The sequence below is a fragment of the Corvus moneduloides genome, chromosome 3 (assembly GCF_009650955.1).
Source record: "Corvus moneduloides isolate bCorMon1 chromosome 3, bCorMon1.pri, whole genome shotgun sequence".
Taxonomy (NCBI): Eukaryota; Metazoa; Chordata; class Aves; order Passeriformes; family Corvidae; genus Corvus; species Corvus moneduloides.
The window spans coordinates 80,774,313-81,062,670 of record NC_045478.1 but is presented as its reverse complement, the minus strand read 5'-3'; the positions used below and the strand labels follow the sequence as shown (position 1 = coordinate 81,062,670).

Here is a 288,358-nt window from a genome sequence, read left to right as displayed (position 1 = left end):
CTGGGAATGCAGTGGAGTGGAAAACTCTCTGGGGGGTACAGCAGGCTGGGCAGGGAAGTTTTGTCTGCCCCATGCACTGCTGCTCCAGAGCTGGAAGCAGCAGAGCCATCCATGGTGGTGCTTCACCCGTGCTGCTCAAGTCTGTGAAGCAAGATACCCTTACACGGCTGCATTGTTCTGCCATCTGCATCCAGCAGCTCGCACTTAGGTATACTATGGAAAAAGTAATATCAAGGCTCAGTCAGTTCTGGCATCCTCAGAAGCTTCAAGTCATCAGAATGAAAACAAAAGATGGTGGAGTGTTCATCCCCTTAGTGTTCATCTCTAGTGATAGGCTCTTTCAAAATATTCATGAAGCTCCAGGCTATATCTGTCTTTTCTCTCCTTCACTCTTTAGGTTTTAACTATGCCCACTTGTGAGATTATTCTAGATGAATACCCTGTGACAATGGCTCCTTGGAAGCTCGTTAACCAGTGCAAGTCTGCCGTAATCCACAGTATAGTGGTGTTTGGAGAGGGGTGGAAACACGGCTGGCAAAAAAGTCTCTAAGTAGTCTCCCCCAACGAGATGTTTTGGGAGGCTCAGAAGAAGCAAGAGGAGGGTCTGCTTCATGCAGTGCCTTGGTAAATTGCATACCACTACCACATGTTGTAAACCTCTAACATCTAGTATATGATTCAAATAAAGCCAGCTGGGGAAACACAGGAGGAAGGGATGATGTGGGGAACCCAAATACAAAGAATTTGCTTTGGGCTGTGGAAATACCAGAGCCCAAAACTGAGTTTGAGAGAATATGCACAGAAAGTATCTCTGCTTGTCTTCTTCCTACCTGGGTACCTGCAACTGCTGTATAAGATACTGGCTGGATGAGCATTTGGCTATTCTTGTGTTAACATTTTTATGCAAAACGCTGCCTTTCAATGACAAAATCCACAAAATGAAGGTGACAGCCTCTATACAGTGGGTTGTTTCTATTTTCCCAAAGTATTGAGAATTTGAGCCAGAGGAGAGAGAAAAGCTGAGCTTTCCACTGCCCTGCATATGCAACTGGTGGGTATAGTAACCTAATGAAAAAAAACAGTGCAGGAGTTTAAAAGGATTAGCAACGTTAAATGCCACTTACAGTGACCCATGAAATGCTGAGAACTCTGCACACAGTATCACCAGAACACCAGTCTCTGGGTCTCTGGAGGAAACCTCCTGCTCTGTCTGAGAGCAAATCCTGGAAATTCCTGTGTGCTTAATAAACAGGTCATCTCACAACGTGCCATCCTGCTTGTTCATGGGGTGTTGGAGATAGGGAGTGGTAGATACTGAAGTCATTGGGATAAAATAACATACCTGGCATTTGCAGCAGGGTGGGTGGGGCGGGGTGGGGTGGGGGGTGATGCTGCAGCAACTCCCCTTTCTCCAAGCATCCAGGTGAGGGGTTAGCCATGGTCCGGTCCAAATACACCATGCAATTGGTCAGGTAGCCTGTGTTGATGGACTTTTGTGACCCTGACAAGCACAGGGCAGGGCTGTCAGCCTTGCACTCAGAGTCCTTGGAAAGCCACCATCACATGGCTGAAGCAGTTTTGGACCCTTCTCTCATAAATACCAAAGCAACATGTGTAGAGAGATCAAGACATGGATAGTCTATGTGACAGGCAAAGCTTCAAATTGGCCTTAGTTTGGACATGAGAGGAAGGGCCAAATCCAGAAAAGTAGGTTTAGAAATGTAACTGTACAATTTTTTTCAAAGTTGTAATCTGCTGATTTCAGAGTGGAGTGGAACATGAAGATACTCAACTTTCTGAACAGAGGGATAGTGTTAGACTGGGCTTACAGTGTCAGGCTGATTCATCCCTCCCCCTCTCTTGAGCCTTCTGCTGCCTTCAGGGGGTGGATAGAGAAACTGGCAAAAGTCCTCCAGACTGAATGAAAGAGGAGTTTAAAATGAAGGTACAGAGCAAGAAGCTGCTTTACTTGTGTTGTGTTTGCAATCTCTAGGTAAACCCATCACTACTTGCACAAAAGCAGCAGGCTGATGTACAATTTTACCACTGCAGAAGTGTATGCAGCATCAGCTGTCACAGCAGAATTATTTTGTGGTTTCTTTGAGATCACAGGCTCTTTAGTTCTCCCTCTGGTTGGTTGTGGGACCTGAATCAGTAGTCCAGTACACCCTCAGGTGAAGTGAGGTGATGGAGAACAGAAGGTGATATGATGGGAAGGGCAAAGACCAAAGACAGCTCTGAAACCTGCCCCCTGCCTCAAAGAGACCACTTATCCAAGCTGAGTGGGGCATATCCTCAGCATCCATGAGGAGAGGTCACAGCAGTTCACAGCTGAAGCCTGAGTAATCTCAGAAGCAATTCCTTCATCTGTTAGTTGCACTATCTGTAGATGAAGTATCTTGTACAAGGCTTGTACAACACACCAGGGTTTGTGGTAATCAGTTATGGGGTACATGCTGCATTTAAAGACTAATTTTAACAATAATGCATCTCATTAAAGCAGTTGGCATATTCTATGTTTTATAGGACATGTTTGCTGCCATACAGCTATATTTATCACAAGCAAGCATATTGTTTCTGTAGCTTTTCTTCTACGCTATAGCACTGTTCCTGACAATTAGTGCCTAAATCCATTTTGTATGTATCAGAATTTCCAGTATTTAATTTCTCTGCAGCCCAAGAGGAGTCAGGATATAAAGCACCAGGCTGTGGAGGCTGCTAAGACAGACCTGTGTGAGAAGAGCTCCTGCAGTGGGGGTCCTTCAGGGCTTTTACTTGGACTTCATAACTGGTGGAAGATGGGTTGAATGCTTTGGTTGTACTCTGCAGAACAGGTATTCTGAAGTCTAGTCTCATCTCAGGGGGCAGCTTGAAGACCAGCTTCTCAATCTTTGAAAGGAGATTTATAAAATTATTAAGGCCTTTTGACTAAAGACCCTGGAGGTATAAGGTACTATTATGATGCTATGCAGTCATAAAGATTTAATTGAAGGTATTTAACTGCAGTGGCAATTGAAATTATACTTGACCTCCTCTTTGGAGCAATGCTTTTAGACATATTAATAAGGTAAATAATGCTTAAATTCTTTGTGTCTTTCCTGAGGTTTTCTCCAATACACTTAATGGAGTTTTCACAATGCAGCCAGATTGGCAGGTATAAGGAATCCTAGTAATTATGTCCCCTAAATTCCTTGTACTTCTTTCCAGCTGAGTACCTCTAGGATCAAAGTAAACATGATAACAACTGTCTGCAAATTACATTCTCTGGAATGACGTACAGAGAATCTGACCTGAAAAAGAAACCAAAGAATGAGCAGTTTTCCCAGTAAATCAGGGCCAAGACACAGTCCAATAGACGCTTGCTGACAAACCCCACATATGCATGTTTACAGGTTACTTAAACAGGTAGAAAACAGGTACTCAGTCACAGGTGTAGAAATTCTTGTGGTCTCCCAGATTAAGAATTAATAATAGGCCAAAAAAAAGGCTTGTTAATTTAGTCTAGATGCTAATCTGAACTTCAACTGAACCTACTTGCTCAAGCAATCTACCCAGCAATCTCCAGAAGAGACTTTTTCTCATGTAGAGCCAGCCTAACAAAAACGTAAGCTAACTTCTAACTGAGATCGTTATGGAGAAGATGTGTTCCCTCTGGGCAATTTGTGTGGGCATGTGTGGAGGAGCAAGCAGGCACCTAACCAGTGTCTTTTCATTAGGGGATTTCCTTGCCCAGTGTTGTGAATGAGTGTTTTAAGATCATTTAAAGAATCACTGGCAAATGTATCCGTAAAAACAGTTCTAATATAAAAGCAACAGCACGACAAAGTTCAGCCCTTGGGAGGTTCACTCCACTACTTACTAGATGGTTAAGGCACACTGAGGAAAAGCAAACAAAAATCTGGAGTCAATCAAACCACACTGAAATAAAACCAAAATGGGCGAGTGGGGGTGTGGAAATGGTAGAAAGGGTAAGATAAAAGGGAATAGGCCTGAAGGTCCAACAGCACTTAACACTTAAACTGAACAGCACCTTAACTTCACAGCATTTAACTTAATTTATAACTTCAGTTAAACAATTTAACAAAGGATTCATATAGGATGTGCAATTCCACAATGCTAACTTACTTACAGGCCTAACTTACACATCTAAAGTACTTAAGAATCTAGGAGAGCAGCATTTCTCCCACATTTGCTATAGCATATGTACCCTTGCATGTGCACAGGCCTAAAGAGTCTGTACAAGATAACCTGTGAAAAATTCCCCTCAAAGGTATTGAAATACTCCTGATGTTTTTGCATCTTCTCAGAGGATGAAGGGTCAAGCCTCGAGGAGTGGGATCTGTCATAGTTCAGTGATCCCCCAAGTATAGCAAACCTGAGAGTTCACTGGCTCTGAGAGGTGTCCCACTCAGAGGGAGATTGCTGGTCACAGCCTGCTGCAGTCCAGGATTGCTCAAAGGGTCTCATTTTGGATCACTGTTTATAGGGCTGCAAGAGAGTGGGCATTAGTCATAACAATGTTTCATCCTGGCCACACTTCGGGTGGGAAACTTTCTTTGAAAGTTTGAGAGCAGAAATATTATCCCACTTGGGTCATTATTCAGGCAAAAAAAAAGTTTCCAATGCGGTTCATTAAAAAAAAAAAGCTCATTAGAAAGCACAGGTTTCTGAAAGCAGACAGTGTTTCAGATAAGTTCGAGAGGAGCTGAGCCCAGGTGCTGTTCCTCAAGGCCTAGCAAGCATTTCTCAGGTCATAGTGCAGCCTGGGGGTTGGGGGAGAATGCACCACCACACCCAGTCCCCTGTGTTGTGGGACAGGAAGCTGGAAGCACCCAGTCACAGGAATGTCCCACGGCAAATGGGGATGCCGAGGTGCCTCCTTTCTCCTGCTCAGTGTGCTCCTGCTTGTGCACTTTAGCTTCTCTTGGCTTAGAAAGTAACTGAGCGGGGATTTATGCTCAGACCACCTGTGCCTGGCTCAGTCTCACTGAGGTGTCTTCCAAAGGACCTGAGATCCCCAAAGTGATCCAGAGACACCTCCTTGTCTGATGGCAAATTGTACTGTGGAAGTGCTGGGGTGGCTGAGGTCAAGAGCTAGTCCTTGTGCCCAAAACCTTCCTTCCCTGATGATCACAGTGCTCCACTTGAGTAGCAGGTAAAGCTAGGAAGGGCCTCTGGGCTTGCCGAGTGCCATGCAGGGGATATGACCAAAGCCCATGTTGGACCAGGTTCACAGTCCCAAGGATCTCCCAGAAGAACATTATTCCTCTGCTGTACAAATATTAAGCTGAGCTCTTGCAGTGTAGGTTAGAGGTGAAGCTGTCATGGATGGCAGTAAGGCAGGGCAGGGCCAGAACCACCTACTGAACTTTGAGAACTCGTCATAGACAACATGACAGGTGTCACCTCTCCCTGGTGTTAAGGGTGGTGGAGTAATTTGTTGGCGCTTTCTTGGTATAGTTTTGATGAATTTTGCAAAGATCTGCTTAAATTAAACATTAGATACACTTTTTCTTAAGGTTTGAAGAGGGGTTGTGATTTTACTCTCAGTCACGCATCTAAGAATAATCCCTTACTCAGTCATCCTTGGCAGGAAGGGAAGTAATATACTGGCTTTAGAGGCTAAAGAATTACCTGTTTATTTTGAAATAAATGTTTCTCTGTGCTATTCCTGACAGAGCATCAGCTTTCCTGTTCCACCCTTACCATTTAATGTAGGAGGGTCATGCACTTTTGTCCTAGTTAACTCAAGTCCTGCAACTGTGTAAGTTTGTGACATATTTCATATTTTTTTAGGTCAGACCAGCCTTATGTGACTGTTTATGTAAATAAGCAGTTGACCAAAAGCCACTCATCTTCATGTACAGCAGGCATGTGAGGCAATGGGAGGCGTTCAGCTATTTGCCCAGTATTTCTTGTGAAGTCATTATTGCTTTTCTCCTGCCGTCCACACTTGGGGCCAAACATTGCCTTGTTCCTGACTTGCAAAATGAAAGGAAACAGAGAACACTAGCGGAAGGGAAATGAGTCTTTGCTCATTCCTCTGGCACAGATCCACAGGACAGGCTTTCTGCTGTATCACGGTTATGCGCAAGGAAGATGGGAATTGGGTCTGTTCCTGGCCCTGTCACAGGCTCTGGGGACCCATTTCCTGGTGGCCTGGAAACTCACAGGTTCATCTTTCTCTCGAGGAGGTAGCAAAGGTGCCATTCACTGCACGGTCTGTGTGAGCCATATTCCCATGAAATGAAGGCACCCAGATCCGCTTTCTGGCACCATGAACTACCAGAGAGAAGCTTGCAGGCTGCACTGCTGTGTTTACAGCCTCTCGCACTGTGCAGCTTCCAAGTCTTCCTGTACCCTCTCCCGAACAGCTTTGATTATCTCATGAAACTAAGGGCAGATCTTGTACAAAGGCTTATAGTTTAAAAGTAAATGTTTGAACAGGTGGCAAACTGTCAGGGAAGGAGAAAGAGCTTGGTTAGATTCAGTTTGATGACTTGTAAATTTTGCTGCCTTTATGATTGGTAACAGGAATGGTCTGAAGGTTTCTTCCTTCCTCTTTCTCTTCTACCTTTTCCCACCTGAGGCTCTTTCTCCCTCTGCTCTAGCAACTCACTGCTAAACTCAGTGCCGCTTTCTAGGCACAAAGCAGTCAGTGAGCATTTCTCCAGCATGGCAGTGTTTCTGCTCCAGTTCTACCCTGCTGTTGTGTCTGCTTGCTGACACCTCAGCATGTGAGCAACAGTCATGCTATCCTGTCTGCTAAGAGAGCAGTGGTAAGCTGTTCTGTGGGATTGTGTGCAAGCACAAGGCTGTGCCCAATGTAATTTCACACTACACCAGAGTCAGAAGAGGAACACAACCTTCTTCTGGCAAAAAAAGCAAGAGTTCAGAAATGTTCCCAGCTTCTGCTTGGGATGAAATGAAAAAATTTCCAGGTGTCTTCCCTTCCTGGAATGAGGCAGAAGCCTGCTGGCTGGGGCACTCGCTGGGGAGGCAGGAGACACATGCACGAATCATCTGTGTACATGATTCAGTCACAGGCTGGAGCTTGGCTTTCCCACATCTAAGACGAATGCTCTAAACAGTGAATCTCTTCTGCAGTGGCTAAGTTTTGTTTTGACCTTCTTGGATCCTTGGTGAATATTGGCGTGATCAGAGATCTCTTGTTTTGATGACTCCTATTAAATAAACTATTTTCCTGATGGGTGTTTCGTGCTCTCTCTTGGTTCTGCACCAATATGATTGCTCAGCTGGATAGTTTCTTCCCACTACTAGCACCTACGTGGTTACTTGGAGCACAAGTATTTGTCAGACTCCACCCAAAGCATAAGACATTCAGGTAAAGTTCAGGTATTTCATCTTTCCACCACTAACTTTGCAGTAGGCTCTCATGCTAGCGCCCACACAGCGTCCAGTTCCCGACTGTGGCTTAGCACACGGGAGTTTGCTCTCATCTGGCACACAAGGAAGAGGGATCACGGTCCCGCAGTGGCGCGCGTGCCATCTACCACACCTTTGGTCATCTTTGCTCTTCAGCTCTCTTGGCTAAAAGGCAGCAAGAAGTAGCCTCTTTCTCAAAAGCTCAACAGAGCAGTAAGAAGAGTCAAGCCTGCTGATGTTTAACTGAATGGGGACCACAGTTTTCTTTGGTTTTTTCTAATAAAAAGAACCTTAAGAATCTCTGCTCCAGCTGAATTTCAAGTGCATGCAGTAGATCAATGGCTTTTCTAGAAACAATTACCCGTATCAGTTAGTGTCTGTACTAGCTTTAACTGAATTGCCTGAAATAGCCTTCCCATCATCTAAATTTAGACTTTAAAACACAACTAAAGAATGCATGGTATCCTAATGAATAGCTAGCCAGTATTTCACAGGGTTCTGACTCTGAAAATTAAATTGCATGTGAGCATTAATACTACATCTCAAAAACTCATTCAGCTGCAGCCCTGGTCAGCATACATTGGTTTTGGCTATTTTTTTCCCCTGGCCTATTTGTCTCTGAGACCTTTTTTATGCTGTAAAATATCACAAGATATTTTATTGTGAAGTGATTTTTAGTTTTGGCTTAGGTAATGACAGCTATATATCCTGAGAGATGACAGTATTATGTAAAAATGAACATACACATTATTTGGCAAGGAGGAAATATTGACCATCTTTGTATCTCTTCCTTCACAACTCAAATTCTAATAGATGTCATCCATTTAAATTCCTTTATAGCAATAAAGAATGAACTACAGAAAAGAGAGGCGTATGTTATGTATGGTAAGATTTCTTTGTTTCCCTGATGACTGGGAATACACATGGTGTACAAAGCACAGGTCTATATTGGAAGCAACATGACACTTGCCTCTGCAGAAATTCAACAGCTAAAATAAAAATGAAAGGGAATAGACCCACCAGCTGCTTAGACTCAGCAGTTCCACTACTCACATGCTGTTCAGTAAGTTTCCAAAGAAACATAGGCTTGGATTTCTGTGAAATTTATCTTTCTAAGATTATGAGGGAGGTTGGGAAGGAAGGATGAAAATCAGAATTGCCTGCAAAAAAACTCCTTCTCCTCTCCCCTGCCCCATCCCAGCAACATGAGATATCAGTGGCAGAGGGTCATGCAGATAATTGCAACATTATCTCCTCTGCCTTGAGGACTTGGGTCCTCTCAGTGTGAGGGTGATAAATAAGAACTTGTCAAAATTCCATTCATGGAAAACTCCAACATTGCTAAATCTAGAACAGGGGCAGTAAACTCCAGAACTTCACGGAGAAAATAAGTTCTGGAATTTTAAGTTTTTCCAAAGTGAAATGCTTCTCCCTGTCTGAATTTTGCATGTTGGTTGGTTGGTTTTTTTTCCACTTTAAAAAATCAACCTGAACAACAGCAGCTTGTGCCCAGTTCCTACAGGCCTGGGAACCTGAAACTCTGAAACGCCTGGCCTGAGCTGGCTCTGCAAGTTTCAAGGCTTCCTGAAGTGCAGCTGTGAAACTCCTGCGTGAGACTTTCCTGTGGTGGGGTCTCCATGAAACCAGGTACTCTGGAAGCACGGCTTCCCCGTCAGCCTGCCCCAGGGACTAGCAAGAAATCTAACTAAATGGAATTTTGTGAACAGAACCTTCTCAAAACTGAACAACTACTACAAAACCTTTTTAGTTTTGAGCATTCAGACTGGGAATTTCTGAGCAGATGTAGTTCAAATCTTTCTGTGACTTCTCTTCAGTCTGTTGAGTACAATTCACATGGCCAGGTCTTAGATCTGTCTTTGGGTTCTTGATGTCCTCCTAAGTGTGTTTTGCCTCTTTCATGTGTTAAGTCCTACTTCACACAGTTCAAAAACTGTGTACCTATTCCCCAACTAAATGAAGGCTGCTTTTCAATGGTAAAAAGACAGATAGGCATATTTATCATCAAAGCATAAGACTGGAATTGCATAGTAGTTTCTTACTGGGGTATAGATGGTCCTATTTGGTATTACCTGAGAAGCTGAGGCTTGCAATGTATCAGAGAGGGATAACATGTTATTTCAGTGGATGGTTGGGAGAGCTTAAAACCCGTTTGCGATTTTGATTTGGTGAAGTGTAAATGTCGGTAGCACTGGCAATTCCTGCTTTGACCAAACACATATATATTCCTCCTCCATTAACTCTCAGATTACACACCAAATGCTGCCCAACACTGTAGTGCTTCAGAGCACCATGTCTTAATGTGTCCTTCTGTAAATGCCAGTAAATACAATAGTATTTGTGTTAATTACTTTTCCCCCCTAAATAAACAAGCAAGGTATCACCATAATGGAAAAACGATGCAGCACTTGGGCTAGGGGTCAGATGCTTTCCATGATGGTAAATCAATTGAAATGCATCAATGCTGAAGTTAGAGTGGGAAACATCTCTATAATCTTTGTGTGTTATTGAAGCACATTCCGGTAAATTAGCCCCACTGGCAGTCATTTTACCAATTCAGTTTTAAATGTCAGAATCAAAATGTTGCCCTAGATGGTGATATTTGGAAGGCAGGATCCTCAAAAGCAGGATTTTTAGACATATTCAGCAAGTTGGTAAGCAATGGTTTCTAGATCCATATGAAAATAGAGGTGACTTTTCTTGTACATAATCATTCCTGTTTCGATGGTGACATGAACTGTAATGACTTAAATTAGTTGTCCCAGAGAGCTTTCATCAATAATCTAAATATAACTTTTCACTACATGAAGTGTGACTTTACACTTGTGTCATGTCCATAAACCACTTTAAAGTTTTCTTAAAATCTTATGACCTTCACAAGAATATTGGCCAGGTCCTGGAATGCCAGAAGAAGAAAACAAAAAGGTGTTTCAACTCTGCCAGCCAAGAAGCAGCAGCCTGAGTACAACGGGCATCCAGGCTGGAATGGGCAAGCCCCAGGAACGAGGGTGCAAGGAGAGAGGTGGTGCGAGGCTATGTGACACCATCGCGGAGAGCTGTGTAGGGAGACCTGGAGACACCACAGTGGCCCCCCATTCCTTGACAGATGACGGGGTGCTCAGGTGCTGACTCTCGCAGAAGGTGTGAGCTCTTCAGCTCAGGGTAGGTCTCCCTAAGGCTGCTCTGCCTGTGTCTGTCCTGCCAAGACAAAATCCCCAGGAGCGGTCACACTCTCCTCCTGCTTACTGTAGCTTTGCAGTCAGCCCTCTCCCTCTTGCTTCAACAAAAGGCTGTATTTACCCATACCCACTCCCATCTGGCCTTCAGCAATTAATCTCTGTGCCTCAAACTGCAACACATTGTGTGATAATTCGTTATGTTAATCCCATGTGTCAGCGAGGCACTCAGAGACTGCCCTGCTTATCTTTTGGAATAAACCTGGGTTTTCCAGCCATGCATATAAAGAAACAACCATGTTCTCTGTCCTTCACATATGCAAGGCTAAAGTTTGAATGCTTCTGTGCCTGCAGTACCGTGTTCTTACCTGGTGACAGAATTTTTGAGAAATATAATTAGGGGGACCTAGCTGCACATTTCAATCTGCAAGCTCCCTTCTTCTTTTAGCTGCAAATTTCTAGGGCAGAAGCAGTGAGGTATTAAACATATTTACACTATTATAAGCCACTCTGTGAACAGCAGAGCTAATGATGCTTGGTTTTGTCCTGACTAGACCCAACTGCTGGTGCTATCTTTCAGTAGCACCTTTGAGACCTTTGTTACCTTAGGTGGTGTTAAGATCACCCAGCCAACTAAAATGTTGCTGAGGGGGCATGTGAATGACAGACAGACAGAAGGGGAGGTAGTGAAATTAATAACACATCTTTTCTCATAGAAGCAAGTCGGAACCCCTCTCACTAGTTGCAGCAAATTCAGTCCTAATCCACCTTGCTTTATAAATCCTGGATTCAGCTCCTCTTCCCATTCCTTTCCTGTTTAATGGAGTTGTAGTGAGTGTGGGGGCAGTTTTTAAGATGGTCTGTTCTGGTTGTGGGTGTCAAAGAGATTTAGGACAGATAAACCAGTACAGTGTGAAATAGGGCTGTGTTTTCCTGGCACTGATGGGAAGACCTGGTTGCTGCTCTTGGCAGGCTTCCCACAGGCAACGCCTTGGTCTCCTGCAGGTAAAAAGAGCTCGTTGGTGCTGACCCACCTCATCAGCACACATTTAAAGGAGGGGGGAGGGAAGGGGATCCTGAACATGTACAGAGAACAGTTTGTACTCGGTCCCTCCAGCCAGACCATCAAGATACAGAACTGTAGATACAAAGCGTGAGAGGGAAGCAGCTTGAGCTGTCACTGACTCGGGTGTCCTAAGGCCACTGAGGACTCATGGAGATCCTGGGGCACTTTTTCCAAGCATTTGGTCCCTCAAAAGCTCTTAAATTTGGCTTCAATGGCCTGCAATTGTCTGAATACCTCTGAGGATCTGGAGTGAAATGCACAGTGTCTCTCCTAGAGCTAAAACCTCTCAGGCTTCAGGCTCTCCTGAGGCTGGCAGCAAGCCATGGATGTCCTTCAGCTGGGTCACATCAGCTTTAGATCACAACTAACAATTGTTTTCTTTTGGTTCTTCATGTAGCTGAATGCCACCCCTCTCAGGTCTGTGACCAAATGCAAAAAAAAAAAAAAAAAGGAGGAGAATATGAAGCTAATCCAGGTTATTTTATTTCCTTTTTTAAAAGATTTTCTTCTCTCTGCTTTCAGATTTCAATTTAGCTACAATTAATTCTAAAATAAATTGGGCATGTTTGAATGCTGAAATGATGGTTCAATTTTCCTCCTTTTCTTTCCAACTAGATTAGTTGGGCAACATTCTGCCTGAACTGAAAAATATTTTCAAGTGTCCAAACTTGCTCTTTTCCTCCTTTTTAACTGAATGCAATATTTCTCTGGCATAGTATTAACCAAATACAGCTAGGCAATACAGTAGCACATTTCATTTATTTCAGGTAGCCATTGGCATCAAGACACAGTTAAGGATTTCTGTGCAACCACCTCTGTGTTTTTGTTTTTAAATTAAGCCTTTCTCCTTAGGGCTATTGCAGCATTGGTGTTCCTCAGACTGGAAAGAATTGAATGGAGGACTATGAAAACCTGAGAAATTGCAGGAGGAGCCGTGGGCTGAATAATATGCTCCAAATATGCTCTGTAATACCATAAGAGTAGCAGCTTTTCGGCTCAGAATGAGGAATGGATTTGCCAAAAGCACTAAGCTTGGGCCCAAAAGCTGAACTCCAGACACAAAATAACAAGGCTCCAAGCTTTCCTGCAATCAGCCAGCAACTTAAACTCTTGCTGCTTTTAGTTTAATGTCAAACTTCCCTACCAAGTGTTTACATGTCACTCTCCTAATCAGGCAAACACAGAGGCTGCAAATCAAAGAGCAGCATCCCTGCTATCAGTGTCTAGCACTATAAATCCGGTCTGTCCACTTCAAATGGCTCTAGGTCTGCTTTCCCAGCCTCCTCCTTGTCTCCTCCTCAGGGCTTCTCAATCTCAATGCAAAAGCAATAAGGGCCTATTCCTTTAGGCATGTTTCCTTAGCATATCCTCCCTCCCAACCAAAGCACTGCTTCCCTGCTTTGTTTTAAAACCAGCAATAACCTAGCGAACAGAAGGGCTCATTAATCCGGGGAGAGGCTGTATGCCCAGCAGGGACACAGAGCAGGCTGGGTGGCTCCCTGGCCAGCCTCATGGAGGCCTCAAAGACCAAGAGTCCAGTGACCTAAGCAGGGGTCCTTTTGTGCCTGGGGTTCAGCTGGAAACCTTGCTGGCTGAGAGGGCTCAGCTGCCTACAACAGCAGATGGGAGAAGGACTTGAGATAGAAGCTTGCTCAGGGCCACTGAAACATGAGGTGCAAGCATGTGAGGTGCAAGCTTTTGTGAAACACCATTCTCCCTTGGAACTCTTCAACCTTAAACTAAGGCAGCTGATAAAGCTGAAGAGGAAGGCAAAAGGGACTGACAGCACTCATCTGTGCTTCTCTGAGCATGCCTAAATGGCTGGTAAGCATAGTTTTGTGTCTAGTCCTGGCTAGAGCTCTTCCCCCTTCTAGGGAAGCACTAAGGCTGGCACTGGCACCCATGCAGGGCTGGGCACTCCTCAGGCAGTTCCAGAGGGAAACAGCAGGAATGGGGCTCAGCCTGCTGCCACCAAATTTGGAGCACTCACCCATCCTCAGGCAGGTTTTGGACCTCTGCTCTCAATGACTATGGAGATGTGCACCTTGCTAGGAGAGTGGTGCTGACTTCTGCCAAGGGACAGCAATGCACAGAGGGTGAATGCAAACCATCAGCACTATACTCATATCTGTGGCTGACCCACCAGGCAAGGATGAGCAAAAAGATTGGTTAGATAGGTTTAATAGTCATTAATGAAGGCTTGTGCTTGTTAATGAGCTGAAAAGAGAGTTTCCTCCCATTTTTAGCAAGAAACAAAAGTGAGCAAGATATTTCAACATGAGTTGTAAAAACACCGGTACATAACTGGTGTGGGTTTCTTGGTGTCCAGCCTTTGTAAACACTGCTGACACTGCATCATCTGATATATGAAGAAAGCCAACACCAGATGTTTTTTGGCATTCTGAATGCTATCTAGACTTTTCTGGCTTTCATGCATGAGAAATTGAAGGTTTGGATCGCAACTTCAAGAGGTTGGCAAAAAGCCATAAACCTACACACACCAATAGACAGGAATGAAGTCATAACTTGTAATGATGCTGAGTATTGCAAGATCTTCCATCAACAGCCAAAAGAGCATGCTGGAAGGAAGAGATGGTACGGGAATGAATCCTGAGAAGGGAACACAAACAAAACTCTGATTTCTAGGAGCATAATAATGTTTGTCTGCTGAGGACTCAGTCCTGACTGACCTTTCTTGTTTGTTTTTTCATGACTTTATTGCTTTTATAGACCAGATTTCAGAGAAGTCTGACACTGCTTGCTTGGGAAAGCAGGAAGATTTGTGCTGAGATTATTGCAGGCAGCAGTTATGATTTCATTGTACAATACTAAGATTGTAATTTTGTGTGCTTACACAGAATGTTTAATGAGCACATTAAGCTAGATCCATTTTATTTCAGTTTGTATAGCAGCCTAAATGGCAAAACAGTATGATACACTTGTTTATTTGGCATTAAAGCTTGGATTCAGTGCTTAAGCATCTTGCTGAATTGGGGGACCATACTGTGATTTAATGGCTCAAGTAAGAGTCTTGTTAGTGATCAAAACTCAGGGATCTGTAAACTCAGAAGATTTTCTGACTGGTGGGAAATAATGCTGCACCAGCTTGGTAAACTTGCAGACCTTTCCAAAATGAAAGGAGGTAATTTTATGGAGGCCTGTAGATACTATCACATTTTTCATGTTCGGTCAGTCTACATACAGATAATGTGAAGGTTATAGGGTGAATTGTTCAATTTTTAGGGTGAGTTTACTGTCACAAACATAAAATGCTTCAGAAAATTTAGATTTCTCCTACTTGGTGAACAATTTTTATTTCCATTTCATATTATTTGAAGATAGATTCCTCCCCATTTAAAACTGACTTGCTGCAAAAAGTAGATGTTGAAACTGGGTTTTTAATTCCAAAGCTTACTAGATATCTATTGCAAATAGTAGGACTGTATTGCTCTAGTTACTAATAATATGGCTACTATTTGGGTTCAATAAAAAACAGTGGTTTAAGAACACAGAAGACATTCAGCTTTTGATAGCTCATATTTTAATTTTAATATTATATTTTAATAACTCAGTATAAAATGTGATGTGTTGTACATCATAATGTTGTGTTTGTATCTAAAACTGATCCTTGGATTGGGAAGACCTGTTTTAAGAAAATGAATTAATTTAGTATTATGGGGAAAAGCACATAACAGGCAAAGCAGATTCTTGCTATGAACTGGCTGTGTGTTTGAACACCAAGGTTACTGCAATCCCTCAACTGAAGGCTCAACTCTCTTCCCTTCCCCCTAGCTATCCAGTGGTAAAGGATAGTACTGACTGCAATAAATGAAAATTAAAAAGGTTGGACAAGGGATCCCTCTACCCTTTCTCGTTCAGACTGGCTGCCCTGCAGGATCAGTAGAAAATTCAGCATCTTAGTTAAATTCAGAAATTTAGCTATCCAATGGAAGGAGCTATTTGAATGTGATGACCCCAGCAGGATCAAAATGATTTAACAGAAAAGAAAATATGAGTTCTAAAAAAAGACAAAGTTTCTTTTTTCCCCTGTGTCAGTTGTATTATGAACAATTATGGGCAACTGGTTCTCCCTGGACTGCTTCTCCTCAGGACTCAGTGAAGGTGTCTCTTTTAGCTCCGAGGCCCTCAGTTTAGGTAAGACTTAACTGTTCTTTCAGCTGCTTCAGAAAGGCGTGTTTCCTTATTTAAATCACAATGATGCTTGTATTTAAATATCTTGCCTGTGTATTTTTCCTTTACCTTTAGGCAGATTTCTACATCACTGAAAATCTTGCTGTGACTGCTGCTCAAGAGCCACCTGTAAGATGCAGTTATCCACTTACCAGGGACCTTGTAGTTTGATTTAAAACCTAGATACCAGTTATTTAGTCTGTGAGACACTTCCAGATCTGTAAAACCATACCTGACAGCTCTTCTGAGGCTACTCATACTTCATGTCCTCACAGGACATCTTTGTGTCTACAGAGGGCTGTTGTCAGCAGAGTTGCTCCTGTGTTGCTGTGAGCTATGATAGCCCCATTCAGACCTATTTTTTTGGTGACATGAAACTTGAAGGAATGATTGTCTATTGCCCTCAACAGCACTAAGGGTGCTGGGAAAATACTCAAGAATCCCAAAGCATTCTTCCCTACTGAACCCTGCTCTGCATGGGGAGGAAAGAGAGGTGCAACCTGTTCTGCAGGACATTCCTACTCTGCTGTCAGGAGATGCCTACCAGCTTTTCCCCTCTGGACAAGATCAGGATAGAATTGTTTAGATGACATCACTGATATGATAATGACTTTCCTTACTTCCCTGACATCCCCTTTTCCATTTTGTGTGAAGACTTCAGCCCTTTTGACTCTACCTAGCAACCTAATTCCTGGAGCAAATACCTCACATGGGTATTTGCTTGTCAACTTCAAGGCTGGTTGCAACACAAAGGACTTCCAGCCTACCTGTCCCCACTCCTTCGCTTGCCCCTGGCCCCTCATCTGGGCAGTTCAGGAAATTGAGGCTGCACATACACAGATGTGTATGTATGTAGACAGCACCCAAGGGCATGCATGTAATTCAGTTTAAGGGGATGTCAGGATGGTATCTGTGCCCAGAGATCAGCTTCCCAGGCTGCTCCTAAGCCTGGATCATGACAGCAATGTGGGGTTTCTCCTGTGATTCCAACTATGACTTATGAAGCTTCTCAGTGGTTTCAGCTCCCTAAGCTCCTATTATATTATGCAGCATATACAGTTCTTAATTTAATGTAATGAAGTTACTGGGTAACTATTTATTTTTGTGATTAGCTTTTACACCTCCTCACAAGCTTTTAATTACTGAATTCTCCACATAGTTCTTTAAATCAATTTGGTTTGAACTTTCAGTTAGTGGAAAAATAAAAGAAAGGTGAGATCTGTGTTATGCCATTATATTCTGGCATTCGAAGCTAGAGAAGAGGCCTTGGCAGCAGTGAGAGGGGACACATAGGCTCTGCTGGGAGAATATGGCAGGACAAGCACATTGGTTCCCATGAAGAAAATGGAGTATTTTATCTTCTTAGAAGAGAAGGTTTTGACACTCCTCCTGCTCACCGAGTGATATGTATCTCTTAGCCCTAGATACACTTTGTTCTCATTTTTTCCCCAGAAAGTAGAGGATTGATATTGAAGTTTTTTGCCATCCCTGCCACCACAGGCAACTCTAGCTGTGCTCCTACTGTGAACACATGCCACATAAGCAGGGCCCCATGCAAACCTACCATACCAGTCAGAGCTGGGGGGCAAGGGACCACAGAAAAAGTAAGCCCCTGAGACATGGAGAACAGGGAGAGGGTGCTGATGTTATACAACAACCATCCCCAGCTCTTTGGAGAACTAAGAGTTGGCTTACCCTTGAGAACAACCAATGTGCCAGGTCCAGCAATGCCTGTGCCAAGCAGATGTTTGGGATTCCACAAGGAATATTTGATCCATGTCCAGCCAACCCAGAGGGCTATGCGTCCACTTGGAGTATTTGCACTGCAAGGTGCCAGATTAATGATTAGAGAGATTAACGTCTACAGGTGCAGCCTGGGTTGTGCCAATGAAATCTCCTCTTGGCTCTGCCAGCAGACCTGAACATGAGTCCAAAGGGCCAAAAGGGTGAAGCGAATTCAGAGGACCATGTTTAAGGATTGAGCTTCTGGCTGCTCTGTAGATTATTCAGCACTTGGTTTTTCTGCTGAGAATACCACTGAGGTATTCCACTCAGTGCAGGCTGAATGACTGACTTTGGGATCTGTCCTAAACCAGGCTGGTTATGCCGGTTTAACTTTCATAGACTGTTGATGCAGGGGGGGCAGAAAAGCCCAGGGGAGGACGTCAGCAGCAACAAGAGGAGAATTTGGATTTTTGTGCAGGTCCTTCAACTGGACGTATAGTTAGTCAGACTACTCAGGGAGGTGAGGATCCTTTGCTGGCTGGCTCTGCTTCGATCCTCTTTGCTTGGCACTGGTGAATCACCAGAAGGCAATTACAATGAGTCTGATAATGAGGCCAACAGGCACTGATAGGAGAAGAGGAGCTATTATGATTTCTAAGGAGATTTTCTGAAATCAGTTGTTTAAACAGGCATGGGCAGCATTCACATGGGTACGTACTCTCCATATCACATCAGCAGAGACTGACACGAATTCCTTCTTTGTAATACAAGGACCCCCTATTATTAACAAGCTTTTGTATATTATTTCTTTCCCAAGAAATTCAAACCCAGTAAGATGCTTTAAATGGTTTTGGGACTGGTGATGTCAGATCTATTTTAAATAAATTGGTCTGGACCATAAAGTTTCAGTAAAAATCTGTCTTTAAACAGGATCCTTCTGTTTTCCAGATTGTACTATCAGGATCTAAGCTCATTTCAGTTTTTTTCTTACTATACTTATGAATTCTGAACATCTGAAGTAGTTTCAATATATACAATAACTTAATTCTTTTTTATGCGGGCATACAAAGTATGAATAATAAATTGAAAGAATTGGAAAGAAAGAGCCTTAAAATTAAGAGTAACTCTGGTTTCTCAAATATTGTCCTAAGTCCCCGCTTAAGGAATAGAGGAAATATTCCAACTCCACATGACAGAAAAGCTTTAATGCAGAGAACTCTCCACAGGACTGTTTTCATTTTGCAGTGTATTTTAAACATATGGACAGGGCAGACTGTTAATTATTTCTTCTCCTTTTGGCTCAGTTCCATGTACAACTCAGCAAAAGCAGAGCTCTACAGACTATTCAGTGGACAATCAATGGCTCTGCATTTGCTGAGTGCTGAACAAAATCGATGAAAGGGTGTTGTGACTAGCTCTTGAGGCACTTGTTGGCCCACAAAAAAAGCCCCACCCTTGCCCTTTCTGTCCCCAGCTGCTGCATCTTGCTCCTTTCCTGTTAGTTCAGAGGGGAAACACTTTGAGAAGAGACAGTTTAGTGATCCTACATGTGATGTCAGAAAAGATTATTCAGTGGGGTGAGGGGAAAGACTTTGCAACTAATGAGTTCCATGCCCTTAAATGCTGCTAGATGCAACTTGAGCAAAACGTGAGGTGACCAGAGGGCATCCATGTAGATACAAAAATGCTGCTAGCAAGGATTTTCTTGCTATTTTCTAAGTCCGTGAGAGACTTTTCTCTCTCACAGAAGAGGTAGCAGAGTTATGTAAACAACCAAACCACCTGCAACCTTAGAAAGTCTTGTTTATGGTACAGTAGAAAAATATTTTGACAATGGATGTTTTAGGATTTAAGCCAATCACCCCCAAGGGGTGGCTGATCCTTGTCCAATTAGACTATGACGAAAAAAGTCTATCAAAGAGTTTGTAAAATAATTAAATCAATCAGTCTTGCTGCACAATTCCTGCCTGCTGGATCTTCTCTCTCCTCCTCCCTATGGCTGTGGGACACGGTGATATACCCTAGGGCCCAGGCCTGCGGTAATACATCCATGGCTCCCGAGTGACACACGTAGGAAGACGTGTTGCAGGCGCTGGAGACGTTGCAGCCCATGGCTGTGTGCAGGGCTCTTTGCTGCGCGCTGTCGGCTCTTGAGCTGTGGCAGCAGCAGAGGACCTGTGCCACCGTCTCTGCTGCCTCTGGCTGTGCCTTGGCAGCCAGAAATGGCACTGCCATTGGCAGGTGTGAGCCGGGAGGCTGCAGAAGCAGCTCCTATACCCATCTGCTGCCTCAATTAAGCTACTTTGCACCATGTCTGCAGTCACTGGATGATAATACCAAGTAATGATAATAACAGCAATGACAAGATCAACAACAAAAGTATCATCATATGTAGAGAGGGTGACAATGTTAAGAAACACCAAAGGTGAACTCTGGGGATGCCCTTGCCCGTGGGGTCAGTTCCTCCCACAAAGGAGCAGTTTGTGATGGTCTTTGCCAGTTTCTTCTCCCTATGATCTTCGACAATCACTTCAACACCCTCTGTTTCTCATCTCCCATCGGGGCATGGTGCGTGCTGCAGCAGACTGGTGCTTATCCTTGTGTCTGCGGACCAAGTAATGCATCTACTCTTACCACTGGGTCCTAAAATTCAATGAATACTTAATTACTACAGTGTTTGTTCTGTTAGCTATATTTTTATTCAGTTGCAAACATTTTTCGTATACAGTGGGAGTAAGGCCTCTGCCTGATGTAATTGGTAGTCTGAACATGTAGCTATAATCTGGAGAAAAAGATGAACAGAACAAAGTGTTGGATTAAAGGTTTTAAGATGACATAAGGGAATGCTTGAGGGTTCCTGTGCTTTGTGGCTGGGAAGAGAACACATCAAGAAGGAAAGGAGAGCCACAGATTATGGAGCTATTACTCATTATTAATTATATATTTTGCATTATTACAACCACCCTGAGATCTAAGCATACCTTGCAACCAATAACAAATTAAGTTGCATGCTGGCCCTTTGATTGTAATCACGGAAGATGGAGGATTATGTACCCCTGGCCAGGATAGACTTTGGTTTGCTTTCAAAGAACTGTGGGGAAGGTTAACATTGAGTTTAACGTAATTGTCCAAATTAGATGCATTAGAGAGATGGTGATAAGCATGACTCACAGTGCTCAGATCTGCCTCACAGATATCATCCCTTCTCTCTCATGTGTTTCAAGTCAGAAAGAAGTGGTAGCCATGTCAGATTCAAATCTTTCAGGGTAGCTGGGTCTCCAAAAAATATCCTCTGTGGCTTTCCTTGCCAAGAAACTAAATGTGACTTTAAATAAAGCAGATTAAATCCCTTCCCCTGGCCTCCTTTCATCTGCTCTAGTAATTGTTTTCTAGACTGAGCCCTTGACAATGTGCCTGTACTCACTGCTGCTGCCTGACATGTACCCTGGCATAATAACAGCAGGTTTCCAAGGATCTCCTCATGCCCAGGGTGGCAGGACCATGTTCGATAGCCATGGACACCCGAAGCCCCTCCTTCCACCTCTCCAGACTGCATTAGCCATGATGAGCTGGCACCATGACCCACAGGGACCAAAGGGATGAGCACCTGGATGATCTCCATCCTGCAGAGAAGGGCAAAGCAACTTCTCTGGAGCAATGCCAGTCCCAGCTCTGGGGCCCTCTCTCAATGAAGCTTACTGGGTGCTGACAAAATGGCATGGGAAAGACACTGAAAAAGTTGTCTGATGTGCAAAGGCCCCAGTGTTGCTGGTGCATCAAGGAATCTCCTGCACCCCACCTCAGCAGCAGCCCACTCACCTCAGTGGGACTACTGACGTGTATCACCTCATGCATACCTGCAAATGCCCAGTATTTCCATGCCTAACTAACTGGAAAATTTCTACAATGAGACTATGAGAGACTACCACCTACTTTCTACTATGAGAAAGGTTCACATGCTTATGCTGCTTGGCCTTTGAGTCAGACATAACTCCTGAATTCACAAGAGGTGGATCCTGTTCAGGTGATGTGTCATGCTGTTCCCCCCGGCACCAAGCAGAAAGAGCAGGCTGGCTTCAGCTGCACTGGATCACCTACTTTCTCTTTAGAATAAAACTCCCTCACTTTGTCCAGGGATCCTGGAGAGCACACAAGATATTTCCTAACTGGGACTGCAGCAATGCTAATGGGATTTACTGAACATGATCTTTCCTCCTGTGCCTTTTCTTGCAGGATTTCAGTGTGAAGCAGCAAATGAGCAGGGTTCAGGACTGGGTTCTCCTTCCCCTCCCTGGCAGAGCTGGCTGCAAGGCAGGCTGTGGCCTCCCTGTGATGGGTAGGTCACGGCACAGCAGGGCACGGCACAGCAGGGCATGGCACAGCTGGGGTGCCTGCTAGCAGGAGATGCAGATGGGGGAGCACTTGCAACATAACATCATGCCCTCAAATCATTACAGCCAGACAAGCTGGTGATTTGCAGTCCTGTTCTTTGCTGCACTTTAGCATCTCACCCCTCGAGAGATTTCAAGAGAAAATAAAAATCCGAAGCCTGAGTGCCGGCAGGCAAAGCTGGCAGTGCTGAGCAGCTGCCTGGCAGTCTGCAGCACTGCCCCTTCCCCCAGCTGCCACGAGCTGATGTGCCAGTCTCATTTTGATGCTGCCTATGTTCAGGTTTCACCTTTAGTTTTCCCCCAGTTTTTTACCCTTAGGCAAAATTTAGCTCTTGCATTTGCGTGATGCTGAGATCTCCCCAGTCCCAGCAGCTGGAGGGTGCAGCCAGCAGCCCTGGACAGCTGTCACCATCCCTGCTGAGGGGCGATGAGCAAAGGGGCTTCCAAATATGCAGAGCAAGAGATTTGGATCAGCAACAAAAACATCTAAAGCAAGCTTGAATGCATATTAGTTTGGAACACTGATTAGATCCAGAAATAAAGGGATCGATTAGCCAAATATTTTGGGGAGTCAGCATTTTGTATCATTTGTTATTCCTCAGCTAGCTTGAGTTGGAATAGGAACTGATTAAATAATTGAGTATCACTTTGTCGCATACCGTCCTGTTTGTGTCAGAGGTTTTGGCTTAGGATCTGCAAACAATTTGGCAAGTAACCCAGCTAGATAAATATGGCCTTTTTCTAAAAGATGTCCAGGGAGTACCACTAAGGGGATTGCAGTATGTTTGAGGGAAGCTGTTCCTGTTTCTCTACAGTGCTTCGGCTGCATGGTCCTGACTGAGTGTTGGCCCCAGACAGTGAAAATGCATCAGTGAAAAAAGAGCACTGAGAGACCTCCACGGAATTCTTCTCTAAGTTCAAAATGGGTAGACTCAAACAGGAAACTCTAGTCCAATGAAGGGAATACCCAGGTAAAGGAGACCCCACAAACTCCCTCGTGGGGAGGGAGGAGTCACTGAAGAGACGGCATGTCTCATGCAGATAGGGGAGCAAGGGCTCCAGTGGAAGAGAGAGAGGCTGGAAATGCAGGAGAGCAGTAACAGCACACATACAACACTACCCAGAGCCAGCTTCAAGGAAAGAAACCTCTCCTCCTTTCCTGTAGAAATCTGAGCTCAAAACACTCACCTGCCTACATATAATGTTCGGTTGGGAAAACATACTGAGGTCTACAGAGGAAGTTCACTACAGAATGATTTCTCTCCTGGAGAAATGTAGACGTAAAGGCAATGCATGAAAAGGCCTGGTTTTGATGCAAGGCTGCTGCATGGCTGCCCTCTCCCTGGGCTTGGCCTGCCTGCTCCCTCCTTGCACAGCCCCTGCACACATGCTACTTCCTGGATCTTTCTGAGGATTATCTTTTATCCGCCTGTCCACCAGCTTCTGCAGAGCCCACTCAGAGCAAGGCTGCCACACCAGTTATTATTAGCGCTCGCTGGAAACAAGGGGTGTGGGTGACTTTCCTATTTATATCCAGAGTTTCTCACTTTGAAAACATCTTTCTCACCTCTCGTTAAAGTGTCATTGGATGAGCCCCAGTACTGCTGTGACACTGGGCTGTCTCAGCCTGTCAGTCCTAAACTATTAGGATATCCTGGTGAGAAAAAGGGGTGAGTGCAGCTGAGTTTTGCCTAGTTTGTGGTCCTATGGTGTAAATCACTGGAGGCAAAAGTACTCTTAGTTTCAATCTTATATTCTGTTGTCTAAGAAAGGAGAGATGTTGGTGAAGAGCAAGAGCTAACTGTTCACGGACTAAGGAAAAGGAAGGTGACGTATAGTGCACTCTAGGATGTAATTATTCATGTTATAGTAACTTGAGTCGTTTCTGTCCCCTGTAAGACTCATTTTCCAGTAAACTGGAAGAAAATTGATTGAAGTCCATCCAAATAAATCAGTAGATTTATTCAATAAATTCACAATAAATTCATGTGTTATGATGTATGTGCATTGCAGTATGCCTATGGGAGCCAGCATCCCAGTCTGTACTTCACTAGACACTCAGGTAACTAAGTCATCACCTTTACTTCAGAAGGTTTCACACCTAAGGTTCCTGTCTTGCAAACTGTCAGATGGCAATTTTCCAGTAAGGCTGGGGCGAGGGGCAGTGGGCCCTGTCAGAATTCCATCCTGAGCACAGTACTCACACTGTGACAGTTAAATGATTCCACTAGCATCCCATCCTGCTGCCTCTCACTTCTCCCAACCAAAAGAATAGCTGTTCAGTAGAGCAAAATGAATGGGACACCTGAGTAGGATGGAAGGATGGCAGGCAAAGAAAGCAGCAGAGCCCGTGGCTGAATATGAAGGCAAGGCAAGAAATTAATTCTGCCACCTGTGCTGTGGTCATCATAACAACACATGCATTTCATTTATTGTGTTAGAACAATTTGACATTTTACTCTGATCCAGTTAGCCATAACAATATTGTTCAGGTGCACAAGACAGGTCAGAATATTGCAGTGAAGAGTGGAACAAATGCTTCTCCTGGCATCCTTGACAAGTACTGGGTTTAGCAGAGGAGGCAGACTGCCACAGAAGAGATTCCAGTATCATTCTCTACCTAAAGTCTTTCAGCAGCACATGAAAGTTGTTCCACTGGTCTTCAGCTTATGCTAATGTGGTCCCAATATTTATCATCACAGATGATTTATTCCATTCTGTGTAAAAGAAGATTTGCTTCTGATAGCACACATTAGGCAAAAGGGTGTAAAATCAATCTTAAAAAATAAATTTTTATCAGCATATTCTAAAGGATACAGAATACACTTAATGATACACTTGCAGATGGGGTGTTTAAAGCATCATATGCAGGCATCTTGCATTACAAAACTCTGGCAAAGGGATGGAGGCCAGCAGGATGCATAGATACATCTTCTTTAGATTCCTTTGCCAGGCAGCTGGACCAGCTTAGAACAGGACTTACAAACTCTGCAATCATATCTACATCTTTCATTCCTTCAGAAACCTGTCAGATTAAGGGTTGTGATATAGACTCTTCTGTCATAATAGAAAAGGGTTTATATGGGTTTTGCATTGAAGATATGATAAAGCTTTAAGAGGTTTGTACAATTGTATGCTAATCCTTGGCAAAGAGATCAATATCAAGTTAAAAGGCATAATGTTTTTGCAGAAGGATGGATCAAGATGGATGTACTCAGATGAGAGGCAAGGCTACAAACAAGGTGCCAGGTGATGCTTGTAGTACAAAATCAAATAAAGAAAGATTTCTTTTTGCAAGCATGGTAAAATTGTTTCTGTTTGTCAGGAGCCAAGTTAAACCTGGAACAGTCACATTTGATCATCTGACCTATCTGAATTGTTTAGCACATCAGGTTTCTGAGTAGCTTATTGCTCAGTGTTGCTTCATGGAAATTTATATTCCCCGGGAGAACACTCATATACACTTATGAACATCATTAAAAAATTAAATAACATTTAATCATGTATGTCATGCAGAATTTATCAGTGACGGTGGATATTTCACTGAGTCGGTTTTCCTCTGCTGTAAATCAGTACACAGAAATAGAATAAAACATAATGAGATGAGAATGATTATCTAGTGTGGAGGGAGCACAGCAATCAAAAATGATGGTTCCTCAACTAAAAACAATTGGATTTTGCAGACATGCCCAGAATCTGCTATATACTTCTGTCCTTGAAAAATATATTGATGGGATTAATGACTAGCCACAGCTTGAAAATTAAGAACATTTCTGATCTATTCCATGGGGGAAAGGAAAGAGCAGGAAGAGGCCCTACAGGAAGGACCTGGTATGGCTAAGGCACTTAATAAATTATGTGATTGCATAGTGTAGTTTGATGAACACAGTGATGAGAAGAATAGGGGCATACCTTAACACTGGCCTTGACACAACAGAATTATTTTGTAGGCACAGTAGATTATCTTTCTGTAGCCCTGGGCAACTCTCTCCCTCCCTCCTTCCCTCCAAGAAACCTTGCCTGGGCTGCCTACAGCCACCGACCTGCATGTGAGAAATTGCCAAGGGAAACACAGGTAGCAGAGGGCACGGAGCAGCTGGTCAGACTGGCAGTAGCAGGAGGAGGAGGAGGAGTGGGACAAGCAGGTGGGCTGGGTGAGGGAAGGCAGCAGCGGGATCTGGGAGCTGGGCCTTGGGCAGGACAGAAGGGCAGCTGTGGCCACCTCTGCCCATGGGGTAGGCAGGGCTGGTGCTCACTGTCTGCCCTGCATTCCCACATCAACCCTGCTTGCTTGGCAGGCCCAAAGGCACCTCTTAAAATCTCCCCAAACTGTCACAGTCCTGAAAACCCTGCAAGGTTGCTGAATGCAAAGCAGGTAATGCAGCCATCTCCATCAGTGTCAGGGCTGGGACAAGTCTGAAGCTCTGGCTTTCCCAAGCTCTTCCTGCAGAACCGAGTCAGCCAAAGGGGAGTGGACTGGGTGCTGCTCCTTTTGTTCTTGAGCAAACACTTCCAAGATCCCATCAGATACACACCTGCAAACACAATTACACACCCATCACCAGCAACTTAATTAGAACAGAGCAGCACAGGTGTGTGACAGACATCTGTAGCCCGAACAATTTTTTTCACTAGCTTCAGCAAATAAAATTCTCCCTTTTCCATGGGAGCAACTAAGTCAAGTACTAAAATGTCTTCCCATCCGTACAAGCACTTTCAGGAGAGTAAAATATCTTGAGTTCAGGGTCCAGTAAGTCTGGGGTTATGTGAGCACGACCTCTTTTTCAGCATAAAAGTTTTGTTTAAATGAGGAAACTAAAAAGGAATTCGGATTTTTTCCAGATTTTGCAGGTGCCAAATACATTTTATCTCAGCAGAGAGCTTCACACTGACTCCAGAGTCATTGTACACATACACACACACACTCTTACACCAGCTATGCACAAGGGAGACCATCTGTGTCTGTGCTGCCAAAGTGACATCCATGTCCTCAGCAAGTCCAACATGTGGCAGACACCTTTGATTTACCACACGTAGCTGTACAGCGTATATGATACAGCATCGGTTTGTTCCAAACTCTTCAGATATATTATACTTTTGTGTGGAATAAGTGCTAGATGTCTGAGATACCTAACACACTCAGCATATGTCTTCCGCACACCCATTTCCATCCAGGATTCCCTACCCAGAGATATAGGAGCCGTTGTGAATAGACTCGGTAAATTACAAGCATGACTGGCACCCTGTACAGCCTGTTCACCACACCCAGCCCACACTATGCACCGGGTACCACAGGGGACTCTGGGCAAAGACACGGCCTGGGTTGCCAGTTATCACCAAGCACCCTCATTTCCTGAGATCTGGGAACTGGAGATGGTAACTCCTAATAAGCAAAGTGCTTACTTAGTTTCCTCCACCCTTTTGAGTCAAAAAGAAAAGGCAGAAGCAGAACAAGCAGTGGTAGTTGTATGATGACGGGGTTAGCTAATTGAGCTCTTTGGCAATTTCAGAGGTACGCAACTGCACAGCCTTGGTGGTGGCATGTAATCACATCTTTGCACAATGGCGTGAGGCAGCAGAAAGCTACCCAGATCAGAATTCAGTTACAGGTCTCATTCTGTCAGTGAGAAACTTGTTTGGTAATCCCTCATAACTCCAGGATTTTAAAAAATGTTTTCCAAAGTCATTCTTCTTTCCAGAGAGGCCTTCCTGTCACAACCAATATGCTTTACAGGGAGGCTTTGCCCCCAAAAGTCCTTGTATAGTTGTTGCATTCACAAACTAAAAAAACCCTGGGATGCACTGTGCGTGATGCTGAGTAATGACTGGACTAAGCACCTGAGTTGGTTACTGCCCCAGTAGAGCTGGACCCCTAAGACTCTGTAAGAACCCCAGCATGCTTCTTTCCCCACAGAATCATTGGCATGAGCGGGGTTTCCAAATCCAACAACTCACCAACTAACCTTATCCAAAAGAAAATCCAAATCCTAAAGAAAATTTAAATCCCCCAATTAAAGAAAAATGTGCTTTACATGTTCCTTGTTCTAGCAACTCAAAAAGCAGCTGGATGAAATTATGTTGAAGTTATATCCCAGTCCTGTCCTGCTGAGCGCAAATTTCCATGCTCAGATTTTAGATGAAGGACACGTTATTACCCCAGATTGTAATGGGTGAGCAAAACCAAGACGCTTATGAGGAAGTGCATGTTGCCATTTTAAATAGAAGGGCTAATGTGGGGAAAGTTCTCATTTAGATTTACACTATAAACAAAGTTTGTAGGGGCAGAAAATGCCAAATTCTGTGACTTGACAAGAGAAGCCTCTTACTGTAGGGGAAACCAGCATACCCCCTGGTGAAGCTCTGTTCAAAATCTGAGCTCTTTGAAGATAGCCACTATTTGCATCATCTGCTAAACAACTTGATTCTCAACAGCTATGAACACCACAAAGTTTAAACATCAGGGTTAACATCAAGATTTCTATTACTCTGATGTCTTAATGTGTCACCATTCTCAAGCTCCTTGAGCAACCTGAGAACTGCCATGGCCTTGTTGATCTTTAGCCATCGAGTCTGTTTTGGGAAAACAACAGTAATAACTGGGTTTCAGAACCACTTTTCCCCTAAGCATTCAATGTGCCTTTGCCCTTCAAACAGGGTGGATAGGACACATGTTGTTTTGTTATTGTTATTTCCAAACTAGGCCTTCTAGGTGTGTCTCCTGTCTTTTGTAAATGGGAGTGTTATGTCAGGCAGCTGAGCAGCTATCTATATTTAAAAATTTTTTTCAGGTTGCTCATGCCCATGGCACCTCAGCCTTAGCATGAGGCTTAGCCAGAGAGAATAACCTCCTTTTTGTGCATTCTCCTGCAATGCCTGCAGTGGGCCTGGAAATAGTGAGAAAAGAGCAAACGTAGGTTGAATATGTGGAGAATTGATAAAACTGAAACTGAGGAGGAGAGGATAAAGAGAACATGCTCAGAAAAGGTCATGCTCACTTCTGAGTCTGTGAGGGACTGGGCTTTTTAGTCTGTTTCCCAGCCTCTGAAAGATAAATGGCTTTTCATCAGTGTGGGCAGGATCTGCCATGAGGAGAGCCCATCCTTGCTGCCCTCTGGGGATGCTGCTGCTCTCCTGGCCAGGACAGGATAGACAACATCCCAGCAGGTCCTGTAGCTCTCAGCCTATTGTCATCCATCTGGATGCCGAGAGACTCGCTGAGCAAGTTTGGCAGCTCATACAACTTCACATAAGATACTAGATAATTGCTCCTGGATTGTTGTGCGATGAGTAGGTAAGATAACAGGACTATTAAGCACTGTTTCATCACCACCCCCAAACTAGTATACCAGATACTTCCTCTAAAGATACTGTTTCATCCCAAATCTAATAAACATATCTATTCTAAACTCCATCTGCTGTTACAGTGTTTAATTAATAGGAAAAATGGCCGGTGTTAGATTTGACAGCTCAGGTGTTAATTATCATGTACTAGGATCTGTTAATTACCTGAAAAAAGGTAACACTTTGTGTTTTCAGTCTGGGCAAATACAGTAATGATTTTTCCAAGCCTTCAAGCCAATTTCCTTAATGTTTTCCCCATAATGCATTAAGACTCCCATTCAGCAGGAGCCATAAACACGCGTAATCCCAGTGTGACACTGGGTAGCTGCTTGCATTAACTGTAAGATTAATATCTTGCTGAAAGAGAGCCTGAGAGACCGAGGAGCAGCAAAGCTCAGTAGACCTGTCTTGGCAAGGGGAAGCAGTGGCTGGTCCCTCCTCACAGCTGCTTCAGACTGCAGGTGAAATCCCACCTGCAAGGGTATGTTGCTTGGCCTGGAAGGTCTGTTTCCCCTCTGAACCTCCAGTTCATCCCTGTCATCATGCCCATACTACTGAGGATAACAGAAGCTGGAAATCGCCATTTTAAAGCCCTTTTTTTGCTACAATCCCCAGCCTTCTGTGACTGTTGGAAGGTCAAACTGTATCCTGCCTCAGAGGAAACAAGAGGGATACACAGTGAGGTCACATCAGTGGCAGTGAAGGGATCAGCCAGCATCTCCCAGCCGCTCACCCTGGCCCTGGGCCAGCAGCTCCACAGTTGCCCGTGCTCTGCTGCTGTGCAGCACCCAGGGCAGGCCTTACCAGGAGTGATCATGAGGCTTCAGTCCTCCCATGCCACAAATAGGTGTCATACAGGATGAGGGTTGAGCTAGGCAATGCCAAAAAGGCTGTGCTGCTGCCTGGTACCCACCTTGCCATGATGACTGCACCTGTGTGCAGTATCTGGGCACAGGGCATTTTGCAAGAGACTCTGCCACTATCTGTTGCCTCCCAAACTGCTGGTAAGGTGATGAAGGGATTATTATGGGTTTAGATACAATACATTGGCCACCAAGATCATTGTCTTTGATTAGACAACACACTCTGCCAAAACTCATAGCACAGCTAGCCAAAAGACTGGAAAGCCATAGTTTCACTTGCAGAAAACCTTCAGAATCTTCTGGGACCTGGTCCATCTTTGAGCTTTGCCAGTAGTGTGGAAAGTCGGCACAGCAAACTGCTGCAGCTTTGTCAGCTGATGCCCTGTGGCACTTTGCTAGTAGGAAAGTGCTTTTGTTGATATGGTTTGTTTCATTTTAGGACTTGCAAGAGAGCTTTTTTGCTGTGCGTCCCTAGGTTAGACTGTACAAAAAAGCCAGCATCCACCTTTCAAGGACAAAAACGATTCTGTGAGACATTTCAATCTCAGTATAAGTCTACTGGATTATTATCACGTATAATTAATTCCCTACATGCTGTGACATTCCCTGCTGGCAACCTCCTTTTCATCTGTAAAAATACTGAAGAGTTGTAGGCAGCAGGAAGGCTTGCCAAGACATCTGTATCAAGGTTGTTAGCATAGACAAGGAATATGTGTGCCACACGGGAGGTCTGCTGTGTATAAAACAGACCCATTCTATCCACACTGTAGCCTCTCCAGGGGCATGGCTACGGTAGTAGTATGATATTCTGTTTTCAGCAAAAGCTTTAACTCTTTATTTGTACAATAATATATATTTTCAACCCTAATGCATTTTTCACTGTGAGTTGGTTAAAAAAATTAACTACCAGAGAAACAGTGCTTTGAATTTGATCCTGTAAGTAATTTTCATTTTTGGTGGTTTGCTCAGCTTCTCTTTATACACATCTAAACAGCCTCTGAGTCTGGACCAGTTTGTTGCTTCCTTTGTCCTTACACCCCACACATCAGTTATACTGAGGATTTCATACTAGCTGAGCTTAACAGCAAACATATGCACCATGTTAACCAGCTGAATTCAAATGTTATGGTAAACAAGCTGCCATAGTAATGACACCATTTGCCAAACATCCCACTAGCCTGGGTGCTGAGCTGCAAAAGAGGAGAGCAGAATCTGAGAGCTGTTTAAATTCCGGAACTATTCTTCACTCCCATTACTGACTTACACCACACTTACCCTTGACCCATAGGACATCCTGAAAAGAACACGCTCCTTACTTTAGCAGTGGTCTTGGTGGCAGCAAGGCCACTTGCTTCCCCAGAGGCACAGAAGCTGCCAGACCCACATGCTAACTTGCAGATATGCACAAGCATTTAATGGGCTCACTGACATGGCTTTGCAGTAGAAAACAGACTTGCAGAATTTAAGGGTGAACTCTGATTTTTGTTATCTGGTGAGAGGAGTGCACATCTTATAAAATGCTGGAAGGTGGAGGTGGACCTTGCCCTTCACTATTTCTTCACATCCTTCCACTAGTTTGAATGAGCAGAGTATGATCTCTCTCACACTTAGCTGCCATGAACTACTTGTTATGTTGTGTATTTGTTACGTATGTCTAAGACAGAAATTAACCAAAACTAATATTAGCCACCTTTTTCTGTTTAAATAACAGCCCACCTCTTTATGGCACAGATTATGTTTTTTTCCCTCTGAAGGCAGTGGTCATGTTCTACCTCCACACTGGTTCTGCTGCTGCCAGCATCAGCCTGGACATACTGAATATCCTTACATATTTCGGATGGTACATGCATGAAACTTGTCCCCTTTTAATCAGACTTATGCAGAAAAGCACACTTTATAATGCACACTTTATAAGGGAATTCTGCAATGCATTCAATGTCAAGGCAGGTCAGTCAGACTAATATTAGCTCTAATTGCCACTCTAACTGTTCTTATGTTCCTTACCTGCATCCCCTTTCTTGCCTGAGGCAATATAAATAATAAAAATATTTTCTATCTCATCACATCGATTCACTGAGTAGCATAAGGGGATACATTCAGCAGCAGCAGCAATTTGTGGACTTGGAGTGGGCTTGACCCAGGTATCATTCACCGAGTCTGTGATTCCACATTCATTAATACCAGCTCTGTATCTACCATATCATCTGGCAGCACAAGTCTAATCCAGATCAGGAACAAGCCCTCAGCTGCATTTCTATCAGGTCAGTAATTGTGTACTTTAGGGAGTCTGTGCCAGCTTGCACCATCATCATGACCTGGCAGCCCTGTGTTGTGTTCGCCCTCTATTTCGGTGTGTCTTGACGTGACTGAAGAATGTTGTCCCAGTTGCATTGGGAGGATGTTTGGTGGTGGCACCCCAAGGGACCAGTCTCCAGTTCCAAGGACAGGTAATGTGTGTTTCCAATGTGGTCCTGCACAAAGGTGTTCAGGGGAAGCTCAGCATTATTGTCAGCAAAATATTTCCAAATCACTGTAAGTAGCAGGATTAATCCACACCTAACTGCATCCTTACATTTGGTAGAACTGATTCACTTAGATCCTGTTGCTTAAGCTAAATTTCCTGATCCCTTGCCTCTTGGTGAATACAGCCTAAGTATTACACATTGACACTCTGCTTTGGTGCAGAAATTGGACTACTAGTACGACAACTTTGGAGCCCAGAAGAGTCTCTGTTCACATTCTTTGCAGGGGATGAGTACAGACGGGCTTGTTTATAAGAGTGTCTCCAGGGCTGGGACTCTTTGGAGGAGGCTGATGCCTACCCTGTGTTAAAATCTTGTGGATCACCTTAGACAGCAATTGAGAGTTTGGTCTGCTGGCCTGGTAAGCTGCATGACACCTTGGTTTCCATAACTCTTGACTGGCTAAAGCAAGTGAAACCAGCACGTGTGCTCCTGTTTCGGAGAGCAGTGAGGTAAATGGAGACAGTGTATGTACTGTCAGTCATCATTCATGCTCTTGCCTCCCCTTCCTTTTCAGAAGAGATCAACTGTCTCTAAACAAACTGGGTAAGACATGCTCCCACAAAGCATCGTTGTCATGTTCAAGGGCTGTGCTTGGGTCCCAGCTTGTAATGCAGTCCAACTCCTTTGCCCCAAGAGGAGCAAAACACTTGGTACCACATGTCATTGTCGTTGGCTTTTCATAGGGTCATCTGAGGGGGTTAATCCAAAAGGGTTTATAGACAGTGTTGAAACAATTGTGTGGGATGATATTGCAGACTGTACTATTCTATAGGTTTCAAGTGACAGCCAATTGCATGGACTTGTGTCCTGATATGTCCATGCCAAGACCTGTACTTGTGTTCAGTCAGGATGCAGTTCAGACGTGGAAGCTGGATTCTGCCTCTGCAGGTGCAAACAGAGCAGTGGAGCCACACTGTTCATGCTGTGAGTGAGTCCAGGCACTGACATGATTGGAAACAGGCGTGTTGGCAGCAGGCAGGGAGATGTATGGTCACAGTTCGTGCCTCAGGAGTGTGCAAATAGAAGAGGAAGTCCCTGGGTCCAAACCTGCTTACAGAGCAGAGCAGCGATATCCAGTAACCACAAAATTGGTGTGTAGATGGCAAGAAAAGGCTAGGAGAGGTCCAGTCAAAGACCTACAGACAAAAAGCTTGCAAATCTGCTGAGAAAATGTTATAAAACATGAGCACTCCAATCAGTAGAGTCTCTTTAGGCTAATGAATGGATCAATATAATACATATTTTAATTTAATACATATTTTTGACACAGTGCCAGGTAACCAAAATTTCATTTCTGGACAGACAGAAGCATGGCCTGGGAGCAATCCAAAGCAACTGATTTGGAGCCATTGCATAGAAGACAACTTCTGTTTTAGAAGCAGAGATCAGTACACTCCAAAAAAATCCAAAACATAAGCAAAATGCAGTAACATAAATGTTAACTGTGAAATACAAAATTAGTCTAAATGCTAAGAGTGGGGAATTTATTAATGTAGAAGCTTAGAAAAGGCTAGGAGATAAAAAGTTGCTACAGCTGACTAGTAGGAAGAACCAAGTGTCTTCTCCTAATTCTTTTTATTTTGGGTGTTTTTCAGAAATAACTCATCAGATCATGTATTTAAATGTCAGAAGAAGGCTTCACATCATTACTCCCACCTCATAAAAAGGAAGAAAATGGACAAGGAAGGGAGGTGCTGGTAGGATTTGTAAGTTTGTCCCTGAGCTGCCACAGAACAGTTTGCCACTGTGCTGATTACTGGAGGCTGAATCATTGGTAAGTAAATGGCCCTTGCCAACAACTGCAAATGTTCCAACCACTGCAAGAACAAAACTGCAACAGAAGCTCATGTCCAACCCTTTGGATAGTGGTGTACCTTGACTGGGGGAAGGGGACTTAAGAAATGATTTTTCTTCCATGGACTTTCCACTGAGAATTAAATACAGATGCACCTTCTCTTTCTTATGGAAGCCCAGAAATAATTGGAAGCTGGGAAATTATTAAAAAAAAACAATCACTGTATGCAAGCCCCTAGGCACCTGGACTTCTTGTCCAAGGCAATGCAACAGGCTATGGTGACCCCTGGTCTGATCCAGAGTCACTGCCCTTCTCTCCCTGAAGCAAGGAAAACCAACTAATTTCAATTTGAGGCATTTTTCATTACCTTTTTCCCATTAGGCAGTCCTGGTCTCATTTATTGTCTCTGAAACAATCTTCAGAGATTCTTCTTCCTGCATATGGCCAAAAACCTGGCAGAAATGAGGAATATTTGGTCTATTTGGAAACGTGGGGTATTCCAACTTAGCCCAGAATAAATCACTCTTTGTGGGATTTCCCAATGGTATTCACCCATACATTTCTGGATATTCTTTGCCGGTTTGCTTATCATCAAATATTTAGGTTGTCTTTAATTTGCTTGGAACCCTCCATTGATCATAGCCCTTCCATTTGACCCCACACATTGCACATTTACACAAAAGATGGAGTGAGGCTGCTGCTGGGACACTGTTCATTTCCCAGCTGCAGAAAGTTTTAGGAGCAGAAAATCAACTGGCACACCTGGCACGGATTTATCAGGAACTTGTGCAGCGTTAACTAAAACAGATGGACTAGAAGCATGCCCTTAAAAAAATCCTAAAAAAATACCCTAAACAATCAAGACCCCAAAACTACTAAGCAAACTCTGAAGTCTGGTATTGAATAACAAAACCAAACCATCCTCCAGAAAACCAAGTGTTCAGAAATCTAAGTGATTATTCCATTCAGGGAATGAAGACATTAAATTGACAAAACCATATTACTTTCAAGAAATACTTCAAAAGATGCCTTAGTGGCCACAGCTCAACTGCACTATGATGTCCCCTGGAAAGTCTATCATGTTTCCATGTAAAGCCTGGTTTTGAAGTCACTTTTACTTATGTAAATAAATAAATAAAATATTATTTATACATGATGTGTGTTTCTATGTATAAGCATACATTTAAAAAACAGTTTGTATTTCAGCATCCTTTTTTCTGCCTACAAAATGTCAGCACTGACAAGTTTTGCAGCATGGCTCTGCAAAACTTCTGCCTGTTTGGAGAGGACAGGGGCTGAGAGAATTTAAAAATGCAGAATGTCCTCAGGGGCTCACTCCCAGTCATAATTCATGCAGTTTGCTGCAAGTAGAGATGTGAGTAACATCTCCCATCTTGGCTCCACCCCAAAGAGTAATGACTTTCACTTTTCATTCTGTTCTGACCTAGGTTTCAGACATTGGGAAAGCTGAGAGGAAGGTTTAATTTACCTGGTTCCCAGTTCATGCAATGATTTTGGAAAACAGCCTCTTCACCAAAAAAATAAGTTTGGTAGTTTGTTTTTTTTTTTTTTCCTATTTGGCTGAATAGCCCAAACTTCAGTACTACACTGAGTCATTTCACATCCTTTCTTAGAGCATGTATTTTTCATCTTCATTTAACAACTTTAAAAGTTCATAAATATTCTGAGGGAGACTAGACACTGACACTGTCCTGTGCATTTACTCTTGTGTATAAATACACATACACATATCTGTCCTCTATGTGTGTGTGTGTATATATAGGCATACATATACACAAAAACTGGTAAGATAAATAATAAGTGTTGCAGTATATATGAGAGTATGCACAACCTTACCTCTTACAGTAGAAATTTAATATATAAGAATGCCAAGTTTGCATAATAATTAGTATCAAAGAGTGCAATTAAAATTTGTATTTGCTTCTTCCTATCTTTTATAAGAGACTTCTGTTAGCAAAAAAAGGATTAAACATAGTATTTCACTGCCCACACCTGAATTTTTATCTGTTTCTTAGCCATAAGGCAATATTGGCACAACAAAACAAACCAAAAGGCGTATCTTCTGAAGAAGACTCAAAGGTGAACACAACTCTGCAGTCAAGCAAAATTGCCAGCGCATGCTTTCTCTGTTGTTCCCAAAATAAGTGAGTTGTCAGTAAAATTCCAGTTCACACAAGGTCAAAAGGAGTTCTCTCTCCAGAAATTAGACCATGATTTGAAAAGAGGGGAAAGAATCCATGCCCTCTTCTTGATTGTGCCGGCAATACTAAGAGGGTGCCACAGGTGATGGTCCCCCAGAACACAGACCATCACAGACACTAGAGTAGGTTTTCCCTCGGTCATTTGAACAGTTGGAGTTCATATAACAGAAAGTCAAACAGAGGATTATAGGAAGACCTAAGGAAAATAACCAGCTAGCCTGTCTAAAATTGATCCTGCAGCCTGGATAATTGTAGTGCTATAATAAATAGCCTGCTTTGTTTTCTCACCCATACTTGTAGTCTACTGCAAGCTTTGTTGAGCTTTCCATTATTACAGGCTTACAAGATTTTCCATCCCACCATCCCCCATTTGCTTTTTTCCCTTGTATGCAGAAAAATGCCTGTAAAATATTAATACACTTTCTGTAAAATATGGGCAAAATCCAAGTAGGCGCAGGTGAGACCACCTTGATAACTGTTTATCATAGTAAAGACACAGTAGAATTTCATTTAATGTGGTAAGTACATAAGTCCCAATTTTTCTGACAATTGCTTATCTGGTATTCCAGTTTTATTTTTCTTTTAATATTATTTTAGGTTAAAAAGTTATTTCTGTCAGATCCACAGTGGGTGGATAAGATCAGTAAAATACTCATACCATTCACAAAAGTGCCAGGCTTTGCTCCTATTGAAAAATGTAGTAGTAATGTGTAATAAGCATTCTCCCTTTCTGGAGGTGGAGAACAGCTAGTAACATTCCACAAGGCCTCATTTTTCTGTATTCTTTCTGCATTTTAAAGAAGAGATTGTGTCCATTCTCACTTGCTTTTCAATTTTGATTGAAGCCAACAGACACAGGCAAGAAATTAAACCTCCATAAATCTGACTATGCATTGCAAGGCTTGTTTATGTCCCCTGCTTCTCACTTAGGTTTGGAAGCTGTCCGTGAATACAAAGTTGGTCTGTGTAGTAGTCACTGTCAATATAGCTGGTTTGCACATGTTAATTATTTATTTTATTTACTGCATCGTCTTTAATGTGATTGCTCGGTGGGGTTATTTTTAATGCTGTAAAATATGCTAGGCATACAGCATTATCACATAAACATTCCCAAAATGATCTTGCCTTTTGAAAGATCCTAATTCTGCAGTGCTGACTCCATTACGCTAGTACTCTTTTTCTTTTCACCAACCTTTTCCATCTTCTCTAAACAATCAGTGGCAGCTCCCAGAACCAGCCTCTCTCAAGTGTCTCCACACCAGGCAGCACACAGAGGAACAGGTTTCCATACCTAATAACCTGCAGCTAAAATAAGAATCTCTTTCACGTGCTAATGAGCACTTATCCCTATCCACCCCTGTGGCATGGGAGTGTGTCAGGGGGCTGCAGTGATGTTTGATTTGATTTCCAGTGCATCCCATCTGGCCACACACCGGTTGCACTAATGGGTGTCAAAACCCCTCTCTCAGCACCTCCAGGAGATCTCTGCAACCATTCCCAACCAAATACCTCTTAATTGGCAGACTTCGTACAGGTATATCCAAGAGTTGTTAACTTTAAGCCAAAAAGCACTGATGAAACAAGGAAATTAAGAAGACAAGAGCATGAAATGAATGGCCTGTACAACCGCACTTGGCCCCTGCCCTTTCCCCGCCTCAGTACAGGCATGCCTACTCATTTTATTTGCATAGACAGTCAGGGGTCAGCACAAAGCCTGTAGATCATTTAAGACCTTGGGCTGACCTTCTGGGCAGGGCTGAATTTTGTTCAGCCAACATCTTTATTATCTTGAAGTAACCTCGAATCTCTTGGGTTCAGTGCTACATGGAAAAATACCTCTGCTGGGAGAAAAAAAACCCTCTCTGATTATTTGAAAGGTCTAGACTAGGTGGAATTTTCTTCTCCCATAAAATTATCTACATGATACGTATTTCATTGTAATTTTGATCTGTATCTGTTAAGGTTTTACTTCTGCTCCCATCAGAGTCTGTGGCTAACACTACTTAGATTGTAGGAAAAGCAAACCGTCAGCCTGGAGGGAGTTAGACCTCTGTGCAAAGAAAAGCAATTACAAGAAAATTCTCATTTCATATCTGTGGTAATAAAAAAGAACAGATCAGATAAAAATGAATTAAAGGAATGTGAAAGCTTCAGGTCTGTATGTTATTGTGAGGTTATTGTGCCTTTAATACTCTCTGTCTTAAATGTTAGACTAGGAAATCAAAGTTTGATGCAACACTAAATCATCTGGTTAGCATAAAATCAGATGCATTTAAAATCTGGCTTCATAAAAATGTCATTCATTGATGCAGTATAGAGAGACTGCCTGGTATGTCAAACACCTTCAAGTAGGTCATCTTTTAGGGATTAGTCTAAGTTGCTATCTGTTGACATTTCACATGTGACATCATAAGCTTCTTAAAATGAATGAAATTCTGTTTCTTTTCTTTGCTTCCTTTTTTTTTTTTTTTTTTTTTTTAAGGCAAATGATGGTTGAAAGGCAGAAAGATTTGCAAACCAGGCTAGTGATTTTTGGCTGCCTCCTATTTGGAGGATCCACTTTAACAGAATCTAAAAAGTCTGTTGTCAGCAAGCAAGTTTATTTTTTTCTGAAAGTTAGACCTTTTGTCTCAAACTGGAGCTCAAATCATGAAACATTACAGGAATGAATAGTGTACTCTGAAAATGCCTAGCCATCACCTTCCAATTAATGATATATTGCCCAATTATTCACCAGAAAAAGACCAGTTAGGAAGATGGATGTGAGTTTGATGCTCTAACTTTCAAAATCAGTTCTGCTACTGATTCCTTGTGTGCCCTTGAGCAAGTTACCTGTGTTAGGTGTTTCAGAGGTGCTCTGCTGGCCTGTCCCTTGGGCATTATAGCCCACTTTGAAAGGATCTGCAAAGCTTGCTCCTACTGCACAAGAAGTGTGAGTTTGGCACCATCCATACGTAAAATTGACCAGTGAGCCCTACACAGGTCTACAGGGCATTATAACACGCAGATTTTTTTTTCCCCAGATTATATTTCAACAACCAGATAAAAAAACCCAAGAATGTCTCTGTGTTGGGCTTTCTACTGGAGTGCCTGAAAAGTACAGAGGGGCTGCATCTTATTTTGGTTGCTCCTTTCCTGTTTGTCCCCACAGTAACCACAGGCTCTGGTGTTGAGGACAGTGAGAGAAGGTGAACTACACTGGCAACTGAGGTTGCTCCCTGCTACTAGCAAGAGGAAAACAGGACAAACTACGGTTTTATGGTGAACAAGACTAATAACTTCTCTGAATGTATTAAAATGAAGTGAGAGACATTATATAGGAATGATTCTTTTTACTGTGGGGAAGCAGCATCTTTTTATTGTGTGTTCTAATGATTTCAAGCCATCATGTTGGCCATCTTGAATACAGTTAAGAAAAATATGCTTATGGAACAATTTTCTTTTAAACAGTAGCTGGAGAAGAAAGCTAGTATGAATAATGGTACACAAGTATACTATTTATAAATGCCATTTATTTATACATCCTTTGTATATTTGTGTATTCATTGAGACCTTAATTTCTCAAGAAACTTATCTCTGTATCTTATTTACTTGTCTGGAGAGGCTTCCCCTTTCAAACCAGTCAAGTAAACATATAATTGTTTAGAAACTCTACAGACTTGCCAAAATATGAACTCATGCGCATGGAAGGGGCAGAAGTTCAGATTTCAATCTGGCCATGTAGGGCGGCACGTGCTGTCCTAAGCTGCTCTAGTGAAGTTGTTCATTTTAGTTGCTCTCCAGAGGCTCTTTTATTGGGAGAGAAAAAGGATCTGGCTGCCAAGAAGGAGGACGATGCTGTCTGCAGAGATGTATCAAGGCTCTGATAGGGAAAACAGAATATTTATTTTTTCTCCTTTCTCTCCCTGTTCTGAGGGACTGTGGGAGAAAGTATAATCCGAAAAATGGTAACTCTCAGCAAGGCCATACTTTCCACTCTGGGCTATGCTCTGGCCTTTCAACTCACTGTGTTGGGCCACTGACTGCCCCTTTCTGTTATATTTCTTTGCCACTAGAAAGGAGCCCCTAATTCCTGGGTCACGGCCTTATCCTTTTCTTCTGTGCTCCTGCAGTCTGTCACCCATCAAGCAGCTGTAACCAGGATGGCAGTCTGCTTTACTGACACACAAGTATTTTCTTGTACCTTAGACACTCGTAAGCAATATGCCGTCATACAGCTCCACACTGTAACAAGACACAAAACATCACTTCTTTTTTCTTTGGAAACACATTCAAAGGGCTAGCCACCAAGAGAAAAACTGTGGATTCCAGGAAAATTTGAGTTTTTCACCTTTCCCCAAAAGCAAGAAAAATGTTTGTTATCAGCTGTATGGGGCAGGAAAAAAGGATCCACTCGTTTTGATCTTAATTACACACAAACTGTGTGAAATACAGATTACTAAAGAGTACCCTATAGGTCTCACGTTTTTTAGTGCTTGGCAGGATCAGGTTTACAGAAGCCTGTGAGCACATAGAAGTGGAGACCACATCTACCTTGCTCTCACAGCTTCTAGGGTCATTCTTATAGGATGCTGAATGGTACCTGTGCTGGGAGCCTCCAGGTCTGCCATGAAATGTGGGACCAATGTCCTTCCAGGTGAACTTTACCCTGTGGTGTAGAGGCAAACAAAAAGGTGGCTGCATTTTTCCTGTGAGGTACACCTAGCACCATTCCAGCTGGCTCTTGTGGGGAGCAGCAGCCATGCTGCCGACTTGCACAGCATCATTCCAGGCTTTCTGTTTTGTTCAAGTTGCTCGGTATAAAATGCCAAAACTTGCTGCTGACCCAGAGTCAGCCAGAGCAGGTGGTGAAGCAGAAATGCTGTGACTCCTGTGAGCTGAAGTCTTGAGAAGTTGTTCAGCAGCAGCTGTTTTGTGCAGCTTCAAGGACACATCATGATAAAGAGCATTAAGGCATCTTAGAGCCTGACAGCACAGCTTCTTTCCCACTGACAGCTCAGTATTCAGACAGCATTTCTCAGCACTCTAGAAGTCAACAGACTAAAGACAAGCACTCCTGTGAGCATGCACGAGATGCAAAGGAGCCATGCAACATGAGTGGCACACAAGAAAACTCGAGCTAGCCTTCACTCACCCCATCATTTAGATGAGCTGGAATGGGTCATTGCAAGGAAACCACACTGAGAGAAGATGACTGCTGCTCTCTTCTGCAGAGGTTTGCCATGTGTTATGGCTCATATGGCAAATTGTTCATTGGATTGAGCTTTCTTTCCCTCCTTGGATAATATATCCCATCCCTTCTTCATTCGTTATTGGGCATGGTACATATGGCAAGGCTTGGTGCACAGAGGGGTGGGAGGAGGTGAGGGTGCTGCGCTCAGGTGCCTCCTGCAGGCAAACCCCACAGCTTGAAAGCACTGCCTGGGAGGAGGACAGGATGGCATAGGATGTCAGGTTGCTATTGGCATGTTCTATAAAATATGTGTCTTTTTGACACATTTTGGGAGATAGTGCAACAGACATGCATATGCCATGCAGCACACTTCTGGGAGCATGGCAGCAATCCAGTGGAGTTACAGATTAAAACTAAAATGACATAAGATGTCTTTCAAAGAGTGTATCAGGCACTCAGATCAGGCCCTATAGACAAAATTAGTAAATAAAAAAAAATTCTGCAGATGTATTGTGATTTCTCTTGTATTAATAATGACCCGTATTTTATCTTGATCAGCAGATATTTCTTCTCAGATTAATTACATCCTCCCTGTGTTCTATGAGGAACTCTTAGATCCAAACTCCTGGAGGATGCATGCCAGCAGTTTTAGGGAACAGGTAGGAGAATGATGCAGTTATAGGGACATCTAGGCTATGCTTTCTTGCCCGCTGTCAGTTAGATTGACTTTATGTGCAGCATCTGAGCATTACTTTGTGGGCAAGATTAGTAAAAAAGGTAGTTGCAATTCTCTGCATATATATTGGGGGGGTGGGAGATGGAGGAGAGTCGAAATCCCAGCCACAATCCAGTCATTTATCAGAGCTGACCTTTCTCCACTAAGTGCTCCAGTCTTATCTGCCAATATCTGCCAGAGAGAGAAAACTGCATGGACAGCTCTCTGTATTCTTCCTCAAGGTGTGGTATGAATTCAAAGCACATCTGAAATCTGATAGAGAATCTGTGTAAGTATCCTGACAGCCATTCCAGCACTCTTTGATGTGCAAGAGTACTCTGTCAGCACGCTCCATTTCCTCACGCCTCTGACTTCCAGACATGCAAGTCTACAGTCCTAGGAGCATCCCAACAAGAGGGAAATGTATGTGTTACCTGTCTGCTATTAGAATTTTTTCCCATCCTCCAATTCTGCATTGCTATTGATTGATTGTGTGCTGGCTGGCTGACTCTAACACACAGCTTATTCACCACCTCTAATTGATTGCAAGTTCCTCATCCTTTGCCCAGTACTCCGAGCAGATTGCTATTGACATTTACTTATTTCGTAATACTATTTATTGCTATTTGTCTTCTCATCAGCTTTTCTCTTTCCCTCTTCTGTCCCTTTTTCTTCCCCTTTACCTCTGCTTCCAAACCTTTCTGTTTGCCCATGTCTCTCTTTTTCCTCCCGTTACTTTCCTACTCTACTACATCATGAACCTGTTTTTTTGCCGTGGTCTTGGTGGAACTTGTGCTTGCCACAGTCTCCTTTCTCACTGACACCTCTCTGTACCACAGACTCTCTGTCCTCTGTTCTGGGCCTCTCCTCATCCCCTGCTGCTCATGCCCTCAGCAGCTCCCAGGAGGAGACACAGATGGGCTGGCACTGAGCACAGCCCATGGGAATGTAGGGACCTGAGCCCACACCTGAGCAATATGCAGTCCTGAGCCCTTCTTCAGGGGCTGCTCAGATGTGCAAGCCATGGTGCACCAGATGAACAAGATGAGAGAACAGGCAAGAGTTAAAAGCAGGCTTTCCTACAGTGTAAGGAATAAGATAGCCAGTGTCTGTGCTTTGGAGTGGGAATATTTTCAATAACCCCTTTGCTCACCTACACCGTGGCTGCTAGCATAGGGACAAAAGTCCTGGTGGAAAAAAACCCTAAAAATGAGCAGACATCATCTGTTGGGTAGTGAGCCTCTTGCTGGTGTGTGTGAACAGTCTTCTACATGGCAATGGTGCATGTGTGTGACCTCAGGAGGTGACAGCCAGTGGGACTGTGGGCAGCAGCATGCTGGGAGATGCACACTGAGGGAGCTGTAAGCCTCCAGTATGCCCTGCTGCATTTGACACGAGCCCAAACAGAATGCAGCCCAGAAACAAGCACACCTGTCTTCAGCACTGCTCATCAGCATGCAGAAAGAGCTACATCTGCACAGCAGGGTACAGCTACCAAGAGCTGAAGCCCAAGAGAGGGATGCTGGGGACAGCATGTTCAGACATGACCCACAGCCTTATGCATTTCATGGATCAGCAGCAGGGAGGTTTGTGCATCTCCTCACCTGCCTTCCCACTCCCATATGTGCTTGGTAGCCACTGTATCCCCTTCCCAGGCGGTGGCTGTCACTGCAGCAATGCACTGCATGGATATTTGTTCACAGTCAGGAGGAAAGGGCGCAGGCAAAACTGGCCCCCAGTGCTCCCCTTTGGCTTGTGCCCAGTCCCAGTGACACTACAGAAATAAAAGGAAGGCTACCAGGGACACTCAGAATACTCTGAAAAAAAACCCAAACCAAGACAGAAAAAAGGGGCTCATTTTCGTAACTCCAAGCCTTGCACTCCTGTATGTCTTAGAAGGAATTATATTACTCTCCAGCCTTAAAAATAGTCTTGGATTTGGAAACCATCATAGTGCAGATCCTCCTTTACAGGAAAGTTGATAGCAAGGCGTGAAAAAAAGAAAAAAGAGCTGACAAGGATCTGGAATCAAAGGCAGGGAAGCACTTAGAGACATGATGACAAGAAGTGCTATACAGATGCCACATTGAACGGACTGACAGATTTCTATCTAAGCTGTTCCTCCTCCTGGTTGCATTCATCTCCCAGCACAGTGCTTCTTCATCCATACCACCCCTGTGACTGTGATGGCACTTTCAGGGAAGACCGTGTTTTGAGCAGAAGTGCACAGTCCTATCCACCTTCCATATTCATAGGGCCCTATCCAAAGCAGCAAGGCCAAGTCTTTGGTGCCCAACCTGTGCAGTGCAGCAAAGGGGCAGATGGCAGGTGGGGTGCCCCTAGCTCAAGTCCACGCATGTTTTACTCCTCCTTTTGACCCATGATAAAAATAGACCAGGTCAAGCTTCACTTCTCATGCAGAAGCTTAAAGATATCAGTTCATAGGCCTCAAGCAAATACCTGTGGGTGACCAACAAGACAGCTGAGAGTTTTCCTCTTGTGGTGGGAGCTGCACAAGCAAGGCAGTGCTTCAGTGTTGGGGAAGATGAAACAGGAAAACCTTGTAAATATGATTGCCTGACAAAAGATTTTGGGAATATGAAAACTACAGGCAACATCGAAATGAAAGCCACTTTTGAAATACCAGGTCTTAGTTACTGAACAACTAGAAAACAATGGTATGGCCACTGAAGTAATCCCCTCTTGATGAAACAATACCCTCTGCTTGCAAACAGGTCCAAGGGTCAGAGCAGACCCTACTAGCTCAGCAGAAGGGGTCCAAAGAGTAGTTTTTAGAAGTTAAGATGTAACACTCTATGGTAATATAAGAACTCTTATAGGCTGTATGTAAATGCTATAGGATTTGTATCTTGTATTAGATTGGTTAGTGACAATTAGAATATTCAGTACAGAAGATGATTTATTGTATTGTAACCAGGACTTCAGACACTTCTATTCATTCTCACTTCCATTCCTTACTCTTACTTCCATTCTATTGCTCTTGCTCTTGCTCTTACACACTCTCTCTCTCTCTCTCACCCACTTACTCTCTTGCTCTCTTGGGCCTGCTCAGAGCTGAGTCTGGCAGCTCTGAGCAGTGCCCCTATACCCACGCCTTTACAATAAACCAACTGTGTCCCAAGACCTGCCTATAGAGATCTCTCCGTCTACGTCCAGCCATCACGTAACCTACACTTCAGCCGTGAAAAAATTGAAGCTGTTCCTCCTGCCCAGCACACACCAGAAAAAGCACAAATGATCAGTGCTACTTTCAGCTCATTTGCTGGACAAATTACATCTGATGAAGAAATGGCACAGGTGGGGCTGTTGAAATGAAGGGTGTGCAGAAAGGAAAACTGTGAGAGACCCCCAGGCAGGTCTCCTCACACCTGTGAGCGGCAGGGGAAGAGCAAAGCCTCCCCACACCAATCCCCACATGTGCCCAGTGCTGGGGACTCCCAGCAGAGGAAAGGATGGCATGGTGGCTGATGGGCTGCTCAGGCCAGGCAGGTCACCCTGGTTTCAGTGGAGGGGCCACAGCGAGTGGCTGCTGGCTGGGGACCACTGCAGCTGGTGGGCACAGTGGACCCAGCAGGCACCAGTGCTCCTCTGAGGAATTTGGCAGTCACCCCACTGCAAGCAACCAGCAAAGCATCAAAAAGAAACCAAAAACTTATCTTTTAAATTGATCTCAGAAGATATAGCAACACAGATTTTGAAAGCAAAATCATAGTTCTGACAAATTAAAAATTATTGAAATTTGATTCATCATTCTTATTATCTAACTTTAGGTGGGAGAAGCAAAATTTTCCAGAGAGAAAAGCTATATGGTTGAGTTCAGGTGTGATACAAAGGCAGTTTAAAGTACCCCTCCTTTATCTTCATTTTTATCTTCTTTTAAATGAAAAAGAGCATTACTTTTTCTTTTTATTTTTTAAAATCAATTTGGTAGAATTTAGGCTTTGAGTAGGAAGAAGACATCTTCACCATAAACAAAAGATTGTGTGTCTTTGTATTTGATAGCTGTCTTCCAACAGGTAATTAGATTAAATAAATGCACCAGATACTCATTGAGAGTTAACAGTAAGAGAGCCAACAATTACATACAGGAAGATGTGACACAGTCGCTTTTGATGGTTTCCCCTGTGGTTTTTACTTCTCCTTTTGGCGAAAGTGAAGCAACTGTGATTTCTCTCATTTCCACTCTCTTCAGAAATTGTGAAAGTATCTGTCTTTCTTGTTATATCAGCATCTTCACTTTGCTGTTGATTCAGAAGCAAATCCAGTTGTACAAACAGATTAAGGCTAAAATGAAACACAGCTAGAAAACAGCATTTTTCTCAAACCAGTAGTTTATGCATAAAATCACCAAGTCACAGAATCACAGAACAGCTGAGGTTGCAAGGAACCTCTGTGAACCTCCTAGTTCCCCCCTCTGCTGCTCAAAGTAGATGACATATGGGGACCAAAAAAATAGGAGTGTGCTGTGCCTGGCACTTCAGTGAAATGAACGCAAAAATTTCTGTAAAATACTAGCACTTTCTTAGTGAATCTAATGAACAGTCATTGTTTAGATATTTTGGAATACAGGTGTCATCCAGAATTCATAAAGTGGGCCAGAAGCACTAATCTTCATCCCAGAAATTAGCAACAAAGATATAAAATCAAATGAATACTTGTATACTCGTGCCCCAAATTAGAAGTTTTTTGACATAACAGCACACCAATGAAAAAATACCGAGCAACTTTCCTTTAAGCAGAATGCAGAGCATTGCTTTTGTGCTTACAAGCCCCTGGGTGTGTGAAGCCACCTGTATTTTCATAGTTTCCTTAGCCACCAATTTATTTTACACATAGGAGATGTACACTCTTCATCAACATTTAGCTACAAGCAGCAAGCATGGTGATGTTTTTGAAAGAATATGCAAAGGCAGCTGCATCCAGTGTTTCTACACAGGGACACTTGGCAGCAGCACACTTATACTGGCTGATCTGTGTCCTGTTTTGAGCCACTGACTCTTTCCTGTGCTCCCTCTAGGCAACCAAGTCTCTAAACATTGGTTTAGATGCAAGATTTTTTATGCCCTAGTTCTAGCCACCTGAACTCTCTTGGATCTAGCTCCTCATGTCTACTTCTGAACTACATCACACTGTGGGAGCCACCAAACACACCTGTGCTTGTGCCCACACACGGCTGTGCCTGAGCAAGCAAGAGGCAGCTGTCCAAGATCATTTGCTTTAGAGACAAGCAGGCCACTGCAAGGCTCTCCCTCCTTACGGGTCTTTCTCACTTAATCCTGCAAATCCAGCAGCTCCAGATTTATCTTTCTTCAGGTTAAGATGCATTGAGGTTTTTGGTTCATGTTTTTCTTACAACTCAGTGGAAGATTTTCTTACCCTCTGTTTCTTGCCACCCCTCTGCCAGCTGTCACCATCCCCAGAGCAGAATCAGGACAACAGCCTCAGCCTCTATTTTAAGGGTGGACTGTCTTGGAGAATGATGCCTGAGACAATAATGCTCTAGATGTCTTCCCCATGCCCGCTGTTCCTGGCCCTGTGCTGCTCATTATTCAGGTCTGAGCTTCTGTGATTTCCAGTCAAGCAGTGGAAAGTAAAGCCTTGCAGATTTTGGTTTGCTCAAGACATCCCTTTGTGAATGGCAGCAGCGGAGGGACTGTTGCATGAGCAGTTCCAGCATCTGCATGATAAACAGGACAGCAGAAGCAGTTAGGAAGAAAATTTTAAGTCACACCAAGGTAAATGGCTAAACCAACCCCAAACATCTACGCAGTGATTTCACTGCCACGTCAGTGGGCATATGGACAGCCAGGAACACTGACTTCAAACACTGGCAGGTTTGGTTCTAATATAATTAATTTAGAAGTAATTACTACTGCCACACAAAGTGAGATGAGCCTCAATATTACATAGGAATTTAGTCAAATTAAAAAATAATCAGCTCTTACCTTATGTATTTGAAAAGGAATCAAAGAAGAGGGATGTCCTCTGTTTAGAAAGTGGGAGATTTTTGCCGAAACCTGTAAAGTTGTGATTGAAAATGTTAACCTTCTGTGTGCTGAAATAAAACTACCATCTGACAATTTGATTGTCTCAGGGACAATGATTAAAGCTTTCTTCTTAGAATTATGTTGCTGAATGGTTGAGTACTTAAACAGACAGCCTTCTTTGTGCTTTTGAAAATCATATTGGCAACCTTGAAAATCTAGTTGCTGCTTTTCCCTGCCTCTACCCTCAGAGATGTTCATAAATTGTTAAGAAGTTTGAAAATTTTATTTACCAGGAATTGTAGATAATCGATTATTTTCAGACTTTTAAACATACAATAGACTCTAAACCCCAACTTTATAAAATATTTTTTGAACAGCAAAGCCTTCCGTAGATTGACCTGCCATGTGCTCATATGCATGCATTTGATAGGCCTATTTTCACGCATCAGATTAGGGAATGTAAAAAGACCATGGCATTTCACAGCATAGAAGAATAGATGAAGGGGGAGAGGGGGGAGCAGGAATAATAAATTTCTGAAGATAGCTGAAGTCTGAGAACATATCAACTCTTTCAGGCTTCTGGATTCGGACAAAGTAAAACCTAGGTTTGCAGCCAATAAGGCAGATGGTGATCTGCTGGTCATCACATCTCTTGAACAGACTTTAGCTCCATTCAAGATGCCTAGTCACAGGCTGGTAGGAGTACTTTTTGGTGCTGTGACTTTTCTCTACCCAAGGCAGATGGTCATAGAGATTTTAGATTTTCCTTATTCTTTTTTGGGCCGGTTCTTCTTGCTTTCCAGAGTACCTGTCCAAAGTATTTTGACACATCTGGTATGAGGCCTATCTTGAAGTCATGTCAGTTACCAAAAACTAGGTCAACTCCCTAACTAACATCAACTTTTAAGAATTCTGCTTAAAAAAGTAATTTAAATATAGTCACTGTTCTGCTTCCCACAGTGCCTCCCTACTTCAATTATGTACAAAATTCACAGACAGAAGACCATTTTTGAGGAAACTGGCATGGTCTTATCTGGCTGAAAGGTCTTGAGATAACATTGTGTTCTCAACTGTTCTCTACCAGTGTAGAGAAAGTTCAGCATAAAAACAGAAGTCACTACTTAAAAAGGAACTATGATAAACATTCATCACCAAGCATTTGCCCATCAGAGATATTTAGAATGTTTATTCTAAAGGTAAGTTTCACTATGGTGATTTTTTTTCCCCAGAAACAGCTGATATACAATGTTTTACTAGCACTCAAATGGGCTCCAAGTCAAGCTGTTTGTCAACTGGAAATTTCATCTTGCAAAGGAAAAGTATTTTAAAGCTGCTCAGGAGTGAATTTCACATAAAGCAATAAGCTTTATATAGCAGATTTGCATTCCTTAAGCTCATCTTCCTGCTCTGGAAATCTGGACTTCACAGCTCTGTGTTGTTGAGAACAGAGAATGGTTGAAAAATATAGCAAATACTGTAGAAGTTTCTTCCATTATGTTATTTTCACTGGAGCTGCATTCATGGGAATGTCACCATCTCGCAATACCAGCAGCAGTAGAAAATATTATTTACATGAATCCACACATTTACATCATTCTTTCCTTGAATCCCATAGCAAGCCACCTTTTGTCTGAAGTCAGAGCAAACAGAAGAAAATAAACATTGTGCTGGTGAATGTGATTAACAAGGCATAAAACATTACAGCCATGGTGACTCTTAGATGGGAACAGAAGCATAAATGCCAACTAATTCTTTGTCTGTCCTGAAAACCAGGGCTAAATCATCCTGTTGGCAGAACTACTAGTGCTACAAGTACTCTTACGGGGAAACTGTCCCATGATGGAGTCTCTACAAGGCAGATTTCGTCATTTACCCACAATAAGAAGAGAAGAACAAACAGAAAACTGCTCAGAAACTGCCAGTGCTGAGAAGGGATGACTCTGCAGGCTGAAGATGTAGATTAACAGAGAGGGACCATCAGGAGCTATGACTCAGAGACAGTTTCAAAGCTGTGGTTCTTAGATTTGGGTGGAAGCCTTCCCCCAGAACTGCTTAAAAACTATTCTTATTTCTTTAGTCTCTGCCCTGCCACACTTTGTCATCTTTATCTCTGCCGATGCCTCCTTGGTCTACATGCTTTACTTTGCATCTCTTGCCTGGACTAATTCTTGTCCTACTGTCCCTCATTTTTAAGTCTTAACTTTTTATGTTTCTTCTTCCTCCACCCAAAGACTTGAGGATGGGGCATTTGATATGCCAGGAGCTCCTGACTAGGGCTGTTACAACAGTCAGAACAGAGGGAAGCCGAGGCTGATGGACAGCTGCTGCAGCTGATGGTCATAGCTATGTGAATTTCTACACCTGCCTGAGCTAAAATTCCCACAACAACACAGAGGGAACATGAGTACTGTGTAAGGACTCTCCTTCATCGACAGATAAAGTGGCACCAGAAGCGCTGCTCGTAAGAACAATCGGACTTTGGGTCACTCAGCTGTACTCCCTTACATTAAACCTGTGACAAACACTGGGGAGTAAAACAAATATTCATACATTTTTAGTTACATAGCCATATACACATGTGTTACAGCCAAGTATTAAAATTCTCATGCATCCATGATTTCACACTGACTTTGCACTGTATTTATATCACTACAAAAGAGGCTTTAAAAATTCACCAGATTTTCAGCAAGTGTAAATCAGTTTAGCTTCACTGCAGTGCATTGCCTTGACTTTGGTGAATTTAAATCAGACTTGAATCATTGAAAGTGCACTGACTTGTACCAGCTAAAAGTCTAAATTTAAGACACATAAAACAACTAATGCATTTATCTCTTTGCGTCAAAACAAGCTTGGGTGAAAGCAAGCCAATGAGTCTGTCTGTATACATACTACTTTCCACAGGACTGCCAAAAATCTTTTGTTTAGAAAATGTGGCTGACATGAAATTCTCCATGGGAATCAAAACACAAAACTGTTAAAATTGCCTCTCTGCTGCTAATTACCTCTTCCAGTTCTCATCCATATGACTAAGGTTTTGCTTATCTGATAGCTAGAGTCAGAGTACTATTATGTATTGGTAAAGGAATTATTTATATTGAACTTAGTAATGAAATAACTGGCTGATTTCTTTCTGTCTAAAAGACAGGTCAATTTGTATTTATTTTTCTTTTTTTTTCTTTAAAGCTGTGCAAGAAAATGCATTTATTTTTTAGGGAGCTACAAAGTAGAATTAAGCTGATACTCACTGCCACTATGTAGAAGGCAAATTGCCAACACTGCTGACATAAATGAGTACATAATCTGAGTAACCCTTAAAACTCTCTGCAATCTATTCTGGCTTCCACGCTGGCATTGTGGACTTTGCTCTAGCTCCTCTACCAGACATTTTCCAGCAAGACCTCTCAGGCATAGTCTGAACTTCTAGGATCTCATCTCTGCTTGGTGCTTAAATCTGAGGTTTTTTACTTTGATCGTAACACAAGTTTTACTGTGTAAGTCACAACAGTGTGGGGGAGTCCTGCCTTCGAACGTGGAGCTTTTGCTGCTGAGATTCAAACACACTTTCACTGACCGCCCTCTGTAACAAAACTCTTCACCTGCAAGTAGCACACCCCAGGAACAGATTGTGAGTGGGGAGGTCCTCAAGCAGTCCTTTTTGGGAGAATTTTACAAGGCAAGTAGTATGCTGGGGCTGCTGCTGCTGCTGAATATGGAAAAGGCACTTGCACTTCCCCCCTACCCTCTCCACAGGCATGGAAACTATTTGGATCAGCACTTGCCTAGGTCCCTGGACATATCTAGGGTACTTGACAGGTATTTAGCCCAGGGTGGTGTCCATGGGCTCTGCCCAGGGACAGCTAAGAATAGCTGTGTTTACTAACACCTCTCACAAAGGACAGCCAAGAGCAGCAAGACAGGTAGTAGGGGGGGAATGGATAGGAGGAGTCAGGAGATTGCTTCCTCTTTCTGCTTCATTGAGTCACTCAGCATCTGCTTCCTTCACTTTACAGTGGGAGTTTCTAAGTTCACTCCCAGTTTTGATAGCTGGATGGAAAGAGGTGATGTACACTATGATTAATTTTCATAAGCAGCTATTAGGCTTGCTCATGGTTTTGAAAAACTCTGTCAAAGAGAAAATCAGACTGAGATCATGATCTGACTCCTTCCCCAGCTCTGTAAAGACTCAGTAGTCAGTGGACACCAAACCTTCTCATGTGCCAGGTTTATACCCCACTCTGACATATGTCAGTTTCAACAATGCAGTCAGACTCACCGGTTGGGCATGTCAGAGAAGAGTAGTATTCCCACAAGGGAACTTGTTTGCCTGACTTAGATATTCAAATTTTATCAGACATGATCAGGATCTCCCTCTGCAGTAGGTGAATTTCCTTCTGTTCTGTATAAGGAGTAGCACAGGCATTTGTTCAGGAACATGACATCATTAGGTACTTCAGTGCAGGAACAAGATGAGTGCCAAAGCAAGGTAGATTGGGGCACAGCGGTGAAAATGTCAAGCAATGGAGGATCCACCACAGCATGACATGAGAGCCTGGAACATGCATCTGTGTCTCCTCTTCTTCCTCATTGTTCACATATGTGTGTGCCATGCTCATCCTCTAAGAAAACATAGTATAATAAATGTGGTGGATTGATCAACCCTAGTTTTTACCCAGGAAGGGCCAAGCATTCTCTCCCCAGGAAGGGCCAAGGACAGGATATTTGCTGTGGCTGACATTACTCTGAGGGACTGGGTGTCTCTCAGCTCCCAGGGATGCGGTAACAATGAGCTTGGAGCACATAATCTGCCCCCCTGCCCTGCACCAGGCTCTGCCCACTGCAGCCCCATGGGGGCCAGAGACAGACACACCATGAACAGCAGAAACAGTGACTGAAACACTTTGCTCCAGGGTGTGGGACTTTCCACACATACGGTGTGGGGTCTGGCACAGGATGAGACTTGAGGTGTGTGATATGGAAAGGATTTCCTACTGCTGCTTCTAAATTAAGGAAGAGAATAATTTCCAGGGGTTGACTCTGAACAGCAAGGAGAGGATCTTGTCCTGAAGTGCCCTCTGTGAGTGAGAGCCTCTCTTTAACAACAGAGAGGTTGAAGTGAGTGTGGCTTTCCCTTAGTAAAGATAGCCTCTGTGAGCATCTTGTTATCAGCTGGATAAGTCTTTGAACATTCTAATTAAGGTCTGACTTCATCTAAATGTCTGTAGTCAGGAAAGATATGTAAGCATAGGCATAACTGGGCATGAGCTGAGTTGTATTTGTCAAAAAGAGGAATTCAGCAAATATATAACTGTCTTCTAGAATGGGCAGGGCTAGGCAAAGAAATGCAAGTAAAAGAAAATGGGAGGGAGGGAGGGAGGGAGGGAGGGAGGGAGGGAGGGAGGGAGGGAGGGAGGGAGGGAGGGAGGGAGGGAGGGAGGGAGGGAGGGAGGGAGGGAGGGAGGGAGGGAGGGAGGGAGGGAGGGAGGGAGGGAGGAAGGAAGGAAGGAAGGAAGGAAGGAAGGAAGGAAGGAAGGAAGGAAGGAAGGAAGGAAGGAAGGAAGGAAGGAAGGAAGGAAGGAAGGAAGGAAGGAAGGAAGGAAGGAAGGAAGGAAGGAAGGAAGGAAGGAAGGAAGGAAGGAAGGAAGGAAGGAAGGAAGGAAGGAAGGAAGGAAGGAAGGAAGGAAGGAAGGAAGGAAGGAAGGAAGGAAGGAAGGAAGGAAGGAAGGAAGGAAGGAAGGAAGGAAGGAAGGAAGGAAGGAAGGAAGGAAGGAAGGAAGGAAGGAAGGAAGGAAGGAAGGAAGGAAGGAAGGAAGGAAGGAAGGAAGGAAGGAAGGAAGGAAGGAAGGAAGGAAGGAAGGAAGGAAGGAAGGAAGGAAGGAAGGAAGGAAGGAAGGAAGGAAGGAAGGAAGGAAGGAAGGAAGGAAGGAAGGAAGGAAGGAAGGAAGGAAGGAAGGAAGGAAGGAAGGAAGGAAGGAAGGAAGGAAGGAAGGAAGGAAGGAAGGAAGGAAGGAAGGAAGGAAGGAAGGAAGGAAGGAAGGAAGGAAGGAAGGAAGGAAGGAAGGAAGGAAGGAAGGAAGGAAGGAAGGAAGGAAGGAAGGAAGGAAGGAAGGAAGGAAGGAAGGAAGGAAGGAAGGAAGGAAGGAAACAGAACAGAAAAAGTGGAAAAGGTAGAGTGGGAAGAGGAACTTTCTTCTAAAATGGACAAGGTTTTCTTTTACTCTACCCTCATCCTTTCCCTGTGTATCTATTACAGGTCCAGTGCTGCTTTTGTTTTATCACTGAGCATTAAGTGTGCCAAATCCCTTTGCAGAGTCTTGAACCACAAATGAGCCTCAATTTTGATTTTGCTACAGTCACTAGCAAATCCATTTATATCAAGGGCTAAAGATCATGGTGGCTTTGCTTGAAAAACATTACATCAGTAGCAAGAAGGTGATTATAACGTGTTAGGCTCGGTTCTTAACTACTTAATTCAGTTTGGGTCTGGTGTAATTTTATTTTTCCACCACTGGTGTGGAACCTAGAATAACCCTTTTAAATCTCCTGTACAGTTAATCCAACAGGCTGCTGTAAGGATATCAGAGCAAGGCTGGGCAGTTGCAGTCACTTTAAGATGTTTCTTAAGGGAAATAATTATATTTAAAAGGAATAATACTTTCTGAAGACTTTTTTTTTTTCTCTGCTCAGTCTAATGGAGCCCCTTGAGCTCAAGACATTATTTGTATATGACAGTACAAAATGGATATTTTATTTTAAATCTGTTTCAATTTCTTACCCTTGCTGAAATGCTAAAGGCTGTAACACTGATATATCTGCTTTCCAGGGACAAATGCAAGTAAGCAGGCCTTTAGAACATTTTGTAAATATTTCTGAAAGCACATTTAATATCCCTACATAATTTTTCTCCTTCTTGAAGTGTATGTGCTGTAGCTTGTTCTGAGACAGAAACCCCCAAAGTGGCCACTGAGCAATGCTGTGGATCACAGGAATTTTCAACAATGTCCTCTCTGACCTGCACTATTGTGTTTAACAATAACAGAACAGCCTATAATCCTTAACAATAGGAGAGTTATCATATATATACACACAGTCTGCAGAGCCATTGCAAACAGTATAGGATTCACTGCAAACAACCACCACTGCTTTCCTCAAGGATGTTTTAGCATTTTCTCCATAAGCTACCCACCAGATCATTAGGACTGAACTTTAGAACATCCCTGATGTACACATCACTTCTTGGCTTAAAAGCTTGACATGGGAAAAAAACCCCAACATTATAGATATTTATTTCCATTTAGAGAGATTTGTGAGTGATTAGAAGCTTCTTTGCACTTTCAGACATCAAAAGCCTGGTTTTAAGGAATGAAATTAGTTGTATTACTGCAGACAGAATTTATTTCTCCTTAAGATATTTTATGTTTTTTAAAAAGACATATGGCTAGAAAGAATGCTACTGTGCACATGAAGGAATGTTGTCTTAATATGCACTTCTTAAAATTAATTTCGTAATGCTTTGCACTCTCAAATGAAACAATACAATACTGGAAGTTCAGGAAGAGCTTGATAGGAGAAGTACAGCCTGATATATGCAGAGTTAACCTTCATGCCAGGAGGCCCTCGAGAACTCGGTCTGTGCTCCAACTCCTACAGCCAAAAATACAAACTGTTGTTCTGCTGGATATCTCCTTTCTGAAAAGTTCAGATATGCTTGCAAGTGCAGTGAACAGCCTTAGTGCTTACTTCCAAACTAGAAAAAGTGTGTTACACTGAGAGAGAGGGTTGTCTGTTTAGCTCGTTAAAAAGAAGATAAATTGATATCTCTTTAAACCAGCAGGTAAGATATGAGTGTCTTAAAATAGAGAAAATAGAATGTACCAAAGGGCTATTCAACAAAACAGAGAAGCGTGACAAGTACTAGTGCCTGGAAGCTGGATTTGGGCACATTGGATACGACACATCTCTCAGCAGCAAGGATGATTAATGGCTGGAACAAACCCCATGAGGTTCTTTATCCTCTGTCTCTTGCCATCTTCAGTTCAAGGCGTTATGAAAGATGGGACTTCACCAAATGTAAGTCACTGAATTACTCTAAAGACCAGCTGAATTAAATTCTACAGTTTGCATTAAACAAGCCAGAACAAATCTCCTGCTCATTCTCCCTCATAGAGATGAGTTTTTCCATTGCTTCCTCTGCACAGGGGCACTTGTGCCACAGTCCATGCTCGCAGCAGAGCATTTTATATTATGTCTCCCTTGCAGATGAAGCTTACTTAGTCCATTGTAAATCAAAATTTATAGTGAGAAGGAGCTGTAATCTCATCATACTGCCTTCTCACAAGATGGTGTCAGATAAAGGTCAATAACTGCATGGAAATCCAGCATAGGCTTGAGGCTTCAAAACACCCTACTCATGCTGAACTGCCCATGTCTTGGGATGACTACACTGCCCTAGCTGTAAAATGCAGCACACTCTGGCCTCAGAGGGGTCTACCAGACTGACCCCTTGGCTCAGCATCATGCTCAGTGAGGTTTGCAGAGCTCCCTGCTGCCACAGCATCCTTGCTAGCAACAGGCAAAGTGGCCAGTGCAGCCCCACGGGAACACATGGCAGTGAGCACAGCATCGCTGGGCCCAGAGCAGCTGGTCACTATGCTCTGGGGCCAGGGCTGAGCAGGGAGAGCCCCTGGAAGGGAAAACCCACAGCTTGGCAGCATGCCTCAGCTTCAGAGCAGTGCCTCCAGACACTGGTGATTTGTCACACTAAGCAGTTACATCCATCTGCCATAACCATGTCAGGTGAAGCAATTTTGCAGAGCCTTTCTGTTGAATTCCCATATTCGGATAGGTGCTGTTGGGAGGCAAAGGACATACTTTTCAAGCCTTGTGGTCTAAATTTGTAAATGAAGACTTGAAGGTGCCTTTGATGACTGGGAATTTATGACATTTTGAAAAACAGGTCATTAATTTAGGTGCCTATTTCTGTGCATGTGTTTCTAACTTTAGTCAGAAAGCAAGAAAGTGATGATCTTCCCATCTTGAAATGTAGAAGTAATGTAATTCAGGAGATTCTTCACTCACAGAGCTGTACTCCTCCATAATCTTTGTCTACAATCACCTTTGAATTCTTGGTTTCTCATTTGATTGGCCTGTAGGGTTGGATCTGAATAAACTTCCTTGGGCCATATACCATGGAAACAGTACTTTGTTCATATCATATCTACTTCAAACTAGTTATGGTTTGGTTTTCTTTTTTGTCTGTAACATCTAAATACACTTTTACAACGTGAAAACAATGTAGGGACAAATTTTTCACTTAGAAAAACTGCATTTGGGAAAGTTTGTCTGGGAGGTGTTGACCCTGAAGGTGCTTAGAAGGTAGAGTATGCTGTCTTTAGGATTTGCTTAAGCAAATAGATTCCACAGTGCCTTGCTGGATAACACTAAGGACACTCTTACACATTTCTTAACTGACCTATGAAGGTCATTAACAGCAAGGTGTAGCTGCTATTGTGCCAGCCTGACTGTACCGGCCAGGAGATGGTCTGCTTTTTCCATTCCCTGTTATCGTACAAAATTGTACTCATGGGAGAGAGAGCCAAGGATACAAAATGCTGATGATTATTGTACCAGGGGTCTGGTAGTCCCACTTGCTTCCCAGCAAGCTTTAATATTTATCCCATGGTGATGCAACCTTCCCCTGCTGTTTTGAGCTGTGCTAACTGCTGTACATGTGCACAAAAAATTGGTCCCTGCCTCACTCAAACCAATATGCAAATCCCAGCACATACTGAAACACAGTAAGGAGTAAAGGAATATAATGACTCAACAGAAAGGGGAAAGATGTGGAAAACAGGGTAAAAATGTGAGATTTGTGGTTAACATAGCAAACAGAGGTCACAGCACACCAAATGCCTTATCCATATGCTAGTACTTGACAAGCTTCACAACTGCAGTGAATTTAGAAAGGTCTGAAGGAAGCACCTTTGTGATTTTGCTTAGGTGTCTTCCCACAATAAAGGAGTGGCATGGCATAAAGGTGAAGCTGTCTGACCAAAAAAAAAGCATTAAAAAAACAAACACAACCTGGTATTAAAGGTTGATCTCAGAGTAGACTTAGAGCTCCATTATTTCAAAGTGTAATTATTGAATATTCCTGTGCTGGCAGATGCTGTATTGAGCACAGACATCACAGAGAACTGTCAAGGAGGTGATACAGAAAAGAATTTCACATAGACAAGTTTAGCGACCTGAAAAGGACACAATTTAAAATGCAGCCCAGGTAGCTCTATTTCTGCAATGTAAATCTACTGCTGAATATGCCCCCCATGGCTATTTCCTTTTTTACCCAGTTGGGCAGGGCTGAGCTGTGACATCTGTAAATTGAAACCCAGGTCCTTCATTTAATTTGAGACATTTGCTTTAACACAGATGGAGAGACTCATCTTTGTGTAAATGGGATGACCAATACAGTTGTACCATACGTGATAGAAAAATGGCATAATTGGCTAAAGCAGTGGAGGGCTTGGAGGTGAAGCCTATGCCAAAACAACAGGCTAAAGCTCTGAGGAAGGTGAGGGATGGCAGCATTACCCTCAAGGGAGGATTCATCTCACTTCTATGTAGCCTTCTAAAATTATGGTTCAATCCCATCACAAGATATGTGACAATTGCTCTCTCCATTACCTATAGAGGAGTCTATACTTACCCTGTTGTTGTAACTTCTAGGTAATTTAGGTTAGCTACTGTAAATCCCACTGCAGGTTCCTGCAGAGGAGTTCCCTGGTGCTTTCTGTTACTTTTCCTTTGTACATACAAACCCCACTTCTATTCCATACTTGTTCAGGATGAAGACCTCAAAAATGCAGAAGCATTACTAAGGAAAACTTGTAGAGGGAAAGATTGACTTTTTTCTTTTGCTGAACAGGCACTTTCATTTCACAGATTTACATCAATGTTTTCACTTACATGCTTCCTGAAGTATTTGTTTTGAGGCTGAAGCTCTCCATATACAGAACTCATGCATGTTATATGAGTTAAAAGAACAGCAATTGCTGGAACAAAGAAATGAATATCCATTACATTTTCAGCCCACTGGATATTTCTACACGTAAATCCTTTTGGTGCTTTTGGACTGGTTCTAAAAAAGTGAAATAAAAACAAAAAAGCCAAGAGCATGCTAACCCAGTTTGCTCCCAATTCTAACAAGAACTGCTCAGATGTGGCCAAACGACTTCTGCTAATAAGTGAAATGTACGTACGAGTTATAGTCATCGTGTCAGTGTGAAGGAAGACTAAAAATAATGCTCTTTTCATTTTCTATACAATGTATGCTTTGAAAGGTGTTATTTTTTCAGTCAAGTAATTATAGGGTAGAGAGAATGTGTGGCCAATGGCAAGAGGTTAATTACATGACCAAACACCCACTACATCTTGCTCAAAGAGCCCTGAAATGATTACACATTGTTGTAACTTATAGGCTAGTCTGGACTGCTGGTTGGAGGGCTACCCTCAGCTTAAAAGAAATGCGTAACTTCTACCTAAGAATCTTTACCATCTTTAAAAATAATGCTGTATACCACAGAGAGATTAGCTAAATTTCTGGCGACAGGAGATGTCAGTTTATTTACACGGTCCACCTGAGAATTTTACATGGACTCTATTTTTCCTTTCCCTTCTTATGGTTAGCCAATTTCTCATCTTCTTTCACAACACAGCAGTTGGCAAGAAAATACTTTAGAGATCTGTAATTAAAAATGAAAACTATCAGAAAGCTTTTTTAATACCTGCAGCAGCTCTGAACTTCGCTTTAACTGATTTTATTTTAGATTATATTGGATAAGGCCAGGAGAGATCATCTGATCATCTAATGTGTATACCAGTCACTAGATTTCTCCTCAATGCTTCTGCTTTGAGAAAAGCACTCCCTGGATGTAAAGGGTTTTCAAGAAAAATATTCAGTATTTATCTGAAAATGAATCCAGCAGATATCACAGTATTAGGATAACACTGACTGCTAACCTCTTACTGGGACCCAGCTCTGTTCCCATGTGCTTTTGATTTACAGGAGCTGTTCACCTGAGGACAAACACACAACTTGCTGAAGTCAACCTGGATGCTCCTATGCTACAAGACAGTCAAGACAGTCTAACTCTCATCCACCGTGTTGAACACGGATCACAGCACAGTTCAATAAAGACAGGACAAAGGCTGTCTGTGCTCTGAACCTACAAACACAGGTATGCTGGAGCACCCCATCCAGGCAGAGGACCCTGCCTTGAAGCCAGATGCACAAGAAGAGCTTCCAGGCTCTTTCTCTACTGCTAAATGGTCCCCTGGGCCATTTCAGCATCCAGATCCACTCCTTCATGCACAACTATCTGTAAGTGAAATGGTTAGCAAAGTCTGGCTGTGAAATCAATAGCTCATAGACAACTCCCAGGCATGGACTAGGAAAGAGCATGTGCTGGTGACCACTCCAGCAGGCAATTTACACGCAGTCACTCTGTTTTAGAGCTAAATCAATTTTAAACCATGGAGGTGGTCAGGCTAGGTCAGTTGGCTGTAGGGCTAGTGAAAGGTCCTTACATTGCCTATTTTATTAGTACAAATATAACTTGAGAGGTTTCAACCCAAGAACTGTTTACTAATAAATTACTTTGAAATGTTATCTATACATAATAAAAATGAAGCATCTTCCTTAAGGGAAGTTTCTTGACAGTTTTTGTAATTCATCCATGTATAAATCAAAAAGTAAGATACATTTATTAAGATAGCTGCCATTTCATACAGTTCTGTGCTTCTCTCTCCCTAAAAATAGAGCGAGGATAATTGTACTGAAAAACCTGAAGATTTCCAAAACCCAATTACATAACTTGCCACACTTCCTCTGTTTTCCCCTCCTGTATTTCAAAGAGGTCAAGGTTATTAAATATAGGCTTCTGCCTTCATACAGTAAGAAAAGCAGGAACTAAACACATAGTAAAGATTTTTCATGTAATGTGAACTTGCTCACGTAGCCTACATATACTACGTTTACCAACTGAGCTTTGAAATTGATACTTCGATGTACACAGTGTGTGCAATTCTTGAAGGTGAGATAATGGTGCATTAAAAAACTTCTTTTCTCTCCCTGATTTGTATGTGCTTATAGTGTCCAAAGCTGCAATCCTTATTCTGAATAATTTATTTTCCTCAGTGGGTGTGTCGTCTATGTAGAGACCACAGTTTGATGACCCAGGTTTGTTAATGTTGCTCAAGCATAAGGTTTTGCACTGCATTATGGAAAATTACAGCTCTGGTACCTCTGCTCTCAAAACACGTGCACACTTGGGAAGCCGTGAGAAGGGTTACTTTAATAATTTTAGTCTTACATATGGATTTATAACTTTCAGTAGTGTGCTGACTTACACAGCGTGGCACTATACATCAGATGCATGCTGCCTCAGAAAATTAATGCTGCATTCTGGCAACCATATGGGCAGCTGGCGAGCAGCCAGGAGACCAGCAGAGCATGACCCTACCTTCATGCAAACCTTCCCTATGCAAGAGAACTGTTTGCATGGACTGCACTAGCCAAGGAGCAGAAATAAAGGGATCCTGTACGTGGCTGCTGCTCATAACCATCAGATCCCGCAGGGACCGATGTATGCCAATGTGATTAATGAGAGGAGCTGCACAGACAGCAGACAGAGCCTTGTGGCAGGTAATCACATGGGCACTTGTGCCTTCTTGATGTCCAGGGAATGAAGAGGCTTGTAAAGGCTTCCTTGTGTATCTATGTTTCTTTATGGATCTCTTCTAGTTGGTGCTCTCACCTGTGACAAAATTTAGCTTGCAAGCTCTGCAGGGAAGGGCATTTATCTTATTTGTTCTGTAAAATACGTATTACACATTGAGTGCTGAACAAACAATCAGAATAATGGCTTACAGTAGCTTAGTTATCTTTAGCACCTTAAAAAGAACACTGTTCAGCAAGAAAAGAAATTAAAAAAAAATTACCATCACTTGCAAGGAAAGCAGTTTTTGTTTCTCGTTCTTTTGCTTCACTTACCCTATTATTTCTTATCAAGCATGTGATCTTCTAAAGACTTAAATCTAACTCTGACACCAGCTTCAGTGGGAATACCTGTAGGAATGATGGCCTGAACTGGAAACTCCTCAAATGGGATTGTCTTCTCACTGTGTAAATGATAAAAATCTCACAAAGAATACAGAGGAAAATTTAATTTAATGGTTTCAAGTAACTTTATGCATTACCTTAAATGGAAGGTGCCTTGATGATAGTCAAACACAATCCTGTTTATAATGCATTTTATGTGTATAATGCTTTCCATTTATAAATATCTCTAAATTTTTTTACATCTGTTCACAGGAATCATGTCACTCTCCAGGCTTTACAGCAGCTCTTTTACTTCTCATTGCAATGGCCCTGTGAAAAAAAATAGGGATTGCAAGTGAAACAGCACACATCTTCCACTGTAAACTAGCTGGTACACTGTAATTTCATGCTTTAGTTCCCTGCACACTAGCTTTTTCAAGGAAATCAGGGCTTATGTTTTACCTTCCACAGTACAATCTCTATATGCTGGTCCTGCTGGTTCAGTCAGACATCTAAATTCTTGTCTACGCTAGTATTTTTCTTAAATCCTGATTCTGTACTAAAGATGCTGTCATTTGACTGTTGATAGCAACAACTTGTTCAGCAGGCACAAGCAGGCCTAGTTTCTTTCAGTGCTGCTTCAGCACTGTCCAGCTCATGGAAGAATTAAACAGCAGCATAGTTGCTGCTGGTATCTGACCATCAGTAGCATTTCCATTGCTCCTGCCACACAGAAATACATTGTAGTCTCTGGGGATTTCTGAGAAGTGACATCTATACACTATTAGCCTGCTCCAGTTCTGCTCCGTTTGAGGGATTTGTTTGTATCCAGGCTGGAGTCTAGCGATGGTTTAGAAAAGCTGACTAGACACAGCTAAAGTAGAAATAAATAAATTCTCAGCTGATTATATACACCATGTGGGTCCAGCACAGTGATAATTTTATTCCTGGTGCTCCCTGGCATTTGAAAACCCAGGCATGCCAGCAATGCTAAATCAACTACTTTCAGTAGCCAGTTTTCCCAGAGCCAGCAAAGTATTGATCTATGCACACCCTGTACTCAAGTCTCCTTTCAAATCCTGAAGTACTACAGCCACTGTTTCTCACCCTGTGAATTGAACCTACCCATTTCACCAATATCCAGAGAGAACCAAGCACACAAACCAGTACAACATTCTGCAAATGTCATCTGTGACAGAGCACGCAGATATCTGCCTTGGGTAGTGAGCTATCACATCACAGATTTTACGTGGTTTCTGGCAGGCACTGCAAAATATCCAATGGTATCTGGTAGCACACTCTGGATTTGGAAAAAAAAATCAGCCTATTTCCCCCCCTCCTTTTATGTAGGAAGAGTTACGTTTGATTTTTCCTTTTCTCTACACTTTACATCTAAAAGGAGTATAGCATACCTTTAGTATGATAGCACTACAAGAACTCAAGGTTTTATGTCCCCCCACCACCCCCCAGCTAAGTTCTCCAAGAGCTCTCAGAAAGGCTTTCAACACCTCCCAAAGTTTGGGACCCAAGAAATAGGATCCCTTCCGTCCTTGGAGCTGTAAAGCCTGAATATGGCACAGTTACACATGTAGGGCAAAAGTATAACTGACCTTCACCTGCAAAACCACAACTTCTGGTAGTTATACAGGTGCTATACTACTGGATAAAAACAATAATTTAATTGCTTAATGTAGACAAGGCCTCTGAGGAATCTCTTTCTTTAAATAACCCAGCCAAACCAAAGCTTCATCAGCAAAACTCACTCCTCTGAACTCCCTCACCGGAGAGCAACTTGAAATTCTTTTCCAGATACGCTAAAAGGGAACAGTATTTCCCCCTTTTTAACCACCCGAAGAATCCAAAAAGCTACACACTTGGACAACCGAGTTCAAAGAGGATTGTTCAAGTACTAAGTTTCAGAGGATGCCCAGTGCACAACAAATATGACCGCTGAAGTATCAGGATGTATTACTTACTTCTGCGGGTTAAGAAACAAAGCCAAATCCCCAGAGCTGGACTGAATTCCTACGTCTATACAACGGCCGATGCCTCTTAGGGCCAAGTGACACGTTTTGTGAGAAACCACAGAAATATGACGTGCCTAAAGTCCATTAAAAGGTATCTGATACTTTTAACTTCTTATCAGGTTTATCTCAAGCTGGGGAAATTTCTGTCAATGCAGCCTTTTTAGACAATTCCTTTCACGCGGCGCTCCCATAACCATTATCAAACGCAGCAGCGCCCGGGGCAGCAGCGGAGCGTCGCTCCCCTGGCTGTGCCGGGAAACGCCGAGGCACCGCGGCGACCTGGGGGCCGCAGGGCGAGGGGGCGGCCTTGACCTGGAGCCACCCCCCGGGCTGTGCGCCCTGACCTTCGCCCGCGGGCAGGGAGGGCTGGGAAGCGGCGACATTCCCTCCTGCCCGCCCGCCTTAGCGCGGGGAAGCCGCGGCGGGGCCGCGCCGGGATCCGCCCGCAGGGTCTTTGTTCCCGCGGCGGCGGCGGCGGCGGCTCTTTGTTGGTGCCAGAGCCCGACCGCGGGTCCCGCGCGGCGGCACCCGGCGCTCCCGCCGCTTCTCCCGCAGGGCCTCTTGCCGACATCGCGCTCCCTCCGGGCCGCGCTGCCCCCACGGCCGCGTGTCCCCGGCCGCCGTGCGGGGACTCCCACTGCACCTGGCCGCGCCGAGCCCCGCCCCGGCCACCGCCGAGCCCCGGCCGCCTCCCCCCGCCGGCGGGCGGACACAGGCGGCAATCTCCGGAGGCGCGCGGCCGCCGGCGCCGGGAGGTGGTGGTCAGCGGGAGCGCGCGCAGGCGCGCACACGCCCCGGGAGGGGGGGGAGGAGGAGGGCGGGCGGCCGGGCGGGGGCGCGCACGGCCGGTGTGTGAAGGAGAGAGCGAGGGGAGGGCGATCCCGGGGCGGAGAAAGGCGGCGGCAGCGGCGGCTTTCCTTGGCTCAGGGCAGGCGAGCGGCCACAGGCGCTGCCGAGCCGGGAGATACGGCGACCGCTGCCGACTCGGGGCATCCTTTCTCTTCCTCCCCGCCCCCTGCCCGCCCTTCCCCCTTCTCTTTCTCTCATTCCCCACTGTCCGCCGGGGCCGATCGCTGTCGGCGGCACGATCTCGGGGCGTTTCCGCAGCGCCCGAGCCGGTAGCGGCTGTGGGGAGAGCCGGTCCCTCCCCTCCCCGGCTGGGACTGAGGGACCCCCCGCTCCGTCCGGGGCTCGGCTGAGAGGGCCTGGCCCCGGCCCCGGCTCGGCTCCCCGGCGGCGGCGGGCTCGGCGAGGATGTCGGGCGGCGGCGGCAGCCGGGAGGAGGAGCGGCGCAAACTCGCCGACATCATCAACCACTGGAACGCGAACCGGCTGGACCTGTTCGAGATCAGCGACCCCACCGAGGTGAGCGACCCCGGCGGGGGCCTCCCGCCCGGCCGGCCCGGTGAGCCGCCGCGCCCGGGCCAGGCCGCGCCCCGCGGCAGCCGGGGCCCCGCGCCGCCCCCCGCCCCGGCCGGGGCCTCGGGCACGGGCCCCCCTGCCCTGGCCGCGGCCGAGGCTCCGCTCCTCGGTGGAGAGCGAGGGTCGGGCCCCTCGCCGTGCCCTGGTGAAGGCAGGTTGCAGGGGCCGAGGAGAGGAAAGGAGCGCAGGGCCGGAGCCCTCCCCTCCTCCCTCTCTCCCCTCCCGCAGGCACATGCCGGCCCGACCCTGCGGGACGGGCGGCTCCGAGGCGGGGGAGAAGCCCGCTGGCACATGGAGGTGGCGAAAGGGGGCGGGCAAGGGCGAGAATACTGGAATTGCCCCCCCTCCCGAGCCCGACACCGAGTACCTCCGTGGGCTTTTTTTTTTTGTCTGTCTGTGACTTTTAACAGTACCGACAGGCGGCCGGTGGAGGAGGATTGAGAATCCCGGTGCTGGGCGCTTTTTTTGTTGCTAGCTTGTTTGTTTCTTTAAATATTCGTCCTTATGTAGAAGGCGCCTCTTACAAAGCAACCTGCCGCTTGTAGTCCGGCGGCTCTCCGGGTTGCTGGTGCAATCCCCGGGGTGGCTTTCCCAGGGCGTGACGGACGGAGCGCGTTGGCTCTCCGAGCCTGCAGGCTGCCAGCCCGCCGCCTAAAGTAAATACCAGGAGCAGGTTCGCAGTCCTGAGTTCACATGTTGTACTGGAAAAACACAGCGGGTAATTTCTGCCTAATGAAATGGGTGTTTCTGATGGCCGAGAGAGGCTGGGTTTTGTCCATTAAAAAAAAAAAAATGTAATAGTCAAACCACACCCTCCCGCTGCCCCTTGTCGTGTTCCCTTTGGCTGGTTCGTGCTGCGCGTCTGGTTTGAAAGCGGCGAGGGGGGGTCGGGGGAAGGCTGGGGACGCAGGTTACAGCCCTGTTTTGTGTGTGACAGCGGGCTCCCTGCTTACAGGGTGGAGGCTGATCATGTGCGTGTTCCCGCGGAAAAGGAGGAAATTCACACTTGCTCTTGGCCTGGCCCTGGTTGTTTATTAACAGAAGCCTCTGAGAAATCACGTTGGCTTGGTCTTGGAGCTGGCTCCTGTTTCTGCACCCAGGTGCTGACTGCTAGCAGAGCCACGAAAAAGTGTTGAAAACCATTCTAAGATTAGGAACTACGACAGCTTTGGGTATTTTCAGTTCTGCTCATTGCAGACAGTTTCTTGAACACAAAGACGACGGTTTTCTGTGCTTATTTCCCACATCTTGCGAGATTTATCATAATTAGAGTTCCTTGCTTGCATTGCTTAGGTTTTAACAATATCACTGTTGGCTGAGAGTCACTTTTTCAAAAAAGTGGGCTGAAACCAGTGTCAAGACGCCTTCATGATTGTGTTTGAGGACACGGCACAGTCTTTCGGAATTGCAGGTTGACTGCTAACTGCCTGTGGCTGAACTTTTTGTCTTATTAATGTGTTTGTCCGTTCCCAGTACATTCTAACTCCAGCCTCTCTTCTTTGTGTTTATGGCAGACTGTGCTTCTGTGGTTTTGTTAGTAAGTAGTTTAACAAATCATACTTTCTTTAGGTCAGCCATGCATATTTATTATCATAGTTAACTAAAGTTTGCACAAAAGCTACCAGCTTCATTCTAGTTATTATTAAAAGCAAAAATATTTTTACTTGCATTCACTCCACACTTCTGCAGTTAAGCCTCTGAACCTGTATGAGAGCATACTCACCGCTGTCAGTGATGACATTTCAGTTGAACTACAGAGAGTAAAAAATGAAGTGCATGCTTAATATCCTTTAGCCTACTCGTTCTAAAAGTGTTTGATAAGACTGCAGGTGCGTTTACATCAAACTGGCAGCAGGTAACAATTTTATAGATAAAGTATATTTTCCTTCCAGATAATTACACTTATGAATGTTCACATTTATTTTCACTCTTACCTTGAGCTGACACAAATTTGGCAATATTTTCAACCCAGATGATGGTGTGATTCACATTTGTACTGTTTATCAGCTTAAATGAAAGCCCTTTTACTCGACTGGTTGGGAACTGACAACTGACAATCCTCTGTTGTTTCCCTGTTTTTCCAGGCTCAGCTTGACCATAAGGCACATCTTGCTTTTTGTAGGGACTGCAGCAAGTGTGGCATTTGTGAAGATGCAGTAACCTGGATATGACTTTTGGCTGTGTGTGCCTTAGCTAGGTCAAACTGAATAATTTTAAACTGTCCAGATGTGGTTGTTGGCATGCTCTGTTAACTTTGTAGCCCAGACTGCAGACTGTCATCCAGGAGCTGCTGGTTATACGTATCAGTAGACCTGATGCCTTGTAGTGATTCTTCAGGCATTTCCTCAGTGAAAACAACCTGGTTTAAGTGACTTGTCTTGTAACTTTCATATAAAAGAGAGAGGAGGGTTTTCCAGAGGGGGGTAATCACAACCTTAATAGTAGGGTTCAGGGAGATTTATGTTTTTGGTAAAGCAAAGGAAAAGTGAAATCTAGTGTAAATTGACTGGAGTTCTGACAGTATAGCTTAGGCAGTGACAGTGAAAGGAATTTGCACGTGACCAACTGATGTACATCGATATTAGTTTGAAAGGTCTAATTCTTTGGTGAGATAGAATTGTTCCAACTCCGTTACATCGTCTTCACTTTATTGCAGTCTGTAAAATGTGACTTTGTTTTGAAGGTTGGGCAGTATTTTGAAAGTAGTTCAAATGTGTGGGTTTTTTTTCAGAGAAGTGGTTCGTGATGAGAATCTTTGAATTCCTGTTAATATTTTGTTGAGTAGACTAGTCCTAAGGGATTAGAGATCTGCTTGTCTGCTTGCCTCTTGTGAGACCTAGGAACAAAGTATTTGTTATGGTATGGAAGACTTTGAAAAGCAAAAGCCTTGGATAGGACATGTTTTTGAGTTCTCTTACCAACTTTTTCTTAACTTCTCTTTGACTCTAATAGTTAACTAAGTCATTCGGAGCTGCTTTGCCCCAGCAAAACAGAAATGAAAACTTTCTGTTGCATGCTCAAAGTTGAGTATTCCTCTCTCTGTATCTCGTGTAAGGAAGGCTGAAGACTTCTTGGGAGTGAGGGTTTCATATCTTCACTTGCTTCCATTGAAGTAATTTGTGGACTCATGCTTGAGAGCAAAGTGATAATTTAATATTTATTAGGTGTTCACCCATTCTAACCATTGTTGCTGTTCTGAGAAATCTGTTAATTTGCATTATTTTATTCTGAAATTTTAAAGTTCTTGTTATTCTATTCAAAAAGCTGAGAGAAGCTCTGTGGCTTGAGAAGCTTAAAAATGAACAAAACAAAAACTCTGCATTTACTAGCAGCGGTTTAAATGATAATGTTTCAGGAGTGCTGCTAGGTGCAGACCTTGGCTAAAGATGTCTGTAATACTGGTCATCATTTAAACTCGATTAAGCTTTACTGTGTCTGCTTTAACTTATCAGGCAGCTACTCACTTCAAGTCTGAAAAAAATACTGCAGTTTTTGGGGAAAGGTGGGGTGAATCATGTTTTTGTTTGTAGATAAATTGTCAGGTTCAAAATGAAGCAGAATGTTAATGCTTTTCTTGAAGTGTTTCCCCTTGCTCTTGTTCCAAGTGTTACCAAGCTTTGTGGATGCTTTTTCTTTTTTTTTTTTAATTTATTTTTTAAAAATCAAGAGTAGAAACACAGTAAAAATACTTAGGCCTTTTGCAGTAGGACATAAAATGATGCTTTGATCTTGATTTAAGTCTTGGGTGCTTATAGCACCCAAAGTTTTCAAAAAGGAATATGTTTGAATGAATGATTTTGTAATAAGTGCATAGAGTTATTCGGAAACTTGTAGATAAGAAATGATTTGCATTTATACAGTTAAGCTTTTTTTAACTTCCTCCTTCAATAAAAGTGCTAACTGGAATTGATTATTATGTAAAATAACTGCACATGGATGTTCTGGGTGAGAGGAAGGAGTGAAGGGGTACTGTAGACTAGTGCATTTATCGCTGTTTGAATGCGTCTAAGATTTACTGCTTTAAGATGCCATGTCTGAACTAAGTGTTACAATTACTGTTGATGACAAAATAAGGTTTCATCTTTAATGTATGCTTTCATAGCGGTATACGAGAGGAAGAGAAGTGTTGTGTTTTTTCTAAACATGGTTTGTGGGCTAGGAATGTGAATTGCATTTAATTCTTTTGAGACAGACACTTTTTAGAACGAGTGGGACTTTTTTATAGCAATTTCCCGAGGGTTGGGGGATTGTTGTCAGAAACATTGATCTGTTGTAGTTTGTTTTCTGATGGAGAATGTTGTTCTAGACTAAAATACCTCTGTGTTAGCAAAAGTAGAAAGGTCTAATCAAAAAGCTGAGAAGTAACATGCTTTGCATCAAGAATAACTCCTCAGAGTTTGAGTTTTAAATGGCCATCGTTTAAAAAAAAGAAAGAATTTCAAAAGTCTTCATGGCTATTTGATTATTTTTTGTCTGAAAAAAATTATGTAGGCTTAGCAGCAAGGTATGAGAAATAACCCTTCAGAATGTGGATGGGGCTTTTCTTTGGTGTTACTTTTTTTTTTTTTTTTTTTAATATTGACTTCCCATGTGTTGTGCTATAGATGTTTGGTGTATTCATTATGTTTTAAGTTGTTTTCTTTGGTTTTAAATACACGTAAGCAATCTATTAACAGAAAATGTTGCACAGTACACTGGATGGCAGGATATTTTAGGGTTGATGAAATTTTTGTCTTTACTTTCTGGGTTCAGATCTGATTCTGGTTCATTAAGTGTCACAGGGAAGACTGGTATATGACATAAGCTTATAGCCTTTTCATGGTAGTTATGCAAGCTTGTTATTTAAATCTAGTTAAAGCAATAAGAAATGGGAATTTTTAGGTTTTAAGCCCCCTGCAGTTTATCTGCATGGTTGCTCACCCATAACCTTTTAAAAATCTGGCTCTGAGGCTTTTAGAAGACCTGTTTTTAAAATTAGTAACCTACTGTGTTATGGGTGATACTAGTAGTGGGAGTGCAAGTCCGGAGCTAAGGAAACACCATCTAAATGGTAGAAATGGTTGTGCCTTCTCCACTAGTTGGACTCTACCACTTTCAGTAGTTTTAGCAAGTGCAACTCTTCATACTGTATAGATCTCAAGAAGCTGGTAATATACCTGAAAATACTGTCCCTTTAAGTTTGCCAAACCTAGGGTTTGGAAAGTAAACTCTCTTTGCAACAAATGCTTAAACTAATATTTAATCAGTCTGGAAAGGTGATTAGAATCCTGAAGACTGAATGCCTGTGCTTTTTAGTGAACAGAACATTTTTCAATAATTGCTACCACTAAGCAGGCACAGTTGAAGAGGAGATAAAAACACTGAGGCATTAGTTAGAGGTTCGGGATTACTAATTGCACTTTACTGAATCTGTTGAGCTCTAGTTCTGCATTGAAATGGTTGGAGAAAATAAGTCAGGCATGCAGGTCTGCTCATTTGCATCAAAAGGACTATTTGGAGACCAGTTTTCCTTTAACTGAGTCAAAGTGAATAGTCTTTACAAATGAAGTCTTAGTGCTCTCTAGATAGTGCTAATTATGAGTTTGAGTTAAGATACTGGCCACAGTCTACAGACAACCTAATGTAATGAAAATAATTCTAGGAAGAAGTTTTAGGCTGTGTTTTTATTATTCCTTATATAAATTGTATCTTAAGCTAGTGGCTAATTAGGTCCATACAATTCAGACATACTGGCTTTAAGAATTCCCTCCTGATGTGTGAATCTGTTCCCTGCCTAAAATGCCACTGACAAGCATTACTTTTCAGCTGAAAACCCCCCTAGTCCTCTGGACATGTAAGGGATTTGCTTTGATTGTGCAAGTGTGTTTTCTCTGTCAAAACTATTTTTCTTTCAGCGAGGTTAAACCAAATTGAATGGAACACACTTTTAGGACTTCTGCGGGAAACATAGCTTTATGATTAATGAAATTCTGCTTTTGTGTCTAAATGCTTTTGTGATCTAACAGGGGTAACAAAAACTAAAACTTTGCTGGAAAGAGATAAAAGTTGAAATGAACTGGTGTTTGTGGTAAGGCTGTAGATAGTAAGAAACCACTCTTGAGTTTATCTTTGTGGTAGTATCTGTTGGAGTAGTTGCTTTGTTATAAATGAAGTGAAATAAATTAACTTCATTTATAACAAATAAATGAAGTGAAATGCTATGCAAAATTCAGAGTATGTATACAGAAAATAATTCTTGCTTTGACCAGTGGTTCTGATGAAGGTGGAATTGGAAATCGCAGTGTGAAGTAGTAAACTAAATGTTGTGGTAAACTTAAGAGAAGTCTAATTTAGCAGATAGTACAGATAAGTCATGGAGTGTTTACTCTGTCTTCCAAAGTGAACTTCATGCTAATGGAACGCTCTTCTGAAGTGTTTTTGAGTAAAGCACTATTTAGATAATTCTTGATTTTTCAAGATTTTTGGCTAGGAAAAATATTTGCATTAGTGTAGATACTGAGTGATGCTCATTTCATCTGGTGAAAAGGCTAAAGCCTGTTAATTTCTGCTGTTAAGGTTGTTAGGTTGATAAACCAAAGAGGTAATTGATAGTTTTTTGGATGCATGCATGACTTGGCTCATAATTGTGGTTAAACTTTTTGGAGGGATTCCCCCTTCCCCTCAGGTCTTTCATTATGAGTAAAAATTACTGCTTTTCTGTAACTGTCCCTGTCTGGAAGCTTGATAATCTAAGATGAAAATTTGAGTCAACAGAGGTAAAACTCTGTAGTAGTTCAGACCTAGCAGTAGCAGTCAGACTGTTCCTGGACTGTTTCGTGCCTCATGAGCTTCTGCATAATGAAGATGTATAAGGTTGTAACATAACTTTTTTTGGTGTAGGGATAACTTTCCATGTGATTGGTTCCCTTTAGTCATTGAATTGCAATTCTGCCTTTTGCTACTGTGTAGTTTGGTTCTCTAGTAAGACTAAAAAAATCTGCCTTGATATGAAGTCTTGATTTTTTTTTTTTTTTCAGCAATCACCTATTTTTCTCATACCTTCTTCTTCTATGTGACTTTAATGTTTTCTTGTGTTAGGTACACTTAACTTGGTAAAACCATTTTGTGTAATGCTTCAGGATAATGGCCATCTTCTGTTACAGGCATTGCCCTCAAGATTATCAACTGATTGTTATTATTTATTACATTTAATTATGTTTTCTATGTCTGCTTTCTTCCCTTGTGTGCTCACCCATAAGTTAGACAGCTCATCTTCAGATCATCTTCTAGCACAGATACTCTTACCGGGGGAGCCATTCCTCTGATTCCATGTTCATCCTTGTCTCCTATGAAGATGTCCTCTGTCTAGATACTGCTTTCTTCATTTCTCTACACACTGTGTAGAACAGGGCTCTTTATTGCCCTGGTCTGTCCTGCAGAATTTTGTTGTAGATTACTCATTACTTTTGGGAAATTCTTTAGAGTTTGAATCCTGGAAGAACTGGAGAAAGTCCTAGGACTAGGGTTGTCATCCAGAAGATCTGTGTGGGGTGTTAGTTTTAAGTGCAGATTTGCACTTAAATGTAAATTTTACTTGGTTACATGTATTTGTAATCCATCTTTGAATTTCATCATATTAATAGAGGAGTCTGTTAGAGTTTATGATTGTACTGATGAAATTGTGCACACTCCTGTAAGTTTGTTCATGTTACCTCTTCCAGTGAAGAGCAGAAATTACATATCATCAATTTTGAAATGTTTAAGCTTTTATTAAATGGTGCTTGGTATATCTTAAGAATAATTATAAATTGATTTCTAATTTTACTTCTGTATTCCAAGAGTGTAAAACAGATTTGACATTAAAAAATAAGAGTGAGTTACTATGTGATTCTTTTCAAGGACATTAGAAAACCTGCTGGTTTGTTATGGAACTGGAAATTGAGTATCTGTTTGGCTATGACTCCTAATACCAGGCCAACTCTTGGGTAAATATTTTGGAATGGATTTTATGCAGTACTGTACTAGTTGCTATAGAATGGTTGCAGGCTGAAACAATGGCTGCAGGGTGGGGTTTTTTGTTCTATTTGGTCAGTGTTTTTCTTGCTCCTTTGATAATTTGCGCTGTTGTAATTAGAACTCGGGAATATGAAAGCTCTCACAAAAACTCACTACCTAGTAATAGATTATAGTTTCTTGATGACCTGGCTTAAGGCTTCCCCTTGGTGAATTGTGTCCCAGAGCATGGCTCAATATCTGGCTCTACTGTGTAGTTAAGAGCACCTTTATAGTGTGAAAAAGAATGAGTTGTCTGGCAACAGTATTTATTTGGCCAACAAAGTATGTTGCCCAGAGCAGTATCTATGAACTAAGGTTTCAGTGCATAGATATTCAAGCATTCCATTATGTGTTTAGTAGAGCTTTCTCTCTGTTAGATGACTTCACTTGTCAGTCCACACTCCTGTATTTCCTTAGAGGCAAGATATGCAATTTGATGGCAGTGTCGTGCTTTTACATATATTTACATTTTGCTTTTACATATACTGTCTTGCTTACAAAACCCAATGGAAGATCAGAATCTCCCTTCTTAATGAAAATTAGTGGCTGTTGGATAGCCTGTGGCTGGGCAAGAGTTCAAAGGGCAATAAAACCCTCCCCCAATGTCTAAATAAAAGGTCTCCTTCCTGCTGCCCTCCAGAAGGTGCTCTACTTTGAGCAGTACATCAGCTTGAAATTGATAAGGGCCCTTTAAATATTTTGTTGTTGCTCTCAATTTTAGTAAAAAACAATTATGCCATGTTCTTAATTTAAAAAACATTGGGACAACGCCATCGGTGGATATAGTGTTCTCCTGGATGGGAAAATGTCTATGTGGAAACAAATAAAATCGAACCAGTTTGTGTTTTAGAAAGCTTTGCATTGTTAAAATGGTTTTCATAATATCACTTCTTTTATGTTGAGAAATCTGGTTTGTGTTCACCTTCCATGTACAGTTCAGTAATATTTTCTGCGTTCAGATCATATCCAAGCATTGCATGCTTCTTGTAGAATGCTGGGTGTTTTATTGGGAAACATGTAAGTTGTTTCCACTTAAAGTGATAGCCTTACTGAACATGATTGCTACTTACTTTCAGTGTAGTTTTAAGTTTCAGTGAAAGTTTTAAGACTTCTTTAACACTTACTGTACATATTCTGGCTGTTTGAAAGAGTGGGATAGTTTCTTTTCATATCTGGAAAAGGAAAATAATCTGAAAATTGTTATGGAAAGACAATGTTTACTAGTGAAAACATTGCTCAATCCTGCTAATTGATTTTGATGGATTTCCCTGTTAGGTCTAGTGTTTGCTGTATAGTGAAGAAGGTCAAAACTGGAATTACTTAAGATTACTGCATTTTGTGATCTAATTCTTCAGCTTTTTTGAAGCCTTTAAAAAAAAATAAAAGGCCAAATAACTGTTTCCTTCTTTAAAAATCAGTGGAATGCTCTAACAAGGCCTTTCTTTGTTTTGTGTGAGATGTATTGTAATACTTTCGATAAAGTCTCCAGCAATACTCAAGCTGTATCTAGTATTATAGGAGAGTTTTTATTGTTGCCATAGCACAGCAAGGATTATTTCAGTAAATTCAGTTGGTATGCCCATAGCAAACTGTTTTCAGAGAGATAAGGATTGATATGTAGACTGAAAAAAAAGAGAACAATTAAGTAATTTTATGCACTGACTGCTGGTGTATTCATCAAAGCCATCTACCAGCATCCAAAGACCTAACCAGCCCAAAGTGGTGAAATTATTGCAGTTCTGGGAAATTCTCAATATATGAGCTGGGTTTGCAGTAGAGAGGATTTGTCTCTCTCTCCTAGAGCCTGTGTCAGGATTTACAGTAAAACATCTAGTTTTCTATTACCTTCTGATTTCTGACTGATTTCTGACTGTCTGTAGCTTTTGGCTAAAGTTGGCCTGTAGAGTGGGATCTGTGATGAAATTACAGTGTTTGAATTTTACAGGGTTCAAATTCTAGTATAATTTTCTGAAGCAATCATCAACAATATCTCCTAACATTCTGATACTGGCTCAACATCTTGAGTATTAGTAGTTCTGAAGGAGTTACGAGTTCTTATTTTTGAAAATAAATTGTTTATGGTCTACTACAAGCTCCAGAATACTTTTGTTTCATGATTTGCTTTCTCACCTGCTGTAGGTTTAAACTTGAACTCAAAAAATTGGTGCATCAAATTTTTGAGAGATTAGACGAATTTGAAAACTTTGCCTTCTCAAAGTAGTCTTCATTCATTTTCAGTGATAAGTGTCAAGTGGCAGCACAAAAATTGGTAGCATTGTACCAATGTGAGACAGTCCTGTACTGAAGCTCAATTATTGTACAATGTTCTGATACTGGTGGTTTGTAAAAACCTATTGAAACTCAGCACTTACCTTAAGTGCCTGTCTTATCTTCAGTGTTCCACATTTGTCTGCAGGTCTTTGAACATTCTTGTGTGTAGGGATGCTCATACATATCCATGTATATAATTATAAATGCGCTGATATAGCTCTCTTAGTAAACCCACCTGTGTTGAAACCTTTTCTCCCTCATTTCCTCCCACAAGCACTCTGCACCAAAAATCTCACATCCACAACCTTCAACCAGACACTCCAATCTTCTACTTTCAGGGAAAAATGCCAATTACAGCAATCTTCAAATGTGTTCATCCTGCTACACTGGCTTCAGAGGGCAGCCTTATGATTGTCTGGCTCAGTTAGTTTCCCGTGAGGATACAGATCAGCCATTAAATCCTCAACACCTGCCGTGTGGACTTCGTAGTTTGGAATGGCCTTGCAGTTGGACCTGTTTATAACCAGCTAGTCTGTGTGCTGACAGTGGCTGTGGCACCTTGGTTTTCTTCTAAGGGAGTGCTTTTTTGCTATGCTCTTATAACCATTGATACTTCTCCCTTATTTTGGAGAGCCTTCCTTTTAATAGGCTTTTGGCTTGTGTCATCTCTTCTGGGTACTTGCTAGGTAGAGACAGAGTTTTCTGTATTAACCTTACGCTGAGCTCCTTAGCTGCTGAGAAGGAATTCTTGCACCAAGGGGAAGAATTCCTTCCTAACCACCTTAGAGGTAATAAGGATGGTACTCAGAGTGGGTCGAGCTTAATTTATCCAAATCCTGGGGATAAACAGGGTGTTTCTTTATGTTGCAGAATGGTCAGGACAATTTCTTTCATCCTTGATAGACTTGCCTTTTTCCTAGTGTCAGCTGTCTCCTTCTATGGCAATGTCATGATGTTACCAGCAGTAGTAGAAACCTGCAAGCAGAGTGAGATACCAACATATTTCTGATACCTTTATATCCTTAATTTATGAAGTGAAATGTTGAATAGCAGTTTTTGTCATGGATGATAGATGTGTGAGTAATCTGAAGCTGTTTCTACCTCAGTAACTGTAAAAGAGGATGAATAGTTTCACAGGTACACACATACTGTGTTCTGCAGCCACTTCTTCACCCACCTCTCAGCACTTCTGAGGCACAGAAAGGAAGCGGCAGTGTTGACCCTCTTCTGCCGTCACTGCCGTCTGATTGCTGTCATGGGATTCTGTCTTCTGCCACGAAGAACTGTCCATCTTTGATTCTCTTCCAGCTCTGTGGTGTTGATGATACTGACTTTTACAGCAACCACAAGTACATGGTAGCAGTTAAATTTGTATGCTGCTTTTTACTGTGGCTTTCAGGAGCTTTGGCCTGCCCTTTGTCTGCCTTATTCTCCACCCCCCAATGCCCATCTGACTTAAACACCGTTAAATGTTGACAATATTTTAAAATTGGTGCTTAGTTCATTTCAAAAATTTCTTTTCATATTTACATATGTAAACTCAAGGTCAAATAAAAAAAACCTGCAAGTTTAGGTTTTGCTAAAGCTTACTGCATTTGTTGTTGGGAAAAGCTGCTTACTTGCTGTGTGCAGGGAGACTTTTTTTCTTTAATTACTAAGTTTTTCTGTTGGTATATGCCAGTACAAAATAAGTGTGGTAGTCTGACTTTTCCTTAGGTTGGCTATCTATCTAAACCAGTTTTGTAGGTAGAATATTTATGATACATTTTGTTTATGTAATGGGCAGTTTTGAGTCCAATTCTTGAAAGAGAGCAATGGTCAGTCAAATATGTTTGAAACTGAGTTATATTACTTGATTTGATTTTTTTTCCCCTTAGAGTGCTTCTCCCAGTTGTTGTTATTAAGCAAAATTGAGGGTTGGGACTGGATGATCTTTAAGGTCCCTTCCAACTCAAGCCATTCTGATATTCTAAGCTGACATTTATTTAGATCATACTTAGCTTGTACTTATGTGTAGTTGTATCATCTTCTTAAACTGTCTTGGTTTGTATAAAAGACATCTAACATTCTCACTTTGTCATAATGTCTCCAGGACAGTGGGATGGGAAAAGTGATGCAGATACATGAAGTAATGTGTTGAAAAATGCGTTGTAAATTTAGTTACTACGGAGCCAGAAAGAGAAGCCAGATTTTTATAAACGTATGCAGTTTGCTAGGTTATCCCAATTTGAAATTTCACCTTATAGAACATAGGAGGAACGGACTTAGTCACATAGAGAGTGTCATATACCAGCACCCACACCATGTCTGGTTTAAATCTTAAGTGAGTTGTATGGGATAGCAAAGAATACCCCTTTTCTCAGTGGGGTAGCTGCATACAGTAGGAAGAGGGTTATGTATCTTCATAGAAAACTTGAATAATTTTCATATTTGGGGCTTTTTCTGTTTGTTTCAGAAATACTTCTATGTCAACTGTACATGAGGCTGCCTCATTTCAGTAAATAGGTAACTTAAGTTCCAAATTTGATGAATCAAACTGCTAAGGAGTTGGAATGGACCTTAAAGATCCCCTAGTTACAATCCCCCTGCCATAGGTAGGGACACCTCCAACTAAACCAGGTTGCTAAAGGCCTTATCCAATCCGGCCTTGAACACTTCCAGGGTTGGGGCATCCACGACCTTCCTTGAAAACCTGTTCTGGTGTCTCACCACCCTCACAACAAAGAATTTCTTCCTAATATCTGATCTTTCCCTCTTTCAGTTTGTACCTATTACTCCCTTGTCCTGTCACTGGAGTTCCTGATAGACTCCTTTTCCAGCTTCCCTGTAGGCCCCCTTCAGATGCTAGAAGGCTGCTTGAGATTTCCACACAACCTTCTCTTCTCCAGGCTGAATAGCCCTAGCTTTTTCCCCAATAATTTCTTTCTTCCACATCTGTGTAACTTTCTGGTATTCTAAGGTCTTGTAAGCTGTTGATGAAGGCAAGCATGCATGTTTTATTAGTACTTTTGAAGTGACTACTGAATACAAAGAAATTAAAAATCTCCAAATGCTTTGCAATAATGATTAAAAAAATCAAATCTCCTTGAATGAGTTAGTCCAAGTACCTAGTCATAAGGAAAGTTTGTGTCTCACTGTGGAGAGTAATAAAAAACGCATAGAACAAATGATATGGTGTTAAGAGTATATAAAATGTGCATGTGTTTTTGTTTGGGGTTTGGGTTTTTGTTTCATTTGTTTTTATTTCTATACAAATAAAATATATTTGTAGGAATAAGTCTAGAGAAGTTTACTGTCCTCAGCAGTAGAGAAACATACATGCTGTAGTCAGCATACATACTACACTGGGAGACATTACTGGTTGTTAATTAAAAGGAAAAGAAGCTAGAGACTCCTTAGATTTTTAAATTCCTTTCCACTTCTGCGTGCTTCTGTCTTTGCTTCCTGACAGAATTTTTGTTTTGGGTTATCTTCTCATATTCTTCTGTCATACTCCCTCATTAATGAGAGGATAGACCTCTCGTGTAACTTTTCAGCTATGTTAATTCTGCTTTGCTACATAGATTTTTTTTTTTGGCTAATATCAGCAGCTGGTTAAAGCCTAAATTGTTTCACTGTGAGTCAGAGTATACTTGAAATCTTGTATGGTAGTATCGCTTATGCCTTCATTAACTATGTTTTAATATCTGAGTAAGCCAAACCAAGTTACTGAATGCTTTCGTAATCTGAGCCTGTTTAAACTCGAAATAGTCCTGTTCACGGTTAATCATCTGCATTCATGTTTGTATTGTAACTTGTCCTTGCTCTGTGTGCCACTGAAATGACAGCCCCTTGATAAGGATAAAATTAAGGGTATTTGATAGAACTGTGTTTTAGAGCAAGAAAATGCTTAAAAGTAAGCAACCATTTAGTTTTCTCATAGTTTCTTGCAATGTAGAGATGACAAATGAAAGGTGGGAATTTCTTAAGTGGAGCTAACTAAACATACAAACCATGTCACTGGCTGCAGCACTAACTACTGGGCAGAAGAGCAGGACTTGTTGAAAGTAAGAGTTCATGCACAGTACACTGGCAAACACATTCTTCTGGAAACTCCTGATTAACAGAGCTGTAGAGACCAGTTTTGTTAACCAGTGCTACATCATAAAACCAGTAATTTGTTCTTTTCTGGAAGAAATCCTTAAAATAGAGCTGGTAGCAGTTTTTAAAACATAGCTCTTTGGTAACCAAATGTGCTGTTTGAAGGTGAAATGAGCATTTTTATGAGTAGATTCTCCCTGAGCAAAGTTACTTTCCTGACTGGGGAAATACTTCTCACTTTCTTATTCTATAAAAAAAAAAAAAGAGGTATATAATAATAATATTCTGTACAAATAAAAAAGGTATATTTTCTGTATATCTGAGGCATGTTACAAAAAACTTTGATTGCAAGTATTAAATTCCAGTATAAAATTTACTCCAATATATTGAAAGAATTAGATTGTATTTTCAAAGTGAAAAGTATTTCAAGCATTTTTTTTCATAAAGCTGACGTATATTCCAGAGGATTGGAATTTAAATAGTGAACAAATTTTACTTAAGCAAAAAAAAGGATTGCATTGCCTTAATAAAAATGCATCTGATCTGGGCTTGATTATTGTCAAAATGTGTTCCTTGAGGTGACTTTCTTCTTGAAACAAGCATGAAAATTTTCAGTGCTTATTTCTGTAAACCTTGCTGATGATGAAGAGAGGGGAGCATGTGGGACAGGGAGTAAATGGCTTATCTAAGTTCAGTAGTTCTTGATCACAGCTTAAAAATGAATGGATACTAGAAGTACCATTTCTGACTTTGATGTTGCAAATGAATCCATCTAAGTTTATTGGTATGGATCTGTCCAAACAGAGCAGCTTGCAAAATGGACACCTATATCCTTATAGAGAGAATTATACTTTCTCTTCTTTGTTGTTCAATAGAACCTCTGAAAACTTTGGCTTTGGGGTAAAGCTGGCCTTGAACTCTTCCAATGATGGGACATCCACCACCTAGCTGGGCAACCTCACAGTAAAGAATTTCATCATAATATCTGATATAAATCTACTCTTTTTCAGTTTAAAACTCTTCCCCTTAGTCCTGTCCAGTACATGCCCTTGTAAAAAGTCCCTCTTCATGTTTCTCTTTAGCCCCCGTTAGGTACTGTAAGGCTGCTATAAAACTGCTTCCCCAAAGTCTTCAGTTCTCCGGGCTGAACAACCCGAACTGTCTCAGCTGTTGTCATAGGAGAGGTGCTCCAGCCCTCTGATAATTCCTCTCTTGATCTCTCTTTTATCTCGGTCTACCCCACTTTCCTTTTGTTCCTGCTTTCTGAGTTTGTTTTCTTCTGATGTTCTGTTGCTTTGTGGTGTTCTCGAAATCAAGCCGTATTACTGTGGTTAGCTTGTGATTATTATTATTATTAATATTCACGTCTGCCCTCCTGTGTCCCACATACGCTATAGCAACTGTAGGATAACAACAAATACGTATTGATGGTAGTGACTCACTTTCCTTGTTCCATTCTGATGTTTGTCTGGAGCTTCAGGACAGAACTGTGTTCAAAAGTAACATACACAACCTATGGAAATATCACTGGTTTGAGGAAGTAGGGAGGGTAGAGGATACATAATTTCTTTTTTTTCAAAGCCATTTCTTCTGAGTCTTTGCCTTAAATTTCTGTGTTTCTCTTGAGTTTTCTGATCTTTTATTGTTTTTTGGTTATATAATCTTTCTTGAAGAATGAACTTCTATGTTAAAAGAATTATTATTTCGGTTCATTTTATCTATATTAAAAGCGAAATCATTATGCAGTTCACTAACTACAAAAGTGTTCTGCAAAAGAAAACTTCTTAGATGCCAGTGAATATTCAAGTAGTGGAACGGGTTGCACAGGGAGGTTGTGCAGTTTCTGCCCGTGGAGATTTCTACGAGCAGGCTGGATAAAGCTGCAAAAAAGCCTGGTAAGACCTCAGAGATGAACTTTCTTTCACCAGGAGGTTGGATTGGAAACTCCTGAAGTTCCTTTCTGCCTGATTTATCCTGTAATCTTAGATGGGTCCATGGTGTATGTACCCATTCCAGTTTATTTCCAATTGTGATGGATTGCATTGCATTATTAATGACTCTTCCCATGTGTAGTAGAACGACTTATATAGGCTTTACTGTCTCTAATGTCTACCAGTTGGACTTGTACCTGAAGAGAAATTTGCAAATGTTATGCTGCCACTTAAACTACTTTATTTAGCTTTTTTCATCCCTTCTTTTGTCATGGTCCTTCTTAAGACATACGTGTTGGGACTCTCAGTATTGGGAGCTCTCCTGTTGGTTGGAGGTCATCTTGTCTAAATTGAGAATATGTGGCTGCCTGGCTGCTGTAACAATTAGTGTTTTCTGTAGGTGAACAGGGAAAATCAGCCTGTCACAGATGTTTAAATATGATCCTAGGATACTTCGATTTGGAATAGACCTCAGGACATTTCTAGTTCCAGCCTCCTGCTTAAAGCAAGGTCAATCCTGATGCCCCTGAGGGTTTTTCCCATAAGGTGTTGAAAACCCCCTAGGGACCAGTTACTGCAGTAACTCTGGGCACCCTCCTTCACTGGTGTGACTGTCCTAATGCTGAAAGGTTTTTTGTATAGTCAGTTTAAAAGCTTCCTTTGTTTCAACTTATGTCCAGTGTTTCTTGTCCTCTCACCATGCCTTATTAATCACTGCTGCATTGTCTTCTTGGCCTCTTTGCAGATCCTGTGAGCTGCTTTGTAGGTCTCCCCTCCAAAGCCAGCTCTCCTCCAGGAGGAAGAAACCCAGTTCCTTTTGTCTTGCCTCCTAAGATGGTTCTTCAGTCTCCTGAGCATTCTGTAGCTCTCTGCTGAACTTCAGCCCAAAACCCTGGGTAGAGCAGTATAATTGTTTTACTTGATTAAGGCCTGTATTCCTCCTGCTAATGCAACTAAGCATGATGTTGACTTTGGTGCGAGGGCATTCATCTGAATCATCTTCAGCTTTCTGTCCACCAAGATCCCCAGGTTTTCTTTAGCAGAGCTTCTTCCTGGCCAGTTGTTCTTAAGCCTGTGTTGTTGCAAGACATTTTTCCTTTCTGTGTCAGGACTTTGCTTTTGCCTTGTTGAATTCTGTTGAAGTAAAAAGCTGCTCAAATCCCCAAGGAAAAAACAAAGCAAGAAAACCCCACCTAAACCCCCACTTTGAAGAACTTTTGGCAAAACATTTAGGCACGTACTTGAGTGCTTTGAGTATTGGAATGCTTAGATTCTTCTTGAAGCTGAGCACAGCATTCTTTTAGCCATCCTACACAACCTTCATGGCTGAAAATACCTTAATGTTTCAGGATCACTTTATGTATCCTTTGGCTTAAGCAAACCATGTTCTGCCGATGTATCCTGTGTGATAGGTTGCCACGGGGAGATAGGGTGAGGTCCTAGTGCTGCAGGACAAGAAGTGTTTGTGAGTTGTGTAAATTGTACATGGTTTTGCTCCCATTTTCTGTTCCTGTGCTTCGTCCTTCTCCAGATCACATGCCTGAATCAGTTACTGGAATAGATACTTGCAGTGAATGAGTTGTGCTGTATTATTTTTGTTGATATGCGTTTATTTGAAATAATATTTTCTTTCACTCCTGATTATTGTTAGTTTTATAAAACTGTATTTGTACAGTATGGTGTGTTGATTAATTCAATTACTTGTACTCAACCTCACGTTCTTTGTTTTGAACTCTGCTGTTGTGCTATGGGTCTCTGTGTGATGCTGAAAAATAGGCTATGCTGATAGTGTACCATTTTTGATAGAAGAAATACTGAAGTACTAGTTTGAAAGTAAATTATAATGTCGTCTGGCCACAGATGTTTATAACTACTTTGTTACTTCAGTGGAGCATTTTTACTGTTAAATTTTAAGTTGCTGTTTTGAAACTTGGTTAGCATTAATCTGTTGATTCTGCAAATATTCTTAGGCCAGTATTAATGTAATAGGAATTTTAAACTGAAATAAAGTAAGAAAAATTTCAGAAACTCAGCATTAAACTTTATATGTTGATATTAAGTTTAAAGAAGCTGTAAGTCACCTTTTCTGCATGTTATGTTTGAATCTATTTTGATGCAAACCTGCTAGCCATTCTTAAGTAGCTGAACTACTACTTTAGGTGATAATCCCCAGGTTCAGATGCTTGTCCTTGGATTTCCTTTTAAGAAAACATGGTTAAAAAGGTTTATTGTGCACCCTGGGAAGTCATTAGGTCATGACTTGCTTGTCCCAGAAGTTCAGAGATCAAAATTGTGAGTTCCTCAAGGAAAATATCCTTCTGATAGTCTCCTTTCATAAGTAGAATCTACTCAGCTGAAGACAGTCATAGCAGTGAATGGGGGGAGACTGCCTAGGTTATGACAATATGACGTCTTAATGTTGGGTGAACACACTGGAAGGGAGCTGTTGAGTTGTATTCTGAAAGATCTGTAATCATCTACTCTCTCAGTTCTGGGAATGAAGCTGCTGCCTAGTCTGAGCAATAGACTATTTCTGTGCTAATACAGAAATGCTTGATTTATTTTTAAGTGCATTATTCCAGACTAGGGGTGGATAGGAAGGGTGAGGAAGAAAGTAGTAATGTGAAGGATGCCTATGTGATGATTAAGTATCCAGCTTTTCAGTTGTCTTTTTGTTTGTTCCTTTCTCCTCCCAACTCCACTCACCCAGTCTTGTAACTGATGCCTGCCCTCTGAAACTTCCTCACTCCTCCATAAGCAGGCGGTGGCAACCCTTTGTGAAACAAAGAGTAAGGCACTACAAAATGAGGGGGCAATATTAGTTTGGTTGCTGTTCTACTGGACTAATTTGTTCTGATGCAAAAATGAGAACTGAGCATGTGATTCTTGACTACTTCAAATTTTGAGCACTTAATCAACTGAACCAATCCCATACATCTCTTTCGACCCCATATCATGTATAAAAGTGAAGCCAGATGTGTCTATATTACCTTATATTGCAACAAAATGATAATTTAAGGTGTCTTGTATATTTTTAAAGAAGTAATGATATATTAGTGTTTATGACTGGGGAAAGAGCTGCCTTGCTACTGTTTGAGAACCGTAATTTTTCATAAAACATGAGTAGTCTTGCACAGAACACTTATTCTTAATGAGAGACTCAACCCCCAAATATTTGAGAGGTTATGATAAGCAATTATAAAATAGTCAAACTTCTTTTTGAACTGGGGCGTGTATATCTCGACTATTGTTTGCAAAACTAATGGTGGTTTCTGACTGAATTCCTTCTGACAAAAAGTCTCTGCAATTGGTCTTTATGCTACTACCACATGATACCTTTCTCTAGATTATTTCTGCTATTATGAAGAGAACTGCAAAGGAAATGAGGAGCTTCCTATGTAATCAACTGGTCAACTGCTGTTTCCTCTATCAGGAATAGCGTTGGCGATTACTCACAGTCTCTGCGTTTGCATTGTTGTTCTGAGCATGGAATAAGGGACTGTGAAGCAGTAGGAGGGAAAAAGAAAATACAGTAGCCGTAGCTGAAATGCTGCAGTTACAGAAAGAAAGTAGCTTTTTACTTCCATAGTTAAGCTTTTGAGTGCTTCTCTGATTTAGTGACTGTTTGGTGGCACAATGAAATGTTACCTTTAACAGATTTCATTGAGCATTTTAAATGTGTAGCTCACTCTGTCTCTGGACTGACTTTGTTAATTGACTGCTTCTTCAAATGTCATTATCTTGTAATAATTTTGTTTACTCCCCTGCTCTGGCTTGTTTTGTTGGAATTCTTGTTGTGCTACTGTGGTCTCTGCAGGACTTCAGAGACTCTCAGGGCTGTAAAACTCTGTCAGTGTTTGTGTGTGGACAACATCTGAGACATCTGATGCAGTGTTTTGCAGAAGATTTCTTGGGACTGCTTAGTAATTCCTCCACCATTTGTGTCATCCTGCTTGAGCTGAACCCTTGCCTTTTTATGCTCAGGACATTTAAAAATGTTTTGGAGGCTAGAGTCAGAAGCTGCAGGTTGGAGCTCTAATGTACTCTGCACTCAGTGGCTCTTGATGTTTTGGAGCAAACATTATTTACAGTAGAAAATAACATCACCCTGGTGTTTAATAACTTTAGTTATGTACTTTGTTACTTTTAGTTGAAGCAGTAGAAAACGTGTTCGTGTGCAGTGCTACTCATAGGCATAGGTTGCTGTGTCCTCTAGTACTAAAACAAAAGTATGACTGAAGTTCTCAGTTAAATGATTTAGTAATTGAATGATAGTCTTAATTTTGTTTTAATAGCCTTTTTTAGGTCTATTATACTGAGTTTCAAATACTGTATTACTTTCATAATGTTTTGTTTGTTCGTCCTTAGGCAAGTGAAATAGATGTTTAGACAGGGATGATGAAATTCCTGCGTTCCCAGAGATAACCAGCTTATTTCCACTGTAGAAGCCAGCCTCTAGTATACTGCCGGTTGGTTGGATTTCTGGATCTGCAGAAGCCTTCCTTGCCTCTGTAAACTACTGCTATTGGTTTTATTTTGGGTGTCAATACCTACCCAAGGGAAAACTATGTGAATGAGATTCCATATTTATATCTTAAGCTGGTAAAATGGCTTTCTAGCAACAAGAGAGTGCTCTCTTCACTCCTTCAATTGAACACGTTTGTTTGGGTTTTTTTAATCCCTCCTTTATGCTGGCATTGGGTTTTATGTGACTCCATTGCGAAGTTCTTAGGAAAGCTGGGAGACTAGGATTAATTCTTGTTGGATTTTCTCTCTGAACTAGCTCATTAGAATTCACCTAAATGCTTGTGTTTAAACAACTGAAATGACACACAGCTGGAGTGGGGGTAGATATATGGGAAGGGGCTTTCCCTTTCCTCAACTGTTAGTTGCTATTGGATTGGTTTAATGTCATATTTTCCCTCGCTGCCACAAACAGGACATACGGAGTAATTTCTCTCTTGAGGTAGCCGTCCAGTAAGCAACAATTAGGGACTTTTTGGGGAATTTATTTCTAAGTCTATGTGGCCAGTACATTCCGTGTTCTATAATAATAATAATGAAGATTCATAAAAGAAGAAAGTATTCAGGTATAGTGATTTTCTTGTTAGATAAGCCTGTTTAGAGAGCAGGACCTTTCAGCCAATGAACTTGATTCCAGTCTGGCAAAGCAGACACTATTGTAGATTGGGAGCAAGTGTGGAACCCCATTGGAGAAAAGGAAGTTGGAAGGTAATTGAAATGTAAAATGCTTTTTCGTGAGAAGGACGCCAGCTTAAGTAGAAAACATTAAAGTGTATTGTTATGTTGATAGCTACGTGGTATCTTCTCTTTCAAATCTAAAAGTAAACAGAGTAATGAGGGAGTAAAATCAGAAGCAATGTAATGTTTTGGTTGTGCAGGTGCCTTAGGAAGAAACCTTTTTGTGTGCTTGGGACTGCTTTGAGCTAGCTTTTATGTTAGAATGGAGGATTTTGTAGTATGAGAACAGTTAAAAGAAAACATCACAAAACATGGAGTGCAAAACCACTGTCAGTATGAAGATACTGTATATGGTGTTACTGCAGAGAAAGCCTTTTTAACTGTCAGCAGTTGTTTTTAAATGCAACTAACTGAGGCTGAATGTCATTCACCAAGCACAGTGCTTGATGAAAGTGTTGCCAAAGATTATACAACAGGATTAAGTAGGATTTGCAGAGAGAAGGCTATCAACAGATGAATTTTACAAAACTATTAGAAATTCTATATAGATTTTTTACAAGCTACCTGTGGCCTTGGTAGTCCTGTCAACCAACATTAAGATAACTAATGGCCTTAATAAACTTATTTGTAAATTTTAAGAAATGACCCGATTCCTTTAAATACAAAAATAAATAAGTCATTCAAAATGAGACTTCCTGGAGGATTTTTTGAGTGACAGAATTAAAAAACCCAAACAAACAAAAACACAACTGTTTTTGGGACATGTTCCCGTTTGGAAGTTGTAATGTCAACACCGTATTTCTTCTTAATTGTTCAACCTACTGTGTCTAATGTCAAAAATTGTGTGGCAATTTCATGTGTAAATTTGACTATGTGGTTGTATCTGTAGTGAATGAATATCCTGTTTTCTGAATGTGCAGTAGAAGTAACCATAAGGATGTCTTAGCGCTTGTGTGTGTGTATGTTTACTCTAGACAAAGCTGCATATAAAAGCAGCGTGGTTGTGTGTCTTCGGCTATGACACAGACAATCTCACTAAATTTCATTCAACAGTACAGATTTTCAGCTTGGGGGTTTTTAAGAACTATTTTTATAGATGCTGATTATTCCACAGCCTGAGGTATGGCTCTTTTTGCCCTTAAAAAGGAAAGGGGAAAGTAAGTATTTCAGGTAGGGAAGAAAAATAATAATAGTTCAAAAAGAGGTCCTTTGGCCCATTTCCCTAGAGTGTGTTAACAATAAAATTGCATTTAGTGGTACATTTTGACATTGTATTATTACTTCAAACCTTCTTGATGAACCTAACTTACTTGAGGAATAACTTTTTGAAATCCAGTCAAAGGTTGGATTTAAATCAGAATGTTTAGTTTTGGTAAGTCTTCAGGTTTTTTTTCATGTAGACTCCGGGCTGCAGTTTGTCTACTTCAGGAGAATCAGGTGCTTGTTTTTCTATTAGGCTTGTTAGCATTCCTACTTCAAACTCCTGACTAATTAGCCTGGTTGCCAAAGCTCCTGCATGCAGGGTATCAGATAGCACCAGCATTTTTCTAGTTCAGTCGGCGGTAGCCTGATGTCTTAACCCTGTATGGTGCTGATTCGAGCTCATCCCACAGGAGTGAAGAAACTAGGGTAACACAATCAAGTTTATCATTACAGAGTAGAAGTTGGCTCAAACTTTACTGGCTGTGTCCGCATAAATATATGGCATGACCCCTGTTGCATTATGTGAAAATGACTCTGTTTTTTATGGTTTCCTTTGATACCCTGTTGCATCATACTGAAGCCTCATACTAAAATAATGAAAATGCAGTGTTAATTACAAGAAATGAATCCAGACAGCTGTTCATTTAAAGGATTGTTGGTGTCACTTTTTTTTGTCGTGTAGTGAGAGTTTATTTCCTGTATTTCCAGTATAGAGGTTATACTGGAAGTAAATAAATAAGAATACTTTGTCAAGTTAATGTCAGGTGGTTGAAGTGAGGGTGTGAGGGTGCTTGCTGGTGTCAGCTTATCGATGGGTACTGGCTTGTCAAATTTGGGTTTTGATTGATCTATTGATTCTTTGACTGAATCTTCAGCCCATGTTAGGAACATGAAGTTGCCACTGTAAGTGATCAGAAAGAGACAAGATATTGGATTTAGTATGTACTATGTAGTGTATGAGCTTCTGGACATTGGAGAATCCATGTGGGAGAGAAATGTTAAGAATAATTTTATTTGTGCCATCTATAATAAAACTGTGATCAGCTTTGGGAAGACAGCCACAAGAAACCAGGCTTCATGAGTTTGATTGCTGGTGGAAATGCTTTTTTCAGTAATGCAGCTTTCTGCTGTAAGTAGGTTGACATTTCTGTTGGATATACCAAGTTTTCACTCAAAAAGAAATACATTTTCAGTTTTTAGTAGTTTCACATATGAATTTGAAAACTACTTGTATTGTCATTTTTTATGGATTTAAGACTATTTCTAAGACGGACGTTCCTCTATCAGAGTTTTATTATAGAGGAAAAACTGTAATCTTTTTAAGTTGTAGAGAAATTATCATGTAACTCTGGAATCTAACAATTTGTATGCCAGTTATAGAAATAGCCTTGAGATTACAGTATTCTAAACTTTAGTTTTTGACCGTAGAAAACTAATTTATCTAAATACCATGTATTTGTGGAATAAGTCTGTAAAATATTTGAGAGATTTGTCACTCCTGTAACAAGCTACAGTATCCACTGAGCTCATCAGGACTGCCAGTCTCTGCTAGGCTGCTGCATTTCTGCTGCTTTCTTTGGTCTGCTGCTTGTCTGACCTGTGTAATGACTTCTCAGCCAAGCAAGCAATAGCCTGAGACAAAAACCAATAGGTGCCTGCTGGCTTATGGTGCTGGAGTCAGGTATGTGCTGATGCTGGGGCAGCATAAAGTGTCCAGCTTGGCAGAGGTTGCTGTTTCATGGTTCCTTCAAGTTAATACAAGGTGCCAGCAGACGGACAGTTTCCTCAGACTGCTAGCACTGGCAATTTCCTCCACACTGAATGAAGGGAAGGGAAATAAATACCTTCCGAGTTAACCTGATTCATGTTGCTGTACAGCTGCAGGATGCTGGTGCCTGTCGTAAGAGAGGAGGTGGGAGTGAGCATGTCAGTATGAGGAAGTGCTATCTGCAGTGCTGGAGTTTCTATTGCTGACTGTGTGTCTGTACTTTTAATGTTAAAGTGAGTAAGGGCAGTCTTTTTTGTGGCCTGATTGATGCCTGAAGATGCTTTAAATATAAGGATTGCAGCTCTGCAAGTAGCAATGCCAATGAAAAATCAGACTTCCAGCACCTGAACTTGCATTCTCCCCCTTCAATTTTCCAATTGTGTTTTGATTTGAGGTGGATGTAATAACCTGTTTCTCTTCCTCTAAATGTGACTGTTAAAAGGAACAGTGTCTAACACAGTAAATAGTATGGAGAACTCTTGATTTATTTCAGTGGGTTTCTACAATGCATCTGAAAAATGTTACAGGGAATTGTCTGTACTTTTAATTCTTCCCCTCTAAGGTTTCTGGAGTTGCTCCTTAGCATTTGTTTCTTAGTTGCACAACAGTGACAGGTCATAGATAAATACTAGACAGATCAGCAATATTTTATTGAGGCCCATTGCTATTTGTTATTTTTCCTCTTTTAAATATGGCATGATTAATTCAATTAATTAAACCAAAATTGTTTGGTTTTGACTGGCTTTTTACCTGATTTCAAGTATGATTGAACTCTGCCTCTTCTGTTGTTGGAGACTTTCAGGGTATTTTGATACACCAAATGTATATCAATTACTTTTCCATTTTATTTCTGTCATGTCACCTCCTTCAAACAAATTTCAATCATTATAATAACAACTTTGTTAACAAGCTTTTTTGGGGTATATTTTTTTTTCAGAGTATGTGTTGACAGTCGCTGCAAGGTCCTCAGTATAAGGGTATTGGGAGAGTCTCTATATGATACCAGAATCAATATACTTTATAAAGGGTGGTATGTTTTAACTTGGGGATATGATTTAATCTCCTGTAGCTTTATTTTTATTTTGAATTTAATCAGTCTAATGAATGATTAAATAGTTACCAAACTGTTGGTAGTGTTTATTGTTAAAAACATTTATTGTTCGATTTCTTCAGTTAACTGCAGTAGGTTTCATTTTGTGCAGAGAACAGATCTGCGTGTTCTCTGGTTGATTGTGTAAATGCTGTCCACCGCAGCTTAACAAAGCACACCCTGCAGGGGGCAGGCAGCAGCTGTGTTGCAGGTGCTGTGCTGATTTTGCTGATCACTTACTGTAGGTTTGAAAATTAGGAGTTGGAAGGTAATGTCTGTCATGCTTTTGAGGAGTGCCCTTGGCAGATTTTTTTTTCAGTTTTAATGGTAGCTGCTTTTCGAGTCATAAATCTTCTATGAAGACATTTCATGTTGCTTGTGTAATAGTGTCTGTTGTAAAAGGTTATAAAAACTTCAGTGTATTCAGAATGAAGTATGGTTGATGGCTGCACACAGAATGTGGTGGCTCTGGTAAAAGACTATTCTGAAAACAACTAGGTTTGGTTTGGTTTGAAGTTGGTAGGAAATACTCTCTGTGATCTACCTGGTATAGATGGGTCTCTTTTGAAACTTAATTTTTTGATCTGTGAGGTGTAAGTTAGCAGGAAAGTATTGAAGATTACAATAATGTTTGTTTCATCCCAAGAGTTTTTGTGTTAATTAGTCTTGCTGTTGGGGACAGATAGGCAACAGGAAGCAGGGACAGTGCATATAAAGTATACAGTCAAATATTTATATCTATGATAATTCAAGGTTCACATGGGGATTCAAGCTGCATTTATGAAAGTTAATACTTTTTTAGTGGATATGATAGTTACAGCCTTGAATTTTGTCCTTAGTTTAAGATTCTGTGTACCATTTGTCATATACTGCAGTGGGTTTTGCATTGACTTAATTGCATTACATTTATATTGTGAAAATGTTTGTAGTACCTCTTGTTTATTGGTCTTAAGGTTTTGTTTCATACTGTAGTGGGGCTGGTTCCTAAGATGTAATTTTCCTCAGGAAAATAAAGAGGAGGTTTCATTTAGTTATGATCTTCGTGTTGTGAGTTATTGGTAATTCTCTCTGACAGAAAGCTCAGCTGTTGGTCCTGCTTCTGTGAACATTACAGTGTCTAAACTGTTGTGGCAGAATGAGTCATTCTGTAGTGGAAAGTCTTTGTTGATCCAGGTGTCAAAGGTTTGGAAGAGGAAATAAAGCTGATGAAAATTATTTTTTCATAGGAGCTGTTTTTTCATCTGTATTGTTCTTCCTTTCTTCTGTTAGATTAAAGGTAGTCTTTCTTTAATCATGAAGCTGCACTTTTTGAAGTTAACTCAAAAACTATAGTTAACAAGAACACTGCTTTTCTTTGCTACATGGAAAACAGTTCATAACAGTTACCAGGATTTTTTTTTAAACTATTTGCAATTCCTTTTTAATAGTATTGCCTGTACTCAAGTTTGAAGTTGAGCAGTCATTATGGGAATTGAGTGCTAGAAACCTCACCCTCATGAAATTTCACAGTGCTTATTCCCTTACTGATTTAAGTGGGTTTTAAAATATTGTAGGAAATATTTTTTAAAATGTATTTCTTAGAATTCCACAGATTTGTTGCATACATACGGCTTTTGGAGAGGCAAAGGAAGCAATTCCATTTTACTGTGCAGACTGACAAGAAGTCAGATACAAAGGCATTATATGACTGTTTCAGAATATCCTGCATTGATAATACTGTTGCTGTGCTAACCTGTTATATCAATATTGTTGTGACCTGAATTCATGTGTCAAGCAGCTAGTATGTGCTTCAGTTCTAATTTTTGCACTGTGGATTGGTTTTATTGTTATTTATATTCTATTAGCAAAACTCCCGACCAACAAGCACATGTACCTGAATAGTAATTGCAGCTTAGTTGTCTGTAGATTTTTGCCTACAGAATTTGAATGGGGCACGAAGAAAGATGGGATGTTCTTAGTGCTGGATTTTGGTATTTTGTAGATGCAGTCATGCAGAATGTGCTTGCAAGGCAAACAGTGTTACCAATGCAGCTGAAAGAGATCAAAGATGATAGCCTCTTGGAGGGGGTGCAGATGAGGATTTCTGAAGGGAAACTTGTACATTCTCTGCTGCTCCAGGGATTGAATGGTTTATGGAATGGGTAGTGTGTAATATGCTTAAGTATTGAAGTATGTAGTGCTTTGTGATGGATACAGGTGGGGTAGGAGTTTAAAAGCTTGTGGGTATTCTTTGCTGGCTTGCGGGAATAGTAGTCTTGATTTCATTCATTGCTGTGCCCTACATATTGTGATAAACACTCTCTCATTATCTCTGACACTTTAAAGGAGGGGTTTCCTTTCTCATATGTGAGCATGGTGGTAGATTTTGGCTCCTGGATATTATTGCTTTGTTTGCAGAGGCCTCTCGGATTCTTCAGGAAGTCCAGGTTTCCCTGCTGTAAATCTCATTGTGTCACGTTGCAGGCTTTTTCCAAGCTTTACGTACAGTGCAGTCTTTTTATCTGTTTCTACTTGTTTTTCATATTCCTTCTTTACTGTGATATTCTTGTTACACGAGAATGGAATGATTGGCAGAAAGAGAGGTTTGGAGAAGATGATTTTTTTTTTTTTTTTTTGGTGGGGATTTTCTTTGTTTTGGATAGCTGAAGCATTAAACATCTTTGCCTTCCATAATTATTAACATTTTCCATATGTGGATGTAACCACTCTTCATAACTGCAGAGGGGAGCTTGAGATGCTCTTCACTGCATCTTTTACTTGTATTTTTCTATAGTATAACTTCAAATGAGTGATCTTCATTATTACCGATTACTGCTTTAAAGCACAAATCCACCCTTGACAGTAAGTAACTGGGAACTAGATTTAAGGATCAAACTGTTTTGAGAAACAGGAATCACTTTTGTGAAGCCTCATGGAAAACATTGATGATGATTGGTGTGATAACTTGTACATCACATCTTCAGTTTTAAGTATGACTTGAGGATTCTGTGTGACTGACTATGTGTTAAAAGTTTTTTGCTTCCTGCTTTTGTATTCCTCTTTTTCATTTAATGATGGTATGAGGTCCTTGAGGAGAATGTCAGAGGAAGTGATGGCACTGAGAATGCAGATGTTTTCTAAGAATGTTTAATCAAAGCTTTTCACAAGATTTTGTAGAGTTTTGGAGTCTTCTCAGTTTGAGAAAGTGTTGTTTCAGGTGTTTCATTCTGATGCTTTTGTGTGTTTTTGTTTTCTAAAGACACACTTTTGGAACATATAACCCATTGGTTTTGAAGCAGTTACTGCCTGTCACTGACTTTATGCAAAAAGTCATAAGTAGGTATTTCAAATGCTTTTATGAACTCTTTTCTTTGTGCCTAATGAAGAGGTGGTACAGCTTACTTTTGTTTGTAAAACCAAGAAACTATGTTTAACTGGCAGTTACTATGTAAGTTGAAACCTTTGAGTAGGATATGCTTTTGGAAACTATCATAACTTCATTTGATAGTGATAAAAAGGAATAAGTATGCTTTGTATTTGAGCAAAATGGCCTTTATTATTTGAAAGGCCTAAAAAGCTGACTTTTGCTATGTGCTCTTTAAAATATGTTTTGCAGTCTAGATGATCAGAATTAAAATTTTGTGAAAATTGACTGTACTTGTGTGGCTGAAGACTGGTCTGTACCCTCTCATTCCAACATAAGCCATGAACTTGCACAGCAGGTACATAAAATATCTAACGTGATCAGATGATAGAGCTAAAATTGCTCATGATGCACATAAACTCCTGAGAGGAATTTAGGAGTGTTCATACACTTAAGTAATTAGTCATTGTTGAAATCCAGAAAACATTTTAATTTCTTTTTGTTAACTGCTAAATGGCAGTTCTCATCTTTAGAGAAAGATGGCTTCAAGAGATTTGTAAGTGTTTTGGGGAAATTCCTTCGCTTACAAGAATATATCAGGGAATAATAGATGCTTCTATATCTACCTGGTTTAGGACAAGCAATTTTTATTCTATAGCCTCTTTTCTTGACACAAGTTCGTATTATAAACTGCAGTGAAGGTGCCTAGCAGTCTTTACAAATAAATTCAGAAATGAATGAGTTTGAGGATGAAACAAAAAACTCTGAAAAATAAACACTTAAATGCAGAGTTAGAGTGGAGAGTGGAAGTTTAAGTGGAGTGCCTACCTTGTCTGAGTGGTGGCATGTGTCTCTGTGTAGTTGGTATTTATTGGCTAAGCACATGGCTGGCAAGTTAAATATGGCTTGAACTGGAGCTATACACACACATAAACACACATGTCATATAAAAAAAATAATGAAGACTAGAAGGGGTTTTTTTTAGTTTTGTAGTCTCCTATTTCCTGATTTTTTTGGAACGTGAAACCAATTACTTCCATGTCATCAAATATTTTTATTTAAATCTGTAGTAGTCTAGCAATGCCCCAAGGTACAGTTTGGAACATAATGGAAATAAAACATTAAAAGGAGTTTTATATGGGAAAGTGATACTGTTTGATCATCACATCACTGATTGTGATGCTGTTGTGCAGTCTTTTTTTTTTCAGCAGAAAACTTTGGAAAAAGTGGAGAGTGGGGAGTAGGACATGGACTGTGGGGACACAGCTTGAGAACATGCCATGGAAGAGGATAGGGGAAATGGACAGTCAGTGATCAGTGCATTCAGCTGTTTGTATATCCAGATTGTCAATTGGCAATGCTTTAGAAAACACATTACTTCTTCTAGAAAATGAAAACAAAACTTGCTTATACAGACATTGTATCTTGAGAATTCAGAATGAACTTTTGTCTTGTCTGCTTTGTTAGTGTCTGGAAGTAGAAATAAGTTGTAACAGTAAAACATAAAATATTAATATTAGTAATTATAATAATAGTATTAGCAACAACAAACATGGTAGTTTAGAAAGCTTCATGAATTGTTTTTTACGTCTTCCCTGAATGGACCTATCTTCCCTTCCCTTGCTCATCAATCTCTGCTGTATTGTTAAAAAATCTGCAGATTGGAAAAAGCTACTGGAATCTTATCTCTATATGGGAACTGACACATAATGCATGGAAAAGATTAGCAATGTGCTCATTTTTCTCTTTTAATTCTTGCTTCAGCAGTACCTTGAGATGGTGGTGGGGAAAACCTTGTATAAAGGGAAAAAAGTGTTCCAAATGGGATATGATTGTGCTTCATGATACTTCTGCAGAAAAAGCTCATGTGTTGTCTTTTGCAACAATCAAACAAGTGGCTTGAAACTTTAAGTTGATTATAAAAATACTGTGGCTGTTTTGTGAAGCATCATGGTTAAGGAGTATTAGCAGAAGAGGCAACTGTTTAAATCAAATCCACACAAAAGAGTGTGTGGAACATGACTCAGAATATTACCTGTGGGAATGCTCTCCTTTCTAGAGATCATGACGTGCTTAGTTTCATTTTTCTTACAAGAAGTACGGAACTTTCCAACCCAGTTGGAAATGCAGCATACCCGCCCTAGGAAAGCTTGGTCAAGCTGAAAGGGGCGAGTAGTAACACCTGCTGAGAGTTAAAGATGCTGTGCTGGAGGTACTCACCAAAAGCATGCCAGCTATCAAGGGAACTGTGAAAGGAAGCTGGCATGACTGAGCATCAGGCAAGGATAGTTACTGGAAAGCTGAAGTATTATCCAAATAAGGAAAATTGTGAGGTTATAAACCAAGCAGAATATGAAAGCATAAGATAGAAAAAAAATTGAGGAATGCTTTCAAATCAGCATTTGTTAAGAGAGGAAAAAGCAAGAAAGCAAGTTACAAGAACCAGAAAATACTCATACAATAACTATAGGAAGTGAGGGATGAAGTAATTTTACTAAGAGGTCTGTAATGGCTCTGTTAGGTGGACACCTTCAGGTCGTTGGATGCAAATGCAGTTTGAACCCAGTATTACAAAGGACGTTCACTGGTGATGTTATCTGTGTGAGTAGAAACTGCATTAACCTACAGAATTCATGGACACGTGGTGTGTATTATAATACGCTGTGGAATGGTCAACAGAACTTAGAAAAGAAGTTGTGCTTCAGACCTTTTGGAATTCATTGAAGGCATTAATAAGAACACATGTAAGGGAGCTCCAATTTGCTATGGTAGGTAGAATTTCCAGAAGTCATTTGGTAGCCTTCTGCATGAGAGGGATAAGTCCTTGTATGGATAATTAGTTAATAATTTGGTATATATAATTAAGACAAGAAATTAAATGGTCAGGATAGTTTTCAGAGGTGAATGTTCACGGCTGAAGAATTGAGAACCTTTGTGTAATTGCAGCTAAGTTCAGAGTGTATGCAGAGGTGGGAGTTTGGAGTGAGGAATATGGAAACTGTAACTCCTTGCAGGAAGAAACACTGGTTTGGAAGTACAATAGGTAGTTCTGTGGGAACAGCAGAAGCTCAGAAGGATTAATTCTGTAAATTGTTAGGATAACAAAGGCAATAAAACACAATCAGCCATTGTCTAGGTCCATGGTGCATTTCTTTGGGCTGCTGTATTGGTGTAGGCTTGGGAGTATCCTGGGAAGAACAGTGCTTACTTCTGCATGTATCTAGGTGACACAGATGTTTGTCTAAGTGTAGGTTATTTAACTTTTTAATTCCTTTTGAAATATTCTTCTTTTTTCTTTTCTTTTCACAAAGGTCCTTCTGAATGATAGAGTAGCTTCAATAAATACCTCGATTCTTTGCTGTTCAAAGAAATGTTGTGATGTGTGTCCTGTGATCAGATGTAGCACTGGAAAGGGCTGTGCTTAGCATGAAATCTATCACGGTGCTCAACACCTAAAGATTTGCCTATTTCAAAGCCTCTGGAGAGTGAAGACAGGAGCAATGATTATTAAACTGTAGAGTAAACCTGGCAAAGTCAACTGGAGACTTGGATATCCATAATTCCTCTTGAGTGCAGGGCCCCATGATTGCTGGGATTTATGCAAAGGGCAAAAGTTGACCAGGTGGAGACCACTGGGGAAGTAAAATTTGAATTTGGAGTTGTTGTTCAGAGCAGTAGTGGAGTAGCATGAGCAGACAGTATCCTCCTGAAGTTTGGTGTGCTGCAGTAGAGCATGAGCTCCAATGGCTAATGCAAACACAAATGAGGATGTCAATTTACAATAGTTTGAACAGATTGCCATTGCAGTTGTAGTGTAGCCACCTGGCTGACAGCTGCAGTCCCTTTCTTCAGCTTGTGTTGGTCCTGGAACTTTCCTTCCCTCACAGAATCTTTAGGGAGCTGTACCAAACTAACTTTTAGTAGCTGTACTACTAACCTTTCTTAAAATATAAAATACAAACAAGTCAAATGGTTTAACTTCTTTAACAGGCTGTTTCTGGGACAAACAGATGCCAGCGTGAGAGAGGAGTGCATGAAGGGGTGGAAGGAGGAGAGAAAAGATGATTCTGTGACTTCTGTGACAGCAAGCTGTTCTCTTTGAGACACACTGCTGTTCTGTGAGCATACACTTTTACAGGGTTTGGCTGCAGCGGCCTGTTCTCAATTAGTCTTCAAGACTAATTTCTGGGTTTTAGAAAAGAGGTTTTCTAGGTTTCTAGGTTTTAGAAAAGAAGTTTTATTAATTCTCCTGACAAGAGTTGTAAATTTGAATACTTAAAGATTCAAGTTCAGTATTTTCAATAATATATAGTCCTTAATTTCTTTTTGCAGGATAGCCTGTTTTTTGTTTTGTTTTTTTTCTCCAAGTTTATAGTCCTGGTTTTTAATTCTACTGTCATGAAAATTTTGAAAACCAGTGTAGTATTTGAAGGTCTGATATTTTCATAATAAATTTGTAACTAATGAATAATAAGAGAACTCTGAACCTTATAACTGTTAGCCAGCACTCAGATATGTATTTTTATTTCCTTACAGGATCTCGAGTTTCATGGAGTAATGAGATTCTACTTCCAAGACAAAGCAGCTGGAAATTTTGCAACAAAATGTATCCGTGTCTCTAGTACTGCCACAACTCAAGATGTGATAGAAACTCTTGCAGAGAAATTTCGACCAGACATGCGAATGTTGTCATCCCCTAAATACTCACTTTATGAAGTGCATGTCAGTGGAGGTTTGTATTTATTCATTAAGTCCTTCCTGCATCCACATGACCGTCAAATCTACTCCCAGCCAAAGTATCTTTAGGTTTGCCCCCAGCTTCTGAAACACTTGAGACGTGGGTTTTTTATTCCTAAATATGTTGCTACTAATTGTTTTTTGGGGAGTGGTTTTCAAAACTTAATTATGTATACCAGGCCTGCAGTTTGTGTAAGATTTGATTATGATTTATTAAACCCTCTAATTGACATCCTGTTAATTTGTTGACATTTGTGAGAGAGTTGCTATTTTTAGGACTAGTAGGTAACGACTAAACTTAAAATGGGAGACTAGGATTGTTAAATTGGAGCAGTTAAGAGTACATCTTCTGTTCTTTGAAGTTGTGGGCCTTTGATAGGTAGCCTTATAACTCATGTTCTTTTACTGCTGAACTGGGGGAAGTTCAGCTTAATATTATTTGAAGCCACTGTGTTTCTTAAATGTCCTAATGTTACCTGTGAAGAACTTGGATATCTAAATAGCCTTTGGTACTCCCAGCATTTGTCTGTTTCAGATTAGAAGGTCATAGTGTGTGTGGTGGTAGTGGAGACAGATACAGGAGAAACTAGCTTTTGGTTGTGCTTTTTATTTTTGGTACTTCAGAAGTTCACACAAGTGCTTGAACGACCTTAAATTCTGCATTTGAAAGACTGAAAATAATTAAATTTTTTCTACTTTAGCTTTCTTTAAAAATCTGTTAGCACTGTACCTGTAGTCAAAATGAAATTGGTTTTTTTGCAGAGCAAATTTCTGATTTTTTAACAGATGACTGAGGCATGCAAGGTGCCTCAATCAATAGGAGTGTTTCTTACTAAATAGAAGTAACTAAGAAGACATCATTGTTTTCCTGTGCATATGTACTGTCTCCTACTTCTCAAAGGGAAAGTCAAGTGCAAGACTTGCTTAAGTTTTTTAACCACTCTGTCAATTGTTTTTCCATATACTTAAAATAGATGTAATACACTAAATGAAATTTTTTCACAGATCTACATAATGTTGGGGGGCTTTTTGATTTATTTTATTTTTTAAATTTTGTAATCTTCTTTATTTTTGTGCAGTCTTTGTAGAATAGTATTTCTTGGGCTGCAATCAGACTGTGGTCTACTTTAAAGTAAATTTAAAATGAGAGAAATTAGTATTTGGAAGTCCCAGGATGTTACAAATTTCTAAACATTTTAACTCTAGATCTAAGTTCTCCAGAGTGGTAATGTTGTGTTCCCACACTTAGTTCTGACAGAGGAGTTATGCAAGACTACCTTATGGGGACCTTTAGCTTATGTAAATACATAGAATACACTTGGGCTCATTGCTGGAAAGGGGACATGTAAGGCTACATTCCCAAGCTTGCTTTCTGTCCCTGTACTTAACAGGAAAGCATCATTTGATGTGTTCTGTTAGGCAAACCTTTTGGTTTTTTTTAAGAGCTTAACTTATCTCTAAATATCTTTGCTCTTGAGATGCCAAGTAACTGTTACTGCTTTTCATTGTTTTGAAGAAGAAAGAAGATTAGATGTAGATGAGAAGCCTCTTGTTGTACAGTTAAACTGGAACAAAGATGATCGAGAGGGAAGGTTTGTCCTCAAGAATGAAAATGATACAATTCCTCCAAAGGTGAGTCTTTATGGAGCATGTTAGTGGTAACTGCAGTTTTGAAATGTGTGGGGGTTGCTTATATAGGAAAACAAAATTTCTACTTTTTTAATTCTTGGAAACAACTGCTGTTCATGACCTTCAATATTTGGAGCAAGTATTTTTAGATACTTAAAGTCCATCTTTGCAACACAGCATTTTTGTTATCTTTCAGATGGATGGTGATGCTGTGATCCACATAGCTGTCTAGTACTGGAACATGTAATGCCTGGAGAACTTAAAGCTTGCTTTGTTCTATTATGATGACTTTAAAATTTCCTCAGATAGTATATGGTGCCAGATACCAGGAGGTAATCCTGCCTCTTGCAAAGCTTTTAAAAGGGAATGCCAGGGGGAGTTAAAGAGCTAAACATTATTACCTCCCTAGGTAACATTCTGTTTCTTGAAAAAAATAATGGAAGACACTTTCCTTTTGTGCAGGTTTTTTTGGTTTGGTTTGGTTTGGTTTTTTTGGTTGTTGATTATTTTTTTCTCTTACAAATGCAAAATGAAGGAGCTGCCAACATCAGCCATACAAAAGTTTGCTTTAATATTAGCAATTTAAACATTAGATTAGATTAGACTTTGGCTCCCGAAGTCATATAATTGCATATATTATATGTAGCTTGGTTGCTTATAGCTATGGAAAACATGCTGTTCAGTGTGGGCTATCTTAAAGCAAGATCTTGTGCTGAGCGCTAAATTTCCTTTGCTCTTGGAATTAGAGCTTGTTAATTTTAGAGGTGCTTTGGGTATAGGTACATGAGCCTCGACTGTGCTTTTGACTACAGGATACGTCCCATGCTTCAGGGTAGAACGGAAGGTTAATGGTGTCTTGCACTACACATACCAATCTTGCTATTCCTATTAATTGAACTAAGTGATCTTCAATCTTCCTTCTCTGTGTTCTTCACTTCCTGATAGAAGCGAGAAAATCTGCATCTTCTTTCTCTCATGCTCTGTAATCTTCTCTACAGAAGGCAAATGAGCCTAGGATTACACGTATCTTGTGTATGCAAGGAGCAGGAATTGAAGAAGAGAATAATGGGAGGACAACTTGGAAAAATACACCATGAGGAAAAAGTCCTCAGTGATGTTTTTCTTTTTGCAGTTTATTCTTATCTGGTGCTCCAACACAGTTGCCTTGAGAGCAGATTAAGCACAGCGTTGTTACAGAGTATTTTTACTTTGAAGCAAAATTTGTTTTGCAGCCTTCAGTTAGCCTTTTGGGGCCAAGGCATTACTTGGGGTAGATACCAGGCATTACTCAAGTAAAATTCTGCAGTTTCTTCACTTTCTTGAGTAGCATCAGTTCATACCTTCTTTGAAACATGACATTATATTTGCCTTCTCTGTGTTTTTCTCAAGAGCATTAGTCCCATCGTTGTGTAAGGGAGTATTGTTGCCTGGAGTGTTGTTTTTCAGGCTAGTGATACTGTGTCTTAAACAGATTCATCTGCAAAGTTAAAACCAATACTAACTTTTCTTTGGACTGAAATTGATGGAAGCTGTTTTAAACTCATTTATTTCAGAAAGCTCAGAGTAATGGGCCTGAAAAACAAGAAAAAGAGGGAGTCATTCAGAATTTCAAACGAACTCTCTCAAAAAAAGAAAAAAAAGAGAAAAAGAGACGTGAGAAAGAGGCATTGCGACAAGCATCAGATAAAGATGATAGACTTCTTCATGGGGATGATATGTAAGTGGTTTAAACTTACTTTTAAAAATTAAATGATAGTTGTTTTCAAGTGCATTAGGAAAAGAAAAAACATGACTTGCAAGCACATGCTGACTCAGCTTTCCCATGCTTTGCAGTATTGGAAATTATAATAAAGTTAGGGGTGTAATGTAAAGTTTCTTTAATGCCTTTCCCTCTGCCCCCATCTTTAAGAGGTAGAAGACCTCTTGTTTTCTTTGAAAACTAGCAACTAGCAGTCCTTAAATTGGTTGTTTATTTCAGGTGAGCATGGGTATATGAACAGCATTAACCTTAGCAAAAGTGAGATGCATGTAGAAACCATCTTACAATAACTTAAATGAGCTCCTGTGTCTGCGAATCCTACTGCCCTTTTATCCTTTGTGAAGTAATGAGGATATATGTATTCTAAGGTCTTAATGACATTCTTTTTATTTAAACTAACTTGGCAGTGAGAATTTTCGCCTTGCAGCTGAGGTTTACAAAGATATGCCTGAGACCAGCTTCACTCGCACAATATCCAATCCTGAGGTGGTTATGAAACGGCGGCGACAGCAAAAACTAGAGAAGAGAATGCAGGAATTTCGCAGTTCTGATGGCAGACCAGACTCGGGTACTTTAAGTTCTTCTGGTTAAGTTGTAAACAGTAAACATTTTACTGCGAGAATATTCTTACGGCCAGCAACTCCTGTAAATTTGACTTTTGTTTTTTCCAACATTTTTTGCACATGGCTAGTTTATCTGTGGTGTAAGAATTCCACAGGAGGGTGTTCCATAATGAGTGTGAGGCAAAGCTTTCAGTGGAGGGTAGACTGATGAGAGTGAGTATGCTCGTTGAGCTTGCTAACAGTGCTAAACTGGGAAAGAAGGAAGGATGGACTTGGACTGGCAAACGGAGGAAGCTGCTGAAATAACTGGCATTCATTGTACTAAGAACAAGCTGAGTGTCCTGAAAGAGAAAATTCAGTCAGTGTCGTAAATAAAGGATGTAAAGGACTGATTGTTCTGCATAAAGGATTCTGGTAGATCTTGTGAATAACAATGATTAAGTATTTCTCATTCATGGGGTGGGGATATAACAACAGTGATTGTATAAACACCATTAGAAAAGAACAAGTGAAGCAATGTTAGAACTGATAAAATCTTAAATGATGTATTCTGTTCATGGAAGAGTAGTGAAGAAAGAGAGGTGTAGAAAACATTGTCTAGAGGGAAGTCTTAAATGGGCTTGTTAAAGAGAGGGGAAATTCTTGAAGATCAGCACAAACTTCCTGTCAGGATAGGAAAGGTCTGTTCTTCAACCAGTCATTGCCACTGTTTCATTTTAACTTAATGTAATACTAAGCATAGTGAAACACTGGGAAAAAAGACTTCATTAGATAAATTATGGAAATATCACTGGAGATTTTTTACCAATGGCAGAGATAAATCTATTTTGGGGATATTATGTAATTTTTCTTGTATTAGTAGAGTAATGGAATTATTTCTGAAGAGATATTCTGTTAGAAATAAAATAAATTACTTCAAGTCTCTTTTTATTCTCTGGTTGCATTGTTAATTCCATTTTGTTTCCAAGGTGGGACGCTGAGAATTTATGCAGACAGTTTAAAACCAAATATACCATACAAGACAATCCTGCTGTCCACTACAGATACTGCAGACTTTGCAGTTGTTGAAGCCCTGGAAAAATATGGTCTGGAAAAAGAAAATCCCAAGGATTATTGTATTGCTCGTGTAAGTTACTAAAAGACAATCTTCTCATATTTCATATTTGGTTGGTTTTTCTTTCTAGCAGTAGCTTCTAAACTAAATAGAATGACTTGATTAGTTCCATGACTAACTTTTTTTTTTCCTCCCCTAAATCTAACAGCCTCAGGAATTGTGAAGTGACATGTCAGGTTTTTTGTTTTTTAAACTTCATAATCTTGCAATCATACTAAATTACTGCTTTCTATATAGAAAAACATTAATACTGAAAATGGCATATTTCTTCATTTGGCACTGTGGCTTTATACCACTAAGTGTGCTGATGATTCACAGATGTATAAACTAATAGTTCATCCTGTGGATACCTAAATTTGTGTACAAAGCTATTTCCCTGAACTAAGAGTGTCCACTCAGAAGTGGAAGTGCTGAGGTGAGCTCCATTGTAAAAGGTGTATGTTGTGTACTGTTTCCTCAAACCTTGCAGTGGTAGCTGACCCTCATTACAAATTACAAAAGATTGAAGTAACCCTCTTCTTTTCAGAATTTAATTGTTTTAGGAGCTCTGAATGAATTGCATAGAATTGTTGTTTCTTAGAGGTGTGGCTTTAATCAAAAAGTCCCATGGGCAGTACTGATAAACGATTACAAACTTCTGACCATGTTGTGTTCTCAGGGAGAACAGTGAGGCTTGAAAATATTGATCCTTGTTTGAGTCTAGTGTTTGATTACATTTTTGACTGTAACTTATCTAATAAACTTGCATTTTTTGCTCCTTAAAATGTAGAAAAAATGGGGAAAAAGTTTCTCATGATATTGTATCCGTATCAGGTACAGCAGAGGCATTGAGGCTGAATTTGGAAGATAGTTTTGCTTCAGTCTGTTTAGTTCAGACTTATTATGAAGTATTATGAAATCTTTGAATATTAGGGAATTTATTAGGGACTGATTGCACCTTTACCTAGGAAACTGTTGCGAGTTACTCTTTTTGTAGTGGTAGTGTTCCCTCTTGCTTCCTATTTTCTGGTCTTGTGTGAGGATGTTTAATGTAGATTTTGTCTGGCGAATGTTGCTTTGATCTTGGGAAAAGTTATTGAAGTCTTTGCTGCAAAAGAAATTGTTTTACGTTAGTTTTTTGGGAAGCACTTCTGGAACATATTTTGTATTTTCCGAGTAAGACATCTTCATACAGTCAGTTCCTGAACTGATATAAATTATGTGCTTATGTTTACATTTGGTATACATGAGTGGTCGTCACTGACTAATAGCAGATCAGTTTTTATAACTCTTATGTGTAGCAGACCTTATTTGCTGACAGTAAGTTGTTGTAGTTGGCTAAAATTTGCTTGGCCATCCTGTGCTGATACAGTGCTTGGCTTTTAATATGATAGTTCTTCTTTTATTAATAAAGTTGAGTATTTTAAATCTAGATTTTAAAATTGCTTTTTTGCCAGATATTTTATGAAGTTGCTTTCCTTGCTTGAAATATTAAAAAAGCCGATAATTAACCTGATGTGTCTTTAATCACGGTTCTCTTTTTTTGGAAACTCGCAAATGCACCACTGAATTGGTTCAATGGCACACTCCTTTATATTGAAGTCTCATAGCTGTTCTCTGGCCCTGGTGTATGCCTTTTGCCCCTGTTCTTCTGACACTTTACAGTATTCTGTGTAAGACAGATCCTGCACATGTTCCTATTCTTTACATTTTGTTGAGTTCAGCTATTATCAGTGGAACATATAACTTCAGTTTCTTACTGGTTGGGATTTTGAAACATTTTGTTCTCTTTGAGTCCAGGTGAGTGTCATCTTTGAAGATTTAAGCAGTTGAATTTACTTAACTATTAAGATGAATTTTAAGTTAGAGGACAAAACATTTATAAGGCTGTGTAAGTACCTGTAATAAAGATGACTCCTGAAGTTTCAGCTGAAAGATAAACATTGTAAGACCTTTTCATAACATTTCTGACAACTTTTATTGTAAATGGCACTTTCCTATTGGTTATTTGCTTTCATACACTGGTTTGCAGTGTATCAGGCTGTACCCTTATGCCAACTTCTAAAGTGCTCTTCTGTGTAAGCAAGTACACACCAGTTTGTTCCAATGTGTGTTTTGTTTGCTTCAGTTTGCTTGATTTGAGTTTCCCTGAATAATACGGGGTTCACTGCACATCTCTGAAGATGTCAAATTAATTAGACAATCTTCCAAGCTACCTGTGCATATTCACTTGGGGCATTAGACTTCAGGCATGCAGCAAACCAGTTAACTCTTGAAAGCAGAATCTTGATTAGACTTTTGTTTTTAGAATGCATTTATTTTTTACTTGAGGGTAAGGCATTAATAACTTTTTGTAATGTCAAGCAAAAATACGCATTTCATGGTGAGTAGTTTTATTGGTGAATAGTTTTTTTAAGTAATAGTTGTTACAGACATAAGGCATTAAGTATTTTAGCAAGATCCATTGCAGGGGTTTTGTGGGTTTTTTTTGTGTTGTCGCTGCTGTTGTTTTGTTAGGCTTTTTTGGTTTGTTTTAGTAGGGGGATGTGCAAAGCCTGTATTCCCAGTTTGTAAGGAAGATTGTAGATTAATTAATTACAATTAGCAGATGTACTCGAATATACAGTAGATATGAGAGTTTTTACTTAAAAAACATTAAAATGACAGAAGAGCTTGTTGAAGACCTGTTACAGCATGGGGTTTTTCTTGTGTGAGACTTTTACAATGGACGGATCTGATTGCTTGATCTCTATATATTACTTATCACAGGGGGCTTTATACTCCCTTACTTGTTTATTCCAACAAATGCTTTGGAACTTAAGTCCAAAGTTGCTATGGTCTTCATTTAAATTTTCTTAGCTTGTATTTTCTGCATGTTTCTCTGCATTTTAAATTAATAAATATAGAATGGAATGACTTTATGATAATTTATATATACTTAAGAGTAGACTCGTGATGAAGCAGAGTGTATTTTGTCTAATTCTCAGTTTTGTGTTTGGTTCAGTTTATAGACTGCTTCCAAAACTTGTGATATTAGGCTGGTTTGACCCATCTCTGTTGCAGAAATCAGTGAAATGTCTGTGCTTGATCTCAGCAGCCTGTATAGATGAAAATTCACAAAAGCATATTTTAGTGCATCTCTTTTGAAAAACTCAAGCAAATCTCCACCCATAAGCCAAAACCCAGGCATTACATAGACTTGTTACCATGCTTTTCCATTATTCTGCAATGTAGGAATTCCAGTTTTGTGGGTGGCACTGAGGCAGCATTTGCCTAAACCAGAGGTGTTTTCTAAAATGGCATCATAACGATTAGAAGCCTCCTGGCGTGCAGGAGCTCACATGCGTGGTGTTTTGTATCTTCCTACAGGTTAGGTCACAGACCTTTTTAAAGTGAGGTATGTCTGAGTTACCAGCTCATGCTTCCTAAGAGATGAGGGGAATGGTGACTGGCAGGGAGGATGAGGGGAGCAGTGCTTGTCTAGTTCACCATTGCTGCCCTTAAACCCAGCGCCGAGTACCAGTGCTTATCCAAGTTCCGTGGTAGAAATAGTATCAGGTTCAAATAGCACCTGTGCATTTGTATCTCCTCTGTTCCTCTGGCTTCACTGTATTTGGTTTTTCTTTGGTTTCCTTCCCAGTTCAGTATTGGTCAGCTTCTGGTATGCATGTATTTCTTGCATTGTAACTGGTTACCTTCTGTGTCAAGGGCTTTGGAATTTTGAGATTGTTACTTGTTGAATATAGCTTTAAACACAGTGTTAACCTAATTATCCTGTAGGTATAATTGATTTTAAAATCTGAGATGTGAAATAGAGTGGCTTGGCAAGATAAGATTTGACTGTAGATGTGTTTCTGTTTCCCTCTGGTTTATACAATTTAATGTTTTCCTTCTTTTATAATATTTTGTCTATTTGAAAATCTAATTAAAGATAATTTAATTAGTCCTATGTTTAGCCCAGTTTTGCATAGAAAATGTTTTAGAGATTACATACTTTTGATCTTAAATGTACTTGTTTCCTGCTTGGAAGAAGATGAAAGGATGTTTGAGGTGGATCTGTGGGAACTTGGTTAACACAGAAAAGGGTGTGGAAAGGAGGGAACAAATGAGAGTGGAAAGTCTCTAGAGGGCTGCAGCATAGAAGGATGCTGTAGCCAATGGCTGCATCACTTCAGAAGGTCTTATCTTGGTCGTAGTTCAGAGATGGAAATAATTTGGAGTAGTTTGTTTAAAATAGAACTGTCTATGAATTTAAATAACGTTAGGATTACAAATGTGGGAGTACAATGTATTTTATTTTATTTTTTGATTCAGCTTTGAAAGATCTGTCTTTAATAACTGTAATACTGCCTGTCATTGTTACTTGTTCTTGATTGCTGCGGGGAGCAGTATTGCATGAAATTACAGGCTGTGTCTCCTTTAAGATCAGATTTCATGAATCAAGGTTTCCCCCTTCCTCTGCCTTGTGAGGATGTAGCTGTAAAAGGTAGGAACAGTCTGTAGTTCTGTTCCAAAAGGGTTTTGTTTCTTCCTCAGAGCTAGGCAGCATGAAGCAATTGTTTGAAATACTCCAGTTGTGCCCTTAGTCCCTTCTGTAGACCAGGTAAATTTAGGGTAAGACAAGGATGCAGGAGGTATGACATAGTCTTTGTCAGCTTGTTGTGTCTTTTCTAAAGATACAGATATGTTGTGTTAGCAGAATGGCATTAGCAAAATGAAAGGCTGATTCCAATGTGTGAAATAAAAATGGAAAGTTCAGTTTTGGTTTTTGACTATCATCTCCACAGATTTTTTTTTTCTTTTTTTGTCTTAGCTGATGAGAAATTGGAATGATTTTTTCTTACTGAAAGATGATCTTGTCTACTTTAAGCATAACTTGATTTTCTTTGCTTTTTAGACTTACTTGGTGTTCTGGGAAGTGTGATTTAACCTGTAGCAAGAGGCAAGAGAGGAGAATTAGAAAATCTTGGAAAACAAAATTGTTTCTTTGGCCTTATCTCTTGTTATAAACAACATGTGCAAAGAAAGTAATCAGAGGATATAACCCTGAATGTTCTAATTGTCCACTAATGGCTCTGAAAACTGATTAATTCTTTTTTAGGTCGTGCTGCCTCCTGGTGCTCAGCACTCTGATGATAAAGGTGCTAAAGAAACTATTCTTGATGATGATGAGTGTCCACTGCAGATATTCAGGGAGTGGCCTAGTGATAAAGGTATGTCCAAAAACCTTTAAGGTATTTTTGTGCCTTGGGTTGTAAGCCATGTTGTGGATCCTCTGTAAAGGAAGAAATTCTAACATATATTCCAGCGTGTTTTGGTTTTGGGCACTTAAAATACTAGGGAGTATTAGAGTTATTTACTGTTTCATTATACACTGTTTGTAGTATTACATAATTAGGTAGTAGAAAGGTTTTGCATTTTATCCTAAAGTTTCTAAATTATTCACTATACTGAAAAATTAAAGAAGTGACAGGAATTTAGTAAGCTGAAAGTAATCCTATGGGACACTTGCAGATTAACAGATGTTGGTTGTGTGTTTATTCACTGGCAGTGTGACTCAAACGATGTATAATGCTGTGTTCTAGGAGTACTGGTCTTCCAGTTGAAAAGGCGGCCTCCTGATTATGTCCCAAAGAAAACCAGGAAGATAACTGATGGAAAGCCATTAAAGGGGAAGGAAAGAGTTGACGGGTCTGGCTATGGCTCTTGTCTTCCTCCTGAGAAACTACCATACCTGGTAGAATTAAGCCCAGGTAAGAATTCTGGTTATTTAATAATCTAAATTGCATTATTATATAGTCATTTGGATTTTTCAAAAATAAGACTTTCTTTGTAAGCACAAGGAAGTTGATGTGGCAGGAAGTCTGTGCCACATGATTTGTTTTTCTGATGTCAGATTCTGAATTGGAGCTAACTAAAGGTAGAGCTGTGTATTGCTGTAATATCAAAATCTTAGCAACAAATGTTTGGAGTGAAAAAAGGGGAGAAATTATTTACTAACCTTAAATCTGATTTGCTTTGCATTCACAAGTACACTGTAGCATATCTGGTATTTGACAGTGCCATACATGGAAAAACCACGTTTGAACATGATAAGAACATGAATTTTTAAATCAAACTTAGATGTTAAGCATTTTTCAGCCTATATGGAACTTTCAAATCACTGGCAAGGCTGAGTTTTATTTTGTCATATTTGGAACTCTCTGGGCTTTGTGGTAATTTGCAATAAATTTTATGATCTAGGACAGCCAGGAGGGATTGACTGTGTATAGCACAACTACTGATAAAACATACACAACTTATGCTCTTAATATCTATCGTCCTTATGTTTATAGATTTGGATAAGGACTTCCATTTTTGGTGATTGAGTTATATACATCTCTTTTTCCTATTAAGTGTAACTTGAATACGCTCAGATATTCAAGTAAATGTTACTGTTTGAAGTCTGCTGGTGTTCCTTTTGGGAAGCAAGGTTGTCAATTGGTGCTGAAACCTTTGCTTGATCAGAACTTCAAAAAAAAGGTTAAATTTATGGTCAAAGAGTGTGGGGGTTTTGTTTGTTTATTTTAAATCCAGATGAAATTATCTGTACACAGAATATATGAAATGTACTATCATGTTCTACAGGTTGAGGTTTGGTTTGCATGTTAATATTTTGGGTTCTTTAGTAGTACTGTTGATTTCTTTTCTTGTTCTCTTACTCTTTGTGGGATGTAGTGCTTAGTATTAAAATGTTGTGCTCTGGCAGGGGCGAGAGACGCCCATTAACGGAGAGAGTAAACCCAGTCTGAAGTGCCGCAGGTGTCAGTGCTGTGTGCTGAGCTTCACACATTGCCTGTGGGACTGACCTATTGTTCGTGTTTTTCTTCTAACAGCTTGTTGTCACTTCTCTAAACAATAAGGATTGTTTCATTCAGTAGCTTTGTAGTACTGATGTCTTTATATTCTACACAGTTTCTAAAATTGAAAGAGTTAATAAGCTTCATCCTTACAAATTGAATAGGTGTTGTCTGGCTACGGTTTCACCCTTTCCTGTCTTTTCTTTTCTTGCCCTCCTCCGCATGTTCTGCATGGTATCTGTTCTGCTGGTGCTGCCTTCACCTGGGTCCTCTGCATGTGTTTCTAACCCCAGGGAGAAGGAATCACTTTGCCTACTACAACTATCACGCTTACGAAGGTAACGCTGTATTTGATACTGTTCTCTCATTAGTCACTAAAAACTTCTCCGACTGTAAATCTTGTGTTTCTTTATGACAAATGAAGGACTACCTTATTTGTCTTAAGGGTTTTTTTCCAAGGGACTGCTTCTGTGAAGTAGTTATCTGTTTTGTCAGCTGCCATGTAATTATTTGATCTGTGAAAAAATATCAAATAAATCATGAATGTACTGTTACCCAAAGAGTTCAGCCTTGGAGCTATGGTTAACAGCTAAATTTCAGAGGGTGGTGTACAAGCAGTGTTGTAGTAGAACTAAAAAGTTCTTTGATCCATCTGTTTGCAGAATTCATAGTTAAAACATGTATTGGGTAAATGGCATGGAACTTAACTGTGCTTTTCAGTGTTTGACTGTATTGATCCAGTGGATGAAATGTGTGATGACTTTTATGTGAAATAGTGTTTGGACCCCTGGGAAAATGACCTCAGTTTCTACTCCCTGGTATTCCATGGTGTCCTTTGGTATTTCTGCTGCCTGGTTTGTGGTATTGTCTAACATTAGTGGTGTATGTCAAAGATTTAGCACTTCAGACAGTAGAGACTTGTTCAGTTTTTTCTGTAGTGTTTGAAATTGATAGCCTAATGTACAAATTGTTATGGATCTTTAATTCTTCTTAGAGTGTAGAGTAATGTGCAGATGTGTTCTGGTTTGACCAAATAGACAAGAATACAAAGCCATTTTCTTTTCATTGTGAAATGTGTACCAAAATATTTTTTTCTTTTCTTACATTTTTTTCTTGTTTCCTCACTTTATTTCCTGGACTGCTATAGAAGAACTGCATGTGGTTTTCAGTGTTGCTCACCCTTTCCTTTATGATTATGGAGTGATTTATGATTGTGGAGTACCATACTGGGGTTTAAAGAACTGTATTCAAACTTGCATCCAGTGCTCAGTTATGTGAATTGAATTCAGACTTCTATTTCCATTAACATTGTTATTCTAGAGAGCAGAAAGTTTTCATTGAGTGTGCTGAACTAAAAAGCATGGATGGGCTCTGCAGGAGCACTTGACCATTAACTAGGAAGATTGAAATTTGGTTACGTGTCACTGGAAAAAAAAAAAATAGTTTTTTAAATCTTTATCTCAGTGTGTGAAAAAGAGGTCTTCATACTCTGGTGTTAGACTGTGTCTTTGGAAAAAAAATCACTTTAGGATACTTGAATTTATTACAGAAGTAACTCCAGTAGAAATGTCCTCCTGTCAAAACAGTGGCCGTTTATGTTTTTGCAGGAGGACGTAGCAGACTCACTTTCATGCCCTGTGCAATTGCACAAATTTAGGAAGTTTGCTAGTGAAGTATGTCCAGTTTTTCCACTTCTCCACAGCTGCTGATGTTGCTGTTTGTACGACTGTTTCATTGACTGAAGATTAGATTCTGTATGGTAGAGGATGCATTTCAGTAGCTTGTGGCTGTAAATGTGGCAGTCAGCAATTGTCTCTGTACCCACATCATGTGAATGAACCATTAAACTGAGATGAATCTGATAGTAATAGAAATAGACTGGATAGACTGAAGTGACATTCAGCAGCACTTTGAATGGCTGATTCTGTCTGTATTATCTATGAATATGGCTTTTGATGACTTCAGGGATGTTAATAACTTCAGTTGTTCAATCATAATTATTTAAAGGCTAAGAAAAATGGCAAACCCCCATTTTTTTAGATGTGAGCCTCAGATCCTACAAGCCTGAAATTAAAATTACAAAGCACAAATAAAAAATAAAAAGGCAAACCCATAAGGCTTTTTCCCTGCTTCAGCACAAAAAAGAGCAACCTTGAGCTGTAGAACAGATAGCAGTGGGAGATGTGGAGGATATCTAGCTATAACAGCTTGGAAAGAGGAATTGCAGGAGGCTGGAGAAGTTGGAAAGCCTTAGCCAGGGTGTTTCCCTGGCCAACCTTCTTTCTGGGAACAGAACTGCAGTATGGCATGTGTAACACTTTTGCACATTACCTTTGTTGTCTGTTACAATAAAAAAATGTTTACTATTGGCTCTTTCTGCTGGCAGTACACATCTCGTCTGATCTTTAATAGTAGAATTATCTCCTGAATTCAGCATGGTATTTCAGATCTGCCCAACCATCTCCTAAGCTTATTAGTTTTTAAACTCTTAGTAGTCAGCCACTTGTACAGGAAATGTGCTTTGCAAATGTAAATTTAACTATTTTTAACTCAATAGGTAAAGTCCATTGTGTGGCCGTTTTTGTTAAACTTTGGGCTTATTTGTTTCCTCTGAGCTGATCTTCATCATTTGGTTCAGTCTGGTGCTAAGTCAATACTATTTCCCAGCATTGTTTCAAGCATTGGACTAGTGAAATCAATTGAAGTTATAATTTTCAAAGTGGTGTATGATTCACCTTTTAGTGGTGAACTAACACATTTAAAACATATATGAAGGGTGGCCTGTCTTGGTTTTTTCTAGTGCTTAAAAAATACACATTTGTGTTGCAAACCACTGACTTGATGTGCTTATGGTGACTATTCACTCCTGTTCACTACAGAGTTTTTTATAACATTACTGTTTGAAGTGTGGATGGTGACTCTTAGGTGCATAAACCAAGTAATGAAATCTGTTTGTATTGTGTCCTTTGCTAAGATCAGCCTTCATGGACTGTCATGGCTTGGGGAGTAGGGCCTTTGCCCCAGGTATGACAGAATGGGTATCCTGCTGTAGTGAGTTATAAGGAAGACATTCCAAATACCATTTAGGTGAGGTTCCAGCTGTTGAAAAACAGGAAATACGGTTGTCCTGGGGTGACTGTTATGATACTGTGTTCTCTATTGTTTACACTGTAGTATAGCACAACCTTCCTTCCCTCCTGCATCCCTCCCTTAGATCAAAAAGGCCTTTCATTCTTCTTAGGATTTGTTGTAATTATCTTCAAGATTAAGATACCTTTTTCTGTAGAAATTGGCTTTTATTGCTGATGGAGTATAAAAAATAACCCAAATAACTTTGAGTAACTCCTTAAAATTTTCTCCTTTTTGTGGGGAGAAAAAATTGCATTTGTATCTAGTACTGTGGTTTTAATACAAGGTGTTTTTCTAGTCACAATGGACACTGCAGAGAATTTGCCTCAGCAGAAACACTGTGATACTAAAATACATTTCTTGAGTGAGAGCACGCACACACACACGTGGGTGCCACTTTTACCAAACTAGGATGTGGGTAGGAGGAGAAAATACTTGACTTTTGGATTCCTAAAAAAATAAATGAAAGAGCTACTCTAGGTTTTGATGTGTAAATTGTGGGGAGACATAATAAAAATTTATGGAATTTGGTGTAAGCAGCCAAATGCATTCAGTAATCTATTACATGTCTGCATTTAGGGATACTGAAGATGCAGCCATGTAATTTCTGATTTAGCATTGTTAAGTATTTAAAATTGCACACAATTCAAATTGCTGAAGACATTCTACTAGCATTATCTCTTCTGGGTTACAATGATATTAAATGTATGCCTCTCTAAGACTCAAATACAGGGATTTAATAAAAGGTTTATGCCTCTACCTGAAAGATGTTTGAGGGGTGAGTGGTGTTATGATTAGTGCTTCTTTTGTGGTGGATGACATACTAATGCTGTGATAGTGTTTCTGTGTTCAGTAGCTGCATATTACTGTAGTATCAGCACTTAACTTCAGTATTTACAGTACCAGTCTATGGACTAACTGTGCCTGGTGTCTTTATGTCCCAATAACATCCCATCCAATCTGGGAGAAGCTTATTAATTCCACTTCATGGTTAAGTGGTTTGCATTCTGATTTTAATAAACAGATATTGGTAGTAATGCTGGGAGTCTACAGCTATATTTATGGAGCTTCTGGTTATATTGACTTCACTTAAAAATTTGAAGATGACTAGGAGCCTAGTGCAGACCGTATCAGTGTATGTGCCATGGCTTTAATAACATTCTCTAACACTTTTTTGGGGATGATTCAAAATCATTGTTCATTTCCATAGGTAAGCCAATTGTTGTCTTGCAGCCTCTCTTTTTTACAGCTTTGCTTTGGAGAGGGGATTGGAGTGAAGTCAGAAATGACAGTATTACTTCAGTTTCCACCAGTATTTAAAAGTTGTAGGATTTTTTGGGAAGTGGGGAGGATTTATATGTATGCCGAAACCCATTTATGTTAGCTAAATTGTGTACACTTCGTATGTCCAGTGGATTTTGTGAAATTTTATTCTATTTGAACAGTATGTATTTCTGAAGAGAGTAGGAAGTTGGACTTTATTTTTTACCTCATTTTCTGAGAGGTAAAAATATAGGTCAATGGAACTATAAAGATAAGGCCAGAAGTGCTAAAGTCCTATATACTAAGACTAAAGCTCTCACAGGTAAACATTTTGTGAGATTGTCTTTTAATGTTGCTCTATTTCAGTATCTGATGAATTAGAAACAGTTTGGTATGTGGACCACTTGACAGTAGATATAGCTGATAATGTGTACTTTAGTAAGATCCATAGATATTACTAATGTAGGGATTTGCAGGTGTTTTATTTTCTTAATCTTCTAAACCCATACTGGTATACCCATATAAAATCTTAGAGATTTACAAAAACTGTTGTATTGCTTAAACTACTAAGGAAATAGAGAAGGTTTTTCAGAGTATGTTCAGAATAATAGTTCTTGATTACTTTGTTCTTTGCATTTGTAGAAAAGAGCTGCTCCAAGTAGTATTTCTCTACTTTCAGTGTTCTTACATTACGAGGAGCAATCAAGTTCCCAACAATCTTGAAAGAATGTCACCCAGGTTTTCCTTTTTTTTTGAACACTGCTACTCTGAACTAAGTTGAGGTGATATAGAAATACTGTGTGAATATTTGACCTTTATCAACTTGCAAATTAATATTTGTTGCTTGCTGTACAGATGGTTCTGACTCCAGAGATAAGCCAAAGCTTTATCGTCTACAATTAAGTGTCACTGAAGTTGGAACTGAAAAATTTGACGACAATTCCATTCAGGTACGGAAAAAAGCAGATTCATATTACAGTACAGATCTGATCTCTGGTGTGTTATGTGTAATTGTGGAAACTAATAAAATATGCTGTGAATACCTGTCAGAGCTCGAAGGGTAAAATATTGCTGCAGTTTTGTGTTAATGGTCATTATCTGTTTTAATTTACTTCCACTCTTGATTTAAGAGAAGGATTTTGTTATTATAGTAAAGTTTTTTATTAGTTAAGGGGTTTATTATTTAAAATGAGGTTTTCTTTTATGTAACTGGATCAAATGATGCATATCAGTGTTTTTGTAATTGCTTAATGACTTTCAAGTCCTAGTCTTAATCTCTTTGAGGCAAGATTTTTTAAGAGTGTGAAACAAGCATATTTGTATGAAGCTCATGCCGGGGAGTCTCTTACAGCACCCTGGGTCCATGTCAGTGCAGTTAGTTGATTTATAATTACTTGCGTTGTGAGATTTCATATAAAACAGCAAGAGGAAGAAAACAGTATATGACCAAAAGAGTGAAAAATTTTTCATCAAGGGATGTCTGCTGCACATGTTAGTTAATGTGTGTTTTATTGTTTTTGTTGCATTGAATAATGAAGTGAAACTCACTGATTTTAGTACCACTCATCTTTGTTAAATTCATAATCAAAATTAAATTACTAGTTTGTAAATAGGGTAAGCTATATCTTAGTCTTTTTTTTTTTATTTCTGCTGCAGTGTAATTTAATTCATTCTATGTTAATTAATTTTATTCCCAGTTGTTTGGTCCAGGAATTCAGCCTCATCACTGTGACCTCACTAATATGGATGGAGTTGTTACTGTTACCCCGAGAAGCATTGATGCTGAAACCTATGTGGAAGGTCAGCGTATTTCAGAAACCACCATGCTGCAAAGTGGAATGAAGGTTCAGTTTGGGTCTTCTCATGTGTTTAAGTTTGTGGATCCTACTCAGGACCATATTTCCAAAAGACCTACTGATGCAAGTCTTATGGTCAAAGGTCCAAGACACAAGACTGGGTGAGTAAGATTTAGTTTCTCCCTCCTGAGGTTAGAAGGGGAGCCTTGGGGAAAAAAAGAGAATGAGAGCATTATAAATGGCCAGTGACTAGAGTGTGAACTCATTTAAAGTGTTAAGTATATAATTTTAATACTTGAGCTCCACCTTGTGATTTTATGTAGGATTAGCAAGTGTCTTGTTTGAGTACTTCATAATGAAAAAGTTTTCCTCATGCTCACTTCTGTGTGAAAAACACTATAATGCGTTATTTTCCTGTATTTCACAGTTCACTTAAGCTCCAGGAAAAGTCAAGAATTTGCTGAATGTTTTCAGAGAGTCTGGTTTTTGTTTTTTCTCGGATTATAACTTTCACAATTCCACTAAAAGGAATTGGAAATGACGTAATCATGAAATGAGACTGTGAAGACAGGGAACTATATAACAATATAACAACAACTTCTTATAGCGTGATTACTTACCCTCTAGTTTCTGTGTTGCAAGGACTAGCAGTCTGGAAGTCCACCCTGTTGTTTTTCATTCATGTTTGTCATGGGGGCATAATAAAAATACTGATCACAGATATAGTGACTCGTAGGAGTGCAAGTGTTTTGTTCAATGGCTATAAAAATATTCAGAAGAAGCAATCTTAAAATCAGTTTGTATTGCAGGGGAAAAAACCAACATTCTGTCTTCTCTGGGTCCAAATGAGGCTACTATTGTTAATATACACATTCTTGTATAATGCCATTTAGAAAAGTAACAAATTGGCTTGGAGATGAGTGAGAGAAAGATACCTAGGAAAAGAAGCTTATCTGCTGAGTTAATATAGATGCATGCTTTAAACATTTTCATTTTTTCTCCACTTTATTTTCATATGGAAGGACACTGTGCTTTTTGTAGGCCCTGTCTGCAGGAAGACTTCCAGCCATGTGGCTGTCATGTAATATTCTTGCTGAAATCTTGAGTTCATTCTGCATTTAGCCTGCAGATAAATAAATAAGTGCTCTTGGGGGTTTACAGTCAACTGGAAAGCACTGTATTACTGCAGAGCTTTATCTGGACAGTAAAATCTATGGCAAAGGGCTGTTGCAGCTTGAACAATCAAATATTTTTTAAAATCTTTGGACTAAGGAGATAGTAATATGTATTACTATGATTTATGAATTATTTACATTATGTTGTACATTTAATACTAAAGAGCTGAGAAAAAAATTGTAGCTAGTCTACTGTAGTGAATACAATGCCATGAACATGTTTTATGTGTATTATTTTTATGTGTATTTATGTTTTCTCACTTGACTGGGAGGAAATTAGCTAAGAATCTGTTTTTGCAAATGAAATTCTGTATAAATATTTTTAGAATTATTAGTATAAAGAACCATTGCAGTATTAAAAAAAGTTAGTATTAACTGGACTCATGGTACAACCCTTGAATTTTAATTTATTAATTTTAGTTACTTTGTTCCTTGTTTGTTAAATGTTTAACGATACCATTTCTAAAACATACTGGAAATGTTATCTTGCTTATAGAGCTGTGCAGGAAACCACATTTGATCTGGAGGGAGATATTCACAGTGGAACAGCATTACCAGCAAGCAAGGTACTGTATTATGACTAAGTTAGCAATAAATAAGGGCATGTATAAGTTAAATCAAAATTACAACATCAGTAGTATTTGGGGAAGTGTGGCCAATTCATCAGTCTTGCCAGCCATTTTTTCCTTGTGGGTGGGCTCAGATATCACATGCCTTGTTATTTTAGTTTTGGGGTTTTTTTTCCCCAAAACCCTTTTGTTTCAGTTTGTATTGGCACTGGGCGTGCATCTCATGTCAAGAATAGTAACATTTTTTTAGAAAGGGAAACTCTCCAAACCTGAAGTAGTTCCTCCCCAATTTGACTTATGGAAAGCAGATTACATTCGGTAGAGATTCTTGTTAGAACTGGTACATTGTTACCTTGTGTGTGTAGCATATGGCTGTTGTCATGTGTGATGGGGTAAATAAATGTTTTATATAAAATGTGAAAAGGTGTTCAATTTTAATTTAACTAGGCTTTTAAAATTTAATGGATGTGACTGTAGACTTCAATAGAGCTCCTGTACACACATTGACTAAGCAAACTGTCTCTGCAGTCATAAACATTTTATGAGGTGATAATATTTTCTTGCTTTCTTTCTGCACTTTTTGTTACTAGATTTTGTGTCAGAATTGCATTTTCCAGGAGCAAACAAATAGAGTAAATGACACAATGGTTAATGTCTTACTTGCTATGATCACATGCCTCAGATGAAATGAGAGAATGAATTATTTCAGCAGTATGAGATGTAGTAATCTTCCCAGAAATGTATTCTCTTTTATGTTTTATTTCTACCATTACAAAACTGAAATATTTGTAAATATTTAGTGGCATTAATACAGCAGTGTAGGTATTAATAACTCTGATAGCTTTTGAATGTGTTTTTAGTCTTACTTGTTTTCTTACCACAGTCTTTTGATTCAGTTTCTCTACTTTCTTTGTAGCTTTGTGATAGTGCTTTCTCTTATCTTGTATGTGTTCTTTACCTACTTCTGATAGGAATTTATTTAGTGATATTTTAGAAGGAGAAACAGAAACTTTGTAAACTAATAAAATGGCTTAAAATTTCTCAGAATAAGAGTTTCTGGCTTTATTATATAGCATACATCATATCCTATTCACAGTCATTAGAAAAATACTTCTAGTGGACCTAGGGATTAATGGAAAAAGTTTAGTTTCTTTTTTAGTTGTACTGTTTGAGAATGTGTATGACATCTTGTTAAATCACTGATGAATCACTCATTTTCTAACATTTGCTCTCTTCTAAGTTTGCTTTTCTGTTTGGAAAAGGGGTAACAGTAAGTTTAATGAAAGTTCTCTGAGATGTGGTGGTGAAAAGTGATTTAGTTCAAACCCTTGTTTTGAGATGCACTTGTTGGCAGGTTTTCCTATGTCGAAGCAAATTATTTAGTCCTAGAAATTTCTTATGAAATGTTGAAACACTTCATATTTTATTGATGTCCTGTTTTCAATTCCTTATGCTGAAAATAATTTCTATTTATTTTGCTGCTTAAAGCAACATGTTTGCCCCATTCCTGATAGGGTTTGATTGAATTAGAAATCATAAATTAAAAGCTTCCTATTAAGGAGCATGGGACACCAAAAGAGAACAAATTAAGTGTTACATAAAAAAATAACACAGTTTGAATTGCCCCTTCTTGTGTTGGAAATTTTGTACTGCCTGGCAGATCAGACTTTCCTTAAAATCAGGATAAATTATGTTACAGATCAGTAGTGTAAGCACTTGGAACTATTGGAGGAGCAGAGTCGGGGAGCATGGCCAGTTTTAAATTTGTAAATATATTTAACTTCGTCTCTTACCTAAAGTTTTGATTCCCAACTCATTCTTATTTTGTGGTAGCTATGCAACTTTTTATTAAAGATATTAGAAAGCTACATTATAAATTCTAGCAGTGCATTAGCAAAGAGCTGCTCCTAGCTGGCCTTTGTTTGTTGAATTGGAAGCAGGCTCTTCAGTGCTTCACTGTGGTGAAAACGCCTGCTGAGCTGTCGCTCTCTGTGCCATACTCCCCTCTTCTGTTTCCCCATCTCTTTTCAAGCCTCAGACTGACACTTCATTTTAGTGGTGTTAGGCACAAATACTGGCTAATGCAGTGCTTGCATGCTAAGCACCTGTCCCGCTGTTTTGAATTAGAGCACCAGCAGGCTGGACGGTGACAGGACATCATCCGCATCCAGCACAGCCGAGCGAGGAATGGTGAAGCCGATGATTAGAATAGACCAGCAGGATTACCGCAGACAGGACAGCAGGTAGGAAACGTGGGATCCATTACTTCTCAGAATCCAAAAAACAGATATGTTTTTCCCATAGATCAAGCACTGCATTAAAGTATTTTAAATGATCCGGTTTTCCCCTATGGAAAATGAGAGTTCCTTTGAGATCTCGCCCCAAGTAAACCCTAGGATTAACAACCAAAGCAAAAAACTTCACCATGCTTAAAAAAATCCAAAAAACTAATCTTTTGCTTCAGTAATCTGTTATTTGTGGTTCTCTTTTTATAAAGTCAGGCTGATAGTCATGTCACATTGTTGATTTGTTGTTAGGCATGTCATATGAAATGTCTTCAATAACAAAAGTACAACTACTTAAAATTTTCATTTGTCAGTGGCAAGTTGATGTGATTTACTCTGGAAAGTGAAATAACCAGGTCATTGCTATGTCTACTGTGCTGCTGTCAGCAGGTGTGGAGTCTCTGTCCTTGAAGATACTTAAAACCTGACTGGACAGGGTAGTGAGCAACTTGCTCTTGTTGACCTTGTTTTGAGCAGGGAAGTTGGATCAGATGATCTCTAGTGTCTCCTATCCCACCTCAGCAAATCGGTGATTATGTGAATAGAATTTTTTTTCAAATTTTTCAAAAAATACAAGATTGTATTGCTGTCTACATAAATCAGCTTTTAAATTTAGGTGAACAGCTATGATAAATGGATGAAAGGTAAGGTAAAAGTGCTTCAGGGTTAAAAAGTGCAGCAATCCAATTTGTAGAGCTTGCAGTATGAAGCTTTTTGTACCTTTAAATTGATTTATTATTCACTCGAGAGAAAAGAAAATTCAGAGATATGAGTGGCAGGAAAAAAATACAACCAAAAAAGGGCAGAAAATTGTGCTTCCACTTGAACTTGAATGTTCCATAGCAGGGACATCTTCTAAATACTTTCAGTGAAGTTAGACCAGAATGCAACTCAGTTCTACTCCGCGCTCTGTTGTTAGAGTGCCTTTTCATCTTCAGATTCTTTTTTAGAATTTTATTAAGGTTGTGAAGATTTAACTCCTTCTTCTTGAATTACTAGTATTTTAACTGTAATTTTCTTCATAAAAGATGAACAGAATTTCTTTCTGAGCTTTTTATAGCCTGTCAGAAGTTTTTGAGGTTTCTGCTGTTAATATTCCTTGATCTGTGCATCTGTATCTGTAGGAAGATTATTAAAATACTATGAAGAGGATTATCTTGTGCTGTATTTCAAAAATGCAGAGCCATCTGTGAGCTGTATCTTGGCTTCATTTTGTTGGGTTTTTTTTAACTTCTAAAATTCCTTCTAAAGAGAGGAATTTATTTTTAAATTGCTAGTCTTTACAAAGGCTTTTTCACCATGGTTCCTGTGTGCAGAAAGTATTTTTAGAGGCATCTAGATCACACTTAAATTTGTAATAACTACAACCTCAGAGATCTTCATTGCCAGCCCTGACATTGATATTTTATTAATGTACATGTCTTACATGTTTGTAGTATGTATTGTGTAAATAGTCATGTTTATCTAAATACAGCACTTCTATCATGTGCTGTTTCTCAGATTCGTTCACTGTGTTTATGAGATTGACAAATTAGCAAAGTCATGATGTCAGATTAGGACTGACAAACTGGGCAATGGGTTGCCTGACTACACGGAATTCTTCCCTTTTGTGGATGTATTTTGTGGACCTTTAGTTAGGTTTCCTCTGGGATACTCTGGTCTCTTTTTATGAACTCTAAGGACAGTAATTGTGAACTGCTTTGTTAGTATGAAAAACCAAAAATTCTTCACTGGCAAGCTCCAGGTTTTTGTTACTGTACAACTTCCGCCCACACTAAATGTTCTTGTGGGTAGTCTTTGTGTGCTCATCACTGCTCTCTAAAGGTGAATAGTAAGATAAATAAGAGTTTCTTCCAATAATACACTGAATGGGTTGAAGACCAAAGATTAGAACTTGGCTGCCATGATTTTTCATTTCTAGAAAGAAAAATAATTGAGATTCGAGATCATAAGTCCAGTTTACTTACTGTGTATGGTTGTTCTGATTGAAATGTGATTCTTGGAAATGAAACATAATGACTATTTAGTTAAGGACTGTGGTCATACATGCTCATTAGATAACTGACACTACAATTAGCATGAGCAAGCATATAATAAAAATGAGAAAAGAGAAGATATTTTTTTGCCTTGGATACCTTTCAGGAGTTCTTCAAGATGTGTTTGGTTGGAAATAAGTATGATATGTAAGTGGTGTTAACTGACTGCAGACGCTTACCTGATTCCTAGCTTTAACATGCCTTAAAAAATTTATACATACCTAGTATGCTGACTAAAACAATCACACAATGGTGTTTCATTTTTTTGTGCAGTTTATCAGAGACAATCTAGGAGAATACAGAAATAGCAGGAAAATGTATTACTGCTTTGAATGCAATTTTAAAGTGTAATATTATCTGACACTATACTAAGAGAGAAGGCAACCCTTAATCAATATTTTATGGCCCTCCTAAACCTAACTAGACTTTCAGACTGGTTTAGCTCAGAGAATTTCATCACCACAGAGAGGCTGTATAAGAGCAATAGCGCAAAGACAATATATACTTAAAATGTATCCAATAAAATGTGCTATCATATCAGAAGCACAGAGAATTGCTTCAACTTAGATTTCTAATGTGCAGAGCATAATTACGGAGTATTTCTTTTGCATGTTCTTTGGGGAAGGTGGAAGATGGTACGGGGGTTGGAAGTAAATGATCTTCAAGGACTCATTCCACCCCAAACCATCCTATGACTCCGTGATTTGTTGAAGGGAACTCCTATTAGGGTAGTTAAATAATTGATTTACTACATCTGTACCTAGACAACTAATTTACAGGTAAAATTAAATTACAATTTTTAAAGATTACTTTGTATTAATTTATCTCTTATGGCCAGTTTCCAGAAGTCTGTAAGCAATCTTGCATTAATATCAGGTCTCATCACTCATGACACATTGTCTCTCACTGGCTGGGAATCCAGTTCCTCCAATTGTGCTGAAACTGATGAATATCATTTTGTTCTAAGGAAAATAAAATAAATCATCAGCTGAAATCTGTCACTGGTTTACTAGCCAGTTTGTTAAAATATTTCTACATCTTGTTACCATTCCTATAATGAAAGATCAAAAATTTCTCTGGAGTTGTCAGTATAGTTCTGTTTTATAATGCTGTATATTGGTAAGTATTCTATGGAAGTAATTAAGTTCTCAGTGAAGATGATGCACTTTTGACAGTGTGGAGGTGGTGACAAATTAGTTCATTTTAAATCTATAGCAATAAAAAGACACAAAATACTACAATTTACACACCAGCTGGGTGCTTTTCATAAAGAGAGCGTGCTGTCGTGTTTGAAATGTAACTGAAATGGCAGAAATTTGTGTACATACTGCCATGCTGTGCCTGCTCTTCCTTAACCTTCAACTCCCCAGAAGTTGGATTTGCTGAGCACTTCTTATAATAAGGCATTATATAGATGGCACAATTTCAGTTCTCTGCTGGTTTAAGGTTTTGCAAGTTTTTAAAAAAGCAGGCAACCAAACAAACCCCCACCAAAACCCAAAGGCACTGCTAATTTTTGGATTCAATATGCTAAAATTTAATTTTAGATCTTTTGACATCAGCCTTCAAAGTTATATTGTGGATTTTTACTACAGGCGGTAGCTGAATACAGGCTTTCAGGGTCCTGTCTCTACCTGATGGCATAACTAATAATCTTAAGGAGAATGAGGCTTATATAATTCTATTACATTCCTTTCTTTTATCAAAGTTGTTGGGGAAACTAAAAAGCTGCCTATTGTGTTACATATGGTTAAAATAGTTATCGCATGCAGAAGATGTTAAGCTTTTACTTATTTCCTAAAAATAGGTGCCCAACTGCAGAGAACTGCTCAGTTAATGCCTTTGCTTAAGGCAGTAATGATAGGATGGAAATTAGGAAAAGGTTTTTCACCCAGAGGGTTTTTGGGCACTGGAACAGGCTCCCCAGGGCAGTGGTCACAGCACCAGCCTGACAGAGTTCAAGAAGCATTTGGACAATGCTCTCAGGCACATGGTGTGATCTTCGGGCATCGTGTGCAGGGCCAGGAGTTGGACTCAGTGATTCTGATGAGTCCCTTCCTACTCAGGATATTCTATGGTTTTGTGAAATACGTACTTAACCTTTTGCAGGCACCAGAAAAACCAAGTCTCCGTTCAGTTTCCTACTCTCTGATTTCTCTGATGGGTACTGGTAAGAAATAGCACTGCAGTCGGTTTCAGTGAGGACGATTCTGGGGCTGACTGCTGTTTCTCAGTGTAGTGTAGCAACAGCCAGGTTGGGGTAGGGACTGGATTTGACCTCCTTTCCCTCCTTACCAGAAAAAAGGACCAATAGGTTGACCAAGTCTTCATAAATTTTGAGGGCTTGAAAGGCAGCAAAGTACATTTGTTGTAACCAAGCTGATGTTTCAGGCAAAGCTTCATTCGCTTTCTTTCATGTGTCCATGAATAATTTGTTATTTGAATCCTGTCAATGGCAGGTGGCAAAGCAATCCTATCAGTCTGCCGTGCAGCGCAGAAGAGGGTGTTCATTAATATCGCAGACTCCACAGTTCAAGTCTGTATTTTTATCTGTTGTGTTGCTGGCAAATACAGCTTGAATGATTCTGGAGGAAAGGTAAAAAAATGATGCTTCTATGGAAGGTTGTTGCATCAATATTTGGAACCAGTGTATTTGAAGAAATATGTAATTTTACAGTAATTAATATCACCCGTGTGGATTACTTGTTTCAATTTTCATTGTCTTTCTTTAGATCTCAGGATACCCATGGACCAGAACTGATACTGCCTGCTAGTATTGAATTCAGGGAAAGCTGTGAGTAGACTGTGAAGTTACATCCCTAACCTGCTAATGCATTCTTCTATACTGTAATATTTCAGCCAGTTTGAAAACTTCAGGGTAATTTAAGTAAACACTGAAAAAAATAATGACTATACAGATGCTAGACAGTCTAGTAGTATAACTTGTTTTGTTGGGAGGATGAACAGATACTTTAGATATTGAGGCATGTTCATGCGTATCTTAATTCTGATTGCATTTCAACTCTTCATCTTCAGATATTCAAATTAAATGTGAAAAAAATTTTAATCCCATCTCCTCAACAGTACATTGAATTCACTGTCTTCTATGTAGTTCTCTATGCTTGTATAATAGATGGTGTCTTGGTCAAAATCCATTTTATATAAAATCTGATTAGATTTACATTGTTGTTTAGAGTTTAATTTTTTATTACCTTGGTCCCCAGGTTTTTAAGGCCTCAGATCTGGTAGAAAAATGTCATACTAGAGACTGTCCATACTTCAAATATTTGAAACTAAATAGATTTGTGAGCAAGCAAAGACTGACTTTTTTTTTTAGTATGGGAGCTTTGTTGGAATAAAATGTACAAGAGAAATCTTGCATTTTCCTGTTTACTTGAATATGCAAATTTTCAGCAAAGAGATAGGAACTAGAACAGAAATGTTTCCCAATGATCAGATTTTCTGGCTTTATTTAGAAGTGTGTTGTTAGTGTGTCTAGCTAACTGGTACATAACAGACAGCTTAAGAGTTCAAATTCCTGTAAGTTGCTCCCCCTTCCTCTCCTTCTCCCAAAGAAAATCCTTTATGCCTCAAGCTGTGAAATTGTTTTCTTTCATTTTCTTTCTGTCTATGGCTTTATGACATACTGATTTTTTTTTTCCTCTTTGTCTACAGCTGAAGATGCCTTCTTATCTGCTATTATAAATTACACAAATAGCTCAACAGTTCATTTTAAGCTGTCACCAACATATGTTTTGTATATGACATGTCGGTATGTATTGTCCAGCCAATACAGACCTGACATCACTCCTGCTGAGCGTACTCACAAAGTCATTGCAATAGTCAACAAGATGGTGAACATGATGGAAGGAGTGATACAGGTGAGTTACTCTGCCAAAATATGTCAAGGGAATTACCTACACGTTGTTAATCTAGCGAACTTCTTAGCCTTTTTCTTAGTGTGACCCTTAACAGTAGTTGATTAAACAGTAATGCCTGCATTGACTGCCCTTTATGTCAGTGAATAATGTCAGTGGTATGAAACTCTCTCCTGAGCAATGTGGGAAGTTAGGGAGTGGCTGCTGCTCTGAAGATTATGTTCTCTGACAAGAGGTGACTTTTCTAGAAGGTAAGATCTTTGCAAACATTTCTGGCTGTGAACCCTTGTAAAACAAGTTGGATGGGCTTATTAAAAAATACTGCATAGATAGCATTTGTTTGCACTGACTGATGCTTGAACATATTAAAAATAATGATGGCTTTTAAATTTTGATCCTGTTACTTCTGCAACTTTTGTAACCACAAAAATGGTAATAAAACTTGGACATCTTGAACCACTCTCACACAACTGCTTTGTAAAGAGAAATAGAAGTTCTCAAATGTTCCAATATTTTATATGTAGTCTAATGCTCTTGCTACTATACGTGCAAGACTTCTACAGAAGCACAGGGGGAATTCTGTTTTGTGTAGAAATGCAGGATAAGATCCACTGCGTTGTCTGTGATACAGACAATACCTTGCGTTGTGTAACTTGATAAAACAGACCGGTCATTTTCTCAAAAAAAGGGGTGCTAGTTCATGTATCCTCAGTAATTAAATTAATTAAACTTCTTTGTCTGCAGGTTTTTCTCAGAAGAAAAATTGAAATATGTTTCTATATTTATTAAAACAGGTGTGTTTGTTGCAAATAGTGCTGCCAGAGTAGCAGCAAGGACCCTGCTGCACTAAATACTGTATGGGCATAACAAATATGTCAGTCCTGCCTTACAGAATTTACAATTGCAAGTGCTACACAATAACTTGATTAAGGGAGAGTAGGAAAATGAACAACAGGAGTGGCATGAAACTCAAGCAAACCAAAATTGTTCAGCTTTTGTTCAGGTTTTGGAAAGATTTAGTGGAGTTTTCAGCAGGGGAATGTTAGCATTAGACCCCTGTGTAAACTTCTACAACCGGCTCCCACCTTCCACAGGAAAGATTGGGAGGAAATGCTGATGTTGAGGACACTTTGCAATAAGAAAGTAAGATTTGCCTTCTGTGTACATTCCAAAGCTGATCAGAGACTGAAGAGCAGTTTGATTCTGAAGTGAAGAACTAGTACATTGCTTTGAATCTTGATGTCACAGTCAATAGATATTTGATAAAACTGAAATGGTATCAAAAATTAATATTCAGGCTCTTCTATTAAAAAGAAAAAGAGATTAAATCTGGCTGTGGAAGAGAGGAGACTGTGGCTATAGTGGAGAACCTGAACTGGAAAGAACCCGCCTGCACATAAGCAATTCAGCTGCTAGAATGGAAAGTAAACAGAGAAGGGGTAGGCTTCAAATATAAACTGGAAGTTACAGGTCTGAATCAAAGAAAGTCACTCAGTTTATATAACTAATGTATACTAGTTACAATGAACCTAAAAAGACTTGTAGTGATGGAGGTGGGTACAGTGGGAAAGCAGAAATAAAGTTTTCCATTCTTAGTATTGAATGGCTAACGAGGTAGTTGCTAGAAGATACTAGTGGGGTGGACTCAAACATCAGTTTTATTTGAAAACAAATCAAAGCTAGAAAGTAGATTATCCTGTGAAAACGTTCATTTACTGCACTGAGAAGGGCTTCCCAAGTCACATGCAGCCTTGTGGTTGTAAGCAAATGTATTTTCTATAATCCTGCTAATACTATTGCAAAACTGTTAAACTCAACTGTTTGTCTGGACTGGCCTTTGTGAAAGGCCATTCCTACAACCTTGTAACTCCAGCTGCAATCTAATCTCCAACCTAAATTTTAAGGAACACATCAGCAAGGAAGCAGTATTTGTGGTTTGTGAAAGATGTTGCCTAGTTGCAAGAAATAAACCAAAAGGAGTCAGAGGATGCTTTAAAATTGGGAGGAGTTTCGTTTCAAATGCCATGCTGAAGGAGCCAGAGGAAAGGGGGGAAATGACACCTGGGACAAAAGAGTAAAACTTAAGTGAATTTCAAGGTTAATGGGCTGAAGGCAAAGAAATAAATACATTGATTCTAATCATCAGTAAAATGTCTTTAACCTGGGCCTGTCTTCATAGAGTATAAGTAGTACAGGCTAAGCTAAGTCAAATTACTTGATTTAAGGTGTAATGTAAGTGGTTGTAATGTAAGCTGTCACAGTCAAATTACCATGTAATAAATTGTATCGCCATAGCTTTTTTGGTGTGTCTCAGCTGTAAAGCATTCCTGCACTGAAGGGGATCTGAAGGTGTGAGAGACAGAGAAAACAAATGAGAGGCAAGGGGAGAGAGGCACCAAAACAGAAGTAGTGAGAAGGTGCACAAACTCCTGTGCCTGTACTGTGGGAGTAAATTAATAACTGAGATCCTAATTTTGCCTGCCTAGATCAGAAAGGTATCAAGCCTCTTTGTGAAGTTACTCAATAAGTACTTGCTAACAAATTGAATCTGTGACTTCAAATATAATATTTGTATCCAAATATTAGAGATGATTTTGTATGAGATAGGGATAAAATAGGGGAGATCTATGAGAAGGATCAGTGCTTTCAATAAAAAAATCAGGATTAGAAATTTGGTTCATATTAAAAAGCCTTTTTTTTTATCCTTTTTTTTTTTCCCCCAAAACATTCTGTGGCATTTTTCATCCTTTTTAAATTTTAACATTTGTTTGTAGAAGGAGCATTTCCTTTTGTTCTGTGCCAACACATCTTCAGTCAGTTAAGAGTGCTTTGGTTGGAAAGGGGGAGGAAACAAAAAAGCAGTGATTTGGTGTTTTGAGCTCTAACTAAAATTGAAATAGTAGCACCTCAAATATTTGCATCTAAGTTCACCGTGTTGTGGGTGGGGGAAAGTGATCTGGCTAGAAAGCAAAAAATAATTAAGAGCTCAATTCTAAATAATAAGACAAACATCTGGTGGGTTCTTTTTTTTTCTTTTAACTCAGTGTAGCTTTGTATTTACCAACATTTACGAAACATAGTGTGGTATTTCATTTGATTCTTCTGTTGTTTCAAACAGTCTTTTTGTTCTTTAATTGTAAAGCCATGTATTAAATCTGTCCTAGGTGTTCTGTATATTTTGTTTGCTTTTGAATGTTGTTGTTTGGTTGGTTTTTTTCTTCTTTTTGGATGGGGGTTTTCTGTTCCCTCCTCGTGTGTGTTTGTATATCGTCTCCATTGCAGCAGTGTGGGCAAATAGCTCCCAGGATCTGTTGTTTTTGTTGGCTAGTTACCCCATTGCCTGCAAAAATTTCTGCAAGGTTTCTGTGGCACACTGAGCATAGAATAACCAGTCTGGGATGACAACTAGTTTAAAGCATTAATTCCTTGAATTAATTGTGACACGTGGGCACTTCAGTTCACAGCTGTTGTGCTACTGGTCCTATTAAAATAATTAATTTTTTAGAAGGAGCTCAGTTGCATCATAGCTAGTGATTAATGCATCTGTGTAAAACTGTGAACATGTGTTGTACCTTCATATTTAGTGTTTGATTTCTAAAGCTTTCATGATTGTTCACAAGTTTCTTTCTTCTATTCTGTTTGATTTCCTTCGTCCGTTTTTCTCCAGGAGGTAGACCAGGTTGATCAGGTAGGATATGTTGCTGGGAAGTGATCCTAGCTATGTTGGCTTAGCTCAGTTTCTCATGCTGCTTCCATATCAAAATACAATACTCAAACAGCTGGACTTGAACAGTTCATAACACTCATTCAGCAACTGGAACATGCAGTACTAAAATCCTTTTTTGACTTTGCAACTTTTACGGCATTCCATATTTTCTGCTTAACGCACTTCAATGTGGATATGAAATGACCAAAGTTCTTTTTCTTCCCTTTATTTTCTTTTTTTGTTGTTTGTGGTTCCTATTCTTTGGATTTCATCTGAGGTTGCCTGGCCTGGCATTTGTGGTCGGGAGATGGTGAGATAGATCAGTACTTGATACTGAATCACATGGTATCAAAGCCAGTGAGCGCAGTATCAGTGTGGCAGTGGGCAGTAGTGAATATGCGCTTAAAAGTGCACAGATTACCAGATACTGCATCTGCTAAGCTCGTAGCACTGTGTAATTAGATACTTACACTGTGGCTTTCATTGATATGGCTATTGGCAATTTATTAGCATTTCATGTGTTCAGTGAACATGTTAAAATTGAACTTAGTAGTTACAGCAATTGCAGTATTACATACAAACATTTTGCAAATATCTGGTATCTGAGAGATGTTTGGTGAAATGGGAAGAGGTACTGGTCTATCTTTGGAGCCTTTTTAAGCTGCCATGCCTTACCAGAAAATTACTTCGCTGTATTATTTCTTGCTTCTTTCCACTTACAGAAACAGAAGAATATTGCTGGGGCCCTTGCCTTTTGGATGGCAAATGCATCTGAATTACTCAATTTCATAAAGCAAGACAGAGATCTTAGCCGAATTACTGTGGATGCACAAGATGTTTTGGCACACTTGGTTCAAATGGCATTCAAGTAAGGCTATCAAACTTCTGTTTTATTTACCATTTTCTGTTTCTGTGTTCATAGAAAAACTTCACATTTCTGCCAAATTTTAGGTATGGCAATAATGTCTTTTGTGTATTGTTAAATATCTGAGAGGAAAACTTGCAAGAAAGGCTAGACTTACTCCTTTAGACAGATGCCTTGTTTTGTGAATATGAATCCCTGAGTTGTGCATGAGTTTCATCTGTTAGATGATCTTATGATAGTTGAGGCTGCCAATGAAAATTTTAGGGAAATTTAGTTTGTGTTGATTGCTTTCTCTTAATATAATGTGAAATTGTGCCGAAAGGTTAGTTTTGCTGTTAGTCTGTAAATACATAGGCTTAAATATTCCTGCGTCTTTAAAGTAATGAATCTTGTGCTCTTCAAGAGCTTCTAAATATAATCTACTTCTGTAAGTCTCATAAATAGCAATTTGCACAGTGGTTTTTTTGCACAGATTTTTCTTAAAAAAGGACGGACAGGTTTTGGCTTGGAGTAAAAATCAAGCTATGCTTGTCAGCTCAGGCAATTACAATACTGATTAAAGGAAAAATTGAATGAAATATCCAAATGGGAAGGGAAACCCTCAGAGGAAAAGTGTCCTTGAATAAAGATAACAACATTGGCTGAGCACAACATTAATCAACAAGAAAGGCTTAATTGTTGTTTGTATTAAGATTTTCTTCTCCCTGAGCCACTACTGAACAAGTATTTCTCAGCAAATTTGTGTATCCAAAACTGATGTTTAGAGAAGTCCCACTGTACCTTGGGTGACTTAGACCCAGTACTCCCACTTGTAAGATGAATATTTTAAATGCAGTATTTTCATTTTTCTGCAGTATGAAATACTGTATTCTGTGCTCTTTTTGTACTGTGACAGGATTGGGAGACCTAACCATGGTTGAACTATTTAGTTTTGAGGGGCTGTGTTTCTCAGAAGAGCAGTATGTGTAGTTTGTGAAATCTTACCATTGCTTTCTGAACTTTGAAAAAGTTTCAGGGGAGCACCAAACCCCTTTGTATGGATTCCCACAGATACATTTTTTTTCTGTTGGTAAATTTTGGGCAAGTAGGGTAGGTATAGCAAGTAGCTATTTTGACAAAGTCTTTCCATTTTTATATCATCTCTAATCACTCATTGTTAATGAAGCTGTGCCTTTTGCCACAGCTCAGTGTCTTGAGTTGGTGTCTTAAAATAACTTCCTGCTGCTTTAATTGGCCAGGTAGTCATGAAAGACAGAATATTGCTGAGGCTGGGAAGGAATGGTGCTGTATTTTTCTCTCTGCATTATAAGCAGTGTGGATGCAAAAGTGTTCTTGAATTTTAGCTGTGTGAATTTCCCCTTAGTGTAACATGGCAGAGTCCAAATGCATGTGTTAACTTTAGGAGATCCCTGAAATACATACTTAGAAGACAAATAAAAAAGCACAACTGAAGCATGAACAGAAAGAAGTCTATTGTGAAAATGTCACTTGATGGTAACTGGCATACTCCCAGTACTGGTTGAAATTGTCATGGATTTAATTTCTAGCAATTGTGGGTATTTCATTAAAAATGTTACCAGTGAAACGAAGGGGGAGTTTTAGAAAGCCATGAAATATATTCTTGTATACTTGTGTTTACAATTTGATTCCTTTTTAGTTTCAGTTTTTAACAGAAAACATATAAATGAATTAGCAAAAACAGAGTTAAAGAAAATGTTTAATTATTTGACAAGAAAGGATACTGAAACAGATTTTCATTTCAGGGTAGTTAAAGGTAAGAGAAATAAAAGAATCAGAAAATTTCTCACACAAAGCCCTAGGGCCATTTCAGGATTTTGTGTGTTGGGTCAGAACATGAATTTTTTTTTTTTTTTTAAGTACTACTCTTGCTAGATTTTAAAATTTTAAAAAATGTATTTCTGTTTGGAAAAAATTATTTTTACAAACTTATGGAACCCAAGGTTGGCCTGACAGCATCTCTTCATGTAGCATATGACCTTCACTTACCAGTGTGGTAGCAATATTGCATGTAAAGGTCTGTGCTTGTTCCCAGACACTTCTTTTTCCAGTGTTCTTAGGAAAGGCGTAGGAAAATTGGTCTCTCAGGCCTTTTTAAAAGTATTATTGGGTTTCCTGTAATCACATTAATAACACAGAAACTTCAGGTATCTTGTAATTTGATAGAACTCTTTTCTTCAGAACCATTTTTAATGAACACATAGAGGATTTAAAATTTACTTTTTTTCCCCATTCCCTTCCAGGTACCTGGTTCATTGTCTGCAGTCAGAACTTAATAACTACATGCCAGCATTCCTTGATGATCCAGAGGAAAATAATCCTCAGAGGCCTAAAATAGGTCAGACTACTTGATCTTTGTGTCTTCCAAGCCATACTATTAATTGTTAAGGAAAAAATCTATTTATACTAGTGGTACTACATTTACAAGTTACCTTAACCCCTGAGAATTATTTGCATCAATTTTGCATGGATGATTCGGCTCTCTGCTGAATTTGGTCCCTTAAATCTGTATCCTCCTTGTGCCAGGGATTCTGAAACTCGATGCTGTGCTCCAGATGCAGTCTCTCAATGCTGAATGCACAGGAAGGATTGCTTCCCTCTCTCCCTCCTGCTAGCTGCACTGCTGCTGACTTAACAGCTTAGTATGCAACACTGTTTAATCACATTCAACTTGATGTCACTAGGATCTCTCCATAAGTTTCATCAGGGTTGCTTTCTGTCCTGGTGGCACCTGTCCTGTCCTGTCACACAGACATACTCCGTCCCAGATGCAGGACTTGGCAGTTGCCTTTGACATTCATGGAGTCCCTGTCAGCCCATTTCTCCAGCCTACTGAGGCCCTTCTGAAAAATACTGCTGCTCTTTACTGTTGCTCTTTACTGTATCAGTATTTTGCCCCCTTTTGGTGTCATCTGTGAACTTGCAGAGAATGTACTCCATCCAATTGCTCAGATCATTAATTAAAGTCATTAAACAGCATCAGTCTCATCTCAAAACATGAGGGATGCCACTAACGCATGATGGCCAACTGGACATTGTATCTGCAATGCAAATCCACCAAGTCCTATGGTCCAACCAGTTCTCTCTGTGCATTGCCATCGGCTTATCCAGTCCTCCCCTCAGCTGTTTCACTGTAGAGCTGTTATGGGAGAACCTGATCAAGTACCTCCCAGCTACTAAGGTCAGGCTGACTGGCCTTGTAGATTCCTGCCAGGGTTCTCTGCCATGATACTTGAAACATTTTGGTTGCTTCACAGCAATGAACCTTTCTGGGCTGTTCCTGTCCAGGAGAGCACCCTGCTCAATGTGTATGATCACCCTGTGTCTGCAATCCTGGCTCAGTGACTGTGCTCAGACTTCCAATGCTTCAATAATTGAAGGAAAGGTGATCTGCAGAGCAATTAAATACAGTCATTCTGTTGAACTGCAAAGAGTATTTATACAAATTTCATAGATGCTTTCTGGTACTTTAGGTATTAAGCTTTCTGTTCTTGCTTTTTTCCTGCATTGAACCTTTAAGGAAGACTAAAGATGCACGGCTATGTTTGTAGTGCCCTGTACAGTGAGAGTACTTCTGGGGACACAAACCCAGAAAATGTAGCAAACTGATACTGGAATAAAGGCAGATGCTGTTCTTATTTCAGTTATTTTTGAGCTGCCTTATAGATTTCTTCTAACCTACAGATAATTTTTTCAGACACAATCCTGAGTTTTGATTCTAAAAAAACTAATTTAATGGTCTTTTCAAAAGAGATTTCAGATTAAAAATATTGCTTTAAAGAAGACCTGGAGATAAATGTGTTGCTTCCACTAGGACACACATGAGGATATTTGCTCTTGGTGATGCTAACAGAAGTCCCTATTGCTTGTTAGTTATTGCAATGCAGTAATTGGAAAATGGGATTTTGAATAATGTTTTAAAAATCTAATGTGTAAACAGAAGGTGCATTCTATAGTTTAAGTGTGTCATACAATGCAAATAACTTCTGCTGAAATTTCTGAGTACAATTTGATACTTAACTTCAAGAAGCTATGGAATAATTGGAATATGTATTTGAAACAATAGAATATGAAGGTTTTAACTTGGTATAAAAACTAATAGAAAAATCAGTTTACTAAAGTGAGGATGTGATTTAAATGTTGGGTATAGCCAGTTATTTACTTGTATGATAAATATTTTCCCCCAATAATTTATTTTCGTTTCAGGGGTTACATTCTGCCTAACATTTTAATGTTGCTCTATCTTGAAAACCATGGAGCAGTACATGTATTTCTGAAAGCCTGTGTAGCTTAAGTACACGTTCCACCTAGCATTCACCAGCCTGACTTCAGTGTCTCTGTGTTACTGCCGAAGCCGGGTGTACACTGCAGTATGTGAACATGACTGACTCTTTGTTTTATCTCTGTAGATGATGTGCTGCATACCTTGACTGGAGCCATGTCCCTGTTGCGACGATGTAGAGTGAATGCTGCTCTAACTATACAGCTCTTCTCCCAGCTGTTTCATTTTATCAACATGTGGCTTTTTAACAGATTAGTTACAGCCCCAGATTCAGGGTTATGTTCACATTACTGGGGAGCTATTGTTCGCCAACAGCTGGGCCACATTGAAGCCTGGGCAGAAAAACAAGGTTTAGAATTGGCTGCTGATTGCCACCTGAGCAGAATAGTACAGGTGAGTGTATTTATGATTAACACTTCTCACATACTTGTATATTCAAAGAGAATATTTGCTTATGCTGTGTTCCTAGAAAATAGCATGTGGACAAGAATGGCTTGTGTGAATCAATCCTGGAACACTGAGGTAGCATTGAGGTAAAGACACAAAATACGTTTTCAACATCATTAATGGTTAATTTACAAGTGAAACGAATAGTGAACATGGATGTTAAATTTCTGTTTATAACACTGAGCTGTAACTATGTTGAACAGAGACAGGAAGAGTAGCTGAAAAATTGATGTGCTTAATTTATTATAGATTTAGTATTAGTTCATCTTTTGGTACAGGAAATATATTTAGTGTTTGTTTTGGGGATATTTATGTTGCTTCTGTTACAAATCTGGCTTCTTGCTTTCTCTTTTCCTATCTCTTATCTAGAGAGCATTTAGACACAAGGCTTAAGGTTTCATTCTGGTTTGAATTTGTCATCTGTGACTTTTTTCTCCCCTCTAGGCAACCACATTGCTTACCATGGACAAATACTCACATGCAGATGTTCCAAATATTAACAGTACTTGCTTTAAGCTGAATTCTCTGCAGCTACAAGCTTTGTTGCAGAATTATCACTGTGCTCCAGATGAACCACTCATCCCAACAGTAAGATTCTTCTATCACTCTTTGTGCAGTTTTAACATACCTGAGATAAAAAACCACTGTCTGTAAACAGCTATCTTATCTTTGGTGGATGTACTTCACTGACTCAAGCAGGATATTATCAAGAATCTCTTACACTGAGTTGGACAGAAAGGTACCACTCCATGCTGCATGTATTCAGAGAGGTGTCACTGCATCTTACACCATTTGTCATGAAATACAGAAAGGTGGTAGAAGAGAACACAGCACCCCTAAAATTTGGTTCTGTGTATAACCAGAAGGAACAAAGATTGATAATTTGTAGAAATCAAAGGAAAGCATCAGGAACACTAGGCTTTTTCACATGTAGGATGTAAAAATCCATGGATCTTGAATCCCTTCATACAAACAGTGGACAGATTGTCCTTTGGTTAACATGTTGACACCTGGAATTTGTATGTATATATCTGTATAATGTTGCATTTGGAACTGGTTTTTTATCTTGATATTTAAGATGACTGACTATTCTAAGTCTTATCCATGGCAAAAGTCAAAAGACAGTGTAGTGTGTTCCTTGCAGAACTGTAAAAAACACTCTTCAGGTAAACTCTAATAGTTCTCTGATCTCAAAAAAAAAAAAAAGGCAGAGGCAGTCTAATATTTATATAGCTGAATGCATTGTGTACAAAGTCCATGTTTTATTAACTTTAGATACATTTGTTTATTAAATCAGAGACACTAATACAACAGCTCTACAGGTGTAGGGGGAGGAGGGACTTGTAGGTTGGAGATGTTTTTATATATTGGCTACCAAACCACAAAGTCTTCTGCTGAAGAACATAATCTATATTACCTGTTTACACATAGGTAGAATTCCATAGTTGCTTGGTTTATTATTATTAATATTCAATTAAAAACATGCACCACAAGTTTGAAAAATACTGAAGTAAAAATAAGAGTTTCTGTCACATTTGGTAATACAGTTATCTACTAGATGTCATAAAATAAATCAGTGCAGTGTTCTGACTATACATAGCGAAGCCAAAGAAGTTTTATATCTGGTAATTTATTTTCCAGTTTTGATTTTTCTTTCAATCTTAGCATCTTCTTAATGTTAGGTTTTTTAACTTAATGAAGTTATCCCTTTGTAGTAACAGTGTCTTTCTGCCTTCTGTCCAGGAATTGATAGAGAATGTAGTAACTGTTGCAGAAAATACGGCTGATGAACTTGCTCGCAGTGATGGCCGAGAAGTCCAGCTGGAAGAGGATCCTGACTTACAGCTACCTTTTCTTTTACCAGAAGATGGCTATTCCTGTGATGTTGTCAGAAATGTTCCAAGTGGTTTACAAGAATTTTTAGATCCACTCTGTCAAAGAGGTTAGTTCTTTTGTTGTTTTACAATGATCTGTGTAGCAAACACAGAATGCAAAATATATTTCAGTTAAGTGTAAGCCACTTTTTTTTTGTGTATGTTTCAATCTTTCTATACTATGTTCTTCAAATGTTTACTTTTGCAACCCATCAAAATTATTAAGGTTTTTTTAATCCTTACCCTTTCTTCCTGCCCCTCTCATTCAGTTTCCAGGTTCTAAGTATGCAGTGCAGAGTTACTAGTGCCTGCTGAAACATTGTTTTGCCTTCGCTCCAAAACTTTTTTTGATTTTTAAAATGAAGGTGAATTGAATAGTTAAATCATATTTTTTTTACTCATCAGCTGCTTCCATGTAACATTAAAAAAACCCCCATGAGCTTAAAATGGTTCTTTCACTGTTGATCAGTGTAAGAACTTAGGGTTTGGGCATTTGTAGTCCAACAGAATTTCAGATGACAAGTAAATGATAGATCTTGTGGTTGCATGAAGTTGACTTAAACTTGAGAAAGTAAAGCAAGGGGTCTGTCGGAGCATTTACGGTAAATGAACAAGTTATAATATTTATTTGGTGCTACTCAATTTTATTAGAATTTTTAAATCTTCTGCTTACAAGCAGTTGTTTAAAAAATTTGTACAGGAATGTTGAGATAAATAAGAGGCTGTAGCAACAAAGGCTATTGAAAAAGCAGCCTTGCTCTATACTGGAGTGAAGCTTTGCAATTGTTGCTTCCAACTTAGTTTATAGAAAAGCCATATTCTTGCATTTAAAAGAAAAGTAGGAAACTGATTGTTTTGGAAGTCCAGTGAGTAACAGAGGATGTAGTCTTGAGGTGAAAGGAGACTCTTAGAATAAATTCTTTAATTAGTAAGTATAATTCAGTTGCCATACAAATGGCTGTATATTCATTATAAGTAAGGCTTTTTTTAATGCTTACATTGAAAATTTTACTTCTTGGGTATCCCTTAAATTATGCTGAGGGACTTTTTGCAGTGAAACAGTGTAAACTGAATTGCTGAAAAATGTTCTTTATGAGGAGGAGAATATCATATATTTGGATGGAGTGATTGATAAGTTCTGTGTGATGTGGATTCTCAATGTCCCTGATTTAGGAGGCAGTGTTGGATATTTCTGAACTGCTGTGGCTTCTTTTTCAAAATTCTAGAAATTTTTCAAATAAAAAGTAAATCAACTAAATGCCTGTTAATTGCAGTGTTGCGTTTAAAAACGTCATGAGTGCAGGCAGAGCTGCTCCTCTGCTAAATCTATGTTGAGACTGGTTAGCTAGACCCTTTGTAAAGTAGATTTCTGTAGCACTGTCTTAATCAGAGTTCTGGTAGTTTGTATTCTAAAAGATGATCTGATTGGTAAAAGCAGTATTTTACAGGCCTGGAGTTTTCTATGAGCTTGCAGTGCTTTTAAATAAGTATGTTTCTCAGAAGCAACTGCTATAGAACTGTAGTATTTTGTAGGTAATAGCATAAAATTGCAGTAAAGCCCATAATGGCATCTGAGATACAAGATTTGACACATTAATGAATACAAAAAGATGAATACTATTTTATTTTAATTAATCCCTTGAGAAAATACCATGACTATACTGATGTTACTTTTTCCTTTAGGTTTTTGTAGACTAACACCTCATCCACGGTCACCAGGCACGTGGACAATATACTTTGAAGGTGCAGATTATGAAAGTCACCTGTCACATGAGAATGCTGAGCTGGTAAGTATTGATTCAGTGAATAATTATCAACTGAAACCCTGGCAAGCCATTGAGTTTTATGTGATCAGTTTTAGTCCTTACTAGGAAGAATAGACTTCATTGTTAAGCATGTAGTTCATAAGTGAATTGGTGCATTTAAGGAACTGTTTGCAGATTTTTTTAAGTCACTGTTTTTCTAGGCTGTAGCATGATTATAATTTTCACATAAGCAAACTTTGTCCTATTCCCCCAATCTGAGAATAAACTGAAGAAATTTCTTCTAAACACAGGCAAAAATATATATGGACATGGGTCTATAAATAACTTGTGAATGGAAGTGCAGGCTGCTTTTATTTATAAACTAGCAGTTACCAACCAGATATTTAGTATTAATTTCTAGTCTCGTGCTTTTCCCTGAAGAAAAAAGAATTTAGTTTTCCTTTACATTATACTTAGTAAAAAATGGTCTCACTTCAGTGCAAGGTAGTTTTTTTTTCTGTTGTAAGGGTTTGTTTGGTGGTGGATTTTTTCTGCTTGTCTGTTTGAATATCAAAGTTACAGAACAGCTTGGTTTTGGAAAGATGGTGGCTTTATGTGAAATAATTTTTAAAGCAGCTAAACAGAAGTAGCTTCATATTTTAAATTAGGATTTTCAGCTTAAAAATGACTTGCTTTTCTAATACTTGAACTCAATCAGAAAGTATTAATATTTTTTTGAATTACTTTTCTTGGCTTATATTTTTACTTCTCATGGGTCTTGTGGATCTCGCAGTTACGTTTCAATATGAATACAAGCTAAGGTGTTCCAACTGACAGGCTTTAGCTAATGAAGATTGTGATTAAAACTTTTTGAGTTGAGGAGCTGGCAATGTTGAAAGATATTAAAAAAAAATACTGAACATGTTTGGGGGCTCAGGCTGTATTCGAGAGTATTCAGAAATGAATTTTTTTGAAATTTATTTCAAAGGTTTAACTCTGCCTTTGTAATTAATTGGCTTTGTAATAATTCTGCAAAGAAAACATCATCTTCTAGATGCAGCACTAAAAACTGAGCTATGTAGATCACCCTCACATTTGTAATAGGAGCCTATGGAATCTGAACTTCAGTTTTTGTTAAAATTTACTACAATTTTATAGACCTGTTACATTTCAATTTTTGATTCATGAATAATCCCTTTACTGAATTAAAGAAGGAGAAACAATGAGTGGACCTCAAAGTTTCAGCAGTGTAGTATAACACAGGTATAGTACTTAATCTGAATCCATATTAATCAAATGTTAGATATTGTACCTGTAAAATAGATACCAGATACATTATTTGGGATTTGAGACCTGCTGCTCTAACAAAGTAGTTTTGTTTGTAATGAACTATTTTGCTTAGTTACTTTCCTAGCCTGGCAGTGAACATGAACTTCTGAATTTTTTCTTCTTTCCCCTTTGCTGTTTGATAGGCTCAGCCTTTGAGAAAAGAACCTGAAATTATCACTGTAACACTAAAAAAACAAAATGGAATGGGACTGAGCATTGTTGCTGCCAAGGTATGGAAGTCGGTTTGTTTACGTGTTATTGAAAAAAGCTTCTGTTTTTATCAGCCTACTGTGGAATATGTTAATGGAAAAAGTCTGTTTCCCTTAAGTTGGTTGTGCGCATTGTGTTGACCATGCTTTTATTCTGATTGGGGTATGTTTTGGTAAAATACACAGATGTGGACAATACAAATGGAAACATAATATTGTTGCAGTTATTAAGACATTGAAATTCAAAACTCTGCTACTGGTTTATTTAGTTTTCTCAGAGCCAAAAATTGGCAGTATTATTAAACTTAAAGTTAATAAACAGGTGTATTTATCACTTCTGCTGAAAGTAAAGAAGTAAATACAAAGAATGGGTCTGGGGGTTAATTGATGAATGAACAAAACAATTCTAATGTATACATTAAAGTTTGAATACTTTCTGCTGTGAAGAAACCTTATCTTTTGCACAGTGCAAAAATACAAGGTGCAAGAATGGCTTCAGTTTTGTTTCTTTATAGCAGAGACCTACAGCATAGTAGCCAAAATTGTGGGTGTATGCTGTACCTAGTAGCACTGCATAGTAATGTATAGAATGCACATACAGCTCCAGCCACCAGATGGAAGACTCCACTAGTTGGTTGGTTTTGCTCTGTTAACTGGATCAAGTAGCAGACACAATCTTTTGAGTTTAAAACTTGTTACAAATTATGCAGCAGTGAGACTCAAAATTCTATGTTGTAGTCACGTGGTGTGCAACAGATGGAACAAGTCTTTCCTAATGTCTCTTCACTGTGTAATACGTGAAATTTCAGAATACTGTGGTTCTCCTTGGCACTCAGTGCACGAACTGAAAATGTGATTGTTTTACTTTTAAGTTACCTTGCATAGTTAATTGCTTCTAAACAGCACTGTTTGGTTTTTTGGTTTTTTTTACAACTTCCACTCATTTCATAGTCTGTTCTTGAAATGGTAATCTTGCATGGTATCAGCTTTTAAGAGTGATTTCTGACATCTGTAAAGGAATGCCTGGTGTCAGGTGTATAGTGCTGAACAATCAGCAGTTATTGAGGAAATAATTCAGGATCTGAAAAATGTAAGTCAATATTCTGCTCTGATTTTAGTGGAGTGGGTTAATAATTTGAGAAGCAAATACTTGATCTTGACACTGAATTAAATATGTATCAGACTTCTGACTGCCATCTGCATTTCTGTTGAATGTTTCAAAATGTGCCATGGAAGTAATTTTTCTTCCATTTCACCCTGAGAAATCTGGTTTCTCATCTAGAGTGAAGTAGCATATTATAGGGGGAAAAGTTCCCTTTTTCATTGGAGCTGGCTGGCTTCTAGATGTTGTTTTAACAACTGACATTTAACTTCCATTTGCAGTATGTAACAGTGCTACTGGTCCGTGTGTAAGCTTGATCTGAAAGTTTTTTGTGTTATTTAATGCATTTCATGATTTCTTTATCATGATCAGTCATGGAAGCAACAGTTTTCATCTCTGCACAGTTGCAGAAACACTGGTTCAGACAGTCATTGCATTTCATCTCACTGCTGTGTGCTGCACTAACACTGGAATTTGGATATAAGAACAGTTATGTTTTAAATTTTGGTCTGAAATAAGCAAGAAACGGATTGTTTTAGTTTTGGTGTATGTACAGTAGAAGCTTCTGCTTAATATGAAGTCATCAGAAGGTTCATTGGATAGAAATGGTCGTATGCGTTACGTTTGAGAGAAGTTGCTGTAGTAATTAAGTAGAATTATTTTCAGGAGGTTCAAAGTTGCTTTTTGTGAGTAATTATTAGCATGTTTTTCCTGTAAGAGGCTTCATTAAAAAAAAGAGTAACGAAGAATACAGAGAATACACAAGCGCTAATTTTCTCAATCTGGTCAGAGCAGAACAGCTTAGAGAATTGAGTGAGTGTGACTGAAAAGGTAGGAAGGGTTGGTGCATTTTTTCTTTCTATTCCTTATCTTGTTGATATTTACTAGTAACTTTTTTTCTACATATCTCAAGTAGTATACTTTTACCAGCATAAAAGTTAAAATTCTCGTTTTTAACTTTGAAAATGGAGGAAAAAGTCCAGTAGACCATTTCTTAACATTTTCTAAACATTAACTGGATGGAATACCTGAAAGGAGAGGGAGAGGCAAGTATGAGAATAGATTCAGATTTTTCTAAACTTTTTAATAGTAAAAGGTTGGCTATTAATTGCTCATAAAGTTGAGGAAATGAAAACTCATACTTTCAGAAATACATAGTTGCTGCTGCCCTGCACAGGAGCCCAGTTTGATTGCTGACCCAGCTGTGTTTATTGAACTATTGGTTTCTACAGTGCTTCAAAAGGGCTGTAGCAGTAGAAAATGCAGTGGCTGTTCAACAGGCCCTGCTCCAACAAGTGAAGGACAACCCTGAATCTGTTTAGCTTTTGTTAGGAAAACAGTTCTTTTCCTGTGATGTGACAAAATACTTGCTTTCAGTAGCATGTTATGAGAACACCTTTGCATGTCAGTGCTGACCTGCCTTTCTTGATATGTGTTAGGGGCTTCTCATACTTGTCACAGGCTTTGGATGAAGCTTGTTAAAATGCAGTTTGATGATATTCTAGAGGTGGACAAAATGGGCAGATTTTCCAGAGATCATAAAAATAATACCAATGGACTGCTTTTCTTCCTTCTACCCATTGCAAAAAAATTCATACTTTCCTAGTAAATCTTTGCTCATCTCTGAGGAAACATCTAAAAAATTTCTAGTAATTATTTGAGTTTTTATTAGTTTTGGGTTTTATTAGATTTAAGTCTGTGCCAATTAAGAGTTTCTAATGAGGAAATTAGAAATCACACCTTACATAATACCTTTACACCAAATATTTGTAATTATCAAGTAATTGTCACTCCTTCCCTGCTGCAATAAAAAAAAAAAAGAGGATTGAAGCTGAAGCAAGGGCTGTATAAGCAGAGATGGGATGCAGCTTGCATTGAAATGCTGTGCACCTGCTTATTCTTACGATAGGAGTATCGCCTTGGGATGCTAGGTGATTGCAGACATGTGTACATTAATGTAAAAACAAACCAAAACCTGAAGAGGTGAGTCAAGGTGTATATGAAAGTGTTGGGTCTCTGGGGAACCCTGTATTGGATCCTCTTCTCCCCTAGTGATAGGTAAAATGTTTAAGTGCATTACATCTTTCACTTTCTAGTCACAGCTACTCATTTTAGTTAATTAGAAGTTTTAAAGGCCTGCCAGGAGTACCAGAGAGAGCAGAAATTCAGAGAGAGCATCACCTAATTCACCTCACTTTGGTGTTTTCGGAGGCAGGACAGCCCCTCTGAGCAAACATGTAGTAAGTGCATATGCTATATGCAAACATAGTAAGAAAACGAGTTTAGCTATGAAACAGCTGTTAGCTGCCAGAGCAGTGTAAACAGTGTTGTGCTTGTTTGGGTTTTGTTTTGGTTTTTTATAAATTGGGAAAATACCTAGCAGCATTTCTTAAACTGAATGCTTTAAACCAATTTTTGTTTAAAATTCAATTGTATAGCTTCATATGTGATCCAAAAAAGTAACTTCTTGTTCTGCCCTTTGGTACATTTGTGTGTTTTCTTACAGTAATACTCTGTAGCTTTATTAGCAATAGTTTTTGTAATAGGTATATGGAAATGTAGTTGGTAGGAGTGGTCGGGCATAGGAACGGGGAACAGTGTTGCTTTTTGAGGTTGTGTGCAGACTTTGATTGCTCTAACCCTGAAAGATGTTTTGATGTTAAAAGCTGCCAGACTCCTAACCACATTGTGGTTAAGTTTTTATGAAATCCAGATGATTTGGAAGCTGCGTGTGCATGCAGTTTACTTTAAAAATATATCACTTTTTTGGGGGCTTTCGCATGTGACTTCTTAGCCATCTGTGGGCCAGCACATTACTTCCTGTTTAATTTGGAGGTTTTTGTCTTTAGTACAAAAGGGCTCCCTTTTTGTTTTTTCTAGCAGTTTTCAGAGTTTAATAAAGCCTCTAAAGTAAATGGAAGTCAGAACAGCATAACTGATTACGTAAGGGTCTGAATATTGTATTGGTTATAGCTGCTGTTGATAAATGATACACTGTGTCATAGCATCGAGCTCCGAGTTATCTTGATGGGTATCTTGGAAAATCCAGCAGACTAGAGCTGGTGGTTGCTATTGAGGGCTGGAAGAGAAGTGGAGAATTGTTTTTTTTTCTTTCAAGGATCTGTAGTCCCGGAGATCAAAATGTGGTTTTCTGTTGTTGGAAGAACAGAATCCATGGTAAGTCCGTTCAGGTTTCTGTTGGGACTGTTTTTCTCTGAAGTTTTACTATCCCTGTACTTTTTCCTGTTCTCTTGCCTGTTTAAACCTGCCAGTAGTTATTTGTTCATGTAGCAACTATGTAATACAGCATGCAGTTAAATATAGTCAGATGTTAGTGGCTAACTTTCTAAAATCTAGAAAGAAAAAACTAATTTTTAGCTTGTTCTTCATATGCACTTCTGAAACTTGTGGAAGTGACTATTAATATTTAAAGTTTCAGGTGTGATAACTACTGTTTTACTGTGCCAGAGCATGAATAGCATGACCTGTGATCTGTTTACTTGTCATACTAGTTGGCTTTAATCCAGGTTCCTCTGAAAGTCTGTTTTCCTCTTATAAAATCTTAGTAGAATAATTAAAATTGATGTCCCAAAGAGTAGAAGATTTTTAATACTCTCTAGACCTTTCTGAAAAGACCAGAACGTGCAAAGTCATTGCATTTAGGGTGTCTTATTCAACATGTTTGCAGAGGTGAGGCATTTCAATTCTGTTTAGGTTACTATTGCACGAAAGAAAGGATTCCCATGTTCTGCAGGAATGATAGAGCAAGTTTTATTGATTAATCTTTGCATGCTGGTTATACTCACTAGTGTATTGCGATTTAGTTCTTTAAAGTATGACACATTTCTACTTCTTGTCCAGTCATCTCGTAGTAGTATAACAGAAAAAGTTACCTTAAAATATATACAAGCACCTTAAAATACTTATGTATATGCCCCTACTGGCACATAAATCAGAGTGTATTTTCTAGGATTTTTTAACAGGTAGTCCAATTAAGTAGTGCTTACTAAAATAGGATCGGATGTTTCTTTTTTAATAAAAGCATTTTAAACATGAGTGTTACAGTTCAGCAGTAAATACTCTGGGGAACAGACTTACTGTTCTAAAAACAAGTATGTGACATCTCACCCATAAATAATTTGCATTATTTGGCAACGTTGTTTGTTCTTAAGGGTAAATTAAATTATTCTAAGTTGCTTTAATTGCTAAACCATTGCTTGTCATTTTATATTTAGTACTCAATTCAAGGTGTTAAAATTTAAGGAGGGTTTGAGACTACAGGAATATCAATTTTGATGTAAAATTTTTTTCAAGGTTTTTTCTACTAATATCTTGTAGGAGATCCATGTAGAAGGAACAGGCTTAAACATTCATTTAATGATCTTTTCCCAAAATTGAAAATTATGCTTACAGTTAATAATGCTGGTAACAATAGACAAATCTCGATCTTTCTCACCTGTGTTTGCAAATACAGACAGCTGATAGGATTTTTTTAAACTGTTAGCTATTTATGTGTGTTCTAGGTCTTAATTTTTCAGATAGTTCAGTATTTGAAGTCGTCTTGTGTCTGTGTTTTCTATTTAAGGAAATTATCTGGCACTTCCTCCCAGCATCAATTAATTGAAATGTTTCAGTAATAAGATTTAAAATTGTTTTGTGGAGGTGTTTTTTTGGTTGGTTTTGTTTGGGGTTTTTTTGTTGTTGTTGTTTTTGTTTTTGTTTTTTTTTTTTTTAAGTGTTCAATACTAATTCACCTCAGTGGTCTAAACTACTGGTGTTGCATTAACAGGCTTCTTAGGAGGGCCTTAGTGAAAATACAGTATATAATTCTCATTTCCAGAACAGATTTCTCAGTCTTGCAGAAATAAAATAGTGTGTAGGTTGCCTGTTTTAGTCTTTATCATGAACAAGTAAGTAGCTGTGTGTTAGCAATTTGCCTGAGCTTTGTTGAGTCCTAACTTCCAGCAGAGGTTTTTGTTTAAATTTTGGTGCCCTGTAAATGTTGTACAAAATCTTGTTCATGTTTTTATATACTGTGCAAAATCTGAAGGTTACACCATCACAGTGTGATTGTTCTTCTCCGTAGCTGTGAGACCTCAGTTCTGCTCAAGTGGAGTGGGTTTTGTCTTACTTTTTTGCTCGTATTTAGATTGTTATTGCAAATAGGTGACCCAGACCTGTATTTTAGGCCTTCTGAAAGAAAGTGAGTTTTAAAATCCATGTGCCATTTCCTCATTGTACTAATACTCTGTGTATGGAGGTACTTTTTAGCATGCCTGCTAAAAATGTAGTGCATGTATACTGTAGCTAGAATTCCTGTACCAGACTTCATTAAATTCTGGCATTCTTATAACTTAGAAAATTCTGTTTAGATACATGTTAATACAGCATTTTAATTAAAAATTTTTTTACTTCTGTTAATGAAAAAGACTTTCAGAACTTAATAAGTTCTGTGTTGACTTTTTCCTGTATGAGTAATACCTTCAGTTGGAGTAGAAATTTTAGGTGCTTCATATGTTAGTGTACACACTGATCCTGGATTACATTGTATCCATCTGAAACTGCAGAGCCTGCACTATGTGAAAGTTAGTGCTCCAGGTTTTTTGGGTTGTAATTTATCCTTAGCTATAGAAGCAAGTGCTATTTCTCTGAAAAAGTGCGGAGATACAGGGTGGGTTTTTTTCCAAAGTAAATTGCCCAGTATGTCTTTCCTCTGAAGCCCAGTGCAGACATCATTAGATCAGAATTGACTTACTGAGGAAGAGCATCACAGAACCTGCAGTACAACTTGTAGATTTGTACGTAACTCTGAATAGCCCTTAGTGTGGCAGTGCTCATGGAGTATTTATAGCAAATGTGCATTAAAAAGTTAACCCTTGTCTGGTGAAATAGAGCTCAAGCAATATATTTTCCTTGAGCTCAGTGAAAGGTTTTTCCTTTGAAATAAAAGTGGAATCAAAGGCTCACGTATTTAATTTCTTTCATTGAAAATTAAGAGTGCCTTTAATGCATTTGTAGAATATCATATTAAGTTGCAGCATTTATAATAATAAAGAAGACTTCTTTTTCAGACAGCTTAAGAGAGACTAATGAATAAATTTTGCTTAGTCTTTTACAAATGTTGTATATGAAGCATTTTGCCTTTAGTTCCCACTTATCCCCTGTCACAAGAGTAAGAGTGAAGTAAAATAAGTTAGGAACTGTTGAATACTTTATTCCAATCTTAGAATGAAATGTTAGACCAGTTGCTTTAGCTAGCTTTTCTAGTTGATTTGATTTTCATCAAAGAAGATTTATCTTTTTGAAGTACTCAATTCCTGGAGTGTGAGAGAAATCATGCTGTTGGAAATTTATATATTTTTGTTTAGCACAGAAGATGCTACAGCCCTTTGTGTCAGTGTATGTGCTTTCCATGCTGAACGCTGTTAAAATCCCCAAACAACAATATATGCACTAGAGTACAGTAGAGTATAATTTATTAACGCCATTTCAGGAGGTCCACTACAGAACATCCTGGCTTGTCCTGTGAGAAGCACTTTTAGAAGATAAGAGGGTGTATTCATTTGCTTGCTTTGTGTGCAAGGTAGTTCTGATTGCAAACATTCTTTTGTTAAAAAGTAACACGTAACACTCCATTAAAAAGAAAAACAAAACTCTTCAGTCTTTTCTCTGTACTCCTTTAGAGGTTTCTTGTAAATAGAGCATCTGCGTACACCGGACAGAAAGTTTCTAGGTTGTTGGATGTACTGCTGCCAATCTACCTTTTTTTTTCTCTGAGTAGTAAGACACTTATTTTTCATCTGTTTTTCCCACTCAGTGCAATCTAAAGCTGATGTCAGTTAAATGCTTGATGTTTCTTTGCCTGTTGAGTAATGTTGATTATCACCAAAGTTTGAATTTATAGTGCTTTTGTTTAATTGGAAATATTTTGCCCACTTGTGACTGTACTTTGTGTAGCTCCAGAAACATTTGGGTTTTGATGGCCAACATGGAGTATGTGAGAGGGGAACGCTGAAGTGTGTGGTATGTAGAGCATAGGTCAGTTTTAAAATTCTTTTTAAGCCAGGGTACAGCATGAATCAGTGCAGCTGTAGCCACAGCTGACAGATCAGTTTTAGATACAGTAGGCTGGTTCACCTCATTTATATTTGAAAAGTATTTTCTCTAATGATGACAGATTTCCAAAGTGTCTGCATTGGTCTTGAGGCAGCACAGGCCTTAGCTTTCTCTGACAAAGTGGGGTTTTTCTGATTTTCCAAGTCCAGCAAAGTCTACCCTCGCTGGAGACGGGACCAATACTACAAAGTTGGCCTTTCTCCTGCCTCTGGGCCCACAGCAAGGAGTTCAATGAGTCTTAGGCTTAGTATGTTTGGAGGAGGAGATAAAATATATACTCATCCAGATACAACCTAAAGAATGCATGCAGCTTTATGGAATGTGAGTGTTTGGGTGGTCAAAAACCTTCACTTTTGCCTCCTAGAGAATAAAGTTGTAAATTGGCTGCATAGTTTAGTAAACTGTTATTTTTTTAAAATGCTTACAAGCTTGGGTTATTTAATTGCTTGTAGACCAATTACTTGCCAGGGCAGAGTGAGACTTGATTCTGTTCCATAAACTCACTTTTAAGGATGTTTATTGCAACTTGCAGAGATCTTCTGTGTAAGCCTAAGAATATGGAACCAGAGAATTAACCTTGATAAAAATCAGTCAAATCTACTCTGGGTGTAGGCAGATAAAAGATTTCAGGCCTGATGGCTGGTATCAGGCTTGATAAGCTACGTTTCTATGCTATTTTCTTTAAAGACATTCTAGTTGCAGTTGATTCATCCTGTATTAAACTGTTTCATTTTTATAAAATACCACAGAAGCTTAAGTGATGTGGGAAAAGTGTCACCTGTAAAGCATTATGAGACATCTGAGATACCTTTAGTACTGTATGTTTGCTTATGTATGCACACACATGTGTGAACCTACATTATTAAAATAAAGTCTTAGTTCATGTTTGCATAATGATGAAAAATCCAAGAAAATCTTGAAAATTACTTATTTAAAAAGATCTGTGGTTATGCGAACTACTGGAGTGTTTTGACATACAGTCTTGGTATCTAAAACCACTTAAATTGGAGTATTTCTTTGAAAAGGTTGGTGACTGTATGACACTTCTGTGGATTCCAAGTATGATTGGAGAGTGAAGATACTTTCCGTTCAGGACTACTTTTTCATTTACTATTTGTGTGAAGCATGTATGTACTTAAGACAGAAATGTACATTTCTATATTGAAAGATCATTAGGAAGACTTTCTGGCATATTATGGAAATGAAAGTAGGCTTTTAATACATCTAGCATTTTCCAAATAAATTGTTATCGAAGGGTATTTTTTTTTTAATCAGGTGTGGTTTTACCAGTCTTTAGAAGCTATTTGTTGCTCCAGTTTTATCAGAGTGATAAACAAAGCATATGAAACTCAACGGGTGTGGGCAAATGAGGCTTCGGAACAAGTAATGACAAGACCTTGCTGTTAATTGTGTGGAGTAGCACCGGTTTGGTTAGGTGCTGTACTGCAGATCTGCTCTGCAGATGCATAGCTTTTCCTTAATTACTTAATACAATTCTACTGTTATTTCTAACAACTGTAAAAGTGTTTTTATAATAGTTTTTGTAGTTCTAGGTCTCATCATAGCTATAGAAATAACTAGGTCATTTTACAGGTCTACTAAAACTGCAAGAATATTGCTAACCTCCCCGAAAGTACAGTGGTTTGTGATCCACCTACGTTAGGTGGGCATGATGTGTGGGGATGGGAGTAGTTCAGCTGTTAAGAGGTTAGCACCTGGTCAAGAGATGGACCTTCACTGACACTCATTCTTTAGACTGGTGGGGCTCTGTGGTGTCTCAGCACCTCCAAGGCTATCATTCTGCAGGTGGCAGGTCCTCATGAGCATGTCACAGCATGGGTGGCTCACCTGGGAATGAAGCTGCCTGTTGACTCCTACTGGAAGGATCTGGCTGTTGTTTTCACCATGCCATTATGGCTGCTTGTCCTGGCAAATACCAAATGGGAAGGAGGAGTCTGCCTGCTTTTAATGCTTTTGTGGTGACTCACCAGCTCATGGATAGTTGTGATGCTGCCATTAAAAAGTCTGTATGATATTGCTGTTACTCCAACTGTGACTTTTCTATAGAGTTGCACTCTATGGTGTGTTCTGATTTTATGGCTGATGGAATGAATTTGAGCCAGAGTTTCCTGTGTCTGTTACTGACAAGGAAGTTTTTTAAAACTCATCTTGTGCCATAGCAACACTAGCAATAAAAGTCTGTTCTCCTTATCTGCTCTCATTAAATCTGTCATGTTTATTAATTCGTTACTGTGGAACTTTTGTACATCCTCAATTTTACATCTTCCTGATGTAGGAGTAGTAATTTCTTTTTTTAGATCACTGTAGTTTGTCTTGTTCTTTCCTTCATTGGTCTGAATACTCTGTAGAAGAAGCTGTGATGGTTTGTTTTGGTTGCGTGTTTTTTAATGCTGCCTCTTTTATTTCTACAGTTCTCATAGTGATATTTCTAAGCAAATGCAATATTTTGGGCACAATCCTTTTAGAGCAATGAGGGGTTTGCAAAATAATGCTAATTGTGCAAACAATTATGGGCTACTGTGTGCTGATATATTATAAGTGGATGTGATGGAAAAGGACTTGTTTATTTTTAGGCTATGTCAAAAACTGAGGTTAGGTTACATTATCCATCTTGGTCCTTTGGCTTCTCTATATAATTTTTGTGGTAAAGCAGGAAATTGTATGAGGCTTAAAAGGGGCAAATACCTTTTTGGACAAACAGGTATGAAATCTTTGTGTAGCATTGTCTCATCTGAGCTTTTTATTTTAATGCATTAAATTGACTTGGCTCTGTTGTATCAACTTTGTTTTCCTTCCATCCTCTTGGTCCCAGTGAATTTATAGATTTTTTTCTTTTTTTTGAGATTGAAGTCTGTGTGACTTGAAGAATGAAAATCCTATAAACGAACATAATATTGGGGGGAGGTTGTTTATTTTCTTCACCTTTCAGGTTCTCTTTTAGTGAGGTACTGTAGTAGTTAGTTGTTGCTCCCCTGCACTGTGTCAGTGCCATCTTAAATATAACGTATCAGCATTCTAGAGGCTGAAGTTGTGCTGACCAGAGGTGCCAAAATTTGCTCTTTAACTTCTATGGATTGCCATAGTTGCATGGGTTCTCAGAACTCTTCCAATCTTTCAGGCCCTACAGGAAAGTAATTCAGTCAATTTATTTGTTTGTTTATTCAATAAATTATTTACTGAATTCCTTTATGAAAGGTGATATGTCCTGGGATCTAGCTCAGGTTTTCCAGTTGTCCTACTGCTATTTAGAAGACAATATAAGTGAAAATTTACAGAGTGTTTGTTACTTATTAATTTTCCAAATATGAGTACTTAGCAAGCACTTTTCCTGAATTAGTTGAGAAGAGTATGTGTGTGTCTGTGTATAAGAGCACATTTGTCAGTATAGACCAATGTTATTTATGTATGTTAAAAAGAAATGTTATCTCTCAGGTGAGATTTTAATGTTGGCTTTAATTGTTGGATTTTAATGGGGTTTTTGTTGGCTCCAGTCTGTCTGAATTCATTAATCTCCAAGATAAATAGTAGCGGTTTTTTTTAAAAAAACGTGAAAGCTCTTGCTGAAGTTCCGGCTGGTTAACTGTTCTCTGCTCCAGTCTTTGATCGTATTTTTAGGTGAAGTTAGATTTGCATAGACTCTGCAACTCATGGCCTGTGAGCAGCACTGATGTGAAACTCAACAATGATAATCATCCAAATGCCTAATAAACCCTCTCCGTGTTTTATTTCCTTTTTTTAATTTTCCTTTGGTTTTTTTTTATTTATAGCCTTAGGTTGTAATTTTAGACTCCATCTTGTAAGATTTTTCTAAACGTGTTTTTGTTCTGTGAGAACTATTTCAAACGAGCCTGCCTTGAAAAAAATAAAGCTACTCCTCCTTTCTAAAAGTTTCCCTATCTTCCTTCAGTCCCACTTTAAATATTGTCAAACCCTGTATGGGGCCACACATATGAAATAAAGGTAGATCTAAGGGAAGTAGAACTTCTGGTGAGTTTTAATCTCTGGATTTATTGATAGTGTTTCATACCTCAGTTTTTCATTTATTGTCTTGACTTGTAGCTCCTTTTATTCTAGCTCTCAGTGAGGGAGGGCTCCTTGTTTATTTTTACAAGGTAATTTAGTCACTTAAACATTTTCCCATACGTTCTTTTCTTCATTTAGATTTAGAATAAAGACCCAAGTTACCATTCTAAATACACTTCTGTATGCAGAAGTGTCCTGTGTTTATTTTTACCTCCCAAGTAGGATTAGAAAATCTATTAAAATTCCAGTTATTAAAATTCCCGTTAAATGTGAAAGTTGTCCTTTATCGTAGAATTCTGACCTGTAAATCACAGCAAATTTAGGATTAGTTATTCTCATACTCTAACTAAACTCCCAGTGCATGACAAACTTGCAAGTGCAGTATATTAACATCTTTCAACTTGTGCTGTTTTAAAACATTTAATTACTTCTTAAGATAAGTGTGAGATTGTAAGAAAATCTTTATTACAGGTATTGCATCTCACGCAAATGTGTGGCTGCTGGATCTAACAGTTTTCCTCAGTTTCCCCCTGTGTTGGCTTTGTGCATCTTACAGATGAATAGGCCCAAGCATGGAAAAGATTATTTTCAAGAATATTTTCATGTTTTGACTCAGAGACCTAATAAAGCTTTCTGGAAAAAAAGGGAGGAGAACATGACATTTTTATCCCATTGTCCAATTACATGAATAAAAGTGCGTTGTGTTTTGTAGCAGGATGCATTTTCATCAGTTCTACATATGTCATTTATCTCCATCCCTTGCTAAAGTTTGAAATTTTTTTTACATTTAGAAGGGGAATGGGTAGGACTGGGCACAGTTGGGAAGTGTCTTTTCAGTGTGTTTGCCATGCAGGCATTCAAAAGCTTAAAATGAAGACATTTTTCCACTGTGTAGTTTACTTTTCTGTGTGGGAACCTAAATGTATGTGAGTGTTTGTTTTGCAATTGTTTTGGGGCTCAGCTCCCACTAGAATACAGTTTTGCAGTTGTTTTGTTACTCAGCTGCTTGAAAAGTCAATAGGTGAGCTATAGTAGAATTTAGGAATTTCAAACAGTTTTGAGTTGGGTTGAAAATAACATTATTCACCAAATAGTGGAATCAACCCCCCTTAAGTGATCCAGGCCCCTCCTAGCAACCCTCTTTCCTGCACTGTTATGAACAGTCATGCTGTGCTGTAAACAATTTAAGGAAGCTGATTTAGTTGAAAACAAAGCTTGTATTTGGGAGGAGGGGAACTGGAGACAGGGATCAGCTGAGTCTCCAGCCAGGTTTGTCATGGGACCTGCCACACCACAGTAGTGCCTGCACAGCTCGAAGTGTGAGACAACATGGGAGCAGACAGGTGGGTTTCTTCCTTACACTCTGTATGAGTGCACTACTAGTGTCATTGTAATTGATTTATTAGATAGTATTTTAAAAATCCTGAAATGTGTAAATTGTGCTTTACTGCTGGCCTCCAAATTAGTTCTCTCTGCTTTATGTGCTTTATTTGTGCATAAAAGTTTTTGTGTACTGATTATTTAATTAGATTATAAAAGCACAGAATAGATGTGTTTCTCATATTGAGGCTTAGGTCTGATGTACTTCAGGTATCAGCATTTTTAAATACCATGTTCTGTTCCTCAGTCCCGAATTCACTGTTTGTTGAATTCTGTTCAGCTAGTATCTTCCATATAGAACTTTCTCCCCCCTCGGGTTCTGTTTTGGCTATGCACTGTAAAAAAAACCAGTATCATTTAAAGGTCTTCAGAGTAGTGTTATACTCAGTTCGGTTCAGAAATGCTGTCACCCAGGTAAACTGAAGCAGCAGTAATAGTCTAGTGGGATTTTTCCTCAAAAGGGTATATTTTACTTTCTGCAAGGATTGTGGGGAAAAAGTTGCATCAAGTGTGAAAGAAAATGGGTAGATTGGTAGCACTAGAGAATATGGTACAGTGGATGAGGCTTTTTAAAATTTAGAGTATCTTACACTATTTTTTGAAAAACTCTTAAAAAGGTTTTGGGGATTTTGTATTTGGTTATGCACATTTGAGAAAATGTGCTGTAGGTTTCAGTATGTTAATCTCGGGGAGAGAGAATAAGCCATCTCTTTATGCTTACTGCATTCTTGCTTTCCACAGTCATCTGACTCCTTTACAGTTGTGTTCTTCTGTTTGGACTAAAAGCCATATGGATACATCTGCTTCTGTTATTAAGGACTGGAGAAAATGAAGTGAAAAGAAGGTTTATCATATTTTTGTTACTGATACACCATATTAGTGCTCTTTTTTTTATTTGTGGGGGAGTAGTTTTAATTATGTTGACATTCACATTCCTTTGAAAGAAAAGCAGTTTAATATGTAGTTCACAAAGAAATCTGTTTTACTGTAATGTCCGTAAATAATTACAGGAAAATTCATCTGGTGTGTATGAGAATTCTGTTCACTTTGGAGTTCAGTATGTGTGGCTACATATTAAGAACCTTTTTCTGTTTCTAATAATTGTATATTTCTTTCTAATGCAGACTTCTGGAAGGTAGAACTAAAGCAAAATCAAGTCTGATTCAACAGGAATTAGGAATTTGGATTCAAGTTTCTGTAAAGCTTAGGGTAAAAGTTGAAGGGAAGGTGAGGAGTTGATTTTAAGGATATTTAGTGAGAAGTCTTCCTAAGCATGTGAAAGCACATGCATGTTGTTAGAAACATATTAAATGACATGTGGATTAGAGGAGAAGCTCATTGGTCCTGATAATACATGAGTAGATGTGGTAGCTGATAATGTTGGTTTTTTTTTTTTAATGCAATCTGAACAGAGATTTATTTTTAAGTAATTTTTATGCTTTCAAAATTCATTGGTGTTGTATTTAAGTGAGATAACTTGGAGCTAACACATCTACTCATAACTTCCTTTAAAAGAACAGTTAAAAGATTGACAAACTGTGTAGGCATCATAAAAACATGGGAAAAGAAGGAATGAGGAGTAAAATGTCAGCTCCTTTGAATCATAACGAAGAATTACTTAGGGTTAGAGTATAGGCGCAGGTAGAGCAAAAATCCGAATGATGTGGTATCTTCCAGCTGTGGTACCCTTAGCCAAAGAACACAGCAAAAACAAGTGTAAGATTTTTCTCTCCTATGAGGAAAGGCTGGGACAATTGGGATTGTTTAGCCAGAAGAGAAAGCCCCAGAGTAACCTAATTGTGGCAATTCCCAATACCTAAAATGGGCCTGCCAGATGGCTGCAGGGGTACTCATTAGAAGGGCAAGACAAGGGGGAATGCCTTTAAACTGAAAAAGAGTAAGTTTAGATTGGATGGTCAAAAGAAATTCTTTGCTGTGAGGGGTTGAAACTGGTTACTCTGAATAGTGGTGGATGCCCCATCCCTCAAGTGTTCAAGGCCAAGCTGAATGGGGCTCTGAGCAACCTAGTCTAGTGGAAGGTGTGTGTCCCTGTCTGCGGCAAGGGGTTGGAGCTAGATGGTCTTTAGGGCCCCTTCCAGCCCAAACCGTTCTATGGTTCATCCTGGTTTCTAGCTTTCTTTAATTTCAGAGTGTGTTGTATCTGTTCTGGGGGGTTTATGTTGTTTGTTTGTTTGGGTTTTTTTTCTCTAAAGCCTCAAAGAGCCTTGCCAAGAATCTCGGATTCTGTTTACACTTTGGCATCTTTCAGCAGTCTTGTTCCTGGCTGTTTCCCAATTTAATTATGAAATCCTATGGAAAATGTTTTGCAGGGCGAAGGTTTGTTGCATTTTGTTTGGGTTCTGTTTATGTTTTACTATTTAAAACATTCTAGATGTGATAGCAGAAGTGAGAAAGTGTTTTGTGTTGGCTGATTAGAGAGATGATAAATAATTCTATCAGAGCAACTCATAATCCCATTGGCCTTCAGTTCCTTGATCATTGCTGAGCTGAAGAGCCCATGCCTGCTTAGTTGGTTCTGTCAAGAAAGGTATTCCATGTTTCTGATGATTCTTGTTATCTCCTGAAACTCATGGTTCTGTTGCTGTCATTTTATAAGGGAGTAATCAGAATTCTAAACAGTTTTCTAAATGTGACCCTTTTAGATTTTTAATGACCGTGGTGGTTTCTGCTTTGTTCTTTTCTGTTCTGCTGGCTTCCAGATTTCTGAGCTGATATAAGATAGCTCTGAAAACAGTGACTAAACTTCGGGAGTTCAAGTCAGTTTAGAAACCACTCTATGGGTATTTGTGCAATTGAAAATGTTTATTTCATCATTATTTGCAAACCAATATAAGCCACGTATTATGGGCTTATACAAAAGGTTTCAACTTCATTTAGTGTGCACTAAGAGTCAAAATGAAGCATGAGAAAGGTGATGTATATGGATGAATATAGTGTCTGATGCAATACATGAGTACCAAAGTTGCTTGATTAACTTGTGCGCTGTTTTAAGTGGCAGTGTTCTTCCAAAGCTTTGCTTGTTTTTACGTAATCTTTGTATTAGACAGATCTTTGTTTCTGTACCTAAGGGGAAGAGATTCCTGCTAGCATCCTTTGAAGTTAGGACTGAATAAAAATGCTGTCAATTGCAGGTGGCTTCAGAGGACTCTTGGTCAGTCTGGCCCTCAAGAAAAGCTGCTGTTTGGTCCCTGCAGTGACTGATGTGATGCATGAGGTTATAACTGCAAGGGTGGGTGGGTGAGTTGCTGTTGATTCTTTCGCCCTTTGGAATTCAAGGAGCTTGCCTTCAGGTATACTTAGTGGCTGGAGGCAGAGCAAGGGACATATAAACCCTATAATTTAATTTTAAGTTCCTAACAAGGGAAGGTGGTAACTGGTTCTGCCAATGGTGCCCTGATGGGAACCAGCACCTTAGAAGGTTGGAGCATTATTTCACATTTGGACCAGTGAAGTACATCTTCACCCCATTATTGCTCCAGTGTTCAGCATCATGTGATCCTTCTCCAACTCTTGGTTTTGACTTACTTGATGGATCTTCTATTTGGTACATTTAGTTACGTTATTGTTTGCCCTTTTTTTTGGAATGCTTATGCGCATGGTGAACAGTACATTCATTTAGGGCTCCTCTGCAAATTTCCATTCCTTGTGAAAACTAACAACTTTCGATCCATTATGGAACCCGTTATTAATACACAAGGAGAAGTTCTTTCTCGCTGCATGTCACCTTGAAGTCTTGAAGAACTCCCGCTAAAAGATCTTGCATTGTCCATATTGGAAGTCTAGGTGTTCAGCTAGATCATCCTTCCTCATGTACATTTTGGTTGCTTGAGGGAAAAAAAAAAAGAGATTTGTGAAGTATGATTTCATTTTCCATTACATTTATCTAGCTGTCTTCTGACTTGTGTTTCTCGTAACTTCAGACAGTTTTTCTGGTATAAAGTTATTCTGCAGCTACTGCAGTGTTTCTTTAGGGCTCTTTAAAAAAAAAAAAACCAGAAAGCAACTAAATTCTTTTAATTGTCTTTATATTCTTTGTAGACAAAGAAAGTATCAGTATTTCAGTTATTTTTTGTATTTTTTTCCTTTTTATCCATAAGTATGGCTTAAACAATTATTATGAAAAATTTGGACACGTAGAATGTAATCTGGAATCATAAGGCTTGAAAGAATTCTTTTTCTGTGGCTTTTGTGTAAACATTTGGGATTAACCTAAGATTTAATGAAAATAGGTCTTTCACTTGCTTAGAAAACTATGTCTGTGTAACACTAGCTTTGAATAATCTTCACCTTGGTTCTTATTTTACTTTATTATAACAATGGGAGCAATGCATGCTTTTGCTGCCAAAAGAAAAGAGTTGAAAAGGCGGGGGGGAGGGAAAGGAGGAAGCTGTATGTTCAATATCAAAGCAACTTGGGGGCTTATTTTAGAAAAACGGTGTTACGGTTAAGACTGTGCTCTGTTGAAAACATACTTGGCACTCTCCTAAGTGACTTGCAAAGTAAAACACCACCATTTGCTGTAGTAGATAAATGACAGGTAATAGTCTCACATTATAAGAGACAATTTAAAGGTTTGTGATACTAACATTTGGACTGATTTGTGTGGTGTCTTGTATATTGGAGCATGTGGATGACACAACAGCATGGCTTGAATAGATGCTTTCATTCTTGTATCTTGGTATCCTTTAGTTGTCTTGCAATAAGTTCACTGTTAACAGTCCTTTCAAAATGTAGCAGAACACTTTTGAGAGAGATGTTTTATGAACAAAATTGCATGGTTTTGCAGTAGACTTAAATATTGACTCTGTCAATTCTAAAATACTTATGTTTGCTTTACTTGTTTAGGTAAAGCTTGAGACATTCTTCTTTCCTTTACACTGGCTCCTTTACAGTCCTAATGAATGTTAAAAACATTTCTATTCCTTTTTCCTGTAATCTGCAATTTACCTTGTTTCACTGGGGCACAGTGCACTCTTTTGAAACATAATACAGAGAGGTATAAATAACAACATGCGTGTAAAAGTTTAAATAAGTATTTATTATTAGAAGGGGGCTAGAACACAATTCTAAAGTATAAGTTTTAGTTAATGTATTTTCTTTCTTATTCAAACTTGCATTAAGACCAAATATTCTTTGCTTCTAACAAAGCTTGCAGTTTTGATAGGCCTAATATTAAATTATTCATATGACTTTAATTGAATGTAACTCTCCACTGTATAATTGGTTTTTCTCCAGTTTGAAAATATATAAAAGTCATGAGAAAGTAGAGGTTTACTTAGCCATGTAAAATTCAGATTAAAGTTTGTGTAGTGCGTAAGAGATCAGATACAAATTAAATTAATGCCTCTTTCTCTGTAGGGTGCTGGTCAAGACAAACTTGGAATATATGTCAAGTCTGTTGTGAAAGGAGGTGCTGCAGATGTGGTTAGTAATGTTCTTAAACATCAGATTTCAAAGGTAGAAAGAGCCTTTGGAAATGCTTTAAAATCCTTTGTGTACTATTGTTATGATCCAGTTTTAATGTTCTTAGAAATGCCTCTGCCCGAATTAAGGTGCAAACGAGACCATATGCCAGTGACAACAGTAAGGGTTTTTTTGATTGTAAATATGAGAGAGAGAGAGAGAAAGAAAGGAAGAAAGAAGTAGAAGATAGTTGGGGGGAGCAGAAAGAGTGACAGGGACAAAATAAGGAAAATATCACCACTCCGTGGATCCCAACGCTGTTCGTTGGTCCTCTCCAGCTGGTCTCTTGGTGGTGAAGGTCCCCCAGAAGGCACAGAGTCCCATGGGGTGTACATGCTCACGCTGGGTGGGCATGTCCAGCCATGTCCCCCTGGGGTGGGGGTCAGTCTCTCACAGCAGACTCTGGGTCTGTTGCACCACGTGCAGCCCCTCTCACGTGAAAGTCCCATGGATGTGCCCTGTGGGGTTGGCGGTTCCACAGCTGGGCCAGTTTGTGTAACGGAGGATGGGTGTTTATTGCCTCTCACCAGAGGTTGCACCATGCACCCAAAACCTCCTCCTCCCCCTCGGTTGGGGGGAGTCTGTGTAAACCTGGCTTCTGTGAGCTGTGCTCTCCCCCCACCCCAAACTCACCCGGGGATAGTTGCAGCTGGTGGCTCTGGCCTTTTGTGGATGCAAACCTTTCCCTCAGCGTAAAACGATTGAACAATGCATTTCCCTTTATCTAATCAACAGTTTGACTTCCAGTTCAAAGTCCCAGTCTTCAGGGAGGCTTCTTCGGTTGTAGCTTCTTTATCATGAGCAAAACTTTATATCAATGTTTGAGGCATGCACTATTTTCAGTCTCTGACAACTATTTTGTGTGAATGATTGTTTTAATTGAGATCATGTTAGCATTGGTGTATGATTTTGCTTCTCTTGAATACGTATTTAGGATGGTCGTCTGGCTGCAGGGGATCAGTTGCTTAGTGTGGATGGTCGAAGTTTGGTGGGCCTGTCCCAGGAAAGGTACGGAGTGCTTTCCTTGGTTGTTTCTATGGGAAGAAAATATTAGCTTAATAATGTACTGAAGAAGAGAGAAGCTGATTTTTTTTACACTTTAGGCTTTGTCTTGTCTTTTGATAACTGCCTGTGAATAACCTTAGTAGCAAATTCAACTGTTCGTACTATTTTTCCCCTCTTTTCATACAAAACAGGTTATCTATATAGAAGAGATTGTATTACACATTTGGGTTTTGGTTTTGAACTTTTTTTTTTTTTTTTTTTTAGCTCTAATTTTAAATATTTTGGCTTTTGACCTCTAAAGCAGAAACTGGGAATAAATAGTACTTGCCAGTAGGTATTGTCTGTACGCATAAGCCTGTGTTCTTGTCATAGTCTTGGAATTTTTTTCAATGTGATTTTAAGTACTAGTCAGAAAAAGGGTGCTTTGTTAAGCAACAGATTACTGATAATAAGGGTAACAAGTAATACAGTGCCTAATTTAATTTTGTTTTATTTGCTTCACCTTTTATTGCAGGGCAGCAGAACTTATGACTAGGACAGGTTCTGTAGTAACACTAGAAGTAGCAAAACAAGGAGCAATTTACCATGGTCTGGCAACCCTGCTTAATCAGCCATCCCCAATGATGCAAAGAGGTAAAGATACTAATATTATTGATGTTAATAACAGCTTTGTGCGTTTGCTTTCTGCATTTGTAAGAATGCAGAAAATAAAATCATTTACAGTATCTTACCAAGTATTACCATAATATTAAATCAGAAAAGAAATATAATTGCACAGAAAAACAAAAATTTCTTTTCTGATCAGAAATTCGTCTGGTTTTAAATACCACTTGAAATTTCCCTAGTCTAATAATTAATAAATCCTTTGCACATGTACCTTTCAAAACTTAATTATGTGTTTAAACACAATTCTGATTTGAATTTTTTTTGTCCCTTTCATAAGAGCTTCTCTCCTCCCAGAATATGGCTTCCATGTAATCACAGAGTGCAGTGTAATTAGTAGGAGAGAAATAAATGGAAACAGAAGCCCTGGAATGTATTTTGCCATGGAATTTTAATTTTTTTTTTTTTTTTAAAACTAGACATGTTGAAATGTATCTCCTTAAGTTTCTGTGTCTGATCATAAGAAGTTCTTGGATGTTTCTCCAGTGTTACATTTTATCATCCTACTTCAGTAGGATACTAACAAAAGACATATTAAAGTCCAATATAAAACAATATTTTATAGGAAATAATTTTGTCAATGAAGGCATTTTTTACATACAGGGTAGTACCACAGTATAGAAAAGAACGGGTTAAAAGAACAAATCCTTATTATCCCAGTTCACAACACCATCCCAGATGCCATATGCTTCAGTCATCCAGAGACCTTTCAGTATAACACATTTGGCTTTTCCAAATAATGTGGTACCTTGTCAGAAGTTCTTTTGAAGAATACAGATTGAAGGAAATCTGTATATTTGATACAGGATTGGGATTACCTATTTGAAGAAGTAAAGATTTTTAAACCTAGTATTTGCTTTACTGAGAACTTAATTTTTAAATATAAGCTCAGGGTAGCTCTGGTTTGAAAAAAAAATACGCTAGACAGTAGTTAAGTGAAAGGGAGAAACTACATATCCAACTGTTACAGTTTCTGACCGCCGTGGCTCAGGTAAACCCCGACCAAAGAGTGAAGGTTTTGAGCTGTATAACAACTCCACGCAAAATGGATCACCTGAGAGTCCTCAGCTGCCATGGACGGAGTACAGTGAACCAAAGAAGCTGCCAGGGGATGACAGATTGATGAAGAACAGAGCCGATCATCGTTCCAGTCCCAATGTAGCAAGTAAGAAAAATTGTCCTTCTTTTGGGGATAGATGTTTCCTCCAGTAGTTTTAGAGGCTGTTGTATTCAAAAGGGGGTGATTGTTTTTAAAAATGGATTATCTTTAAAATACCTGTGTAGTGGTAACATTTGGAGCAAGCCTCTTGCTAGAACTACTTAAAAGAAAAAATAATAGTTATTTTGTGAATATTGTTACTTTATTAAGTCTTTATTAACTTTTGTAAATTATTATTAACAGTCTTGTAAATGCTTCCTTTAACTTTCCAACAGATCAGCCTCCAAGCCCTGGGGGAAAGAATGCTTATGCATCTGGAACTACCACCAAAATAACCTCAGTCTCTACTGGAAATCTTTGTACAGAGGTCAGAAGTGGCAAGCAAAATGCTGGCTATTAAACTTTTCTATCAATTAGTGTCAGTGTGCTTGACTCAAACCAGTGCCTTACTGAACTGACCACAGTGCTGGCGCTTGTGACTGGGTGGGGTTTTGCTTATTACGGCTAATGAAAGGTTGAGACCGTTTTCAATGATTTCATTAAATTTTGTTCATGAAGTTGTCCTTGTGATTTCTTAGGTTTGTACAGTATTGCATACTCGCTTTGAGACCATAAAAACATGAGTCATAGCCACAGTTACGTTTGATTCTAGGCAGCCTCGTTATCTCCTGTCCCAGATGAGTAATGCTCTTACGGGCCAAAAGAAAGTATTTGAAAAATGCATGTTTAGAACAATCTTCCATACAGATCTGTGTGATTAGAGAATTCTACCTTACTTTCTTCCTCCCTTTTTCAGGAACAGATTCTGCCACCACGACCTGAAGCTTATCCCATCCCAACACAGACCTATACTAGAGAATATTTCACATTCCCAGCGTCAAAGTCCCAGGATCGAATGGGTCCAGCTCAGAGTCAGTGGCCAAATTATGAAGAAAAGCCACAGATCCAGGCAGAAAGTAATCATTCTATCAATACTACCATGCAGGTGAGAAGTAATTTTTTTCAGCATAAGGAAACAAACCAGAAAGAAGCTGCTTGCTTTCCACTCCCAGACTGCTAGAGACTTTTTTCAGAATAGTCAGCTCTTTATAGGTATGCCATAGATGGGAACAACTATACTTTTGCCAAGATGGGCTTGGGTTCAGGATCCCTATGCCTTTTTTTTCTTTTTTTTCTCATTTTGCCTTTTTTCCCCTCCTTTCTTTCACAGAATTTATGTTACCATGTTCTGCAGACCTGTTATCTGGGATATTTTAATGCCCTGTTAGAGGTAATGGGGTGTAAGTGGTAGTAGGGTTTGTCTTGTAAAATATTCTGTGGTTTTCTGAAAAGCAAACTAAGTCTTCCATTCTTCCAAGAAGGTTTATGTGGAAAAATGTTTGCCTGAAGGGTGTGTTAAGTGATAAAGTAAAGTATTAAAATTGAAATAAAACAGTACTTTGAGAGCTATCCAAGGTCTTCACTAAAACACATTCCCTGCTTCCAGTTAAAAAAAAATAAATTTCAAGTTGTATCTATTATCAAAGTGTAGATGCATCTTGACATGAAATGAATTTACAATCATGGTATTTTTAGAAATTCAGAAATAGTGTTGTTTTGTTCCTGTTAATGAGAACTTCACTCAAATCCATACAGGAAATTAAACGTAGATCTACTAAATCTAGTTACTGGATGATCTTTTTCTCTAATCCACCAGACTTGAAAATACAGAGAGCTTTTTTTTTCTGTTATTTCTTAATTAGTGATAAGAGCAGAGCCTTACACCAGGCTTACATTTTACTTTTGGAAAAAGTGTCTTGTAAATTATCTTGAGATTCTATCCAAGGAAGCAAAGTAAGAATTGTTTATTGGTTACTCACACATACATGGGCAAGCAAATTCAGTAAAAGGTTGCTGTAGTTTTGAAGGGGAGTGCTGTAAGTTGAACGACTGTGGCAAATAGATACAGAAGTATTTAGCTGAATTTCCACGCTTAACTCTTTCACATTTCATGATTTCATCTCACTTAATCTTAGCTGCATAGTTAAAATCTAGGTGCTCTCTGTCAGTGGTGGGAGAAGGGGAGGTGAGTGCCTCCAGAGAATGTTCCTACCCATTTGTCTTAACTGCATTTTATGATAATTGCTGCCTGGACATGCATCTCTCCCTGCTTGAGAAAAGCTTAAGTGAGTATCTTAGATGAGGTGGTTAAAGCTGGTAAAGATGAAGCCCATCTATTAAAGTTGTTGACAGACACTGAATTGGAGCTATAAGCCTTGGCAGTGCAGAAAAGCATTTTGCTAAAGCAAAATAGAAGCTTTAACTCCTTACATGCATTGAAAGTGTTCGCAGTTTTTCCCTGCCATACAACAGTTCTTTTAAGTTGAAAATTAGAGGAAAACAGACTTTTTACAAGAAATAAAGAAATACACTTTAATCTTTGCAGTGAGAGTTGGGCTTGTCAAAAAAGCGGCTAAAATGTGTGTCTTCTGTTCTGAAGGCATTAGCAAACTGTTGGGCTAGGTGCATCTTTACAGCAAATTTAACACAAATAACTGTGTGTTCAGCTCTGTTGGACTAATAGAGCATAAAAAATACACTTGTTCTTCTCAAAGAAGGCATTCTTTAGAGGTCATGGTTAAGGTCATTGATGGAGGAAAATAAAAGGAGTTTGCTTTGTTAGTCGTCTCTCAGTTGTTGATAATTGGTGCATTATGTGTTCAGTGCTTAGCAGTTCCTAACATTCAAAGTATGAATATTTGCTTCAAGAAAATCATTAATAGATTTAATAATCCTGGTTTATGGTCCAGTGTTCCTTTTCAGGTCGTTGCTCAGTGCGATAAGACCCTGGGGTTGTATAGAAAAAGATTTGGTGTTTGATGCACTAAAGTGACAAAAATCTCAGACCATTATACTCATGCTCCAGGAGCAGGTAGAATTAGACTGCCTGCCTGGATTCTCTACCCTGAATGGCATTAGCAATGGGAGCTTCCTCTGGGGCATCTTGCCTGTTAATATGGAGGAGGGTGGGCAGAGGTGCTCTTTTCTCTGTGTCTCTCTGTCTCTCTCTCTCTCTCTCTGCAGCCTTTCTGTTTGCTTTCCCATTAGGAAAGATGTTCAGTGAAGCCAGTTGAAGCTCAGTCAGTAATGGCAGAGCTGGTATGACTGAGCCTCTGCTCAGAGCTGCCAGGACTCTCATACTCACGTGGGGGGAGGGGGTGCCAGAGACAGTCCTGAGAAACTCTGTGAGCTGGGGAGGTTTTCAGCTTAAACTCTGTTTTGCATTCATTCTTCCTCCCAGTCCAGTTACCAGGCAGTTCCCAAGAGCTTGCTAAGTCTTTCATCACTTGAATGAGTTAAGATGACTGAGAAGAGTATTTTATTTTTGGTTTTGGAAAACCTACTGGGCATGAAAATGCTGAAACTCGTTAAAAGTAATTACCTTCAGTAATAAGAAAGTGTTTTGTAAGCCATTTTCAAATCTGTTTTAATGTAGATGGACTCTAATACACATGCCTTGTTTAATTTTTTTTCAGCGTGTAGCTCGTTCCCAGGAAGAGCTCAGAGATAAAGTTTTCCAGCCAGAGAGGAGTCGTTTGGAAGTTGTTATACGGAAGGATGTGGAGTACATCGATCGGAAGTCGGACAGCGATCAGTGGATGAATTCATCTGTGGATTCTAGCACATCTAGCCAGGAACACCTGAACCATTCCTCCAAACCAGTCTCGCCTGGTTCTTGTTTAACTAAAAGTGGACCTGGCCGTTGGAAAACTCCAGCCACTAGCCAGCCGACTCCAGTGGCCATTTCCCAGCCCATCAGAACAGATCTTCCCCCTCCACCACCACCTCCTCCAGTGCATTATGCTGCTGAATTTGATGAACTACAAATGGATTTGCCTCTGCCTCCCCCTCCTCCTCCAAATCAGATAGGAGCACAAGCATCCTCCCAGGTAGCTGCTGCTGAGCGTAAAAAAAGAGAAGAGCATCAGAGGTGGTATGAAAAGGAAAAGGCACGTTTGGAAGAAGAACGAGAAAGGAAACGTCGTGAGCAGGAGAGAAAACTGGGTCAAATGCGTTCTCAGCCACTAATTCCTGCTCAGCCTGTGGTTCCTCCTGTCTCCCTTCAACAAGTGAAATCAGAAAAACCCTCAACTTTGCAGAGGTCTCAAGAAACAGTTATTCGAGAGCTGCAGCCCCAACAGCAGCCACGGACTATTGAGCGGAGAGATCTGCAGTACATTACTATCAGCAAGGAAGAACTGTCCTCTGGTGATAGCCTCTCTCCAGATCCTTGGAAACGGGATGCTAAGGAGAAATTGGAAAAGCAGCAACAGATGCACATTGTGGACATGCTGAGTAAAGAGATTCAGGAACTTCAGAACAAGCCTGATCGTACAGCGGAAGACAATGACCGCCTCCGCAAACTCATGCTTGAGTGGCAGTTCCAAAAGCGACTGCAAGAATCAAAGCAGAAGGATGAAGATGACGATGAAGAGGAGGATGATGAGGTGGATACTATGCTCATCATGCAGCGACTGGAGGCAGAAAGAAGAGCAAGGGTAAAAGGGGATAATCTTTTCTAGAAAAAAAATATTGTAAATTTCTAGCTTGGTGGGGTTTCATGCTTTGAGTATGTTGATGTTCTCAGGTGGTAAAGGAGGATGACGCTTTCTTAAATGTCCTGAATTTTAAGATTAATAACTTAGAGTGGTTTCACCAGTTAAGTAATGTGTTACAAAAGTATCTAAGCTACCTTTTATAGCATACGATTTAGCAGTTGAATTTACTTTTCTGGTTTGGGGGAGAGAAAAGTTCCCTTTGGATAAAGTATTTTTGCCATGTACCTAGAGTATGGTTAGAAAGTAAAATATGGCAAAAATTTGCTTGCAGAAAGGTAAGAAAAAAATATTTGAAATTAAGAAAGTCTGTAGGAGAATCAGAAATAAAAACAGTGTGATTTCTCCCTCCCCTCCCCAGTGTATTTACCTTTAGAAGTTCTTATTTATAGTCTTGGGACATGAACACAGACACTGAATGCATACTGTTTCCAGGGAACAGTGAGCTGAACAGACACTCCAACTTGTTGGTCTGATTCAGCTGCTACCTCTGCCTTTACCATCACCTGAGTGCTGACCCCAGCAGTGGTGGGAGCATTGGTTGAGCCATGTGGTTTTGGGTGGTGTAACAGCTAATACACCCTGTCTAGGGCTCCACCTCATGTATGCCTGGATTTTTCATGGTGTCCAGTTTAATTAGCATCTGAGAAGGTTTGCTTACCTTAGATTCAGTTTTGTGAAAGCTCATAATATATGTAATAAGATAATGCAACTGAATAGTATGATGCAATTTTTAACCCCTCTGCTGGTGGCTGTTGTCTCCCAAGACTACTAAATCTACTGTTACTGAGAAAAAGTTTCTTTAGGAAAATCTGTTCTTTTCTGAATAACAGCATGGATTCCCAAGTTACATACCAATAGCTATGCTTTTCCAGGCTTAAAAGCTAGCTCTGTAATATGTTCAGTGTCTTCTGTGTGTTTGTCTTGAAAAGTTGACTTAATTCTGTGATAAGCAATGTTTAATTCCTGAGAAATGTTTGGACATGCTTGTTTCAACATTCAGAGATAGCTAGTGGCTTGAGTAGGATTTGAATTCAGGATTGTTTTGGCAGCTTCATTTCCTAAGTTACTCTCCTCATATTTGCTGCAGTCTGCATTGCTTTCCTTTTTTTCTTGTGCCTAACTTTATTACTGTGTAAAACAATAGATACCTCAAACTTGGAAACTGAAGAAAGGGAAAGCTAAGTATATTTGGCAAACAGGTTGCCCTAAAGTCCAGCATTGCTAACAGGCAATATGTGGCACGTAGACAGTTACCTATGGGCATAAAAAATTCATGTAGAACTGCCATTTTAACAAACATCTTTAAAATTTTACTGTAGCAAGGCTAAGAAAGCCATGTGTCATTAAAAAAAAGCCAGTTGTATTGCATAACAGTATTAGTCTTCTCTGCAAGTGCTGGCTTTAAAACACTATTTGTGCATAAAGTTCTTCCAGCTTTTTGGAACATTTTGAAACTAAAAAATAACACTTGTCTTGAACTGAATTCATGTGTGCATTTTGGTTACATTTCACTTTTAGAGATGCAGTTAAGTAGCGTCTCTGCAGAACTACTGAGGTGTTGAATGAGTCAATACTGATAAAAATTTTGGATTATTTGTTTTCATTTCTGTATTTCAGGTTTATATCCATTCAGTTCCTTGTTCTAAAGCAGCCAACTAAACAAATAAAAGAAAATGCTTTTGAAATAGCGCAAGTCTAACCTATCTTTATTTACACTGTGCATCTTTCTTTTTTTTCCCCTTTCTTACTACCTGCAGCAGACTGCTGTGCCAGCAATCTCTGTTCTAGATTTGGTATGTTTGTTTCTTTCTCTTCAATATCTCTTTCCCATTTCCTTATTAATAACAACCCTATGCGCTTTGGATGATGATTTGGTATCTTTGGGTGTTCAAAGATCATTACGATACAGTAAGCAGTAAGTTAACTGCAAGCATGCATTTGAATGTTTTCAGATGTGGTGATTCCTTTCCCTGTGTTTCCTTCCTCTTAGATGTTGTGTTCTGCTTGCAGTCTTGATTTGTTTGTTGCAGCAGTGGTCTAATATAAAACTATGTATCTGCTGTTTTGTGCAGTTTTGTTTGTAAAATCTTACTAATAACTTGGAATGAACAGGCTGTGAGGTAAGATTCCTTCCTTTCCCTTTCCCACCCGTGCAGGTTTTAGAAGAGCTCTAAGAGCACTGTTCTTTTCCAGTTTGAAGTGAAGTTGTACTGAGAGCCTAATAATACAGCATACTTTTTCAGCGAATACTGAAAAATACTTACCCTGTTGTTTGCAGGTGTTATATGTGTTATCTTTTTTCATTAACATAAAAATGGATTGTAAATTCAGAAATTACTTCTGAACTGATATTTCCAAATTGGTTGCATAAACATGCCATCATTAACGTACAATATAATTTCGGTTTCAATTGGTTAATACTATTCTGTTGCGTCTAAAACATGACAGGCTTTCAAACCGGAGCAGTAATTGCTATGACTCCAGCTAATTCTGTATGTTATTGCACTCATTGGACATGGGGACATGGAAAAGGAGTTTTGTAGTCTTCTAGAGCAGAAATACATCCCCTTCAAAGTCATTTTGTGTATAATCAGTGTACCAGTTTGAAAGACAGGTGATGCTTGCAAGTCCTGTTAGTAAAATTTAATTTGTGCTGTATGAAAAAACTGTCAGTGTTTTGGTTCAAAATACGGGTTTGGATATTCAGCACTGCCTTATGAAAAAAAAAAAAATCACCTTTTAAAATGCATACTTCAAGTAACTTATAAAATCTAAGGTGTTCAATTTTGTATCTGTGTGTTATGTGAGCATTAAGCAGTTTACAGCAGTGGAACAGGTGAAGCATTTCTCCTTTCTGAGTTAATGGACAAACCAGGAGTCATGGAGTTTTCAGACTTAGTATCTTATCAATATTTTCTTATTACTATGCCTATATTTTTTTGCTCAAACCTTGATCCCTGGAGCTGCAGCTAGATAGATAAAGTACTTTTCCAAGCAGACTGCAAGCACCTGGACCTTTCTGCGACAGGAGGTTGGTGAAGACAGACGGTATCATCAGCTTGAAAAATGGATTAGACAAATGCATAGACATCACACCTGCAAGCAGCTACTCAGAGGATTACACAGGGCTGTACCAGCTGATGTCTCTAGTAGTGAGCTAAATGCTGGGGGAATACTAGAAGAAAAGGCCAGGCTCATGTGCAGCTCTTCTTGCCATGGTCAGAGACAGCAGAATACTGGGCTAGTTGGATGCATGGCCTAAATCAGTTGATGATTTATGATGTTTATAAATTTAGGTTTAAAAAAAGACAGCAAGCTAATTCTGAAATAGTTGAACACTACACCCAGCAAATACTGCTTTTTCATAATGTCATCATTTTCATACCATTCACATGACTTTCCAGACATAAACTCATCTAAACAATGCCACTTCATATACCCAAGTAATTGCTACTTTGTTTCTTAAAAAAAATCCCCGAAACCACACAACAGAACTTTCTCATGTTTGATGCTTTTTTTGTATGTCTAGGGTGAGCATTGGTGACAGCTGTTCTGCTAATTACAAGGCTGAAGGAAGATGAAGAACAGTTAATGCATGAATTGTCAGCTTAGCTACTGTTAGTTTTTTTAATTCCCCAGGCCACTATGAGATCTGACCCAGCTTTTTAGCTGTCATTAAATAAATAGGTATAAATTTAAAGTTCTCCTGGAACATCTTTTAGAGTGTTCTAAGCAGTGCTTGGAGAAATGAACTTTGAATCTGAGACTTCCTGGATGCTTGCCAGTCCTGTGAATATCTTAACATTCCTGACAGGATCAACCCACTGGCCCCTTTACAAGGAGCAATAGCCTGGAAGAAAGGTGGGCTTCTTTGCCCTGCTAGGTGTAGAAGTGCTGCGAGTATATGTTGGCAATACGGAGGCAAAGTTGCCTGGCTGAGCAAACAGTTGGCACTTTGCAACAGAGCTGGGTCAAAGCAGGGGAAAAGAATTGGTGCTTTGTGCTCAGCTGTTTTGCTCAGTTACAGCTGGGAGAATGCTCTTCTCCATCACTCTGGCTGTACAAATTAGTTGTTCTTCCCTGTTACAATATAAACACGCAGTTTTGGAGGAGATGTGGAAGTAGAGTAAATCGGGTGAAAACGTGACTTCTAAACAAGAGAAAAACTGATTGGGATAGAGAAGCATCCGATCAAAATACTTAACCTGGGGATTTTATAGGCCTCTTACTAGAAATGGGACACAAAGCTGATTTTCCTTTGCATCTCGAAAATTTGGGATGAAGTTAGAATTGGGTACTGTTGTACACACAGAATTACAGACACAAATGCCTGCCAAGTGCTCTGGCATGCCTCATCATTCCACAGCTTCCTGCCTTGGTCTGGGAATGCCCTGAAGGAGAAACTAGTTACTGATCATAAAGAAATGAAATGGAATCTCTTAATAGTTGCTGTATTCTCACTTCTGCCTTCCATATAATTTTTAGCCATTTTCCTATAGGTATTATTTTTACAGTAGCCTCTGACCTGGATACAGTTGTCTTTGCAATTCTTCCGATTCAGATGCTAACAACAGTTCCTGGGTGGGCAGCTTGGTCACTTTTGCCTTCTTTAGTTAAGGTCAGAAGACAACTAAACAAACCAGTCCTACTTTCTCTTTGATTTAGTTGGAAATTCTTTCTTGTTTAAATGCTTTTGAATAAGAATATTTGCTACTAAGCAGTAAAGCATCCATGCCATAACCTGGGAGCAGTAACTGCCATGTTCAGGGTGTTTTTCTAAATGTAGTTGAGACAGGAATTTTCCTGTATTTTCTCACCATTCAGTTTTTTCTTCCTTTTTTTCTTCCTTTTTTTTTTTTTTTTTGTTAAGAGGAAATGACTTCTCTTGTATAAACTTTTGTGAATTACTAGCTGTCTTTCCTTTTGACAGCAATATTATCTCCTTTGCTAAAATAATGTCTTTCTAATAACTAAGACAAGAAATCTTAATCCAAGCAGGGAGTTGGTTAACTACCCTGTTCCCTGCTCTATAGTGCAAACTGAGCTTGATCTTTGTCATTTTCAGTTGGAATGACAAAGTTTTAGCCCTAAATTTGGGGAATTTACTCAGAGATGCTACTCTAGAGGTAGCATCCTCTAGAATACATTCACCAAATTTGTGCCTAAATTAAATGAATTAATTTTGTTCTTTAGCTTTCATGCTCAAAAATAAACAGTGGGGGGAAGTAATTGTAAGAAAATCAGCCAAAAATGTTTAGACTTTTTTTAATTAATTAATTGGGGAAGAAGATACTGACATGAAGCTTGTCCTTACAAAGTCTATTAAGACTTAATTTCTCTTTCTCTCTTGTACTGCTTTGTGTCTTAAGGGTCTTTTTCTGTAAGTGAAATTGGATTGTAAAATCAAATCCAGTAGAAAAGTATCCCTGTTTCGTGCAGTTGATAGCAAGATCAAGTAATTTACTGATTTATACCAATAAGGATAAAAAACAATTGTGTGGAGGGAAAAAAATTGCTTTAAAACATATGCTACTGTAAGAAATAACACAGCATGTAGTCCAGTTAATTCCTACTTCGATTATTGTGCCAGTGAATATTCCTGTCCATCAGGGGCTTATATACAGTTAGCTTTAAAGAATCATGCAGAGTTTGGATTGTGCTCTACTATCATACACATATATAAACCAGTACTGTTTGTTGGACGTGAGTTGTTCTTGTGAGCTGTTTAATCCCAGTAGTCAAAAGTTTTCTTTCCTTCACTCTCTGTTATTTCCAAAACACATCTGCTGCAGATACAGTGGGAGACTTTCTTTATCTCCTGAGACTATTTGCAGACTTGCTGAATGAGCCTGTTACTTTAAATGGATTGACCCTTTGACTAATGAGTCATGATTTTCCGGTGCTTAAATTCTAATCCAGAATGAACAAAAACAATTGACTGCTGGAGCTGTGGACTCTTGGTTCCAAGTATTTAATTTCACTTTACTGTACCTATGAGACTATGGGTGTTGAAGCTCTTTGGAACGTGAGTCACCTCAGTCTTCTGCTAAGGGTTCAGATATGACTGCTAAAAATGTCTCCCTGTGTACTTTGTGCTTTCATGTACGTAGTTCTGTGCGCCTCTCTTTTGCTTTTTTTTTCCCCTTCGGGATTTGAGGCAAGCCAGTGTAACAAAGCTTACTCTTAATGGCTGGAAATTATAGTGATGTATCTGTAGCATAGCATTTTCTACTGAATGAATTATTTTTAGATGCCAGTATTTGGTTACATTTTTCTGACTCATCTTGCCCATATGAGTGACCAGTTAAAATTGTGTCTCTGTTAGTTACAGGATGAAGAACGCAGACGGCAGCAACAATTGGAAGAAATGCGGAAGCGAGAAGCAGAAGACAGGGCCAGGCAGGAAGAAGAGCGCCGACAGCAAGAGGAGGAGCGGACCAGGAGAGAGGCTGAAGAAAAGGTTGTGGTCTTCTGAGTGCCACAGGGGTTCTTGCAGGCCTTTCCTCTTCAGCCTGGCCACTATGAGCTCAGTGTTGGGTCAGCAGGGTTTAAACACAGTAGCTCTGGTGATAAGGGTCATGGGCCAAGGCTTCAGTTTGTTCCATCTGAACCAACAAGTAATTAAACACACAGCCCGTTCCTGCTGGCTGGAGTTGACTGGTATTGCAGAAATAGTACTGTGGGCTTACTGGCTGAAGGTTTTTATCAGTGGCAAGGCTTTACCTTCAGAGCCTTTCTGAAAATTACGGAAGAAATCAGTTACTTCCTGTTTCCCTTCAGCTCCCAACATAACTTGCATACCCTCTTTATTATCATGGCTCAGTTAGTGGTGTTGGGTTTTCCTATGTCCCAGAGATGGCACTTGTATATTTCTGTAGTATTTTTTAATACAGATACAGAGAGAAGTATGAAATACAGCAAAGTAGTGATGAATATTCCATGTTGGTTTTTATGTTCGGACTGTGGGAAGGAAATAGTTTCTAGAAAGCGAGTAGATAATTTCAGCAGATAAGTGTGCAGTCAAATTATAAAAATTCAGGGTGGAAAGTTCCTTCAAAACATTATACGTGAATTTGAGAAGCTTTACTGATAATACTAGAAGATAAAGCAACTTATTTGACTCAGCATTTTTCTTAAGACCTTTTTGTTCCTAGAGAAATTAGTTACTTTTGTTTAGTTTGCCCGTTAGTAACACTGGCTTCAGAAAGAAGAAAGAAGGCTAGCTTCTAAAGTTGTTCATCTTGGAAGGTTGAGCAAATACATTTAAAAAAACCCCAAACTGTAAATACAATCACTGTGTTCATTTATTTTTGTTAGATTGTTTTCAAGCTTAGTTAAATTGTTTCCCATAAACAGTATGAGTTGGTGAGTGGAAGAGGTGGTAGTAAGAGAGAAGTGAGGAAGACGTATCTGCAGTGAGGAAAGTATTTAAAAATATACTGTGTGGAGCTTAAAAAAAAAGGGAACCAAGAGAAAACAACCATGGTTTTCTTAACTTCTGACAATGATGCGGCCAAATGACATTTGGATCATACACTTGAAAGTGTTTTTTCACTGGCAGATGTTGACTGAGATACTTTTACCAACTCAGTACCATCAGTAAAATGGTTTTAGAGAGTAGTACAAGGAGACGAGTTTCACATCTTTGCTGTAGATGAACAAGATTAGATTTATTTATTATTTTTTTCAGGATAACTGATTCAGTGTTGGACAGATAAGCAGATAAAGTGGATTTTTTTTAAACATGTGGATTAAAACCAGAAATGATGGTTGTTTAGAATGCCATGTATTCCCAGCAGCAGTTATACTATGCTTATACCCAAAGGGTTTTGTAACGTACCTACAGTTCCCAAGCACACCTTCTCTTTTGTTATCAAACTACTCAATAAACCCTTGTATTAATTTACAATGTGTCTGAGACAAGAGCTGAACAGAATTAAATGCTGTTTAGTTTAAAAACAGAACAGTCTTTTAAAGTGGAAAAATACATAGAAGATATTTCATGACTTTTTAAATGGTCATTAACCTCATATAAATATCATTAGTATAGTTTCTCTTTTAAATGCTTTTTAACAGCATTTATTTGATGTCTCTTTTGGAAGACTTCTTTGTAAACGATTTTTGTATGAAAATAGTTTTCCTGTTGTTTATACTAGAAACTTTGTCAACAGTCATCTGTTCCAAGGCTCTGTTGACTAATTTACATTGTATAAGCATGAAACAAAATTACAAAGTTCCTTTTTTAAGGTGGTAGTTAATTTTAGTTATTCTCCTCTCCCACAGATTCTTTACAGCTTTAGTAAATCTGCCCCTTATTAACTGTAGTTACATTTTGGGTAATAAATGTTGGAATGCCCTTAGTTTACACAGGCAGTTGCCTTAGTGACCACAGGCAGTGGTAAATCTGTAAATAACAGCTACATTGTTATTGGATGGCTGCTGCTTTTCTGCATAGTAGTAAATGATTCTTTGTATGAGTCCATATAGATGCTCTGCTTACTGCCAGAAAAGGAGACAAAAAAGATTTATGGAAGATGTTTGTAGCTCAGTGGTGGAAAGCTTAAATCTCATAGATTGAAATGTCTGACCGCTGTGTTTCTGTTTCCTCTGGGCTTTCAGAGGCGCCAGGAAGAGGAGTATTACAGTCGCTTAGAGGCTGAAAGGCGCAGGCAGCACGATGAAGCTGAACGAAGATTGCTGGAACCTGACGAGCCTGGTCTGTACAGACCTCCACTTCCACGGGAATATGAACTCCCATCCCCAACCCCTTCATCTAACGCTCCTCCTCCCCCACCTCAGCGAAACACCTCTTACCTCAAAACACAGGTCCTCTCCCCTGACACGATTTATACTGCCAAGTTTGTTGCATACAATGATGATGATGATGAGGAGGAGGAGGATTCCAATCTAGCAGGTCAGGATAAGTACTCCAGCACAAGAAAATCTTATGGTGACTTTCCTCCTGCCACCCTTAAGCCACAGCAGCCCTCCCGCCAGCCTCGCCCAGTTTCAGATGGCATCTTTCTTTCCAACTCATTCCAGTCATCTCCTGTCAATGCCAACAGTACTACTGTCAAAAAAAGCCAGCCCCTACCCCCGTCAAACAAACCAAGTTTCATCCATGCCAGCAGCTCTAAAGGTAGAAACAATGAAATCAGTCATCTCTACAAAACTATCCTCATATTTTCAACTCCAGTGCTCTAGATTGAATCACTTATTTTGTGATTTCCCCCTCCCTTAATTACTGTTTTCACTCTGGTGATCTAACTTAAATTCTGATATTAATATGAATCCTTCAATTTTTAATTATTTTGATCTCTCAAATTTTCTTGCTCTTTACCCAAACTTTTCAAAAGAAAAATTCCGTCTTTCACGTACGAATCAGAAATTATTTTAACTGCTACTCAATCAATTCGAAGTACTGTTGGTTTTGGCTTTCACTCTGTATCTTTAAGTGATTTGTTTTGTATGATTGATCGCTGTTTACTCAGGGCATCTGGAAGTGCACCTTTCTTGAACACAGGAAACCTCTCCTAATGGGTTCATGGACAGAACTTATCTTCTGCTTTGGTTACTGGTACCAGGGTCCTCTCTCTCTTAATAGTGTGTGCAAATGGCTTTAAAAATTACATTTGTAGATGTAGTTCTTAAATACACAAGCACCAAGAGAAATATAGGTCTTGCAGCTAGTTTCATGTATTAGGCACCATTCCTGAAGTTCTGGTTTGTACAGTGCAGTTTCCTTGCAGAGAGACATAAATCTAAATTTCATCTTGGCACTGCTTGCTTTGCCCCTTCCCTTCCCTTCCCTTCCCTTCCCTTCCCTTCCCTTCCCTTCCCTTCCCTTCCCTTCCCTTCCCTTCCCTTCCCTTCCCTTCCCTTCCCTTCCCTTCCCTTCCCTTCCCTTCCCTTCCCTTCCCTTCCCTTCCCTTCCCTTCCCTTCCCTTCCCTTCCCTTCCCTTCCCTTCCCTTCCCTTCCCTTCCCTTCCCTTCCCTTCCCTTCCCTTCCCTTCCCTTCCCTTCCCTTCCCTTCCCTTCCCTTCCCTTCCCTTCCCTTCCCTTCCCTTCCCTTCCCTTCCCTTCCCTTCCCTTCCCTTCCCTTCCCTTCCCTTCCCTTCCCTTCCCTTCCTCTGTGTTTCTTTGACTCCTCATCTTGTTGTGCAACTCCATCTGGCCAACCATAATGGAGTTTAATTTCAGTTAGAGCTCTAGCTGCCAGTAACTTCAGCACCATATTTTACTTGCAGAGTACTAGTTGAGCTATATTCCTGAATTCAAAGCCAATTCAATCTAAAGTTTTGGGATTTTTAAAAATTGCTGCTGTATAGGAGAGATCTTGTATACTTGACTCTTTGAGTATGTCTCACTCTGATAAGTTTGCTCTTTATTCATATAATACTTCGTCTTTAAACAGTGGCATCTGCTGGTACTTCTACATTTGTTTTATTCTTTTGAAGGAAATTGTGGCCATTACATTCTCCTAGTTTATTCTTTTTGCTTATGCTGGAGGTTAGTAAGTGCTTGACAACCAACTCCAGGTGATCAAATCATCCTTCTAAAATGAAAAGGGTAGCAAGTCACCTGAGATCCCAAGGGAAAGTGTTTATGCTGGCTTCTAGCTGAATGGCTAACATGTTTGCTGGATTCAAGTCTCAGTGGCACAGGTGGAATCCTACAATATGTTATATCCCTCATCACTTTCTTGGCCACGTAACAAATTAGGAAAATCGCTCACTTGCTTTATTCAGCAGTGTGCCCTCAGCATAGGGAGGATATGAGCCTCCAAAGGTTCCATCTATTACAAGCACTTCTAATCCAGCTGCAGTAGTATATGAATCTGACTTAGGACATATATGAGGCCGCTGAGCTTCTTGTCCACATCCTTTTCAGTTGAGGCTCAAGTAGTCATTTTCCAGCAAGGCATCCTTTCCTTTGCAGGGCAAATTAGCTTCTGCTACAGTTGGACTGCTTCCGGTGCTGAAGAGAAGCTCTGCACAGTATTGCATAGCTTTTAATACTGCTGAAGGGACAGTTTAGCTGAATTACAATTACTGTCCCACTGGTGCAGCTGATGATTAGTAGTTGCACTGTTTGGGGTCAGCACAACACCCAAGTTACATAAAAAAAGTATCCACACTGATTATCGTGTGAAGGTGGGGGAAGCCTGGTCATTTACGCTGGTGTTGCCTGTGAGAATCTCAGGATGTAGTAGTCTCTGTGGTAATAGCCTCTCTCTGCAAGCCCATCTGTCTGGCTCTGTAATAGCTTCTGAATCTTAAAGGAAGATGAGGGAAGGTTTTAGCTTTTCAGTGTGTTTTCATTCGACTGCAGTATAAGCAGACATTCGGGATGCTACCTCCTCTGTGCTACCATTATGCCTATCCACCGTGCACATGAAGCCACTGATAAACCCACAGCCAGTTTTCTATCAGAAGGACTTCAGCATTTGAACACTGAATATCTCAAAGAACTAAGAATATTCTGAAATGGCAGGCTTTGACATGAAGCTTTGGTACTGTATGACTGTACTGAATTTTTTCTTTCAAAGCACTTTCTTTTTCTAGAAATTCTTATTGAAACTAACTGTAATAAAGAGTAAAATGTGCCTTCCATCACAGCACGTAGGCTTCCAAAAGCCCTTGCTTTCCTTCCTTATTTGGCACTTTGAAGGCTGTACATGTAATGAATTAAGCAACCCTAGAGCCATCAGTCACTAGTTGTCACCACCACTCTCCCTTGCCTCCCATCATCCAAAACCCAGAATGCCATTTCATATATAATTGCATTTCTAATCCTGCTTTCTGTTAATTTTAATTGAAAAATTAATCTCAGGAAAGTGAAACGTTCAGTGGTATTGTGTGTGCACATTTGTTTTTCCTGGAAAACAATCAAAAGGACAATTTACAAAGATTTGGTCAGGGTTTTGGTAACAATTAAGGAATATTGTAGTATGATGTTTCGCCTTTAATAGCCTAATTCATAAACCATACAACTAATTCTGAATACTCTTATTTCATAATTTTTAAAATAGCTATGAGAACAGGTTAACTTCACTTGATTGCTCAAGCTTCTATGAAGACTGCCTGCGTAACGTACAAAGCCGTTTGCACAAAATGCAGAATTCACTGTGCAGTTTGACCATCTCCCATCTCGCTGACTCTGTTACATTCCTGTCCTTTACAGCTCTTTCCTGTTCTGAGTGTTAACTCTAGTAAACCACGCTTCTGCAAATTTTGCTCTCGTGCCTTCTTCCACTGGGTCTCTTAAGACCATTGGGTCTGTCAGCTCACTAAAGAAAAAGTCAACACCCAAATGAAAACCACTATCCTAATGCAAATGAAACTATGAACCGCAGCTTGTGCATCCAGCCTTTTCAAACTAGGGAAGGCAGGAAATGTAAGACTCACAACTGAGAAGAAAAAAGTCTTCATATGCCTGGCATACCTAGCATGATTTGGTTTGCTGCAAATTCTTGGTGTAAAAAATCTGGCCTACAACACATGAGCTAAATTGGCTTTTGTGTTCCAGCCTCATTTGTGTATTACAGAATATTTCTGAGAAGTTAGATGTACCAGTGGAAGAAGCAAACATCTCCTTTTGTACCAAAGAAGGTTCACAAGACATAACATGTACGATATTGAGACCAGAACTGACTGAAGACAAATCTGAGTAGTGTGCTGACACTTCTTTTTACTCTTTTCCTGATAGTTAATAAGAGAATATGGTCTTAAATATAAATTAAATTATTAAACTTCTGATTGGAAATAAAAGGTTGTGTCTTGTGGCCTTTAGAAAGAATTAATATAACGTGTAAAACCTGTGTGTTGTATCAGCTTAAAGGTGCAGTGCTGCAAGAGTTGCTTGAAATTTAAATATAGGGACGGGAGGAAAGGGGCATCTTCTGAGTGATACAGTTTGCTTACTCAGACTTAACAGAGACTAAAATTCTAATTCTGCTGAATTGCAAAGATGTTATATACTAATCTTTGCTTACTTTTAGCCTCAGAGAGAGAGGCACTGCAGCTAACTTACTTTGTGTGGAGCTTGTCACAGGATAATGAAGAGTGTTGCTCTTTCTGTTCATCTCCTTGAACAGCTTCTAATGTCTGTCTTACAATAAGCCATAATAAGATAAAGACCATGATTTGGCATGTGCTGGATAATCTAAACAAAATGGGTTCTGACTCAAAATTCGGAACCAAAAAAATTAAGCTGTTTAAAGAGGGTTGTAATTAAATAGTACTGGGTTTAAATATTCTAGAGATCAGATGACCTCTAATTAATTATGATTCTTATTTGAGATTGTTTCTTGAAAGAAGCACTGCACCTTTTTTGGAGGACTACAGTACAAAACTTTTGTGTTGTAACTGCTGTCCTTAAACTTCTTTCTTTTGCATAAGGAATAAATTCATACACTGGATCTACAGGAGCAGCTGCTGGGGAAGTTTATCGGGATCCAAGAGACAAAAGATCTAAAAGGTGATATACAGGAGTCCATTAACTTTTATACAACTGATTGGCTAACTTCTGCAGTATTTTCTGTTGTCATCGTTGTATCTCTGGGGGCTGCTCAAGAGTTCTGCAGTTGGCTCTGTTATGGGTTACTATAAAACACAACTAAGTTCTCTCCACAAGTCCTTAGATGATCTGAAGCACTGCTAAACAGCAACAAATTTTGGCACTACAACTAAGTAAACCAAATGATTACTGTAAATGAAAAACTTCAGCTGGTTTAGGTGTATTTATAAATCTGAACAGGACCTCTCCAGTGGGATTCTTACCAAACTTGTAATAAGCATAAATAATACAGGCTGTATATATGTCTCACACAGTGCTTTTTCTTAGAAATGTGCCACCACAGAAAAGCTTGCTAGTTTAGCCAAAGCAGTAATGCTGTGCTAATACAGAGAGAGCCTTACTTTATACCTGCCATTCATGTTGAAAATTGGCCAGCCTTTCCATTTATTTTGACGTGCAATAAATGGTCAAGTTATAAATTTCTCTTAAGTGATAGCACAATGTCAGAGTTAAAGGTATGTGTGAGGAACAAAACCTTTCAGAACAGAAACAAAGACTCCTTTGCTGTAGTCAAAGAAGCTGTCATTACATGTCATCAAGAATTATTATGTTTAAGGATCTTATAGATGAGAATTATAAAAAATACTTTTTGTTTCCTTTCCAGTCAAGATGCAGATTTACCTGGAGCACCAGAAAACTTGACGTTCAGGGAACGCCAGCGACTTTTTTCACAGGGTCAGGATGTATCCAATAAAGTAAAAGCTTCTAGGAAACTAATGGAACTGGAAAATGAGTTGAACACAAAATAAGATTAAAGCACCTTATGAGATGTAACGGATGATTTCCAAATTGAGGGATTGAGATTGGGGGCACACTACTAAGTATGAACAGAAAATGAATGTTTTCTGAAAGGACTGACTTTGATTCCTCTATATCTAAGACTGTTAATTAAGACTTAGAGATGTTGCAATAGCAAGAAAACTGATGACTTTGCCAGGAGCTTGTGGTTTATACAATGAAAGCACTGTAAGATTTTAAAGATATGAATCACGTGAAGGTAACTTTTTTCTGTTTTGGGGGTTAAGTTCTTTTGCACCAGACCAAGTAGCACTTGTCAAAGATAAGTTCTGTTTCCTGGTGTTTTACAGACACACTTTTGTTTTAGCTGCTGAGCAGAGAGAGTGAGAATAGCTTGAACTGCCTAAACTAAACTGCACTAGCAATTAGTATTTTAGGTTGTTTGACAAGAAGCCAATGTCTGGGCCACCTTAAATAAGATTTCATATGCAAGTTTTACATACTGAATGGTGTTCATAGAAGGATCAGCATATCAATACAGATCTTACCATTACTCAGTACTGGCATAACACACATTCTCTAGATAGAATCTTGGAATAAAAATGTTTCTATTCCTATGTACTTGTTGGGTCTAAAATGGATGCCTAAGATTTTACCTGTAGTTATGCAAAAGTCTATGTTGATGCATCCCCACTATATGTGCTTCAGACTTTGAAAAATGTGAAAAACCTTTGGATAACTGTTTCATTAAAAATTACATAAGCAATAGACAGTAGGCTACACTTAGTGGCCCTTCATCAGCTAGGACCAAAATGTTAGTAGTGTGTTAAAGGCAAGGATTCCAGTTACGAGGTGAGCAGAACAGATGGGTATGTTTTCTGAGAAATTGGGCAATTAGGCATGGAACAGTATTGATAAGTCTGTTATTACCAGTTCAGCAATAGATTATTTTTTTTCTATGGAGATATGAATTGGCATTAGAGAAGAAGACTGAAGTGTAAAGCATCAAATACAATGCTGCAGTCTGGAAGTGGGAATGTTTGTAAGGTCATTAACAGGGCTGGTGTGCTGGCAAGGAACCATCTCTGCTCACACTGAGAAGCAGTTGCTAGCAAGCTCTTCTTCAGTCTAGCTGGCTTTACTGACATCCTGTTACTGTTGTACTGAAAGCCTTTTTGGCAGTTCAAGCTATTTTTTCACACTGTTATAGCCTTATTTAATTTTAAATTGTTAATCTTTTTCCTCCCACTATTTCTTCAGCTATGCTTATGTGGCTGATGATGTTGGGAATAAGGACCTCATCAGAATCTTTCTCATTGTGTGATGTTAAGACAATATATATTGCGATTCCAAACAAATTTTCTATTTGACAAAGCCCTTTACTGGCTTTAGATGATTTTTTTTCCTGTATCATATTGTTCTCTTATAAATATATATTTAGGGATTTGTGCACACTTCCAAATACAAAGGGGTAGACTTTCACTGCCTTAGGAAAGAAATCACTTTTAATAAGAGTTGTATGATAAATAAATGCAAGTTAATGAAAATTGGAGTGTAAATATTTTTTACGTATTTCAGGTTTCTTATTTGAAAGTGTGCTTTTACCGTTTCACCTGTTAAATATGAAGTAGAAGATTAAACTGGTTCAAAGTGTTAATGAAGGATCTGCATGCTTGCTATGTCTGTTCATCAGGAAAAGCAAGCCTCTCCCAATTTATCTTGAGAACACTAGCAGCCTTACAGTGACAAATTTTTCTTGAGGAAAAAAACTTATGCTGTGGCTGAATTACTGTTGCTGCTAGACTCTGAAAAAGGCTTAGCAAAAAAAATACCTATAACCTTCAGTTGAGTGGATTTGGCCGCTATTGGGCATTCGGGTCAAGTGTGAATATGTGTAAAAGTGCTTTTCATATTTGTCTGTGCATTATTTGAAAAACATCAGAACTGCTGTAGTTTCCCATTTCTACTGTATTTCACTTGCAACCTATTTTTAATAAAGTTTGTATTGTATTTAACTTTGCATTAAATGTTTTTTGTACTCTTATTTAATTCTGCATTCCTAACAACATCATCATAAACCAGAGGGGCTCTTAATATGTTTTGCCTTGCCTTCCCTCCTAAAATGTATTTACAAGCAAAGTCAGTGTATCTCCTAATAAGTGGATGAAAACCTCAAATTAATTTTACATGGAAAATCAACAAAGGAGGCTGACCTTCCCTAACCAGAGAGAATTTCTTAGCCTAATGTTGTTTAATACCTATAGTGCTGACTTGAAAGAAGCGATTTTTACAGCTTAACCAGCAACTTATGAAGTAGTAAACATCAGTGGGGTCGACTCTACAGACTAGTCATACTGTATTTGTATCTTTCTCAAGTGCAAAGTTGTTTTTCTAACAGCAAAGAGTAACCTAGAACATGGCATCTTTTGGAAAAGTAAATAGTATATGAAGAGTCTCCATTGGGAGTGCTGTGGTTTAATGGGAGTCAGTTCAAGCTCTGCTTGGGGAGGGAGCCAGGCCCCTGTGAAGTGCTGTGATGCCTTCTGCTGTAGCTGTACATATGCTGAAGATGGGGATTGAGAGCCACCTATAATCTCAAAAGAACTCAACTTTTAATTTTGAATGTAGAATGTCTAGCCTGGAATAAAATGGAAACAATCCATTCTTGTATGAGCCCCTCAGTCTAAACAAGAGAAAAGAGCCAGCACAAGCAAAAAGTGGTGTATTTGATGAGTCTGTAGTTACTGCAGCTGTGAACTCTGTCATAGAACGTTTTATTTCCAGACCAAAGTATTCCAGGGGGTTTGAGAGAGGAACTGTGTGTGATGTGCAGAAGTGGTAATGCATTTTCAGTGGGAGAAAGCTTTGGGCTACGCCTTCAGGTCAGGTTTGCTCAGTGAGCACACCCGTGCGATGCTGTTGGGCAGTGCAGCAGCTGCTTTGCTTTAGGGGCGTGAGCTGGCAGCCGGGGCAGCATAGTTCTTGGTGTTTCTACTGACACGGTGATAACTGTGAAGTTATAGTTACATATGCAGTCAGCTCTCTACAAAACTAATTATTTTAAACCTGTGTGTGGATAATTCGGGGGGTGGGGGGGGGAATGTAGGAGATTAGGGACAGGCGTTCGGAAGATATCGCGTTGTGCGGGACAGGTAGAACCCCTCCCCTCTACAGGTAATACCTGACCAGAAGGAAGTGACGCGGTAAACCCAGGTTATTTAACCCTATGTAACCCATGAATAAACGCCATTTGCCGTCCACCACATTGGTGCCTGTGAGCTGATGGCCCGAACAACCTGAGGTGGTCGTCGTACCGTTCCTGAACCAGGTCGCTACGCCTCCGAGAGGCAACACCTGTGTTAAATTCTCCCTTCTGCACCTATCATCCATATACACTGTTTTTCAACTCCTTTAGGTAGTCTGTACTACAATCTTGCTGCTTTTTGAGGAAAAGACAGGGAAATGGAAGATGTTGACAAAGTCCATAGTATGCATTCTGTTCCCTGAAATAATAAGCAATATATTTGATCATACAGATTGCTGTTTGTAAATCAAGCAGTGACTACACAAGTAGCAGAATAAAGAAGACTGTTCTTTACCTCCTAATTCAATTAGATAACACAAAACATACTGCTGGTAAAAAATGAGCTTCAGTAATAACAGTCTTAAAACACACTCAGTGACAATAAGGATTGGCTCTTCCTCCTGTTAATCAAAGGAAACTGCTCTCTTGGGGTCAGATACTGGTTGTGTGGCCCAGAAGGCAAAGCCTCACAGGTTAAATTTTGGAGTTGGCTGACTTCTTTCCCAGCTGTCATGGCAGCTAAACTTAAAGAGACCACAGTGCACTACACCCGCCCAGAGAATCTCAGTTTATTGTTACTGACAGGGGCTCAGAACTGAACTACAGTTCCCAAAAAATGTGGAATGAAGTATTTACAGCTTCACCAAATAATGTTTACAGGCTCTGTGCAGTACAGAAGTCTCAATTACCATCTGCTGAGTATGGAGAATGCCACCTCATACAGCCAGTAGAAAATGCAGAGGCATACAGCAGAATCTCTCTGTGTTTGGCAGAAGAGGGGTAACGGCCTTCTTTCCTGGTCTTTTTCCCAAATGCTCTTTTACCCTTCGTGTTTCTTGTTATTGCATTTAGGAATGCTGTAATGGACAACTCAGCAGAAGTTGCCGAAACTGGAACCTCTTAGGTCTTGTTGCTTCCACTGCTGGGGTTAAAGGGAAATGCATCAGAAGTATGCAAGACAATGCCTACTTAACAGTATCCTAAGATTTATAATCCACTGACAGATTTATAATCCACATATGGTATTTCACTGATGCTAAAATTAAGAGTTAAATGTGGATTTAGACAATTCCATTAAATTTCTGGCCCTGAAATTCCACAGAAGGATCTGTAATATGGCAGGGCCCTGCATTTGCAGGGGAAATACAGGATCAAGTTGGTAAAAGTTTAGGGAAAAAATATTATTCAAAGCTGATAATAGTGTAGAAGGGTGTGCTGGACTACAGTCTGGCAGCATTTCCAGAAGATATCTGGATTTTATATTCGTTTCTTGCCTAGGTCTCACCAACAGGCTGTTTTGTTACCTGCCCATCAAGCAACCTCTCCTAAGCTTTGGAAACAGAAGGAAGATCCCTAAGGAGATTTGCTGCTGTTACGATGAGTTACACATCATTCTGTGATTTGTTGTTTTTATACTGATGGGACAATTTTCAGTACTATTTGATCTTCAGAGATGCTCAGAGAAATTACTAAATTAGAGTAGTGGATGCTCAGTTTTAGGTTACTACTTAAAAGAGTGATAGTAAATTAAGTATTGTTACAACCTACAGAAACAAGATCCTTAATCTCATTAAGAGTGGGTAAAATCCACAGTAAGGGAGAGATTAACCATTACACTTCAGAGGTGATCTTTCTGAGATGAAGTTGAGTTTTGCTGGAAAAAACCATTGTTCCGACTTGATTGCTGCTGCAGGACAAGCATTACATATAAAATCACAGCTCATTGTCAAGAACTGTGAGTCACACCCTGCAAGCAACTAAGTCATCCTCCCCAAAATAGCTGATGTTGATTAAAATCTTGTCTGCCTTACTTAGTGCCAACATCTTGTAACATCCACATCATTGCAGCACTTTTGAACTCTTTTTAGCCTGCATCCATTTGTCAGTTCTCATTTTTCATCAAAGCAGAACTAGTTGCAAGGAGGAACTGCTGAGTTACACTTTAGTGTGCCAAACCCAACTGCAACTGTTCAGATGGGTCTTTTTTTTTAAACGGAGGCTACAGATTCTAGCAACTTGTTGAAGATGCAGGATCCCAGAAGATGGTGGATAGAGCTGCACAGGCGTGTTTGGTTTGGTCTGTGATAGATGGGCTGTATCTGGGTTCCTCTGCAGAGGAGCGCTGTCCCTTTTGTGCCACACATGGCGGGATTCACTGGTGTGTGTCTTTGGATTTTCTACTGCCTGCATGAGAGCACGTCTGCCATGTTCAGCAGAAAGTAACTTGAGACTGCTATTTTGCAGAACTGGATTCCTCTGTAATTATCATGGTGGTTTTGGTTTAAAAAAAAAAAAAAAAAAAACAACCTGAAACAACTGTAGTGCAAAAATAGTGCTATTTCCCACTTCCAAGAAGCTGACATGTCTGTATCTGGTATACTTATATATTTTATAGCCAGAAAGTATGACTGCTTTCAAGACCATGTAAATCTCTCACTGCAATACAGTAGATCGCTTAATAGTATTGCTAATGTATGTCACATTTTCGCCTTGGAAACCTCAGTGTGAGACCCCTAGCCATAGCCGGGATGAATAGCTCCTGTTCTGGGCAGCCTCTCAGGACTCCCACACCACCTGAACCCACAGGCTTTGTGCTTCTAACACCGGCTGTGTTCACAGTTACTAAACAGACTCCGTGGTGCATCGTCCAGCCCAGCGTCAAAGCTACAGCTGCTTGCTCAGGGCTGGGTCTAACTGGGGTTTGAATAGCTCCAAGGGTGGAGACTCCATCATCTCTCTGGGCAGCCTGTGCCAGTGTTTGACTACCCTCACATTCCTGCTTCTTGTCCTGACCGCTGGGCACCACAGAGCACTGTCTGTGGTGTTCATACTCTCCCCTCAGGTATTTGCACATATTGACTGGATCCCCCTCAGCCTTCCCTTCCTCCAGGCTGCACATCCCCCAGCACACTCCATCTAACAGATGTTCCTATCCCTTAATCTTCTTTGTGGCCCTTACAGCCTTACCCCAAAGCACACATCACCAACTGCTTAGGGGGCAAGTCCTGTAGCCAGTATGGGAGCTCTCGGCTCTGTCCTTCTCCTCCTCTCCCTTTGTGCTGGTGTGACGTTTGTGCCCCTGGGCCCCGGAACCCGGTATCCGTACACCAGCCTTGCGAGCTCCTGGCTTTCCTTCTATTCCTGCACTCCCTGCCCTAGCCCTTGGTCTCTGAGATCACTTATCCCACGGGATGCCGCAGGCGGAGGGATCCCCCAGCCCCTCTGGATAATGGATAAAGACCTCTGAGGTCACTTGTCCCCGGAGACGCTGCAGGCGGAGGGATCCCGCTGCCCTTCTGGATAATGGACACGGAGCGGACAGCACGCCCGGTGCCTGCTCAGCCGCCCTGCTGGGGGCGCTCTCCGTCACAGGCGCCCGCCATGGCCCCGCCCCGTCCCCACTCCCTGCTCGCGGATTGGTTGGCGGCCCTGCCACTCAGGGACGGGGCGTGCCTGGCAGGCGGTGGCGCTCGCTCAGCCAATCGTAGCGCTGGGCGGGGAAGAGGCGGGCCCGTCGCCATGGCAGCCGCGCTACCGCCCCAGACGCGTCCTGGGTTAAATCCCCGCTGGAGCCGGAGCCGCGGGAGTTCTTGCTCCGCTTCGGCGCGGGACCCGGGAGGATGATGTGGCCCCGCCGCGGGCTCGACCCGGGTTCCGTGTGGGCGCAGCGCCTGCGGCAGCTGGAGCAGCGGTTGCGCGTGAGGGGGCGAGGGGCGGGGCAGGGGCGGGGCCTGCGGGCGGGCACGTGCTGCGGGGCCGCGCCTCGGCCGCCGGGCGGGAGGGCCTGGAGGGCGCTCCCAAATCCTGCGCGGTCCTAGGCGGCGACACCGAATCCGGCAGCCTGTGGCGGCCTGTTGGGCCCCCACGTGTTCGGGGAGGCTGCTCCAGCTGGGGCTGCGATAGAAGTAGAGGGAGCAGTGAGCGCGCTCCTTCCCCCGGCCCCGCCGCCGGCCCGGGCGGGCGCTCAGCGCTCTCGGGAGGCGCCCCTGTGCTGAGGGAGCGTCTGGCCGCGCCACCGTCGAAGATCTCTCATAGTGCTGCCTTGGAAATGGAAACTTACATGCTCATGTATAAATAAATGAAATAGTGCTTTCCCAAGAACCAGGGTTCTGGAAAATGCCAGGAGGAGGTGGTTTCGCAAAGCAAAAGCGGTTTAAAACGTGTACCCCCACTAGCAAGCAGTGTAACAGAAAGGATAGAAATAAATGAATATTAGGAGTTTATCCTAATTTTTGCATGCTCGTATATAAATACTGTGATTAGGAGATGGGGGTAGGTGGTCCATTGATCTCAGAAGTCTGAGAAACACTGGAATATGATAATGAAGCCTAACAGAATGAAACGGTGTTAATCAGACTCGTATTTTTTTAATTTTAATTTTTGTGTATTTGGGTGGGTTTTCTTCCTTAGACCAAAGAAGAAAGAATAGTTGTCCTGGAAACTGAAAATGCTGTTCTCCATCTAAAACTTGCAGAGGTGACTGTTGTTCATTTTTTTCAATAAGAATTCTTGGGGAAATAGAAAAAAAAGACATCAAAATCTGCCTTCCTCTTTTCAGGTTTTGCACTCTTCAGTTGAAGGGATTAAGGCTCAGTGTTTCTTTCATTCCAAAATCATGAATGGTAGCAGTAATGATAGGCTGATTAAGTAATTAGAAATTTGCTTAAATTTAAATATTTGCTATTGTTTTAGATCTATAAAACTGAACTGAGGGAATGACTCTGGAAGCATTAAATATGGAATATTTCTTTCTTCTTACAGGGGACATGTTTGTCTAAAAGACAATGGCAGACTTTTCAGGAATACTTTTTAAACACAATTACGATGATGCTTTAGAAGAACTATTCACAGAGTGCAGGAGAGACATTTCATTATTAGTAGGCTTACCAGGGATGCTCTGCTGTGTGTGTTCCTAGAAGTGGTGTTACACTTGTCTAGAAAAGAAGAGGTATTGTTGCACATGTACCTTGTCACAGAGCATACTGCAACAGCTGGATGCCTTCATTTCCTTATATCCTTCAACAGAAGCATAGGTTATTCCTAGATCCTCACTGAAATAAGGAGCAGCCTGTGATAGTGTTTAGGGCCTTCAAAGGGGGCATTCCAGAGATTTAAAGAAGTTTGAGTATAGATCTAGGCTGCTGGAGCAAAGCCAGTGGTGGGTATTAGTAGTGATGCAAACTGTTGGCCAAGAGTTTCTAATCTGGGCTGAAACATTAACTGCTTGGGTGACCTCAGGGAAGCCATTTGCCCTCCATGTGGGTTTGTTAACACCCGTGGATAAAAGTGGGTTTAACATTTTTCAAAGTCTAACTGGAAACAGGTGGTATATCTGAAATGAGTTTTGCTGGGTATACACAAGAACATTAATTTATTCTGAGGAAATGTTTTTATTGTCTTTGTTCTGCTTTACAGTATTCACTGAAAGCCTTAAGTATTTCAGCTGATTATTTTTTATTCTCACAAGCACAAGAAATAAATTATTCTAGTCAGTGAGGTGTATCAGATGTAGGAAGGAGTTGCCTGTGTATTAGAGAATGAAGCCTTGTTTTTGAAATAGAGCACTCCTTCATTTTATTGAAAAATGTGCTGGAACAAATGGGTGCCTGTAGACACACAAGGAGTGTGGGCAGTGTTATCACCAAGAATCAGAAACAATGTCAAGTGAAATCCTTTGCAGCTAACCTTGCACTGATGTTTCTATTCAGGCAGGTATTTAAATACACTTTAAAAACTTGCCTCTTCTTAGTTAATTTGCCCCAGCAATCTGAAAATATGAGCTGAACTGAGATCTATGAAATAGTTTTACCTTTAGTGAAGACTGTCTATTAAAAACAATACTAATTGAAATTAGTATTATTTAAGGTTGTGCAATATTGCACCATATGTCCTAATATTCTGCCAGCTGTGCTGGTGAGAAAAGCTGCTACCCTTGACTTGTCTTTCCCTGATCCTTCAGATCTGCTGGTGGAGATGCCTGAGTGATTGAGCCATAACATGTTCAGTCACAGGGACCAGGGTTAACAGAGGTCTCGTTCTTAACTTGTAAAAGCTAATTGGATTTGTTTTGACTGGAGTGAGTTGGGAAGCTTTGGAGACAAACTTATGAGGATTGCCATAAATTAGGATTTGCAGTGTAAGTGTTTATCTATGGGTTGCATCAGTCTCATTAAACTGTTATCTCCTGCTCTAGACCGTCCCTTACATCCTTGAGACAGTGATGAATTTCAGCACCTCTGCTGTGTTCTGCAGCCTCAGCTATTGTTATCCCAGCAGTATACTGGAAGGGTTGTTACTGAACGTAGGAAGTCAGATTCTCTCTTGGTAGACCTCCTTTTGTCCTGTTTTTTCCTATTTGGAAGTCTGTTTATCTACCTGCATAGCCCTTGCTTTTATTAGCAGTCTTTGAGGTCCTGATCCTGCAGCCTTCTTTACATAAAGCCAAATCTGCCAGAATGGATCTAATTGCAAAACTGAGATTTCACTTTGGAGAAAGCTATGAGTAGTTCAGTTTCACTTCTGCTTATAATACAGCTGACTATAAAAATGGTTTAGTCCATTTTTTCCTTAGCGCAGGTTTGCAAGTTCTGGCCTATGAACAACTCTGATGAATATTAAAACTATTTTAGTGGAGAAAACCCCAAAATCAAGGCAACATTTGCAATAAAGATGAACTTGATAGTGGAAGTGATGAGGGGATGACTGCAATAACAATAGCATCGACCTTTCTGCTTTTATCGTCAGTGTTGAGAAATGTGGAGGGTCAAGGGGAATCTGTGCAGATGGTGCAGATTAGGTGCTAAAAGGAGGTTTTAGCTACCCTAAGCTGCCTTAACAACAAGGCTTGGCTACTGCAATTGCTTATATAGATATGCTTAAGTTTTCACGTGTGATTAGAGATACTAATTCTGGTGCACTACTCCTGTGCATTTTTGTGAAGCTGTTTGTAAATATTGTATCTGAGTAACGTGAGTCTTGAAAATCCTTAGATTTTCAGAGCATCTAAACACTGTATAGAGTCAGTCTCAGTATCTTAAAGCCTGTAAAAATTTAAAAAAAAAAAAAAAAAGGCTTCTGGTCTTTCTTGTAAGAACTTTTGATATTAGTACTAAGGTGGTGCATTGTTGTATAGAGCTTCTGGTTGCATGTGTAAATAGAAGATTCATGCTTTGTGAAGGTGCAAAAGCCACATGAAAATGCTGGTTTCAATAAGTGAAGTACTGTTTTTTTGGAAATACAATCTTTGTTTATCCTAACAGCTGTAGGATGTTACACTGTTTTTGCTGATATCATCTGTAGTTAAACTGCAATTAAATGTTTGCATTTTACCTATTGTTATCAGATGGTTGGAATTAAACCCATTGTGTGAGCAGATTTAGCTCTTTCATGTCTTTTGTTGTACTCTTCTATTCTTTTCTATTTTAAATAACAGGGGATTGCAATCACGGAATGTATGGTGTTAATAAAGCAGGAAATAAGTCTGTGCAAGAGACAAGTGCATTTCAAAAACAAAGGAAGAGGCAATTAGTACTGGTTAAGGAGTGATGGATGTCAACAGGTGGCAGGGGAAAGTAGCTTAAGAACTTGCAGCTCATTTTAAGCACCAGGACTGTCAGAAAATTACAAAATTACATTTTTACTGTAATACAGATTCTTTCGTATTGCAGAATTTCACAAGAAATCTCTACAGAGATACCTTTTTTTGCATTCGTGTCTGTAAATATTTAAAGTTGTATTATTTCTATTTTCCTTTTGATTTCAATGTCTCAAAAATTTCTCAAGTTGGCCATAAAAATTGCTTTTGCATAATAGGTAAGTTTAGACTGCTAGAAAGCATTCTTCTTCACATCCTTTAAAAATTGCTTTGGTTGCTGTGATCTCTGAAGACCCAGAGTAGGCTTTATTGGCACAGCTTGGCACCATTGCAACCCTACTGATTGTAGTGGAGTTGGTGTTGTCAGGGACAGAATGCAACAGGAAACATGAGTGTTCAAAGTGATTTTTATTGTGATTTTTTTTGTGATTTTAAAAAAAATTTTAAATAGTATCAAGGGTTGGCTGGAGGAAGCACTAAAGAAGTATTGCAGCTCTATGCTGCTCATGGCCAGCAGATGAAGTTGCAGAAGAGTTCTGTTGTAACCCAGCTGCATGGAGCAATAAAGGTAAAGACATTTAGTAATAACATAGGCATGATCTATGCCCTAAACATTTACATGCTTATCAAATATAGTAAACCCCAGAAAATGGTGTGCTATGAACCTGAACTGTGGCTTTATTGTATTCACAACAGAGCTTACAGTGAGGTGTAACAATGATTTCATAGTGGTTTTGCTGTAATAGGCTGCAAAGTCACTTGAGAGGCTGGTAAAAGTGGATGCTCCTGAGCTCCAGGATCTTACATACACAGTACTATTAATACCTGAGCTAGATACTTTTGTAATCAAAACTTCACAATTTCCCATTTGACTGTCATACAGACATCCCTTAAAAAACAATAATTGTGATATACTTTAATCAGATAGGCAAATCCTTTCAAAAAAGCATTTGAGAGCTCCACTGATTACTAAGAGCTCTCTGGCAGATCTCACAAGAGGAGTAGTTTGCTGTGTGCTCACTCAGGTTTTAATTTTGCATCAGAGAGACTGAAACTGTTCTCCCAGTGTACCATAATATTTTCCTTTGTTGAAGTACTTATTTGTGAAGTTACTCTATAGAATAGTGAGTTCCTTTTAGGGACACTACCAAATACCAGCTTTTCTCAGGGCAGCACTGAATGCCTGCATAAAATGACTGACAAGTGTCTCGGGAAAAAATCTGATTCTTAGCAGGCAGAAGGATGCAGCTTGACTTTACCCTTGTTGGACTAGATGATTGTTGTAGGTCCCTTCCAAAAGAGCTGTTCTGTTTTATTCTAATCACAGTGGTTCTGCTTTGTAAATTTTATGGTGGTAGTTTACATTTTTGTTTAGCTAGAATGGCAGAACTGCTTGTGATGCAATACCAGTGGATTGAGATAGCAAACTATCAGATGCCAACGAATACTAGGAGAGAGCAAAGCTCTCCAAATAAAAGTCTAGATGAACAGTCATCCTGTACCCATAATAACAAAAAAATACTTCTTCCCACTTAAATTGTGTGGCTTTCAAGAGTGAGAAATGCAGTGATTTTGTCCCTTTAGTTTAGATTGCTTTTTATCACTGAAACGAATTAATTAGTTCAACTAATTAGTACCACAGTACTAGTCAGTTTCACAGAAAAATAAAATGTCACAGAATATGTAACACTTTGTACCAGGCTGACAGTGAAACATCACAGTGCTTCTGTGAGATAAGGTATTGTTAATTTCACTTTAGAGATGGCTTTACATGTCCATTTCAGGACTTGGATGTCAAGAAGTTTACTAATCCTATAATCAGATCAATTTGGTTTTTCTTAGGTGGACTTTTAAGTGAATATAGGCTGATCTTACAAACATTTAAAAGACTCATCGTATATGTTACACTGAGTTACATCCATAATACAAATACTTTTCTGAACAGTAGCAGTTTCTGATCTCTTCAAAATATATCTGTTCTCATAGGAAGACATAGAACTAGCCTATATAAGAAATGACTTAAGAGTGAATCCTAGCAAATACCTTCTGATCAAATTGTGGAAAATGAAAGCAGTAAGGGATATATGGATCATGATTTTTCATTGCTGCTTCTGGATATGACTTAAAAGTGGACAGAGCCCACACATGTTCACACACACTTATTTTTGTCTGGTGAAATAACAAAGAGACTTGGTTATACCTGTAGCTGTGTTACGGTCAAAATAGGTATGATAAAATAATAAGGATCTATAAAGTCTTGCTGAAATTTTTAGGAAATTACATTGCTAAATGTTGTGCAGGATCCTTCTCTAAGCATGCTGAAAGATATGCTCCTGAAGGCTTCCTTCCATCAAGTAGAAGGTTCTTCCTGCCTGTGATATCTCAGCATAATAATTTGAGCTGTTAGATTGAGTGTTCTTAACTGCTGGTTTTGTGTCTTTATAACATATTTTTCTTCTTGCTGAGAAGAGGCTTAAGCAAGACCTGAAGAGCCTTCATTCATTTGCTCTTGAGCTTTCAAAAGACTTCCAACGTCAAAGCAAGACTTGTCTTTACCAAGTTCTGGCAGCAGTCCATGGGATACAGCTGCAAAATGAAGCAATACGAAGTAAGGCTCATTGCACTTGCATTTTGAACATGTAACATCAACAATGTAATTGTTCAACGTTACTAACATTAAAAGGTTGAGTTTGATTTTTGGGAAATGTGTCACTGAAATTGTAGCACTTGTTTCTTGTTTGACCTTAAATCATCAAGGAGTTCTGAAGCATTAGAAAAAGTACAAATAACTCTGCAGAGGTTTTGAGTGATAATTTGGATTTGTGTTTTGTGTGGATTACAGCTGCTATTAGACTGCTGCTGAGTTGGCTCAGCTGTAACATTTTTAAAGTGAAGTTCTCAAGCTTGTTTTCTTGGCTATTTTAGAAGAGCTGAATAAGGAATGTGTTGCATTATAAAGCTGAAATTTGCCTGCTTTTGACTGTACCAGAAAAGGACTTGGCTGATTTCAGAAGTTTCTGAAAATACTGCCTGAAATTAGGATAGACTTGATTTTTAATATTCCTGTGTATTTATTGAAAAAAAATTTACTTCCAAATCAAAAACTAGTTGCACTTGCTGGACTGTAGATACTAACAGCACATGGACTGCTGTTTTGGAATTCAGGTGCTTCCTTGTTCATGTATACATAGGAAGGGGAGCCGGTGCACTGGTGTACACTGCCCTGATCACTGAGGACTAAATGCATTGATCCTACACCTGGATCCCATAGTATAGATCTCTGCACCTGCTTTCAATATCCTTGATTCTGGTGAAGCTCCTACCAGGCTTGAGAAGCACATGAGACATGCACTGCTTAAATTGTTTGAAGTGTAGCAACCTGATGAACTACAACAAATACACAAATTTACAGTCAGAGACCCTTTGTGATGCTCTAATATCCATGTGTTGCCATTTAAAAGGTACATTTTCTTTCCTTGAATTATTTCATTTTCAGACTGATTTGATTCCAGTGGGACTCCTCATGTCAATAGCAACAAACAGCACTCTTGGTGAAGGGTGTTTTTAGAGAACTTATTCCTCTGTGTTATGTACTAAGTTATGATTAAAATGTATTTGATTACTCTATTATCCTTGTAGAGAAAATGCTCCATCAAGGAGTCTTTAAAACAGAAAAAAAAACCAAAGTGGAAAATAAACTTTAAAAAGTGAATTTTTCTCTTGTTGAAGCAGGGGGCTAAATGAACAGGTAGGAGATTGGATTTGGCACCTGAACTATTGTGGTGTAAATAAATAATAAGCATTCATTTGGAGGCCTGGCAAAATTCTGTTGACTGTTCTCAGTTTGCACTTCCTGGTGCACTGTTCTTTGAAATCATAAGCAGGAGAAGCTTCCCTGACTATAATGAAATAGCCTGTTGGTACTTTGGTGGATGACTTTTGTTTTGATTTTGGCTGGTTTTCAGTTTTTTGTGAAATGTTTTGGATGGTGATTCTATTGTTAAGGTTAAATATGACCATTGGAATTGCCATCCTTAAATTACATGTAATCTTTTGTAGACAGAAAGCCCAAAGTACATATTCTGGAGACAGTATATATTACCAGTTTAATCTTAAAATAGAGATTGAAAACAAGGGAGAAAATTACAGAAGAAGTATTTGAGTAGGTAAATTTCAAGGTTATAGTTGACATGCAACAAACTATAAAACTTTCCTATAATAACGGAGTAGTCCTTTGCTTAGAAATATTTATTCACAGTCTGAAAATCAGGCTACTGCCTCCTTTCCCACTGAAACTTAAGTAGTAGCAATTCATAAGAGAGAGAAGTGCCCGTTATTCTGTTATTATAGGCCTGTTTTCCTCATGAATAAAGCTGCTATCATTTTTGCTAAAATATTGGCCACCGAACTGCAAATGATACTACTGAGAGAGAGGCAGTGATTCAGCAGATTTTTGGAAGGGTGGGAATTTATAAAAATTTAAGATTACTTTTTAGATTGCTTCACCATGCAGATATTATCAGAAAGAGGAAATTATGGTGACTTATAAGCCTAGTGACTTAGATATGCTTTGCAATTCCGAGGCACTTTTCTCTCTGGGCTGGAGAAGATTAAAAAAGGAGCTTATTTCCCATTTTGTCCATATGCTAGCACCTATGTGCTTTGCTCCTGTTGGAGAAAGCTGATCTCTGCACTGTGCTAATGACTTGTATGTGTGGAATGTGAACTATCATCATCTTTTATCCTCAGCTCCACAGGTGATTTGCACCAGCTCGGCCGCCTTATGAAAGCGTTTCCCTTAGTGTGGAGTAGGGAAGTAGGAGAGGGACCTTGGATCCAGCAACAAAAATATTGTAGCAGCCCAAAGAATAATCACAGAACCATAGAATGGTTTGGAAGGAGTCTGGAAAGGTCATCTATTTTCATTCCCCCTGCAGTGAGTAGGGACATCTTCAACTAGATCAGGTTCTCAGAGGCCCATCCAATCTGACCTTGAATGTTTCCAGGGATGGGCAATCCACCACCGCTCTGCACACCCTCTTCCAGTGTTTTGCCACCCACATTATAAAAACCACCTTTCTTTTATCTGATCTAAATCGATCCTATTTTAGTTTAAAACCATTACCCTTTGAGCTGTCACAACAGGCTGTGCTAAAAATAATGTTACAGTGTGGAATATAAAACACAGCTGAACTCGAAAGAAGTTTTGGTATTAAGTCTATTGCATCATAGCTGCTAGAAGACATGATCAGATTGATCTCCTTTTTAAACTGGACTCTAGACTGGCAAGAAACGTTAAAAACCCCAGGGAACTATGGGGAAAACGATACATCCATATCTCAGATATGTTGTGGCTGTGCTAGGTTGTGCTGCTCCTGTTTTTCATGTCCCTGTTACGGACCTTTCTGTTATGTTTGTGTAACTCTTTGTGAAACCACACACAGAACAGATCAGGGAGCTGATCCAGGGCAGAATTTTCTCAGAAGGAAGGATTGCTTTTAGACCTCTGTGTGACTGAGGGAACACTTGTGTGATCACAGCAGAAGGTCCAGTGCAGCACTGGAGGGGAGGGAATGAAAAGCTCCTTAACCAGGACTGTCAGTTAAAGGAAAGGGACTGTGAAGGTTACAGTCCTGAATATGCTTGCAAGACATCACAACTGTTAGACTGATGTTACCGTGATCAGTAACATTTCAACAGAAAAACTGCTGGCGTTCCCAGCTCCCAGAAAATTTCCATATAGATCAATGAAGTGGGCAAAGGATGGGGAAAAGGGATGTCTATAATGGCTGCATTCATGTAGTGACTACTTCTCTTGCATAATGAAGAGTGTTATTAGTATTTTAAAACAAATGTACACAATGTCTACCTCTAGGTTAAGGATGAAAATGTAACTCCTGTATAGCTTGCATCTGATGTCAAGCAGAAAACTAGGAAAATGTTAAATGAGTGTTTATATTTGTTACTGTATAACTCTACTTTCAGAAAAAAATAAAATTTCAGAAATAATTTATGCATTAGGAAACTTTTTTTCTTTCAAGGCTGCAGTAATGGAAGAGTACCCTCAGCATCTATTGCTTTGCCTTGCTGCTTGTTTAAGAGACTTAGGTAACTCAAAATGTGTACACAAATTTGTAAATGAAGATACTTCTTATGGAGATTACTTGAATAATGGATTCTAGCCTTGTGTTTTTAAAGGTACAGTATGATTAGGGATCAGTGACTGTAAGTGGCCCTTTTGATAATTTATGGTAACAGATTTGCATGGGATTCTCCAAACCAAAGCATGCTAGTGTTACTCTACATGCAGGATGCAAGAGGATTTTTTCATAGTGAAACTCCTAGACTTTGATTCCCCAGCTATTAATGTCATGTTTCCCCTGCGTGCGTGTACTTGAGGAGGAAGACTGTGAGTTGGAGGTGAACTGGTTGGAGGTCAACTGGTTATTAGCAAAAAAGATCTGAGAAATCTCTAGTGTAGACAAATGTCCCATGAAATTATCTGATTTTTAGTCTATACCAGAGAGAATAAATCATCTGTGTGACCATGCTGAGATGCTGAGCCTGATCCTTGCTCTGTAAGGTAGCACACTGAGGTTGGTGGCCATCTGCTAACTCAGCTCTCAGACCTTGATTTTGACTGCTTGATACCCTACATCTCCAAACTGCTCACTCGTTGCTGGGGACCTTGATTTCCCACTGGGGTTCCTAGAAGCTTGCTTTTGCACAAGCTTGCCAGTCACATAATATGTCTTCTGGTCTTTATGTTTGCTTTAGGCCTGCTCAGTGTTAATGTAATTGGGCTGAAATAAAACCATTTGTGGAGTTAGAAGGCTTTTGTAATAACCCATATCACTCTTCTCCATTTTGTGAAGGAGACTCCCTAGGGTTCAAATGATCGGTCTTTCCTATTAATTCCTCATGGAGTGATGGACCTATCTTAAAGGCGAACCTTGTAACTGTTTAAAGGATTACTAGCACTGTAAGTGAGGCTGAGGATAAATGACATGTTAACTTCTTGTAAAGTTAGCCCACATGAGTCTAATAACTGCAGATGTGGTATGAGCCTTGCAAGTGACAGCCCCAGCTAGCAGCAGGCTGCTTCAAGTTTAGGTTTCAGGCTTCGCTGGCAGGTAACATCACTCTAACTAAACTGACACATTTGAACTGCCTTTAAATATCTTATGATCTTGATTGCTTTTCAAGACTTCACATGTATACTTGTGGTAATTATTTGTAGCTTCACATAGCAAGAACTATGATGGGATTTTTCATAGGTGTCTAGTAAATCAGAAACTAACCTTCCTAACTGAAATTTGGTGAAGTTGAGAAGGTTTGTGCCTGTATTTCATGAGGTGCTACTGGACAATTCCTTTTGTAAAGTCATGGAGTTTATTTCTCTGAAACTGCCTTCTTCTAGTGTTTCAGATAAAAGCTTTTGATCTTGAACAGTCTCTACAAGAGGTGACAGAGAGATACGAGAAAGAAAAGCAGAAGAGGAAGGCTCTACATAACAGCTTAGTTGTAAGTATGTTTAATAACAGAAAATTGGGTTATTTTGTTGAAATTATTCCCATAATTTCCTCACCAGTAAAAGTAAAGAATGTACTTCACATGGGTATATCACCTCCCCCAGCTGTCTATATATGATGTGTTTATTTGCTGAGGCACATTTGTCTTATAATAAACCCCACCCCTTTCTTTTTACACAAGATCTTCCAAATGCACTCATGTGACCTATTGCCCTAAGGAGTAGCATCTATTTTAAATAGTGGACAAAACTTGAGTTTCTTCATCCTCTTCTCTAAATTTGCAGCTTCTGAAATTGTTTTAAAATTCTTAAAATTATTAACTTGATATTGCAAAGTAGTCATCTTTTATTTTTCCAAATATCTCTAGCTGTAACCTGCTCAGCCATTAGTGATGGTTCATTTGGGATTAATTTTTTCCTATTTGTACTTTAAATTTACTCTTTCTCCCATCTTCACAAATGACTAGTTTTGGGTTTCCTGATTTAGGACCTGATTTTTAGAAACACAAGCCTCCTTCAAATAAAATTTTTAAAAGTTTTCCTACCTGGGATTATGAAGCTCTTCATTAAAAAGTACTTACCTTCTAAATTTTGCCTCGTTTCAGTTTACTGAAAGGATATTCCCCAGAGCAGTGGGGTGTTAATTCCAGTGGTTAATAATCCTCATAGGCAAGCTGTGTTTAGTCACACAAAATGAGAAGAACTGATCACCAGCAAAAAGGAAGAGATAAACTGGTCTAAAATGGCCTACAGCGAAAAATCAGCTACTGGCTTTTTAATCATATAGGAACACAGTGGAGAGGAAAATATACAACATATTTTATATTCCACATCTTCCTCAGGACTGGTGGAAGAGAAATGGAGTGTGTAATGTTGTCTATTGAGTTAATACAGGTATCTGAAGAAGCTCAGGTAAGGAGGAAGGAGAAAAAAGAAGGGAAGGGAAAGATGGCTAGGAGGGGTTTTTTTTGTCCATGTGAACTGGAGAGGGCTATACAATTCCAGTGGTCTGGAGAGCTCATACTTCCTCAAGTACTTTCTCCTACTTTACTAAGACAAATTACCTTGATTCTGTTTTGCTCCCCACAGAGTCTAGGGCTATGATGTGGTAAACACCTGCTTTCTTAAACATGTTCATGTCTGTTTGATAAATTTCAGTGTATTTATCCTCTCCAGTAACTTGTGTTAAAAACAGCTTAATATTCTTATCCCAGGAACTGAGAGGAAATATCAGAGTCCACTGCAGGATTCGACCATTGCTACCTTTTGATGATGCTGCTGGACATTCAGTATCACAAGACAGGTAATCTGTTTTGGTTGTGTTAGATCCTACCTGACTCAAAATACAGAGAAAACAATAGTTATATTTATATGAGAACAACAGTGTCCTTGATTTTTTCTGGTTTTCTGTGTGTGGGGAGACAATGTTGGTATCGTAAAAACTAATTGCTGTTTTCTTTCTCCTGCTAAATTGGCTCTAGCCAATCTCATCCTCCTGTCTAAAAGTATGTTGACCTCAATAGAAAGCCATAGCTGTTCTGCCAAGCCAGGATTATCCTTGGCTTGGCAGAAGTAACACAGCTGCAATCAGTTTAGACTCTATTCACTATCCTATACAAATTCTGGGATGCAGTAATGTAACAGCTGCCAGAAGTCGTGGGTAGAGAAACACACTCAGCGTTACAATTGTTTTGTGATGCTATAGAACACATTGGCTGTCTGCACAAACATTGGTAATTCTATTTCAGTCTAATTTGGCTCTGCATACCTTATTTATAATACACTTACTGTAACTGACGTGTCAAAACATTCCAAGATCCAAAAGGAAAGAGGGATTAGATGCAAGTATCTGCTTAAAAAGCTGAATTCTCCATAGATGACTAACATGAAAGAAAATAGGGATTGAAGTGTATACAAAGAAAGAAAGAAAGAAGGGGAAAACTAGGTGGGTGGCTAGAAACCAGTAATGTTATCATTTGCTTTATCAGTAAATAGCTGATTTGGGGCTTTATTTTACTTTTACTGCCTGGTAATTTTAGAAGAGTACATTCAGTGTTTTAAAGTTTCAATTTTTGGCAAATCTTGCAAAAAAAAAAAAAAAAGAAAAAAAAAGATTGTTTTAATTAAAACAACGTCAAAAATAACAGACAAGGTATTTCAAGAAGCCTGAAGTTGACACTTGCATTAGCCTGTGCTTGGGATACCTGGGGAGGAACCCACTCCCTTTTTTTGTTGCCGTATGAAATAGTGCAATCAGGTGCTGACTTGCAGTGTAAAACAGGATGGACTGGGGTGAACAAATAATTGTCAAGAGTTCTTAAGGCAATAGAAAGTAATTTAAATAAAATTTATCTGTAAAGCTATGGACTGATTCTCCAAAAACTCTCACACATAAATAGATTTATACACCTCAGTAATCCCAGTCAGTGTTCGGACTAATCATGGATTCAAGATCAGGGATCTTGAAAAAGAGGGTGTTTTTTGCTTTAATGTTCTAAAGTGAAAGCTTCTTGTTACAAGCTCATGCAACAATCTCAAAATAATAGACTGGCTTGCATGTGAATTCTTCTTAATTTGGTTTGTTCTGAATGCCCTTTCTAAAGCAGATTATTTTGCTTGATTGCACTTTAATTTGTTTTTTATTCACAATTAACTGTGGTGTTATTATGTACATAGGGTACAATAATAGTGGCAATTCTGAAAGGTACTCTTCAGACAATGTGTAGTTCACAGACACTTTAAACATTGGTTTTCCTCAGCTAAGTGGAACACTTACGGTTTGAAAGGTACCTATTTTTCCCCTATTGGTGCTTTTTTCTTCCCTTACAGGCAAAGAAACTTTTCAGAAAAAGCGGCATATGCAGCTGATGATGTGAGTATTTGAGGGTGGAATTCAAAAGCACATTGGTAAATACTAGAAGAAGAAACAAGAGGGGCATGAGAATCATGAGTTTAAAAAAAACCCCAACAAGGTCAGGTGGTGCTCAGATTTGATTATCCATGGGTGCAATAGCAGGTGGTTTGTGCTATTTTCATCCTGACTCTTTGTAGGGGTAATAGCTTAGAGCTGCTGCTGGTGCAGCCATCCTTTGACTGGAGGTTGAATGTTTGCAGCAGTCAAACTGCTGCTGACTTCCTGCAGTCAGTCCCTTTGAGCCCCTTGTATGTGCTTGTAGTGGTTTTGATTCAAAATATCCATTATTTACTTATTTTTCTTCTGTGAGATAAGAATTAGGAGAAAAGCAAAGCAGGCACAAACCTTAAACAGTTGCAGTACAATGAAAGAGCTTTATTACTAACAGAATTAAAAGTAAAGAGAAAACAACAAAACAAAATTAAAGTAAATTTCACCCCCCCCCCCCCCCCTTTTCCAGCACTTCTCTCCTTTTATCCAGCTCACACAAGGGATAACAGAACATGGGATGTTAGTCAGTGTTGCAGTTCTTAAAAAGTCTTTCTCTTATGCTTAAGGAAGAAAAGGTTTTCCTTCAGTTGCACGTGGTTCCCAAACTGCCACCAACAGCACACTCGCCCGGAAACAAACAGTCTGCTGTGTGTAGAACATCTCTCCCATGAAGAATTTCACAGTTCTTTCATACTACAAAACATGGGCCATCACATGGGGTTATTCATCTTTTTAAGGATAAGTTCTTTTGGCCTGCACACAGAGGCTTTTCTTCGCCACAAGTCTCTAACAGCCTCTCACTACTTCTATATAGCCTGGCATAGGCATTCTTCACAATCTTCACAGGCACACGAGGATACTCCATCCCCCCATGTTCTTTCATTGGATTAAAGAGACAAACAGTTTGTGGTATTACGGTTTCTTACCACGGCATGCAAGAAGGTTTCTTTTAAGCTGCGCGCCAGAATTGCGGCACCGCCCTCTTCTCTCCTGTCGCCATTTCCAGCTCCGTCCCACGTGACTCACTTCTCTTTCTCTGACTCTGAAGCCGCCATGTTGAAGGGTGTTCTTGTTCGGGCTTTACGGTGGGGAAAGCCTCGCTCCCTCTGTGCTGCTGGCTGCACGGTGTCCTCTTTAGTTCAGCACGAAGTGTGCTGGCTGCAGACAGGAGGCTCTGCCGGCTCCCGCTGGCTCCGCCGGCTCCGCATGGAGAGGAGAGGGACCCGCCTGTCCCCAGAAGCCGCGCTGGATGGGTTTAGCTGTGAGCAGTCCATGGCTGGTTTTAGCTGCCTGCGGCTCTGGGACAGTCCCCCCCAGCGACCCAGGGTCCGTGCCGTGGTGCTGAGAAAGGGGGAAAGGGGCAGTGGCCCCGGCCCGGCCCAGCGGGGCCGGGAGGCTCGGAGCCCCCCCCACCTTCCAGCAGGCGAGCTCCGACCAAAAAGGGGAAGTCCCGCCTTTCTGTGCGGTTTAAATATGTAAATTGTGAGAAGCGTAATTGGTCTTAAAGACTGTCCATCAACTCAGGGTCAACCCAACACAGTGCTGTAGCTATTTCTAAAGTTATGTCAGGGTTTCTTCAAATTTTACTATTGCAACACAGCCAATGCATTAGGGCAGAAGTATGATACCTCATGAAGCACAGCAGCCTCTGTGGTGCTGCAGTCAAGCATGTTAAAGTATCCTGGCTTAGATCCATCGGAGCAGGCATGGTCATTGAGGCTACAAATCCAAATGACGTTCCAGCATTAATTGAGGCCATTACCAAGATATAAAATTTTAAAAGGCACAGTAGTGTGAGCTAAGGTCAAAGTATTAACTCGGGTTTTAATTTTCTTAGCTCCCATAGTTCTTAGTTGGCTGCTCACTGTTACTTACATGGTGATGAGCCAAATTCTCTTTTATAGTGTAGTGCTTAAAATATTGCTGAAGTGACTGGAAGTATGTTATGCATTTAAATCTCCCAGATTATAGTTTCATTAGGCAGATATCACTTTCATAATGTGGATAATTATATATATCCATATCTATATCTATATATATGTGCAATTAGGTAACTAATGGAGCACATGAAGAAATGAAGAAAGAGTAAATATGTCAGGAGATAAAAAACAGGGATCTGTAATGGTAGACATTGTATTCTGGATATCCTGACACATTTATTGTACTATAAAATGCTACAACCATTTCTGACCTGTTAAATTTTATTGCACAAGGATGAAATTTGCCAATATTTAGGTTTTGGATTATTTCATATAGATATCTGATGTATTACAGTATCTATATGTTTACAGGCAAGGCTTGTCTGCTTGTTTATGCCAATTTATGAATTTTACTTTGTATGAAAGAGTGACCTTCAATATGCTAATCGTATGAAATATTTCAGGAATATAAATATAAGCACAGGCTTGATTGAGAAATGAAATTTGCAAAATATCAACTTCCTGGTTTTGGAAAACACAACATAGGCTTCAAATGTTTTATTGGTTTGCCTTGACATTTATTTAGTTAAAATACTTTCCAGTTTTGGTCAAATACCTGAAGTCTTTATGTTAGATTCTTAATATGAATTTATCTTTCTTTAAGAAAAAAACATTGTTGCAAGAATCCTTCTTACAAGAAACACTCAATTTAGACTAATCTTACAAAAGTAAAGGAAAAAAAATGTTTATTGCCTATTTATTTTGCTATTAACAACTGAAGCTGTTATGCTTGTGGCTACGATAAATGTGCAATTTTCAGATTAAAATATGGGGCTTGACTTGTTATTGAGCTTTTAGTTGCAACACAGTCAAAGATTATATTTCTGAAAACAACCATTTCCCAGACAATGATTTAAAGGAAATTTTAGATCAAGGTGAAGGAAGACTGTCTGTGGTAAAGGTGCTGAGTTTATTTGTTTTGCTTTTTAGATCATGACTGTCTCTCAAGATTTTTTTCCTGAAAATACTTTGTGTGTAACATAACCAGGCAGTTATTTGCCATGATTGTGTTAGAAAGCAGCACATTTGAGAACCAGATCCATGGAGACAACATGACTTCCATTTAGTCTTTGAGTGTTTTTTCTTTTGTTTGTTTAGAGATTCATATCATTCTTAAGACACATGATCTCTTTTCTGATCTTGCTCATCTTGTCTAGAAATCATTATTCTGATTTCAAGTCTAAAGAAGGCTTAAAGTTTTACTAGATGTATGGAAAAGTATTTCCTTTCAGTTTTTAAGTTACTTGGAGATTTTTGAAGTTTTCTTTTTGCTGTCCTGTGCATGCTCAGCTCCTCAATATAACATTAACCTCTGTGTGAGTCTTTCTTCTGTGGAGAGTGGAGTACACGCCACACATCAGGTTGAACCACTCCACACAGATTAGGACACTGAGCAGTGCTGGTATTGTCAGTATCAGAGAAAATGAGCAGGTGAGGAGGTACTGAATGCACAGACTCTTCCTGGTGATGACAGCCCAAGGGGGAATGAGTGCGATCTGAAATACAGCCTAAACATGAGAAGAAGCTGTGAGGGTAGTCAAACACTGCACAGGTTGCCAAGAGAGGGTTTGGCTCTCCAAATATTAGAGATATTCAAAACCAGACTGGACGTGGTCATTACAAATGCTTATGTGAAACTTCTGCCTATTAACAGTCAATTCTTTTGTTTCTATGTTATGCAAATAGAGGTTTTTCTGTCTCGTTTCTCACCTTAGAGAAAGCTGGTTTACAAGTAAATTTGATATCTGAATCAGAAATGTGTTCCATCATTCTCTTATCCTTTTCAGTTTTTTTCCTTTTCCCTTGCCCCAGAACCTGTTGATTACCAATCCTATTAGAATTTTGTGTCAGGCCATTTTGTAGCAGGGTTGTACTGACATCTGTTCTCAGCTAAATTTGCCAGTACTGGGGTGGGTAACATAGTTTTCATTCTGTAGAGTAAGTGTTTTGTCATCATTAGTTTGATAATGATCACAATTTCTTTTCTCCAGAAGTAGAAGTACTCGTAAACTCAAAGGAAGAAATTTGATGTTTATTAGCCTTTTGCATGCTGGACATACTGATATGTGATTATTATTTGCTCAGCTCTTTATAACTTCAGTCTGTGGCAATACTTATTTGAAGGCCACTAGTTCAGCACTCCAAGGCTACTTGTTGGAAGCACATTAGGAATTTCAGCACTCCCATCAAATGCAGTAATGTAACCACAGGTTAGTAAGCTAGAAAATCTCCTTGAATTGATGAAGTATTTTGTGTGCTGGAGAGCTTCCACCCAAATTGTTGAGCCCTCCCCCCATCTTTTTTCTTTGCTTTTCTCGGCAATTAAGCAACATTTGCCATGAGGAGCAGAAGAGCACAGAATTTGCTACAGAATCCACGTCAGACTGCTGTGATTGTACTCTGGTAATAGTTTAGAGAGCTGCTTACATATTTTTCAGACTTACAAAGTTATCATATAACTCATCTGGAAAGTAAATTCTACTCAAAACTCATGGAATTCTATGGATTGTGGTGGTGCAGCTCTTCCTCTTAGTTGTGGACTAGCATGTTATTTAATGAAATGCACATCTGCTTAGTTCTAGACATAGCTATGTATGAAATCAATCTGAAGAGGCACTTTTCAGTGCACTTTTACAGTGAAAATTTTCCCAACAATTAAAAAAAGAATTCTTCTTTGCAATTTTTTTGTGCCAGTGGTGGCAGCTGGGGAGCTTGTGTTTACTTGCCTATGACTTTCTAGGTACAAAGAAAGTTCAGGTAAGGGTTTGGATCTTTCTCTTGAACTTAAGTGCATGTTTTGTGTTGGTTGTTGTTTAATAACTTTAATGGGTTTTGAGAGCCTTTCTTATGGTTTTGCAAGTTCACTGCATTCTACAGGCTCTAAAGCCTTGTGTATTGGCGACTGCTGGAGAAGGGCCTTGGGCTTCCTGATCCTTAAAGCTGTCTCCTGATACAGAATTGATGCATATTTGCTTTTCTGTCTGTGCCTGTGATACTAACAGTCAGTAATTTGCTTTTTTCTCTTAGGAAACTGTCCTTGTCAAATGTAGCCGTCCTGGTCATGCCTCAGTAAACAAGACATTCCAGTTTGAGAGGTGGGTAGTCCTGTGTAGCAATCTGGAAATCTGAATTGCTGGAGGATTTGTATAGTGAAGACTAATTTTTTTAGTAGGCATTAGCTAGAGGGTAATGCTCTTTTTGGTTGGGTTTTTTGAGTGGTGGAGGTGGGGGGGAGAATTCTTGAGGTTTTTTTAGTGTGATAATTATATTCTTCCCAGGACAGAATAATCCATTTCAGGCAATAGATATCAGTTTTCCCTCTCAGCAAAGACTACTGATATGGCTAAGTTTAAACCTGTATAGAGACTTACATGACTCTTTTAACAATCTGAGTAGCTGTTGTGATCCTCACAACATGTTGCAAGGTAGCAGAATGTTTTAAAGGTAAGGAAGTGTTGTCTACCTTTGAGTACTTAAAGGGAGCTCATAAGAAAATGGGGCCAAACTTTTTAGTAGGGCCTGTTGCAATAGGAACAGAGGTAATGGTTTTAAACTGAAAGAGGGTCAACTGAGACTAGATATAAGGAAGAATATTTTCACTATGAATGTGGTGAAACACCGGAATAGGTTTCCCAGAGAGGGACTAGATATCAGCTTCCTGGAAACATCTGAGGTCAGGTGGGATGGGACTCTGAGTAACCTGATCTAGTTGATGTCCCAGCTCATTGCAGGGGGATTGGACTAGGAGACCTTTAAAGGTTCATTAAAACCCAGACAATTCAATGATTCTATGAATTGAGGTGGATTTCATGATTTCAGCATTAGACATAGAGCATGACTGCGGCAGGACCTGGACTGAGCACTAGTATGAGTTGATGTTCAACAGCCTGACCATAAGCAGCAAGGCAGAGCAGTGACATGGGAATCAGTTCTCCCCAAAGGAAAGGCTACAGTATGACTGCTTTCCATATTAGATGCTCAAAAATCCACAGAGACTAATCGGATTTTGAAAGCACCATGTGTGATAAGGGCTTTAATGGGACACCAGAGTCACTGACGGTTTCCGTCAGTGAGACAGAAAACTGCTGGGAGTCAGGCTGAAGGGTGCCTTCTGTTCTTTCGAAACAGGTGCTGACCTGGACCTCTGAAAAAAGGAGTATTCATTCCTTTTAAATAGTACAGTGAGAACTCTGTAAACAGAGAAATACAAAATTTTACCCCAATGCCTCTTTCTAGTGCAAACTTTGCATCTATATATTGCAATGACTCAGGAGACTGCCTGCTCTGAACCATGCTCCAAAACCCTCTGGAAACGGAATACAAGAGGATGATTTTATGTTTCCATGCTTGAAGGCAAAACTTGATTTAAAGTCAGATGTACCCAATGTGAATTATCTGTCCTGGTTTAAACTTAATGTCTGAGCCTGTTCAGCCGAAAATCCTGTAGGTTTGCTAAACATTATTAGTCATTGACCCTTTCCTCAAGGAGTCCTTCTAAAGTGCTGCAGTTTTCTACTCACAGGAGAATGGGGATTACTGTCCTGTAGGCCGTCAATCACCTGAAAAATCCTGAGATAATGCAGATCTTGGGAAAGCTTTACTGATCCCGTAGGTTATAGGAGTCCTTTGATTTGAGGCATATGAGATCTCTTAGGGTACAAGGCCCCCTCACATGTCTTTTAAGCTGCTCAAAGTAATTCTTTTCACTCTTCAGCTGTACCTAACCCAGCCATAACAGTTGAAGCAAACACAGAATAATGCTGGAATTCAACTCTGTAGAGCAGCACAGTTAATGGTATTGACACAGAACTCCAGAGGTGCTGTGATTCTGGAAACGTGGTGTAGATCCTGGTAATCAGGAAAAGGGTTAAAAAAATGTAAATCCCCCAAAGAATGCAGTTCTCCAGGAATGTTTTTCTAGTGTCCCAGTACAGCTATTTTTTTATAAACAGAAAAGCATATGGTTCTTATGAACTCTAAAATGTTTATTTTTTTAGCAACACTTTATGGAACTAATAAATGTCAAAATATTTGATTTCAGCTCAGGAAGAAAATTCCAGCTTTCAGCATGTTATGCTTTTATAATTTTATTGGCAAATCGTTAGCAAAATAAAAAGGAAGCTCAGAATTTTCAATGTGAGATTCACATTAATCATTACACAGGGACAAATCTATCCTTCTGGTAAAAATACATGGGGTTTTAGAAAGAGACTCTTTGGATTTGCAGCATCTTTCATGGTTTCAGAGAGCTGATGAAGTGGGTGTCCATGCTTCAGCCAAGGCTGTGGTTACAGTGTAGCATAAACTAGTTCAAGACTACTTTAAACCACTTTATTTCAGTATGGATAGCGTTTGAACCACAGCAGCTAAGTAGTGGCAGTAAAACCCCTTTAGGAAGCTGAGTAAATATTTGAGTAGTTACTGTAACATGGAAGCCAGTGCCTTTCCTCGGATCAGCTACTGGAGCCTGACCCTGACATGGCTGTACTGACACCAGCTGTGGCTGTTCTTGGAAGAAATGGCCTCATCTGCACTAGGGCTTAGGTGGGTGTCCAACCTGTGTTCGGGTTGGACGTCAGGAAGATTTCCTTCACAGAAAGGGTGCTTAAGCACTGGAAGGGACTGCCCAGGGAGGTGGTGGAGTCACCATCCCTGGAAGTGTTCAAGAAGTGACTGGAGGTGACATCTACTGCTATGGGTTAGTTGACAAGGTGGCCTTCAGTCAAAAGTTGGACTTGATGGCTCTGGAGGTCTTCTCCAAGCTAATTGATTCTGTGATTCTACTTTGCTGTGCAAATTAACTGCTAAGACTGATTGATTCTAGCCCGGGTTGTGTTTGGTTTTTTAGGCAACAAAAGTCATCAACTGTGAATGTTTTAATCTTTAAAATACCTAAGTATTTTTTTCTTTTTGCTTTTTTAAAATGTATGTAGTAGCTCTGAGATGTTTTGATGTGTGAAGAAAAAATATTTCAACACATACTGAGTTAGAGACCTCAGATGGAGGTTAAGATGGAGGACTGGGTGCTAATGAATATTTCATCAATTGCAGATGATAGATGAAGCAGAGAAGAGTGTTTGGAAGTGCTTTTGCTCTTTTATATTGACCTTGCAGATTTGATGTGCAAAGTTTACTGAAGCATATGCTCATGTGCATGCAAAGCAGGGACAGAGTATTCAGTGCCTGTGTCTTCCTGGTCCAAACTGTGCCACATCCCTGCATATTTGTTGGTTTCTCAGTGCACTATGATGGCACATCAGTGGAATAGCAACAAGCAGTATTTGTCTGTCAAGCCAGACAAGTGCTCCGTTTCTTATTAAAGAGAGTACATTTTCATGCAGCTTACAATTAGTCTGTGGAAAACGTTGCCACAGGATGTTGCTCCGGGCCAAGAATTCAGCAAGATGCAAAAAAACCCTGAATGCTAATTCTAATAATATTTTTTTTGAAACAGAGATTCAACTCATATTTCAGTTTTGAGGCCAGTATACAACTTTTAAGGATTAGGATAAGGCACAGAGATGAATTATTGTGTCTCTGGCTACCATATTGTTTCTTGCTCCTTCCTCTGGCTGTTGTCAGGAAAAATGCTGAATTCAGTGCATTGGCTCCAATTCTGTATCCATTTATCAGTGATCCCTCTGTACAATCTTGTTCGTGGAGAGCATGAATACAAAAACTCTATTTGTGCAGTTTATAGAGTATAGCAGACAGATCATGGTCAGATATACAAAGAGGTTTGAGTGAATGCTGAAGAGCACGCTTTGTCTTCATTCAGTTAACCTTGTAGTATCCTGTACAGTCTCTGGGATGCTGTTGAGTGAAGTGTGCTGGTGTACTGTATACACAGAGAAGTGTCTATGCTTTGTAATGGTTATGCTACCAAAATTCCTGTTTCTAATTAGCCCTTTTGCTGTGAGCTATAAAGAACATATATCACCTTTTGGAAAACAGAGCTAGACCAAAAGAAAAAAATCACCACAGAAAGATACCAGAAAAGGAAACCTTTTCAAAAGATAAGCATTCATACCTCAAGTATTTAACTGTGGGTAATGACATTCATGTTTTAGATTCTCTTCATCTTGTATAAACATGGGTGCTGCAGGCTGTAATCTTGGGGAGGATACATTTTTGGTGTGCTGCAGAAGAAATGAACAAGTTAGGATATCCACGTTTTATGATCAGAATTTCCTCTCCTGGATGATTTCCTGTTTTCAGGTCTTGATTTTATGTTGTACAAACCTGAAAGGGTTGGAGGAAAGATTTCTTTGAAGATAACGGTTGTTTGGTTTTTTTTCTCCTTGCATTCAAAAAACATATGGAGTTGTTTCAGACATCATTTTAGCCCAAGTATTGAACTGTTATTGCTCTTTTCTAAGAGGTGGAATAACTCATGCAATTTACTTGTCTTCCATTCTGTTTAAAAATAGGCCTGCACTCCACATCATTATGTAAAAGAAAGTCTTCCCTTGAGTGAGAAGTGTTGATTTCAGAGTAGGTAGTTCATCAGGGGTGGGGGTGGAAGTACCTTTGGTTGACAGTGCATCCTTAAACATGCCTTCAGGAGCATTCTGATTTCTGCTTTGCCACTGAGTCTTCTGAGACAAGTCCTCAGCAAGTTTGCAGCCTCCATGCCTCTTTTTTTCCCCCCTGAACTTTACCCACATCTAAAGGGCAGTACGACTTGACTGACCACCATCTTCTATAACGTGATACAAAGGAGGTCCAGGCAGCAGGGCTATTTCACATTCTAGTAGGTGGGAAAAAGTAATAGGGATCCAGTACAGCCTAAAAAAGGACTCTGTGGCCAGAGAGGCAGGCAGGAGGTTTAGGATGAGGTCAGAAATCCACAGGTGTACACCTATGGGTTGTTCGCTCCAAAACACAACAACAGCTGCTCCCAAAATGTTAGTGAGAACTTCGGAGTTCTAATTTTCAGTTCTCTGACACAGAAATGTCAGCAGGTCCCAAGTTTCATGTCACTGGCCTACAGTTTCTATAGTCTGTGTTCTTGTGACAACATTTTTATTTTTTCTTTGGTTAATCATTGCACTTTGTTCCTCAGAGTTTACAATGATTTAGAGTCTCAAGATGCAGTATTTGCAGATGTGGCCCCTTTGCTAACATCTCTCCTGGATGGGTAAGTTAAAAGGTTGCAATAAGAAAGCTAGAGCACAATAACGTACTGAAATCTATCAGTTAAAAAAAACCCACTTAATAGTGGTGATCTAGTCAAGTTTTGTGGCTTTGCAGTTCCATTTTCCTGTTTTCTTTCTACTCAGCCCCAAGTAAATGTTGTTTCCCTGTATAAACAGTGAAAAAATGGTTTGCAAAATTTAGCAGAGGAGACAAATTTGTAAAAATAAAAAAAAACCAGTTTTTTCCTCTGATCTTCTGTTGAACTGATGCTTCTAATGGAGGATGTTGTCTCTTTTTCTTCATATTCTTGTAGGTTATGTTTTGTAACTTTTGCAGACATTGTATGATACATCTTTTCCAACAGTGTGTTCACTGTGAACACTGTGTTTAATGCAAAAGGCTGTCCTGGTTTTGTGTCCAGCACAGGCCATAGGAGGTGGTGGGATCAATTCCTGGTTGAACCAGAACTGAGCATTCTCAGTCATTCTACTGCTCCTTCAGGCACTGGGGTAAAACTGAATTCTGGTTTGAATACAAAACTGATCAGTAACAAGCACTAACAAATACATGAAATTACTTCTAGCTACTGAAGCTCATAAAGTGTGATTTTTCATAAGTCCTGAGCCAACTTAAGCTACTCTTGCAAAGAAGCTTTGAAGTGCATATTGTTATAATCCTTGAGGCTTGAACTGAGATTTATACATAACTTCCTTTCTGCTCCTTTTTCATCCCTGTTCCAATACCACTTAATTATATGGTAGGGCTGTCATGGACCTTTCCCTCCCTGTAGAGGAAAAGACAGTCCCTTTCCATCCACAGTGGCATAGTTGAACAGTGGCAATCCTTGTTCCCAGAAGCTTGTACACTGAAGTTTCCAAGGCTCCTTTTCTTAAAAGCGTCCTAGAAGAGGTATCTAAAGATTCTGTGAATATTGGGAATTCCTTATGCCACAGAGGGGCCCCCAAGGGCTCCCTGGCTGAGGGAAGTCATAGATTGCATTGTTCTTGTTTACCAGTGATAAGTAACCACAGTTTCTTTAGCTGAGCAATCTAGGGACCACTAGGTTGCAGGATTTTAAAGAAGTCTTTATACTACTGCTTTCTCTCCCTACTTTTTCTTTTGCAACGATAATTTTGCCTTGGTTCAATACATCCTTAAGTGTCTTCAGACCTATGTGATCTGTACCTTGATCTGCTGTACTTCTCACTCCTAATTTTTAGGTGGGGAGAATCCTGTCCTAAAAGCTAAGATTTTTGTATTCAGTTAGGAAATGTTCTGTTATTGAAAACAAAAGACCTGTCTTGTTCTTCCAGAAGTGCTGTTTAAACAGAAGCAGATTCTCAGGAAAGGCAAGTCTGTGCATTTGAGCACAGCAGCCTTCCCACTGTAAATGGGAAACAGACATGCTTAGTCTGAACATTGAACCTCTTTGCTGCTCCTGATTGTTTTAGTCTTGGTTCCAAAGTGGTCTGTAACAACTTCTAGCTTGAGTAGAAGGGAGTGTTCTCTCCTTTTCCTTATTTTTTTCTATGTTTTTCTTTCTTAATGGATTGTTTCATTTTTCAGTATAAATATGCAGGAAGAAAAGATTGTTTCATATGTAAAACAGACAAAGTACAGCAGGTTTCAAAGTTTACCGTGAGCCATACAGGGCCAACAAGGAGTAAGATAACTTTTCTTTTCTTTACAGCATTGAAGAATCCAACTTGTTTGTTTAAAGAATAAATTTCTGCTTCTTTCATTTCCTTTAACAGTGTTCTCTCCTAGGGGTCACTTTGCTAGAGTGAACACCTGCACTCTTTTCTGGAGAGAAGTGCTACCACACTATTGGTATTTTTGCTTGATGATGAGAACTTTTCTAAGCAAGAATATAACTGTTACATATAATAAAGTGGGGAAGGAAGAATATCAGGGCAGATGGGTGAATCATAGTCAAAAATCTTCAGACTTCTCTATTTGAAATCTTTATGCTGGAGCTAGAACACCAATGAAGTAAACTATAATAAATAACTATTATTATATGGGTAAATATAAAGTAATCTGCTTCTTGTCTTCCTATTGAATCCCCCAACAATTCATTATCTCCCGTACCTACTTAGATATGATACTGCTTTGGCCAGTTTTAGCTCATTTGGGCTGACTGAAACACTGTTTTGGCTTTGGCAGAGAAGTTACCACTGACTGATACCTGATTTGCATCTCTGTCTTCAATGTTACAATCCTCTGCCCACTTAACTTCTAATCATATCATCTGCATCTTGTCAGAACTATTTTGTCCAGGATTCTTCCTGTCTTACAGCAAGCAGCAATTAAGGAAAATTTGAATAGCTCGACTATAGGAAATTCCTTTAGGAGAGACTTTTAAGAAGACTAATTCTGTTTTTCCCAAGGAAAATGACCACTTGCAAACATCTGGCTCCCTTTTTGGTTCCAAAGATCTGTTTAACTTTGAAATAGGGCTAGAAGTCTCAGTAAGGTACAGGCTGGCCAGGCGGTGTGCATGAGGGGTGGAACTGTGAAAATTACTCATTGTTAGTCTAGCTAAAAACTACCAAAATTAGCATGAGCTTTTCTACTGAGTTATGTCAGCAGTGAATATTTCAAGAAATCCCTCATTTCAGATTTACAGCCCTAATTTCTATCACATTTCATTTTACTGTAGTGCTCTTTGTTTTCAGTTATCTCCTTTACTTCATCAAATCTATGACTAGACTTCTGTTCTATACTCTGCAGTTCATGCTAAAATCTGGAGGGACCTTACTATAGATTCATTGACTGCAACTTTGACTTCACATTCCCAGAAAGGGTACTCGGGTATTTTCCATGTGGCTTATCAGCCCACATTTGTTTCTAACAAGGAAAGTTTTCAAAATAATCCTCCTGAAATAACTGCTTCTAGGCATGTTTAATATGCAAAAAATCACTGAAATGCCATATAAGTATTTCATTACTTGAAACTGTACATTTAAAATAATTAGATGAGGGGTCTTCATTGAAATATGCTGGTATGGGATTGAAACTACATTTTTGATACGAGGAAAAACATCAGATAATCAAAAGCAGCTTTTTCAGGTCTGCCCACAGCAGAGGTAGTTTAGGCTGTGAAATTTTATTCTCTGGCAGAAGAGGAGCAAGCCCATTCTTGCAGCTCTCTAGTAGAGCACATGTTTCTGCAAACTGTGAAGCACTCCTCGTGCATGAAGGTTCTGCTAATGTCGTATCTCCGAACAAACAAGATAGTCCAGGGATAGGACAGTCCTATCAGCATAACTGCATGTCTTCCAAGGGTTTTGCTGGCACAGTACTGTGGTCAACATCGAGGTGCTGGCAGGGGCAGCAGAGCAGGCACAGCCAAGAAGGGGCAAAACTTCAGCTGCACAACACAGTGTTGATCCTCCATACAAAGCAGTACTGTGGCTGGATGTGTCTGTGTCCAACCACTTATTTTGCTTAAGATGTTGACTTTGATCTGATTGTGTTAGTAACACACTTTCTAAATAGGATTCATACGTCTCAGTTCAGATCCCTGTGGCACAGACCACAACAGTGCTCACAGCTGTGAACAATTCTTTTTCTGTTATTATTTTCAGCGCAGTGAAAGAGGCTTTTTCAGAGTTCTGTTCATTAGACATATTTACTTGTCTGCTTCAGAAGATGATGTTTCACAGGTTCCTGTTCCTCTGCACTGACACTGTACATTTTCATTTTCTACTTGTCCTTATCAGAGCAGTTCCTGCCACCTTTGTTCCAGAGTAGTCGTTGTGTGCATGCTCATTCTGAACTGGTGCTGTTGGTTTAAAATTTGTGCCTCCTATTCTTAGGGGGCTGTCTTCTCTGATTGAAGGCTATGACTGATGAGCCTGCCTGAAAAAGGCTATGAGAGATGAAGAGTTCCCAGCTGTTAAGATACAAGTGCAGTGGGGTTTGCAGCACAGCACTGTAACACAAATCAAGCCCATCAATGGTTTACTTTAAAATGCTATGCTGTAAACTGCAGTGTTTCAGGAGCTGATTAACAAGCAGCTCAGTAGTGCACAAGCTGGAAGTTGGGCAGGTGAGGAGGTCTAACAGCATCAGTCATTCCAAGCTAAGGATCCCTTAAACGTCTTCTTAGAAGCATCCCTTCAACTCTGCTTAAAAAATAAAATCTGTTTAGGTCATGTTATGAACAGTAATTACTGTCAGACTTTGAGACCTGCAGAAAGAAATCAGGGACAGTGTATTTATTTTCTTGTTTAAGTTTGTGTTCCCAAATTGTTTGGAGTTTGACTTGCCACCTAACAGACACATTTGGTAATGGTAAAATATATTACAGCACTTCTGTTTTTCAGGTACAATGTGTGTATCATGGCTTATGGGCAAACGGGAAGTGGGAAGACATACACAATGTTGGGACCACAGTCAGAGGGGAACTTAGCATTCTCCATAGAAGAGGAATCAGAACTTGGAATTATTCCCCGAGCTACCCAAGAAGTGTTCAGGTAAAAATGAAGTAAAGGTTTGCTGTCAGTGGCAGTCACTTTAAACTGTATAGAAAGGGTGAAATAATGTTTGTAATGTATTTATCATTATAGATTTCAGCTTCACAATGGTTAATATTTATAGCTTCTCTGACCACCATTTGATATTTGAGGCTTTATACAGGTTTCTAGTCTTTCTCCTGCTTAATCTGATTTTCTAAGACAATAAGATTATGCAGTTTTACTGTGTGTTATCTGTCCATCTGGCTTTCAGACTCTTAATTAAACTTTTGAAAATATTTTAACCATAGTTGTGGGAGTCCAATAGACTATTAAGTTCCTAAAAGTTTTGTGAGAATTGACAATTGGAATACATGAAGAAGATTTAAATTAGAAGCCAGTCCCAAGGAAGAACAATAGTAGAATTTTTAACTACAGTCTGTTCTTGTTTTAAGAGTTCTTAGATTTTTATAGTTGAACCTAATACAGGATTGAACTGATATGCTCCTATGTTACAGTAGAAGAGCCATTAGAAGTTTTTCCAGCTAAGCCTGTTTCTTTTGGAGAAGGGTATAAGATAAATCAAAGAACCAATTTTGTATGAGAATAACTGTCTAACTCTGAATACTCTCCTGAATAGAGAAGCCCTTAATTTGTGGGTTTTCTGAGGCTGTGAACAGATAACTTCTTACAGATATAGTTTGCCATCTCTGTCTGTTCACTGCTTGCACTCTGCCAGATTTTATACTCGGAGTTCTGAGTGCAATAACTGCCAGCAGAGAAATGGTATAAAAAAATCATGAGGTGGGAGGCTAGTGGAAAAAAAACAAGCTGGCACAGCTGTTTGGGAAATTAAATTCTATTTACTTCTTCATGTATAAATAAACTGTATATTCTGATTCTTCAAGTTAACATTAACATATGGATGAGGCAAATCCATGGCTGCAGATACTTAGTAAACACTTTATCAGATTGTAATTATATTACAATTAAATAATAGATCTCTATTTACAGATTGTTCATTTGGGGCTGGACTTCAACATTTTTGGGCTTTCTTCAATTTTTTTTCTTTTTTTTTTTTTATTTGCCAGGCTTATTTCAGAAAAGCCCCAAGGAAGTTACTGGGTTGAGGTTTCTGTTGTAGAAGTGTATAATAATGAAATTTTTGATCTTCTGGCCAAAGACAGTTATGGAAAAGCATTTGGCATCAAACGTGATGTTGTCACAACCAGAGAAGGGAAGAGCGATGTGCCATTGCTGACGCACGAGTAAGTACATGGCTTGTTCCTACCATTGGTGTTAATGCCATGAAGAGCTGTCACAAAGCTGCATTATTGGCACCAGATTGCTTCTAAATAATGAGTTCTTACCATATGTAAAAGAACAGCTCTGTTTCTGTTAGCTCAGTCTATTAGATTGCTGTTGGCTGCAAATGTCAAAATACTTCCCAGAAATAACTGTACAATTACTTTGCATTATACTCCTGTTTTAAGGAGTATAATGTGCCTTTCACTCAGAATGCCTGAAGATTGCTGCATATTTTGTTGTTGCTGGATCTAGGGCATCCTGTCAGCTGTAGAAGAAGAAGAGATAATCCAGTCACAAAGCACTTTCCATCCAGTCTTACTGAATTATAAAATTTACAGATTATAATAGAAATTTATGTACCAGTTGCAAATTTTTAAGCAGCTGTAGGGTTTTAGCTCTCCCTTTAAGGGTTAGAGTTAAAAAAATTATAATAAGATTTTAAGTGATCTTTTAATACAAATACTCATCTTAATATTGCTTAATATTCTGTTTTCATAACTGGAGGTGTTAAAGCTGGATTTGTTGTGTTGGCATTTGAACTTGTAGGTCTTGAAAATTGAGGTTCTTCAAACTAAAACCTAAGAAGCAGCAAAGCTTCTCACCATTCACTTTTAAGATGTACCTTCCCAGCATCGGTGCATGCCAGGTTTGATCCTTATTTACACAACTTGACAGTGTAGGAAGAGGTAGGGTATTTAGGGCTACAGCTATACTTTAATGCCTTCTTTTACTTACTAAGCATTACAAAGACTTGTTCTAGTACTCATGGGAATGATTCTTGGCATTATGTAAGTGTGGCATATAAAGCAGATGTACAGTGCTTTCTTGTTATATATAAAAAGCTTACCTGGGTAGTTAGGTGTTAAAAATCATGTGTTCATAAAATTCCATCCATTAGCACAAGAGAATCTGTTTCAGGTGCTTCATTTTAGTAATGGCTATCACAGAATGTCCTGAGTGGGAAGGGGCTCACAAATCGTAGCGTCCAACTCATAGCCCTGCACAGAACAGCCCCAAGAATCACATTCCAGTATCTGGCCACCCCCTGGGTGAAGAACCTTGTCCTAATATCCAGTGTAAACCTCCCCTGATACAACTTGAGGCTGTTCCCCCAGGTCACCAAAGAGAAGAGATGGGTTCCTGAGCCTCTGCTTCCCCTCACAAGGAAGTTGTAGCTGCAGTGAGGTCTCCCCTCAGTCTCCTCCAGGCTGAATAAACCAAGTGACCTCAACTTCTGCTCACATGGCTTCCCCTCTAGGCCTTTCACCATTTTTGTGGCCTTTATTCAGGCCTTACACTAGTAGAATCAGCATTAGCTAGAAAAAAAAAAAAAAAATAGGACTAGCAGTACAAGTGGTACCAGAATCGTGATGGTACCCAGTGGAATTAAACTGGACATCTCTCTATGAGTACCCAGCATGAGAACAGATTCCAGAAGGGAGCATGTGCATTATCGAGATGTCTAAAAACATTAAAAAGTGTCCTGCTCCTTGAGTAAATAATGTTTATGAAAAGGAACATCTTGCTCTATTGAAATGTTTAGAAGAGCATTAGAGTTTTCTATGTTTCTGGAGAAAAGTGATGTTTTTCTTCACTTCTCTATAATAATTCTTGTCATGGTCTAATCTCTACTTTTCCAATGGGAATTAGCAGTCAGATATGAAATGTATCCCATGCCAATTAAAATAAAATGCAGCCTCAGTGGAAATAATTTTGTCCTGTGGGACTTAGTCACATAAGCTGACCAATAGTTTGTTTATCTGGGTTTAATGCTATTCCCAGCAAGCCTTGATAAAAATACAAGAATGTACTGGAGGATTGTGCAAACATACTTTTATTCTACCTAGTGATACACATTTATTGATTTGTACTTTCTAGCAATTTAATTGCTCATAGAAAAGTGGGAGCCCAGAGAAATTGTCAAGTGGTTTTCTTCATTGTAGGAGCTACAGAACTTCTTTCTTTCTATGAAATAATAAGCACTGCAATATTCTTGGAAGGATTAACAAACATTTGTATCTAGGGTATGCCTGCTCTTTGGTCTTGAGGTTAAATACAATTTCCATAGAAATTCTGCAAGCTTGATTGCACTCTGCATGTTCCGTAAGAACATGGAATGTATGAAAAATGACTGGAACTTAAAGTGATGAATCCTCTTGCCCTTTCTGTCTGTATTATGCTGACTGGTGGGTTTCTCTGTCTCTATTCTTGTATTTCCCCAACTGTGACTCTACTCCAACTTTTAGTATCTAGCTAAGGCTCTGCTGTCAAGGGAATGAAAAACTCCTGAAAAGGCTGGGAGCAGAACGTAACCTGTGTGTGCTGAATCTTTCTTGGAGGAGCTAATTTTTTACTTTGACTAGACAGGAAAGGAGCCACACAACTTAGAAAATGAAGATGGGTGCATGTAGTGTAGGCATGATGGGAGTTGAACTTTCCCTGTTTCATCAGAACCTCCAAGTAGTTTTTAATTATGGTATTTCAGTAACTAAGATGCTGGCCTGGCATAATTTTATTCCTGAAAAGTGCCTGTTCCACTTCCCAAGGGAGCTTTGCATAGCTAGTGGGTGACCCATCTCTTTTCATAGGTTTTGGGGAAGGGAGAGGTGAGAAGCAGCAGGACTTGTGCCATAGAGACAAAAAAAAATGAGCTGCAATAAGGTTTCATGTATCCTTCTAGTCCTTCTAGTTAATAAAATGGCTGCTCTGTTTATTTCTGTAAATTTTAATTTATGGCGTAGGAACCTGGCGCCTTGAACTAAAACTCTTAAAAGCCACTTATCTCAGTCGGTTAATACTAAATTCTAATGCAAATATAAATAAAAATATGGACTTGTATCTCAATTACAATGCAAGCAGCGAAAAAAGTCCAATTCATAAACAAGTTATATTAATAATTACACAGAAAGGTTAATAAGAAAAAACAAACCCAAACAAAGTAAGGGAACCATTGAATGAGGCCACCCAGCTGCCCAAAATCTAAAGTAAACAGCTCGTGCTTTGAATAAAAACACATCCTCATTTATGATAATATTTCATCTAGAATATATTGGCCTGCTGGGTCTTATTGGCTTCTCCATATATCCATTAAAGTACAGTAGTCTCTTTCCTGCTAACATGTTCATCTTACTGAATCACAAAAACCTCAGTCTCTTTCTTCTTTTATAGCTTGGTTGACTTTGGAGAACTTTCAGCATCAAATTTTTAATGTAACCACAACAGGGCTTCTCTTTGTAGAATCTGGTCCTGGAACGTGCAGCACACAGAGCACGATGAAGTCGTAGAGATTATACGAAAATATTATTTCTGTCAGTCCTGCTGGGGAGCTACTGTGCCAAGGTTGCCACACTGGGTTGGGGATGTTTCTTGTCTTCAAAGCCAGCTGCAGCTTCCCAGTGTAGGTGACCAGCACTGGCAGCACACCCTGAGCCCTGTCTTAGTTGGCAAATGTAGGGATGGGGCAGCAGCTTGGAGCATTGACCCTTTGCCAGCTCCCAGCAGCAGTTTGCAAAAGCTGACAGCCTGGTGCTGCATCCTAGCCAAGGCTGCTTCCCTGTCAGGCCTTCCAGTCCTGGCTGACTAGCCACTGGAAGATGCAGTTCAAGACTTGGGAAGGCAGGATGCGTGAGGCAATAGTCAGATCACCCCAGTGTGAGGCTTTGACTGTAGGAACTAGAGCCACTGGTTCTCTGCTGGCACCAGGTCAGACAAGCAGGAGACATCCCCAGTGGGTGCCGGAGGCAGCGGTGTCACAGTGGAGGCCGGCATGTGTGGCTCGGGATTGATTGGGGAAGTCTGTAGTGATTGTTTACCTCACGCAGCCCTGGATACACAGGGAACTGCGCTGAGGTGGCCGCTTCTCCTCAGCGCCTACAGATATGGTGTGGCCAAATGCTTTTCTGTTCTTCAGATGCCCTTGCTCTGGTTTTCGAGGAAATTGTTTTAGTTGAGTGTAGTTTGTTTTCTTTTGTTCTTCTGTCTCCAAACTCTTCAAGTATGGCTCTTAGCATAAAATAAGCTTTTGCCCAGTGTGACTTTTACTGAAATCAGCCAAATCTAAGTCATAAAGACCTTGCCTAAACACATGCTTGTTTTTGCTGACTGCAGCATTGTGGAACCAAGCCTGAGGCCTGTCATGAGAGTTATTAATGGTTGTGCTGTTACAGAGCATTCAGTGACCAGGCTATGATACGCAGTCGTCATTTATAGCCCCACTTAAAAACAATTATTTAGGTGTTCTACCTTCAGTGATTATTGAAGATGGCAATACTGAAAGAAAAGGGTAGGCACTCTTATCTCATTTGTTTTAAACATTGCAAACCTAGGGAAAATCTTTACCTAACCAGTTTATTTCATTTTCTGTGTTTAGTTCACTGTGTGCGTTAGGTCTTTGCCCTTTGATTGATCATATTTGCAGCACTTCCTTTAACAGGAAAACAGATAATATGAGATAAATGGTCTATAGAAACTTACGTCTATCTATTCTGACACTGTGCTCATTGAACAGTGGAACTGAACTTTTTTCCAAGGATTCTGGATTTAATTCCAAATGTGAAATACGACTTCCAGAGGCCCAGAGAATTTTTGGGGGGTTTTGCCTAATTCTGTACCTAAGAAAATGAGCTACCTTAGCATAAATTGGACAAATCCACTTCTGTAAGACCAGAGATTCCAGCAGTGTCTTAACCTGCGTCTTTTCTTCCAAAGTGTGGAGATGCAGAAATTTCCATTGCCTCAAGAGCTCAGCTACAGTACCTCTGGACCTGCAAGGCTGGCAGGCCACTTCTGCAGCACTTTCAGGCTGCATCACAGCTTTTGTCTTGAATTTTCATCTTTATCCCACCTGAAAAAGTCAAAATACAGTTGTTTGTGCAGCTCAAAACTGAGAGTAGTATAAGGAGAAGAGCAGGGAAGTGGAAGTGCTGAGATTCTCATTCAAGTTGTCAGCTTTCTTGTGTGATTTTTCCTTCAAGTCAGTTAAATATCCTTTCTGTTTCTTTACTTCTTAGGACTGTTAAAAATGCATCGGAATTTTTGCATCTAGTCAATAAAGGCCTACAGCTGAGAGTCACGCACCCAACACTGGTGCATGCCCATTCCTCTCGTTCTCATCTGGTAGTGACATTGACCATAACCACAGTTGTCTTTGGAGATAACTTTGGTAAGTAGAATGTTACTAAAATACATCTAGAGCCAATTGTTTTTAGAAAAACAGTCTGTGGACTGGGAGATCTTCCTGTTGCTTTTTCTTCCTTTTTCCAATGTTTGATACATTCCCTCAGTTCTTTTCCATTTTTCTAACTTCTTCGTATCTCCTTAAATAACAGACCATTTTCATGTTTGAATGCTGCTTTCAGTTTCATAAAATCTTAGCACTTTTCTTTATATGTCTTGACTTAGAGTTGTTGAAGTTTTATTGCATGAGGCAACTAATAAATAATGTTTTCAGAAAGTCATAAGGTATAAGATAGTAAAGATCTTGGTAAGATAGGTACTCAAAGTAGTTAAATTACTTAGAATTACTAATTACATGTCGTATAAAGTTTGTGGTTAAGCTAACCATAATTTTAGAGATCATCATATGCTTTTGGGTGAGAAAGAATTAAATTTTTTTACCCTCTGCCTTGCAAAAATGTCCATCAAATTCAGAATCCTTTCAACTGTTAATAATAGGCTACTGTATGAAAGGACAAAATACTTGTCTAATTTACTATGGAAATATTGATATTTCTACTTTTCACTACTACACCAAGACTTACCAGTTTATTGGTTGAGGAACAACTTCCTTTTGGGACTCTGGGGGGAACTTTGTTTTCTTTTGCTCATGTTATAATTTCAGGCTCTCTGTTTGAGTGGTGGGCCCATCTCCTTCATACTCTGTAACAACAATGTGATTTTAGAAAGTGGGAAATATTTAACATTTTTTTACCTTAGATTGCTATCAGAAATTAAACCAACTGTATCAGCAAAGCAGAACAAACAGTGCCCTCACTTACCTATGGGCCTTGCCAAAAGACACAGTTACTTCACAAATTGCAGCTCCAGCATTCCTGATGTTAACTCGCTCCAGATTCTCGTCAATTAGACTGATGGTACTTTTCTACACTCAGAGTTGGCACCATTAGCACAGCAGCCATCTTGTCTAGTCCAGAATTCCCTTTGCCACTTCAAAGTGCAGCCACCCCACTGTGCTGGTTGCCTGGCAGCAAAGCTCCACAGAAATGTCTAATTGTTGTTGAATGCAGACTCTGGCTTTTGACTCACAGCACATGGATGAAGATGTGCATTGTAAGGGAACAGAGCAGCACTGCAGTTGGGACCTCACTGCAGCAGTGTGTGACAGTGCAGCCTGCCTTGTTTAAAAGAAAAGGATCCTGATTTAAAAGCCAGGTGCCATTGTTGACATCAGATATCTAAGATATCATCAGATATCTAAGCCACTAAATAAAAAGTTCTAAACTCTGTGATGAGTTCTTCACCTTAAGCCAGGGTTGACAAGCCAGCACTTTTCCAGGTTTGATTAAGGTAGCATTTTGATCAGAATTATCTCTTGTTTAAGGAGAGCTGTTTCTTAATTTCATTGTCTAAAACTGAAGAGGAGTGAGAACACTTGGTTTGAGACTTTATAGCCTGAAGCCATTTATTCTGTGTAAACCAACACAGCAGCTCTGCCTACACTGCGAAGAGCTGGCTCATGATTTAGCAGCAGCTTACTTGGAGAAGTACAGAGCTCTGCAACGCAAGTCAGTCTTCTCCTTAGTCAAGTTTTGCAGTTGGAAACTTGCTACTATTCCAACTAGAACTCTTTAAGCACTGAAGGAAGTCTGCTGTCTCTATGACTTGTAGCAGAATATGTGCCTCTTATTCTTTCATGTCTTTCAGAGAGTGAAAGAAAGAGATAGATGAAAACCAAAACATAAGAAAAAAACAAAACTGCTTTGGGAAATCCATTTTACATATATTCCTGCTAAGCTAATGTGAAAGCAGCTTTCCCAGAGAATCTTTATCTTCCTTCCCAGCACAGAGAAAGCCAGATGCTTCTGCTAAGGAAGAGGAAGGATATTAGTAGGTAACCAACCTGAAGAAGTGGGAATAATACTATTGAGGCTGATAGCTCATCACGTGGAGATCTTGCAGCGGGATATGAGGGCTGAAGGAAGTCTAAGGGGAACAGCAGCAAAGGACAAAATAGAAGAGGCAAGATGGAGATTTTTTTTTTTCCCAGAGCACCAGCAGGTGATATTTCAAATACATAGAACCAGATTTCAGAGCCTACTGCTCCCTAACATCTGAAATCTGCAACTCTAGACTTTGGTTGCAATCAGTCTAAAAATTTGAAAAAAGCCTCTTTAAAGTCCTTACTGGACTCCCATTTCTTGTTTTCCACATGGATATGTGAACAATAGGGATATTGGATACAACACAATCTACACCAAAACTTGTTACCAACTGGTACAATAAGTTTGATGAGTGAAACCTTAGATAAAAAGAAAAAGTAATTTAGAAAAAGTCATGCCTGTGGCATGGATTCTGACTTGTATATTGCTTTTGTTAGAATTGCCTGAAGCAGCAGATACTGTACATCCCCTATTGATGCCCCATTATTTTTCCCATCTCAATTATCAGTGTCAGTGAGAAGCTCTTGTTTTTTTCCATTAACCAGGTACTTTATGGGAAGATGAACAAACCAGTCAGAGACTAACTAAAGAGTCTTCCTGCACTTTTCTACAAAGAATGAGAGACAATAAATCCACCTCTTCTTCCAGACCCTCTTCTCCAGTGCAATTTGAAGCAACTGAGAAAATGAAGCAAGTCAAAACAAGACTGCAGCTGGTGGATCTGGCTGGGAGCGAGTGTGTCGGTAAGCGAACGTGTCTGTTCATGGGCATGGATCCTCGTGGATCTAGGTTACAATAGTTGCCTTAGTTCTTTATGGAGGGATACATGCTACCCTACCATCACACAGTGGTGGTTTGAACCCACAGATCCTGGCATCAACAAAATTTTGAGGGCTGACTGATCTGGTTTTACACTGGCATAGTTTAACTCAAAGTATGACCATATGAGCTTGAAATAAGCCCAGGACAGTTACCCATATCATAGATATACTATTTGTTCAGACTGCTTTTATTAGGCCTGTTTTTCTACTCTGAAAATTAGCATGTCTTTGATACAGAAATGTTTAAAGGGCATAAATTATTTAAATATTACAAATATCTGTAATAATTGAAATCACCATGTGTGGATTTTTCTGCTTTATTATGGAAAAAGTCTTGGAGGAAATTTGTGTTGAAAAGATAATATTGTTTTCATTGTTTCTTCAAAGCATTTTCCTTCTGCCTCCTCTATGCACACAATAATTTCAAAAACTTGATTATTTCCTAAAGGACAAGTTTTCTTACCAAGAAAAACCATGCAGCCAAATGTATCATTCCAGAAATAATGTTTTGAAAAGTGAACCAGTATTATGAAAGAGTCTTTTACTTTACTGCCAAGAATTCTTGCTGTTGCTCACTGTTAAACTTTTGTTCTACAGAGAAACCTAATATAATACGTTATTTTTTCATTTGCCCTAAATGCTGAAAACATGTAATTGAGCAACAGGGTGTGTGTTTGTTCTCTCAGTTAAACTAGGACAAACACTTCCTTGGTCTGGGGCTCGGCAGGCCAGATCCTCTAGTGAAGGCAGAAGAGCTGTGCTCACATCGGTGTTAGATGTGGCCCAGCACACACAGCAGACTGACTGACCTCTGCCGTCAGCTGTGCTGGTGGACATATTCTGCTGAAAGTGAGGGCAGCGTTAACTCGTAATTGTTTTAAAATGTGGACAAATCTAAGTGAGCAGCAGTACCTCAGGCTTCTCACACACATCAGCACCCGGCCCTGTTGGCTCTACAGCCAGCCTGGGTCATCTGCAGCATTTACAAGCCAAGTGGTCCCTTTTTAGCAAACTATGTTTCACTTTGAAAACTCAGCTAAATGCTTTGTTGACATTCATCTAACCAAATGTAGAGAAACAGCAGTTTAAACACATACCCCCTCCCCTATTTGCAGTTTTCTGCTGTAGGGGGATAGCTGTCCACTTTTCCTTGATATACAAGAAGCCTAGGGATGGCTGTATACATAATGACCCCAGTAAAGTTAGCCTGAGATTCATCCTATCTTGGATTGTTATCCACTCTTTGGCAGGGTCTTCCAAACTGTTTTGCTCTCTCTCTGACAAGAGACTCTACCACTCCAACCTCATCCTCTCCCACAGTCACAGTTCTCCAGCCCTCCCTGTCCAGACTCCTGGGGTTTTTGCTATTACTTCACCTTTTCACATTTCCCTCTTGGACTCCTCATTTGCTCTCCCAGTTTGGAAAATGCTGGCCTAAGGGGAAATCAAGATCTCTAGCCACTCCTTGTACCTGTCTAGAGATGGGAGAGTAGGCAGTAGAGGAAGTTGTTGGCTCCATCTGATCATCCCACGGCCATCAGCTCTGCCTGACATGGATCATGTGCTCTGGGTAAGGAGGAGTGACTGTGGGTGCCTCCGTACCTCATCCACTATCCTGAAGAAAGCTTGAATTTGAATAATGTGATGCTAAATGCTAATAGCATGGTAGAGGTAAGGACAGCAGGAATTAATTACTCTTAACTGCAGCCTCATCCAGACTGATCAAAGAGTTGAGCTTGCAGCACCTCTTTGAATTGGTGCAATGTGTTGCATAGACCAAACCTCTACAGTGTTGCTCAGGGGCAGCATGGCCACATACAACCATGCTGGGTGGGTGGTAGAAGGGCATCATTTTCCTTTATCTATTTCCTTACAGAAAATCATGCCATAAAGCACCACCTCATAGGATTAGGTGAACACAAATACTTCATACTTGTGGGTGTTGTACAGTTTTGTTTCTGCAGCTTGTGGCATCAGTGCCTCTCCTCTTTTTCCTAAGGGATACAGATGGGGCAGCTAACTCTTATAAAAAATGATGAAACAAAACAGGTTTCTCTTTGGTTGCATTGTGGACTCACATTTTCAAAAGTGGTGTTATTTTGTCTGATCTTAAGGTATTCCTACTTTCTTGGTTCCTTGTTCTTAATACAGGTGGAGCCAAAATGCATTGTACATCTGAAGAGATCAACTTTAACATGAGATGCTTTGGACCATCTGTACACAATGAATCTTTTTTAACCTTTCCTCCACATTACAGCTTTGAAGCAGCTTTGCTTAGTGTTACCACTGCATTTTCCTGTACTGTGCCAGGTATGTCTGGAGTGACAGGGGCAGCACTAAGAGAGACCGCCTTCATTAACCGCAGCCTGTCTGCCCTGGCCGACGTTCTGGGAGCGATAGCAGAGCAGCGAGCTCACGTCCCCTATCGGAACAGCAAACTTACACATCTGCTTCAGGACTCTGTAGGTGAGGGATTATTCTGACTCCTGTTTAACAATATAGATTTCTTCTCCTAATTTTCTGCCCCCTCTTTGCAGTGTAAAACTATATGATCATCTACTCTTTGCTTGAATGTGGCCTCTATTTCAAAGACTCTGGCTCTGGAGTGTGTGAGTACACAGTGACAGTTCTGAACTCCTTCTGAATTTAGCTAAACCTTGCAGTTTTGAAAGCTCAGCTGAAGAACAACATCTCCATAGGATCATGTGAAGGGTAAAAATTGCATTGCACTGGTGTTTCATGTCAGGTACAGTTTAAAAGTTAAACCTCAATCTTTATTACTACAGGATATAATCACATACTTGCACATTCCTTACCATTGTGCCCTATAGCAGCGAGACAAAGGAGGAAGACAGGACATGGCACTGTGCTACAATTTCTTTTTGTGTTTGGGTCACTTCCTTTTCTTTAACTCCTCATCTACGCAGGAGGAGTTTTAAAGCAAGTGTTATTCCTGCAGTACTGTCAGGTTTGTGTCCATTTTTCTTCGGCCAGCAAATATTAGCCCTTATGCTTTTAATCTCCAGTTCAAGACATTGACAGTGAATGAGGTAACAATTCTTCAGAGTTTCTGAAATACTATGAGTTTTTGCTTAAGCTTTGATTTTCATTTAGTACTGAAGTCCCTACTGTGAAAAGGGAGAGCCAAAAAGAGAAGTGTTTTGTGGGTGCTGAGCCTGATTTTAACCAAGTTGTATGACTTCAGTGAAGTGTTGAAAATGGCAGTTTCCTCCTTTCTTTAATCATTGTCTGTAAACTTCAAGTCTGTTTTGTTTTATTGTCACACAAGATATTTTGCCATTACCCTAAATTTACAAACATTTGACAAAACTTAAATTAAGTATCCAGAGCCATAACATACATGCTGATTAACTGGTGAAGCTAAAAGGGGAAAAAAATCTACATTACAAATTGTGAAACGCTTGGGGGCAAATACCATATTGTTAGATACAGACTCTCCATGAAGGAACTGTCTGTTTCAACAGCCCTCTTCAGGAGCAGTCTTCTGCTTCATGAAAGCAGTGGTAACCTGTGCTCACTGTTGTGTAGATCAGTATGGTACCAGTGTATAACTTACTGAAAATAATGAGGTAAATAAGTATGTTTTGTCTTTTCCCTGCTTTTAGGAGGTGATGCTAAACTGTTGGTGATGCTGTGCATCTCTCCTGGCCAGAAGTACTTAACAGAATCAATGCAGTCTCTGGGATTTGGGACTCGTGCTCGACAAGTTCAGAGAGGACAAGTCAAGAAAAAAAATTTCCCATTGCCAAGTAAAGCAAAATAAAGCTTAAGACTCCTGTGGATTAAAGTATCATTAATGAGTTCCTCAGACCAAAATGTATATTATTGTCCTTAAGCCATTCTTTTAGATAGCAACTGCCAGATAAAAGAAACAATCCTCAGCATGGCATTAGTAACCAATAAACCTGCTAATGATGTTCTTGCTCCAAAGATAATATCAAGTATTGACAACAGCTACCAGCCCTGATGGAATGGCAGAGAAATAAACTGGGCTTTAAGACCTGGCTTTGGTGATGTGTTTCCTTAGTTCTACTTGCCCTAAGGCAATAGGGCCCTGATTTAGAGTGGTTCTCTTCTGAAAGGCCAAGGGTGCGTTCTGTTTTCTCAGTAGAAGTCAGGAGTCTAAATATCATTCCCAGTGCTTCAAAACAAAGTGAAATACTTCCTCCCAGCTTGGATTAAAATGAGACATGTCATTTTGGATTGCTCTTCTATCTAGCATGGATGGGGTCATTCCTAACGCACTAGCAACAGGTAGGAGTGTAAAGGAACCCAGCAGCTGTACTGAATGGAGTTTTGTTCTCTGGTTTTAGGTAGGAAATAATGGTATGAGTGAGATGGAGAAAAGAGTAAGGGTGTATATCTGTTATCCCTCTGGAATGTAGCTTAGAAAGCAAATGAGGGATTACACAACTTTTTGAAAACACACTTAGGTTAAATGGTTGGAATGAATCCCAGCTCTGCTGATTTCATTAAACCCACAGCTCTGCCTGTTTGGGGGGTATTTTTGCTCCATGAAGGCTGAAAGGCCCTGAACTACACATCCTAATGGGACCCAACTTGTACAACTGTTGGCAGTAATCTGGCCTATTGTTTCACTTGCATTTCTGAAGCAAGTTAAACACATCACAACCTTGACGTGGAGCCTGCAGATTAAAAAGGATAACCACACGAATAAAACACCAAACAGCAGCTTTGGTACACTGTTTGTCACCTGCAAGAGGCTTTCACCTTTTACACCAATGGTGAGATAACATCATGCAGGGTTTGTGAATGAAGTGATACTGGGAGAAGTTTCAAGGAAGTTTAAGCAATGTTGGAGGTGAGAAGTAGGTCCAAGATGAGCAATTGGGTTCAAGCATCATCTGATGTGTTCTCTGCATTAAATTATTGCTCAGCAGAGACCTCAAGATCCACTCCTAATATTTTTCCACCAGCAATTACTCTGCCCCTAGTCTGAGAGAGAGGTCATTGTTAGGTCACTGCTTAAATTGCAGTGGCCTGCCCCAAAAGCTGGAGTTTATAGTACTCCAAGTCACTTAACCTTCGCAAGCACAAATATTTATCCAGAGATTATGTAGCATACTATTATTGGAATTTCACCCTTGAATATATAACAGCTGCTGTGTTGCTTGCAGTTCTGGTACTCAGAACATAAGCATCCAACCAGAGAGCTCTTGCTTTCTTAAATAATGTTGTGAGGGTAAAAAATGCCTTAACTTTACCCAATTCCAGCAGTAACAGAGGGGTAGAAAAAAAATCTGGCCAAGGGGACTTAGGAAGCTGAGTGGTCAGTAAAGCAGTCTCAGGTGAGAAAGTGTCAGAGTGAAGAATGTCAGCCTGGTAAACGAAATGCAGGAGCAGCTTCAAGCTCACCTTAGTCTGTGGACAGCTGTGCTACTAAAGCCACCTGGATTACAGCTCAAAGAGAGGTTAAGTAACAAGGGCCTGATCCCACCAGCAGTTATAAGTAACTTTCTCAAGTATTTTAAGGATTTGACATTTCTAAGTGTTACACAGAAATGCAACTTGCCATGAGCTGTTCTTTCTTTCCTTTTTCTGAAAAACTGCCCTTCAAAACTTTGAATTAATTTATAATCTGTGTTGTAGGAGAAAAGCAGAAACATTTATTATTGAAACAGAGAAATAAACCCCTCAAATATGAGCAAATACCAAAAGGTTAAGTTTCTACATTACCATTAACTCTGCCAAACAGAGTATGCAGCATTCCCTATTCCTGTTTTCCTTGTCAGCGTAGCGTATCACTCACTGTTTGACCTGCACAACGGAGTGTACAGGATATGCAGGGCAACAAGGTTAACATTTTGTTCTAAGAACATTCAGGTTTGGAATTTCCTGGGTTATAGAGATGTGGTTGCTCAATCCCTGTGTCAGAAGGGAAGAAGGGTAAAAGTTGTAAGGGTGAAATGGCTTTACTCTCGCGTCTAAGCTGAATTGTCTTCTGTCCCAAGAGTCACTCAGGCCTGCCAAAGGAGGATATTCAGACATGAAACTGATGTCTTGGGGAGCAAGCAAAACAGCATGTGCAAGGCCCTATACTTCTTTGCTGTAATTTTTCAGTGTTTAGATCTTTCATGCTTTGAAATTACATCTATTTTAGAAAAGCAGACTGACAGATATTCACAGAGCTGACCTCAAGGTTTCCCTCATTGGCTAAAGCCTATCCTGATAAACCAGTCCTCACTATCTTGGCACTGTAAAGGTGAAACACACATACCAACACTGGGAGAAAGAAAAAAAAGTGATATTCAAAAGCATTCTAAAATATTGCAAAGAAGGGCATAAGCACCAGGGAAAAGGTGGTTGTTCTTAAGAGTGCCCATGTAGTCAATATGCTAAAACAGCTTTGCTCTCTTCTAGGGCAGGGGCACAAGCAAATAAGAGTAAAAACAACATAAATCAGGAGAAGATCCTTTCAATGAAGTCCACAAGTGCATAATGCAGAATTCAGCTGGTCTGTTGGTGCACTGAAGCGAGAGCGCTCTCAACCTGCTTTGGACAAGTCACTGGGTCACTGTGTCAGAGTGCTGCTCATTATAGAGGGGTGCTCTTTCCTGTCCATGATCCACATGCCTTGGTGGCAGTCGACACATTAACCTTCCACTGCTGGGCTCTCTTTCTCCTCCCCTGGGCCCCAACTTTCTCCTGTGACAGTTCAGTCAGTGTTCATCTATGTCACACCTCCCACTGTCCCCTGGCTAGCCCTAGGAAATAGGCACACATCCACATAATGCTGCAAGGCACCACAAACCCCAGCTACCCATGGAACCGGCCCTCAGGAGCGCCTCTTTAATTTATGCTGCTGCCTTCATCACCCTGCAGAGGAGCCAAGCAAATAATTCCAGCGGCAGTAGCCAGAAGCCTCCAACTCTTCCTCAAAGAGCCTGCTCACTACAGAAACCACAGCAAACACAAGAGAATTTGCTCTTGTGAATACTTTTGGTACTCAGCATCCTGGTTTAATGTCCAGGTGGCCAAGGCGCCAATGGTGTGAAGCCTGACCAGCACAGCATCTGCCTGGGAGGCCCAGAGTCTCACAGTCATGCAGATGTACCCCAGACCACCTTACTTAAAAGTGGAAGCAGCTTCCACACTCCTAACCCATAGGCCAAGCACCCTCCCAGAAGCAGAAACTTTGGATCCAGTTCAAAGACAAGTGTTTGGGCTTCTGTCTCTCCCAGTACATGTGAATGCTCTGGCTTGAAGGTCATTCAGCAGATCTGGAGATGGGGCAGGAAAAATGGGACTCTGTGAGACCAATCCTCAAGGCCTAACAGCAGCAAGTGCTTGTCTAAGGTTATATACACAGATACGTCTGCACATAGACCTACACAAAGTTAGCAGAAATCTAGACTTATCTAGAATCACACAATGACCTTTAAAGTACAAATCCGAAATTTTGCCTAAAAGTACAGTTTGGTGCCCACATTTCTCTGTGGATTTATCATTACATATGGAATTTATCATCTGTGGTTGGTGGTTCGCCTTGCAGCCAAAGGAAAGGGATTAACAGGATAGATCCACTTTCTTCAATACCTCTGCCTCCCTAATCTAGCAAGGGAGTCCAGGCAAATGGTTTAGAGCCCCAACTCTCAAGTTTACCACAGCCAGAGGAACTGATCACTCAAGGACCTAATCTTGAAGACCATACAACTGCTGTGGAGGCATTTCACTTACAAGTTTCAGCCTTGAACCCTACCATGCCTGCCCAGCCCTGCCGTGCTGGTCCAACACGTCTTCCAGCCTTTGCAAATCTGTCCCCAGCTCTCTTGCAGCACTCAGCTTTCCGAATAGGGCAAGGCAGCATGAAATGAGGCAGAGCAGACTACATGGCACAGGAGCAGGTCCCCATCAGTTCTCTCTGAAGATGTTTTACTTGGCACTTGCAAGAAACATCTTTGTGCAGGGCAGTTTACCATTTTTTAGCTTTGAGTGCTAAGCTCACTCTGTAGTTCACAGCACTCTGCACCCTCTCCAGACAAGCCCTAAATCTTCCTCATCACCTAGGAGCACTCTTCTCAGCAGAGCCCAAGAAAGCCCTGTGATCCACAGTTGCTTAAGAGAGCTGCATATCATCATGAGGTTAAAGCAAACTGGTAATTAGACTAGCCAGTGCCTTTTGCCCACTCTTAAACAAAACCTTGACCTGTGCTGACCTTTGAAAATTATATATTTAATTTCCATGTGTGGCTTCATGACTTGGCAGCAGCCACACCACAAAAAGAGGCTGCTTTTAGCCAGGCTAGAAAAACCATAATCAGCATTTAGAACCCAGGGTTCCAACAAGCATTGGAAGGTTCACAAAAATGTTTAATTTGTTATTAAATTGCTGATTCCATTTTGTGAAGCACTTTTCCAAACCCTTGCAAAACGCGAGGAACAGGCAGCATGAAGTGGTTATTGGAAAAGGCTTTTGGCTCTTGCTATAAATAAGCAATTGCAAGCTGATGGGCTTGCAAGAACCTTCCAGCCAGAAGAAGAAGCAGAAGCATCTGGTCATGGAGGAGCAAACGGGCCCAGAGTGCAGGGATGCCAAAAGAGTCTGCAGCCTTTCACAAAACCAACTTGGCATTTGAACAAGGACATTAACCATAGCCTCAGCCAGATCAAAATGCCACACATCGTATAATGGAGGGCAGGAGGGGATCTAATTGAAGGGCATGAGTGAGGGGAAACACTGCCTACAACTATTTTTGCCTTCTCTTACATCCACTTTTATCAAAACAAGTTTTATCTTGCAATGCATCTTCCTCTTTTTATTTTTTTTTATTTTAAAAAGATCTAAGATTAAATTTGTGCCTTCTTGAATTCATGAAAGTATCTCATGAGATTAGCACATCTTATTCACAGACTTGCAGGCCTAAAGTTGCACCTCTGCTCATTTCTCTGAGGAACCTCAGTTAAGTCAAATTATCATCCCCTTCTTCTCCCAGCTCCCCTGGCTTCATATTTGCAAGTATTTCCTCCAACATGTATCCCCCCCCTCTTACTCTTTTTATGCTACATGAAATTGCTATCCTGGCTGGGATGTGTCAGTTCACTTAAAGGCAGTACCAGGAGTGGCTTTCCTTTTCATTTTCCTCTGGACTTTACTTGTGTGCCTCTTCTACATAAAACAAGACAAAACAAATAAACCCAAAGCACCACCAACAAAAAAACCCCACCACACTACTATAAAAAGCTTTGGAAGCCACACCAGAGGCTCTGAATTTCCAAGAGACAAAAGATGATAGCTCCTCCCTCACTTCAGCTGTCTGGGTTTTTTGTAGCATGAGCCTCCTCCACCTCCTTCTGAGCATGCACACGCACACAGAGACTTTGCCCACTACATTTTCTGTCGTTTTGAATTATACAAGCTCCAGGAAAAACACACAACTCAATTCAGAAATGGGAGCATTTTGCAGGGCAGCCAATACACTAGTGAGCACTCCTTCTTTGGGCATTAGTCCTGGGCCTCCAATAATTCCAGCCTTTTGGCTGAGCAGCACCAATGTTCCCGTCACAATGTGCATTACACATGCTCTGATAAGTTTTGTTTGCATTTGAGATCCAGGTGTCTGCAGTCCTTTTCTCCTGACCCATGTCTCACGCCCTCCCCAAGGTAGGTGGCTCAGTGTGGGTGGATGCATGTAGTCATCCATGGGCTACCTAGAAAGGAGGTAGATGAGAAACCCATGCTTCTCTGGCAGGCTCTGCTGCCAAGGCTGAATCCATGGAAAATGTTTAGCAGGTATTTACCATGCCAATGTTCAGTGTCTCCTAATGCAACGAAGTGTAGGCAGTCAGATCTGACAAGTTATTTCACAGTGTCTGGCTTGTGGGAAGCAATTCCCAACAGAGACAGGACAAAGTTCACAAGAGGCACTTCAATATTGCAGTATATATATTTGCACATACAAAATATGCAGTGAGCAGGGCCACCTCATGGAGATGGCACAGGGCTCAGCCCAGAGGGACAACAACCTGGGTGTTGGGAAGGTGGAGGCAAGGCAACAGCCACTGTCTGGGCTGTCTCCAGCGACAGCAAGGGGCCATAAAGGGCATTGTACCTCTGGACAGCCCCCACAGATGCTGCCTTATGGAGATGTTCGCAGTCCACTGTCCTCCCAGTCTCCATCCAGAAGAAAGGGTGACTTCTGCTTCCTTAACCAGAATCTGGTTTACCTGCTAGATTTGGTATAACACTTGCAACAGCGATGGGTAGGATGTAACAGTGATACCTGAACACAAAGCTGTACCTGCACATTCAGCAGCATCAGCTCTTTTGTTGGCCCAAGGAGAGAACAAGGAGAGAGGACTTCTCATGGACGCATTGCTGTGGGCACCACCTGGTTGTAAGCAACTCACAACAGCCACTCTCAGGACACTGGATGCAAGCAATAGGCTTACAGTTTTCAGCACAGGTACGTCAATGTTAAACCCTTCTTAGGACCTTAGTCCAATAAATCCAGACACATCAAAATGTCACAACCTTTGCAGTCCCAGCTGCATGCCATGAGCTCAGCTCCTGTGGCATACAGACAAAAGGCAGGAGAGTTGGTGAATAACAAAAATGTTAAAATGTGCAGTTGCATGGGAACAAGGAGCAGAGGACAATAAGCAAGCTGCCTGCACAGTCCCAGGAAGGGTCCTGAAGTCCTGGTAAAGAAACCTTCCCTGGCCAAATTACATAGCAGGGAAATGCAACACCTGGGGAAACTGAGCACACAGGTACTGCTCCTGATCCTCACATCACCAGGACTTCACCCAGCCTCATTGTGCAGCTCGTATGAGCTTAGAAGTAGCTACAGGGATTACCTCGGGCTGTATTCAGGCCAACAGAGCAGCTGCCCTCTCCACCCATATTTCTCCATTCACTTCCTCTTTTGGAGGGGAGTACCCATGCTCACTCCTGCTGTGTCTCTCTGGAAGTGAGCCTGCACTTCCATGGGATGGTGAGGTGGTCCCACTGCAGAATATCCTGCCAAGCAAGGGAAAGGGCAGTGCCACCAAGGACACCTCTGCCTGTTTGCAGGCAAGTCTGGTGCTGCACAAGGCAGGACCAACTGCCTTCAGCCAGGACAACTTTTTGGAGAGACCAGCCAAGCACGGAGCATTCCAACACCCCCAAATGCTCTGGGAGAGCCAGAGAGGGTTACACACCACAAGGCCAGGCATGGAGAGCACATAGGAGTCCTGCAGCCAGCTGTGCTCTGGGCCACACACAGTGTCACAGTTACAGGGTGGTGTGGTGATGGGAAGCTTGAAGGCAAGGAGACACCCCACCACAGACACAAGAAAACAAAAGTATCCAGGCTCAAAAAAGGCCAGGGACTTTTGGACACCATCTACTTCCCAAAAGGAGTGGAAAGGGAAAAAGAGAAAAGGGCAGAGGGTCCTGAGGGAGCTCTGATAAAGTAATGGCAAGCACGAGATACTGGAGATGTCGTGACACTGACTCACATATGCTGACTCACTGAAGTCCTGAAATCTGATCTGGCAGATCAGATTTCATTGGCACTTTGCACCAGGCAGCTGAGGTCCCATCCTCATTGCTGAGATTTTGCCAGATCCTGGCCAGAGTCTCAGCTTAGGCACCTGCTTTTGAGAGAGCCTCCTGGAGAAATGCCCTGGTGTCTCCCACCCACACTGCCACCAGGTCACTCCCTGCAGGTGTCCCACAGATACATCCTGCTGTCCCCTTCACCCAGCTGCTCACACTGCCAGGCATTTGTGGCCCACAGCTGGGCAGGGTTGCTCCCAGTTTGGACTCAGCAATCACAGCACATGTGCCCTGGGAGAGAACATTGTTGGACAACTGATATGTGTGAGGCCAAGGTCCTCTGCAGCTCAAGAGACTGCAGAGCTGTTCTCCCAAGAGAATCCCAAGCTCCAGGCAACATGAGAGCCATAGACGTGATAAAATAAGGGCAATCAGGGGTAAGATAAGCCAAGTTACTGCTGCCCTCACCTCTGCCATTGCTGCCTGTAGTCCTTGGAAGTTATTGCTTACACCAGCACATCCCAGGGAAGAGTCAGCAGTTTCACCATTAGGACACACTAGACAGGAGAAAGGTAGAAGCAGCATCTGATATGGCTCTTAGAGTGAACAACATCTGGAAAAGACTAGGAAGCAAGCAAGCCCCATCACCCCAGCAAGGCTCTCCTTACTTCTCTCCTGGGCAGCTCATCCACAGGACTGCAACACTGGAACCTTCTGGTCACTTCTCCCAGAGCTTCTGCTGAGACCTCTCTTGCTTGGCTCTTTGGCTCTGAAGACAGCTGATTTCCTGTGCCTTGATTGCCTTCCTCTGGAGCACCCTCCTCCTGGACCTGCTACCAGCTGCAGCAAGTTAAACACCTGAGCCACTAGGAACCTTTGTGATCCCTACTGTCAGGCAGAGGAGAGTGGCTTAGGGACACCAGAAACCACTTCATGCTCCTCCACACCTTGGATGTCACCACTTCACCATCTCTGCTGTCACCATGCCTTGTGGGGCTCTCTGTTTTAACCATTCATCCTGAAATGGAAGAAACTGTACTTGGAGCTTTGTGAGCACCTGCCTGGAGTTAGAGGCAGCTCTGAGCTCAGGACAGCCTCAATGAAGCAGGGCCAGAGTGGTGGCAGTATCAGTCTGGGGCAGCAGCTTTGAGGAGTCTTTAAAATTTGTCAACCTTAAAGATACTTGTGTTGTCCAAAAGCTCAGCTGATGCTCTGGCAGTATCCTTGGGAAAAAGAAGCCTGTAAGAGCTCCTATCTGCCTGCTTATCCTGAAAACAGGATAAAATCTGCATTATGACTGTGGACCTCTCCTTAATTTTGCCTAAGCTGACCTATGTTTTTCAGTAGTACTGATGAAAATCTTGGAGCTCAAATGGGTTCGTGCTGAAGCGGATTGGAAAGCAGTGGTTTGTGCCCTCTCTATTATTTGCAGAGCACATGCTAAGCAAAATCATACCCAGCTGCTCCCACAGCAAACCCTGCTGTTCATCCTGCTGCAGGATGTGGCTAGCTGAATGCCAGTGCTGCCAGCCAGCCTGGGCTAGGACTGGCCGGGGACTCAGCCACTCCAGGGGAGCTGTCCACACTCCCAGCCTCAAGGCATTGTGTAAGTGCGGGCTTGGATCTGGATGTTTCAAAACACACCTGTACTTGAGGCTCTCTATTGCCCTTCTGGCATGGGGCCCTTGAGCATTCCTATTGCCAAATTTTCCCTTCAGCCAGGTATGCTGGGAAACATTCCTTGTTTTCCTTCTTACAAGCTGTAAGACTTAGGCAAAAGCATGATTCAGGGAGCTGGGTTTCCAAAGAAAACCTAGAGCACTGCAACTCCTGCACACGCATGAAGACAAAGTTGCCAACACTAACACTATCCCCTGCCCCCAGGTACCTCACCGGCCTTAATGCACCCAGTCTGGTGACTGGCATCTCCTTCCTGACTATCCCAAGAACATGAGCTCCCCAAAATGCACCACATAACACATTAGCACTTTAACATAGGAGTTATGGGAGCCCTCTCTTCATGTCTGACTAAAAGGACAGTAGGCAGAAAGTTAGCATTAGCCACAGAAAGACCACATGGGCAGAAAACCCTCCCTGATGTCCGTAGTGGTGCACTGTGTGTGCCAGAGGAGAGGATGGGGACACTGCTGGTGTCACTGGTTCTGCAAACACAGGGAGTTTAAGGATCCACTTCAGGGGACGATACAGATAAAATCCAGGCTGTCTTCCTGTGTCTCCTCCATGTACCTGGAGAGCCATTTAACCCTAGAGATAGGAGTACAGCTCATAAGCCAGACAGGAAAGATTTCAATACCACTGCCAGGTACAGCAATAAACTGCATCACAGACCTTATTTCCAGCAGTGAGTACCTCAGAACAGGGCAAGAAGCCTCCTCCCTCTCATCCCTGGAAGTTATGCATGGAGGAGAGAAAAATACCTAGCTTCCTGCAGTGCAAGTTTTTGCTCAGGAATCTCCATCCTAATAGCCAGAGCTGTTTTGAAGGCATTGGAGTTTGAGAGGGTGCTGAGGGGAGGGTAAGCCCAAAGCCTGCATCCAGCAGAAAAGCAGGGAGGGGCTGCCTTGATGCAACTCTTCCAGTCTGAGAGCCCTTGATTTGACAGAGACCCATAGTCAAGGCTTTCTTTTTTACAAGGGTGGAGAACATGGAGGTGGGAATTGGTCTCCATTGCAACAATTGTCAAACAGCTCAGGCTGTTTGTCATCTGGTTGTAGCAAAGGGGCTGAGTGATTTCCGTGGCTAATGCAAAATAATTTTTCCTACACTGAATGCTCTGCTGTTACCAAAGTGGTATCTTCCACGTGGTGGCTCGAGACTTTAGGCTGCTAGCACATGCCATATCCAGTTATCTTATTGCATATTGAGAACAGCATCGATTGGAGGAAGAAAAACAAAAATTTGTATAAACATATTGATGAGACTTAAAATAAAAATGTAATGTTTATATTTCCAGGAATAAAAACAAAGCAGAACTTTAAAATACCACAGCTATGCTCTTCAATAGCCCATACTCGGCTGCCTGCCAGAAAGGATAAATATGATTTTTGATCATTACATCTCTGCAGTAGAACAACAGACATCCCATGCAAGGCTTGCTATGTGGATCTTATTCTAGCAACTACAGTCGCCTCCTTGCAGAGACAAACTCAGGGTTCAGAAGGACAGATACAGCCAGTACCTGGCTGACTGGCAGCATGAAAATGCAGCATGGCCATGGGCTAGAGTGTGCCCCCAAAAAATGAGCTTCAGGGCCAGCAAAGGAAGGATGGGAACTACTTTGAGCTGGGTTTACTTTATAAAATGATGTTTGGATGAGAGAAGTGAAACAAGATCCTTTCTGTACACTTCTCCATCATGTGGTTGATTCCTCCAGCCCATCCGTGCTGACCAAAGGCATTCTTGCCAACACCAGCCTCACCCTCTCCTGTGCTCTCCTCCTGCACCAGTCAGGGCTATCACAGAGTGGGCCATGCCAGGAGGGTGTTGTGCAAGAGGCACCCCATACCTGTGCACTGTTTCGCCAAGCCGTGGGCTCAGCCACTGTGCCAGCTGCCCCTGCTCCACCTGGGCTGAAGGGAAGGGCAGAAGGGCCCAGCTGGGAACAGACAGCAGCCCAACGCTAATATTCAGCTACCAAAGGGGGTCATGGAGGTGGAGTTGGATGGTGGGCAAGTGATTGCAATGGCACTCAGATGTCATTAAAAATTCAGTATGGAATTAAAAATTCAGTATATCTGATTTCCTGGGCGCACCTAAGGGAAATACCCGGTGGTGCTGCTCTGACACTGCAGAGCTTCTGCCGAAAGGAAGCTCGCTCCAGGATGAGGCAGCTCTGCATGGAGACAAAAGCTGCTTCACTGAGTGGCACCTGGGGCTCCCCTACACCCGTCCTGTCTACACCCACGGCCCGTGCGGGACACTGAAGGCAACTACAGGCACAGAGCTGGCTCAGCACATACACACAGCCGTGCTGGCCCAGCTACAGCATCTCAGGGTACAGCTGGCTGGGCCCCTGGGACTTCTCATCTCCTTGAACAGGTCTGCCTTTCTTAAACCAACTTGTCAGAGGGGGGAAGGTTCTGAACTTGTATCGGCGTTTCACGGCTAAATCATCCCGTGCCAAGGACGACCAGAAGCTAAGGGCCATCAGCTTTCTCCCCAGTGCAGTTTGAGTACACATCCCCCCTTGCAGCCTCGAGACCTGGAACGACTTCCTTACGCTTTTTGTGTGGGATTCAGTGAAGACCCGACGACCACCGATGGCTTTGGGCTCTGCTCACTCAAGTACCGATCACCCCGGGCTGCCCCGTCCCAGGGGCGACGGTCAGTCTGGACCCCGCAGGGTGCTGACAGCGGCTGCCCGAGGTGCATCGGCCCCACCCGGCCCCGGCCCCGGCCCCGGCCCCGGCCTGAGGCAGCAGCGGCCGCCGCGCTCCTCGGGCGCCCCCGCGCGGCCCGGCCCGGCCGCCACAGCCCCGGCCCGGCGGCACCCGGGCTGCGCCCTCGGTGCCCCATCGCATCCCGCGGCCGCCACGGGCCGGGGACAACCTCCAGGGGACGCGCTCGCCCCCTTCCTCCTCCCCACGCCCCAGCTGGTGGGGGCCAGGAGAGGCATGAAAGTAGGAGCCAGGCCTTAGGCACCACGAGCCCGGGAAGACACTCCAAGAAGGAGGAGGCGTCGGAACAGCAGTTCCGAGGTAGAGGCAGAAGAGAGGAGGGTAGGGATGAGGGAACAGAGCTGCCACGAGAAGCCTGGGCAAAGTAACCAGGAGACAGCCGACCCAGACAGAGGAAGCACAGTTGCTGGTGGGCAAGGAGCTACAGCTTTCCACTGAGAGGCTTTAGGGCCAGTACTCACTCAAAAGTGTTCAAACTCTTGAAACACCCTATCAACCATCAGTGTCTCAGATTTTGCTTCGAAGAAATCCATTGAAGAATTGATCTCACCTCACCCGAAAGACCTGGGTTGTTTTACCCATCAGCTTTAGCACACACCTGCAGGCCTTACCTCCATGCAGCTCCCAGACCTGGCATGCCTCAAAACAGATCCTGTGTAGTAACCGCGTTGTTCCCCCCCCCCCCCCACCCCACACTGCAGCACTTGACTGAACCCACACAGGATTTGCTGGTACCATGAGAAGCCCCATCTTCTGAGACAGACTCATTCTATGAGTTTTGGTCATCAGCAGTCCACCCTAGAGGGCAAGAAAGTGCTATTACTTGCCAAGCAAAGAAACAAAGAGAAGTGACAAAGTCCTTTGAATTTGGGTGACTTAATATTGATCTGTTATTTAGTTTCACCTCCATACCGATGCCTTGAAGTGGCCACCTGAAAACAGAGGCTAGACAAAAATAAGAGAATAAAAGTAGGTATTTACTTGAAGGGCCTTCAAAGGTACACCTTGGGAGTGTAAAGCCTATGAGGGGCTCCACCCAAGGTGGACACTGGGTCACAGGATCTTCACGCTTTTATCAGTTTGGTCCATTTGCATATCAGGGTTAATTCTCCAATTATAACTTCAGTTAAGGATGTAATTACACTAAGGTTGCTCCTTCTCTCACGGCTTTAGTTTACATATTTTGGGGCCTGCGACAATCAAGGTGTCCTTGAAGAGCAAACCTAGAGAGGTTTGTTATGTCTAACCAGCATGAGTGAACAGTAGTTAACAGACCACATGAAACTTCAGAGTTACACAAAATTTGAAAAATATTATTTGAAAAGTATTTGAAAAATATTTGAAAAAGTTAAAACCTAAGGCATCATACAAAGCTCCATGTGTAATCAGATCACCCTCTTCCAGCATCCCCAAACCAGAGTTTGATGAACTTCTAAAGTCCTTGAAAATTTATATACTGGAAACATAGCCAGTACTGAACAAAAATATGACATACAAGAAAGGAAATCATAAGAATATGGACAACACTACAACATCAAAATACCTAAAAAGTAAATTTCTTCCAGAGAAAAGAAAAAAAAAAAAACATTTACAAGAGATTCCCAAGTGAGCAAGCTTCTTCAAGAAGAGATCCAAATAGTCATACTGTGGCACTGCTTCATAGATTTATGACCCAAGAAAAGAAAACTTTCCTTTATCCACGCCAGACTCCAGGCCAGAAGGTTAGGTGACTTCGGTGCTCTTCAGCAGCACCACTTTGCATCACATGGGCTGGTGGCTGTCTTTGGATGCAGCCCCTGAGAGGATGCTGACAGGATCTCTCTACACCCTTCGGAGTTCACACGCTTGGTTTTCTTGACTAACCACCACGAGCAGCTCAACTTGTCTCTTCAGTCAGATTCAGCCCCCTCTAGTGTCCTGCTGACTCCAACCTGCTCAGCTGTGCTCTCAATACCTGACAAAGGCCTCTTTGGCATTGAGCTACTGAGAATGGCAAGGAGGAACAGGACTTCTTCCAGTGACTACAGTGCCTCTGGGTTTGTAAACACAAGCTGAGCTCATATGGATTACAGTCTGGCAGCAAATTAATTTCTACAACCCCTCTCAAATGGAAGACATCACTGGACACAGTACTCCTTGGACACAAAAAACCCCCAACACAATTACCTTTTTCTATCCATACTTTATTGCAGGTGTACATATAATTATTTATATTTTATTTTAAACAAGAAATTCCTTTCATGGAAAGGAGAAACTTTTACCTTTAAAATAGAGTGATTATAACATGAGTATTTTACAAATATGTACAAATATTGGCAGCTAGTTTCTAACATCAGCTGATAAATGCTTACACACTAACATCTACCAAACTATCAAACTCAAAAATAAGAGACCTTCTAAATCCAAACAAAAAATAAATCTACTACTAGCAGGAACAGGTGTTTTTGTTTTCTTAATATGAATACAAAAGTTGCATAATAGATATTCACAGTGCTCGTAAGACATTGATTCATTTTCAGTCTATACACTAAAGTGTCTGGTCTCCCCTTCATATGCATATGTCACTTAACAGTACTGGAGGGAGCTGCACAGACCACTGAGAGAAGATGGTCAGACCTGTAGAGTTTGCCTTCCCTACCAGCCACGAATAAATACAGGAATCCCCCAGGTATGTACAAGGCAGTGATGCTCATGCAAGAGTCAGTTACACTGTTTTCAGGCACTGGTGTATTTTGTAACCAGCGGCAGCAGCCGTACAGCGCTTCACCAAATCCTTTACACACCTGGTAACTGCAAAACCAGAATAGTGAGCTGCCTGCTGGCAATAAACACTTCCGTGATGTGGTTAGGCTGAAGCAGACATGGATGTGATTGTCTTTGAGAGAAGTGTGCACACGGTGCACATGCATTTTATGACACTTTTCCAAACAAATATACCCACTGAATTTTGACCCTTTTTGCCCTGTTAACAACCACTCCCAGAACCACGAGTAACTGCACATCTGCATGGGTGGGAGAGCAACAGGTTAGCGGGGCCCTCACTCCAGACCTCCCCCCCTCACCTTTTTCATTGACAGGCATTGCTGCAGTAAGAGCCATCCCTCCAGCTCCATGGTGGCTGCAAGAGCAAGGCTCCTGCATTGCTGCAAGGCTGCTCCCTGCAGTACAGCCACTGGCCTCCTGGATCCGGGCCATGCCCATCTCCCGTGGCTTATAGCCAGACCGGAACCAGGTAACAGGGAGTCACTGACAGTGGAAGGCTTGACTGGACTGTTCAAGAGTAACCAGCCAGATGTCCTTTATCCATTTAGGAGAATTCATTTTGGATGCAGTAAACATACCTCAAGTACTTTGCAAAGGCATTTTGGCTTTGTTTGGAAAAGAAAGAGGCTACAGTGAACACACAGCTCCTAATTGTTCATTACAAAAAGAAAGAACAGTGTGATCAAAGAGGGCACAGTCAATTAAGTTGTGGCTACAGTGAGCCTGTGCCCATCATTCATTCCTCAAACACACAGCTTGGGTTTGGTGCTGGATTCATCTCAGAGGATGTAGAGCTGCTGGTCCCACTTCAGTAAATGCAGATACACCTGCACAGCCTGTCTCTACATCACACTCACACAGAAGTAGCAAGATGATGGACTTCATGGATTTGCTACTTTAATGACTTATGGGAATGCAATTCACCAGACAACTACTGAGCTTGCAAGCCCATCATCAAAACAGCAGCTCAAACCTTCCTTGTCATGGTCTGGCTTCCTTCCCTTCCTGAATTAGGCTATCTTCAGCTTTTGATGACCAACACTACACAACACACACTTCCCCAACCAGCAGAATAGTATTCCTCTGCTTCTAGAATTTGCCAAAACATGCCTAGAAGGCGGTCAAAAGCTGGGCACAACGCTGAGCCTTCGAGTACAAGCTTCCCAATGCTGGGAATTGATGAGGGGAGGAAATCAAACATATATTTATTTGCATGTAACAAGGTAGCAGGACGTTTTCCACACCAAATGCTTGAATCAAACAGCATAATTACGATTATTTTCCCTAGCAAGAGCCAGCACAGCCAGCTCTACCACTCTCAAGATGACCAAACAAGTACCCTTGGTCTGGCACACAAACACCCTACACCAGCCCTGCAGTACCACACACACGTATTTGCATGACCTATCCGTGACTAAGTAGGACACAGTCACTCTGTCTGTCCTTACAAAGTGACTTTCTCCAGTCCTTACTTGCCCCCTAAGCAGAGGGGAAAAAATCTAAGGAACAGATTTATTAAAAACAAAGAAAAGATCAACATTAAAGTATGTATCAAAGTAAGGGGTGATCATGCCTGGACAAATTGTCCAGTCACACTCCTCTCTTTAAAAGCCAGTCAGCTAATGCTCTTGCCCTCTCTACTCTCAGAAGCAGCCAAGTCATTTGTTTTATCTCCTCCCTGCCTCCCCTAAGGATATAATGCTAATCTGCATCACAGCAGTAGTAGACAGCTGACAGTCAGTTCCATTTGTTGCAATAAAGAAAAAAAAAACCACCACACATTGTATGTGGCTGGATGCTTACAACAAAATAACAACAAAAGAAGAAGAAACTCCTGGCAGAGCAGGTCTTGCTCCCAATGCAACAAATAAGCAACTTGTGTTCATTACAACTGAAACAGGCCAGACATTTCCATGCACAGCCCTCCAAATGTGCTAAAAATATATCCTGGCCTGACAGCTGTTGGCAATGTTGCAGCAGCACAAACTGAAGACAAACACACTACCTATACGCTAGCATTAAGAGACATGGACCACAAGAGAAAAGCAGGAACATGGCATAGACTTTAAATTTCTTTCCGATTAATCCATTTAGACACAGTTTGCTTTACTCGCTCAGCATCATTTTGGTCCACTGTTTTTTGGTTTTTATGTTGGTTGTGTCACTGTCAAGGGTGCAGGCCACTTCCATTTCCTGCTCAGACTGACACTTCCAATGCCAGTGTTAAGTGCTACACTCCAGTTGATTTGCCCTGTCTGCAGAAGTGATGCCACTCACTGATACGGAGCATAATAACAAAGCCACTCACCACCTCCTGCAAGAACCAGAGTGACATCACATGTATTAATGAGGTATATATTTCCATGATGAGCTGTTTCCTGGTATGGAAGAGCTCCAATCTCATTACACCACGAACTCCTCTGGGACCTGGTCCTCTCCCAGAAGATCCAAGGAGAGGCAGTTCATGGATCGCTTGCCGTAAAGGGCAGACTTGGTTTTGCAGTCCGCTGTGGAATACACGCAGCCGTAGATAGACAGCTTATCCTCGAGGCTGCAGCCGAAGGTGTAGCTGTGGGACGTGTCTGAAGACAGCGTGGCACTTAGGGATGGGTGCCGGCGCTTGTACAGGCGGATGTCATCCAAACTCTGGCTGTGCTGGTCTGTGCAGCTCCTGCTTTTGGGCGATCTGACCTGCCAGTTCAGCAAGACACACACAAATGAAAACAATGAGCTCAGATACAGCCTAAGGATGCTGGCTATGCCATGCTAAAAGTTTCCCAAAATTGTTCTTCCGCTCTTTCAAAAGAGCCCCACCAGCCTTCTGAAGGATGTTGGCTTAAAGAAGGAGCTGTGAACAATTCAGAAATTACAAGTGCAATAAGCTGTCCTGCCACGTTGAGCCAGATCCTGATCTGTCTGCACTGTGTCCTCAGTGTCCTGTGCAATGGATGAAACACTTGACAGATACTGACACCTGAATGACCTCACACTTCTTGGCAGATCCATGCAGTTGTCCTCAAATGGACAACACGCACTTAACAAAAAACTACCCCAAGTGCTTGAACACACTGAGTTAAGTCTAATGAGCTGAAAGGAAGGTTCAGAAGGCAACCATGCAAATGCAAACTAATGGGTTCCAGTGTCCAGTAATTGCAACAGTTTCATCTACATAACATTGTTCCATAAAGAGCAGCAACAAATCAGCAGTAATTCCCAGAGGCGCCATCTTGCTACACAAGCCTCTGTGAAGGAATTATTGTCCATTGGAGAGTATTTCCAGCTTCACCACTTGTCTTTTTTTCTTTCTTTGCCTCTTTAATAATCACCTCTTAAATGCTATTATTAAGGCTAATTTCAAGAATATAATTTTGAAACCAAGACACTTCTGTTGACATCACAGAAAACTTCCTCCCAGTATCACTTCCCTCACTGCCATGGGAGGGGAATTAAAAAACTACCCTGAGGAAATCCTGTGCTGGCTCAGCTGTACTCCCAGAAATAGGAATATGTTGCACTGTCTGGTCAACGCTACGGAAACCCTGCACCATTTAGTTACACAGCCTTGTAAGGAAGGTTTTGCTAGTTTTCTAAGGAGGCACCAAGTATGTGATGCACTAAAGTGACAGCCAGGTCTTTGCGATCATAAGACAAGCCTGTGTTGAGCAGAACCATTTTTATAAAACAGATGCCTCACGATCATTTAACAGCGTAAGCATGATAACAGCAGTAACTTCAAAAACATTACAGCTTTAAGCAAGATGCCCACTTCCAGCCATGAGCTCTTAAGTCTTCCACTCAAATAGAGGAATAAATTAATTATGATTTGTACTGTATAGTCTTCAGCTTTGGAAAAAATAACCAAGATTTTATTCAAACCTCCTACAGCACTTCATGGACTATTTTGCTGAATAAATGAAAATTCCTTATCATTTTTGACTCGGTCCAGAAAGAAACTTGAAAAATTAAAAAAGAAGTCCTAAGAAATGACTGAAATCCTTGTTAAGTGTTTTAGAATTCTCTCAGCAGATAAGGCCAGTTTGGATTAAGAGACGGAAGAAACGGTAGAGGTATTTTTTTTGTGGGTTTTGTTTTGTTTGGTTTTTTTCAAAAAACCACAACATTTCTACCCCAATGGGTACAGCTATACTTTGAAAAGAGGTCTTAAAAAAGACATTTTAATAATCTTCTTCCAAATATAAGTTCTTCTATGAGGTACTTTACCATATATAGTTTTCCCTTTCTCAAGTGTTTGATGAAAAGAAAACCTTGACAACAAAGACTTCAGTACACAGAGTATAATCACACAAATGATACAACAACTAGAGCCTGAGCATCTGGTTTTGCTCTGATGTAAGCTACTTCTGGCTTCAGGAGCAGGAAGATGATCAAGTTGGCAACTCACATCCAAACTGCATAGATAGTCTTTGCTCTGTATTGCACTGAAAATCTGGAAGTGTCTGATTTTCCATGTCCCAGTCAGAAGACTAAGGCAGACAATAACTGGCTTGCAAGATCTCCCTGCTGATTGCTCCAAACCTTTCTACACTATTCTGAACCCAAATGCTGCTCTTATCCTATTCCTGACAGCAGTAGCTGGCCAGCAGCTGGTTTTGATTACACCACGTAAAAATCAGTCAAAACCAAACTAATCCAGGTGTCCTGATTTACAGCTGTCTCCATTACACTAGACCTTGGTTCAATGCCCACACAGACCCTCCTGCTGAGCAATCTCTCCCTTACCTGGTGAAGGGATTCCACACTTTGGCCCCTCATTTTGATTAGTGTGACTTGCACCACAGACAGAGATTCCTGATTTATAGCTGCAAAGGAGAAGGAGAAAGTGAAAAGCATTGTAAGTTTGAGGTTTTGTGGGCTGTGGAACAGGGAAGTTGTTCTCACAGGCCACACTCAAACAGTGCTATCCTCTAAAGATAAATATACATCATTAAGCACCCTCAGTGCTCCAGGAGTTTTGCTCATGAGTACTCATTTTTGGCCCTAAAGATCAGTGTTTGAAAACTTTCAAGAAAACAGTTTCTTGCCAACTTGTCCCATTTTCACCCTTCTTGCTTTGCTATAAAGGCTGTATGCATCAAGGCCAGACAGCTCCTGCATAATCCTGTTGCCTACCATTCCCTGTATCACAAGCCACAAAACTTTACCTAGAAATTCCTGTGACCATCCCATCTGTGGGATGGTTCTGTGGTTGAACCCCTTGGCTGTTTTGTAGCATACAAGATTTTAAAGCATATTCCTTCCCTACAAAAGGTTTACCTCAATTATCTTTTTGTCATTAACTGAATATAAGCTTGGCACATTTAAAGAAGGGAGACTTTGAGGAGCACAGAGGAGAGCAGCACTGTACAATACAGAATGCTGGCCTTTAAACTCTAGATCAGCTGCCTGCAAATCTTGTTGCAGTAGGGCAGTAAATAGCACTGGCAGCTCTTTGGAAGGAGGTAACAGTTTTCTTAGATCCCTCAGATTACACCTGTTGCTACAGCCTTAAAGAACAGCATTGAGCAGCAGCAGAAAGCCATCTCACCTTGGCAGCTAGCAGCATCTAGAGGCAGGGATTCAACAGATTCTCCCACAGTGGCCTCCTCTAACTGGTCTCCCTCTAAAGGCTCATCTACAGGCATCTCCTCTGGCTCATCTACTGCCAGCTCAAGCTCTAGGAGGAAGAGAGCAGCAGGAGAATGGTTAGCATTACAGTTGTGCTCCAAGCTGCTGTACAGTCTCTTACTCCCTGTTCTCCTGCAGAAGACAAAAGTGGGCTCCACCTGTCCAAATTCTTTACCATCATCCTGAGTGTCATCTTCAGCCCGTCCTTTGCTGCCACTGTCAATGCCGGAGCTACCGTAGCTGATGGTTGAGCTGCAGGATTTCTCCTTCCTATGCACCCGGTCAATGCTGAAGGGCTCATCCACTGACATTTCCACGGACACGCGGTGCCTGGAGTCGGCCTCGATGCCCGAGGTGTGGGAGCTGCCGTGACTTCCCGTGGACTGGCGTGAGAGGCGGTTGTCCCTGCGGCTGCCGCCACTGCTCCCGCTGCCATGGGAGTTCTTGTCGCACGGGTCCAGGTCCATGTCTAGAGTGTCACTGATATAGGACTCCCGGTAGCGCTTCTTCTCTGAGGAGGAAAGAAGGGAGAAACCAGTGAGAACTTTAAGGAAAGGTAGCAAATATATTCAGGAAGTTCTGTTGGCACAAAACTAAGGAACAACTTCTGCAGCTACTGAACAAATACAGGGACAGCTTTGTATTTTGTTTGCTCAACAGATGGATGCTCAGGTGGTTGTAAAAGAATTAGTCATATTCACTGTAAACCCAGCATCTCCTAAATTAGAACAGGCAGGTAGAGGCAGTTATGATACAGAAACCAGTAGGTTTCAGAGTGAAGGTCAGTAACAACAAAGCAAAACGAAAGCAAACAAAAAAAGGGAATTACTTAGTTAACTTCAGTGCTCTATCTTTAAAACCAGATGCACTGATTGGTTCTTGAAATACCCACCACTGTGTGAAGTCAGTTAAGAACAAGATTCCTGTGGCTGGTATTTATTAATGATTTATTATTTCTCCCATGGCTTGTATGTACTGAGGGTGGTCGAGAAATCCATGAGACACTAATGGACACAAAACAACTCAGTGCCTTTAGCCCACAGGCACTTGATCAGTGGCTCACTGATCTACGTGCCACTGGTTGCACCCACACAGCTCAAGGCCACTGCTGTAACCCCACTGAAGGGAAAGACAGAAACCACTTAAAAGGAGATATTACCCCTCTACTGCTCTCACACAAATACACTTCCTGATCACAGTCTACAATGCGGGAGCCATAAACACTTCTTAGGAATGGACTTGAAATGTATCTTACATCTCTGTTTCTATTACTGACTCTCTGATAAGGCAGAAACACCATTAATTAGATGAGAGCATCCACCATGAAAACAGGAGAGACTAACACACTGTACTCTTCCCCTTTCCAAACTCCCTTGGGTGTTCCCTATCATACCTTCAGCTTCCTCCAGTTTTTGGATCTGCTTCAAAACTGGCTGAATATTCAGAAAGAGCCGGTGGCTGTTACTGAGTAGCTGCAGCAAATGCCGTGACCTGAAGGGGCAACCCGTGTAGTAAACCAGTTTCCGTGCAGAGGGCAAACCGTCTGGCTGGATTTCAAATTTTTTCCCCTGCACAAAGAGGAGAGATGCCAAAGAAATGAGCAAGAGCACTTTTTTAGTCACACAGCTACCAGAGATAGCCGTGGTCTTATGTGTGCAAGTGACAGGACCTGAGGCGGCAGCACAGGCAGGCTGACAGCTTTGCCACGTCCCAGGCTGGCAGCCACTGGCAGATGGCCTCCATTCCGTCATACTCACCAGAAAGGCCAGCTTCCCGATGTGCGACCAGGGAAAGTCGTAGAGGAGCTGGCGAACGTGATTCACCTCCTGCAACACATCAAACTCAGAGTGACACAGGGACTGGCAGGTACAGGGTGGAGCCAGCGATGTGCAAAGAATTTGCAAACAACCAAGAATTTGAGATATGTGGAGCCTGGTGTTCAAAGGGGAGGCAGAGGAGCCATGGTGAGGGGGGAGGACAGGGGAACTGGGCAGAGTTAATGGTACACCAGAAGGCTTTCACAGCAGTCTGTTACCTGATAGATGTGCATTCCTCTCAGGGTCAGGCCCAGGATAACTGTCGGTCGATCCTCCTTCTTATCCTAAAAGAACAGAAGAGTCAAAGGTTAATCTACAAAGACCATGCTCTTGTTCTGGCACCTACGGCAGGAGAGGTAGCAGGACTCCTCATCGGGCAGATGGATCAGCTCATTTGGTTTTTATTATGTTTGTAAAGTGCACCTTGCCTTGTTGACCCCTGAAATATCTAAAATCCCCTCATGCTGGGAGGTTCAGGCATGTCACCATGTCCTAACTGCCCTGGACAGGGAATCCTGTAGCTTTAGTGATTTGAGAGTATGGACAATTACTGCTCTCAGAGGTACCTTGTAACCTCTCTTGCAACCACTTGCTGTCTCTGCTGTCCCCATGAACATGCACCACTCTTGTTCTCCAGGTGACAAAGAGCCCAAAACTGAAGAGAAAGCCATCCCTCTCTCTTTGCCATAGCACTGCTGTTCCCATCCAGGGATTTGCTAGATCTTAGGTGACCCTTGGCTGAGGGGAGCTAATCAATGCCCAGTTACAGGGACTTTCATTCTAACATTCAATCTTGGTGTTGGGAGCAGGTGGTTTTACATGTTTATTACCTGGGTTGAAATACTGTCTGGCTTTTAACTCATGTTGCATCTTGGTATGACATACTTGGTCTCTAATCAGATTCTTTTGCTTGAAGACCAAAAAATATCATTAACTAATTCTTTCAGCTCTCCTAACACAGCAGAGTTAGGGAGGTGAACACATACTTTTTTTGCTAGGAGGAAAAGTAGGAAGAAAATTTTGGGGTAAAAATGTATGGACTCACAGAGCTCAAACTTTACATCCTAACTTTCCTCATCTGGCTTGCAAGATACAAGCCTTATGCCATCACATTACCTCACCCTTCGCCCCTGGTACCATCCCTGTCTTCAGTTCAAAGTCACTAAGAAATACTTTCTGCCTCCTAAGGGCAAAGAGCTTTGTAAATCAGTATTGGTCTGAATGAGAGATGTGGGGTGCATTGTGTTTTCTTTTGCAGTTCCCAAATTCAGTAGAAGCCATGAGGAGGGTGTTAAGACAAAAGTGACTGCTTTTGAAATCTCAGGGCAGCCAGCATACCAACACCTTCATCTAGCACCCCTCTGCGCTTGATCAGGCGATTTGTGACCCAAGTGGCACCTAGAAGGAGGATCTCTCACCACAAAATGTGCTGTGTCACTCAGCAGGAATAAGAGCATATTATGGATCAAACAACACATGGAGGAGTACATGATGCCTAAGTTCAAGTCAGACAGGAATTTGGATATTAAGAGCAACCAATTTCCCAGCCTTGATGTTTTCTGATATAAAATGTATCATGTCCTGCCAGCTGGGTTTCTTATGGCAGTCAAGTGTAACTAACTCTCTTGTGACTGCATCATTAACAGCATTAAGAATCAAACCAGAGGACTGAAGAGAGGTAGGTGAGCATCTATGGTTTGTAAGCATTTGTTCAAAGGACATGGATACTTCCCAGACATAATTCCCACTGAGCACAAAAACCCAAAAAGTTTAATTATGAGTCTGACAGAGTAGAATATCTCCATTTGGAAAAAAGGCCCAAGATGTTCCTAATTGCATAGGCAGGTTTCATTCACATAAGAGGAACACAAAACTTCTCATTAGTCCTATTTCTAGATCTAAACTTTCAGCATGTGAAAATGAAGCACCTTCTGTTTAAGCAGGCTTGGGTAAGGGGTCTAACAAGCAAGAATGCAAGAATCCAAAACTGCCGAAAAAAGCATACAGCTGAAAAAATGCCAACCACTCTGGCAGGGTTGGAGAAGGAAGGGGATACAAAAGTTGGAATGACTCAGTGTCACCTTCAGTTACTACGTGACATTTGTGTGAAAGCTGGCTGACCTCTTGTCATTCTTTCAGTGAACTACAACAAGAAAAAAAAGAGGCTTCACTGATTTCCCTGGTGCAATTCTACTGACAAGAAGGGACAAATATGAAGCTTTGCCATTCCTGTGGCCAGTTTCTTGGCCGAGGAACAAAATTAAATTCCAGCTGTATCTGTATATTGGCAACGGATTTGTTTGTGGGGACAGGCCTCATTGGCCGAGCATTTTAGATTTGTTTGGCCTCTCTGAATCAGAGGCAACCGTCCCTCAAACAAACAGAACGAAAAATGCAATGGTGTGCTCAATTAATGATGGGAGAGAAGTTCAAAATAAGAAGCTCTTTGTTTAACCTTCTGCAGCCTGTAGAAGTGGACGGGCACATCTTCCAGCAGGCAGGACTCCTTAATGAACTTCAGCACCGCGTCCTTAGCGCTGAGCCCTTGCTGTTCTCGGTGCATCTCTGGGGCATGTTTCAAGATGTAGTCGCTCCCCCTCTTCGCAATTATCTAAACCGCAAAGAAAACAAACAGGTCAGCAACTCTTCAGCAATCCCCATGAGGGGCAGCTGTGAGCAACAGCAAAGCAGTGGCTGGAGGTGGAGTAGGTTCATATATTCCCTCAAGATGTTAGTCCACGTTCGCCTCTACCTCCCTGGAGGATAAGCATTTAAAGCAGCCCAGATGACACCGATGTCTCCAAACAGATCATAGTGGCAAAACTGTAACAGACCAAGACTATAGAGGTCATGTCAGATCTTTTCACTTTTAAGTATTGCAATTAGTTTTCCTAAGTCTTGGCATCCATAAATGTTTATGGGCAGATAACAAATACTGCTCTGCATGCCAGCACAATCAGCAGCAACATCTCCAAACAGGCAGAAATGCTAGGTTTTCCTTTTAAGACCAGAAACTACACATTAGGCTTATTTAGCATTTCCATCCTCAAAGGGATGGATAACACTATCTCAAGGTATTTTTTTATCTGTTGGGAGTGGTTGGCAGGCACGTGGCTTCATTAAGCAGTAGAGAAAACCTGCACTGGGCCTTTAGCTCCTGCCCTGCAAGTGCCCAGTTCCCATGTTTGCCCACATTCCCTCTCCATACAAGGCTACTGGGCAGCTCAGCCCCCTCCCATGCCCAACTGGTTCTTTTCAGGGTGTAAGTGGCAGTGACAGGTAAGAGGGATGATTGGCTGAATTCACTTCACAACATCCCTCACCACCAGGGGCATTTGAAACTGGGTTGCACCAGGTACCTGAGAACATCCTGCCAGGAACAACCTGTCCTGGCTCAAACCAACCAGACCCCATCACCACCCAGCTCCCACTTACATGTTATATTAAACCCCTTGTTTACTCTGTTTGCTAACACCTCTGCATGCCTTGCCAGATTAGTTACCCTCCCACAAGGAAGGCGGGCCTTGGTGGAGGACAACATCAATGCCATCAGCTGCGCAATGTCAGCAAAAAGAGATGTGCCAGCTCCACGGTTCAAAGCTGGGTGGGTCAGCCCAGGGCAGCACTGCCTCTCCTCACTGGCACGAGACTTGGGGCAACCCTTGGCCAAATAAGAAGCACGTGTTGAAGGAAGTGATTGTGTTGGGTGACGAGATTGCTCACTATCTCCCCATGGGAGCCCAGAGGGAGGGAGAGAAGCGTCCCCATGCCTGCCAGATTTTGCTGTTTGTAATGATGTAATAAATCACCCACATACTTGCTTGGGGTTGTGGCTCAGCACAGGTGAGCAACAGTCTGTGATAAGCTCTTTAACTGCCTTGGAAACAGCACACAAGACCCACCTTTTCCAGCCCTTTTTTAGCTACCTCCTGACTGGCACCCCATAACAAGGAATGGCATGGGATGAGGGCCTGTTGTCTGGGAGAAAGGCACACTGCTGCACAGCAAGGCAGACAGGCTAGGATTTGTGCATGAAAGAGACTATCAGTCTTCAAGACAAGTCCTGTCACTGTTCTGAACCTTCTCCCCAAAGCAGGGGACAGTATCTTATAGGGGAGATGCAACTTGCCTGGGACAAGTAGCCAACTAAGAGAGCGAGTCTTAGCTAATTTGCCTCAGTTGACAATTAAATCAATTCTTGGTTGTAAGTCTTGAAGGGCACAAGTCACATGTACATGCTTATAAACAAACATGCAAACCCCTTCTCTTTCCTCTTACTGAACTTGAGGCAGAGATTAATGACAAAGCAAGCACCAGAGGCACTGCACAGCAGTACTACCCTGTAGGGTTTGGATCTATCTATCTCTCCCTAAGGCAAGCATTACAGAGATGGGAACAAAGGGCAATGGACTTGGCTTCGCAGCCCTGAGGTTTTCTGGAGAGCTTGGGTTGTGCAGATCTTGCTGATGTACCACTGGAAGCACACAACCCTTTAAGCCATAGAAGAATTAAACAAAGACAGCTGCACTGTTAGAGTTATTCATGTGACACCAACACATTCCATCACCAAGGAAGGATGTACCACCACCTCACTAATGAGTGAGCCCAGGAACATGCACCTACATCCAGCGAAAAGACAAGAGATACCTCCTGAGGGAGCTTCAGGGTGACACTCTACCTGTCTGCCTGATCATTGCAGTGGGAGATGAGGAAGTCGTGTGGCTGCAGTTAGGTACCACCTTGGCATAGCTCCTGCTGCATGCATAATCTGTTGACAGAAGGATTCCCCCCCAGACTTACCCATTGCGGGAAATAAGCCTGAGGTTCAAAATATTTGCCAGCGTGGACCTTCTCTCTGTAGTTGCCCAAGTCTGCCTGTAAGCTGTAGGCAGCCAGCAAGAAGTAGATTTCTTCTTTGTGGTTGCAGTGAGACATAAGTACTTGCTCTTTGAGATGGCAGTAGTAGAGCTGCCGTGCCACCTTATCTCTGCAAGACAAAGGCAAATTTACTCCATGAACAAAGTTCAGATAAGGCACCTCAAAAACATCATCCTGCTAAGAAGAGGGATTAAACTTTGACACATCTGATGTGTGCCAATGCTATCCTGATACAGGTCTGTGTATAAGGAGCACCAAACCAAGATCAAGGTCTTCTCCCACTAAGTGTTGTACAAACAAGAGAAATGGTAACTTCTACCTTGAGGAACATGAGATCTAAGAAGTTAGGGCAGAAGATAGATTAAAGAAAAATCACATCACACCTGTTTTGGAGACTGACTACAATCAAGCACTTCTGTTTCCCTGGAAAGCCTGTAGCAGCCAGGAGAGTCAACTCCCTTGGACTCCCAGTCCTGTTTCTTGCACACCTGTCCTCCTTTCCCCTCTAAACTTGGCACTGCTTTTTTGTTTCACCTTGCCTTAGGCTCATGATACTTTTCAACAGCTAATTCCCTGCAAGGTAGATCAAAAGACATGGGAGCCCTGGGCTTGTTTTTGTCTTCTTCCTCAAGCTGCTAAACAGGGATTGTCTGATAAGGCATAACTATGGCATAGCCTTGATAACCCACACACCCCCTGCCCTCGGAAATCATGGGAAGCAGGCTGCTGACATGTACATGTAGATGAGGTGCTGGACACTACAGTCTGCTTGTAAAAGTGTGCATGTATAGTTTCAAGGGGCCAGATAACTACCTCTGCATGGCTCCACAAACCTCTCCAATTAAACTACTAGTGCAAGAGAAACGTGTCTGTGATGGTGAAGGATATGTGCCTTGGGAGTGGCAGAATGATATGTAATCTCCCTTTGTACAAAAAAAGCAAAATGAAATGGAAAACACTTATCAGCCAAACAGACTCCATAAGAAAGAGTCCCCTGTATCCAAAAATGAAAGACTATGGAGAGAGAAAACATAGAAAACCACAAGCTTTGTTCAAGACAAGAACAAATGCCAAAAATTTGGTAAAGATTTTAATCCCACCTAATGATCCCAGCTCCTGGCTTGCCCTGGGGACAGAGCCACACCAGAAGCGCTGATGTAAATTAACTCTGTCAGTTGTTCATTTTTAACTACCTCATCCTTTGTTCTGTACCATGGGTGAGGGTGGTGCTGTTTTGAGTGCAGCCCATATTCCATGTGAATGGTCTACAAATGCAAAACTCTCTAACTTATGAAGTAATTTCTTTTGTCCATGTATGAAAGTCCATTTCCAGAAGTAAACTGCACAGAGCACTGCTCAAATACAAAAACCAGATCCAAAGTGCTTTGGAGGATAAATAACTATTTTTGGTATATTCATCTAGTGCTTTTCGTACAACCAAAAGACACAAGCAAAAGAGTGCTAATCATGTTTTGATAATGTCGTCATTCAACCTGCTCTTTCAACACAGATGGAAAAGCAGTCACAATTTTCCTAGGGATATGGAGTATGATTCAGGCAGAAAACATTCATAGCTGAGTGAGGAAGTCTGTGAAGGTCTTCAAAAAAAAATTCAAGCAGATTTTTTAAGCTTATTTCAGTGAGCTCACAGAGATGAGCTTAACAAAGAAACATTATTTTTCTTTCATTTTAAGAATACACTGAATAATTGAAAACACAGTAATTACTACAGAAGGGAACTTACCCTATTACTCTTCCATTTTCCACGTAGTATTGTACTCTAAAGAATGCAACAAATGGAGGGCTGAATTTCTCTGTCCCCTAGAGCAAAGACAGGAGACGAGTTAAATTATGATCAGCATCCAAAATTCCTGTTACCCTATATGGTAATGTTCTCTTCTCCCAAGTTCACTCCCCATACTGCTTTTCATTTTCTACTCTTAGCAAGTTTTAGGGGCGAGTCTGACTGTCTTGGAGGCTCATGACAATGAGGCATCACAAAACATTCAGACAGGTTGAACGACAAAATATCCTAGGAAGAGCAGAAGATTTTTTGGATAGGAGGGATGAGCTGGTGTAAGAGTCCCAGCATAGCCTGGGGACACCTAGCCTGGCCCAGAGTTACCTAGCTCAGCACCTGGCAGCACCACAAACACATTCATGCTGAACACAGCAAGTTTAACTCAGCCTCCCTCAAAGAGCCAGGCAAGGCGGCAGGGCAGCGTGCCACGCTGGCACGGCCCTGGCGTTTCCAGGGCACTCCTAGGAGCAACCATCCATCCCTGCACCACACCACACCACTCAGCACGGACACACGCGCTGCCACGCTCAGCAGTCGCTGCCTGGGGCTGAGGCGCACCAGCCTGGTAGCGGCTCCGTGCCTGTTGTTTGGCAGGGCACGTGGTAAGTTATTCACACGTTCCTGCAGCCACAGACAAAAAGGCAATGTTTGTGTCTGCCTCACACTGAGGAGTGCTGTTAGAAGAAAGCCAGCACGAGTCCTATGGTTTTAACTACAGCCTATCTTTCTGACTTACGGCTTGTTTTAAACAGGAGAAAAAAAAAAAGAAAAAAATGGGAAGAAGAAGAAAGGAACACCTTACTAGCTTATTCTCTCATCTTTCCTACTTTGCCACTTTAATGTTCACACAAATAAGTTTTCTCCCACAGGCACTTCCAAGGCTTTTCTGGTCAGACCCATTTCACTGGGACAAGGTACATGCCATGCCCTCCACATCTGATGCAGACAGCTTCTTCATCATGTAAATATCTCCATTTTATTTCTGGAACTTGTTCACAGTCACCCTATTTTATCAGCTGGACTGGGCTTTCCACCTGAAACCTCTTCATAGGAATTAAATCCTTGTCAATTAACCCAGTCCAATAGGCTAACTCATCTCAGACTGTAGTACTGCCAATGGCAACTCATGCAGTCTTTTATGATTCGCATCACACCAGAGGTTCAACACTTACCCTGACCGGAAAAGTGTTGCAAGATCCAATCACAAAGCAACCTCAAAGCCTACCCCGTCCTGAGGCAAACAGAAACACCTGCTTTGGGAAGCTCTCACTGGCTGGACAGACAGCCCTCCGAATGACTCTGGCTGTCTTTGAAGTAACTCTCACTCATTTGGGAAAAGCAGAGCACATGCTTGGGGATAAGAGATCCCCAAACCTCACTAGTCATCTACAAACTTCTCTAAGCAGCAGAAATGGCAAGTGTGCCTACTCTGCAAAAGAAAACCCTTAAGCAAGGTGGAAAAAGTCATAACGACCCAATTAAGATATCTGAAAGCAATTGCATGCTATACTTTGTTCTAGACTATGACTCCTCTATTAATGACACATTAATATTAATGACACATTCCACCAACAGGAATTATCATGTCTGAATGAACAGCATTAAACAATTACATAGGCTTGTCTTTATTTCACATAGCTTTTCCCTCTCTTGTCAGGGCTAGTTAGCATTAAAGAATTAGGCCTCTTTTCAAACAAAATATCCTTCCCTCTCCCTCCACTGTCCTTTAGCACTTACTCTGGGAAGAGTCACAGCTCCAGTCTTTTCCCTCATATCAGATTCAAGTCACAAAAGGTTATTTTAGGTTGTTTTGCTTAAGGATAAAAATGAGGTCTCCAGACTAAGATCCAGACTAAGTTCAAATGGAAAACTGACCAACTGACCTCCACTTCTGTAGCAGCCAAGCAGCAACCATGTGGTTATTATTGCTCAGGTAAAGTTGTGTAAGGGGCTGTTTTAGCTCTTTTAATTAATTGTACAGCTGTGCACAAGTCACTGCATTTTGCTACTGAAAAGTATTCTGCAGACCATCTTCAAGAAATGCTCAGTGGACCTCAGTTTAAGAGTTTTCATTTCACTGTGTAGTGCAATAAAAAAGCAGCAGCCTCCAAAATTAAACACTTCTCTTACTTTGGTGGTCTCTTTCTTCCATTCCTTTGAAAAGTATTTGCTAAGCTTCTGCTCCAGGTCTATAAAAACATACTCATTATCTGAAAGATAAGAAGAAAGGAATTTAATGTTAAATAATTAGAATTTTTTAGTCATTAAACATTTAGTTGACTCTACAAGTTATTTCCAAGCAATATATTTTAAAACAAAGCTAACCAGGGAATAGACAGGGCAGTGGAAAAAAAAAAAAAAAAAAAAGAAGAGTACTCTTAAGTACATGTGCTACTCCAGACAGTATGGAAGGAAGGTCAGTCACACCTTCAAGAGATCCTGAACTAAAGGTTCCCAAACACCTTAGCCAGAAATGCAGAATTCCTGCTTTATAATCAAGAAGCCATTTACAAAAGGGAAACATCATCTTACTGAGCTAATTGTACTGTCAGCTTGCCGGATTCAATTTTTTATTGTTATTAAACAAGCAAGCCCTACCCAAGCTTGTACTCTGCCATCATGTTGCACCATGGTCCAACATGGCACAAGTAAGTAAACAGAGCTGGGTATTTGACAGTTTTCATCCTCTGCATGTGAAGGGGATCCTCTGAAAGGGTGAGAAACAAGAGGACCAAACACAAACGCCTTCCTCAGAAGGTCTGGTGTCTCCTGGTCACACCCAACTTCTTTCATATAGAAAAAAGATGAATGAAAGGAAGGGAAACCTGGCCTGCCTCAAAAGATAAAGGACCAGGACTCGCTCTCCACCCTAGTGAGAGTGAACATGACACAGCCTGAATGGCACATCACCTTGAAAGAGCTTTGTGCTGTTTTCAAAGCTGATGTTTCATAACACTGCTTACCAATTATCAAATACAAACAACTCAGCCAGTGAAAGATTTTTTCCCTGAGTCTTCAAGTCTCTTAAAGAAAAAAAACAAAAAACAAATGACAAGACCTGACAGGTGTTTCAGGCTGCAGCAGCAATGCCAGCTGAGCACATTCACCTGACCAGTCCCTCTACTCTTTGATCTTGCTTAGGACAGTGTTTTGACAGGTGACACAAGTCCCAAGATGAAGAGCTTGCTCCTTAGACATGAAAGAAGCAGGAGAAAAAAGGGGAAGGAAAAAAAAGGAAGAAGAACCCTTCACAAAACAAACGTCTTCCCCTTAAGACCAGCCCAGGCTTCCAAATGAGAGTCTGCACTTGTGTTTGCATGGCAGATGCGGGCCTGGCATGGTCAGTGTTACAGCAGGTGTTGAAGGGGCTCTGAGCTACCTCGCAGTCACCCTTCCAAAGCATTCCAGATCCTTAGAGGGGCAGATAACTGCAAATATTGTCTTTGCTAGCTTTCAAAAAACAAACAAGCAAAACAACCCTCTGTCACCACCTCCTTCACCTCCCACCTCAAGTTAAAGAAACCACACCTGGTGCTATGCAGAACTGGCCCACACATCACCCTACTAGGAAACCTTCTGTGAAATATCAATAACACTGGACACAAAAAGGACAATGTCCAAAAAAGTCCTGTTTCTGTCTCCATGCTCCTTCCTGTATTGTACTGATTGCAGCTGTACTTTTAATATACTTACATTTCTGTTTATCACTTTACTTGGCATATCACACACAAAAACAAAACAGTATTTAACAGAACCATTGAAATGGCTGTATGGAATTACTGAAAGTGTTGGTGGTGGGAATTTAAGTGCTGTAATACACAAGATGATATGGAAGCTATTTTTGCTGTTTTGACAAGAAGAGGAAGAGTTTTTATTGTCACAGAGATTGCATCTTGTACCTGCCTCTTCACTTCTGCCTGTAAGATAGGGAGGCTGGCAGGCTACACTGGCCCTAGCCCTTCCTTTTCTAGGTCCATTAAGATCAGATAATACTGCCTTGAAGAGGCTGATAGAAGTCCTAGTCAGTGAGAGAGAGAAGAGTTTGTTCATGTTAGACTTGTCTCTATCCCTTGCCAGCTGCCAAGCTGGTAAGCATCACTCTGTAAAGCTTTTATTAAAAAAGAAGTAAAAGCTGGTTTAGGAATCAATTGTGCAGCAAGCGACAGGAGTGGGATAACACGAGCACGGCACCCAGTCCCTCCCTGGCCTTTGACAGCCCTGGAGCAGGGCAAGTGCTCCACTACTGGCTCCCCACGCGGCACGGGGCTGGTCCTGAGGGCACAGCAGTGCTGGGTAAATCCTGTGTTGCCTCCATCAGCACTGTGCTCTTTAGCTGACACCTCGTGAAGAGGCTATAACAAGTTGAAGGGTCAGTTTTCCTTTCTGGCTCAAGAATGATCCCATGCCCAGAGGCATTCAGAGAAACACATTAATTATTCCTCAATCAGGAGGGAAAAATTGCAACAGCAAGCACAATGACATACCCCAAACCATCCCATCACACCTGAATACTAAGTCAGAAAGGGAAAAAGTGTGACAGAACAGTTACACTACAGTAAAGCTATTTGTTACCCACACCCCACAGCCCCTATTTATCTGTCATGTTCATTAGGTTAGAGATGATTTTGTGAGGGCCCAGATGTCATACCTGAGGACTCCAGGTTATCATCAGACCTACTGAGAGATGCACATAAACCACAATAAGCCAGGCTACAGGAGGACACCCCAAAGTATCATCTCTCCCTGGGGGTCTCACTCCTCCCCAGCCCAGCTCAGCATCCTCCCTCCCGTGAGAGAATGCAGCACTGCATTCCCGCCTTAATGAAGTTAATATTGCTGGAATGTCAACCTGCAATGTAAGACTCCATCTACAAAAACAAGGAGGTATTTTCCCTCCGCAGCCCTACTGGTTTCTGAATGGCTTTGGGTTTTTTTTTCCTTACACTGGATTAGTGATGAAACCTAAGAGATCTTTTGCCAGATGCTAAAACTGTCTGCTCTGAAAATAAGCATCTCTAACAGATATGAGGGCACCAAACTGCAGCACCCCTGAGCAGTGCTGTAAAGGACAATATAGAAATGCACAGATGGCCTCCTTTCCAGGGAAGAATAAATTTGATCTGTGGATCCAAACAGGGCTGGATACTCAGTAGGTACAAACTGTCATTGCTTCACTGGCCTCAGCTGAAGGACAAGTGAAAGGTACCAAAAAGCTGACTGAGAAGCATGCACACATAGAAATACACTCTCATCCACCTGCAGCTACCGACACCGAGTTCATAAATCTCATCTCAGCACTGTAAGTGATCTTACAAATACATCAGCTTCTCTTGAAAGGTTCCCCCATGTTTGTGTGTACAAATACCAGACCTGGAACAACTCACCAGTGCACTGCAATCCCATGAAATGCATCTGGACAGCCCCTTGCAGTAAGGCAATTTACACATTTCTCCCAATTTCACCTTTAAGAATTCTCAAATGAGATTGAAAATTTATGCTGTAAAAATCACATTTCAAAATAAGCAGTTACCAGAAATGAAAAACACTTCCACTCTGCAATATTAGCTTAGCACATTTTATGTATTTAAAAAAAAATAGGACACGCATTGTTGCAAAAAAATAATGGGCCAGGTCCCCAGTTAGAAAAAAGTGACACAGTTCCAGTGAGTGATGCAGACTTACAATAGGCATTATTTACACTGAAGGAAAAATGGGAATAGAAAATTATGGCTGTAATACAGGGCCAAACCAGTTCCAAGTCATTGTTAACCTAAAGGCCATTATTTTGCATTAACCAGTTCCTCCTCATCTTATTTTTTATGAAAAGTGAGTTCTCTGCATAAAAGCTAAGTAATGGTGAATGCCAAAAACCTGTTCTCCTCCTGTGCCCATTTTGGCCTAAGAGCACCAAGAAATTCCACAAAGGTGTCCTACCAAGAGTCAGAGCTTAGGCCCCAAAGGCAGCCAGGAAGATCCCACTAACAAATTTGGCTAAGTATATTTAGTAATGCAACTAGACATTCCAGAAGAATAGGATTCAAATAAAATATGAATTAGTGCAAAGCCAAATTTCCACATAGCAAGCATTTTCTGCCTAAAAGAGAAGGGAAAAAATTATCCATGGTTATTGCACTTAACTTTTTCCAGAGGCTTCAAGAAGCTTCATGGCAACACCACTATGTCCCTTGAGGTGCAACAGGAAAGAGCACGAGCAGGACAGAAGGATGCTAGGGTTAGGGGAGAGCTGAAGCTTAAAAAAACCAAAAATCAACAAACACCCCCCCACTCTAAAAAATACCTCACAACACATGCTGTAGACCTCACATAACCTGAGCACCAGCATGGATTTTTTTGTTTATTTATTGAAGAAACACTGACTACACACTCCTTTTGCATGTGGAGCTTCCCAAGCTTCCAAGCCTTAGTGATTTGGGAAAATCACTATCCACATGGCATCTGCTCCTACCACCTGTATATGGCTTCTTGATGCTCCTGGTGCTACCTTTCAAGCCAGTAGAAAGAAATGCTGTCCACTTTCTGATACCTGGTTGATTAGTTTACTAAAGGGTCTAAAAACTTGGTTCAGGATAAACTTGTGTTTTTAGCTTTAGCTGGAAAGTACATGTATCTCAAGTGAAGGGGAGAATCACAACAGAGGCTGGGAATAAAACAAGGGAGGTCGTGGCTGAGGTCACTTTAGCTGGGATGGACACAAGGCCTGTGGAGGGTAGCATGAAAGGAGACAATATCAAGAAGCCTAAGATCATGTGGCTGTAGGAACTGCTGAGGTCTGAACACTGAGCTAAAGGCTCCTTCATTCCTGGTAATGGATAGGCACTGCAAGAATATATTTAGCAACAAGGCATGCCCAGGCAAAGATCTCCAGACTTCAGCAGTGTCACAGTGGAACAAGAAGAAGCACAAGAAGAGCTGCAAAACCATTTCCAGCGCTGCTTATCCAGGGGCAAACAAACCCCTTGCAATTCTCAGGCAGGAGAGCACTTGGCTGGATGTTGTACTGATACCGAAGGAGGAACGATTGACAGCGGGTACAGGCAAAAAATTGCCTTCATAGGAGGAGACCACATAAGTCCTTTCAAGGAGTACTTTATACTCTGGACATCTGAACCCCTGCAATTCCCTTTAGGTGGTCCATTTCTTATATTGCATTTATCTCATTTGAGATATGAAAGTCACTGTAATAGAGTTGTACCTTAGGTTAGAATACAGGAGAAATCCACAAAGGAGACTCAACTATGCAAGCAGATTTAAGAGAGGACAGACAAGAAGCAGGGATAATGAGGAAGGACTGGTGTGTAGAAATCATTATAAGGTATTTCAGATAACTTTTGTTATTTGTCTCCTAAGAGACCCTTTGTTATAAGAGATACCCATGTAATAGAAAGATAACATGGTAGCATATTCTGTCCATGAACTTCAGTACTGGGGGATATACAGATGCAGAAGAGTTTTTACTCGAGGCAGAGCGGTTTTGGTGGAGTTAATCACTGAGCTCCTTGGTAAGCATGTGCTGGGAAGCATGGGCCTGGCAAGGTGAACAGCCATAGCTGTAAAAACCAAAGTATTATCCTTGAGGCAGGGGATTTGGTTTTGTAAGAAAGCCAGCCTGACAAATCACAAGAAGACACAGAGACAGTCAGAGGGTATAGGAGCTGCAGTCTTGTTCCTTCCCAATTGAAGGCTTCCATCTGCTTAGGTCAAGCAAGGTTTGCTTCTAGAAAGGCATTGCCCAAAACTCAGGATTGAAGGGATCTGGGTTATAATGACAAAGGAAGGCTGGCTGTTCTTTGTTTGCTGACAATCAGTTTTGTTTTAGAAGACTGAATGTGTTGCTGCACACACTTTCTGATAACAAGAGGGAAACCTCCTGCAGGGCACTAGATAAGGTTGACCCCGCAGGAGGATTTGCTGTATAAGACCCAGCTGCTGAAGTCTATGGAACCAGATTGAACCTGGCAGGGTTGCAGGATCTTTCACTGAGCAAACTACAAGGAGAAAAAAAAAAGCACTTCAGCAGCAGGAGCACGCAAGTTATAGCCTGTGTGATGATCCATGCCAAAACTAGAAGAGCAACATGACCCAAGGTTTCTGGGACCTCCCACTAATGCACATTCCTGAATTACATTTTCAAAACGATCAACTTCTTACAGAAACGTTTTTTCTCCCCAAATATATTGGGTTGGTTTTCCTCTTGACAATAAAAAACAGTTCAAGAGAAGAAGGGATGAAAAATTCTGCCCTGACACTATTACTGTTACCTTTAATTCTGAAGCTTGCCCTCAGCATCTGCAACAGCCAGAAGAGAATGCAACATATTTAGGCATCAAATGCTGGGAAATAGGCTCCAAGACCTACAACTTAGGTCTTGCAGCATTCATGGTTTGTACTTTGCATGGTGCTTTGCAGTGCCATTTTCCTTTTTGCCACACTTAGGTGTTAAACTTCTGTTTATGATTAAGGACCCCAACCTATCCCCCTCACACACACACTTACTATGAGACCAACTGAGCATTAGTGTATCTGTACAATGTCTGCAGGTCAAATGGGCTCCTAATCCAGATAATCCATGCAGTGTGATTGGCTACAGTTCTGTAGAAATCCTTTAATTTTTATTCTGTTGCTACTGCTGACAGTCAGGGTTTTGTTGACAAATTAGCAGCAAAGTAATGGATGCAGGTGGATTAGAATACCTTGTTTTGCATGTGGCAGTATCAGACTGCCAAACATCAACACACATTAAGAAACTAGGAAAAATATCATTATTAAAACAGGGTGGCTATTTTTTTAAAAATTTCTTCTTGGAGCTGCAGCACAGAGGTGAAACCACGATGCAGGAAAGGATTACCTTTTCAAAAATGTCAATGCTTCCTCTCAATTTTTTGGATACCTAACTCAGCCTTTCCTCACAGACCAGGCCCAGGCCTCCCCTTCACAGCCTCTGTGGGATGTACACTGACTAGCTGCTCAGCCAAGGCACTTGACTTAAGCACCCACAAGGCAACCCTGGGAATGCAAAACTTACCCAGCTCATCCCCCAACCTGACCTGAGAGCTTCCCTTTCTTGAGGTGAAAGCTTGTTGTGAAGTCAAAAATCCCTGAGAAGTAGGCAGTGCCTTAAAGGCTACTTCCAAATGCCAGACACAGAGTGCTACATTTGTAATAGAAGCGAGACCTCAGCTACCACAGGCAGCAACGGAGATGATCACCAGTCTGTTGACCAAAACAAGGCAGAGGAGAAATCAAGTTGTGGAACAGAAAAAGTATTTCCTTTCAGGAAAGTGAACAACCAACCCCCCAAACAAAAAGAGAAGAGATGTTAGTTCAGGCTGCTGGACTCCTGTAACTCTTTTCCTTGACTTTTTAGAGCTTTCTGGAAGAATTAGCTGCTCTAAAAAAGAAGAATCTTTGTGAAGTGAGAAGACTGTTTTCCACTTAAAGATGTGGACAATATACTCTAAAGTCCAGTCAGAACAGCTTTACTATGCTCTTTGGGATGCAGTGGTTACAATGCATTTCCAACAGGTTGAAAGGCATCTGCCACAACAGGGTATTTTGGGACTAGAACCCCTGTGCTTGACAGGGTGAAAGAAACTGCTTTACAGAAAAGGTGTGAGGAAAGGAAAAAAGCAGGGTATGGAAAATACCTGTGAAGGGAGAGAAAAGGGAAAGAAGTATGAGAAGAACAGGAGAAGAATTAAAAAAAAAAAATAGGAATGAAATTGCCCTGTCTTCCAGGAGAGGAAAGGGGCTCCAATTTCAGCCAAGATGTCCTGCAAGTGGAATAGGCAAAACCTGGTGTTAAAAAATGTCACAAAGGGGAGGACTCAGAAACATAGATGATTTGTGAAAAAAGTTAAGAGCATTCAGGTCTTCCTCACATTAAAAAAAACTGTGCTGGTTTATAGCACAGGTATATCAGGTTTAAGGAATCTCGCTTATGGAGATCAAAAGCTTATGTTCCTCTCAGTTTGAATGCTGCACTCAGAAAAAGCAGTTCTTACAGAATGAGAGCATAAAGGAAATGAGACAAACTTAGAAAAATACCCTTATTTTATCCCACATATTTATAAAGAAGCAAAATAAATCTTCTTTAGAAGGACTTACAGAAGACTACTGTAATTTCAATGAAATTTCTAGAATTGCAGTAGTAAATAACACACTTGAGAAAGTTTTTGGAGAAGAGAGAAGTCTTTCAGTGCTTTTGGAAATGTGGGGAGGCAAGATAAACAAGACAACAGATCCATTTCTAATTACTAGGAGTTGGGGTGTGGGAGGGAATGCCAATGCTCACACCATACCAGAAATGTGATCTCTCATATCAATTTGCTTCTTTAACACCATTTCCTGGCCAAAGCTAAGCCATAGGACCAAGCAAACTGGACTTTAATTCATGGACTAAGAAATTTTGTATTTCCCATATGATATTTCAAAAACCCAATGTGTCCCACACATGCATTCAGTCCCTTACACCTCCCCACTGCCACATTATTCATGTGTGACTTCAGAAGTAACACTTTCAGCTCCAAGGTCCTTTTAAAATCCACCTCCTGTTCAATACCTGTAGTTTTGAATACAGTAACAAATATGTTGACTAGCAACTCCCACTACAGGAGAGAAAGCAAGCCCCACAAAGAGGTGGAATCTAAGAACAGAGGTGGAGAAAAAAAGCCCCCCCCTTTACTCAATTTGTCTGCCCACATACCAAAGATCAAAAGAGCTCTGGGAAGGCTCTGCATAATCTACATACTTTGTGACCTTATTACAATCAAATTCCCCCCGCAGGCACAGCCACTGTGTATATATGCACACACTGTAAATACACAAGCGGGTCTGTGGATGTTTGCCAAGTCACTTGCTCGTGCATTGAGTTTGCTTACTTTTAACAATGCTGAGGCCAAAGAAGTGAGGCTCTTTAATCTTCACTAAATCACAAACTTGCTGAAAGAGCTCCTGTCCAGTGGCTTTGACCTGAAAGACACAACCAATCCAACGTTACAGATGGCTCACACACCTGGGTGGAGGAACTCTTTTTTATGTAGGCCAATACATTTTTGGGTACTAAAGCAAAATACCCAAACACAACCACACCAGAGAACATGCTTTGTTTTCAGTATTATTGCTATTATCACAATATAATAATCATTACTAATTACAGAAATGAAAATACTGCCTTCTTGCAGATTTTTTTTGAGAGGTTAACAGAAAAAAACCCACCAAACCCAAAAGTTTTCATTCAGAAGAACCAGGAACAAAATTACCCAAACAAACACAAGACTCTGAGCAGCTCACAGGTTAGAGATGTGATTGCTCTGTACCCCTCACAGAAGAGCTTGTGTTCTGTCTCCTGCTGACTTCTAGTTACACAGCCATTAACATCTTCATCTTCAGCAGCTGTCACCAAGAGCCTGTAAGCCCTTGCCTGTTTCCCTGCACACTGAGACCTCCCAATACCCCTGTGTTCTGTAATGCACAGGCTCTCCCAGAAGGACCATGGTTCTGGTTAACTGCATGTGCAGACCTGGATGTGTACTGTGATTGGAAGAGTCCCCCACTAAGTGTCCCCCCATTCCTAGCCTCATTTCCCCCTGTCCCCCTGCACCATCCCAGGAGTACTGACAGACAAACCACAGGCATGAAGGGAAACCCCTCAGCCCACAGAGGCACAGGGGAAGCAGTTCAGAGAAAGAGCAGATGGGGAGAACAGAACGGCACTGACACAGACAACCTCAGCTCAGGCCAGGGTGCAGCCAATTGCAGCTGCAAAATGGGCCAGGACCTTGGGATTTCATTACCCCACTGCTGGACGATGCGGATTAGCAGTGCCTGGAAGGGTACAGTGCAGTGCTATCTACCGAGCAACAAAGATGACAGGGCAGAAGTCGACTGCTTAACTCTCCTACAAACCAATTACCATCCTAATTTTTCAAGCTCTTTTAGTGTAGGTATGCCACACACCCCAGAAACTGGCTTGCACTCCCCTCCCTGCCCCAGGATGTACCACGTCACTAGACATGGACAATGGGAAACAGGAGGTCATTTAAGTACTCATTTTCTTCTACTTGACAAGGCACCACTAGCCAGATACTCCGTACTGTTTTATCAGGAGCTTTGAAGCCTGCACTACACCAATGCAAACACGTGTAAGCTTTGAGCAGGGAGGAGGTAGTGCACAGTTCTGATAAGACCCAAACCCACATCTGGATCATATTATGAGTCTCCGTGTGAGACTGCACCTGTCTCACACCTAAATGCAGTGTTTGCTCAGACACCAAGAACACACATTTGGAAGGTAAAGTTTGGCACAGAGCAGTCCCCTTTGCCAAAGATGCAAGCTCTGAGCATGTCCTCCTACCTGGGAAGGATTTGCTAAGAAAGATGTGACCTATCTCTAGCCATAATGGTTATGGGCATACAAGAGCCACTGGCAGCACAGGACCCCCTGTAAATGCTACACAATGAGACGAATTTTCTAAGTGGCAAGCTTTCCTACCTAAGGGAAGAAAAACCTGCTTTAAGGTACTTAATTCTAGGGAACTGAGCACTTCAAGTAACAGTTTCGTGGCATTCAGCTCTGAACAGTGGTTGAAGCAGATTTCTTGCATAGCAGGTATGTGACTACCACCTTGTCCTTTCTCCTCTTGGCACTTCCCTTTTGTATCAAGTTCTACTCCCAGCCTTAAAGGCTATGCAATACCAATTACATTTGCAATTGCTGTTCCCTCCTCCTACTTTCCCCTCTGCTCAAAGCAACCAATACTTCCCTTTGCATTTTTCATCTGTGCGCTTCTCTTTGGACTTTCCTCCCTATGCATATGGTTCCTGTGCCAAGATTGATCCCAGAAATGCTATGACTCATTCCTTTCACTGATACACAGCTTTGCCCCATGTCAGGCTTAGGGCTTCTGTGCACGTGAAATTTAGTCCAAAGTGAAATCAAGTGCAACTTTACAGAAGGTAACTGCTACTCCAAGGTCATTCTGTGTACAGATACTCGTGTGCATTAGTTACCTATGTCTATTTTTCTTGGCACATATGCTTTGAAACATCAGCTCTCCTGTTCACAGGACAACTGAAAGACTTCAGACCTATGCTTTCCATTCACCAACACACAGGACCTTACCAGACTTCCTCCACTCCAAAAATTTCTCCCACTTTACCTTGCCCTCCTCAGGGCAGCTGGTGAGCTGCAGCACCCACTAGTTCCCCTCACTGCTCTGCTTCTCCTCATGTTCAGAGTTGGTCCCAAGAAGGCAGTTTTACTCCTCACTATCCCCCCAAATTCATTGTACATTCAGAAAGGTAGACATCGAAGTTAATTAAGAGATACTCGATTGTGGGGGAAGAGAATTTAAAATGGCTCCTGCTCTTCTCTCTTCAACAGCACTATTTGTGAAGGGTGTAAGACAAATCCATTTTAAAGGACAGGCTTCAAATCTATATGTGACCACATAAAACACATATAGGTAAACTCTTATCTGGAAGGGTGGAATTTATATGGGAGGGGGAAGGGAGGAATTACCTGCATAAACACTGTGCTTATCATGGGAAGGATCTATAATTCATTCTGCTGGAAAGATAACCATCCCTACCTACCTCACTGAGCTGCAAGCTTGTTTAGTATTTGCATTCCACACTGAAGAGGTTAAAAGGCTTTGGAAATCTTTAGTAGTGGCATTATTATCCTAATAAATGCACAAAAGTATCATCTGTGGTTGTGGTAATTACATTTGGGTTCTACCAACTTCACTAGAAAATTGCCTTGATGTTTCTTTAAAAAAGAAAGATCTCTCCAGCTATAAAATCTTAATTTTTGTTGCTATTTTGAATAAATGTTGTGGTAAAGTCAAAAGCCAAATGAAAAGCTGTTTCTGGTGACGTGCCCAGCTGTAACAGGCCATGTTTCACTCTCTATGCAATTAGGACACAACTGTGTGTTGAGGTCTCATGTTTTGGCCCAGGCAGCTATTCCCTTTCAGACGCACGCATCTCCAAGTACATACTTTCCCAACGTCCCAGACACAAAAGAAAGGGGCATCAAAAATGACAAGGGTGAATGTCTTTAAAATGAATACAAAGAGGTGTTGTGGAGGATTCCTCTGCAGCACAACATGGTGATGCACAAGGCACCCCAGCTCTTTGGAGGGGCATCAGGCTGGGACAGGACAGGGGAACAGGAGGGGACACAGCACTTTTCCTCTGTCCCTGTCAGGGGTCAATCCAAAAGACCATTTCTTATGTTTATTAAATATTTTGGAGGTTTTAAAAGAGACATGCAGATGTAGCATTTAGAAACCTGGTTTAGTGGTGGACTTGGCAGTGTCATGTTTATGGCTGGACTCGATCTTTCTCACCCCAAATTTATTTTACAATAAACTGCAGGTTTTTGTGATATACCGGAGCATGAACCATTGGTGAAGGAACAGCTGTGTGCTCTGTTCAGACACAGGCAGCGAGGAGCAGTGACAGCCCTGCTGGTGCACTGCCCTCCTGCATGCCAGCCTGCACCTTCCCCATGGCCGGCAGCTCCGCTATGTCCCATCTTTAGCCTCCCTGATAAGAGCTGTAAGAAGGTGAGATTTAGGGTCAGCTGCAACAGACCATTACCCAGGCCTGTACACCTGCTGCCAAGAACTTAATTAAATCATCGTTTTCTGCCTTGCACAAAAGCCAGCAGATTGCAAAAGCCTTCTGGGGCAGTGGATGGGCTGGGTTTGAACCAGTAACCTAGAAGCAGAGCGTCCCAGATTTTGCTCTTAAAGCTTTATTCCATCCAGCCCTTGGGGCTGTTTCAGTTAAGGACACTACACTTACACACAGCAGGTAGGAAAATTCCGGCATGGATTTTGAAGATTAGCACGCATAGTTTCAAAAGCCACCATTTCAATCAAGTACTTAAAATAACAGTTCACCTCAACTGTCTTCTCCCCCTCCTCATCCCAAAGCGGGGGAAAAAACCTACCCAAAACAACGCCAAATCTCCCCAGCCCACACATGAGTGCACACACACGCTCACAAGAGAGCACTTATCTTTGAGACTTGCTTGTCCTCTGAGCGCCAAGTGCCTCTTGTCAGCTCAGTTTCTCACAAGTTCAAGGAGCAGCCGGCGCTGCACAAAGAAGCACCGTGCTGTGCAGACACCGTGCCACCCTGGGCTGCCAGCTGAGCCGGCCCTTCTGTCACTCGTGCACACTCTGAGGCATTCAAGGCAGCAATTGAAGAAATGAAGCGACTTACCTCGATTTTTTTAATGTGTACAAGTATTCAAGAGGAGGGAAAAACCCCACCCTCAATGGCTGTTTGCCTTAGACTCTTTGAAGGGATCTGCAGGCTATCAAAACCAGGGATAGCTGGATTCTTTACAAGAGTAAACGGTCACGTGTTGGGTACACTTGCTAACTACTCAAGGTATTTCAGGTTCAATTTTTTAAAAATGCTGGATTATTATGAGCAGCAAAACCACTCAGAGTTAATAATAAGTAAATAACAGAAAAAGAGCAGAGGAGACCCCCATCCTACAACACAGCCATGACTTTTAATGAACTCTGTGAATGAGTTGAAGCTGCCCAATTAGAAAACGGAGCACCAATTACCCTAAGCTGGCTAATAGCCTTTCGGTCAGCAGACCAGCACCAGGCTTTTGGGAGAACAATGGGAACTAACAAAACTGAACTGTGGCTTCGATGCAGCAACCTCCCGGCCCCTCTCCCGGCCACTCACCCCGACGGCCAGGCTGAGCTGCTCACGGGTGGGCAGGAAGACGCAGACGCTCCGGACCTCTGGCTGCATCCTGCCTGCCAGCAGTGCCCTGCTCATGGTGGGCAGCTCCACAGGGGCTGGGGTCTCCTCTCCAGATGGGTGTCAGGCTCCCTTCATCCCATGTACCTGTTGAAAAGGCAAGAGCATCAGTGCTGTGCTTCTGTTGGCACTGGGAGCAGCTCACAGCATGCATGCGATGAGATGTTTAAAAACAAAACCACTCCCAACAGTCATCCATTTTCCAGGGACAGTCAGTGTTTCCATCAGCATCACAGCACAAACCAGGCAGCATCAAGCTTTTAAACAGCTTGAAAGTCCCAGGAGAGTGCCATAAAGCAATGAAGGCTCCCTGGAATAACAAACCAGACTCAAGGTTTCCAGACTCACATAAGTGATAAGGCAGGTGGCACCTTGGGCCACTGCCTGAAAACACTCATGACATAGGGGAGTGCCCCATCCTTCAGCCAGGGACCTCACTCTCTCCCAAAGCAGAGATTTCAATGGGCTGTCAGCAGGCACATGTCAGTGCAGCGAACTTCATCTATGCTGTCCTCCCCCTCACTCCATCCCTACTCCTGGGAAACCACCGCCTGAAATCCTCTACACCTCAACTCAAAGGAGGACGTGGAACACAACACTCACAAGGCTGAGCCACTGTATAACACCTTTTGTGAGGCAAGCACTGCCAACCTCCTCTCTCAAGGACTGAGCCTAGGCTGCACTAGCAACTTCCAGGTGAAGTTCAGATATTAACAGAAATAAGGGATGAGTTTTCTTTGCAGCCAAACACACAGTAGCCAACATCATCTTCACTTTACAGCTAGGTTAGACAGTTTCCTCAGCAACTTGTTCCATTTTGTGTACAGTCCTCTCCTCTCCAATGCTCTCAGCATTCCTCTCAAGGAAGTATCCTGTGGCACCTGATGAATCCTTCAGGAAGGGGAGAGGCTCCTTGAGGGTGGGTTAGGTATCAATGCCTGCAGAGACCAACCACGGGGTCCACTCCATCCCCATACAAGATTTGATGCAAGTCAACCCCCAGCTGCCCTGAGCAAAGGGGCTGACTCCCACCAGCAACACCGGGGTGCTCACCACCAGCACAGCAACAGAGGTGCTGCTGGCTGATGCCTGCCCCCAAAGTCCCCACACACCCCAGCACAGCGGCAGACCCCAGCAAAGGCAGCCCCACGCACTGGCTCTGGCAGTGCCACCCTCTCCCACCACCCATAGCCCAGCCCACTTTCAGGGGACAGGCTGTGAAGGGAGCCATGGGCTTTTCCTTCACCCTGCACAATGGATAAAAGATGAGGCATCGGCAGCAGGGAAGCAGGCCATGTTATGCTAACACACATACACATATATGCATGTACATGTGTGCATGTGATTACAGGTAAGTTTAAGAAGCATTTTTTGTTTAAAGTCATGTTTGTCCTGGTTCAGGAGAAAATTATGACTGAATCAAATTCTTGTTTGGGAAATGGGAAAAGCAAACTATCATATAGAGTATAGCAAGTGAAACTTGGATTTATCCCTTTCCCTTCAACTCTGTACTCAAGTTATCAATTATTTTTTAAACTATTTTTTTAAAGCAAATACAAGATAGATCCAGGAGTGTCCTTTTGCAAATATAGAAGCTGTTCCATGCACCTCCTTCCCTGAACCATCATGTACAATTCTTCTTAATAAAGCAATTTTTGATTCAAATTATGTAGAGAATTCCTTATAAGATAGAAATACACAAAAAAATGCAGACAATGAGGTTATTAAAGTATTTTTTTCAGAACAAGTATTTAGTTTAACAAGACCTAGGAATTTTAAAAAGATTGCTCTAAATTAAAAGCAAGTGAGAAAAACACATTTGACTTTCTGGACAGGTGAAAGCTGCTATTAACCGAAATATTAAGAGGAAAATTCTGATTTATCTTCTCTTATTGATATAATTATTCTGACATGCTCTCTTAGGCTCTGGACTACACACTATTAATAGCTGTATATAAATTACAGATGTCTGCAGAATGACTTGAGGGCAACAGGTCACCACTATTACTGCCAGCTGATGTAATTCGTGCCATAAACTTTATCAGCAGCATAAAGACCTCGGAGTATGAACTTTTCAACATAAGGAGGTTTATCTTAATTGTCAAACGGCTGCACTGGCCAGTACACGTTCTCTCTCACAAGGGGATACCACAGCCAGTGAAGATGTTCATGGGGCTCAAAACAGAACTGAAAACAGGACAAAAAAGTGACCATAAAAAAAACCCAAACACATGCACACAGATTCCTTTAGACAGCTGAAGAAACTGACTCCCACTTCCCCACAGCCTCTATAACAAAAAGCTTCAGGAAAGTTCTTTCCCACACCTGCTTTTTCCATTTGAATTTTTAAGAGAACAGCTGTGGACCCCCAGAACAGAGAAGTGAGAAAGGCAGGAGAGAAGGCGTTTTTCTTCTTATGATTCAAAACAAATGAGCTTGTGGACCTTCCCAAGACAGGTAAGGGGTTAAAGAAAAAATGTCCTTAGTCTGAATGGGGAGGTCAAACACAAGCCCAGCTCAACCTTCTCTTCTTCAGAGGTATGCTAGGATGTGATAAAACATCATGAATCATTAACTTGCTAGCAATGCATATTTACACCTTTTTTTTAAGAAGTTGTGAGTCAAGAGTAACTGCCCAATGAAAACAAGTGACCAGAAGGAATGCTCTTACTTAAACATACACAATTTCAGACTGCCCATATGCCATCCTTTTGTTTACCATAGATTCCAACCTCTTAACCTCAATTAAACCATAAAAGCTCCAGCAAATGCACTGCAGATGAATTAATAAAAGCTGAAGTCAATAATCAGCCTCTGGGACATCCTACAGGTTGTTTGTTTTTATTGTGTTGCTTTTTTAAACTAACATCACTTCATGTTTTAGCCCCTGCAGAAGGGCATTTTGAGATGTAATTGCTTGGTCAAAGGCCCAGCAAGTCTATCAATTAAAACAGTCAAAGCCACTATTTATTTGTATTCTTCTGGTATCAGACAGGAGGCTTATTAGTGCCCAGAGTGGTGGCACAGCTTATTTAGGAGTGTTTATTTTACCTAAACACACATGCAGAGGGTCTTTGGAAAACATGCCTGTCATTAACTTCAAGCCTTCTCTCACTCAGCAGCTTAAACGTGGTCATAAAAACTCAATTAAATCTTCCCCTCCTCTCTCCACAGAGCCTCAAGTTGCCTCCCAGCACAGGGCCAGAATCTCAGCACTTGCTGGGTCAAAGCAGGAATGGATGAGGTTTGCCCCAGCAAGGCAGATAAGAGCAGCAGAGCCCTCCACAGGAGGAAGAAGAGGAGTTGAATGAGAAGGAAGGACCCTGTTTGCTTCAGGTATCAGCAGGATGGCTCACTAAAATACCTCACACCCCCATATACCCAACGACACAAGGATGTCCTGCCACCACAATTTGGGGCCATGACACCGTCAGCCTGTCTGGAAGAAGGTCTCATCCAGACAGCATGTGGGTTCATATAATGAATGCCACTGTATTTTACACACTAGTTCATAGCACCACAGCGAATTGGGTCCTAATTCTCATTTCAGCCTCTAGGTACAGCCACAACCACATCTCAAGGGGATAAAGGGAATAGATGAACGAGCCATAACTTACCAACTCAGAGTAGCAAAGCACAACAAAGTTCTCATCTATCAAAAAAAAAGCACAAACACCTGAAAACAGGCTTTTTAAGGTTTATTACAGTAAAACATCTGCCTTTGCTAGAGCTGATATAGAATGAGCACTGAGCATCTTCCTGATGAAACCTTACCACAGTGGCCCTACGGCCTCTCAGAAAAAATTGTCCAGAAACATTAAGACTCTTCTTAATATTTTCCAGACATCATCCAGAGATGTCTTAGGCTTCTAAGAACACCAGACTCTTAGGCTGCAGTTTCACAAACAGCTTAAGCAGCTTTAATTAAGGCAGTCCTGCAGCAAGACAGACAGGCAACTGCCTGGAAACAAATCTGCCTTTGGCAGCAACCCACACTTGGGCCGCCTTGTACTCATGATGAAACACAGTCGTAAAACTGAAAACCCCCCTCACCTTCCAGGTATTTTGTCCCCTCAGACGCACACTGTAGGGCACCAGTACTATCTGCAAAAGAGAGTAAGAAAGAGCCTGAGCAAGTAAAAGCTGTCGTGATAGCATGCAAAAGCCTTTCCCAGCAATTTAAAAAAAACTCCACCCACCTCCTTTGACTAACCCCTGTGATGATGAAAATTTCTCTGAGAAGATGCATCAACCAGGAAGGAGCAGAAACAAAGTTACTTGTCAGGGCAGAAAACAAGACTGAAGCTAAATAGTTTTATGTCGTGGCTGTAAGATGATGTCAAATGTGCCACCTGTGACCAGCAGTCAGGACAACTAGGTCGCATCCTGCAGCAAATTCCCAGAAGCACATTGACTTTTCAAATGTGTCTACCTCAGCACCATTCCAGGACTAGCTCAACACAACCAAGGGCAAAGATGCCACAAGGAGCTAAGGTACCAAATTTGGTATCCACACACTGCTTTTGGGGTAAAATACACACCTGTCTTCAAAAACTGAGCACTACTTAGTAGGAAACCCCTATTCAAAGCCGTTGAACAAGGAATACCAAAACACCTCCCAGTCACTTGGGTGATCTGAAGAACTGGATTCCAGAACCAGTGCAGCTTGGCTGTGGACAGGTGCAACACTGACAGCAGAGACAACTGGCTTCAGCCTACAGAAGTGGTAGATACAACTGCAGCAGGCCTTCTGCATCTGGTCAGGTCTGACCACAGTCCTCTCACAGGGGAGGCATGTGGGCCTGGCTCCCACCTTTCCTTTAGGATTTTCAAGAGGTGCAATGCAAGATGCCTTCAAAAACTCCAAGGCTGTGAACCCAAGCAGATATGACAAATGGAGAAATCACTGAGCATTGGTCTTAGATACCAACATCCTTTTTTCTTTTTGTACAAGCAGCACTCCTTGGTGACACTGAGCTTTAACAATAGCAAGGAAAATGCTTTCTCACTAGTCTTCATTGCAGGATTAGATGCAGCTCTTAGTTAGGCATGACTGCTCACACCCCCCCCCCTTTGTGCTACAAAGTCTTCCTGCCCCACATCAAGCAGCACAAGCAAGCTCTAGAACAGGAAGCGTGTTCTGGTGCTTGTAACTCTTCTGGTCTGCACCCCCCAAAATGTAGCTGCTGTGCTTAGGAAGAAGGGATCTCTCAAAATTCCATGGACACCCATCCCCAACCTGGGACCATGCTGCTATGCTACTGTCTGTAGGCTGCCCTAGCCCTTAAAGACAGGCACAGCTCTCCTAACCCAGGGATGGTGGCATTCTCTTGCAGCCAAATAAAAGTGACTCATGTTTTTGGGTGCACTACCTAGCCCTCAAGGAGAGGAAAAAATGCTTAACAAAGGACAGAGCACCAAAGGAGTTGCTCCTGCAGTGCATGGAAGCACAAGGGCAGGGCAATGGTTGCAGGACCATGCAGGGTAGCTGCCACGCTTCCATCCATCTCTCCCATGGGATGAAAAAAGCTCCCCAGAAGTTTACTCCCTTTGAGGACAGCACAACATGAAGCACTTTATGAACTTAATATTCACCTGAAACCAAAACTGAGTCCAGGAGCTCTTTGAAAGAAATAGACAATGAGTATTAAAGGCTTCAGGCAAAAAGCGACAAATTAGGATCTCAGAGGGATTATGTTTTTCCATCTCTTCCAAGTGATGGAAAGTGGCTTTGAATTTTTGTACACAAAAACATGCAGACTTTTAAAACACATTATTTTATCAGAAGCACATGCAAAACTTAGTAATGTACATGTTTTAAAGAACACCCAAACAATAAAGTCTGCATCTAGGGCATGCAATTCCTTTCCAGCATGTTTTTTTTCCTGGGAAATCAAACAATCTTGTTGTGGCAAGATCAATGGATCAACTGATCCTTCCTTTTCACTGACTGGTAAAAGTAGTAGTATGTACCCTATTGCATCCCTCTACCAAGATGTAGTTTCTCATTGCAATGAATTTCTTTACTCCTGCATAATCTACTAATGGACTTGTTTATTCAATACCAATCACTTTTAAGTATTCCTCATACTTCATAAACCAAGCACATTAATTAAAGACTAAGTGGCAATTTAAGGTATCAATTGGCCTAGGCAACTGAAGAAGCAAAAGAAAGAACCAGCAAAACATGGGATTGGGCATGAGCCAGCCTCAGTATCCATTACGTCTCACAAAGAGCAGCTGCAAAGGAAGCCTGCTCAGAAATGCCAAGCTCCATTTTCTCAGCTGGATCCCCAAGACACATCACATGACATCTTGCAAATGTTAAGATAAGTGAATTTCTGGAATAGCCATTCAGCCACAGCAACCTTACCACCCCTCAAACACACGGACATGTCTCTTTTCAGATGGACCCTTAGGAAATCTCATTTATGGGCATACATACACACAGCCAGGAGAGCAGTGAAGACAATGCCAGTCCAGGACCTCAGTGTGAAGAACAACAACAAAAATACTTCAATTTAGCACTCCAGTGCCATGTAGTGCAATCTTTAGTAAAGACCATTCATCTTTTCTATCTATGGGAAACAGGAGAGGCAAAGTACAGGCAGCAATTTCTTTGCAATAAGGGAAAGTGAGGCTTCCTTCACAGCCATTGCAACTGTCAGGAAACTTAGGAAGAGCAGGGAGGGCAACAGAAAGACCTGGTTTCTTGACTGGCAAAAGAAAAGCACCTTCCTACGTACAGATTGCAAATGCATGACACCTCCTGACCCAGAAGCCTATCAGTTAATTCTCCAACTGGAAACATATTCCATTTTTAGTCTACCAAGGCTATAAACAGGATTTCTCCCAAGGGGATCTATTATACTCTTGCCTCAAGCACAACAGATGAGAGATACTCTTCTACAAGCCTGTCTTTGCACAAGTTGTTTTACAGGGATAGTATTTTTGACTTGAGCTAGGCTGGACTGATTTGGTATGTATCCCTAAGACTCCAGAAGTACTTTGCAGAGCTGTCCAAAATTTTCTTCATTTCTATTCTCACTAAGATCTTGTAACAGTTATAGAAGCAGCAGACTATGAAGTCTTTATTAAACAAATAAATAAAGAGCAAAGCACAATTGTAATTTCACAAGCAATACCTTGAGTAGCAGGACAAATAAGGAAACATGCTTTTTTTAAGCAATGTAACAAATTCTTCTGAGTAGTAATAGCTTTGCTGCCAGCAATAACCAGGTTAAAAGAATTAAATTGGCTTGCTTCCCCTGAGGAAGGGGAAAGTCCACTGCTGATCTCATTGCATCTGAATCACTATCTAAATATTCAGACCAACTAGGCACCTTCGCATCAGTTTGCTTCTAACTTTTTCCCCCCTCAAGTGTACGGCTAGTCTTGAACATATTCCGAGCAGAGAGGAGCGCTGATTTATGTGAAGTGGACAAAAAGAATAGATAAAACTGCACCTGGAACATAGCTTGCCTCTTTACAAGTGTGAAAATGCCAATCTGCCAATACCTTGATAAAACTAACACAAACAGCAAGGTCTTTATGATTAGATGCAGTTTCAGAGACTGCACACTATCAGACATCAGCAAAGCAATGGGGAAATGGGAAGACACAGACAAAACCAGAAAGAAAACAAAAAAACCCCCCAGCCTTACAGAGTGCTGCATTTTTGAGGTGATGCAGAATTGTGCAAAAAGAGGAAATAGAGGGGAAAAAAAAGAAAAAGCAAACATAAGAAATTGTTAAAGAACAAGCAAATCATCTTCTCCTGCAATTCTCCAGGGAGGAGCTCCTCCTTGTCAAAGGATTTTGTTTGGGCCAAGCCCACCGTTTGTCTGTGCTCAGTTACTAACCACGCACCACGAATTAAGGTACCACTGCTTAACATCACTAAGATAATCAAGCAGCAGCGCAGGAACACGGGACTTTCTGCAAGAAAAGAAGTGTAACCCTGGAGCATAGTAAGCATGCAAGTCATTTACATTATCCCACATTGGAGGAACTGTGGGGCAACGACTTTACTACAAAAGCCAACTGATAGAGAGCTAATCACTGGATTCATATGCTTTTTACCTGCAGTGTTGGGAACAGAAAAGTGCTGTAGCTTTAAAGTGCTATCAGCTTTGATTAAAAAAAACCAAAAAACCAACCCAAACTCTAACAAAAAAAAACCCCACACAAATTCACCCATAAAAATGGCCCTCACCTGCTGTCTAAAAACTTCTATCAAAAAAAAGACTTACAAGAGAAAACCACATGTGTATCCAAATATTTTTGGTGTCACAGGTGTTTATCCCATTTTATCAAGTTTGTTTAAAAATCCAGCTAACAACAACAAAAATTCTAAGAGGAAAACAAACTGTCCAAAACGCACAGATAGTATTTTTTTGGTAAACCACTGCAAAGATTCACTACAACTCATGTTCTTCAATAGCATTGTGTAGACTTATTTTTGTCTTTTTTTGTTTCCTCCCCTCTTTTCTTCCTTAAGGTGATCTCTGCAAGAGGAACACAACCCCTGCCTGCCTTTTGGATTCCATTTTTTTCTGATATGGCACTTCTCATCTGAAGCCAAAACACAGGCTACTTCACAGACTCCCATCATCACCAGTGCTGAAACCAGAACACTTTGATTAAGAGTGTTTAATTGTACAACAATTAAATGGGAGGGATAAACAACAGTGAAGCGAAGGCATTCTGTTGTCATTCCAAGTTTTCCAGGAACAAAATAAAAATTAAAAAAGCTAAACAAATTAATGGGTCACCAATGTCCAAACAGTTGTGGTTTCCTGGTTTGGGTTTTTAAAAACATTTCTGAAATATTTATTGCCAGGGCCCAGGCATCACAGCAGTACTCTGAAGAAGGGACAAGGTTCAGACAGTGTGCTAGTTTTCTGGTGTGGTGGAAAAACACAGATGTGCATTTTAAATGCCACAGGGGAGTTAACCTGAGAGCCTGTCACTGCCGAACAGCAGGGGAAACATCTCTCGATGCAGACGATGACGACTTCTCAGCACAGGAAACCCAAAGCCTTTCTCTGTAAATCGTTACCAAAAAAGAATTCCAAGAGGTGGAGAAACAACGAGGTATGGAGACTTTTTCCCTTCTGACGCCCACCCCTTCTCCCGCGCACACACCTGCTGGGACACTCTCCTCCTTCCCCGTCCCGCGCCGTACGGGTGCATCAAGCCCCTCACGGCTGTCAGACCACCCAGACCAGCCCCACGAGATGCCTCCAGCCCCTCGCCCCCGAGGCTGCCCCACGGAGGAGGCCGCCCAAGCGCTGCACCACAGCGGGGGGGGACCCGCGGGGCCGTGTCCCCGTCACTCTCCCTCGGCACCTGCGAGGCAGGTGGCAGCCAACCGAGCACCAGCTGGGACGCGTCCCACACTCGTGCCATCGTACGGCCCCACGGGAGCTCGCTGGGACACGGCCAGCCGCCTCGGGTGTCTCCCGTCGCTCAGCCGGTGTATTGCTGATCCCGCCCCAGCATCATCCCATCATCCAGCACCGGCAAGACCCACCGGCAGCGCCCGGTCCACGACACCGAGGGACAGATAAGTTACCACGACTCCAGGCTGCTCCAGAGTCCCGCTCGCTCCTGTCCCCAGCCTGTGCCTGCCCGCTCCCGCTGCCTCCGTCCGGGAGGAGCAGCAGCCACGAGTGCCCAGGGACACCCGCGGCGGTGGCTCTGACGGGAAAGCCCCTTGATAGCGTGACACAGCCGGAGATCGCTCCGGCCGAAGCTCGCACCGCCCATCCAGCCACAAAGTTGTAAATATACTTCCACAGCGGCTGCCGCGCGGTGGGACCGACCGCCGCAGCACGGAGCCTCTCCCGGCTCAGCGGGCAGCGCACCCCCGTCCCAGCGCCCTCGCCCCGCGGGTCTCTCCGCTCGCAGCGCCGGCCGCAGCAGCACCGCCCCCAGGGGCTCCGCCGGCACCGCTCCCCACGGCCGCTCCCGCCCCGCACCCGGGACCCGTCCCCCTCGTCTTTGTCCCCCGGCAGCTCAGCGGGACCGCGCCCGCCCCCCTCTCCCCCCCCCACCGCTGCTGCGGGGGTCCCGGGGGGACGCGGGAGCCCTGGGACACCCCCTCGCCGCTGTCCCGACAGCGGAGCCCGCGGACTCACCGCGGGATGACCCTGGCCGCGGAGCTCCGCCGCCCTCTCCGGTGCAGCATCCAGCGCCCACCGAGGCAGCGGGGCAGGCAGCGGGCGCACGCCGGAGCCCGGGAGGAGGACCGGCGGTGGGGCGGGGCCAGGCGGGGCGGCACACGGGGAGGAGGAGCGGCGGGGGCGGGACGGACGGGCGGGGTGTGCCGGGGAGGCTGAGGGGGGCCGCTCTGCGTGCAGTGGTGAGGGGCTGCTGGGGGGCAGCGGGGCGATTTTGTTCTCGGAGGGTACTCAGTGCACCGTACTGGCAGCAATGAAGTTTGCGTAGGGGAAACTGCAATTAAGAGTGACCACAGCAAGTCACTGTAACTCGGTCCGGGTGGCTGGGCGGTGCTGTCAGGGGGTGACGGCGCAAATCGTAAAGAGGTGCAGTGTAAGAGTCGGGATCGGATCTGGGAACTCCGCGCCTGGAGTTTCAGGCGCTGGGAGCCACACTGCACGGGAAGAAGGCGGTGTGCTGCACGCATGGCATAAACCTTCTTGTTTCTCTCCCTCTTCTGTATATAATCTGCTATAAATCTATAATCTGCTTTCTAATGTAGTAATTTTCTGAAAGAAGGCTGACATAATTTCAAGTTCTGTTGTGTTGCTCCCTCACGAGTAGGTTGTTGCTCAATTTCCCCACCTATTCAGTTGCATGTGAAGATGCAGCCGGCATGGGAGCTGGGCAGGAGAGCAGGTGGGAAGGCTTTTGCACAGTATTGCACAACTCCATAGCAAAAAAATTGAGATTTTCTCGGGAGGAACCACAAGAGTGAGTCTGACTGCTGGTCTGACATGGCCACCTGACAGGGTGAGGGAAGCAGGGCACCAGGTCACCTGCACTTCCAGGTTTTAAGCTTGCATTTGAGGTTGGACATGAGACTGGCTAAAATCTCAGCCTTGCTGGCATGGATAATAAAGAGGACAGCTTACTTTTGCCTCTTCCCAGCTGGACTGTAACAGTGAGGCTGCTCTGTGAGCACAGGGTGCATCTTATCCCACAGCAGTCTTCTGACAGAAAATATTGGTGTCTTACTCATTATCTGAGCAAATGGGCAGGCACCTCATTTCAGGGATGGTTCCAGGGATGTGTGTCCTAGATGAACAGAGGCAACTGCCAATGGCCAAGGTGAAGTTTTTCATGGCTTGTCCTTTTATTAAGCCAAGACTGATCCATGTAGTTGCCCTCTCAGCACACCAGCCGTTTCTAATGCTATTCTGAGATGCCTAATGCGTG

General features: G+C 40.8%; 3 protein-coding genes and 2 long non-coding RNA genes across 37 annotated transcripts; 2 read left to right on the top strand and 3 right to left on the bottom strand.

Annotated features, from left to right (window-relative positions):
• Positions 1 to 46,258: 46,258 nt before the first annotated feature.
• LOC116440990 lies at positions 46,259 to 65,385 on the bottom strand. The gene is made up of 5 exons (XR_004238830.1): positions 62,849 to 65,385; positions 62,643 to 62,770; positions 59,558 to 59,643; positions 48,554 to 48,625; positions 46,259 to 48,285 (listed from the first exon to the last, which is right to left on the bottom strand). It is a non-coding gene; the product is annotated as an uncharacterized LOC116440990 (long non-coding RNA).
• Positions 65,386 to 65,579: 194 nt separating this feature from the next.
• On the top strand, positions 65,580 to 185,176 carry AFDN (afadin, adherens junction formation factor). Of its 24 annotated transcripts, none has more exons than XR_004238829.1 (35): positions 65,580 to 66,082; positions 99,598 to 99,793; positions 101,315 to 101,430; positions 102,981 to 103,144; positions 103,594 to 103,754; positions 104,718 to 104,875; positions 109,944 to 110,055; positions 110,428 to 110,595; positions 111,975 to 112,019; positions 116,929 to 117,023; positions 117,771 to 118,030; positions 119,541 to 119,610; positions 121,741 to 121,856; positions 126,667 to 126,728; positions 127,610 to 127,815; positions 131,480 to 131,500; positions 132,241 to 132,386; positions 134,645 to 134,739; positions 136,811 to 137,076; positions 137,575 to 137,718; positions 138,874 to 139,072; positions 140,688 to 140,791; positions 142,222 to 142,308; positions 161,309 to 161,374; positions 162,348 to 162,421; positions 162,933 to 163,051; positions 164,052 to 164,246; positions 164,516 to 164,607; positions 165,037 to 165,225; positions 167,756 to 168,778; positions 170,596 to 170,631; positions 175,164 to 175,298; positions 177,458 to 177,554; positions 177,665 to 177,752; positions 182,239 to 182,307. XR_004238829.1 is itself a non-coding variant. In XM_032102409.1 (35 exons), exons 1-35 carry the CDS (start codon positions 65,972 to 65,974, stop codon positions 183,163 to 183,165), a joined length of 5,772 nt encoding a protein of 1,923 aa, XP_031958300.1. In that variant the 5' UTR covers positions 65,581 to 65,971; the 3' UTR covers positions 183,166 to 185,176. The 24 variants fall into 24 exon arrangements, 23 of the variants coding, with proteins under 23 accessions (XP_031958321.1, XP_031958300.1, XP_031958303.1 ...); XM_032102409.1 differs by adding an exon at positions 183,021 to 185,176 and having other exon boundaries at positions 65,581 to 66,082; positions 101,318 to 101,430; positions 177,458 to 177,977; positions 182,239 to 182,317; XM_032102412.1 differs by adding an exon at positions 183,021 to 185,176 and having other exon boundaries at positions 65,581 to 66,082; positions 170,599 to 170,631; positions 175,170 to 175,298; positions 177,458 to 177,977; positions 182,239 to 182,317.
• A 4,814-nt stretch (positions 185,177 to 189,990) lies between these two features.
• On the top strand, positions 189,991 to 232,339 carry KIF25 (kinesin family member 25). 5 transcript variants are annotated; one of them, XR_004238826.1, is made up of 15 exons: positions 189,991 to 190,156; positions 190,869 to 190,934; positions 194,504 to 194,620; positions 196,522 to 196,660; positions 201,473 to 201,576; positions 202,798 to 202,886; positions 204,413 to 204,455; positions 209,495 to 209,562; positions 214,533 to 214,607; positions 218,938 to 219,087; positions 220,158 to 220,334; positions 225,384 to 225,535; positions 228,038 to 228,235; positions 230,571 to 230,779; positions 231,940 to 232,339. XR_004238826.1 is itself a non-coding variant. In XM_032102403.1 (15 exons), the coding sequence occupies exons 1-15, from the start codon at positions 190,079 to 190,081 to the stop codon at positions 232,095 to 232,097; spliced, it is 1,770 nt and encodes a 589-aa protein (XP_031958294.1). In that variant the 5' UTR covers positions 189,995 to 190,078; the 3' UTR covers positions 232,098 to 232,339. The 5 variants fall into 5 exon arrangements, 4 of the variants coding, with proteins under 4 accessions (XP_031958296.1, XP_031958294.1, XP_031958297.1 ...); XM_032102403.1 differs by having other exon boundaries at positions 189,995 to 190,156; positions 230,624 to 230,779; XM_032102405.1 differs by lacking the exon at positions 214,533 to 214,607 and having other exon boundaries at positions 189,994 to 190,156; positions 230,624 to 230,779.
• On the bottom strand, positions 220,205 to 226,545 carry LOC116440988. Of its 2 annotated transcripts, XR_004238828.1 has the most exons (4): positions 226,371 to 226,545; positions 226,134 to 226,251; positions 225,002 to 225,217; positions 220,205 to 220,639 (listed from the first exon to the last, which is right to left on the bottom strand). It is a non-coding gene; the product is annotated as an uncharacterized LOC116440988 (long non-coding RNA). The 2 variants fall into 2 exon arrangements; XR_004238827.1 differs by lacking the exon at positions 220,205 to 220,639 and having other exon boundaries at positions 221,130 to 225,217.
• A 14,082-nt stretch (positions 232,340 to 246,421) lies between the features above and the next one.
• On the bottom strand, positions 246,422 to 287,212 carry FRMD1 (FERM domain containing 1). Of its 5 annotated transcripts, XM_032102399.1 has the most exons (16): positions 287,098 to 287,212; positions 281,009 to 281,059; positions 280,573 to 280,607; positions 276,878 to 277,042; positions 272,038 to 272,128; positions 263,270 to 263,349; positions 261,083 to 261,159; positions 259,261 to 259,447; positions 256,916 to 257,071; positions 254,679 to 254,744; positions 254,401 to 254,469; positions 254,037 to 254,211; positions 252,819 to 253,154; positions 252,564 to 252,692; positions 251,759 to 251,838; positions 246,422 to 249,709 (listed from the first exon to the last, which is right to left on the bottom strand). In XM_032102399.1, the coding sequence occupies exons 4-16, from the start codon at positions 276,971 to 276,973 to the stop codon at positions 249,422 to 249,424; spliced, it is 1,830 nt and encodes a 609-aa protein (XP_031958290.1). In that variant the 5' UTR covers positions 276,974 to 277,042; positions 280,573 to 280,607; positions 281,009 to 281,059; positions 287,098 to 287,212; the 3' UTR covers positions 246,422 to 249,421. The 5 variants fall into 5 exon arrangements, with proteins under 5 accessions (XP_031958290.1, XP_031958291.1, XP_031958289.1 ...); XM_032102400.1 differs by lacking the exon at positions 280,573 to 280,607; XM_032102398.1 differs by lacking the exons at positions 280,573 to 280,607; positions 281,009 to 281,059.
• Positions 287,213 to 288,358: the final 1,146 nt, after the last annotated feature.

Bases quoted from the DNA above. Each gene is read 5' to 3' on its own strand.
- AFDN (XM_032102408.1), top strand. From the start codon at position 65,972: ATGTCGGGCGGCGGCGGCAGCCGGGAGGAGGAGCGGCGCAAACTCGCC. The intron at 103,755-104,717 runs GTACTTTAAGTT...TTTGTTTCCAAG, and splicing joins TGATGGCAGACCAGACTCGG to GTGGGACGCTGAGAATTTAT. The intron at 127,816-131,479 runs GTGAGTTACTCT...GTTTTTCTCCAG, and splicing joins TGATGGAAGGAGTGATACAG to GAGGTAGACCAGGTTGATCA.
- KIF25 (XM_032102403.1), top strand. From the start codon at position 190,079: ATGATGTGGCCCCGCCGCGGGCTCGACCCGGGTTCCGTGTGGGCGCAG. The intron at 209,563-214,532 runs GTGGGTAGTCCT...TTTGTTCCTCAG, and splicing joins AAGACATTCCAGTTTGAGAG to AGTTTACAATGATTTAGAGT. The intron at 230,780-231,939 runs GTGAGGGATTAT...CCCTGCTTTTAG, and splicing joins TCTGCTTCAGGACTCTGTAG to GAGGTGATGCTAAACTGTTG.
- FRMD1 (XM_032102399.1), bottom strand. From the start codon at position 276,973: ATGAGCAGGGCACTGCTGGCAGGCAGGATGCAGCCAGAGGTCCGGAGC. The intron at 257,072-259,260 runs GTAAGTCTGGGG...TTTGCGGTTTAG, and splicing joins AGGCTTATTTCCCGCAATGG to ATAATTGCGAAGAGGGGGAG. The intron at 254,745-256,915 runs GTTAAACAAAGA...CTGTTCTTTTAG, and splicing joins ACTTCTACAGGCTGCAGAAG to GATAAGAAGGAGGATCGACC.